The 288,358-nt window shown below is 41.2% G+C and overlaps 1 protein-coding gene, 1 long non-coding RNA gene and 1 other non-coding gene across 7 annotated transcripts; all 3 read left to right on the top strand.

Annotated features, from left to right (window-relative positions):
* Positions 1-8,219: 8,219 nt before the first annotated feature.
* Positions 8,220-226,552, top strand: EEFSEC (eukaryotic elongation factor, selenocysteine-tRNA specific). Of its 5 annotated transcripts, none has more exons than XR_012669203.1 (8): positions 8,348-8,706; positions 53,954-54,161; positions 61,397-61,493; positions 65,502-65,666; positions 104,256-104,897; positions 123,035-123,191; positions 166,120-166,305; positions 171,705-171,790. XR_012669203.1 is itself a non-coding variant. In XM_075130309.1 (8 exons), the coding sequence occupies exons 1-8, from the start codon at positions 8,400-8,402 to the stop codon at positions 171,741-171,743; spliced, it is 1,677 nt and encodes a 558-aa protein (XP_074986410.1). In that variant the 5' UTR covers positions 8,348-8,399; the 3' UTR covers positions 171,744-171,866. The 5 variants fall into 5 exon arrangements, 4 of the variants coding, with proteins under 4 accessions (XP_048713307.2, XP_074986410.1, XP_074986409.1 ...); XM_075130309.1 differs by lacking the exon at positions 166,120-166,305 and adding an exon at positions 154,759-154,820 and having other exon boundaries at positions 171,705-171,866; XM_075130310.1 differs by lacking the exon at positions 166,120-166,305 and adding an exon at positions 124,066-124,133 and having other exon boundaries at positions 8,349-8,706; positions 171,705-171,789.
* A 39,494-nt stretch (positions 226,553-266,046) lies between these two features.
* LOC125640553 (uncharacterized) lies at positions 266,047-280,381 on the top strand. Its single transcript, XR_007357812.2, has 4 exons — positions 266,047-266,157; positions 274,821-274,902; positions 279,345-279,398; positions 280,274-280,381. It is a non-coding gene; the product is annotated as an uncharacterized LOC125640553 (long non-coding RNA).
* Positions 280,382-280,496: 115 nt separating this feature from the next.
* LOC125640423 (uncharacterized) lies at positions 280,497-282,327 on the top strand. Its single transcript, XR_012669471.1, has 2 exons — positions 280,497-280,952; positions 282,080-282,327. It is a non-coding gene; the product is annotated as an uncharacterized LOC125640423 (transcript).
* The last annotated feature ends 6,031 nt before the right edge of the window (positions 282,328-288,358 follow it).

Here is a 288,358-nt window from a genome sequence, read left to right on the forward strand (position 1 = left end):
GTAAGCAGCTGAGTTCTGATATGGCTCTGAACAATATACATACTCTATATACATAAGCATACCCCCTTTATGGGGTTTGACATTACTTATAATCAAAATAAGATTCCCTCCATCCCGCATATGGCTGTTTTAGGAGTGACCCTGGAATTTCCTTTACCTCACTTCTTTGCTTTGCAGAGCTATATTCTATACACGTCTTGTATTCTGGCTGTACCTAACAAGATGCACCTGTCACTCTAACTGTACAAAAACTACCCTGCATCTTTATGTAGGATGACTCAGCAAAAGAACTTTGCATTCCTATGCAGGGTCCTAAAATGTAACTATCCTGTAGCTCACGAAAGCTCATGCTCAAATAAATTGGTTAGTCTCTAAGGTGCCACAAGTACTCCTTTTCTTTTTGCGAATACAGACTAACACGGCTGTTCCTCTGAAACCTATCCTGTTATGGTCTGCTACTATTTATTGTAGCAGTTTTTGAGTATTTTGTGACTATTTAAAATACTAGAAAAATAGGAAAGCTTTATAATCTTAAACTACTTTGGTGTTCTGTATATTTAAAATACCAAACGCTAGAGAAATTTGTAATATTTTAAATAGCATGATGATGTGCAAGGGACATTACCTGGTAAATAAAGTGATATCTCCAGTTCAGCTTTCCCCTCCCCTTTTACAAGTAATGCAGGGGGGTCCAGGTGAAGGTGGTTGGAGCTTAGTTGGGGGGAGGATCTGGATGTGGGGAAGGACAGAGCTCCGCATGGGGGTCTGGGTGTTGGGGGTTCAGCGTGGGGGTCCAGATGCTAGGGGAGTGGGGCTTAGTGAGGTCGGAGATCCAGGTGCAGCTGGTTGGGTCTCGGTGGGCTGGGGATCTGGGTGACTCATCAGGATGATTCAGGTGCAGGGGGAGTGGGGCTTGGCGGGGGGGAGGTCTGAGTGCAGGGGGTGAGCTCGGCAGGAGGGTCTGGATATGAGGGAGTCTGGATGCATGGAGGTTGAGTGGATGGGGGATCAGCTCCCTGTACAGTGATCCCTCCCCTGCAGCTGAGGAGCAATGGGGGCGGGGCGGGGTGTGTGTGTGTGTGTGTGTGTGAGTTTGCAGAGTTTCCTGCAGCCTGGGGAGAAATCTGGGGGTTTGTCTGACCCAGCCCTAGATGCTGTGCAGGGGAAGAGGCAGTCCCATCCTCCCCAGCCCAACCAGACTAGCAGCTGAGTCTGGCGCAGGGTAGGAGCCACCAGCCAGGTCTTCCCCACTCCTGCCCCCGCCCCACAGTGATTTACCTCTCTGCCAACTGCCCCAGGCACCCAAAACATACTGCTGGGGAGGGTCAGATGGCCACTCTTGTGGCTTCCCCTTGCTTCCACCTCAGAAAATCATTTTTCTGCGGGGAAGCAAGGAAATCTGTGGGGGACATAAATTCTGCACATGCACACTGGTGCAGAATTCCCCCAGGAGTAAAATGTTATTAGCTGGTATAGTCCTGTTTCAAGCATCTTGCAGTTCTGGGAAAACAATCATCAAGTTCTCTAAGAGTTTTAAAGACAATGACATAACTAACAGGAAGTCAAGGCTATAGGTAAAATCTTATCAATGGAGAAACCAGAAAGAACCAGTGAGTGAACCATATATCAATTTTTAGCTTGTACTAAAATCTGCCCAATCAACATATAAAACCTGATATCCCTTCTGAAACTGCAGGGGATAGTTTGAGTAATCTATTGTATAACACCTGACAATCACTTACTTATTTCTCTGTGGTAGTGTGCAAACATTTTTTGGGGAAAATCAACATTAATTTTTTAATATGGAGCCAGAGGGTGGATAACAATATTCTACTTCTGTAGGATCCTGAGAAGCTTTTTAAACAATACATAACAATCCCTGTGAGATAGACATTATTATCTCTCTTTTGTATATGGACACACAGAGAGGTTAAATTGTTTGCCTAAGGCAGTGGTTCCCAAACTGGGGTTCGCAAACCCCTGGGGGTTTGTAGAACGTTACAGGGGTTCGCCAGAAAAATTTCACTAATGGCGGCCAGAGGACCCTGGGCATTGGAGGCAGCAGGTGGGACCTGGTTGCGGGGCTGGCAGTCAGAGCACCAGGGAGAGCGGGACCAGGCAGTTGGGGCTGGCAGCCCGAACCCTGCTCCTGTCAGTGGGTGAGCCAGCAGCTTGAACCCCAGCGCTTCGTGTGGGGCTGGCAGCCTGAGCCCCAGGGAGAGTGGGGCCGGGCAGTGGGGGCAGCCTGAGCCCTGGTGGGCAGTGGGACCTGTAGCCCGAGCTCAGTTGACCGGGGCGGTCAACTGAGTCCAGCAGCAGGAGCCCCACGGAGTGCGGAGGAAATTTAAACTTAAATCCCTGGAAATATTTATTTTTAGGAGGGGGTTCATAAGATTGCACAATTTAGTGAAAGGGGTTCACGGACTGTTAAAGTTTGGGAACCACTGGCCTAAGGCAATACAGTGAGTCAATGGCAGATCTGAGAATAGAACACAGGAGTTTTGGTTGCTCTGCTCTGCTCTGTTCAGTGGATAAAACTCCATCCCACGCTGAGGATTGAATTTCAATGACTACCTGTAGAGAGTACATTAATTAAATTAAAGTCATCTTGGTTTTTGCCATATGCAGCAAAATTTAGGTCAAGCGACCACCACAATTTTTTACTTGGTGTAGCTAACTCTTCCACCTCTTGGTCATCTGAATAGACCTATAACTTCAACAGGATGACTCTCATCCACAAGATGAGAAGGGATTGGCCTGTTTTGTTTAATTTTGTGTTGTCTTTGTTTTGAGTATTGCACTGTATTTGTTCTTTTTAAAATGGAGACAATTTATATGGGGGGAAAACTGAGCCAAAGACTCACAGCTGGTCAGACCACACAGGATTAATTGTATGTTCCTCAGAAAGGGCAGAGTAAAAGTGGTACTACAGTTAAGTCTTAAGGCTGAACTTAAACAGCTTAGGGGATCTGTTGTAACTGATGTCTAATGTGAATGAGCATGTGTTGTTATGATACATCAACATGAGAAATATTGAACTTAACACGAATTTCTTGACCTTGGCTGAACAAGGCATTTATTTTAGGAGAAAGTGGAGGAGGTTAAATTCACTCTAGATGTTAAGCATGCGTCATTCATCTCTTTCCTCTATATCAGTGGTGTTTTTTAGCAGAATTTGAGACGGTTTTGAGACCTTGCTGTCCCTCTCACATTATAAACGCTTTGAGCATAATCCAATATTTCACTAATCATTTAACCAGAAAAATAATACCTTCCGTTCACATAGTCTGATTTGTTATTCCCCAGGTTTAACAAACTGATTTCACTTCAGTTTCTCTTCTGCCCTCCACCCCCAGCCCTCCTATAGGTCTCCTCTTTGGTACAGACGTCATGTGATACCTGAGGTGGGAGCTGGAGACTTGAGAGCTGTTTTCTTAGACTAAATGTTTGAGGTTACAGGACATGGCCTAGTTTCACATAAGTTTTCAAATTTCAGTGGGACATGCCAAATCCGGAAACTGTCAAATAGTGTATTATTTTTGGAGAGAAAGAATGTGTGTGTGTATGTGTATGTGTGTGAGAGAAGAGAATGACCTTTACACATTTAGCCCTTCCCAAAAGTCTGACTTCCTACCTTCTCTCCCATGAGTCTTGGAAAACTTTAGCAAACAAAGTGAACACTTCTGAAGCAAGAATTCAGCGTAGAAAAGGAGATATTATATTCAGGGGAGCAAAAATGCGTTTATGCCATCATTTGTTTCTTTATATTATATAGAGAAGGCTGGAAGTTTATTTTCTAACGAAATATCAGGAATATAAAGCCTTGTTTACCATATTGCTAGAGGTCTCTTTTGGAGAGAATTGGATTGGGAGTTTCCTCAACCCTTCATCAAAGGAGGCTATTGAATCTTTAACAAAGGTATCTTTTCTTCTAACTCTTTCTAAGGGATTTGAGATAGTAAAACCAAAAGGGGGAAAAAAGATATTTTTTAAAATAATATGAATAAAAATCATTCCTTTCTCAATTCACCAGGTTTCACATCCTTGGTATCTGTGACATCATAAATATAATAGTTTTCTAGGAAAAATAGGTTTTATTTTAGACCCTCATCCTGCAAAGGGACCTACCTCTTTGAGGCACTTTATGGTCGAAGGCCCCAATTCTGCAAACTGTTTGAGGCAGGGACCTCATGCAATGTATAAGTACTTTGAGGCATCTAGCATAACTCTGAGCATTGTAGCATAATATCCTGACAACTTAAATTTCTTATGTAAAAACAAATGGAAGAAAACACTGCCTCCCCTAACAAACAAACAAACAAACAAACAAAAAAAACCCTTGGAAAGTTTCAAGCTGTAGTTATACATCTCAAGGAAGCAAAAGGGAGAACAAATCCATGTTTTATTCCTTTGCAGGTCACCTTTAAGATAATAAAAGTTGAAGATGAAACAGAAATGCATGTCTCTTGCATAGTAATTCAAATAAAATTGTAAATCCACAGAAGTCTTATCATTAATACTAATATGAAGTATACAGTATATTTATGAAATGAATGGTGTGTAATGTGATCTAGTAATATATCTGTGTGAATTATACAGGCATTTTTCTTGTATCCTTATGGGGATAGATGTACATTTGCAGTTAATTGTGTGTGTGTGTGTGTGTGTATGAATGTATGTATTGATTGGTTGAGGAGTTCAGGGTAGTAAAGTGTATGTGAGCTTTGAAGAATGATGATTTGACATAAAACAATTCAACACTTGGGCACTTGGTTAGAAATGTGACATATTATGCCTAATCCAGCTCCCTTGTCAAAACTCCCATTGATGGCAATGGGAGCAAGGGCTATTTCTTTGAGTATACTGAATAACCAGGCTCACTGCCTTTACTGGCCTGTGTGAGATTGTTTGTTTATTTTCTCTAGGGAGGCGATGGTCTCTCATAAATCGAGCAGGGGACTGGGACTGTCTTCGGTTCCTGACTCTGCCACTGAATCATTGTGTGACCTTGGCAAGTCACTTAAATTCTTTGTACCCATAAAATAGAGCTGATTTTTACCTAATTTTGTAAAGCATCATAAGATCTTTGGATGAAAGGAAATATATAATATTAAAAATATGAGGCAATGTGCTCTGGAAGAATAAGCATACAGTTGTGAGTCAAAATTCTAAATTTAAATCTCAGTCTTGCCATATATGACCTTGGGCAAGTCACTTCACATATTTTCCTCAGTTTTCCCATTTGTAATATGGGCATAATGCTGTTGTAAGACTTAATCAATCAATTAATGTTTTACATCACTTTGAACTTATAAAGCACTATTAACTGCTAAGTATTATTATTAACAATGTGTATTATTGCATAAGGTAGTTTAAATGTAACTGATATTGCTTCTCTTGGAAAAAATGTGCAGAATATTGGAAAAATCCTGTAACACAGAGGTAATAGCAGTATATCACGTAAGGCCAGTTTACTTAGAAACTTGTGAAATGAGATGTCTTTGACATATAGTCCTAAAGTTGACTGATTTATTCAATTTGTTGCCATCTTCCATCATTTCAGAACATTAACATACTTCTCATTTTCAGTCATTACGTGATTCAGATACATTGTCATTTGGAAATACATTTGTGGATCTTTTATTATGTTAAACATACTGGTACCAACATACCTTCTGTAACTTCATTGAAGGCAAAGGACTTTTTGACAGTTCTCAGCATATCCAGTGCTGTGTGTCAGCTTGTTATCCCTTGTCTCCAGTGAGAGGGAGTTTTTTGTGTGGTAGCTGGATGTCAGATCCCTAACACCACCACCTGTTCAGGCATTCAGGCACTCTCCTGTGGGCTGTGCAAGCCCTAACTTGGCCTTGCGTGTTAATAATAGGTGCATCCTAATCCTCAACTCCCTTTCTCCTGTGATATCCATCCCCTGACACTGGCTGTTCACAGAGGTTCCAGATCCTCTGCACCCAACAGTGCAGTGTACCCCAGTTTTTCCTTAAACCATTGCTCCCACAGCATTTGTGAGCACTTCTAATAAAACAAAAAAGAAAATAAAGACGTAACTAGACATGAGAGGAAGTGGTGGAAACAACTGCTTATAAAACACAAATGTGGGTCCACACTTATCAAGTTACCTTTCCTATATACTAAGATGGGCTTTCTCCCCAAATTCAGTTTGTTGAACAGCTGACTGATTTCACAGAAATGAGGATCCACACATTCATGAAAGCTCCTTGCTCCCTAATGGGTTTTCTCAGTGAATGGTACAGAATACCTTTCTCTACACTCTATTATACTGAAACAATCTTTTGTCTTTATTCATAGCCAGGGTGCTCTCCTGCCTTCTATAATGTTCCTTTTCACCTGCAAGCATTGTGAGTGTTTGCAATTCTTTGATGGTTTTCCATTGACCGTTCTGGGTTATGGCAAGGATAGACAATAGAACCGCACATTACCTCACCGCTGACTAGGGAGTGGTGACAACTCCTTGCTCAAATGGGCATCCCCAAGACACATTACGTCCTGGTGACTAATTTCTACTCCAAGTCCATAAAGCACACTTTCAGTATCAATACAATATTCCTTAAATATTACCCATATACACATCTTGCAATGATTGAGTCTTGACAAGTTATGAGCTTTCTGTAGGTTCCTTACACCTACACTTACACTACTCGTTATGAATAAATATTCTCTACGATGTGTTTGGTGTAGTGCGTTTGTCAGGGCTGAGGTGAGAAATACTTGCAAAGAAAAACAGAGGACATCTTGCCATGGGGTATCTCTGTCATGGACTTACACAGGGGATACATTGGTCTCTTTTCTCTGACATACTGTATTTTGGATGCTTATCCAGCCCTTTTCCTTCATGCGGGAAGTTTATTTTCTTTTGTGAAGTGCTGTATGGAGAACTTCTCATCACTGTTTACTCTTGACTGCTTACAGGTATATTTCTAACCAGTTAAGTAAGATACATTCTATATAAATTATTTTCCACTAGGAACCTTTGTAAAAATCCACAAATGAGTAATACAGAATAAAAGGAGTCTGGTGAGATTGATTTGCTCAAAAATTGGCTTGCTTTTTTTCAAAACAAATCTATCCATATTTTATTCTTAAAAAAAAAAGCATTAAATGTCATCAGCCTGAGACTCTTAGATACATCACAGTGAGAGGTTCTTTAAAAATAGTTTAGATAGCAAATCAATGTGTGCAGCTCAGTTCCCATCAACAGTCTTGTAGTAACACATTAGCACGGGTGTATGATGAAAGAAAATTTAAATTATGAAAGAATTTCAGCACCCAAGGGATTATTATAAATAATTCCCTGGAGGCATTGGTATCTGATACTCTTAACGTCCCTTCTCTACCTTAATGATGAGTTTCTCTGGCCGGTCTTGGTGCACTAGCATGACTCGCCTCCCATTCAGTTTTATACATTATAAAACACAATAGAGCTTGCTCCAAACTTTATGAATGTAGCTCAGTCATCGCTGCAGGATAGAGCATGAACAATTGAATGGGAGGTAGTGGTACTATCTAACACAGAGAAGAAACAGCTGCTTGAAGTATTTGGGCAGCCCCTGGAGTAGAGGATGTTAATGCTGTTGTTATTAAAAAGCATTGATACAATGGTAGTGTCCAAAGAGTCCAGCACAGTGTGCTTGGTGCCATAAAAACATGAGACAATTCCTGCCCTGGAGGGCTAATAATCCAAGAGACAAATACGAAAGGTTGATGCTGGGGATTTAACGTACAAACAAATGAATACAGAGAATATGGATGAGTCCTGGGCCTGTTATTTATTTATTTTTATTATCATAGATGTACGTTGTTTACACCACTAACCATGAGTCTGATTTTGTTTTTTGTGGCACCCTCCTAACAGCCTTTCAGATTTGTACTGTGTTGTGTGCATGTGTTCATGCTGCTGTATGCATTGTGTGGATCTGTGTATATACAGGTGTGTATTGTGTGCAATGTATACTGTGTCTCTACATGTAGTGGGTATGTATTTTGCACGTAGGTGTAATACTTATAGTGTATTGGAGGTTCCCCATGAGTTCTTCTGGGAGTTGTTTGGTTTTGATTGCAAACTCTGTGGAGCAGCAGCCAGGTTTTCTGAGTCCGGTACAGAGCTCAGCCCACTGTCAGCTTTAGCAAAGAACAAACCCTGGGCTCCCTCTGCTCTCTGCGGGACATATCCTGAGCCAGCCCCGGACCCTGTCATATAGCTAATGTGGGTGACCCCAACGACCGCCCGGGTGCCAGACGTTCCCTTTCTCCCTAGAGAGGGCGGAACGCGGAGAGAGCCCGGAACGGTTGCCGCGGAATCCGTGTTGCCGCGGGGCGCTATTGGGAACGGACCGGGGGTGTGCGAAGGGAACAGGGTAGTCATGGCCGGTTCCGCGGCTGTCGCTGCCCCGGGGCCCAGCGCCCCCCGGAGGCTGAATGTGAACGTGGGGGTCCTGGGGCACATCGACAGCGGCAAGACAGCGTTGGCCCGGGCGCTCAGCACGACCGGTTCCACCGCCGCCTTCGACCGGGCCCCGCAGAGCCGCGCTCGGGGCATCACCCTGGACCTGGGCTTCTCCTGCCTCCGCACCCCGCTGCCGCCGCACCTGGGCCCCGGCCCTGACGAGCTCCAGCTCACCCTGGTGGACTGTCCGGGACACGCCTCCCTCATCCGGACCATCATTGGCGGTAAGCGCGGGGGGGGGGCGCGACAGGCCCCTGAGCGAGATTGTGACTCTGGAGGGGCGGGGGCTTCTCCCCCGCCCGTGTCAGGGGATCTGCTCTGTAGGGAGAAGTGAATCCTGTGTGTGTGTGTTTGGGGGTCTCGCCTCCACTGTGTACATGTGGGTATCCTTTCCGAGGATGCAGAGAGCGGGTCGGGTGGGGGGAGCTGGAAATGTAAAAAAGTAAAGTTTGTCTTGTGTGCGGTGGGAGGGTTTGAAGAGCTGGGAGTTGCCTCCTGCCAGGGGAGGGAAGGGTTAAAACTACCTAAACAGGTGCCAAATCCTTCTAGTGGAGACATGGTTTATACCAGCAAAATTACGTTTTTGTTGTTATAACTGTCTATACTAGGGCTTTTGCCAGTATAACAATATCGTGAAAAGTTACACCCCTAACCAATGTTACTATGCTAGCAAAAGTTTAGCCCTGCCTTATGTGGAGTCAAAAGAGCTTATTCCTGTAGTGGAAAAGGAATAAGCTATGCTAAAGACAACTTCACACTGATGTAACTTCTCCACACCAGGATTCATATTGGTATAACTTTCTGTAAAAATTCACACCCCTAACCAAAATATTTTTATTGATACAAAAACGGCATGTAAACCAGTCAGTTTTGTTTATATTAATGTGTTTGTTTTTTAAACATTTCTTTATTGATGTGAGAATATTCATGGACATAGTTACAATTTCTCTCTCAAATTTCTTGAACTCTCCCTCATTTAAATTGTCAGAGGTTGGCAGTCCTGCTGCTGAAGTGTTCATATATAACTTGCTAGAAATTCAGATGCAAAACTCCTACCTAGATTGAGATGTTCTTAACATTTGTCAGACTATAGTGTTAGAAATACTATGTACATTTCAGTTCTTTTAAAATGTTTTCCTTGAAAGCAAATTTGAGGTAAAGGAGACTGACTTATTCCAGCAGCACATTTTAAAATAAACTCACATTGTTTTTTGGGGGATTTTGACTTCAGCTCAGTGTGTGAACTCTGAAGTAAAGGAATTTGAGATCACTGCATCTTCTAACCATTGTAGAACTTCAGTGATGCAAAAGCATATTGAAGAAAACCTGATTTGGAAGTTTGTGGTTGAAATTACTCAAAAGATCCAGGTTTCAGAGTAGCAGTCGTGTAAGTCTGTATCCGCGAAAAGAAAAGGAGTACTTGTGGCACCTTAGAGACTAACCGATTTATTTGAGCGTAAGCTTTCGTGAGCTACAGCATCCGATGAAGTGAGCTGTAGCTCACGAAAGCTTATGCTCAAATAAATTTGTTAGTCTCTAAGGTGCCACAAGTACTCCTTTTCTTTTTTCAAAGATCCAGATTATTGTAAACCCAAACATTTATCAGTAAGTGCTGGAGAGAAGTTCTTTTGAGGTTTAGATTAGTGTTAGGTTTATTTTTGCATGTATTGTTTAGCTGTTTCTATATTTTCTTGTATATTGTTGGTCCTTTAATATTTGTAAATATTGGTGTGTTTTTTAATCTCTTGTTTCATGTTACATAGTTATGCAGCTTAAGTTGATGCTCTTTGAGACACAAAGCTTTTAAAAGAAATTGGCACAGGAACAAAATATTCTGTCCTGAGGAATCACACAATTATGTGGCAAGGTGATGCTAGCATATGAAAAAGGAACCCCCTAAAAACAAACATACACACTTTTAAAAAGTGATTTTAGTGCTCATGAAAGGTGCCAGCCCTGAAGACTGCTATTCTATGGATATAAGGTACAACATGAGCAGCCGTAGTGCTAGCTTATCACACAGTGACCCAGTTAATGATCCTTATTGCTAATCTATAGGGACCTTCTTTAGAGGGGAGATCAGTACATTTCTCATGCCTTTTCTGTCCTTAGTCCCTTTTCAAATTGCCAGACAGAGAACCAGTTAGTGGGGCAGTTTTACGACGTGGTCACCCGTTTCCTGGGAGCTGGATTGGGACCTACCAACTAATTTCATGTAGTCCACTGGAAAAACACTTTTTTGACAGATGTGCTACTTGCAAATGATGCCAGTGATGAGCACAACCATAATACCGACTTGTATGTATATCATCCTGGATAGATGAATAGAAATTATTTATTGCTTGAGTTCATCAGCAGTAAAACCCTCTGCAGTTCAGTTCAGCTGTTTTGTTATTCTGCAGTTACAGGGGGAGGGCGACTATTGGCTGCATTTAGCCCACAGTTGTGCTTTGTTTCACAGCAAAGGTGCCTGATAATTTACAGAAATACTGATTATTTACTTTATAGGGAACTAAGTTGTTCTTGTGAACAGGACAGTTCTTGTTGAGGTCTCTGTGTAGAAACTTTCGTTTAGGCTTTGCTCTCTGTGCGGAAACTACTAAGATCTGAGAGAGCCAAACTTTCTCTGGAACTGTTATCTCTGGGAGGAATACTTAGGAGGGCACTAGAAAAAAATAGTTTTCATAATCTGTGCAGAGTTTGAAAATCACACTCCCTTACCTATTAATTGATAGCATGGAGTTGTCATTTGTTTCTTTTCTATTGGATTTTAAAAGAAACTGTGATTGTTTGATCCCGACTGTCAATATTGGCCAAATATAACAATTACAATTTCTGTAATCTGACCTGTGCGTAACCCTAGTGGATCTGGGCCCAAATAACACCTGATTTATTTTGTAATCCATGTTTAAAATGGTTCAGTCCATAGGTACCAGTATTGCCAATTCCATCTGTTCAGAAATCAGGCCACCAAATCCTGAGATTTTAAAAATAATACATTTTTGTTTGTTTTTATCTGCCTTTAGTGTTGTGCCTTTAGAGTTCAATCTTTCCATCTTTTCCCTCCAGCCATGGAGCGTAGTGACTTATTTATTTTTTTTTAAATTAAAGCTGAGATTCTCTTGTAAGTGTGGGACTCCATGCTTTAAGTAAAACATTGACTATTGTGAGACTTGTTATAAAATCATGATAGTTGGAAATACTAAGGTACTTTTGTGCGAGTGCTTTATAAAACATCATATACTTCAAAAAATGACCTCACTGTAGGATTAGGTAGGAGGAGAAAAGACCAGTTTAAATGCAAATATCTTTAAATACATCAGACATAGGACAGGTAAATAGATATAGATATTGTTATACCCATTCTACAGACAATAATCTCACATGGAGGTTGCGAAGCTTACTGTTTGTAAACTATGTAGAGATTCCTAGATGAAAGGTGTTATGTGGGCCCAAAATATTATTTGTTTTATTATTTAGTATATTGTATTTGAAAGTTTTCTCTGGGTGGCAGCTCCTCTTTAAAGGGATGATTGAAACAACCCATCCTTTAAAATCATGTTGTATCTTGTTAATTATTTGAAAGGGAGTTTTCATAGCTGAATCCTGTATTCTTGCCTATTCCTCCTGTTATGCAGGGTAGTGTTGACCTTGCAAATACTTTTCATGACAACATAAAAGAAGTGTCACTGGAGATGAAACCTTGGTTTAAATGAATGCAGAATATTTGAGCAGTAACCAAATAAGAAGAAAAATGGAAGATGGAAGTCATATTTCATTCTGTGTGGTTGCATCTTTCTTCTTATAAAGCTTGCCCTTGAGAGCAAAACATATCAAGTTTTAAATCAAAGAATATTTTACCTACATGCTAGGAATAGAAAACGTTAATTCCAGTCATGTTGCATTCTTAAGGTTTTAGCTGGAAGGTTATAGTCAAGGTTGGAATGAAATGGTGGGTATAACTTTTTCCAGTTAGACTTCTTAATTACTTTTTAGTTCTTAATTTCACTTATGCCCCAACAATATCAGTTTGTTCTCAGACCATAGACACCAGCAGTGAAGTGGTAAGGCATTCTGAGTAACTGCATGCTGAGGAATATACCATGGATTTCACTTAGTTTCATTATTCTCCTGTACAGTGCAGCTGCAAGTGTTATAACTTATCTTCCAGTGCCCACTTGTGTGCTAGGTGCCTCACATTATAAATAAGAAATAATCTCTGCACTGAAAAAAAATTACTATCTAATTTCAGACAGTGGTGGAACTAAAAGGCAACAAATACAATAGTTTGAGGATGCTAGGTGAGTTACAGCAATATGGTCATGTTATTACTCTGTGAAGACATGCACGGGATTCAGTATATATTAAAATGCACAGTTTAAATATATATTTTAAAAATGTCTTTGACATACTTCTTGTGGGTGTCATGGTAAAAGTGGAACTTCACATCTACATTACAACACACAGTTATATATGACAGAGAAGGGAGACAAATGATATGCTTGTCAGGGCTCCCCTATGAGCAGCAAAGTCTTAGGCTGCCTTTGAGTTGTTGAGCACAGAATGGCTGCTACAATTACGTGCTCAGTCATTGTACAATCACTGCTTAGCCTTTACTTTTGAAAACAGTACATGAATATGGTTAAAACTGATTTTTGCTTACAATAAGACTGATTTGTATAGTTCCACTTTTTTTTCTGTAGTGGGAAGGTTGCTTGTCATATAACCAAGACCACCACTGCTGTTTGGCCACTTAGTGGTAAAGATGCTTGATAATGGTCTCTTTTTTATTCGTGTAGCACTGGAAAAGCATATAGGGTAATTTGCAGTAGATGAGGGTTACTAAACAAAGAATCAAAGCCCTGAAAAACTTAGTCTTGAGGTGCATTCTTTAGCTTGTATCACAAACAGCAAAAAGCTCATCACAATTACATGACTAAAATTCCATCTCACATAAGTAATTGAGCAATTCTCTGTCATTTTACACATTGTCTGTTTTTCTCTATAATTGCAGCATCTATTTCCTTGCCAGGTTCACATACAGCAAAAGGGCCCTGTGACTGGAATGAGAGGGTAATTCCAGGAGTAATTCACTCTCTCCTTGACCAGCTCATGCTTGTTTTCAATTCTGAGGCTATGCCATTTGACAGACGTGGTGGTGGGATATGGAGTGATTTTTTTAAAGGTTAATACGCAGGTTTAGGCTGTTGAGGGATTTTACTCCATGTGGGCGAGTCTGTGTGATGCTGCTGCTTGTTTTGAGATTTTGTTTTGGTATTGACAATGAGCTTTATAGATTTTCATGAAGCTGTCATTATCTTCCTCAAAGGAGTGGGACTTGTACGTGTGTGTTGTACTCTAAAAGGCCTATGCATCCGGTAGGGTGCTGAATGGTTTTTCAAATGAGTTCAGCAGTAGGGGAAACCTGCAGAGAGGTTACAGAAGTTAATCTTCCAGAAGACATTCAATCCTCATATTTCATTTTAAGAACACTGTGTAGCGATGTAGTTTAACCAGTAGCAGATTTCTTACTTGCTGTTGGTTAATTTCATGCCCTACAAAGGGTCAGCACACTAACACAGAAGAACATGATTACCTCACCCTAGCTCCCCTTTAACCCTGCATGCATACAGTGAGGGATAGTGAATTGTTTATTTTAGGTAAGTAGTTTTCAGATGCCCTTTATCTACTTGATTTTAAATGAACTGAGATGACTTCTCAAAGAACATTTTAAAAAATAGATTTTGTTGGTTTTTTTTCCTCTGAAGTTTAAAGGACAGAGTAGTCTTAAAGAGTTTTAATCAGAAAGTTACTGCTTGACCCTGGTTGTCTAAACCTGCAGGGGAAATTTTGACAAACTTGTAGTTTCATAATCCTTATGCCTGTCTGAACCTTTGACCTGTTTACTTCATAACCAGAGGTTCATTGTCACCATTTGTCCCTTTCAAAGTTCCTTTCAAAAAAGCCTGCCTTGCAAGTGTCTGTTTCCACTTTGCTGCTGTGTTCTCTTAAGGAAGGGTATTAATTCATACCTGATACACTGAAGGGGCCAGGACTTTTGAACTCTCACAAGAGCTTGGGGACGGGGAAATGAGCATAGCAAAAGCATGTCTTGCAGATGCAAATGACTGCAGTGAAAATAGTCTAGGGAGATCAAGGGAAACATGGGCCTGGTACCAAGGTTCAGATTTGGTCAGCTAGAGATTATTTGTAAGATTAATGTCGCAGTACTTTTGTTGTTGTTGTTACAAAATGTTTATTTTGATTAGTTTGTTGTAAGATATAATTAATATCTATGCACATAAGGTACACCAACCTTGCAAAATTGCAGTGAAAATATGCTGACCTATTAGTACAAAATCTACTTGCCCATCTTTGATGATGATAAAATTGATACCTGTTTTACTGCAGATTAATGGACAAGTAGAATTTTGCAAGACTGCTATCATCAAAGATTTGATCTCTGGTTCTACTGTTCTCACACATGCTCCATAGGGAGCGGAGACCATATGGGCTGCAAAGATAGCAAAAGATGCTCAGTCCCTATGGGGATGAAGACCAGGAAAGGAAGGCGAGCCTTTGCTGCTCTATGGCATCCCCTTTAGCAGACTGCTGTTTGGCAGAGTAAGGTGTGGCACTGATGCACCCTGAAAGAGCTATCCAGTAGTACTTCCTCAAGATGATAGAGGCTGGAACAATTGGCCTTCAGTGGGAGTATTTTAGGAGGGAAAATAGGGTGGATCTGCTACCCCCATCAGGGGAACTAGAGCCTGCTTGGGAGGGAAAGATGTTCCTTTTAAGAATACATACTCAATATTGTTTTTAGCTTTTTTTTTTAATAATAGTACAAATGTCCATGTAATAAGTTTGTTATAGTTACTGAGCAGATTGTCCTAAATCTACTTGCATGTGCTGCAATCCATCTACCATATTTTTTACCCCGGCTTAGTGTGGAACAGTACTTAATTGTAACTCTCCACCGACTGTTATAATGAGATTGGCTGTTTGAATACTGTTACATAAAAGTCCAGTTAGTGAACAGGGAAAGTAGTTCTGTGTAGCTGTCGTAAAAGCTTTCTCTTGTCTAAATGAGTATTTCTGATTACATTTGCACATATGCCAGAGGATGTTACTCTGGTAGCCTAATGGCAGAGTTCTTCCCAAGCCATGTGAGAGACCTAAATTTGAAAGTAGGCCGTTTGCTCCTTGGACTTGTAGAGGTTAGGAATGCTATGGGAGCAGCGTGTTCTTCCTTGTTGAAAAGAGTGCCTTTCATTGCTCAATAGCAACCATTCTGGTCAGTTAAACAAGCAGTGCGGTAAGCTCTGGGAGGACCCTTGGCCACCAGCTTGAGTTGAGGGTAGTGGTTGTAATGAGCCTTGTGGGTGGTGTGAAAGTATAAAATGGAAGACCTAGGACTCTGGGTGAGGGAGGGGTAGTTTATTTTCTGAAGCTGCATAGTGGTTGGAACTTTTGAAATATTCTACTGGTCTGAAAGGGTTCAAACATTTCTTTTAAGTTGCTAGTACTTTAAGTGTTTTCTGAAACGCACACCAAGGTTCTTATATCCAGCATGTGTATAAATGGCTTACATGTGCAATATAGTTGCACTCCAAAAAACTGTCTAATACAGTTTCAACTTTATTTTTTAAACTAAATCCCTTCTCTCTCAAAACTAAAATTTAGATTAAAAAAAATAATTTTACAGTGTTCTTCTAGTGCCTAACATTTGTATGACAACTTGGAGGAGTAACTTTACTGAATTTTTAAATGAAACAAAGTGTATGGTTTGTTTGGTTTTTGAGTACAGATATGAATGTATAAAGAAGAGGTAAAGGAGGTTGCTGGTATAAAACTGTTGCTTGCTTTTAAAAAGAAACAAAATGTAGCCTTCTCTACTGGACATTATAGTGCACAAGAGGGCAGTGTTTGCTTGCAATGCAGGATCTTTATGATAAATGTATAGGGTCAGCCTAAATGTAGTGACCCCAATTTTAAAATGAGACAATGCATAGGGTCCATAGTCACTCAGAACTCAAACATAGCCTAACTCTTCTCCCCCCTCCCTCCAATGATTCATTCTTCTTTAGATGTCTTTGTAGACATTTTGATGTCTACGACCTTGATAGTGTTTGTACTTCTTAAACAGTAAGCAGTTTGGTCTGTTGTCTTGTACATTACATGGCAGAGGCTAAGTAGCATCTATAACTGAGGCAAAACAACTGCTTTTCAATTAAAAGCAATGTGATTGTGAGGATTCTTCCCACCCCACCCTCCCCCCAAAAAAGGGTCAAATGTTGTGTGTGGGTTTTTTATGTTTACGTAAATACTATCTGACTTGACTCGTAAATGAATTAAAGATGTGGAAACCCTGGTACTGGGTATTAACACGTGCACACCTGCATTTTTACCTTAAGGTCATATAACAAATAAGCAAAAGCAAGGAAATTGCATGTTGTTACTCCTAAGTCCATTCCAAACTCCTCCTGTGTTGCCTAGGAATTGCAACATGAGGGTTGGGATAATCACGAGGCCTCTCTGTTACACTGGTATAGTGGGAGATTTTAAAAATAGAGCAGTGGCCTTGACATGGAATTTGCCTGGTGTTTTCAATTGTATCATAATTTCAGTGTTCGAACATAAAATTTTGTTGTGCATTAGTTTCATTTTCATTTTAATGTATGTATATAAAATACCTTGGTTTGACTATCTGACCAGTTTTGTGTGCATGCAGGTCTTATGGTCTGAAGTCTGTTGCTGTCAGTTTATAGACTTGGAGTTTATGGTTTTCCTATGAGGAGCTACAGATCCAACAAAATCCTAAACTCTGTGCTTTAACTTGGAAATAATAGTAGAGAGTAAATCCAGAAGATTTTTCCTTATTTTTTAAGGGTTTATGGATATGACAAAGGATAAGACCAGCAACTCTTGATCTTTGGAGTTATACTGTGTAATCACATGCTTTTCTGGGTATAGATGGAACACTATCAGAAATATGATTATATATATAAAATGAGCATTGCACAATTAATCTCAATATACTGCACATCTTGATTTTGAAGTTGTGGTTTCTGTTATGATTTGATGTACATCTTAAATGTAAATTCTAAACGAGTGGTTTTATTAAATTACTTTCTCTGGTTTACATGTCAGATGTGCTACTACTAATCAAGAGCTGTTTTGTGTGTTTGTACATACTTGCTGATGTACAGCAAAACCACACTTTGCTATTTGCCACAAAAATACAAAACTTCTCAGGAAACATTTAATAACCAAGCACTATAGACTTGCCAACTAAGACTGCTACTTGTTCATTCATTCTGTTGAGTTAAAAAACAAAATTTCTTTGTTCCATCATGCTGTGTACTAGCATTCACAGAATAACTACATAATCTGTCACCCCTGCCCCTTTTAGCTGCTTGTCTGAAATTAGTTTGTAGGCAGTTTGGGGCAGTGATCAAGATTTTTATCTAGTAGGTGCTGTTAAGATAAACAACAATATAGTGATGTCTTATGTTAAGAGCTTGTTCCTTTCTTAAAATCTAGTACATTTTATTTACAATATAAAATATTTTAATAATTAAAATTGCAGTTATCAAAACAAATTAACAAATACATTTTTCAGTGTTGCATTTTTGGTGGTGGTGAATGTGTTCATTTGCTAAACGGCACAATTTAGTAATTCACAATAGTCTCCCAGTCATCATTGTGAATTAGCAAGTTTCTGCTGTATTCATGCACAGACATCCTGTAGCTTGGTTTGGAGACTGCCCTCAATTAGAAGCTGCTAGATATAGTTATAGTCTATATGATACAGTACTTTTATTAGAAAACAAGTTGGGATTTTGTATACAAGTGCGACTAGTTTCACTTGGAGAAGGCATGGGCCTACTTTCCTGAGTGTGTTTCTCCTTTCCTCCTGTGTGGTGGGTTTTTTTTTTTTTTAGCCTTACAAATAATCATGTCTCCTCCACTTTGTTAGAAGTGCTTATTTTTTAAACAAGATCATGGATGGTAAAATAAGAGAGCATAGTTTTAAATAAGATGTGCAACATGTCTTCCAAAAATGTCATCTAATAAAGAAAACAAACTCAAACTCCCAAATTTCCATTGGAGTTAAAGCCCATAAATAGAATAAAAAGTTGTTTTTGTGTGTGGCAGCTAGTTGTTTTCTATCTTGGATCCCTGAGGCAGGCCTGGCAAGCTGAAGAGCAAGGACAGATGTTCTTCAGTGGTAATTTCCAGCTGGATTCTTGAATGCATTATGTACTGTGGGTCACAGCTCATAATGGAGCAAAACTGAGTGAGAATTCCTGCAAAGAAAGATTTGAACAACCCATAGGATAGATATGATGAGAAAGATACTGTGCATTCTGTTAGAAAATGTTTTCAGTGCTTTCTGTAAAATTCAGATTAAATAGCCATTTTGAAGTGCTCCCTTTAAACAGTTAGCTTCCATAAGCATTGCAGGCAGAGTAAATACCAATAATTCTTATTTCCCATCTTCTTATCAGTACTTCTACCAAAATGTTCTTGCACAGCCTATCTAATCTCGTCAAGTGAACATCAAATGATTAGTGTCAGCTCCCAATTTGAATTATGATCTCTGTTTCAAAACCAACCTGACTAGTTCTGCATTAGATAATAATTATCAGCATTACCAGCATCGGGGTGGTTGTGACCAGACAAACTCCTATATATGTGTGAATGTGACAACACAAGAAGAGTAGGTGAATAGTGAAGGAAAAGGAATAGATGAAAGAGGAAAGTTTTAAAAACAGTGGTGTTGAGCATGCTTTTGTATTTGGGGAGAGGGGTTTCTCAGGGGTATAAGCATCAGATTTGAAATACTTGCATTTGAATCCTAGTAGGGTCAACTTCCCATCAATTTTTTTCTGAAAGAGATGAGTTTCCATCAGCTAACTGTTTGTTGAGGTGTGTTTTGTTTTTGTACAAAACTTGAATTTTTTTTGTCTTTTTATCCACTTCTTGGCATTGTGGAAAAAGTGAATCTTGACACTTCTTCACCCACCCCTGAAGTCCCAAGTTATTCCTTCCTATGGACTTCCTGGCATGTTCAGGCTTCTTTTTCTTCGATGGTATGCTTTTCAGCCTTCCTGTTATGTGTTGTGCAGTAACCAGCACATCTTTGGCAATCAAGAAATAAAAGCTGAGATTGTGTCTGCTCTGTGTGGATCTTGTGGCACTTTTTTAATAAGAGCAGGCGTTTACCTTGATTTGTTTGTTTAAAGTTTCTCCTTCTCCCAGTGCTGTGCAATGTGTTGTGTACCAGGTGGCCATATTTCAATAGTGAAGTGATTCCTGCATGTATAAAATTTGAAAAGTGCTTTGAGAACTTCTGAGATAAAAAAAGCTAGGGAAATGTAAGAGAGTGATGTTTTTAATAACACCGTCCAATTTAAATTGAGCTGGGTGGGCAGGGGAGAAATGACTTTTTGTCCCAGATACGTATTCATTCTTAAAGTCTACTTTTGTTATAAAAAGCCACCCCCCCCTTCCCTTCCTGCTACTGCAGTCAGCATTATCGCACTGGAAAGAAAGTTTCCAGAGTATGCAAAAGCTGCTTTGCAAAGAAACAAAATTATTGTATTTTTTTGTGATTAAGAAGAGGGGGCAGGGAAAATAGATTCCTTGTACTTTGCTGTTACGCTGGACAGAAGACAAAGCCCAGTCTCTCTTGCTGACTAATGTCATCATTGGTGGGGTTTTTTCCCCTACAGAGCAATTTTGTCTCCATTGAGACCCCCACAGCCATTGGCAAGTCCATGCCCCGAGATTAAATCTCATGCTTGGGTGAAATTCTAATGACTGTAATTGTTTCCTCTTTTCAAGTCTGTGGTCCCGTCATCAAAGACCGGTACGGAAATTATGCATTTATGTTGTAAAAATGAGGTCACGATTACCTGAACCTGCGGTTGACTTTAGGGGATTCTATGTGGTGTTCTGGCAGTGGTTATCCACCTTCACATTCTAGTATGTTGAAATGATTTAAAGCGTGGCTTAAAAAAATCGTATATATAAAATAATAGAGGCATGCCTCAGTCTGCTTTGGGTTTACATGCTGTTATAAGATATAAATCATGACTGGATTATTGATTCCATTCAGTGGAAGGGTAGTGATAGAGGTGATGACAGTAAACGATCAGAGCACAGTCTGAGCAAAAGTGGAGGAAGAAGCAAGTGGATGTGGAATAGGATAGGTTTGTTGTGAATGGAGTGGGGAAAGAGCAATGTCCCAAGGTGGTATAGTTATGTAATGAGGTATTTAACAGGAATCAGTGTGGTATTACAAGAAAGTTTGCTGGGTGCTGTGCCCATAGTAAAGGCCTGATAACTGCAAAATGCTAAGTGCTTCTTGTGAAATGTGAGTGCTGTCAACTCTTTGTTTTCGGTATTCACTGGAGTTACTCAGTATCTTGCAAGATTACACCAGAGTTACAGTGCCTGGGTTGGAGGCAGCAGTTGTGGAGTAGAGAAAATACTTTACTGTTTTGAGTGCGTATATTAATGGAAACCATAATTGATGCAGAAATCTCTGATGCATTGTTACAGTGAAGAATTTAAACAGTTGTCAAAAATTAAGTTTTGCTTCCTACAACAACTATAATTTGGTCTTCTTAAGCACATGTAGTATAGTATTTTGTAGAGTTAATTAGCCCAACCCTGCAAAGTCAGTGCGAATTGAAGATTCTCATCTCCTTGTGGGATAAGATCCTGACTTATACTACATTTCTGCCTTAATGTATGTATACAGTGTGGTTAAGTAACAGTTACTCTGGGAATTTTATCTTTGAATTTTCTGACATTTTTTTTTGTTTTTAAACTACAAATAAGATTAACTTTTTGCATTGATTTCCTTGTTTTTATGGCAGTATGAGGGAAAAATCTGTGATTACACATTGAACACTGTAACACTTATTTCATTTTGTGAATTGCGATTCAGATAAACACTGCATTTTTTTTAAACTAACTTTATCACATTCAACATATTGATAATGCATAGCTAACTATGGCTCTCTTGATATATGCATACTCTGAACATTTACTGGGAAATCATATAGTATGCATGAATACTATATGATTTTTAAATTATTTCTAGATCATGTCAAAGGATTTTGACTCACAGATTTCACTAGGGATTAAGGGAAAAACATCCAAACTTTGGATACTTCAAACTAAGTACCCAAGTCTGTATTTAGACACTTACTTAAGTGACTTGATATTTTTTCCCCAAAAGGCACTGAGCTTCAGTATCTTCCACTGATTTCAGTGGGAGTGACAAGTGCTTAACATTTCTGAAAATAATACTGCTTATTTAGGTGACTAACTTTGGGCACACAAGTTTGGCCTATGTCTGACAATATTGTAGTTTTTGGATTTATTAGACTGTCCCCTCCTCCACTTCCACCAAGTAGCTGAAGTTTTTTTAGAGCATGAAAAAAAACCTCCCCCCGATAATACAATATACATCCTTGTGTTTTCACTAAGAAAATAAACACTTAAAATGATCGTGATATACATATACATGCCTGAGTATCTGCATAACTGTGATATTGCCAGTGCCAAACATTCAATAATCATGAGTCAGACCCCCAAAAATTAGAAGTTTAAAAAAATGTTTTGGATTTTTTTGTCTGCCTTTTGGTTTTTGAGTCTTTACAGTACACTGGGATCAAATTTTCATGCTTTTCTCTGCAACCATGGGGACTAGAAACTTGTTTTTAAATAAAAGCTGAGATTTGCTTATGTTCACATCTCCAGGAACTAGGGCATTATTACAAGACCTATAGTAAAATCATGAGTTATCAACACTTTAACCGTATATCTGTAATTGTGCTTACTGTTTCCTTTACCTGGTTCACTCGTAACTCTGAGGTTTTACCGTATTTTCAAAAGTGTAAGCTCTTGACTCTTTAAAAAAAAACCCAAGCAAACTGTTGTTCCTGAGTAAAAGTTAGAATATGGAGATTCAGCTTTAATTTTCCTTTGAAATTAGATATCCACTCCCAAATTAGATACCTCCCAACAAAATAAAATACAACCCTTACTTGCTTTTAAAGGAGCACTGTTCTCTTGAACTCTAGTCAACTTAAAAAAATAGTTGTTTTGGCTACTGCACCTGTCCCCTTCTGTTCCTAATTTTGTTATTTTTCAGTCACATTAAGACCCACACAAACCAGGGAAGCTGGCTGACTGTATGGGGGAAACTGTGAGATAATGTAAAAAGTTCTGTGAAATGAATGAAATAAATTGAACAAACAGAACTATTTTTCTCTAATTTTTCAATGTGTAATCTTAGGATTGTTACAGTTAACGTTTAGGTTAAAAAAAATTCAGACACTGATTTTTAAAAAGTGGACAATATCCTTTTAAAGTTTGCAAATATAGCAATAAGTCTTTTTGCAGACCCCTTTTGGATTTATGCAGTGGCATTTTGAAAAATTTAGGAAATGATTGTCATTAGTCTATAATATAGTGTTGCTGATTTTTATTATTTATTTATATTATTGTAGTGCCTAAGGTGTACTGAACTTAAAAAAAATGCAAAACACCTCCCCCTTTATTTGAAAACAGTTTCATAGAATGTGTGCTGCCAATGTATGTATTCACACAGTGGGCTATAACAGTTCCCAGGATTCCTAAGCAGATGGAATTGACAGTCCCTAACTCTTATATGTCTTGGATTTGATTTTTTGAGGGGGTGGGTACTGCGGGAGACTTTGTGTTATTTATTAAAAAAAACCCAACAACAACTGAATAGAATTTATTTCTTATCCAGTCCCTGCTAAACTTTCCATATGCCTAGTTGCCACTTCCAAAGAGGACAAAATGCCTTCAGTGAAAGAGAAATGTGAGATGCTGTGTTGGGGGAGGAGGTAAGAGTAGGGGTGGTGTTTGCAGAACTACTTAAACTAAATTTTAGGGGTCAAATGCAGAGCATTGCATGTGCGCACGTGCACACACACAAAGCAGCCAAGGTAATTCAGCTGAAATAGCACAACCATAAGAATTTGTCATATGATATAGAACATTATATGTAAACCATCCTGGTGAAACCTCAAGAGCTAATATAGTAAAAGATAGGTGGCAAACATTACTTTGCCTCACAGCAGATAAAATAATCAACCGACTAATTTTCCAAAAGTAAATTAAATTCAGAAACTTGTCTGTTTTGCTGCTGTATGGAGATAGTGTATTTATTTTGAAATAGTTTAAATGTCTGAGCTGTAACATCTCTCTCTCCTCTGCAACCCACTAACTCCCAGCAACCAAAAAACTAAATTTAAACCACTGCTTGGTCTTTCATCTTCAAGGTCGTGTGCTCACTTTGTTGCTTCAGCATTTCATTAAAAAGTGATTAGTACTCTTCAATTATACATAAGTTTATCTCAGTGAAGAATTTGCAGTTCGGGAATGTTGTTGGTTTATTGAATTTGGCCCATGCTTAGCAATTTCAGCAGATCTCTTTGTCTGAAATCTATTATTATGCAAGAATATTCAAGTAAATGGGGCATTGCCTTGTTAGTGGTTTTTTAATCAAAATCTCACCTGTTTCTTTGGAGAGAATCTAAAATGTTCCAGACTTATTCTAGAAGGAGCTTTTGAAAAACCTTGAGATCCATATCTTGAATTTTTTATTTTGGTCAGCTAAACATAATGGACATACAATACACCTTCCTCCACCAGTGAAAGAAAACTGTATGGCAGGCAGGTGTTGAAGTTTACAAGTTGTTGGAATTTTGTGGTCAATCCAGTGTATTCCCATGTTCACAAAGCGAGTAGTTTCATGGTCTTGAATAATGATCCTTTTTTTGGAGTGCGGGGGATGGGACATACTCTTGCTTCCTTAAATTTTAAATAGCCAAGTGGTTTACAGGTTTAACCGCACAAAAACTCATATTCTGGGCCTCTGGTTTATTCTATTTCAGTGATGTTAGTAGGTTCTTTGCCTGCCTGATGCTGGCACAGAGGGGATAGATTTCTTTTACTATCTTTTGTGAGAAGTGGACATTCCTATGCAGTCATTTTGCTGGTAAAACTCTTGCTAAAGTCTCCCTTCTCAGACTTTCTGTGGGGTGCTGTGATTCAGTTTCACTTGGCCCAGCAGAATCGCTAATGCCAGTCCTTGTGGAGAAAAATGAATCTTCCTGTTGTACATATAACTTTCTTTGTGGTTATTTTTCTCAGCTTCGAAGTGTATTATTTTTAAAAAACAAATCAGTTACCAACTGAACAGGCTTGTGACAGAGTGGGTTTTTTCTTTTTTGGTTAGCATTTTTCTTTTGCTTAACGAATCTGTCAGATAAAAATAAATATATTTTAAAAAATCCTAACCTTTTGTTGACACCACTCTATTAAATGTGGAAAAAATAGAAATCTAATTTAGATAATACCTGTCTAATTTTTTACATCCACTTAGCTTTGGGCTTCTTAACTAGACTGGCCAGTAATGTCAGTTTCACTTTCAGTTTCTAGACTATTTAATTGTCTTCTTTTTATACAGTACAGTCTAGTGGTGTTCTGTTTAATACTATATAGGAATTTTTGTCTGTTCTCTCTAAACCTAAACAAACCTGCCTCAACTGAAATGTTGGGTCCCCCCGGGTCTCCTGCTGGAAATAGCTCAGCTTAAGTGATCACTCTCCTTACAGTGTGTATGATAACACCCATTTTTTCATGTTCTGTGTGTATATAAATCTCCTCATTGTATTTTCCACTGAATGCATCCGATGACGTGAGCTGTAGCTCACGAAAGCTTATGCTCCAATAAATTTGTTAGTCTCTAAGGTGCCACTAGTACTCCTTTTCTTTTTGCGGATACAGACTAACACGGCTGCTACTCTGAAACCATTCATGAAAACAGTTATATAAAAGTTTTGGAAAGCTTCTATTTTAACAAAAAAATAATTTCAGAGCCTAAAATAAGTTGCCTGTCTGTCTTCAATTTCAGAATTTCCCCAGTGTAGTTCTGTTGCATTATTACTGTAACATGGCTTATTCTTTAACTCATTACCAGTGGACTCCATCACTTGGTGGCCTGACTAGAGCTTTTAGGTATTAAAACAAAAAGAATGTGTTCATTTTAAATTAAATTTATATTCTATGAAAAAATCCTTCCATCTGTTGGTCTAGAATTTTATCTGTTTAGCCTCAAAACTTGTTTAATTTAGAATCTCATTGTTCTCTGTAAATCTGAGTTTTTGTAAAAGGGGAAAATAATGAAATATGAAAAGTGACAGTTAAAGATATGCAAATATATTGCAGAAGTAAAGTACCTGTGAGTGGGTTCTTATAAAGAGTGAAGTATGTTTCCTCTGGGAATTCTTGGTGTAGTTTTGATTCTTATTTATATCTGTCTTGTTTTCTAGGACACTTTTTCTCTTCAAATTCACCTGAGGAATAACGTCTTGGGGGTCACTTTAGCCTGTGAAGTGTGTCTTCTGGATAATTGGTTGGGTTTTGGGTGCTTTACTTCCAGTTGTGATGTTTAAGATTCATAGACTAGGGAGGCTGAATGTGTCCACTGGTGGTGTATTCTCCAAGCCTTGAAACATCCTGGTGTTTCAGTGTTACTCAGTTGTAAACACTGAAATTCTAAATTTGAAGTATAAAATACTTTGCATAATGAGTATTGTTTGTTTACACTCCATATTATTTCCCTGCTTATCTAGGACTCTTCGGTTTGTCTATTTACTGAGTTTTCCCATCAAATAACTTGAGCAATGCCAGCATTCCTTAGAGTCAAACACTTGTACTTGGCAAAACAATGTGTATCTTGAGTAGACTTTGTCTTCTGTGCAGTTTTTCAGTTCTCTGGGGATGTTGCCAACCCCTGTTTTAGTGCCCAAATTTAAATTTGGGGGAGGAGAAGTATCCTTGATTATAAACTAAAAGTAGAACTCGTAGAAGACAGTAGGCAGGGAGAGAGATGAAAGTCCCAAAGTACTTTCACCTTTCAAAGATCTTCCTTAGTCAAAGCCACAATTTTGACCTTGCTGAGGATTTTGATCTTGATTGATATTTTATATAACCAATAGATATTGCTAGTCACAAACAGACTGGCATACATAAATTAGGCCTGGGACCAGAACCATGTAAAACACCTTCCCCTCCCTTCCCCCCCCCCCCCCCCGCAGATCCTTTAGTATTGCTCTTAAGTAACTTCCTCTAATTTTGTTCGAAGTTGTTCATACACATATTATGGAAAAATGTTATAAAATTTAACCAGCATAAAACAGAATTCTATAGAAATTATTCTAAAAACCTTTAGAATTTAGTAGTGAATGAGAGAGTTTCTATGGAGTTTTTGAACTATAGAATTGTGGAGTAGGGATTTAATCAACAATCAAATTTTATAGGTCAAGTCACCACCTCACATTATTTTCTGTTTAATTTTTTTTTGTTAGGGATATGTATGAAAAATGTTCTTTTACAATTCTTATATGTTGACCTTGAGTGGTCTGTGTTTCCCAACATGTATAAATTGAAGCAATAAGTTCATTTGACAGTTCTGGGGTGAAAGCCTTTTCATTATCATAGGAGGTACTCAGCCTGTGGGCGGGGCCCTTGTTTCACATTTGTCTGTGAGGTGCTGTTCACATTTACTACACTGTAGAAATAAAGAATCTAGCACCCAGTGTTGCAACCCTTACATATTCAGTTGCACTTGGATTAGTCATGTGAGTAAAGAGCTGCAGGATTAGGGCCTAAATTGTAAGGATGTTGGAGCAAGAGTTTATTTTTCCCCTTAGTTTTCTGTGAAACCTCATTCAAAGAGCCCTGCAAATCTGTGGAGATCTGCAGACCATGTTTGCGGATCGTGGATGGATGTGGATCCAAATTTTATATGTAGAGCCCTGCAAATCTGCGGATATCTGCTTTATCTGCGGATATCCACCTTCACAGCTGTGGATATCTGTAGACTGTGTTTGCAGATCGCGGATCGGATGTGGATACAAATTTTGTATCCATGCAGGGCTTTATCCATTCACGCTAGTGGCACTATAATAATTAATAATAATAATAATAAAAAGTCCCTGGGTGAATAATTGTCACCCCCTTGCATTTGAGCATGGATCCCATTAGCATTTTTTTTCTGAAAATTACTACTTATGGCAACACAACTGTCTTATTAGACTGCGGATCCCACTGCCAAATTGTCCTTAATAAGGCTTTACTTTTTTAGCTTTTAGATAATTATGCTTTTTTCAGCCCCTCCCGCCACTCGAGAAACCTGCTGCTTCCTCTCTCTTATTAATGTCTTTTAAATATTTATTCAGTGTTACAGCTAACTGTCCCTTATCACCTTTTTTCTATACTATATATCATTAAATTTAAATTCCAACCCTTCTAATGTTGGCAAGTATTGTAATGTAGCTTTATTCAGTAATCAGCTCTGCATCGATTTCCTCCTTTACAATGAACCTCGCCCTTTCTGTTACATTCGGGCTTTTATTAATTATGAGGACACTATATTGTGAAACGCAAATACTGTACAGCTTACGATACCAGGATGTTGGCAATTTAGATAGTGTGTGCAGCATTATATAGTTTCTTTTGTCCTGAAATACTGGAATATGAAATTTACATGACTGTTGACCCCTTGGAACTGTTCTGAAATGAGATGTGTATCTCAGGAGGCAATCCTAGTCAGCAAAAATTTAAATAAAAATAAATACACTGTCAAACCTTTATATTTGTCCTTGCAGAAAGCCTGAAATAGTGCCATATGGTGGTTAATGATTTCTTTGGAGAAGATTCTATGACACAGTGTAACGTCTTAGTGGAGTGATAAAATATGTAGGATGATGATTATTTTATGGTTTACTACTAAATATTGTAAGTAGGACCTTGTGTCTGCCATGACCCTAAGGCTTTAGAAGTGACTATGAAATTCAGGTCTTGCTACAGAATTTTGGTGGTGAATGTAGTCTTTCTTTTCAATTAAATCAAATTTCTAGCCTTCCCAGGTGCAAAGAAAACCTTATAAAAGTGAAGAGTGTAAATCTGTATGTTGACGTCCCTTTAAGTTTGCAAATGGAGAACTTGAAAGAATGGTTTTGAGAGCTGTAAACTGCCTGTGGGGGTGGAGATGTTAATTCTAAAACGTTGCAATTTCAATTTCAATTGCAGCTAGTGTGTGTATCTGTTTTTGGATGCAGTGGTTGATATGGGGTGTGGGGGAGTAGGGATGGCAAGTAAGGTGATGGGGCAAGGCAATAAAAGTTCAAGCCCTCAAAAACTGTCGCCTTGGCCCAGACCCCATCTACACAATCTAGGGAGTGAGAGAAGATGTATCCTCTCCCAAGTGCCAGTAGTCTCAGTGTTCCGAGATCTATATGAGATACCGCCTCTTTTCCCAGGCCATACTGCTGCAGTGGTATGACAGGAAAGGTGCTTGGATTGGACTTTAAAAGAAGAGAGGACTGCTTGCAAAGCATCTTCCCAGAGGGCAACGTAATGTAACTTGTTTCCTCCTTGGTCCAAAACAGCCTGAATCTGTTGATGATGCTTCGAGCATGTTGTAAGGCACTTCTCTTCTCCTTGGCATTTGGGGAGGGGGAAGGTTTGTGAGTCCTGTGTAGCTATAGTGGTGGAAATCTGGGTGGTTAAAACTACTGATGGTTGCTTTCTGTTGTTGGGCTGTTGTATGAGGTGAGAATTGCAGAAGTTTATTTTATAACTGTCTTCTCATATAATTGTCAGGGCATCTGGAGTTAGGGATAGAAGCTCCTTGTACTGGTTATGCATAAATCTAAAGGAAAAAAATCCACGTACTGGGTGTCAAAAATCCAAACCGTCCTCCGTGCTTTTTGAGTGCCGAGAGAGCCAACTGCCTTTTACACAGCTGCCACAACTTCAGGCTTCTCCTGTCCCCTTTTCCTGCTCCTGAAACAACTTCTGCAATGTATTTATATGATATCAGTGCTAAATTCTACAGCATGCTGATAATTTGTGGGCCGCATGAAATTGAAAAAAATCCCGAGTTAAACTGAATTGAACATCAAAATAGAGAACAAGGAATAACATAGGTATTTTAGTTTTCACATTTAATTAATAAACTCTTATGTATTTGAAACTGCTGCAAAAACATCAACGTGCTGCAGGATTCTGCAGCACTCTACCACAGGAATTAGAAGGGCTTTCATCAAAATGTAGGTTGATCATGCTGCAGAGTATTTGAGATTGTGTACAACATGGAACATATTTAACTTGCTATAATTGCTTTTCTTCTGGTCTAGCTGTCTCTTAGCTGAACTTGTTGTTCTTGCTTAGTTGTTCTCCTAGGTTGTCGTTACACATGGCAAAGAGTAGAAGTGAAGTTGTAACCAAGTATACAACAAGTTTAATTCTACCATAGCAGGAATGCTTTATTCACCAATATTTCTTGTAAATATCTCCTTCCTTGTTTGTGATTCTTCAGCTCAGTCAGGTTGTGTCCTCCCTTGGCTGAGAGAGATTTGATCAGTACCATCTTTAGCCAGAACATCCCATGTACACAGATAAAGACTGAGCATATTGTATTTGGATCTGTAGTCTTCATATGCTGCTCCTCCATATTCAAGAAATGGGTGGTTCAATCTGCAGATTAGATTTGGTGTTCAGCTTCCTGGCAAGTTGCCAATGTGGCTCTTGGGCAAAGATGGGGTTGCCCATGTAGGAGAAGCTGTTGATCTTGTGTACTGGAAGTTGACAGACTCCGTCTTGAAGAATAATTCTTGTATCCATTATTTGGAATGCGTATCTAAAGTGTTCTTCTCGGACCTCGAGTCTCATTCCATAATGTTACATTTAATTGACCGTTTCTAAATTTTCATATACAATTTGGTTGTACAAAGTAAATTTTCACATTTTCTCAGAGTAAGAAACAACAGAGTCCAGACTTTGTGCTTCCCTGTCTTTTGCTGTGTTGCCCTTGAGCTCTTTTTAAAGACAGCAGAGTTAGCTACGGTTTCTGTCTTAGGGAGTGACTTTTCTACTAGCTTTTTTACCTCTTGAACACTGTCTGTTTTGATCTTGACATTAATTTGGAGCTTCAGTCCTGACTTGTGAATTCCAGATTTGTTAGAAAGAATTTGTATTTTTGGCTCATGAGATCTCTCCAACTTCTCATAACCATTGGCTCCCTCTGCTGGCTGTGGTTAGATCTTCTACCCCATCCTCCAAACATAATTGAAAGTTTTTTTATGTTTAGTTTGTGCAGGATTGTTAAACTCTGACTAATATATTGGTAAGTATGCTTGGGGTTATGTATGTCCACATGATCCTTGACTAGGAAGGTTTATCCCCAGGTTTACTGATATTCTTGGTTACATTTATAATGATATATACTTTAGCTTAAAAATATAAACATTTAAGTGCTTCCCATCTAGAAATATTAATCACCCCACACAGCCACTGACTTCATTAAATTATGCACACATAAGACCTGCAGTATGGAGACCATAGTAGCTGCAGGATTATTCTCTCTACACAAGAATGTTTTCACATTTGCTTCTGTGATGGCTAATTGATAATTAGGAATATGTTCATTGCTGAATTCCGATAATCTCTAGCTAAGACAAAGTGATTTCTGTCACCATGTAGATTTCACTTTAATGTTAGATTTCAGAGTCAGCAAATACTATTTTTTGGGAAAGGGGGCATAGTATATTTATGTAAATAAGAGCCATTTGTTGTACTGCAAAGAGAATCGATTTTGGAGACCAACTGCAATACAGGGATGAGTCTCTTATTCATACTTGGTTTGAACAAAATAAAACAAAGCCTGTATTTATCCTCTGTACCAGGCTCACAAGCTCATGTTTCGGTTTTTCCTTCCTCCTCTGTTCTGCTATGGACTATTTTTCCTTCATCAAACAGACGGGACCTCTACAGAGTATTTTTAATCTAAGCAAGACGTCCAGTGGCCCATGATGTGCCAGTGTTGCACCAACAGAGGAAGGGGGAAAAGGCTTTCCTCATAGCCAGAGGATTTCCAGACCTGACATTCTTGGCCAAAATACCCTATATTGTGGCCACTGGTTCTTCCCCCGCACAGCATGCTTGCCTAGGAGACTACATTCCATAGCCTCTTGGTGTGTCTTCTCAGTTCCCCCACACTCACCATTGAAGGCATTCTCGTTATGACTGAGCGTCTCATGGTTTTAGATGAGAGCTTGTTGTCTCATTAAATTATCTCCTTCCCTAGCCCTACTGTTTCTTAAGTGACACTGATAATTAAAAAATATATATGTATTTTTAAAAACCTTGTTTTGCTAGCACTTTAATAAAACGGAAGGAATTATAAGAATCTAATTTACTGTTTGTTTACCTGTTGCAAGTATAGTTGCTTAGTTGGACAACGGAATCACCTCCTGGTTCTCAAATGCTATTTAAATCTAGACAAACAAACAAAATAAAAATATTTTCATTGAAAGAAATCACAAAAACATGTGTATTCTTAGATTTTGCAAAACTTTTTTTAAGTACAAAATATGTGTTTTGGTCTTTTATAATAGTTTTAAGTAATATGGACATAGTTCAACAGTTGAATGTTGTGAAAATCAGTTTTTATAAAATCTAAGACATAGAAATGACCAGTTTTCTTTATACTCCATTGAAACCAATTACATTTCAAAACAAATGTGTGCTCCACAGCAGTGCTTAAAATCCAAATATCCCAGTGCTAAAAATTCAAATTGAAAATGACTTTAAACAAAAGTGAAATGGACTTCATTGTCATTGTCCACACTGAGAATATAAATATTAAGTAAATTGGATTTTTAAAATGTTTTCACTTCTAAAAATTTAAGATGTCATTAATAAACTAGGTTTAGACATTTATTTACAACATGTAACTTAAGTTGTTAGTGTCCTCTAGTCGAGTTGTGTGTATAGTAAAATTAATTTTTATTCATTTTTATTGATTAAAATGTGCTTGTACAAATATAAAAAAATCATTCAGGTATGTGTGTTCATATATGCGTATGTACTAGTATTGTATGCAAGTAGATAGATGGGAATGTATATGCAGCATGTGTGATATATAAAATGTTATGCATGTTTGTGTATGAATATATTAATATTACATTCTCCATAACATACAGTCTTGAAAGCCTTCTTCATTTGTGTGTTATGCTGTCAAAATCAGGAATAGCTCTTCTATAACAGGTTTCCTCAACTTAATGAAAGGGGAGGTGGGGTAACTTGTTGATAACTACCTGACTGCACCATTAAACATTACAAGAGGGGAAATTAGGGTATTGGGCTGATGTCTTTTTCTTTTAATAAATCTTATTTTTGATGGAAAGGCAGCTCTGTCGCCAGTCAGTCCTGCATGCGTAGACTCTCCCTCCCGCCATAAAACAATGAGCACATTCAGGCACAACTCGTGTTTTCAGTTATTAAAAAACGGAGCCGTCTGTCTCTGCCTGTGACTTTAATCTTTAAGCCTTTATTCCCTGTATCCCACCCCCTCATTCTTCCCCCAACCTTTTGTTTGTGAAGTGCAGAGCTACAGGATATGTGGGCCTGGAGTTTCTGAAAGTATTGTACATTCCCCCGGCAATTACAGATGTTTATAACCCTGACTGATGTTTTTTCAGTGTTCTGGATGGTGGGGAGAAAACTAGAGAATGCTTTTCTCTTTGCCTCTAGCAATCATTTTGGTTTTTAAAAAAATCTTTATTTTTACATAAACTCTTAATTATTTTGGGTCTTTTAAAATCCATTTCAACTGCCCTCTGATCAAAAAGATCTGTGAGCACTAGTGTGGATCTTCCAGTGGCCTCTCATGACTGTTCCTTGGGGACAACATATTTTTTGTGGTTTTAAAAAGATGCAAAGCAGTGGGGTTTAATACAAAGCAGGGCTTCCCAATCTGGGGACCATAGCCCTGGGGCTGGTCTGTTCCAAAGACAGATACTAGGTGGCCCTTGAATTCTGTGCTGATGCTTAAGAGGTGAATTGAACAAATGTTTGATATTTCCCATGTTTACATAGAAACTGAGACCTCAGTTGAGGAAATGTTGTGAATGATTCCGAATCCCTTGTATAGAAGATGTTTGCCTCTGATGACTAGGTTGTAAAGTTCTCTAGGAGAATTCATTTTTGACAGCCCAGTGAAAATACTCTACATTACCCTGTATGAAATCTGAATTCAGTTCCTTCTCCATGTTTCCTCTTCCCTGAGCTATTAAGGGCTGGAAATGATGTGCAGTCAATGTGCTTGAACCCATGTGGGGCTAGACAGGAGAGGGCTCAACAGTGAATCCTTTGGATTAGCAAGTTATGTTCACGTTTTTCCATAAGAGTCCCATACATTCCTCAACTGGAATTCCTCAAGGTTGGCCTTGAGTGTGGTGGTATAAAGTGTATGCAAGAGGAGAAAAAATAAGGGTCCAATAGAGACATGGAGACGGATTTCAAGTCTTTTAAACAGATTCCTTAAGATACTATTAAAAGTGTATACCTGTTTATCTTTTCATATTGTATGCAAAGTACTATTTATAAGTAGCATTGTGAGATTTGTGCTTTTAAATGCATCGTAATACAGTGTCTTTCATTCATGTAGCTAATACTGTGTCACTAACGTTAAGTCCATATGTTGACTCCCTGAAACTTATTTATGGGGTGAACTTTTTGGGGGGTGGGGGCAGAATGAGCCAAAAGCCACTTTCAGTTTCTACTGCCAGTTTGCTGGCCATCCTTTTGGTGATGCAGAACTTTGCACCATTTAGCATGTGCTGAGAACTTGAGGTGCTAACTGGAAAGTATCCTCATACCTTTTTGTCAACTGTCTAAATGGGCCATCTTGATTATCACTACAAAAGTTTTTTTTCTCCTGCTGATAATAGCTCATCTTAATTAATTAGCCTCTTACAGTTTGTATGGCAACTTCCACCTTCTCTGTATGTATATATATATCTTCTTACTATATGTTCCATTCTATGAATCCGATGAAGTGGGCTGTCACCCACGAAAGCTTATGCTCTAATAAATTTGTTAGTCTCTAAGGTGCAACAAGTACTCCTGTTCTTTTTGTAAAAATAGAGACAAAACATATGAAATACATTGGTAGAGGATGCCATGTCCTGAACCTCTTTACATGGGTAAAGCAGGTGCCTGTCCGTTCCCCTCCCAGAGTCCACATAGTGGAATTATATAGATTCATAATAGTTGGTTTAAATAATTATAGAAGTATGCACATTAAAAAAAAACACCTTAGATTGGGGAAAGCCTCTTTTGCATTTATGCTGTCATGAAAAACACACAATGTTAAGTAGAAACAGCCGAAATTACAAATCACTAGCAGAGACAACTAACTGCTGATTTGAGAGAAGATGTGTGCATGCACACACAAGGTGTCCAGTTCACATACCACTCCCGTCTTTCCCTAAAATGACCGTAGAAACGATATCCATAGTGATGGGCCCATTATTTCACTTACCTTAAAAGCTCCTCTTTTCTCTCTCTTTTTAATGGTTATAGTTCTTTATGAAGTACAAGTTATTCTTTGGGTTGCAGCCCTGAGATCCTAGCTTCTCAGCAAGGTAACTTACCAACAGCAAAACCAAGACCTTGCTGGAGGGGGTTGGGGTTGGGTTATGGTTGTAGCTGTATGCAGGGGCTTTTTATTGTATACATATATAGACTTTTCTGTGGTGCTGCTGATATTATTAGCAGAGCACCTCAGAAACCTTAACTTAATTTATTCTTATAACATTTCTGTGAGGTAGGGGGAAGTATTATCTCCATTTTACAGATGATGAACTGAGTCTCTGAGATCAAGCAGTTAGCCTGAGGTTACATATGAAGTCTGTGGAAGAGCTAGGAAAGGAACCCTGGTCTCATGCATGCCAGTACAGTGCCTTAAATTCAAGACCATTGTTTCTCAAATCTCTTTTGGATGCTAGATCTTTTTTCTATTGTTGGCAACTCTTGTGTCCTCCCTGTTTCTTAGGCGTAGCGCCTTGGTGTCATTGGTTACTCTTTTTCCCCACCTCCCACATTAATGCCATTATGAAATCCCTCTGGATTGTCTTCTAAAATCTATCCATCCATGCTTATCCATTTTCACCATGAAAACACATGCCTAGGTCCTGATTGTCTCTGGCCTGCCTATTTATATAGTCTGTCTACACTGTAATCAATTTAGGTCATGGGCCTTATTTTTGTATCTCTCTGTAAAGCATCTTAGTACTCTTGATGGTATACATATAATAACTTACCTTTTTTGCCCTGTGCAAACTTATGCAGAAAGCTGATATAATTCAAGACCATAAAATTTCTTAAATCTAGTCTTTCCAACCTGTTTCATTTCAGAATTTATTATTAAAACTTTACTGAATTGCAGGGACCATTTATGCTCAGCCGTGTAAGGCCCAAGTTTAAATACTGGATTACATTTAATTCTCCAATGCAAGGCACAAGTGGCCTTGATACCAAAGCAAAATATTTCCCAACAAAAAGATCAACACTTGAACTAATCACACTGCATTTTGAATATTCAATACCAATTCAACAGGTCACAGGACAACTCCTGGGGATGCTGGATATGGAATATCTTCTATGGGAGAAGGCAAAATCGGAGTATATGTTCATTCTTTGCACCTTCAATCCAGCTGCAATGGGAATAAACAGCTCTTGAGTACACTGCAGCTGATCACTATATACTTCATAAAACCACGCTTCTGGGCTTAAAAAACCCTATTGTTCAAGGGAAAGGGGAGGCAAATCTATTGCAAATCCCCACTTCCCCACAGGTGGTTTGTCTCAGGTCAAACTGCACAAAGAATTGTTGACAATTTTTCATGCCCTGAATGTGAATCTAGATGTCGGAGATTGATAAAAGCTTGTTAATTATTTATTATTTGTATTGCACTAGCGCCTAGGAGCCCCTTGGAGTATCTCACTGGAATTGGAATACTAGATCAAAGTAATGATTTATTTAGTTCAGTATCCTGTCTCTGGCAGGGGCCGAAATCACATGCCTCCGAGGAAGGTACAAGAAACCCAATAATGGACAACTGTAGAATAACTAACCATAGTGTCGGTTTCTTCCTAAGCCCCACCAGTTAGTGTTTTAGTTCATGCCCTGAAGTATGAGTGGTTTTATCTTGTCTGAAATGTTTTATCCTGCTTCATTTAACTGTGAATGTTTCTATTATTCATATAAATATCTAACCCATTTCACTAAATTATTGGCCTCGATGTCGAGTGGGAATGAGTTCCACAGTTGAGGATGTACCATTTATTGAATACTTTCAGTATTTTCTGTCTCACCACTCATACATTCTAACATTTTGTTTGATTTTTGGACTGCGGCTGAACATTGTGCCGTGGTTTTCATTGAACTGCCCACAAGTCTCTTTCCCTAGCAATTATGGTTAATTTAGAAACCAGTGTGCACAAATAGTACACGGAAAAAGTAAAGTAAACTTTACCTTGACAATACTGAATTTCATTTGCCATCACGTTGCCCAGTCACTCAGCTCTCCAAGGTCCTTGTGAAGTTCCTCATAATCCTCTCTTGTCTTTACTAATCTAAATATATTATATTCTTTGCAAATTTTGCCATCTGACTATTTACTACCTTTTCTGGATAATTGATGAATATGCAACTATTATACAACAGCAAAAATTTAGGACTTAAAAATATCTAGGTGGAAATGTGTTTGAGTCTAAGTATGCAGTGTTTTTGTAGGCATGTCGGTCCCAGGATATTAGAGAGAGAAGTTGGGCAAAGTAATATCATTTGTTGGACCAGCTTCTGTTAGCGAGAGAGACAAGTTTTCAAGCTACACAGAGCCTAAAAATCTTTTTTTAATAAATCCTCCATTCCAACAATTGGAGTGGAGGAAAAAAGAGTAACTACCTCGGTCTGACACACTTAAAAAAAAAAAAAATTTCCTTTGCTCTAATAAACAGCAAAACATTAACTAAGGAATGTTATTTTCTTAGCTTTGCATATTGCTGTTCCCCTCATTAGTGTTGCTCTTGCACAAGCAGAAGTAAACAAAAAGCAGTTGCACTTAGCTTTTATCCCAGTAGAAAAACAAGATGGAGGAAGAAAATCTTTAAATAGAAAAGACAAAGCCAATAAAGAGAAACGATTTCTTGATCTTCTAAGTGGGTATTGCAAATAATCTAATGCAGACAAATTAGCAATTTGAACAGATAGTTTTAGAAAATCTAGTGGTTCCTGACTTAATTCATGTGCACAAGAACATTTTAAACTAAAAGTTATTCACATTATAATCATCCTGAGTAGTGATACGGGGATAGGGTCTGAGTGTGCAGTGCTTACTGTGGTGAGTTTTTCCTGATAAGGCAGTGAGCATTTCTCCTGATAAGGACTGCGGGATTTGACCCATAGACAGAATACAATTCCACTGGAAATGAGAAATATTATGCCATGTATTATTTTTGACAGTGTTGAGAAAGAAGCAATAGGTTATATATAGTTTCTGATAAATCTACGGAGACACCAGACATAACTTGGAAACACTGAAATTTAATTGCTTTTAGGATGCATGCAAGGTTGGTTTCAAGGGCCACCAAATGTGTCTTTGTAATAATCTCTGAGCATCCTATTTGTAATATTCAGTGTTTGATTTGTTCCTGTAAATTTGGCCCCTCCTTTTCATCATGAGCTCAGTTCATCAGAATTCCAGCTGTGCTTTATAGTTTTATGGTGGCTTGTTTTTTTTCTAAAACGATTTCTGTTGTAACTTTAAATTTTTGTTTTGAAAAACACTTCTTCCCTACTTCAACTTCAAGAAATCAAAACAGATTTCCTATGTGACTCATGATACACAGACTGAGGCAATCTGAACAGAGATTTGTGCATGGAATTGAAGGAGTGGGGTGAGGATGGGAAGGAAAGTCCACTACAGCCAAAAAGTACAAGTGTACTTTGGCTTATCTTTAACCTCCAAACTTACCTCCTTGCTTTTTTCAAAACAGAACTAGAACTGCTACTGTATCACATTTAGTGAAGTTCAGAGTTTCTTGGCATGCTGGTTTTGGGGCAGCTGTTTTCAGTGCCACTACATAGTGGAATTATTTCCTGTTGCTTCTGAACTGAAATGTGACCTGCTCTATATCCTTCAACCTCTTTCTCTCTCTACGCAGAAAAACGTCTGATTGTATCCTGAGGTCATTTTCATGACTTGCCTCAATGGCCTTAGTTGGCAGCTTATTCAATATGCTAATTTTACTCTTTTCATGAAGGAATTCTGCTGAGTTTACTTTTAGTTTTCTTTCATTTTTTAGATGGTGACTTCTTTTTGGGAGCCTTTCATGAGCGTGAATAGCTTTCCTGGTTCTCCTTCCCTTCATAATTTTTAACACATTTGTGATCTATGAGTCTCTTCAGATTATCATAATGCCACCTTCCTGAACCTTGCCAGGTAGCTTTAGAATTTGGACTCGTCTACAATACATTGCATCCTCTCTACTGCAAGACTCCCTTCTCTATAAGAAGGAGATGAAATAACACTAAGCATTATGATAAAAAGTAAGATAAAGCACTAACTTGCAGGATCAAAATAAAATAGATGGCAGCCTCTCTGATTACAAAAACCTTTTTTCTCTTACTAGATGGTGTTTTGCATTTTTGTTGGAGCCCTGACTATGGTCCTGTTCCTTCCTTTATTCTTCCTCACAGGCTATAGAACCTGGACTGTGAAACTCACTCCTATAGGACTTAAAATTGACGGTGGACCTTACTTACAAATGCAAAATTCTGTTCTCCAATTTACCTTCCCTTCATAAGTTCTTCACATGCAAACAGACATAAACAAGAAAATCCTATAAAATAAATAAGCTATTGCCCATACAGGTTGAGAAGGAAGATATGGACTAGATGACCTTCTGGGGTCCCTTCCAACCCTGATATTCTATGATATACATTATATATTTTTTTAATACTTAGAGGGTACTTGGATACTTTGGTGTTAGAGGCCCTGTAGGTACCTAAATAGGCTTGCATGCGCACTTGTTTTTGCTGATCAAAAGATATCAGGATTGGGAATCCTAAAAGCTTTGCTAACCGCCATCACTGGGTTACCTATCTGGGCTCTGAATGCTTTTTTGACTACTGTTCATCACTGAGGCGTCTAAAGCAGGGGTTCTCAAACTTCATTGTACTGCAACCCCCTTCTGATAACAAAAATTATTATGCAACTCCAGAAGGGGGGACCGAAGCCAAAGCCGAATCCCAAGAGTTTCAGCCCCAGGCAGGGGGCCTGAAGCCCTCAGGCTTCGGCCCTAGGCAGTGGGGCTTGGGCTTCAGCTTCATCCTCAGCCCCAGGCATCAGCAAGTCTAATGCCAGCCCTGGCGACCCTGTTGAAACAGGGTCCTGACCCAGAGTTTGAGAACTGCTGTTCTAAAGTAATGTGAATAGAGAGATTAAGTCTAAGGTTTAATTTTAAAGCTTCATATCATGGTTACAGGACTAGCTTCATGTCTCTCCCCCTTCTTGTCTCTGAATGCACTTTCTCAGCTGTCAGGCCTCATGCCTTTAGCGCTATCATGGTGAACTCCACAATTCTCTCCCCATCTTCGGGCAGGTCTACACGACTGCTTATGCTGATATAATTTATGTCGCTTGGGGTGTGAAAAAGCCACCCCCCCCGAGAGACACAAGGTACAGCAACCTAAGTGCTGTCTACACCGGTGCTATGTTGGTGGGAGATGCTCTCCCGCCGACATAGCTTCTGCCTCTCTGATGCAGCTGCGCAGATGTAGCACTTCTAGTGCAGACTAGCTCTTAGAATGGGCCCTCGGCTACAGCACCCTGTGTATCAAGCATTTGTACCCAACAGGTCAATCTGAGTTCAAGCATCTGCAATTCTTCCCTTTGGGATTTGATGACCAGTAGTATACGGGGACAAGACAGCTTTCTTAAAACCAAAGTGGTGTTTATTTTGCAGTAGGAGCAAAGCATTTAAAGAAAGAATTTGAAAACAACTAACTGTCTGCATATGTGTCTATTACCTAAAGGCCTACCATTCCCTGGTGGTATCCTACGCAAGCCTAAGTTCTTTAGTCAACCCCAGCAGGTGCCTTTGTCTATCTGGTTCCATCAAAAAACTACCCCCTCTCTTGAGAGAGAGTCCCTTTTAAAACCAAACTATATAGTTCCTTTGCTTTCTTGTGTTCCTGGGCCTTTTCCTTTCCTGGCATTAAGTGTTCATCATGAGCCATTCTTTCCTTTCCTGCTTGTTTTCCCAAACAGCCCCTCCTGTTAAACTAAACTAATGTATTCATATAGCAAACGAGCTAATAACCAGGTCAGCATACAGTGTTAGTGAATTATTAAAGGATAACTTCAAATCCATCACACCTTGGCGCTTTTGGAGTTCCCATTAGAGTGCTGTTCATGCTGCTTCTGACTGGCCAATTGGTGTCACATTGAGCAGTGTAACATTAATCCTCCTCTGTGGATCTAAACACATGACCTTTTGTAGTTTGTGCTGACCATGCTGGCGTAGAAAGTTCTGTGGTTCATACCTATAATTCTTGATTGGTTGTGGATGGTATAGCTTTTGTGCCCCTGAAATGACCCTTCAGGCCTGAACTCTTTCAAAAATAATTTCTCTCTCTTACAAGGTTAGTTACTATGACAAGACCACTGTAGGTCTGAACAAGTTTCAGAGTAGCAGCTGTGTTAGTCTGTATTTGCAAAAATAATAATAGCTCACCTTAAGTGATCACTCTCATTACAGTGTGTGTGGTAACACCCATTGTTTCATGTTCTGTGTGTATATAAATCTCCCCACTGTATTTTCCACTGTATGCATCCGATGAAGTGAGCTGTAGCTCACGAAAGCTTATGCTCTAATAAATTTGTTAGTCTCTAAGGTGCCACAAGTACTCCTTTTCTTTTTGTAGGCTTGAAGTCAGCCGTCAAAACTGAAAAATGATCTTATAAAAACTTTATACAGTTATTTAAGAATTCCTGCAGGTGCTTTTGCAAAAGCAATAGCAAGCCCTCAGGAGATCTATTCTGTTCCTTACATGCATCTGTACAAAGCCCAGAACTTACCCAGTGCCATTTGCCTTCAGCTGCTGACGTTTACTATGTGCATGTTTAAACAAGGAGGGCTTTGGATAACTTTATAGTAAGAGAAAACGCATTCACAAAGGGTCCCACATTAGTCTCTATTTTTGTCTTTAGAGCAGAGGTGCACATTGTACAGCCCGCAAGCCCGCAAATATGTGCCAGGTCTTGGTCTTGTTTTGTGAAGCCTTCTGCAAAATAATATATGAAGAGCTCTGGCTAGCGCTCTCACCACCTATGAACAGATTCTCCCATCTCTGGCCACCAGCTCTTTTCTTGAAATTCTCTTTGGTTGTAGCAACTACACCCTTTGTTACACCTATTTCTGATGTGCATTGGCTTCTGGAAACTTCTCTACATAGAACAGGAGGATGGGAACTGGTGCCAGAGTAATCCAGGAACATGGATGGGTAACCGAAGGACAGAACTCTATTTGGTGGATCAGATGTGGATTCCCTGGAAGTGCGGGGTCTTAAGGCAACTACTGCCCTCTCTTTATAGTTGTAGGGTTAGGAAAGAGCTTATCCAACCACAAGTTTTTATTGGTGGTAAATTCAGGCAACAAGCAATCTCTGTTGATCAAGGATGATTGTATTATATTTTGTAAGTTTTAATACATCTTTAGAGAAATTTGGGGCATCCTTCGATGTATTAGCAATGTGACCATACGTTTTGCAAAGTTGAGCTGTCCCTGGGTACCTAGAAACATCATATAAATCAATTTCTGAGTGCAAGGCTCTCATGCAGTTCCCTGTTCATGACTTCCAGCTGGTAAACCATCTGGACTGGCATCCCTGGAAAACAGTGGTGGGATCCTTGAACTTTAGTGAGAGTTCCTGTACTTTTCAAAGTGTTGTCTAACCAAAGCTCTGGTATCCGTTTTGGTACATGATTTGAATTGCTTTACAGAGGGTTTCTTCATGAGTAATTCATGCACTCCAGTCCCCCCTCCCTTTAACATTGGCTTCTGAAAGATTCCATATCCTGCAAAACATCTTCCTCACTAACCCCACTACCTCCCCCCAAGGTACCTACCAAAATCCTGTATAACTCATAGCATCTCCCCAGGTGTTACTGTGTATGAAAACAGAGAATCATTGAGTGTTTTTTTGAATAAGGATTCTTAACAAAGAAAAATGAGGGTTGGTTGGTGAGAGGGGGAAGTTTCATACTCGCTGCATGAAATAGACAATATTTCCTGAAACAGGAGATACTAACCTCAAAGAATTTAAAATAAAACATTCATTTTATTATTTTTTGAAAAGGGGAGAAAATATAGCATAATAGTCAGTCTTTTTATTCTAAGTGCAGATGAAATTGATTAAACCTTAAAAACTCGCCTCAGTCCACCCGGTTTATTAATTGAAGAATTTCCTCTTCCACAGAATGGGAAGTGCACATTAAAACAGAGCTTTGCCCCTGAGTAGCAATGATACTTGAGAACGGCACATTTTCTGCAATCCCATTTTCTCTTCTGTGCTAGAGGAAATCCTAACATGGTAAAAAGCATATTTAAAAAAATATGTTTAAGGAAGTCCGCTTTCATTTCCTTGTAAGCATAAAATCAAATTATAGCCCATGGCCTACAATTATTTTATTTTGGCATTTCTGCTTCCTTTCGCTGCCTGTGAACAGGAGTTGTACTGTTTGCGCAAAGTCAGCTAAAAAGATTACCACAAACAGAAAAAAGGACACAGTAACTTAAAGAAGCAAGGAGTCAGAATCCATACTTATGCTCTGTGCTCAAGTGGCATGCAAAATCTCTTCACTGGTTCATACTCGGACCCAGGCCTTTTTCCTTTTTTCTCCCTCCCCAGGAGATTAGTGCAGATTAGTGACATTTTTACTATGTTTGTGGCCAAGTGATCTGCAGCTTTACATTGATAGTGATTGTAGCAAAAATCTGATTTGGCGCCATATTAAGTTGCTGCCTGCCAAAATAAAATAAAATAAACCTCTAATTTTCTTGTTTTTCACCCATTTGAAAAAAAAATAGCTCAGATTCTCCCAATTAGTAGCTGGAAATACTTTTTGGTTCACCCTTTTCACCCATACTAAAATTGCAAGTCAGATTAGTGTGTAGAGTTTATAATCCAGTTGTTCTAAAAATGTGTACTGTGTGTGTAATAAAATGGTAATCAACTCTTGGAATTGAGACGTTAAAAAGAGAGGCCTAAATCAGTGGTTCTCAAACTTTTGTACTGGTGACTCCTTTCACATAGCAGGTCTCCGAGTGTGACCCCCTTATAAATTAAAAACACTTTAAAATATATTTAACACCATTTCAATGGTGGCAGTGAAGCGGGGTTTGGGGTGGAGGCTGACAACTCATGACCCTCCATGTAGTAACCTCGCGACCCCCTGAGGGGTCCCAACCCCCAGTTTGAAAACCCCTGGCCTAAATGATTTTTCTAGACATAACCCTGTCCTTGTTACCCTATTTAGAATGACATACAACTGACGTGCAGTGGAGAGAATTGACTTTCTTAGGTCCTGATCCCACAATTAGTTGTGCATGGGTGAACAGCTGCGTCTTTACAGAACCCCATTGATTTCACTGAGGTCTTTGAGCATTGACCATCAACATGCAACAAACTGTATGAGCAGAGCCTTAATCTGTGAGTTTGTTTATATCCGTGGTTCTCAAACTATTGTACTGGTGACCCCTTTCACATCGGAAGCCTCTGAGTGCGACCCCCCCCCTTTAAAAATTAAAAACACTTGTTTATATATTTAACACCATTATAAATGCTGGAGGCAAAGCAGGGTTTGGGGTGGAGGCTGACTGCTTGTGACCCTCCATGAAATAACCTTGCGACCCCCTGAGGGGTCCCGACCCCGAGTTTGAGTACCCGTGGTTTATATGGAGATCCATAACAGCATATGTGGTCAAGACCTGGATGGATTTGCTTCTTGTGAGAGATGGGCTGTTCCCTCTGTACTGCAATAGAAGTCATAAAGACTGATCCATGTGTTGTGTGCACATAACAGAGTATTTTTACAATAGACTGGATCTTAGCAGCATTCTACAACAAATGTGTATTTAAGAAATTTAGTTTTATTTCTGCTCTAGCACCTTTGCCTAGGAATGCAAGACACCAGCATATAGCAGTTGTAGGGACTAGCCTTCAGCCTTCCACTTTCTTTAAACTACAGTACAAAAAATCAACAACACATTGTTTTGTTATAGTAGGGTTGGAATCAAGTCCAGTGTATTATTTTAAAACTTAATGAGTTTGAAAATGTGTTTTATTGGGGGTGGATTCTCCTGGCTGCTGGGTTAAATTACTATTTAATTCTATTTCTTTTCTGGTCTCTTGTGCTTAGAACCCTAAATGGGATTTCCTTTTTATTCATACTATACACCCAAAGAAATGACAATAAACAAAATAAATTAATAGAGGAACTGGAAGAAAGAAATTCAATTTGGTTTTTAAGATCACTAATTTTTAAAAAAAAATCTAAAAAAACACAATGAGGTTTTTTTGGAGACAATGTCATTTTTAAAGTAGGTCATATATTTGGCTTACTAACCTTGACATTGTGCCGTTAAGAGACATACGTGACACAGAGTTGCTTCTGTCTTATATGGGCTAAGCACATCTCCTACCAGCTCAGCTAGTGGAAATTTTATTGTGGTTTACCAAGTAATGCTGCTGCCTATAGGTCATCATGAGGATGTCTTTCTGGTGAGGCATTGAAATACTATCATGATGGGCAAGATATAAGAACTAGACAGATAAGAGTCTTAGCTTGGGTAATGTGTGGGATGCACAAATAAATCAAGTTATTAGATAAAGGTCTCTGCTGACTTGTGGAGTCCACTCTAATATCTGGTCGCTAGTTGACTGGACACACACTGCTGGCTTCAGGGTCTCCCTGGCTGATATCTTTGGCTAAGTGCTCATTCTACAAGCTCCAAGTAATGGCAATAATAAATTATTACTTTTTTTTGCCAGCTATTCAGGTTTCCCCAAAGTTCTAAAGTAACTTTACTTTGCTAGGGATGTCTTGGATTTGGGTTTTTAAAGTAGGAATCAGATAATGTGTATCCCTAACTAAAGTCCTCATTTTAAGAGCATCTTTAAATAGCTGATCTCCTGTCAATCTGCTGATTATGGATGAATGCTGCTGCCTCCAAATTTAGCTTACACCGTTTTACTATTTTTTCTTCTCTGATACTTTGTTGCTAGCCTAGTTGCTTTTTCTTATCTCTGGCTGTCATCACAGAGACTTTTTTCACTAGTTATCTTCATTGTCAGTTATTTTTTCTGACTTAGTAAATGTCTGTTGCTTTATTTTATTGTTCTCGTTTGTTGTTTCTTATCTTGCAACATAATTCCCATCTTTCGTCAACCCTCCTCCCGCCCCGTATGTCTTTAGGTGACAACTAGCTTCTATTTAATTTCTCTTATTAGAGGGCCGTGTCTTTGAGCAGTGTGTCATCACCAGAAGGATACACTCTAATAGTTGATTTACCATTTTCAGGCTAAGTGGGAAATTACTTCAGGAAGCCTTTTTGATATTCTTTCTGAATGTGCTTCAACATTTCTTTCAGAAAGTAATGGATGAAACAGTAAATGGAAGGCTGCGTACTTGTTCTGGAGGGGATCTCTTGATTTCCTCGGCTTAATTTTATAATTGATTCCCTCAGTATGGATGTAATAGTCACTGCTGCTTCCATATATGTGTCTTGGTCTTCTGCATGTATCAGCTTCATTCAGATTAATTTCAAGTACCATTGGCCTTCGTATGTGGTTCTGAAGAACTCTCCTCTCTTTTTTAGATCACTTCTCTGTGTACGACAATATCCTCTGAAAAACGAAAACAGTTCAGCTACTCTTTATTCCTTTTCCCCACAGAGCCTGTGGAAGATGTTCTCTCAAAAAATGATGCAGGTTTTGGGCAGGTTGGATTTGGTTTAAATCAAATTGAATTAAGGAAGACTCATTTAATCAAGGATTTCTACATAAAAGTGCATTCTTGTTTGTTGTTATAACCTTAATACATATTCTTCACAACTCAGAGAAAGATGTAGGTTTCATTTTTAGAAGGTACACACTATTCATTTTTAAAGTGATTTATTCTGAAAACTTTTCAGATTAGTTTTACAGCTATATCAGAAAATGAATGATTGTTTTGGTTATTTCATTGACCAAAGGTAATTGAAGCAGATATTTATGAAGTCACTGGTTGGTGAACTATCTCCAGTTCAACGTATTAATCATAAATATTTGGAGGATATTCTTGCCATGCTGTATTAGGAGGAGAACATCACCAGACAGACATTTAAATTGTTTTATTTAACTAAAACAACAACGTTATGTATTCTGGATTTTTTTTTCTTCAACAACAAACATACAATATTTTAACAAAACAAGCATATGAATTTTTGAATTTAAACATTCAAGATTTTTAAAATCAGGTTTTTGTTAAAATTGTTTTTAATTAAAATAGTTAAATGAAATATATTTTTTAAAAAAACAAAAATTAAATTGACTGTGTCACCAGGTCAACATGAGAAATTTAAAATACTGGCTTCTGCAGCTAACTCAGTGATCTTCACCTTCATATTCCTGTTTGTTCATAATCTGAAAAAGAAAAAGAAGCTTTCCTGTTTTTTCAGGTCCCAAATGATTTCTCAATTTGGAATGAATTAGTCCAAAGGAAGAAAATATTCTTTCTACGCCGACAGAAGAAGTTACTGCTGTTAAAAGTGAGATTATCACTTCAACAGTCTCTGAATCCAATTGCTTAATTGATTTCCAGCAGTTCACTGGTATGACTTTCTTTAAAACATCATCAGCAAACATATATTTCTTGAATGGTTCTTATTCCCAAACTGGGTCTCTTTTACAGCCTGCTGCCATTATAGGTTTTCCCTTCTGGTGAGAGAATGGTATGGTAGATCTCAAATCAATGAAGGCTACTCTCAGAAAGACCTCAAGACTTCTGGAATATGCTACTCAAACAGTTTCACTTTTGTTTCTGCTGCCTGTCCCTCCCTTCTCACGTTTATCTCCAGACTTTTTCTCCTTGTCCAGATCTATTCCACCCCCAACAATCTTCTATTCATTGAACTTTTTGAAACTTTTCACTTTTAGAGAGAGGTAAGGGATTGACTGTGTGTACACAAATTTGCAGAGGGACTGTAGGGTTGAGGTCTGTTATTTCTTACCTCTAGATATTTATTTATTTAAAAACATTTTTGCTGTTAACAAGCATGTTGTCTCTGAAGACCCAAATCCACAGTTTGAGAACTGCAAAACTAAGCATCTCTGATGGTATTTTCTAGACTGAGCACTGAGTCCCATTGGGTAGATAGAAAGATTAACCTAAATAATCTATACAGAAGCCCATGGAACTCCATAAGATTGGGTCCCTAATCCATGAACTACTGGAACTCATTTACAAAACTTTTCTTAAACAGTACATTGTTGTCATATATTGTCTCATACTATAGAATTAGAATTTATAATCCCTATTCCATGATGAGATATCTTTGATCTATAATGTATCTTAATTAAAACTATCTTTAGATAGGTTTTTCCTCAAAAAGCTACTGGATTTTATTAAAAAAATCCGATTTAAATAAAAAAAAATCCGATTTTTAATTTTTTTTATTTAAAAAAAATAGATTTTTGTCCACCCTGGTTTTGGGTGAGAGATCATCACCTTGTTTATTCCTGTAATTGTTTTTGATGTCCATACTGCTGTATCATAGAATATCAGGGGTGGAAGGGACCTCATCTAGTCCAACCCCCTGCTCAAAGCAAGACCAATCCCCAATTTTTGCCCCAGATCCCTAAATGGCCCCCTCAAGGATTGAACTCACAACCCTGGGTTTAGCAGGCCAATGCTCAAACGTCTGAGCTATTGCAGTGATAATGTTCTCAATACCTGAATTAAAAGCTTTCTTCAAGTGAGATTCTATACATAGTAGTACATTTATATAGGTTCATCCTTACTTGTGCTTTCCCTATTCCTGAAGTCCTGAGATACAGAGGAAAATAACACAGACATGTTTCAGTTCTTTTTGTTGACTGAAATACAACATTGTAGTGAGTTGGTTGCTTGGTGTTTTGAAGACCATTTAACCTGTAAATATGACGCTGTTAGTTTCTAACATCTCCTTTCTTACCTGTAAGATATTTTTAAAGCAATACTGAAATTCAGTGAGATTGCCTCTTTCCAGTATATGCAGCTTTGCCATTTTTGCTCCAAGTGAGCTTCTGATTTTCATGAGAAGTCTGGCTGTTATATTCACCTCCTGTGCATCTTAGCTGACTTTTCCAGATTACTCTACTCCAGTAGCTCTACATTTATGATCCACGGATTGCAAGTGGTATAAGTAGCCCTTCCACAGAATGAAACCAATTTGAGAATTAAGCAGAGGAGCACTAGGGAATAGAGAAGAGAGGTGGGTCAGTGAGAAGATCTGTCCCTTTTGAAGTCATCCAAAGGGTGGGGAAAATTGGAAAACTACTGTTGTTGTTTGTTTATTATTTCTTTAGTTATAATATGATAGTGCCCAATCGGCCCATTAGCCTTAGGAACCATGTTGTGTTAAGGACTGCACAAAGACATGTGAAGATATGGTCAATGCCTTGAGGAGTCTGCAGTCTAAATAAGTATGTTGGAGCCCTGTTCATCTTCACCTTTGTTCCATGATTGCAATGAAGATGTTGATGCTTGCCATTCTATCTAGGTACTCTCCCAAAATGTGTGAACTGTCCTTTGTTCACGGGATACCTTCTCTTATACATTATTACTATTATTATATAACATTATTTATTTTATTAATTGAGCCCAGTCAGCATGCTAAGCACTGTATAGAACATAGAGGAGGCAAGGTCCCTGCTCCAGAGAGCTTACAGTATAATGAGACTAACACATTTTTACCGTGTGTGTATAATTATATTTTTGTCAGGAAGTCTTGGATCAATATGTCATTTCTTGGATGCCCTATATGAGCTGTCTCCTTGGGTTATTCACTTGTCCCTCCTCTCTCTCTGTCTGTCTGTCTGTCTGTCTGTCTGTCTTCCTTCTCTTTGCCTTTAAGTTGTTCCTGGTAGACATTCTGCACCTGCTTCCCTAATCTGGACTGCTCTTGTTAATCATTTCATTATTATTAATGTTTTGTTATTTGTATTGTTGTAGTGTCTAGGCATCCCAATCAGGGCTGCATTGTGCTAGGTGCCGCTCATGTATGCGATGAAAAGACAGTTCCTGTCCCAAAGAGCTTTGTTGTGGCCACCTCCAGGATAAAGCCAGATATCAAGAGGTTAAAGTGCTGTTTATACGTACAGCATTCTCTAAACAAACAGAAAAAAATTGTGTGCATTTATCTCTGATTAAAATCTTATATAAAAATATTGTATACAGGTTTGGCCTTTGGACCTGGTTAGTGGCCTTTGGACCTTCTGTGATGCAAAGATTATGCAACAGGGACCTAATGAATTTAACATTTTGGTGTTTCGCAATAGTCAGCCGAAACAATTATTCTTGTACCTTGGTGTTTACACCCTTCAGCTGTCATCTGGCCAACCTTTACATATTTAATGTTCTTACTCGTTCCCATGAAAGTTGTTGGTTTATATTTGATGCAATTATTTTTATTTCATAATTTCATATTTTGACTGTGGTGCTGCTTTTGGTTTCTTAAATAAACCGCAACAGAAACCCTAGTGAGTCTTACATTTTAAGGGTTTCATATGTTAAAAAAAATTGTCTGGAGGTGCTAATCGATTAATTTTATTAATATTAATAATTAGCTAATAGATAAATATCACAATTAGTGGCATATGTAATGTTTACTTAAAGTTATTGAAATAAACTGCAATAAAATGTCATTAGGGTTACAACATAAATTAACATTTGTATATACACTGCACATGAAGGCTGCAGTGCAATCTTTATCTTTTGTCAGTGGGCTTAGATATTGTAGAACATATGGTGTCAAATTAGCCGCTGTTCTCAAAGGCAAGATTCTGATCTCAGTTACCCTGGTTTAAATCTGGACCAACTGAGATCAAAATTTGGCCTAGAGTGGCTCTAGAGACCCATATTTACCTTGTCATAGTAATTAGTTGGAAGAGGGTGAGCTAAAGCATACTGTGCAACCATCATTACGTTAATGGTTATATGTCTTAAATATAATTATAGCTAATAATGTTAAAATCAGCCAAGAAGTTAAGGTTAATGGTTCATTCACATTCATTCGAACAGGTATCAGCAATGTAGGAAGAGTATGTGTGCAATAAAGCTTCGTACAAAACATCCTTTCATTACAGTTGTAAAAACAAACCAACCTCCCCCTGCTGTGTGTGCTTAGAACTAGTGTTTTTAATTGTCAAATATTAACTAATTTAAAATATTTTTACCTTGCTTAAAGTATTGACACTTGTTCACATTCAGAACTATCTGCACACTTTTTCTTATTGTTAGATTTAAGCCATTTTGGCATGGAGTTTAGTGCCTCCAAGCCCCCTCCTGTTCCCTCAAAAATGCAGTTTAATGCTATTTTATACTGTAATTAAAAACTGCTTAAAGGAGTAAAACAATTTCTGCAATAACAAAACCAGAAAATGCATTTGGAGGGATAACATACGCTAAGCTTGCCTCATGCCATTTTTTAAATGATTAAGATACTGCATGAGAAAATGCTGTGCTAACTACACTGCTATGATAATGATCCTGCTGTAGCTTAAAAGGGGTCTTCATGCAGTATTACAAGATGAAAAGCTTTGATAGGTTGAAAGTAGTCATTTATAACTGTTAATTTTTGCTGCTGCAATTCCCACCCACTCACTCACCCATGAAATCCACTCTCAGAATGATTTCCTATCCTGAGTTCATGGGAATTACAAACAAGGCTGTCTGTTTCCATGTGATGGCTTATGATGAAAATTAAGCAAAAAAGTGTGGGTGAGAGGAGGAGAGAGAAAAGGAACAATTTTGTCAATTTCTTATTCGTAACAAAAGTTTCAGGAAAATATTAGAAACACTAGAAACTGGAGTCCTGGGTACTGTAAATAATGATGCTAGATTTGTAACGTTAGTTTCTTTTAGCATTTTGTTATTCTTGAAAGACGTTTTGTAGATCACTGCAACTCTCTACTAGTTCAGCTTTAGACCTTTACCTTTTTAGATTGAGCTTTGCTATATTAAGGTCTGTTGCACATGGCTTTCTAGTGCTTCATTTACAACATGCTCCTCTGAAACAGCTTCTGAGTATGTGAGTGGCATTGATGCACATCTTTGTCTGCTTGACGATCAGTTATGTGTATCGATATCCTAGCAGGAAAGAGATAGAAGGGTCCTGAATGTGTGCGTAGTATGGTCCAGAGCAGTCCAGCCGTCAGAACCTTATCTGAAAACCAGTTTAGTCAATAATGGGAATCTTCACTTAATGATATTTAGAACTTGTGATACTACTACTAATAAAAATTGGAGGAAAAATGAGGCCACGAGAACTCTAGATAAATTTAGACTCAAAGTGAATTATATTCCTCTCAGTGAAGGAGTAGGGATGTGGGAAATCTGCCTGTATTTGTTCAGCTGTTGCAGAGATCTGAAGTGCACATACTGTACATGCTTTAATTCAAGGCAGAATGACAATATACTGTGGTGTTTAGTCAATTCCCTCAACATCAGAAAAGTATATAAATCAAGTGACTTGAAAAACTTGTTTTAATATATTTAGAATTGATTAAAATGACCATTTGGCGGTTTGAACGTTGGTATTCTTGGAAAAGCACTTCCTTCTATGCCAAGTTTTGGATGCCGGCAGAAGAGGACAAAGCTCAGCTCGCTAATTGAAGGGCAGAATGTTTCCTAAATCTCCCTCTTGTTCTGAAGTATCCTGTTAATGCAGATATTCCTGCACACCAGTCAAAAACTATTAGCCAGTGTTACCATAGAGCACCGAAAACTATGTAACCATAATCTTTGTCAAATCGTGTAACTCTTTCATCTTCCCCTCCTCTCCTTTTTTGCTACTTAACATCCAAACACAAAACTGTTAACGTCAGCACGTGGAAGAGGGAACGAACAAGATTACTGTTCCAGCAGGGGTTATTTCTTCACTTTAGTAGTAAGGTAGATGCAATTCTTCATCATCTTTTCATTCTCTTCTGTTCTTACAGTGAATCCTGCACATTCCTCTTTTGGCTGATGCTTCCCAGAATGTTGCTCCATAAAGTTCCAAAGGAGATCTTGAAAAGGGAAAATTAACCTATTTGAAGGATCCCAGTTTATCCTTGTTACAGTTGTAATAGTTTTTGGCCATCACTGATAGAATATTTTCACTGGTTTATTTGCTGGTGTTCTCCCTTCACACTTGCATTGAACCTTTTGCTCATTTTATAGATTTTGACCAAAATTTCAAACCTTGGTGCTTAAAGTTAGGCTTCTAAATCCATACTTAAATAAAAGTGGTTTGATTTTCAAAGGTTCTGAGCACACATGCAGGTCCCTTGATATCACTGCTTAAATGTCCCAAGCCAGTATTTTTATTTCAAACCTTTAAAGATGTCATGAGGGGAAGGTGGCAGATATATTTTTCTGCACTTTTAAATGAATACTGTCAAGTATTTCTGAACTTTCCATTTGTTTGAGCACACTTAGGAGCATGAAACATTTCTTTCCTCAGTGGTTTTGTTCTGTGACGTTTAAACTTCATTTTACTACTTTGGTCTAGGCTCCATAAGAATCACAGTAAAAACATTGTGACTTCATTTTCTTCTTTATGTAACAGCATCCTTAAAAATGTTAATATAGCTCTGCAAAGAGAGTTTCAGCTCTTTGGTTTTGTCTTCAAACAAATAATGAAACATAGATTACAATCAAAAGAGGATACTGAGAAATAATCATGTTAGTAATTATGGAAAGATCTAATAAAGACTCAGTATTATACTCCTGCAGTAAAACCTGTTTACCTTTGCATCAGCATGAAATGTCTAACCCTGTTGCCCTCACTGTGGTGTGTGACCCAGTGTAAACAGTGTATATATGATCTCATTGTAGCATATTAATGTCTGTTTACAGTGTGTTACTGAATTAGTTGAGATGTGTGTCTTATGTCTGTGCTACAGTAAAGATCAGTTCTATAACAAATATATTGCCCAAGTCCTTAATGTGAGACTGTCACTATAGTACAAAAGGTAACTTTTTATTCTAACAACTTTGGATTTCTTTGTGTAATTCTACTGTATCTTGCAATTCCTTGAGTTTTCAAATGGCATTGACCATAAACATGCTTTGGCTTTTCACCTTGGCTTCATGTTTTATTTGTGTGAGTGTATACACATTATGGACAGTGTTTACAGAAACACACTTTAGAAAGAGGGTCTCTAACTCTTTCATACAGGTATGATACCGACATTGCCTTTTCTTCCAGGTGCCCAGATTATTGATTTGATGATGCTCGTAATAGACGTGACAAAAGGGATGCAGACTCAGTCAGCAGAGTGCTTGGTGATTGGGCAAATTGCCTGCCAGAAGATGGTGGTGGTTCTGAACAAAATAGACCTTCTTCCAGAGGGAAAGAGACAAGCTGCCATTGAGAAGATGACGAAGAAAATGCAGAAGACTCTGGAAAATACAAAGTAAGTTACCAAAGATGTTCTTCTAATGTAACAAAGCTTTTTGTACACCTACCTACCTCTCAGAGATGCTTTCACATACACCTTGGTTAGACCAGACACTGGCATAAAGAGATCTATGTACGGATGCATAGAAAGGGGTAAAGGTGTGTTCCCCTCCTTCCTCCCCCTACCCCCCCGACCCCCAAGAAATTCAAACTCTGTCTTAAATTTTGTATCTGATCCCTGAGCAAGATTTTTAAAAGTGACTTTCGGTTGCTGTGATTTTTGGTGCCCAGTTTGAGACAACTCCAGAGGGTAGTTGCTCAAGTGGCTAGCACTGATCATAGCTAGTTGACATATTTTTAAATACAACTGTTTCTATCTACACTAGGTGCTAAGTGGTGTTTTAAAATGTGCCATTTGACGTATGTTAGTTGACACACCTCAGTTTCTCGGTGTAGACAAGAACTTTGTGAGTTCTGTGCTATTCTTTTGTGTTAATTTGCTGCACTCCCCTGCTGTGTGCTCCAGCTGCTCACTGTAGTCATTAAAGGTCTCATGGTGGCTGCTTTGTTCCTAAGGCCATGTCAACAATAAGGGGACTATAGAAGCATAGCTAAGGTGCTGTAGTTATGCTGGCCTAACCCCATAGTGTAGATTTAGGCTGAGTCTACACTGCCATTTTCAGTGCTAAAACTTTAGTTGTTCAAGAGTGTGAAAAAACATCTCCCTGAGCGGCAAAAGTTTTAGCGCTGAAAAGTGCCTGTATAGACAGCGCTTTATCTCTGGGAGCTGTGCCCATTTGGGGTGGTTATTTTTTTTATCACCGGGAGAGCTCTCCCCCGACAATAAAGCATGACTACACTGCCCATGTCACAGTGCTGTTGCATCCGCGCTGTAACATGGGCAATGTAGACATACCCTCAGACTACTAGGACAAAAAGGATTTTTCTGTTGCTGTAGGAACACAACCTTTGAGCAGACATGCCAAACCCGGAAAAAAAGCTCAGAAATTGGGCTTGTTTTTGGCTTAATTGGCTTGCGTGTTGCTTGTTGGCTAGTTTTTGCCTTGTAGCTTGTTGTTGGTTGTAGGTTGTTGCATCTTTTTTTTTATCGGCTCCCAGCAAGTCAGAGGTAAGGTGGAGAGAGAGCCAGGTGTGCACAGCGGGCCCACCCACAGTCCCAGACTGCACGCTGGGGGGATCTAGTCACATAGAGTGTTGGGGTTCTTAGGGATTGGCTTGTTTTGGCCTTATTTTGAAATGGGATTAGCTTGATTTTTGGCTTGTTGTTAAAGTCAGGGTGCTTATTTACCGCGTGAAAGTTGGCAATGGTGCCTTTGAGTGATGGTAGATACTTTGATGGACGCATTCATCTGTTGACCTAGCTGCATCTACAATGGGGTCAGGTCGGCATAACTACATTGTTCAGGTGTATGGATTTTTCACACCCCTGGGCACTATAAGCCCTTGCTCTAAATTTTAATTGTAGAGTCAGCTTCAGTGTAGTGCTGTGAGAAGCAAACCAGAATTAAGATACTTAATCAATTTAAAGGCTCCCTTCGAATTCAGCTCAGATGAAACAACAGAAGTGAAATCTCCTGGTTTTAAAAAAAAAAAAAATCTGCCCTTTGGTTTATGGGGTTGTAACACTTCCTGCAATCCGGGAATCTTGTCAGCTGCAGAGAGAGGGAGGAGAAATTAGGGTTTTTCCTGAATTGAAGGTGAGAAGTGTGATTGGTCTTAATGGGAAAAGAACAGTGTGATGGATGGCTTAATTGAGAATATGGAAGATGCATTTGAGATTGGGATTGTCAGTTTGGTACAATAAAAATAATACTTTTGAATTAAGTAACGTGTGTTGAGTGTTTTGAGCTCCTCGAATACAAGTGCAGCCTCTCAACTCCCCTAGGGGTAAGGCTGCAAGATACTATCTCCTTTTTATAGATTAGGAAATTGAAGTACAGATGGGTGAAGTGTTTTGTCCAGGGTCATGCTGTGGAAAGAATTCTGACTTATACTTACCTAGCTGCTAAATCACATTTGTTCCCAACGGCAGGCGTAAGAGCAGAAGTAGAGTGGGCATTTGAAGGTAAGGATTTTACCAGTGCTAGAGGAGCCAGTGGAGCTTCGTTGTGTAAGTCACCTCATATTTAAGTTATTTTTAATGGCAGATTAGTGGCCCCGTGCAGCTGAACAATCTGAAAATCTTACTTTTTATCAACTTCTCTGTTCTTTAGTCTGTTTCCTTTTGATCAGTACAGCATAGAGTTCACTAGAGTGAAGTTTCCTCTTGTGTACATAGTACAGAGACAAAATTCTGCAACTTGTGACTCTCCTTCATAGTTGTTGATGGAGAGCCAACGAATATAAAGCAACTTGTTTTCCCCTGTCATGTAGATTGAGAAACTCTCCATTTTTATTACTTTTTATGAGTGCAGATACCTGTAACTTGGTCTGAGATTGCTTAAACTTTTTAAATCCCCATCTCTATCACACCAAATATATATATGAGGTTTTTTTTAGCTGTGCCTTTTAGTTAATAAAATTCATTCATCAGATAAAATGATCACACTTACATGGCTGTTCCATAAGAATTCAGATTTGTTATTCACAGCTGAAGTGGCCATCAGACTGCAAAAATGAACAACTTAAACATAAAGGTTTAATTTTATCTCATAGTTTTTCTACAATTTTATTTACTTGCTGGAAAGGTTGACCCACTGCACATCTCTTATCTTGAAACAGAAATGAAAATAATATTTCAATTTTTACATATTTCTTATCGGAGAAACAGTTCTATTTGGTACAAATAAGTTAAATTTTGAGAAAGTAATGATTTATAATCGTTCATCTTTGCAAAAAGAAAAGGAGTACTTGTGGCACCTTAGAGACTAACCAATTTATTTGAGCATAAGCTTTTGTGAGCTACAGCTCACTTCATCGGATGCATACTGTGGAATGTGTAGAAGATCTTTTTATATACACACAAAGCATGAAAAAATACCTCCTCCCATCCCACTCTCCTGCTGGTAATAGCTTATCTAAAGATAGCAGGAGAGTGGGGTGGGAGAAGGTATTTTTTCATGCTTTGTGTGTATATAAAAAGATCTTCTACACTTTCCACAGTATGCATCCAATGAAGTGAGCTGTAGCTCACGAAAGCTTATGCTCAAATAAATTGGTTAGTCTCTAAGGTGCCACAAGTACTCCTTTTCTTTTTGAGAATACAGATTAACCCGGCTGTTACTCTGAAACCCATCTTTGCAAACTAGTCAAAGGCTAGCAAAATGGCAAAATAGAGGTTCATTTTATTTTGCCTGAATGGAGATCATTACTCCTGCATGGCACTCTGGTCATAGGTTAAAGTTTGAGAACATACTACAAATAAAGAGGAAAAAATACTTTTATAGTGACCTATTGTATGAGGATCAACACCTAATTGTCTGTGGAGTTTGGTTGTGGTCATACCTATATTCAGAAAGCTAAAATTATAAATATATTGGAAGGAAACTAGAGTGTCTTCTCATGGGTTCTTCTCTGCACTGAACGCACATATACCCTCTGAACACAATCCTTTCTTAAGAGCTGGGGAACACAAATAGGCCTTGCAGAGCATACCCTGAAAGTTGGCTGATATTATCAAACTAAGGGGGAACTGAGTTCTAGAGTGAAACCTCTTACCTACAGATGCTCTGTCTCCACCCCCTTGCTGTTTAAGAAAAGGTCCTCTCAGCTGATCTGAACTGCTCTGGTTCTCCATGGAGATAGATGGTCTTTCATAATGTTTTAGTTGAAGTCATTTGAACTTCAGATCCCAGGGATGCTCGTATATCAGATGTCTGTTGTCTTTCCCACCCATAAAAGATTCAGCATTCGGACATCAGATCTGTTGTTTGTGAATTTTTAAAAGCATTGCTGACCTGGGCTTGTCCTAAAGTGCCAGCCCCACTGTGCAGCAGACATACTTTATTTCCTGACAGCCTCTTTCCCATAATCAACTCTGTGCTATCAAACACAGACAATTTAAGCTGGTTTTGCATTTCCAAATGACTCTTACTTATGGGACACCACTGAGACCATTTGGCAGCCTGCCTTCTACCTCACATACTCATCTATAGTTACTGGGGGAAACCTCAGTTACTAAAATAGTGGTTCTGTCCATGCTATGGGTAAAGCCCTGTATCAACAACCAAATATAAAGTGTGGTTGCTTGTAAGGTTGCAACTATAGAGGGGACAGTGCTATAGACCCTGACAACAACAGATTACAGCTGCTGCCATATGACTTCAGTGCAATGGAGAAAGAGAAGAGGGATGGTAAGAATAGCTCTGTCATCCTTCTGCAGGTTTGGTGCTTTCAGAATTTGGCCTCATTTACAGTTGACCGTTCTGCAGATTGGCACCTAAAATCAATCAAAGCAAAAATATTTCACACCAGAAATCAAAATTAGTGTTGTGTTTTTGTCTAGGTTCCTTGTCCGCACTAGCTTTTCTCTTTGTTTGGTGGAGACTAAGACACCACTTGCAATACGTTATTTGTGGTGGAGTAAAGTAGTTCTGATAGGGTCTCCTTATATTTGAATGTATTTCTAAAAGCAGCATGTGACGCCTCTAGCTTATGTTACATGGTGTTCTTGTGGAAAGAATGAGACACCTGGTTCAGCATTAATTTGTTTATTGCCCAAAAGTGTTTGGATAAAAATAACTGAATTTCCAAAAGCTTTATGGTTAATGGCTGGAATTCTCGGTGCATAATTTGATCATCCTTTGTCCCTGGGAGCCTCAGGCGTATGGCACATAAACAGAGAAAGTACCTTGTATACTGGATTAGTGTTTGATGACTTCTGCAGAGGGAGCACATTTAGTGATCGTTCTCTCTGTATCAGTGAGCTGTCTTTTCCCCCCTAGTTCTTGCCTTTTGAGATGAAAATCTAAAAGTTTAAGTTGGGAGAGGAGGAGAGCAAAAGGGATCCCATTCACTCTGATTTTGTGACCTGTCTCAATTGTACAGTAATTGAGTATTTATAAGAACTGAACACTTCCAGTATGTGAAGGTTTTTTCCTGCTCTTCTGCTTTTATCATATTTTACTGGCCATTGTGACTGTGTGGGGGTTGTTTTGGCTTTTTAAAAAGACTCTGGCCTATTTAAGGCCCTAGTCCTTAGGCAGGCAGGTTTTAATTTTGGTTCCTTTCAGAAGTTTTAAAAAAAATTAATTGTCAAAATGAGTTATTAGATGAGATAAACCAATAGTTTGCATCTCACAAAAGGTATAATATTACAGATTCTTTTAGCTGTTAAGAAGAGCTCTATACATTACAGGGTCAAAGAATAAAATTGGTTACAAAAGGAAGTCTTAAACTCCAGGATTGAACTGGATGACTTAGTGGTCTTCTTTTAAGCTTTTCTCACTTGAGATGGCAAAACAAGGTGCCTGTTAAACAACCACTTACCTCTTCTTTCTAAAAAGAAAAGGAGTACTTGTGGCACCTTAAATACTAACAAATTTATTTGAGCATAAGCTTTCGTGAGCTACAGCTCACTTCATCGGATGCATTCAGTGGAAAATACAGTGGGGAGATTTATATACATAGAGAACATGAAACAATGGGTATTACCATACACACTGTAATGAGAGTTTTAGAGTAGCAGCTGTGTTAGTCTGTATTTGCAAAAGAAAAGGAGTACTTGTGGCACCTTAGAGACTAACAAATTTATTTGAGCACAAGCTTTCGTGAGCTACAGCTCACTTCATCGGATGCATAGATATGTGGACACAGTTGGCAATGGGCTTTGTTGCAAGGATAGGTTCCTGGGTTAGTGGTTCTGTTGTGTGGTTGCTGGTGAGTATTTGCAAATACATATCTATTCAGGGAACACCATCATAGGGCCTAATCACATAAGCCACACTATCAGAGGCTCGTTCACCTGCACATCTACCAATGTGATATATATCATCATGTGCCAGCAATGCCCCTCTGCCATGTACATTGGTCAAACTGGACAGTCTCTGCGAAAAAGAATAAATGGACACAAATCAGACGTCAAGAATTATAACATTCAAAAACCAGTCGGAGAACACTTCAATCTTTTTGGTCACTCGATTACAGACCTAAAAGTTGCAATTCTTCAACAAAAAAACTTCAAAAACAGACTCCAACGAGAGACTGCCGAATTGGAATTAATTTGCAAACTGGATACAATTAACTTGGGCTTGAATAAAGACTGGGAAGGGATGGGTCATTACACAAAGTAAAACTATTTCCCCTTGTTTATTCCCCACCCCCATCCCCGTTTCTAAGACGTTCTTGTCAACTGCTGGAAATGGTCCACCTTGATTATCACTACAAAAAGTTTTTCTCTCTCCTCCCCCGTCCCCCGGCTCTCCTGCTGGTAATAGCTCACCTTAAGTGATCACTCTTGTTACAGTGTGTATGGTAACACCCATTGTTTCATGTTCTCTCTCTATATATATAAATTTCCCCACTGTATTTTCCACTGAATGCATCCGATGAAGTGAGCTGTAGCTCATGAAAGCTTATGCTCAAATAAATTTGTTAGTCTCTAAGGTGCCACAAGTACTCCTTTTCTTTTTGCGAATACAGACTAACACGGCTGCTACTCTGAAACTCTTCTTTCTAGTATGCTTTGATTACCAGTTAAATAGTTAATACTGTTGACATTTCCATTATAATCATTAGGCTTCAGAGTTCACATCCCCATATATGAGTAGAGACAAATCTCAACACTATGGTTTCGTGGTTTCTGTAGACTCAGTCAGACATCACTGCACTGTGTTACATTTGATTCACATTTTGAAGGTTGTCCTTGCAGTTATGACAGTTAGAGGGTTTTTTTTTTTTTTTTTTTTAACGAAAGTTTAGAATCTGGAGCACAAGATGGGAACCCTCCAGGAAGAAAGGTCCAGCTTACTGAGCCCTCCACAAGCTGGCCCAGTTTGACTCCTGCTTAAACTATAGCCTTCTGAGGCAAGCTGTAATCTTATTATTAGGGAAGTCAGACCAGAAACTACAATGAAGTAAAATTAATTGTTAAAGATTCAGTAGTAAATTCAGAGGCACAAATAATAGTACATTCTCAGAAGCTGTCAATAATTCATTATTGCAGGACTAGATAAATCAATGTCAAAGGCCATTTCCTCATATGGATTGTCAGATGAGCTTTTATTACCATGTTCTACTTGCAAGTGCAGGGGACTTGTGGTCTTATGGTGGGAAGCTCTTTTTCTCTTTTAGGTTCCAAGGGTGTCCTATTGCTGCTGTTGCAGCTAAGCCTGGTGGACCAGAAGCCCCAGAGACTGTGAATCCACTAGGTGTTTCTGAACTAATTGAGGTAAATGTAATGAAAAAGCAAAACACTGTAAAATATGGCCCAGTTTCTTAAGTTCTTTGGTGTTTCTGTAATAATGTTTAATTCTAATGAATTTATGTGATATTAATGTGGGGCGTTCTAAGCACTTCTTTAGGAATCCATTCTAATTGAACAAACAAGTCAAGGCTGCTTGTCCCAAAAGGTGAATTGTTGTATCAGATTTTTTTCAGCAGCCCAGTGCCCATGAGTGAAGAACTGCCGTAAAGAACTAACATGCTCAGCCCCAGTGGCAGTAACCAGCCACTAAGAAACTAGTACATGTTCAGTGGTGGAAGATTTTTGTTATGGTTAAGCAAAGAAGTTTCTTGTAAAATTGTGAGGGATTGTTAGGAGTAGTCAGTAAAATTAGTTTTAAAATTCTGCCATATCCCTGGAGAGTATCTTTTTATAATTACAGAAACAACTAAGTTTAACACCCTCTCCCTCCCACCCCCAAACATTAAGGTTGTAAACGCAATCACTCAGAAGTTAGGAAATTTAGACAATCTTAGTTTGGCTCCCTTTGGTGTATCCATTATGATACAGTCATTAATTACATGATCAATTTTTTTTTCCACATGAGCACTGCCTCGTTCAGTGTGCAGGATGGATGGTACTCAGTTAACGAGCAGCATTTGAATATTTTATTTTCTCATCATTGTTCCATGTTCCTTATTTACTGGGCATTATTCAAACTTTGTTCTGACTACAGAATTATTCATTTCCTCATAGATTTTTCAAGGCACTTATCACTCTAGCATTTGAGTGCTTCACAGACATTAATGAATTTATTTTCACAACACCTTTGTGAGATGAGGGGGTAGTATTATTCCCATTTTATATATGGGGAGCTGAGGTTTAGAGAGATTAACTGTCTGCTGATTTTGGGTGCCCAATTTGAGATGTCTATAACCTGATTTTTCAGAGTACTTAGCATTATATAGCATTTCATATGTTCATATCATTCGATCTCTCTCTCTCTCGTGCACACACACACACGCGCGCACCCCCCCCCAGCTGTGGAAAGCTTGGTTAAAGAGACTTGCCTAGTATTACATAGGAACTCTATGACAGAGGCAGGGATAGAATCCAGTTGTCCAGGGCAACATAAAACTGCCTTAACCATGAGACCATCCTTTCTCTTCCTGCACTCCCCTGCCTCCTTTACTACACACTTTCCAACTTCTTCAACAAATGAGGTTGGGGTCATACAGACAACAGCCTCCTTCGCTACACCATGCTAATTCATTCCCACAGCACGGTCCTTTGTATGGCACTGAATGAGGTAGGGATTCTATTATAAAAATATTTGATCATGCAGTTAAAGACTGTATATAATGGATATGCAGAAGGGGGCTGAATTTAAGGCTGCACAGGAAACCTTAGTTTTGTCATTTTTCTAACTTTTGAGTGCTTGACTTTGCAACCTTAATAATGTTTTTTGACATTACTTTTTGTGAAGTTTCCCAGGTTTTTAAAAAAGCAGACTAAAAAACCCAAATTCCATTATATATTGTAATCTACATGGGTCATCAGCAGTGTTTGGAACCCTTTGATCCATCTCACAGATTTCTGCCACTTGAGCTAATGGAGTAACTGGTAGCAATAATAGGTTGTCATTTTATGTGGACCAGCCCTGTGGAAATAAGGCACCCATTTTGCCAGTGGGTTTCCCAGCTATTTGCTGACGGCAGAGGAATGGTGAGCCTTGGGAATTTTGAGTTCCTCCATCCCCTTTAACCTGTTGCCTGTTTCCATCCTAGTCCCGTCTCTTCCTTTCCCCTTGCTCCTCATTCCAGTCCTGTTCTCTTTGTGTTCCCAGTCTTAAGTCCTCAGGCTTCTCATCCTAGTTCTGGTCTCCTTGAGCAGCTAGTCTTAGTTTCCCTCTCCAGGCTCTTTACAGCCAAGTCCCAATCTCACCCTTCCCCCAGTTTCTCTCTGTCTGTTTCCCATCCCTCGTCCCAGTCTTCTTCTCACCCAAGCCCTCTTGCTTCTTGTCATATCTGGGTCCTCATCCTTTCTCTTCTGCCCCTTTCCCTCATTCACTGGTTCACAATCCCAGTCTCTTTACCCAATATGTCCTAGTGCCCCCTAACCCTGCCAGTTCTAGTCTCACTAGGTTCCGTGTCCCAATCTGTTTTTCCCTCTCCCCACCCCAGTTTTTGTCCCCTCTGTATTTGGGTCAGGTGGTTTTCTCCTCCATGCTGGCTGGATGCCAGGGGGGCATTATTAATAGTACAGAAGAGTCAGGCTTCTTTCTGGCAGTTCTGGTGCCTGCCTATACCCTAGCAGGGAGTTGCAATTACAGGAGAGTCCAGCTTTGCCCCTGTAGGCCTAGGCTTGAGCATGCTCATTTACTCTGCGGGCATGACACGTGCGCAGTCCAGGCATATGTAGGAGCTGTGAGGGGAATTTTAGCTGCTAAACTCTAAAGTCTTCTCAGCATATTTTTGAAGCTTATAATGTGACCAAATATGAATGGATTTTCACATGGACAACAAAAGGCACATCCCTGGCATATAGGCTACCCCCTGCCAAATTTCACATCCCTGCTCCCAAGTGGGAGATGTTAAAACTTTTCAAAGAAAATGTTGCCAGGATTTTTTTAAATGGCAAAACAATATAGTTTTTCCTAACCTAATTCTTGGAAATGGCTGAACTGTTTTAGCTGAAACTTCCCAAAGAAATTCAGCCTGAGGCAGACACCCAGCATGTAAAATTTCAGCCCAAACAGTTAATTTGGCAAAGTTGGAAGCAACTGAACACATCATATTGTAATGGGAAGTGTCGGACAATCTTTATAGGTGGTTCTACCACCCATCTACAATAAACTGGACTGTTATTTTAGTGTGTTACTAGATTCTTATCATGTCAGAGTGTGGGGTGTGCAGTACATTGGGTTGCTCACTGTGGATATCTGGTTCAAATACTGGGTAACAAGAAACAGTGGGTTTGATGTTAAATCCTTGTTGCTAGGACACATATCTACACGTCAAAACAATTCTATAATTTAGCACAACTTTCAGTTTCTGCTCAAGGGAATCCCAGTACTGTAAGAGTACACAAGTTCTGTGCAAACACTGCCATTGTTCCTCAGTATTTCATCCCTACAATTTTAGTTCTGGACCTATCTCCCACTCTTCTACCATAGCATCTCAGTCTTGACCCGCTGTTCCTGTCCTATGCCTTTTTATGAGCAGACACTGACAGTTGTACCAAATTGAAAGGGTATTTTTGTAATTCTCTCAATTGGGGACTAGGATTGAGATGTGAACCAGGTCCCTGACCCACTGCTGGCCACACTATTGCAGCCCATGATAATTAAGGTTTTTTCATCTTGCTGTCGTATTTTAACAAACAAAATGCAATGAAATCCTAGCCTGGTTAAGCTTGTCCTAAGCTTAATAAAGATGGTGCTTTTGAGAGAGGGAGAGCGATGAAAATAGTGTATTCCTTCAAGAAATGTCAACATAAATCCTAAGTCAGTCTCATTTAAATTCTCTTGTCTTATTCCAATACAATATTTCTTATGAGATAGAGGCAGGGATGAGTTTTCTGAGGCATTTTAAGATTACATATATAGCGAACTCTCCTCCTTCAAATCTGAGACGCTATAGTGGTAAAATGCGCTTTAAAATGGCCCTGGCATTTATTTTTAATCTAAGGAGTGCAGGGTTTTTCATTCTCTTTTGCCACAGTGTTTCTGTTTAGTTTCACAGGAGTTTTATCTCTAGCACAGGTTTGCTAGCCAAGCTGAATGCGCAGTACCAAATCTTTCTATGGCAGAAAATCAACCCCCTCTTGCTGCTGCTAAGTGTGCATCTCCTCTGTAACGTTTACAGTTTATTTGACATTGGTCTATTTCAGGGTTGTTGTGGGACTCTTGAAGTCAGTAAAACTACAAGTTTATTGAATCCGTCATCTCTTTTTGCATCACACCTGTCATGGCGTTTTCACCAAGACACGGTACTTCTTTTGTCTATCTTTCAGGTCCTGAAATCTCAGGCTTACCTGCCAACAAGAGACCCCACGGGACCCTTCCTTATGGCCATCGACCACTGTTTCTCCATCAAGGGTCAAGGCACGGTGATGACAGGGACTGTTCTTTCTGGCTCCGTGAGCCTAGGTGATAATGTGGAGATTCCTGCCCTGAAGGTGAGTTTTCTCTGTCACCCAGCCCCACGAGACTGAGAGAGGCTCAACAAGGAACAGCATATTCTTCTCTGTTTCTTAGTTTGTTGATTTATTTGTTAACTTCTTTATTTTCCTGTTGTGCTGCTTTAGCCCAAGCTGAGCAGGCAAGGATGATAGAAACTCAGTCATTTGGGATAGAGCGTAACTTGTAACATGGCATTGTCCAGTGGCTTATAGAATGTCATTAGCAAGGGAAATGGAAGCCTGAAGGTGAGACTTAAAGAGAGGAGGCCCTGGAAAGAGAAGTTTTAAATAGACTGGGCAGCCAAAAAGAGTGGAAACCTCTTCCCCCCCCAACCTCTTCCAAGTTCCAATTCACAGATGTTGGTTAGAATGCTCTGCCTCTGGTCTTATAGTTAACTAAGAGAAGTGAGCCAGGACTTAAGCATTCTGCAGCTGCTGATTTAAATGGACCTATCTAGTTGCACATTAACAACAGCCTTCCTTTGGCTGAAGAAACCTGGAATGGGACTCCTTTTGGAGGTCATCAACACAACTCCTAGGTTAGAGGATATCACTGCAGAAGTGCTATGAGGAGCTCACACCCGCACAGACGGAGCATGCTGCTTTCTCAGTTCTCCCCAGGCATTCTGGTCCAGTGAGGGACTGGGCAAGGAGTTCTGATCTTTAGTGGTAGACCAGAACACTATTTTAAATAGTATCTTTCCTATAAACTGTCTCTGCTAACCTAGTTATGCAATAGAGTTATAGGGATATAATAAATAACACAGAGAGAGTGAGCTATTAAGAGGGGGAGCTGAGTGAATAGTAGGAGGAAATAATTCCACAAATTATTTCTTCATGTTCAGAAATGAAACGTAATTTGTTAGTGACCCTTTCATATTTACTTGGCATATTTTACTGCACAATCTTTTTCTAGTCCAAATGCTTGCTAAGAATTTATACATAGTTTGGCTATTTGTCAAAAATGAATGTTGAATTGTATATTTTTCCTTAAATTTACAGTTTGTGCTGTGCTGATTGAAGAACAGTTCAAATTACAAATTTTACACTTGAATATACACATTGATATATTTGATTGTAAGACTTGCAATTTGGATGAACTACAGGCCAAGAATTATTGGCTCAAGAATCTTGAGAATAATTTTGGATGAATGCATTTGAGAATTATGTGCTCTGTTTGTGACAATATGTAAACAAAAAAGGCAAAGTGTATTGAATAATTTAAGTATTGCAGATTATTTTCCTCATATTTATTAGGTGAAATAGGAAAGAGATAATTTAAAATGAGATTTGGAAAGAGATGAAGTCTGTTCTGCAGGGATGTAAGGGGAAGGAATCTTTTCCACACATGAGGAGCTGCAGAGGAGGTGGCTTTTGCACCAACTATGGTGAGATTGTGGGGAGAAAATGAAGTTAGGGAAGGAGAAGACAAAACAGTTTACATATACGGCATATAGCAAAGTACATATTAGGCTTAGCACTTTACAAACACTGATGAATTAATCCTCTTACTAGCTTGCTTAGGTAAAGCTTCATGAAGGCAGAACCTCTCTCTTCTTATTCTGTAAAGTAATGGGCAGTGTTGGAACTCATATTGTACCATCGACAGGTCATGAGGTAAGTCAGTGATGTTATTTGCGTTTTACAGAGAGGGGAACTGAGGCACAGAAAAGAGAGGCAACTCATCCTGTGCCTTGCTTGTCCCACACAGAGTTGGGCTAGTATCCCTACTAAAGGTGAAAACTTTCGCAGGCCTACAAGGTAATGGAGGAAGCACATTTCACAGCACACTGTGGTTTACTGACCTTTCTTTGCCCCGACCCTATGATAACTGAGATTGACAGTTGGTGCCCACTGGGCATTTGGGGACATTGCAAACCAGCTGCTTTTTTAAATTTGAGGAACCCTCTCACCAAAAAAAGTGGCATCACTTTCTAATTCTACTAATGGACTTCGACATCTCTGACCGCTTGAACCTGCACAAAGGAGGGACACAGCAATTAAAAATAAACAGTGACATTCTCCAACGCCCATGCTTTCTCTGATTGAGGCTGAGAATGCCAACAGCGTATGGATTCCTTTACCTACTAAAGTGCCTATGTAAATTGCCATCTGGGGTTGATTATACCGCAAAGAGAAAAATTATATGTATGTGTTTGGCAAAAAGCTTTGACACAGCAAACTATTCTCTATCCAGGCAATTTAGTACCATTTGTTTTATAGCATTTGATTCACTTTGAAGAGCATGAACCTAGGATTTCTGCTGTGAAAACATAATATTGGCAGAATGCTGATTCTGAATCCTTTGGGATTACTCCAGTGGTCTCTAAAATCCACCTCCTCCCAGTTTACAAATTGCATTTGTTTATATAATGTGACATTTCTGCTACTACCTTTATAAAAACAGGTTCTGGGGCTGGGTAGTGAGGTTCTTATTTGTAATTATCCATTCACTTTAGGACTGATGTCAGTGAGTAAAACATATGTTTTGACATATTGTTGTAAGTATACTTTACTATGAGAATTTAGGTTAAAGCGAAGGGATGGTTACAAATTCAAGATTTCAATACTACTAATACTTAGGCTTGTGTACAGCAGTGGTTTTCAAACTGCAGGTCACAACCCAGTACCGTGTCACGGAATGTAAGGCACTGGGTCACGGCGGCTCTGGTCAGCACTGCTGACTGGGCTGTTAAAAGTCCTGTCGGCAGTGCTTCCCGGCTAAAGCAGGTTAGTCCCTCCCTGTTCCGACACTGCACTGTGCCCTGGAAGCAGCCAGCAGCAGGTTTGGCTCCTAGGTGGGGGCGCCATGAGGCTCTGTGCGCTGCCTTCGCCCCGAGCACTGGCTCTGCACTCCCGGCCATTGGGAGGTGGGCGAGAGGGGCGCGGTGCCTGCGGACGAGTCTCATGGAACCATTTGTGTGCCTCTGCCTAGGAGCCGGACCTGCTGCTGACTGCGTCCAGGGCACAGCCCATCCCAGAACCCTGACCCCCTCCCACACCCCAACCCCCTTCCCCAGCCCAAAGCTCCCTCCCACATCCTGAACCACTCATTCCCGGCCCCACCCTGCAGCCCTCACCCTTGCACCTCAACTCTCTGCCTCAGCCCTGAGCCCTTCCCACACCCCAAAACCCTCACCCCCAGCTCAGTTGGGTCATGGGCATCAACAATTTTCTTCAACTGGGTCTTCAGAAAAAAAAGTTTGAAAACGACTGGTGTACAGAACCATTTCATTTAGTTCGCAGCAAGCTGGTGTGTGACTCTACCCTTCACTAGCCTGCCATGTGCAACCTAAATGTTGATATAGAAAAGTCCTTAGTCTTTGTTTAGCATATTCTAGTTAATAAATTGTGAAGTGCTTTTATAAAGGTGGGTGAGTATCCTTAGCCTCACTGTACTGATGGGAAAACTGAGGCATGCTGTGGTTTTTATGTGCCCAGGGTCAAACGTGAGGAAGAGCAGACCCAGGAAAAGAACTCACATCTCTTGTTTTCCATCTCTGGGCCTTGGACCTCAGCTGTCTTCAGCAGTCTTTTGAAAGAACACTGTCAAATAGTTTAGGCCCAACTTTTAGCTTTGTATTTCATAATTATTTAAATTTAATGGAAATATTTTTCTTTTTTTGCAACTTCCCCATGTAGCAGTGGGTTAGTTCAGGAGAATTAGAAAGTGAAAATTACTATGAGCTGTCTAAACTGTAAGCACTGATGAGTCTAATTTCAATGTTTAAGCTAAACTAAAGGCAAAAAGAAAACAGAAATTTTGCAAATTATATTGGTTTTTAATTTTTTTCAGTGTTGTTAATCTTAAGGCTTTGGTTAGATTCAACAGTTACAGGCTCAATGGAAATCCTGCTGAGAAAGTAACATAGATAAGGTAATTTGTCAAGATAAGGAAGATACTGTTTTAATATCCCTTTTAAAGTGAACTTGGTTGGAGGCAGGGAGGTGTTCCAGTAAAGGCATTATGAACCACTTTCTCTCCCTTTGCCCCTAAGTTGTGAAGAGCCCCCACAAAGGGCCAGAGAGGAGGACAAGTCAGGAGTGCAGTGGGTAGACAAGGGAGTGTACAGGAAGTGGATACAAGGTCAAAGAGGTAAGACGAGGTGAATTCATGGAGAGTGTTAGTCCCAAGCAAAGTGGGTTTGGTCTCAAACAATCAGTAACATTTATGCTCCTTGTGAAACCACAGCATGCATCATCTTAGTCCTGCTAAATGTCTGCTTTGCTAAACCACTGCCATTTTATGGGGTTATTGGTGACTATCAATGCAAACTGAATACCTGAGACCTTAGTACCTCCATTAGAGTGTATGTATTAAATTTATAATACTTTGCCATTCTGTGGTGTTTTTCATCTCTGGATCTTGAAATGCTTTGAAATGTTAATTAACTGATCAATTTAATTATTTACCAATGCTTGTACACCAGTATGAGAACGTTTTATTTTCTGTTTGTGAAAACTCAGCAACGTGCCTGGTATGAAGTACTAGAAAGTCTGGAGTCTAAAAAAAAAAAAAAAAGGGGTATCCAAAAGATAGGGCACACTGAGTAAACCAGAGGCCGTGGGGGTAACCATGTAAAAAGTATGTTATGGGTTTAAATAGTGAGAGCTGCTTTTACGAGAAATGCAAGTGAGGGAGAAATGTCCCAGACTTCTCTCTTAATAGAGCTGCGCACTCAGCAAGACATTACGTATTCTGCTGACAGTAGACTGGTGCTTTTCTTTTCTTCTTTTTTCTTTATTACTTTTCTTATTCCTTGTCTAACTCTTCTTATAAGCGTTGAGTAGACCCTTGCTACCGGCGTAGTTCCATTTGATGAGAAGGCTCTTGGACCAACAGCAGTGAGGTAATGCAGAGGGACACAGACGAGGCCAGAACTAGGACCTTGATTCAGAAAAGCATTTAAGCATGTACTTAATTTTAAGCATGTTCTTGAGTCTCCTTGACAGCTTTTGGGAGAGATTGGGACAAGGAGTCTGGACAAGAAGTCTGGATGGGTGGGGTGTGGGACCTGGGCAAGTTGGCAGAGATTGGAACTGGCTGTGCAAAATCACTGGGATTGGGATGGGAGATGAGAAGCTGCGGGGAATGGTGTGTAAGAGACAGCACTGGGACAGGGGCAGAAGGATCTGTGATCACTAGAACACATTCCCTTTCAGAACCTAGGATGGAAACCAAAGTTCTTGAGTCTCGCCATTCCTCTGCTGTTAGCAAATAACCGTGAAATCCACTAGCAAAGTGTGTGTCTCATCTCCCTCTCATGGCTTGTCCACATGAAGGTTGACTATTGCTGTTATTTACTACTTTAGTTCAAGTGGCAGAGATCTTTGTTATGGATCTAAAGGCCGTAAGTCTTACTTTACTGGGCACTATTCAGACCCTTCTCTGAAATGATGAATTTCCTCAGGGGCTTTTCTGTGGCGCTCATCAGTATAGTATCTGAGTGCTTCACAAACATTAATCACAGAATCATAGAAATGTAGGTCTGGAAGGGACCTTGATAGGTCATCTAGTCCACTCCACTGCACTGAGGCAGGAGTAAGTATTATCTCGACCGTCCCTGACTGGTATCTGTCTAACTTGTTCTTTAAAACCTCCAATAATGGAGAGTCCACAACCTCCATAGGCAGTTTGTTCCAGTGCTTAACTATCCTTACAGTTAGGAAGTTTTTCCTAATGTCTTACCTAAATCTTCCTTGCTGCAATTTAAGCCCCTTACTTCTTGTCCTGTCCTCAGTGGTTAAGAAGAACAAATTATCACCCTCCTCTCTTATAACAATCTTTTATGTACTGGCCTTTCCACATCGGTCTTGTTTTCTAGACCTTTTAATTGTTTTTGTTGCTCTCCTCCAGACTTTCCCTAGTTTGTCCACATCTTTCCCAGAACTGGACACACTACTCCAGTTGAGGCCTTAGAAGTGCTGATTAAAGTACTCCTTGTGTCTTGCTAACAACACTATTGCTAATACATACCAGAATGATTTTCATTTTTTTGAAACAGTATTACATTGATGATTCGTATTTAGTTTGTAATTCACTATAACCCCCAAATCCTTGCTGCAATATTCCTTCCTAGGCAGTCATTTCCCATTTTGTATTTGTGCAGTTGATTGTTCTTTCCTAAGTGGAGTACTTTGCATTTGTCCTTATTGAATTTCATCCTATTTAGTTACAGACCATTTTTCTAGTTTGTCAAGATCATTTTGAATTTTAATCCTTTCTCCCAAAGCGCAACCTTAATTCTGGCATTGCCGATCTTTTGAGTGCTTGACTTTGCAACCTTGATGTTCTCTTAGCCTAGCTTTTATAATTGTATGTTTATATTATTATAGTTGCTAGAGAGCCTGATCAGAATAATCAATGTGATAGGTGCGGTGGAAGATCAAAACTAGATGTGTTCCCTGCCCCAGAGAGCTTACAGTCATAAGAAAAGCTATTTACCTGCTTTAAAAATGAAACTATTAATAAAAAAATAAAAGCATAATTAGTCTGAGATGTCCTATTTAGAGGGCAAATGATGTTTTCTTGATGTGCCTTGTTTGTAGAGCCTGCTGGGTTTCTTTTTTCTTTGAAGTTTTGCTAGAACGCCTCATTACAACATTTTAATGTAAATTTCAGGCAACCTTTTTTTAATTGAAATGCTATAAACAGAAATAGGATAATTCAGAAAATCTAAAAAAAAACCCACAACATTTTAGTGAGGTGAATTTAGTAGATGACTATAATTGTGTCTTGGTGACTATCCTACGGGTAGCTTATATAATTTTTTTTTTTTATCTTTAAATCCCAAGTCAGTAGCTCAAACATATGCTTTAAAATTACAAATACACTTAAGCTTAAATATTTGTATTGGTCACTTACTGACGCAGGGTTTCTAAGAGTTTTTTCCGTCACTCCCTTTCTGAAAAGAATTGCTCACATCAGGTCATATCCTGCTTGCTTTACGTGTGCTGGGGGGATTACTTGTATAAGTAAAATGTGTATGGTTTGGCCTGTGATGGTAAATATTCTACTTCAGTGGCTTAGGATACCATCAGTTGTTGAATGTGAAAAGGGCTTATGAGCTCTATTTTTGTGTGGTTAAGTAGTGGAGTAAGGGCTTGACCTTAAGACTTTCCGTCATAAATATAAAGGGAAGGGTAACCACATTTCTGTATACAGTGCTATAAAATCCGTCCTGGCCAGAGGCAAAATCCTTTCACCTGTAAAGGGTTAAGAAGCTATGGTAACCTCGCTGGCACCTGACCCAAAATGACCAATGAGGGGACAAGATACTTTCAAATCTGGAGAGGGGGAAAAAGGCTTTGGTCAGTCTGAGATACCTTTGCTGGGAACAGGTCAAGGATGCAAGCTCTCCAACTCCTGTAAAGTTAGTAAGTAATCTAGCTAGAAAATGCATTAGGTTTTCTTTGTTTTGGTTTGTAAATTCGCTGTGCTGGAGGAAATGTGTATTCTTGTTTTTGTGTCATTTTGTAACTTAAGGTTTTGCCTGGAGGGATTTGCTATGTTTTGAATCTGACTGCCTGTGAGATGATCTTCCATTCTAATCTTATAGAGTGTTTCTTTTATCTTTTGTTTTGTTCTTCTAATAAAGTTCTCAAAAAAAGAAAAGGAGTACTTGTGGCACCTTAGGGACTAACCAATTTATTTGAGCATGAGCTTTCGTGAGCTACAGCTCACTTCATCAGATGCATTCAGCGGAGCTTATGCTCAAATACATTTGTTAGTCTCTAAGGTGCCACAAGTACTCCTTTTCTTTTTGTGAATACAGACTAACACGGCTGCTACTCTGAAACCTGTCATAAGTTCTGTTTTTTAAGAATCTGACTGGGTTTTTTGGTTCTTAAAAATCCAACGCTAGTTTGTGCTCACCTTGTTTATTCTCAACCTCCCCAGGAAAGAGGGTGTAGGGCTTGGGGGAATATTTTGGGGGAAGACATCTCCAAGTGGTCTCTTCCCGGATTCGTTGTTAAATCACTTGGTGGTGGCAGCGTACCAGGTTTTTAACCTAAGCTGGTTCCCAAGGCAAGAAAGAAATCTGTGCCTTGGGGAAGTTTTAACCGAAGCTGGTAAGAATAAGCTTAGGGGGGTCTTTCATGTGGGTCCACGCATCTGTACCCTAGAGTTCAGAGTGGGGAAGGACCCTTGACACCTTCAGATGGCTCTTCAGATATATTTGGCCTGATCTTTTAAAAGGGCTGAGCACCCACAAATCACGTTCATATTAGTAGGAACAGCAGGTGCTCAGCTTCTTTAGAAATCAGTTCCACTATTTTTTTACATGTATTTAATGTTACTGATTCTGAATCTTAATATCTCAGATGTTTCAGTTCATTTTTTTCAAGCTTAACGTAGTTGCCATTCCTATAGTCTCTCTTTAATTTTTGAAAAAACAATTTTAAATTAATGCCTTCGACTTTGAATTGGCACTGGAAAACCTCTATATTTTTTCCTGTTCTCTGCAACATCTGTACCTAATAACTAATATACAGCATTTCTGTTCCTATTGGCAGTTGTTTGTATGAAGTGTTCTTACAGAACAGGTGCGATTTGGGTGAGTTAGGGCTCAGAATTTTAGGGTTCATTTTATTCAGGACCAGGGAAAAGACACAGAAGAGAGGGAGCTAGATGTATATAAGTATGTTCATTCCCCCACCCCCACTCCCACCCCACCCCTTGGTAGAGGGGAAGGGAAGAAAGCCAGAGGGAGAACAGCCAACCTGAGCATCGCTAATACAAACCATACATTACATATCTGGAGCTTATATGTGTTTAATGTGATCCTTTATGAGGGGAAAGTGGCTTGCCTAGTGCCATTTAATTAACTCTTCAAATGCTAAATTTGAAAACTCATTTGCAATTTTTTGAGGTGATACATATTCTGGGTACCCAGTTCCAGCCAAGGAAGACTGGACATAAACTCCTTCAAAGCCCCTTGGCCAGAAAGGGTTATTCAGAAGATGTGAATTCCTTCCTTACCCCCAGTTTAGGGATAAGTGCCTCATTTCTGCAATGCTTCTATCCACTTGGAGTATAATAAAAGAATTATGCAGGAGCTCTGCTGCATGGATAGGTGCTTTCTGGCTGGAGAGAGGACAGTTCTCCGGGATTGGTTTTAACATCAACAGTACTTCCATGCCCATCTGCTTTCTTCCAGTTTATCTGATGGGTTAACACTCTGAGATTAATTCATTTGACATCTTGAAGTACTTCTGTGGTGCAGTTGACCCAAAGTAATGTGGTCTTTGGAGCTAGGTGGTGCAAAGCATTACCATAGCTTTGGACTTTTGGAGATCTGGGATCAAATTTCAATTGGGTTTCAGTTGAAAGTGAAACATGGGATCATCTAAACTTAATCTCTAGTGAACATTTTTCCATGTTGGTGAGACCAATTTGCAACTTGAAACAATTTGGTAGTATGTTGGTCTCTGCTTGGGAGAGGCATGAGAGACCTGGTATATTAGGAGATATCAAAGTGACCATGGAATAAAAACTCTAGGTAGGCAATGTTTCAGATCAGAATGGAGTTACTTTAGTTGAGTTGTTTGTATATGTGTGTGAGGGACGAAGGGCCAAAGATGGTGGTACAGCATCTTGCCTGAAATACGCCTGGCTGTGCTAGCATTGTGAAACTTGTTCTGACGTAGTCTGCAGCTGGAGTTGTTGGTAAGTGATTGGTATATAGGATTTTCTGGTCAGGTAGTTAATAGACCTTCTGTCTCCAGTTATCTAGAATCTGTTTTCAGAGGATTCAAAAAGTCCTTTCTGTGGGACTGTTCTCCATTTCCATGTATGTATAACTGTGTGTTGAACCATCTAGCATGCCCTCTGTCCCTTGGCAAATGTATAGATTGGGCCCACTCTGCTGCTGCTCCTAGGCCATCAAGGAAGGAACCTAACTGATTTTGTTTAATGAATTTTTTCCCCACTCAAGGGGGAGATTGAACCTGTTGTCTGGGGAAATGACTAAGTGTCATTTTCTTGGGACTGGGGAAACCACAATCCAACGTTAGATTGAAACCATGTTAGTTATCAACTGCTGGGCACTGTTACAAGAGCTACAAGCTTCTATCAAAGTGCCTTCATTTTAAACTTCATGGTAACTAGAAAGCAAAAGATGGCTGTTTTCTGTTTGCAGAACTTGTTTGCTTAAGTATTACTGCTGCCAGTTCATTAGCTTTTAAAAAAAAATTTTGCTTTCCAAATGTTATTTTTGATCTGCTTTTTATTTATCAGGTAGAATTGTTCTCAGTATAATTCAATTGAGAGCAGACCCACATGCACGTACACATAACATTTGAGCAGAAATCCTATTTAAATGGTTGAATGGTAATTGGAAAGGTAACCTATGTGGTAACTGTATCTTTCACAGTACATTCTTGCTGTGGCTGTAACATTAATACAAATGGGTTGGTTGGGCAATGAGCTACTATCACATTTTTAATATGTAAAGCTCAACTGCTGAAGGCATTGGCAAGATTTCAGTAACCAGGATAAGGGAAGGGAATGTCACTTTTTGTTCTTCCTTGGTCATCCATGTAGAAACCTTCATTTGATCACGCTTTTAAAAATCAAAGCAATACAAACTGCATTTTGCTTGGTTGACCCTTGACCCTACATAGTGTAAAGCTCCTCTCACATCTGTGAATTGGTGAAAAGTCCATGATCCAAATGCTGAGGCTCCTACTCAGTCCTTGATCAGACAGAGCTATTAAGATGAATTTTAGTATTTGACAATAATAGGCGGTCAAATATATTTTATTTGTATATTTTATTCTTTCTTGTTATTGCTAGGTAAATTTGCATGAAAACTAGCTCATCACATGAATCTGTCATCTTCTGTCTGTGACAGTAACATGTATTGTCAGAATAATATGCAAGATTCATTTCTTCACCTTAGCATTCCTGTAATAATACTGTATTAATAATGATTAGTACCTCCTTATGATGTAAGGAAAGAAAAAGCAGTACTAGAGTGCCTGTTTTTAGAATACCCATTGGCATAATATGCAAGCTCGCCCAGATAGCACAGTGATAACCATTATATAAAATGCCTAGATAGAGATTTTCCATTACAACTGACTAAATTGAAACTACAAACTCCCAAGCTCTTCATAGTCACAAAAATTAGCATAGAAACATATACCACAAAAGAAAGTTGGATTTTTCTTTCTTACCCTAATGAAGGGATGTCACAGGAATATATGTCTAACACTTTATTTGTCCTTTATCCAGGACAAATATGTAAGTTACTTTATTTTGTAATATAAATTTTTAGTGAATTTTGCAGACTTGTTAGTAGCCCTGCCTTTGATCTTATATTTACTGATGGAACAAAGTGGGCCCATTTTTAGAACCTGAGTCCACCTGGTTTTTAATATCTTCTGAATACAGGATATGCAATAGACAATGCAAAAGAACGGTGTAAGAGATGACCTTTCTGCTTGCTGTGCTCACATGGTAAAAATCAACAACAGGAGAAAATTTTCTCTTTGAAAACGAAGATCCTGTTTACAAGCAGATGACAGGAGTAATTATTTTTCAATGGGGAAGACAGATACAGAAAAATGAGATAGAAATGGGATGGTCTCTAAACAAATTTTTCATGAGGCATTGGGACCTCTAATTTTTTTACTCTGGTGCCTGATATTTGTTTAACTATGTCTAGGCCCCACCAAATTCAGGGTCCATTTTGGTCAATTTCACGGTCATAGGATTTTAAAAGTTGTTAATTTCATGATTTCAGCTATTTAAACATGAAATTTTATGGTGTTGTAATTGTAGGGGTCATGACTCCAAAAGGAGTTGTGGGCGGGTCGCAAGGCTATTGTAGGAGGGGTTGCGGTACTGCTGTCCTTACATCTGCACTACTGCTGGTGACAGCACTCCCTGGAGAGTGGCAACTGCTGGCTGGGAGCCCAGCTCTGAAGGCATAGCCACTGTCTGCAGCAGCACAGAAGTAAAGATGGCATGGTATGGTACTGCCACCCTTACTTCTGCGTTGCTGTCTGCAGAGCTGGGCCCTCAGTTAGCAGCCACAACTCTCTGGCCACTCAGCTCTGAAGGCAGCAAAGCAGAAGTAAGGGGTGACCTGGTATGATATTGCCACTCTTACTTCTGTGCTGCTGCTGGCGGGGCACCGCCTTCAGAGATGGGTGCCTGGCCAACAGCCGCCATTCTCCGGCCATCCAGCTTCTGAGGGCAGTGCAGAAGTAAGGGTGGCAATGCTGTGAACCCTCTAAAATAACCTTGTGACTGCCCTGCAACTCCCTTTTGGGTCAGGACCCCCAATTTGACAAATGCTGGTCTCCCCTGTGAAATTTGTACAGTAAGGATAAAAGCACACAAAAGTGATCAATGGCTCCATATCTAGTTGGCAGCCGATATCAAGTGGAGTACCCCAAGGGTCGGTCCTGGGGCCGGTTTTGTTCAATATCTTCATAAATGATCTGGAGGATGGTGTGGATTGCACTCTCAGCAAATTTGCGGATGATACTAAACTGGGAGGAGTGGTAGATACGCTGGAGGGGAGGGATAGGATACAGAAAGACCTAGACAAATTGGAGGATTGGGCCAAAAGAAATCTGATGAGGTTCAATAAGGATAAGTGCAGGGTCCTGCACTTAGGACGGAAGAACCCAATGCACAGCTACAGACTAGGGACCGAATGGCTAGGCAGCAGTTCTGCGGAAAAGGACCTAGGGGTGACAGTGGACGAGAAGCTGGATATGAGTCAGCAGTGTGCCCTTGTTGCCAAGAAGGCCAATGGCATTTTGGGATGTATAAGTAGGGGCATAGCGAGCAGATCGAGGGACGTGATCGTTCCCCTCTATTCGACATTGGTGAGGCCTCATCTGGAGTACTGTGTCCAGTTTTGGCCCCACACTTCAAGAAGGATGTGGAAAAATTGGAGAGAGTCCAGCGAAGGGCAACAAAAATGATTAGGGGACTGGAACACATGAGTTATGAGGAGAGGCTGAGGGAGCTGGGATTGTTTAGCCTGCAGAAGAGAAGAATGAGGGGGGATTTGATAGCTGCTTTCAACTACCTGAAAGGGGGTTCCAAAGAGGATGGCTCTAGACTGTTCTCAATTGTAGCAGATGACAGAACGAGGAGCAATGGTCTCAAGTTGCAGTGGGGGAGGTTTAGATTGGATATTAGGAAAACTTTTTCACTAAGAGGGTGGTGAAACACTGGAATGCGTTACCTAGGGAGGTGGTAGAATCTCCTTCCTTAGAGGTTTTTAAGGTCAGGCTTGACAAAGCCGTGGCTGGGATGATTTAACTGGGAATTGGTCCTGCTTTGAGCAGGGGGTTGGACTAGATGACCTTCTGGGGTCCCTTCCAACCCTGATATTCTATGATTCTATGACCAGATTTCACGGTCCATGATGTGCTTTTCATGGCTGTGAATTTGGTAGGGCCCTAACTATGTCCCTGCTGGCTCTTCACTGTAGTAGTTGTGTTTTTTTTGATGTTCTTTTTAGAGCCCAATGAGTTCTCTGTGTGACATATCTGGTGTAATGAGCAACACTGGAGGTGGGTTTTTGTCCTGATGTACAATATGTAGTTAGTACATGAGACAACAGCAGATTACTTAAATAGTGAATAGGAAAAGAAAATATACTCTTACAAATCATTCCAATTTTATTCTATGAAGCTCTCAGGAGACAGTAAGGGGAGTGTTTTTTCCAGTTGAGATTGGTCCTTCTTGTAGAGAGTAGCAGTCAATAAATTAAAGTCTTTAGAACACAGGGAATCTGCAAATATACCACAGCCACTCAAAATGAAACCATTGGAATGAGGAGTAGGGAAAATAGAAGATTGTATTTTACCAGGGCCAGAAGAAATGACCAATTGTGCCTGTGAAACAACACTCCTGTCACAAGGCAACACTGGAGACTTTGATGTAAATGGATTGGAGTCCATAAGTTTTTTGTAAAATAAAAATTTCCCGTGAATATCCTGGGGTATAGCATAGAACAGTATGCCAGGGAGAAGGAACCTTAAAGGGAACCATGTGCCTTCAGATATGTTGGAATGTGTATCTCATGTCTTTTCTCTCTTTAGTGCTATGTTCTTCTCTGAGGAGGTGCCAGGGATTTTGTACGTATACAAAAATTTAGGTTGGCTTGGGGTCTCAGACTAACATGCCACTAGAGTTGTCAAAGACTGTTCAGTATCAGAAACTCTGTTGACGGGATTCCAGCTATCCCATTATACCCTATTCTATTTTAGGTATTAAGTTACTTTTAGAAGGAAATGAATTTGCTGAGGAGATGTGGACTGCTGATCGTGTTGAAGTAGCAGCAGATAAACACAGACAAATCAATTGGATATAAAATACTTTCCTGATGCCAGACCACTGACTTGTTAGTAATATACTGTGCTAAATACCAGGGTGTTAGATGCCAGTAGAAACACTAAGAGAAGGACAAAGTACATGTTGGTTTTTAATTCATTTTTTTTTAAAAGAAGAGGAGACAAGCCCATTCAGAAGTGAGTAGAAAGGAAAGAAAAAAGGAAAAGTGAGGTTTTTTTGGAGGGGATTCAGGTTGTGTTGCTACTAACAAGAGGAAGTCTTGGGCCACTTAGTACGCACGCTCTCTCTGTCTTGGTCTCTCTCTTCCAGCCCATACCATAAAACATCCAGGATGTGCATTATGTCTGACATAACATTGCTTTTAGAACCACAGTTTAAAATTCTGTGACATTTTGTGTATTTAACTGCTCTGTCTTAAGATTGGGTTATTGCTATTTGTATTTTCAAAATCTTTCTCCCTTACAGCCTAGATTCTTTCTGCTCCAATCTGCAGTGAAGTTTTACCCCCCTATTTGATGTCATTCCAGTGGCTGGGATGTCACGAACATCTGTTTTTTAGCTTCACTGCAGGGCGTTTGTGCCCTAGAAATAATAATTGTCATAAGTGTGCATGATCCATTAAAGCATGCATGTTTGTTTTTGTGAAGTTTTTTGTATTTATGAAAATTACATGAAAGATTATTAAATTTGTATGTGATTATATTTTGAGGTTTTCCCTGATGTAAAAGTTTGTTTAAATCCAAAACCAGATTACAGTGGAAATTTTCTCCAAGTGAAACTTTGCACAAATGTATTTCTGTACCCACTTGATCTGAGAATATTTTCACTCGTAGATATTTTAGGGATATATCTCATTTAAGAGAAATAACGCAGATCAGTTATTTCTTTGGATTTTATGCACAACTAGCAACATCTTGTGAACCTCTTTGCAGAATTTATATTATTTCATATTTTATTTCAATTGTTTCAGCTGTTTATAAAAAACACAAGCAATTCCCTATCATGACGAGTGGATCATAAAATTTTGATGGATTTTAGTAAGAAATTTGTAGAAAATTACAGTCCAGTGCCTTTGTATATGTGCCAGAAAGTAAAATATACATTTCATGTAATGTTACTTATAAGAGGTTTTATGTATTTTACTTTCAAAAGAGCTTTACTCTCAAATCTGTAATGAGTTTTATGCTTATTTTGTGATAAGAAAGGGTGAACTTTCAAGTCTGGATCAGATGCTGTTTAATCTTGGTTCCCGCCCAACCCCAACAAAAAACAACTCCTCTTGGTCCCTGGGGGGGACCTGTGCCAAGGAAACCACTCTTTTAAGACTTTTGCAGCCCGATGTAGAAGTCATTCATGATGTTTGTTGAATAAGGATCCCTCATATCTTAACAATTCCTGCATAGGTGATTCAGTATAAGTGTGTTCTTGTGTGCACCTGTGTCCTCAAAGATGATCATGGGAATGTGTTTTCAGAGTGCACAGATATAAAATGCAGAAAGGGTTAAAATGTATGGTCAACATTTAGCAACTTGGGTGCATAAAATTAGGCTCCTAAAAGAAAGTGGCCTGATTTTAAGAGCTGCTGATTGCCCCAGTTCCCATTCAAGTCACTGGCAGTCATGAGCGCTCAGCACCTTGACAATCAGGCCACTTCTGTTTAATAATAGTTTCAGTTGCCTAACTTCAGGCATCAAAGTTAGAAAATGTTCGTCTGTATTATACTGAAGTTCTGTTTCTCACTTGTACTGTAAAAATAGTTCACAACCTTCCCTTTCAGGTTTGTGAAAGCACCTAAAGTAAAGTTTGGTCAGAGGCTTCTCCCTTATTATATTTATGGGCTCATGAAATGTATTTCTCATGTGTACGTTTTCTTTGGAAATACTATCTAGTTTGAGTTCCTAGCACTCTGATAATGATCAGAAATCTGTGGGAATGAAAAATATATTGCACTGCTGGAGAAGACAAATATTAGGGTTTCTGAGCCCCCAAAGCAATTTGTACGACTTTGTCTTTAATAAATATACTTCAGTTGTAGTTTTTATGAAGCAGAGAGCTTGAGAAAAATGGCAAAAGCTGAACCCAGCGTTGTCAGGTGTTGAGTAAAGTACCCTCCATCAAGCCCTGCCAATGCACTACAGTATGGATTTGTGGCTCCTATTATTGTTCCAGTCGTGTTGCCATTTATACTCAATTGTGGGGTGACTCTGTGAATTAAATTGAGCCAGTAAGATAAACCAGATTTCAACCAGCTTTCCAAGTGTGGTCCATGTAGCCACTATTCTTCCCTAAACTTCCTCAAATACCTCCCTTTTAGAACTGTTTGTTTCACTGTTGCTTCAACCCTTTTTTGGCAGTTATTAGACAACACACTTGGTGTGTTAAGTTGTTTTACTTTGTGAAATTCACTTATAAAAATGTGGAAGATTTAAAAAAAAAAAAAAGTTGACATGTTCGAAAAACTATTAATGTTTTGAGCCCTTGTCAATTATTTCTAATGCTAAAAGTCAGCAGATGGAGCCAAAGACTTGTAGAAACATGGCTTGTGCTGAATGTGTACTATAGCACAAAAATCATTAGGTTAGCTAAGAGTTTGTACTGAAATTCTTAAGAGTCAGGCAATTCAAATATAATGCTAAGCTCCTTTATGGCATTCTTAATCCAAAGGTGTGCACATGCAGAATGACTGTTTCACCCCGGATGTTTTGAAGAGCCCCAGCAAAAGTGGGAGTAACAGAGCTTGAGCTTAAACTCTGAATTTTCTTACCTTATGGGTTCAAGTTAGAACATCAGATATGTGGCTGGATTTATCTGTCTGTTTCATTTTTTTTTTGTAGTGCTGATCACCATGATATCAGAAAAGAATGTTATTTTATGACCAGTAACGTCTGTAGTTATGCTAAGGTAAGAGCAATCGGAATCCATTCTTCAGGGATGCGATTTGACTATCACAGCTACCACCCCATTTACATTGTTGTACAATTGGTCAAGTATATTAGTGGTGTGTTACATCTTTCTCTGAAGCAACAGGTATTGGCCTTTGCCATAGGCAGCATACCAGACGTAATGATTTAATTGAGTTTGGCAAATCCTAAGTTTTGGCTACATGTGTTAACATCTTTTGGGTTATCTGACAGTAATAAATGTTTTTTAAAAGGAGAAAATAAAAAGGGTTTATTTCCGAACAGTATATTGTTTATGCCAGTTTAATAAAATAAAATAAAAAACCCTGAAGGCAATAAGTGGTATCTACGTTTTTCAGGAAGAAAAACAGGTGTCACTTTTGTTTGCATCCCCTTTGGATGTAATATTTGATGATGGTATAGACAGAACAGGGAACACTCCAGTTGCGCACAACTCTCTTTTGCCTTTGAGTAAGGCTGGAGAATAACTTGAAAGGTGACTAACAGCAGCTGTTTTAGTTAATTAAACTCTGACAAAGTTGTATTCATTCTCCCTCCCCAGTTCAACTCATGAAGTCCTGTGAGGAAAACAGTATGCACACTAGTTCCTTTCCTTCCATATTTTTATCTGTCTTTTAATCCTGATGAGGCTTGAAGTTAGATCTCCTTATTTTTATGAGCAGCTGACTACCTGGGCAGGCTGTGGAGACATGGCTTTCTGGCCAAATGAAAAGCCATTCTTAATTGTCTGTTTATCTAATGCCTAGTCTGCACTTACAATTTTTGCCAGTGTAGCTGTGCCAGCAAAACCCTTCTAGTTTAGATGCAACCGTACTGCAAAAAAAGTGCTTTCAACAGTATAGTTTATACTGGTTTGGTGAGTAAAATAAGCTATACTGGCAAAAGCATTTCTGTGCTTGTATGACTTTGTCTACACTATGGCTTTTGCTGGTATAGAAATTTCACCAGAAATCACTTCTCTAATCAACTGTGCTATGCGAGCAAAAGTTCCTAGCGTAGACCTGGCCTACGTCTTGATTTAAAAAATAAATAATTTTTTTTTTTGAATGAACCACATTCACTCTTGACTTCCTTGTGAGTGTCTCCAATAATGTAATACATTTTCCCAAATGACATTGCCCTATATTAATGACATTGTCCCCTATATTAAAACTGTTCCTCATTTCAAGCCATGCAAGTGCACTCAGACACCACTGTGATGGGTACTTATATAAATGCCTGTAATAGTAATACTTCTCAGAATCTAGCTGGGATATGCCGTGGTCTTGCTACTGCATGTAAAGAATACTTTGGATGGTGAGTCTGTCTTCAGCATTGGTTTGCACTGAGATAAGCCCCACTATCAAAGACTAGATCAAATGCTATTTTGGTTGTTGAGAAGAGGACTGTTTTCAACTAATGAGGAAAAGTTCAGAGATATGATGGCTGCTGCAGTGGTGTCTGTTATATGTAGCTACCATAAGAGAGAGGCACTAATAATTCATTAGTTCTGTAGTGTTGCAATCTTTCAATTGCTTGCTGTTGCCTTTTGTCATTGCTGTCTTTATTTTTTTTAAAGGCACTTTCTGATATTATGTTTCCTTTGGTGTAATTGTCAGAGTGAGCAAAGCTAGTTGAGTATCTTTAGTTTTGTACCTCATCTCACATAGATACGCCTGCCTTTGTAGAATGTTTGTTGTGCCAGACATTTTTTTGAATAATTTTCTTATAAAAATGGTACATAAAATTGTAACACATGTAATGTACCAAAAGACAAATGTTGATGCGTTTTGCATCATTTTTCAAGTACGTAAACCAGATCCATGTATAAGCAAAGGGAGAGGAGCTGTTTAGGATTATAATAGCTATTGACAATGGGATAAAACTGAAAAACTTTTTGGCAATTAGTTCTTTTTGATCATGGAATGGTACCTTAAAAGGTATGGTGGAAGCTCCATCACTTTTGTCCAGGGTAGTTTTAAACATCCAAAGGATTAGAAAATGTGCTGAGTAAGGAACAGTTCTGCATTGGTTTGGTAATGGATTAGATCAGAAATGTCCCGAGGACTGGATTCAGCCTACCTGATATATTTTAGTGGCCTACATGGCATATTTGGATTCTGCATAATCTTGGCTTTCATTGAAAAAAGAGAAGTCACTGGCCCTCTAGATTGTGAAGATATAACTGATGCAATGTTGTAGGTCTGAATCTGCAAAGGGTCTGAATCTGCAAAGAGCCTGAAGCAATGTTGCTGGGAGATGTCAGCTCTCCCACCCACAATCTCTTTGGAATGTTAACAAAGAAGCCTAATTATGATTCTTGAAATGTCAGTGTTAGCAATTTCAATGCTGATCATTGGCTGCTGGAATAGGGAATGGTTGTGAAGTCTACTGGATGGGGAGAGTTGGGAATTGCTGCAAGGAAGGAAAGAGGGAAAAAGGAAAAAGGGAAGAATAGAGGAGATACAGGTAAGGAAGGGAGAGAAACAAATGGCAGAAAAATTATTCGTGTTATAACAAGGAACGGAATGTTCGAATCTACATAAACTAACTTTAAAGCTCTACCTAATACTGCCACTCCTACCTATTGTTCCTTGTCATGCTTTGTGTTGCTCTCCCCAGCCTTCCCCTTATCTCCACACTGTCAGTGCTCTCAACTTCATCCATGCATTGTCATACTTTCACACACTGACCTTCATGACTTCTTCAAGGTAGCCCCCGAACAATGGTATGAGCTCCCTGAGTCTATTTGCACACCCCTAGCCTGCCTGCCTTTAAGTCCCTCTTAAAGACCCACTTCTGTTATGCTACTTATAATGAATCAAGTTGATTTATATGCACATTTTATCTAAATTGCCAACTGTTTTCCCCCCCTTTTCCTAGGTCTCTTTCTACTTCTTCGTCCTCAGAACTTATTGTAGTAGGGACCAACCTTAAGCATTTGGAAAGTGCTTAGCACATAGTGGGTGCTATTGTGTATAACCCCTCCCCAATATTTTGGCCATATTCCACTCTTGATCTTTTTGCAAATCTCTCTCTGCCATCAGTGAGAGTTCTGCTGTAGAGTATGGAGTCCTAAATGAATACCTTGGTTCACCAACCATAATTCAAAATGGAATTTGACTCCCTCTTCAGAATGAGGCAGTGTAATAGGTGTTTTCCATCTCTGATTTGTTTTGCTTCTATGATACATTGTATTCTCTGATCAGTTTAATCCTAAATACCCTCTGTCCATCATCGTAACATGAAAAACCGGGAAGAAGGATTTTATTTCAATTTAAAACATTTAGTTTATATTGGAAAACAGGACAGATTTTGTTTTAAATAAGAAAGCAACTTGCTGTCTTGCACAGAACATGGAGTATACTGAAGCAGGTTGGCCACAGCTCTGATTTGTTTGAATCTTGGTCAGATTGAGACTTAAAAAATTAAATCAACAGGATTACAAAAAAGGAGGGGATGGAAGAATTTGTTCTTCTGATGACTGTTTAGAGATTTAAGCAAGTAGAGGATGTGTTAAGATACTAGTGTAGAGCTGCACATCTAGCATTTGTATGTTGCTCCTATAATGGGCAGAATGTACATGCTGTGCAACATAGCATGAACTATTTATTTTATACTCTAGTTTTTAAGGACCCCTCCCTCCCCATCATATGATATAACTTTGGATGCAATGAAGTCACAACTCACTGTCTTGGGGGTCGGGGGCGACAGGGAGAGGGATGACTGTTTTCGTGAATTAATCAAAAAAGCTTATGCAAACAACTGAGAGGATTTTTTCTTCATAGCAAGTCAATACAGTTACACAGCCTGACACTGTTAGGTGAACCTTTATGATCTCCTAGGTTTCTGTAGGTTTTTGTGTGTTAGACCTTTCTCAGTAAAAGTGTGGGCACTGTCTATACAAATTCATAGCAGCTGTCACAGTTTAGCTGTGGTGCAGTTTGGTCAAGACCCCCTGAACTTTTTATTTTGGGCTAATCCAGTCTAATATGATCAGTGTATGCATCTCCAGCTTTTAGGTCTGTTAATTACGTGGCAAGTGTTGGGTCGGTTGGTGTCAGGCTGTAAAACACAAACACAGAAGAGACAAAACTGGGGAAGTGAAGTGTGTATTGTTTGGTATATGAAAGCCATCATTTTAAACAGTTCCCTTCCTGTCTTTAGAAGTCCATGGGAGAACTCTAGTGGCTTTCTTTTTGTCTGTCATGTAAACCTGGCAGAATAAAAACGTTTCACAAAAATAATTCAGTTTAAAAATGTCTGGTTCAGCGTTGCTATATTTTGTAAAAGGACCAACTGTATTAATGAACTTAGTGCATGCATATCTCCTTGTCCATCTGTTTGTAGAGTAATTAAAATAAAAATACTTATTGATGGGGACAATAATTACGACCCATGGGTTGTTTAAGAGGACAGAAAACCTGTCTAGTTTTTTTCTAATCCTTTAGTGTAAAAAGAAATAGTTTTCTCCCAGGACTTTTCCATAGCTTCATTCATTCTGACTCGTGTTTGTAATGACATTTTGAGAGATTGTCAGTTTGGGGGATGTGGAACCAAAGCAAACGGTCTTTGAGTCAGGGGAAGAAATCTTGGGAGTTTATGAATTTTCCCCTCTTCAGTTCTCTATCATCAATGGGAAAGGTAAAAATGTAGAATTATGTTCCAGCTTTCTTACATTTTGGTGCCTCTATTTTAGTCTTCCAGTGACAGAAAGTGCTGGGGAGTTGTGAGTAGTTTGTTTCATCTCCTTTGAAGAAAAAGTTAAATTTATAATCCCAGATCAGACCTTTCCTATAACTCATGCAACTCATCCTGTTAACTGTTTTAATATATGGCACCACTATTTCATTAAACAACATCCAGGAATAATTAGTTCAGCAACGATGCCTCGGAACAAAAGCCTATGATTTTGTTTAACTTTATAAGTTGGTCTCTTTTGATCTGCAAGAGCACATCTGGGGCCTTTAAGAAAGCAGAAAGAAAAATATTAAATGTTTACTAAGGCTGCTGTTGCGGGTTTTCAAAGCACAGTAACCCTTTGGTACCAGGATGTAACTTACAGGCAAAAAAGTGTGAATTTGTTGTATTTCGTAAGACATCACATCCTGCCTCCCCATGGTAAATGCTGTTTTTTGTTAGCAGATGAATATTACATTTTGGCTTTCAGCTATTTCCAGCTTCTTTATAGGTTGTAGCTTATTATTTCTTCTTTACCCCGAATATGTTGCTTTCTTTTTCCCCCCATGTGTGTGCAATCATGAAAAATTACTACTGTAAGCCTGACTATTTTTTCCACCAGGTATGTGTGCATTTGTAAATTGTTTTTGTTGCTATGTCAAACTTTGTTCCGGTGCTTCTGTGCACTTCCTACAGTTTAGTATTTGCAGTGGTGGTAGGGGATAAATTCATTTGTTCTTTACTCCAGGCTCTGCTGCCTATATTTTAAAAATGGCTAATTTACGCCGTCTGCATTATATGATCTACTAATCGTGAAAATTTTACTTTCAATCTCATTCTTCAGAGTTTGCCACTTAAAAAAAAAATCACTCAGAAGCAAAGAGCTATGAAGGAAGATTTTGTATACCAATTGTTTTTACTTCCATAAACTAGCAGTGATTATTGCAGAAAGTATACATTTCCATAAATGGTGCTTGATTCCTTTTTCCAGTACTTTAAGTTAGCAAAGACCTAGCATTTGGTTTAGCTGGAATTAGCAGAAAGAACATAACAGATGTAACACCGTATAATTTGATATGTATTGATGTCCACCTGTGTGCATAGTAATGTATATTGTATTTGATGCTGCATCGTACTATAATGCTGTGTAGTACAGTATTTATATGTTCAATATTTTGTTAAATTGCATACAAATTGCCACTGATAAATGTTAACATTTGTTACAGCTGATGAAGTCAACGTGATTGCTCTGTAATTATTCAGAATTTTTATCTTTTTATGTATATAAAGCTTTTAATAGCAAGTTTATTTTAAAGACGGAATAGAGGAATTTGGCCCATGAAGAAAAAATGAGTACAAGAACCCTGACCTGTCAAAATAGAAGTGAAAAGACCTGAAAATATTATTTTTCATTAGAGGTTTTATTTTTAAATGCAGCTTTATGTTCACTCTGTGTTTGTTTTTCCTTGGTGAGCCTTTAACTCCAAGGTTATGACCTAATAATGACCTCCTCTCTCCACTCTCAATTGGTTCTGACCTACTCCATTAAGTAAAAAGAAATAACCTAACAGAAGGGTAACCAGATCACTGCTACCACACCAAGGAAACAGGCAGGCTTTGGGATGCTCTTCTTTAATCTCTCTATCCACACAGCCCTCATTTTAATTTGCAAAATTGAACCCAGATCGAGAGCAGTAAAGCCTGAATATGGTAAATATTCATGCCTCAGTGATCTAGAGTGGCTCCATTACATTTCAGAGATTGGGAGAATTACCTTTTGGATTATGTATATTCATGGGCTGATTTTTATTTGAGATATAATATTACTCACGTTGGGCTACATGTCACATATTCTACCTAAACCATCCTTCTTACAAAGCTCCAAATGTTGCTTACACATAAAAGTTTTACTTCTTTAGCTTGTAGTTTCTCCCTTTTGATTCTTTTCAAAAACTGGTAGTAAACAAAAATCTCCTTTAAAGAGGAAGGAGGAAAAAAATCCATGTTGAAGAGTTCTTCTTTATAAACCTTTCAACCCTGTGTTTGCTGTGATATATTCTTTTGTATATCACTTTGAAGTCTTCAGATGAAAGTCTTGTTGTTGTTCCAAAACTAAGTCCAGTTGAAAAAGAGGAATTCTGTTTATTTCATTGGAAGAACAAATTTCCACAGTCATTGTTTTCTACCCATCATCCTGCATTGGCTTTGTGTTGTTTTGGGGGGACTTTCTGAAATATGTGCTTGAAAACCAATTTTGATAAATTGAGGTTTAATTGGTATTAAATGTTAAGCTTATTTATAATACAGCTCTAATAAATACAGAGTACAAGGAACTCTCCATGCTGATTACTGATTAAATACAATGGCTTTATATACATTACTTTAAAAAATACTAATCTCAGCTGCTTTTACTGACATTGTAGATTATCAAAACAGAGCATTCTATTACAAAGAAATTATAGGTGGTGAAAGTAGCACTGCTTATAGTTAAGGTTGCCTGACATTTTCTATTAGAAGACTCTGGACTGAAATTTTCCATGCTGGGTGTGTGCCTCAGAGTGAGTTTTTTTCACCTGAAATGGTTTAGCTGTTCGAGAACAAGTTAAAGGAAAAAGTTTAATACATTTAAAAAAGCATTCTTATAATCATTTAGTTGAGAAAGTCTAGTGCTTTTATGCTTTAGAACAGAGATGAGGAATTTGACAGATGGGGAGGATCTTACTGTTAGGAATGTGCCTTTTGCTGTCCCCATGAAAATCTGCCCGAATTTGGCCAAGCCACAAGGCTCTGAAAAATCTCACTTTGCACGTGATCAGTAGAGAGTTAAAGTTTGAGAGATAAATTCTCCAAAGATCGTCTGCACTGAGTATGCACCATCCCCTCCCAACTTCTATGTACTGATCAGACTGTGCATGCCCTGTCCCCACAGAACAATGGAACAGGCTTCAGCATGGGTCTGCTAGGCATTGGTTTGTCACCAGGCGCCAGTACTGAGATCAGGGACTCTTACTCTTCTACATTCTCAGTGCTTCCCCTGCAGATGCCCAGGCAGTATGGAGAAGGAAGACGAGGAAATATAGGATGTGAGGAAAAGAGAAGGCAGGGGATGAGGAGGAACTGGGGAGGGAAGAGGGTACAGGAGAAGGATTTAGAAGATGGGGACATGGATAGGAGCAAGAGAGGGGTGAGAGGCAGGAGCGGTGGAAGAGGGCAGAAGCCAGGTTGGGGAGCAGAGGGGCAGGGGCAGGAGCTGGGGAGGGGAAGATAGGAGCAGAACGGGGCAAGGGAAGAAGAGTCTGTAACCATTAGAACACGCTTACCTACAGAACTTGGAATGGAATCCATTATTCCTGAGTGTCAGCATTCAGTTGCTGACTACCAAATAGTTGTGACACCCACTGGCAAAGTATTTGTTTCCATCACGCTTTAGTGGCAGGTCCACTAACAGTTACTCTTAGCTCAAGTGGTAGAGTAGTGTGCTGTTGGATCTAAAGATCCAAACCCTGCTGATGACCTATGTGGGTGGTCAATATAATTCCATAGGTTGGCTTTTTTTTCCAATTGATTAAAAAAAAAAACCATAGGAAATTACATTAAAAACACGCCACCATACGTTAAAGAATGCTAAAGATGCAAAGTGAAGCACTCAGAATTATGAAATGGCAGAATTAATGGCAACTTTAATTCGCTTCTTGTGTGCATGCGTTTTCATACAGTCCTTAATGATATTGTCATATAAGACTTTTTTCCACAGGACAAGTGCTTCCGTGAGTGCACGGGGTGAGCTAAGCTCTGGGAATAAATTAGGATTGTATAGTGAAGGAGGCTGTTGTGTTTTGGATCCCAGCCTCATTTGTTGCAGGAGTTGGAATGTATATAGTGAATGAGGGGATTGGTGGAAGAGAAAGGATGACCTCAGGGCTGAGGCAGTTTAATGCTTGTCTGGAGAACTGGAGTCTCCAGTTAGGCAGGTCAGTTAAACCAACTTGTATGTTCCTCATTTTCTGGATGTACATCCTGAGACATCTAGGATCTCATTTGCAGAAGTGCTGAGCATTCTCAACTGCAGCTGAGGTCAGTCGGAGCTCTGCTGTGAACATGTAAAATGGTATGTACTCTGAAAATCAGGCTTTAGGCTTCTCAGATGGGGAACCCAGTATTAATTGATACTTTTTGACAATTTTGCCTGTAACCTCTGTGCCTCAGTTCCCCACGTATAAAATGGGGATATCACCACCTCACTTCACAAGGGTGTTGGGAACGCTAATTCATTAGCATTTGTAAAGAACTAAGATACTATGATAGGAGCATTCTAGAAAAGCCCATGAGGAAATTAATAATTCAGTATAGGGTTTTGAATGATGTGCGGTAAATAATGAATGGGTCCATACTTTGAATACTGAGGATAAAAAGAAATACTGAGTAGCTGCCCATTCAGTGAGCACCATCCATACTGTGTACTGAACAAGGCAGGGGTTCTGCTGGAAAGAAACAGTATGTGATTGTGAATTAAAGGCTATATCATAATATCATATGTTTCTGCACACAGTGGGTGAATTAAAGTTGCCTGGGCAACTGTAATTCCGGCATTTCCTAATTCTTGAGTGTTTGACTTTGCAACCTGAATGTTTTTTATGAAATATGTATTTATACTTGTGTAGCACTGTATGTACAATGATGCGGCGTGTATGAATACAGAATATAGAGACATTAAACAGAAACTACACCTTTAAAGCGGAGCAGCATTAAAGTGAGATCAGGAACATGCCATTAGCTTATTGGACAGCCAGCGCTTTTTTTGATTCTGTGCTTGTGATAAGGGAATTTTAACAAACTCCTTTAATGGTGTGTGGTCTATCAGGTGTTTTATCCCACTGTTGCAATGTGGGCTGTCAGGATCTGAAACATCTGATCAAAAGAGGTGAATTTCCTAAAAGATTTTATGGTATAGGATTACACTGACAGCACTGCAGTCATAATGTGACTTTACTGAACACTAGAAACTCTTCCCTCCTTATTTCTGCTCATTTACCTGTAATTCAGGAGGGGCAGACTACATTTTATCCACAATTATATTCTCCACCCCATACATGGTAGTTGGAGACAAAGTAAGCGTTATTGAGGCACAGCAGCACAATCATAACCTCTCCAATCTGTAGTAGGTCCCACCTGCCATTTTGCCCTTGATTATCTGAGAAGAGATGGCCTTCTCTGATCTAGGTTTTGGGGCAAGAGGTTATATCACATGGTGGTTGTATTATAAATAGTGTTACCAACTCTTGTGATTTTATTGCAAGTTGTGTGCTTTTCTTAAGTTGCTAATCAGGTGATTATATCACATGGTGGTTGTAAGAATCTCAGCTTTTGGGAGGGGGTGTTTGTTTTGCTTTTTTGAAAACGTGAACCTGAAAAGCTCAAAAATAGAAGGTAAATAAGAACCCAATTTTAATTTTTTTAAAAATAGCTCATGTTTTTAAGCTAACCTAATGATTTTTTGGATGGCCTGACTGACTCACCCATGAATTCATGCTCCAGTTGTCCCTTGATGCCTTCAACCAGGAACTGTTTGTTTTTGTTGCTAAATGGCATCATCATTTGTGGATCTGTAGAAATCTTCTCTGATATCCATACATTTTCACCTCTAGTCCCAAAGGAGAGAAACTCACATATTTTAGGTTTAGAGAAGGATTTAGGAAATGATCTGGTTAAAGGTAGGTACAGTTCTGGATTTGGTTAAGTGATCAGAGTTTAAATTAGATGTTTGAGATTAAACAAGAGTTCATAGGAAAATAGAAATTACCAGATCACACAAGTGGTTCCTCTAGACTGGCAACCTGTGTTCACCAATGACCCATTCCACATGCTTCAGAGGAAGGCTGTAGAGACTGCACAATGGAAAGTTATGAAATAACCTGCCCATAGGGGAAATTTTATCCTAATTCCTGTCAGTTAGTGGCTGGCTTATGCCAGTGGTTCTCAAACTATTGTACTGGTGACCCCTTTCACATAGCAAGCATCTTAGTGCGACACCACCACCCCCCCCGCCTTATAAATTAAAAGGACTTGTTTATATATTTAAACCATTGTAAATGCTGGAGGCAAAGCGGGGTTTGGGGTGGAGGCTGACCGCTTGCGACCCTCCATGTAATAACTTCGCAATCCCCTGAGGGGTCCCGACCCTCAGTTTGAGAACCCCTTGCTTATTCCCTAATGCAGGAGCATTTATATTAGTTATAAAATGTTAAATCCATAATGGTGGATGTTTTCTTTATCTTTTAATTGTCAAATCATTTTTTAACCTTCTAAACTCTTGTCAGTGAGTTCAACAGGTTAAGTATGCATTGTGTGGGGTTTTTTTAATTTCCCTTTTCACATTACTTTTGAGAAAGTTATCTACATTTAGTCTAGTTTTTGCTATTTATGTTGAATATACAGCATGTACAGTGGGGTCATGAATGCTGCTCCTGCTACAGAGCTTTTAATGAGGTCTGACATCAGGTTGATGGCAGAAGCTTTTCATGGCCTCCTTCCTACTTGGAATGGTGGTGGCAGAGGGCTGCTCCTCTTTCAAAGAGGCAATGGTAGTGGGATCCTCCGGGACTTACCCCAACAACTGGAGTGGATGTGCTTGGATGCAAGGGCTGGGTCTTCATGCATTCCTCTCCTCCATCCACACACGCAGTCCTCTGCTGGGATGATGTTGTCAGTGTCCCCCACAGCAGGGATTCTTGGATTAAATACCCCATTGAGATGCGTAGCACAGTTTTCACTTCTCAAAGTTATTGTTTCAGGTTGTCCGCAGATTCAAGCAGACATCATTTCTTGTCACATTTTCAAGCTTTTCTTCACTGCCATGAGGCCTATGAATTTAGGGCCAGATTTTTAAAGGTATCTAGAAACCTAACTCCTATGGAGTTAGGTGCCTAAATATCTTCAAAAATCTCCCCTTCCCCTCATTTAAAAAAAAGAAAAAAGAAAACTCAAATTTGCATGTAAAACTATAGCTCCAGAAGCTGCTGCTGCCGCTGTAGGCATGGGTCTTTAGTGCCTGTTCCTTACTTCACCCTTGGCTGGAGCCCAGGGCATTAAATTGGTATCTTCTTTTTGTAGTTTTTAACCCTTTTATGCATAGGAACTTTAGGTATGTTTATAACCCATTAATTTTTATCTGATGAATTAGTATTTATTATTTACTGTGTCTTCTGTGGTTCCACCTGTGTTACAGGAGGGCTGGGTTGCTATATCTGTAGTATCAGTAAGATGCAGTCACAGCACTGGGGGAGGTAGCAGGATGCTGTGGTTCTTATCTAGAGAAGCTAAGAGCTATGACATATGGAACACTGATAACTTAATGAAAGTTGGATAAATAAAGGAAAAGAAGCTCTGACATATCAGGGGAAAAAGTCATTAGTGGATTTTTTTTTATCCTGTTTCCTATTAGTCTCTAGTTAAACTGCTTTGAAAATCTTAGTGGATTTTTCCTTTGGTCTTCAAATAACAGGTTCTTTTCTTATATTGTACACATTTTTTATCTTAAGGGCTGAACAGTTTGGGTGCTTTTAATGTCTCTCTGCCTTGCATTTTTTATTTATATGTGAATGCATGGGTTTCCTCCAATTCCCTTTTAACCCCTTTTATAAACTTCTACATAACGCTTTAGGAATGTTAATGGGATAATCTAAATTAAAAAAATAATAAAAACCCTTTCTTTGTAAGGGATGTAAGATTTCAATACATGCCTGTTAATTTACAAAGTGAGAGATACAATCAGTCCCTCTGTGCCACCATTTAGAAACATTATGAGCTAAGTTTGTAGTAACAATTATAATGGTATCCAAGTTAGCCATGTTTACAGATATTGTTTGCATACAGCAAAGGCTAACTTTAAAGTTACACCCAATACTGTTCCCTTTTTTTTCCCCATGTTTCTACAGATCGAGAATTCCAGGGGAGAGGATTAAAATAACTTTCCACTTATTGGACCTATTGAACTGTCCTTCCCCCCCCTCACTTCTCTTCTCTCTGCTACTGTCATGAAGATCATGAGGCTGACATTGCTTAAAAACATATCATGCTTTTTGTAAAGGTTCAAAGTTGGGAATAGGAAAACAAATAAAATCCCAAACAAATTCCATTGATTTTGCCAAAAATTGGCTGCAATTTATGATTCAAAGTTCTATTGCTCAGGGCTTTCAAACCATTGGGGGCTGGACAAAATGCTCCAAAATGTACGATGCAATCTCCTTTGTAGAAAGATGGACAGGATGGTCTAATAGATCTTTTCCTTTTGTAATTTCTGTGGTAATAAAGCCCAGCACAATATGTAAAAGTCTAGAGCTATATTATAATTTCTGGAGATCCCTTATGTAGGGAAACTGAATATGTGTTAGGAAAACAAAATCCCAGTCTTAAGTGCCTATCAGGTCCTTTTCAGATTTTCCAGGTTTGTATTTTAAGGACCAGACAAAACAGAGAGATGAGATTTAGCCATTCACTGCAGTCCCTGAACAAAACAATGTTGGGGTATTTCTAAGCTACAGAAGAATGTTTCTATCAATTCAGGTCAGAGTGAGATGCTGCCTCTTGGCAGCAATGACTGGGGACCACTGCTTTAAGGTACACCTTAATGGCCAGATCAGTAGACCAAGAACTCTTAACTCGGGCATCCCTCAGGGCTCTGTCCTGGCCCTAGTACTTTTTAATCTACACGCTGTGGATATACCAGTGACGGAATCAAGGAAATTCATGTATGTGAATGATATTGTCCTAGCTGTTCAGCATACGAGCCTCCATACCATCAGCTGCACCCTAACCCGAGATCTAGCACAATGGCTGATTATTTCCAATGTTGGAAACTTAGGCCTAATCCAAAAAAACCCCATGCTAACAGCTTTCCATCTGAACAATAAAATGGCTAATGCCAAACTTGATGTGCAGTTCTGTGGTGAGAGTGTTAGCCATGAAGCTAATTCAGAGTATCTTGGCCTTAACCCTGGACCACAGTTTGACCTTTCGACAACACCTCAAGAACACCCGCGATAAGGTCAGGTCTTGTGGCGCGTTTATTAGAAGATTGGTCGGAACATCATGGGGCTCCAGTCCACGGACCTTACGAATCACATCTTGCTTTCTTAATCATGTCAATGCAAATACGAGGATCCCACCAAACACAAGATTAAAATCCCGCAACCCTCTATGGAACCATATTAAGATCCTTACACCCAACTTTGATGCTGAGGCTCAATGAAGAGTCACATGGAGCACTTCGAGCACTCAAAACAAACAGCTGGTTGTTGATCCTATTGAGGAACCACCGGGTTTTGGTTTATGTCGGAAAGACAGGTGCAGATTGAATCTCATTAGGACATCTCATGGGAGATGTGGACAAACCCTCTTTAAATCGAAAATGAGGCAAACACCTGTATGTGGCTGTGATCACCAGGCACAAACAATAGAGCACACCATATTTGAATGTCCCCTTCGTTCTTTTGCTGGGGGCTTGAAGGACATTCACCAGCTCACTGCTGCAGCAATGTGCTGGATATCAAACTTAGATATAAATTTGTAGCTGTTGCTACCTACCCAAGCTATATGGAAGAAGAAGAAGAGTGCGATGGAACAAAATACTTTATTGATATTTCTGCTCTGCCCAGGCAACAGAAAAAGAATGATTTAAAGCTTCTGACCTTTAGAATGAGATGTAACTCTAGTTCTCCTCATCACCAAACAGAACCCCCCCCTTTTTTTTTTTGGCAAGAAACCAATCCCCATGTGCTCTATCCTTGCAGTGTTGGAGCCCAGCTGACAGGCAGAGATGCTATGCTCAATTAAGTTCCTCCCCTTCGTGATCCATTTACCATGTACCCCCATACCAAGAAGAAGAGAACTTTAGGAGGTAAAGTTATGGACACAGTTTTAGGTGTGCGATATCATGGACTTAACTGTTGCCCTCAGGTACACAAATAAGAACCTAGTATTTGGAAGTAGATACCCAGTATAAATGGAGAAAATATATGGGTAAGTACCAGGTACATGGAGGGGTGGGGTGGCTTAAACCACCTACCAGACTACTCGATATACCTGGTCTATCAATGTGAGATGCTAACTTTCCAATAAAATATTATTTCCATTATAGCACAGAAACCGGAGAAGAGGACAAGCAGCAAATGGATTAATGGGAGCCATACTGTTAAAACTTCCTGGAACAGTTTGAAAATTACTCCATTGTATATAGTCTAATGCAGGGATTCTCAAACATAGTTGTAGCAATTACAGCAATTGCTTAAGTTGAAAAGTACCAGTAAGTATTTAATGTATTTTTAGCTTTTTAATCTAATGTAACATTTGGAAATAGAGAGGAGAAGCCAGCGCTATATGACTAGCCAGTTCACTGCAGACCAGAATTTGGGAACTGCTGATCTAATGGAAAATAATTTGAAAATATTAAATACATTGCATAAAACAAAAATTACAGAAACCTCTTTCTTCTACTTCTTGTAATGAAATACTTAGTTTTCTGAGTGTCAGACATTTTAAGCCTAACCATTTAAGTTTATTTGGGGTGTATGTATAATATATAGAGCATGTGTGTCAGTGTGTGTGTGTGTGTGTGTATATATATATATATATAGTGTGTGTGTGTGAGTGTGTATATATATATATATAATATATGATGATGATGATCTAAAGTTAATTAATTAATCTCAAGTTAATATAGTTTATGTACACAAAGGCAAATAGTAATCTTTTCCCATTCCTGCAATTTTTATTCTGCATTATTTGGAATCCCCTGCAAGATGCTTCTGATGATGAACTTGTAAGAGAGTTTTACAAAGACTGAAAAAAAAAATTAAAAAAGTCCTTGTCAATGTCCTTTTAAATGCTTAGTTTTTTTTTTAAAGTGGGATATTTAAAATCTGAATGTTCAACAATGAAGAATATTCTAATATATCGTGGCTTATTCAGTGCATAAATTTGTGTAGTTATATGATTCTCTTTACAAGCTTCAGTTGCTATTTTTGTGTCGAGGAACATAGGAAATGATAGGGATAAAAGAATACCAGGTTAGCTCTTTTAAGTCCATTCGCTCTGACCACTGCTGTAGAAGTCAGTAAGTCTTCTGGCTGCGCTGCCACATGAAAGATTGAAGGACTTTTCCTTTCCAAGGTAGTATAAATTGGTAACATGAGGTGCCATTTTCAAATTCTGTTCTGTGGACTCATTGCTCTGAACTTACATCTTCAAAAACTGTTCTGTTTTTTATCTGACACTAACTGTATACATTTCTGCTCATCTTTCCCACAATTACTTGTCCTCAGCATTTGTGCTGTAAATATGATTGTGATGGGAACAAGAGGGAGATGGTGGGTAAGGGGAAAAGGAGGGTACAGATAGCAGCCAGGAATGATGTGGGATAGGTGAAAATGTATCAAATGCTTGATTAAGTGAAGGATGTAGAAGATAATTGCTAGGTCTTGTCCTGTCAGCCCAGCTAGATAGATAACATTGTCTGGGATGCTTGGCTGAAAGGATACTATGCACATGTCTTGTGCACAAAAATGTTTGAAAGCAAAATAGTAGGTAGAGTTTAGCATGGGCTTTGATATCACTACTTACAGTGTTTCCAGCAGACAGCAGTTAAGGTCATTAGCCTTTTTAATGAAGGGGTTTCTCACTTATATTTATACTCTCTGGTCTCTCTTCCCTGTCACATCCTATGTAGTACAGTGAAACACACAGGCATAGATGTGACATTTGATTTGAAAAGGGCTGCAACAATAACTTTTCCTAGTCTGAAAAGGGCTGTTTCTTTTGTTTTTGATTAGAAGCCAGGCATCCAGTGCACCCAGACAATATTAATCTTTGTACAGCTTGCAAATGGCCTTTCTGTGTATGAATATGACTCCAACCAAGGGTGAGAGGATACATAATTTATGTGATTCCCAATAGCTTGTGTGTCGGCTATATTTTTTTCTGTTTTTGCTTTGTTTAAAAAGGAATAAAATCCTAATATTTCCTTTTTTCACTCATGACTGACCTATTTTAAGAGGGTTCTTATTTCCCAGCAGCTGAAAATTTTGGCCAAACAAAATTAGGGCTGTAGGACTTACATCTTTTCCATTATTTTGGTCTGAGTTTCCCCATTTCCGCTTTTACTCTACGTGAGTCATTCTTCCTTCTCCTCTGCAATGCCCCCAGCCCTCTTTACTTTACTCAGCACTTTCCAGTAGAAGTAAACAATTAATAAGGACTCCAGACAAGATTAGCAGCCAGTCTAAGGTTGAGATTGAAACCCTACCTATGGAATGGGACTTAGACGGATTGAGTTGCTCCGTTCACTTTAGTAACTGATGAGGCCTTGGGGTTGATGGGGAATTCATAGAATATCAGGGTTGGAAGGGACCTCAGGAGATAATCTAGTCCAAACCTCTGCTCAAAGCAGGACAAATCCCCAATTTTTTCCTCCAGATCCCTAAATGGCCCCCTCAAGGATTGAACTCTCAACCCTGGGTTTAGCAGGCCAGTGCTCAAACCACTGAGCTATCCCTCCCCCCTGAATTGTTTCTATTTTCCTTTTGGTTTTGAAAAATCTCCTCACTGTTAGCATTGCCTGTTTACTCAACTGGAAAAAAAAAAAAAAAGACTTCTTTTTGTATGGAGCCGTATAGATGACCCGTCAGAATGATTGATTCTGATTGTGGCTAGACAGGTGCTTTGTATAGATTTCAAATGTAGGAATGGATTCTCAGTGTCACCGCACAGTCTGGAACGCTGTCTGGAAGATTTTTGCTCTTTGAGTGGTTGTCTGGAAGTAGCTTTCACCTGTTGCACTCTTGCAATACAGACTGTTAGCCAAATCTGCAGACGTGACCTCTCTTTTAGGCACTCGGCGACTGATTTATGTGTACACAATCTGCACTTGTGCACCCAGAGCAGGCACCATAACTGTGCCTATCTACTTGGTCTACTTTTGTGGTGTTAAGATTATTTTGGAATATCCAGAAACTTAAGTGTGTGATATTAGGTAGCTGAAATAAAGAGGACACATTGAGGCAACTGAAGAATTCTCCCTCTCCATTTGAAAAAAACATCTACAGATCCTAGTCAGGTGGGTTTCTTACTTTTGTACCATAGAAATAATACAGACCACTATACTGCTTAGGTGGGTATACTACTGGTATTTTGCAGGGGTGGAATTATTATTTAGTATATAACCAAGGTTGATACCCCATTGTGCTAGGTGCTGTACATACTCATAGACAGTCCCTGTCCCAAAGAACTTGAAATCTAAGTAGACAGGACAAAGAATGAAAAATGGAAATGGTATCCCTGTTGTAGAGATGGGAGCTGAGGCAGAGATTCAAGTTCAATTTTCAAAGGCATTTATGGAATTTAGACACCTCTTCCATTAAAGTTAATGAAGATGAGTTCACGAGGCTACTTTGAACATCTGAGCCGAAGTGACTTGCCCAAACAAGGTCACGCAGTAAGTATGTGACAGAGCTGGAAATAGAACCCAGATCTGCTGAGTCCCATCAGAGAAAAGACAGTGGGATGGGCAGGTGGAAGATGATGCAGCTTATTGATGTGCTTGCCAGAGTTGAGCAGTGAACAGGAACATAAATATGACAGAGTATGATAGATGAGTGCTAATAGTATGTATGCTGTGAATAGCAAAGTAGCATTTGGTACAAAGCAAGAAAATGCTGACATCTCTGTTGCAGCTCTACAGAGAGGAGGAGAACGGGGAGAAAAGCAGTAATAGATCATGAGAATGGAGGCCTGTTGTACTGATTTTTGTTGCCACATTAATTATACAATCCATTATATACCGAGGAAAGATAATCTACTTTTCAGAGCACAGACTTTGGAAGCGTCAAAATTTAGAGCTGTGTTCTGATGTTCTGGGTAGGTAACCCCCCTACAAAGGGTAAAATGACTAATAACTTATAAGTACTTTGAGTTCTAAGGACAAAGAGTAGTATCTAAGAGAGAAATATTGTTTATTTTATTATACTGTATATGTGTTCCAGCATCTAAATCTGTGTCAAAACCAGAGAGTTACTTGCAAAGAATTAATTGATATTCCAGATCTGTTGTTGTCTGTTTGTGTAAGTGTGTGAAGCAGATACATACTGGGTTAATGCATAAACTGGAAAAATATATTCTTAAACAATCATTTAGAAAACACACAGAGTAGGCCAAAATGAAACATTATTAAATTAAACTGGTTTGGCCTGATCAGGCTGAATCAAGACTGATCTTAAAAAGCTTATTTCATTCTTTTTTTCTGTTTGAGAACTTGCTGAATTGAAATTACTAATACAACCATAAGCTTATGAATGTCAAACTTCTGATAGTGATTTTTTTTTTATTTACATTTTTTAAACGGCTAATGAGATGGTAAATAAACTGTATCTATAAATGATGGGAACCATCATGAGCTCCCCAAGATCAATAATATCAAGGAAATGAAATGTAACAGGCACCATGCCTAATTTGTAAATTATTGGGCCAATATCCCCAAGCTCACTTTAAATAAACACAAGTCTGTGCTGGATTGTTTTGTGCAGGGTTGTTTTCTTTTTCTTTCTTTCTTTGTCTTTCTGTCTTTCTTTCTACATTTGAAGTTTCCTAAATTGTGGATTATTTGATATTTCAGACAACTTGATCCCATAAACTTGAGTCACAAATGATACTCTTGTTTACATGATCCATTAGTAATTTGGAGTTTGGGCTAAGTACTAGACATTAAATGGAATCTGCTGAACGTCATCTGGGTGTCCACTGCTGCTAGTCGGTCATAGAACCAGAAAAAAAATGCTACCTCTGAGACATAGGTGGCAGTGGTTTAATGGCTCGTTAGCAGTGAAGGACATCAATAAAGACTAACTAAAACATAAAGGGATATAGTATCCTCTATCAATTTCAGGGAAAACCCTCAGTGAGTGGGATAGCCCCTTTGTGTGTGAATGTCAGTGAGTAAGATGGTGTTATCAGCTGAGTAGAGGGGAACACCCCGAACTTGAAATATGTTTTTAATAAAACTAACTCCACCATTTATTTCTCAGAAATGTTTCCAGGGGTGTCTTCTTTAATATGAGGGCTAAAGCTGTAGACTCAAGAAAGTCTTAGCTGCAGAGTCTAATCTGGAACTTCCAGCATCTTCTTGCATTAAACTCTTGAAATGAGCATCTTCATATATTTGTTGAAGAAGCATTTCTTTCCAAATATAGTCAAATCACTACCTTCTTTTGTAGCTGTTCATTGTGGATTTGGGGAAAATTTGAACAATGTTTAAAATACTAAATATTATATTAATATGCATATACATGTGTATGTTAATATGAAAGTAAAATATACCAGAATCAAGTATGAAATTTGAGGACATTAGAGAGAGAGTATTGTGTAGTGCTTGGTGCATGGGATGGCGTCAGAACAAGTGAATAGTTTTCTAAACTCTAATAAGGTCCATAGTAGCTTGTGTTCCATTTTGGATTCTGCCACTGGCATGTCATGACCTTCTGCAAATCATGTAACCTCTCTGTGCTTCAGTTTCCCCAGCTATCAAATGGATGTAATAATACTTCACGCAGGCTGTGAAGAATGATGAATCTTTACTAAAGTAGGCACATGCATGAGCACACATGCACAAAAACTTGGATAGAAGAGAATATGATTGCTGCTATTACAATTTATTTATCACATGACTAAACATGGTTAGAGAGTTTGGATGTGGATATACTATAATTGAGAGTGATTCCAGTTAAACTTCAGAGGTTATTTAAAGGGGCCTGTCTTCAAGTGCTACTCATTTCTATTAATATAAGATTCTCATGCAAATTTCCTTACCTGCACAGGGTTCTAGAGCAGTCCATGTTCATGTCAGAATAAATGTTAATATTTAAAAATAGAGCTATGGCTTATTTGAATCGTTCGGCAGTTAGTCCAGTTGAATGTATATTTTTATTTCAAACTGATGTGGGGTTTTGTACACTGTTATGCATGAATGTGGGGATTAATATTTATTATTAGATAAGTGCAGACAATATGCCTGGCACTGTGCTTTTATTGTTTGTATTGTGGTGGCACCTTCCAAGACCTCACTGTGTTCGACTTGGTGTAAATACATAGTAAGAGAGGGCCCCTACCCCTGGATAGCTTACAATCTGATTTAATACGATACAATAAATGAGTGTGAGAAACAAGAGGTGGGTAAGGGAAAAAAAGGGTAATGAAAATAAAATTATGTAGTTACATAGGTGTCTGTTACACATCTTGATGATATCTTAGGGTACTACTTTTTTATAATAAATAGAAAGATGAAAAATCAGCTATTCCATGACACATGCATAACCAAATTTTCATTGGTTTGCTGATTTCTGGTAGGCACATCCGCAGAGTTGACACACACATCAAGATAGTCCGAGCATTGATGATTTTACATTCTAGAAGACGAAAATAAAACTCTTTGGGAGAATCATATCAGGGTTCATTTTAGGTAATTTTGTGAATATATTATTAATCTGATTGCTTTCCATTTTTAAAATTTCAGTCTCTTCTGGATGATGTGAATCTTCAGCAGAGAGCCAGGGCTTGATACACGGTGATTTGACGCTCATTCCATGCAGGTAAATATAAATACGGTTAATTTTCTTATTTTTGTTTCCTCCTAAACAGGTGACAAAGAAAGTCAAGTCTATGCAGATGTTCCATACTCCTGTAACATATGCCATGCAGGGTGACAGAGTTGGCGTCTGTGTGACCCAGTTTGATCCCAAGCTGCTAGAACGAGGTCTAATCTGTACTCCAGAATCTCTCCAGACCATACATGCTGCTGTCATCTCCTTGAAGAAAATCCAGTATTTCCGTGGTGCTCTTCAGACCAAGGCCAAGTTTCACATCACAGTTGGTCATGAAACAGTCATGGGAAGAGTGATGTTCTTCAGCACAGCTCCTGCTGACTTCAGCGAAGAACCCCTGGAGAATGCTTTTGATTTTGCAAAGGAATATCTTTATCAAGAGGAATACTTATCTAAGGGATCAAAATCTTCAGAGGAAAACAAGGAAAATGACCAAACAGGAGAAGGGCAGCTTCCGAGGCAACAATGGGCTTTACTGGAGTTTGAAAAACCTGTGACTTGTCCTAAATTATGCCTTGTGATTGGCTCCAAGCTGGATACTGATATTCATGCAAATACCTGCAGGTTGGCGTTCCATGGGGTACTGCTTCAAGGGATGGAAGACAAGAACTATGTTGAGACTTTTCTTCCAAAGCTGAAAGTGTACAAATTGAAGCATAAGGAAGGACAAGTGGAGAGGGTAAGCTATATTTCTTAGTACTTTATGCAGGCAAAAAAAAAAAAAAAAAAATTAGTCCATGTTTTGATCTGGATCCCAAGTATACCAAGATGCTATGGAGTTTTTCACCAAATTATGCTCCAGAATTCCTGCTTCCTTTTTTAAAAAATTTAGTTTTGTACTCCTTTTGTTTGCAAAGAAAATCTGTGAAAGATGTGTACGTAGCTGATGCAGTATTTCCTGACTCAGCTTGAAGTCATTCAGAAACTATCGCTTTTGAGAAGGGTGTGAACAGCACCATCCCTTTTGGGGAAGAGGGGATGTAAGTTAGAAATTTAATGGTCTCAATTTCATTGTCAGCATTAACTATTTCACAATTTATCAATTTAACAGTTTAGCTGGTGTGTTTGTCCGCAAACTCAAACAGCCTCCCATCCTTTCCCAGGAGCCCCAACTCTCCTCTACCCAGCTGCCAAAACCTCTGCTTCCTCTGGCATCTATAGTACAGTTATTCTGTAGTTTCAGACCAAAATTGTACAGTACGTTGAATATTAAAAATGTAGAGGCAGCATAAAATAAGTAGAAATTAATATCAGGTTAAAGAACACTATTGATTGTGTTATTAATTTTCATATTAAATTAAATAAGAACCTCAGTGATTAAAATTTATCTCAACATACCACAGAATCTCCTGTTGCCTGCACTGGAGTGCTACAGCATACAGAAATATTGCCACAGGACTTAGATCAAGCCTGTCACTGAGTACATGGGGTCTTGAATATTATATATTATGCACATGTCACACACACCATATGGTAAGCCATGTCACAGTGCATACACAACCTGTCATTAAAGATACATGGGACTTTTTGCAAGAGTAAAGAAATTTGTTCTGACTGAGATTTAATTTGGGTAATTACATTGTGACTATTTTACAGGCCCTTCATTTTCCTATGTGTTGTTTTTCTTTACTTTCTGTATTAAACTATTGCTGTATTGCTTTGGGGTCCACCTAAGTTGTGGCTGCATTTCAGTAATGGGTGGATAACCATTTGTATATAGTGCCTGTAATACACTTTGGAATTCTTTGTAGTGAAAGGAGCTCTAGAAATGTAATTATATACATTTTTAAGCAGTTACCCTTTTATTAACAATGTTAATGTAAATGTTAACCAGTAGTGTTTACATGGTGCTTTGAAAATGTAAAAATGTGATGTAATTGCTAAGCATTATTATATTGTTAACTTATACTATAGAAGAGAATTGTTAATTTTATTCTCGTAATACAAAAACCTAATCATTCTAACAAAACAATCTGCAGCAGTCTCAGCCCCATTTCTTAGCACACTGCTATAGTGAGGTGTTGTACAATACATTTTCCATATTTTTATATGAAGAGCTAAACACTAATGAAAATAGATGTCACTGTACATTTTGTGGTACCGAATTTTTGATTTTTTTGTTGTTGTTTACTTTGTAATCTGCAACAGATGCATATTAATGAGGTTCTTTCTCTAAAGCACTGACTATTAATTACATCCAGACAAGCAATTACTGCTACTCATCTGTAATTCTCTCCTCCCCTTTTCTCTCTGAGGTCTAGTCTACAGTTCCGTGCTACATCAGCACAGCTGCACCGATGCAGCTGTGTCACTGTAGTGCGTCTGGTGAAGACGTGTTATGCTGGCAGGAGATTGCTCTCCTGTAGGCACAATTACTCCAACTCAGCCAAGAGGCAGAAGCTATGCTCTCCCACCGATTTTAGCACTGGTGTGGACAGCGCTTAGGTCGATGTAACTTGCATCGCTTTTCAAACCCCTGAGTGATGTAAATTACATCAGCTTAGGCAGTAGTGTAGACAAGCCCTGAGACATCAAATATCACTGTAAAAGTAAGTATTTTGTAGTATTTTCCTTGTTGTAGCTTCTGCTTTCCAGGGACACTTTGCTTCTCCCCCATGCTTTCGCTACTAAATCTGGAGGTCAAGATTTTCAATAATGGCTAGTGATTTTTGGATGCCTCAGTTTTTGAGTGCCCAACTTGATATTCCTTGAAGAAGTGTAGTTTTCAAAGAATGTAGTTTTCAGCACTTTCTGAAAATCAGGTCCTTTTTGAGCCATCTTAAGTTGGGAACCCAGAATCACTAGTCAGTATTCAAAATCTTGACCTGGAGGTTTATATGCATTTCGTTCTTCTCAAATAGCTAGTCTTCCTTTCCAGTAGATAGTGGCAGTCCCAAACTAGAGCACCCTACCTTCTGACATTTGGATTTGATAGATCATGTTTCTGTTTCATCTGTATATTTTAATACCAGTTTTTCTGTTCTGTCTTGTTCCATTTATGCTCTATTGGCACCTATGTTCTGGCACCTTTTCTCAACTTTAAAAATTACTTCCTTCACCTCTACTAGAACTTTTAATTTATGCAAAGCTCCTACTGCCGGTAGCATTGGTAACTGCCAGAGAAACCTGGCTTGTCTGTGACTTTTCTGCTTGAATGTGGATATTAGCAAGACTAATGAGAACAAGAGTTGGAGCAAACTAGAGGGGCCCACACTGTGTTGTTTTTTTCAAACTGAAATGATCTGGATTCAGATTAACTTTCTTTGCTCAGTATTTATTATTATTTCCCCTTACATTACAAAGGGAATTATGAATACTTTTGTAAATAGTTTGAACAATTATATAATATTCACAGAAGCTACAGTGAATATCTGTGGTACGCGTTGATTAACTGATATCTTGCAATTTTTAGCCCTGGTCATTCAATTTTTATGAATAACTTTTTTGAATTTTGTCCATCAGTTGTAAAATTATTACCATATATTGCACTATCCAGACAGCTCTGTAAATAAATTGAATAATATTAATCAAATTATTCATTTTTTTTCTCTTTCCTGGCAAATAACAGACAAGTGACTACTTTTTTAAAATCAGTTGACCAGTGTAGTAATCTCTGAAACGGATATCCTTCGTGAATTGTAGCCGATATCCCTGTAACTTTTAAAACAGCACTACTGTGGGCTAGGATGGGTGGCAGATGTCGTACCTTTTTCCAGTCATGGAACTGTCACAAAAGCTTTAGAAAGTGGGGGCATTAATCATTCTCTTTACTAACACCAATTGGTTCTACAAGTGAGGATCTACTGTCAAGTCATCAGCTTGTCATCTGTGTTAGGCCTGTATGTACTAAATGGCATATATTTAAAAAATTCATTCTGATACCTGGTTATCAGGGAACTGTGGTTCATTCAGAGTTAGTATTTTCCCCCAGTGTATGCCAAAAAGGTACGGCAGCGCATGTAACTCTAGTATAGGCTGAGTGTAAAGATAGAGGAGTACATCAGGCCTTAGGAGGGTTGATGAGAAGAGGACGGTGCCAATTATCATGGGTCTGCTGGGGAAGTACTTACAACTTCACATTGAGGGAGTAGAATGAAATGGATGATTTTGGTGAGTGGAGAGCAGCAGGAACCAATTGGTGGTGCAGTGCCTTTTTGTTTTGTTTCTTTTTAGTGTACAAAGTCTCTAGTTAATAGAAATTCTGAATCAGTTGGTCCCACCCTGCTGCTGATGGATAGCTAGAGATTAGGATAATTGAATTTAGGGTGTCTATTCTTGGCATTGATGCAGGAAAATCTCATTCTCTCTGCTTTTAAAGCAAGGAAGTTGGTGCCCCCCCCTCACCTTTTCTGGGGAGGCACAAAAATAATAATTTTACCTTTATGGGAAGTTAACTTTCCCTCCTGAGAATACTGTTAGGGAAAATTGGCTTCATAACTTCCTGAAGGGCTGGGAATGAGAGAGGAAGGCTGGGGTATATAGTGTTTGGCTTTCCTTCTTCAGTAGTGGGGGGAACCTATTACCGTAACCAGACTGTTACAGGAATTCAGTGGTATCCATTTGTAAAATGTTGTACTCATTTAATCTAATGTGGATGCTCCCTACCCCCCTGCTTGCTGTTGGAATTAAAATAAATCCCCCAACAGTTTAATGACCATTTAAACCAGGAGAAATCAGGTATTTATTCTTTTGCTCTTTGTTTCCACTCTGATTAATTTCAGAGCACTTATGAAATAGTAAGAACCGTAAATGAATTAAGTCTTCAGCATCCTCAGACTCATTTTTTAATGGATTTAGCTTGGTGTTTCTTTGAATGATATAGTGATACTTCCTCATAGCTTGTAAGCTATCTGACAGCAGAGGAGAGACATTCTGGCTGCTTCAAAAAGGGTGAAATCATCAAATGAGAGAACACTGTGTTAAAACAAAAAACGTCACACGACCCCTCCCCGCTTCCCCCAAAGTGCCCTTTGAATTAGCTTGTGTACTGTTTCTTTAAATCCCTGCATAATGTTACTGGCTCTGCTTAAGTGCTTCAGAGTTGTGAATATTGCATACGCATCTAGGTATTGAATGCTGCTGTTGTGCTGCTCAGTGTGCTGGTTACATTATCTATCCTTTGGTATCGTGTCAATTTAATGCCACAAGCAGGAGGAACATAGCAAGTACAGTAGAGCTCTTGAAGTGAAAGGGTTAAAGATTTTCTACTGTGATCAGTGAGTGAACTGTAAATGTTACATGTCTGAAATGTGTCCTCAGCTATACCCCCCCCCCAACCACTCTTGGTAATTTATTTACTTATAGGGTCTGTACTGCACTCACCACAGTAGTATCTTATAGCTAGTTCAGAGGAACATTTTGGTAACTTCTTTTCTAAAAGGCCACCTCCTGTCTGAGTCAGTCAGTGGTGTTTTGATGTTCAGATGCATGGGCGATGGGTGTCCGAGAGACTTCTGGCCATAGTGGAGAATTTTCAGTTCATCAGCATTGAGATAGTAGCTTCTCCCAGACCTTTTCTACATGAGAAAATCACACCATGTTAACTTTATGGTGTGGTTTTAATCTGATTTGCTTAAATTGGTGCAAAAGGGCATGTGGACACTCTCGGTTTAAACCAGTTTTTTTTTTGGCTTACTTTAAATTGGTTAGGAATTTGTTTAGGATAAACCAAACTAAACCACTCCTAAACTGAAATAAGTGTGTCCAGACTTCGGGTTGGTTGTACCTGTTGAACTTAATCAGTTTAAAAATTATTTAAATTTATCGGTGCAACTTTCTTATGTAGATAAGGCCTAAGAGACAGGAGAAATGCTGTGAAAAGATGTCTTCAGTTTCTAGGATCAATGTCTTTTTCTGCATACATATATATATATACACACATATAAGGAGGGACAATGACCCTTCTTCTGGAGGATCTACTGTTTCTATACATGTTAAGCTGTCTGACTGTTCTTTTAGACAAAGGCACCTTTAGCAGGCAAAAGAGCTGGGCTGGCAACAGCAAAGTGAATTATACAAACAAAAAGGTAGGAGCAGGAGCTGAAAATCTTGCCACGGTTACTGCCAGGGTCATTTGGTATGAAGAAAGATGCAGGAACCTGTAATGAAACAACTGGGAATGAAACTATGGCTTTAGTGCTAGGTCGGGGAGAGATTGGTCCCTCTCTATTGGATTCCTTATTTTCATAAGTCTGTGATGACCAATGCCTAATGAAATATTTTGGATGAACATGAATTTACTATGCTGGATCAGACAATTTGTCCATCAAGTCTGATATATTTGAGGCATCAAGATTGGCAGTGACTGTCCTCAATTATCTGGTACTTTAGGTGACATCCCCTCTCCTAATGCCAGCTGTGCAGGTCATGGTGTGAGGAAACTGGCATTCATTTTTGCAACCTTCCTGTGAGGTAGGAAAGTAGTAATCCCATTTTACAAATGTGGAAACTGAAGGATAGAGAGGTAATTTGCTCACTGTCCCACAGTGACAGTGATAGAGCCAGGCCCAGAGTCCAACAGATTTCCAATTCAGTCATATAACTACGAGTCATACTTGCTATAATTTTGTCAGTTTTGTCCATGGCATCTGCTTGCTTTAATAGCGCTCACTTGGAGAAACTGGCAAACTGTACAGAGTCCCTATACCGGAATGCCTTTTTATTGGGATTTCCCCTGTAAACGTCATTCTAGCCAATTCCAATTTGATGCATGAAACAGTTAGCCCTGGAGATAAAACTCTCACATTCTTTGCTTTGTGGGTTTCCATGGACATAGGCACTCATTGCAATGAGTTTTGAGTGAAAGGTGAACTGTAGAAGCAAGTTATGATTTCCTGCATGACTCAGATATGCTGTCTGTTCTGAAAATGTTTGCACAAACAGGATTTATCCTGTGGTGGTGGTTGCCGGGTCCATTGTGGAGAATGCTCGTAAATCAGAACTCAGTGAAAGAAACAAAAGGGGAAAACCCTCCACCTTGTTTGCAAAGCACAAGCTGCACCTCTTGCTGTTTCAGACTTGTTTAGTGAAAATAAACACATATCTCAACTGGGATAGTTTCCTGATGTAGCCATAATATAAAGTCCTTTGTATGAGAAGGTACTCACCCTGCCTACACAGCCCCAAAGGTGCTAGGTAGTCATTACTTATCTGTAGTCCTCTAAAATCAAAAGGAGAATTCATTCTCTAGTGTGCATTTTCTGTTCTTATCCTTATATTTCATCTTGATGATTTGTGTTGGTTTTAGACTTGGTGGTAAGCATTGAGTGGTATTTGCTTCCTGCAGCTTTTTATGTAACTTTATAGTCATGGAAGATTCCAATTTTATTCACTGTGTGTGCTGCTCCTGAGTTAGGCTGGGTGCTGGCCGGCTAATGCTTTGTACTTGCATATTGCTGGGGGCTTAAGGGGATATCATGTAGGTAACGTGCTCAGTCCCTGGAAGAAGGAGAAAGCAGCACTTTTTTTTTTTTTTTGGAGGTTTGAGCATTGTTGACATGATTTGAAACAGTCCACAGCCAGAAAAAATATGATCTTTGAGGATGGATGAAGGCATTCTTAGGACTTCTTCAGAAATGCAGTGCACTTCGTTGGGGTTTGGATGGAGCAGGAAGCGACGATTTTTAATTACTTCTCTCCCCTCAATGGTACAGCAGCAACTCAAACTGCTGCTGTGCCAGCACCCAAACAATGGAGTCTCACTCACTGAATAGACATGTCCTCAAAATGACATTTGGGTCCCTGGAAGGCTTCTGTGTGCATCCCTTATTTAACAGCTCCTGAGGACCTTTCCAAAGAGGTGGTGCTCATATAATATGGTGATTGATAGGATCCAGTGCAAAGTCTTAAGAAGCAAAGATAGAAATGGGGAAATAGTATAATTTATTGTTAATTTGATGAATACCAGTAGTGTATAATATAGGAAGGGATAGTTCCTCTTGTAAGAAGTCTGTTCTTGACCAGGTATTTTGAAATGCAAAAATCATGCATATGGCAGTTTGTGCTTTCTGATTGAAACTTGATTCGTGTGTATTAATTTTCAAACAAAGTATCCCATGTAAGTGTTTATATTTTTAAATTGATAAAAATAGCAACATTTAATTGACAGTGAATGTTTCAAATTTTACAGTATTTAAGCCATATGCTTCAGCAGGTAGCCTGTTGGAAATATGAAGAACTGGACCTGAGCAAAGGGAAATGAATTTACCCATGAATGACAGGGTAACATCCAGTGTTGCCTAACCAGCTCTGATGCCCAGCGTGCTGAAGTACTTGACTTAATTTGAAGGCACCGTTGGTCAGTATGGAAAGAAGATAGCTGAGCTGTCTGGGTTGAATGGACAATCATGAGAGAACAGCTTGATATAGCACCGTTTTCTGCATTGGGAGTACAGAGTGTTTCCTACAGGGGTGGTGGTTCCAAATTGTCTTTTGCAGGAAGTGATTCAAGGAGGTGGTGCCCCCAAGAATCGTGGGAAATATGCTTTGGAGGTGCCCTCTGATATTCCCACATCTTGCTTATTCCTAATTAAGGATTTTTTATGGTCTTATTAAGGCTAATGCCCAGGATGCTATATTCCTTTTGGAGTTCATCTAGACTACAGTTGAGCAATAGATTATTAGTCAGTCGGCAAATGGGGGCATCAGTCTGGTAGTGATGCTCTTTGGAGAATAAATCCAGATGACTAATATGGCATGAAGGCTGGGTATACACAGAGTAAGTAATGAGAACAAACTGTATGGTGATGCATAATTGGTGTGTGATGTCTACAAGCACAGCAGTGACCTGAGCTGTCTGTAGAACCTTCTGTGACTCTTGCTGGGAGAACTGGTAGACGTCACTCCATCTACTGTAAACATGCAGACGCCACAATTAATGTTTCACCTGCTTTGAAGTCTGAACATGGGGTTGTTTGGTTCTGCTTGGCTGCTGATGGTATGCTAAATACAGTAATAACACAGAGATGAAGGCAATCAGGTGAATAAAAAATGCATAGTGCATTCAGTGGTAAAAATGCACCGTAAAATATAAATATAAAAGATGTTTATTTGTTGGCTCTTTTTCTGTGTTTGAGCAAGAGGAGTTTTGTGAAGGTTGGGCTAGTGGGGGTAATAAACCTCTAAATTGAAAAGCCATCTTTGTTAAATAATGCCAGAGAGGAAGTGGTGACGATCACTGATAAAGGGGAAGAATGATGTTTTACACTATATGGATTAACCCAGCCTTAGTAAATTTTTGAGACAAATTTACCATCAGAGGCACAAAATCAAGTCACTGGCTCTTATGAAAAAACTGATAATTTACTCATGCAACAAAAATTACTTGCTCCATATGACTGGGCAATAGAATCTTACAAGGTTTGTGTAGCACCTATGGTTATTTTTTATAATAAATTTAAAATACAGACATGTTTTGGGGTCTTACAAGAGTATAGACAGCTGCACTTGATTTTTGAGGTTGTGTCAGAGTTACGTGTGGGGAGGAATTAATTTGAGAGTAAAGCATTCGATAAGGCATTTTATTCATTGAATACAAAAGCATAGTACACAAACATTATTTAGGTTGCAAATTAAAGCCCTTGAAAGTTAGGAAATGCCAAAATTACAGTGGCCCATGAAATCTTAAATGTCCGTGCAACCTTGGGCTTCCATCTTCTGTGCTTAATAAGACAGGCAACCTGTGGAGAAAATAGTATGTGATCATGTAATTAAAGAATGTATTGTAGGGTGTATCCAGCAGGGGGTTAAAATTAAGGTTGCATGGATACCTGACATTTCTTAACTTTTGAGTGTCAGATTTGCAACCTAAATAACATACTTTTAACATATTTTTAAATGTAATTTCCTAGGTCTTTTTTAAAGTAAAACAGACACATTCTGTTGTTGAGGTGTAACTGCTACAGCCACCTGTATCCTATAGCATCAGCATCAGCAGGATTTGAACCTTAAATCCTCAGCATTGTAGCGCAGACGGCTACCACTTGAGGTACAGGACAAATTACGTTAGCTAACAACAGGAGAAATTTGTTATCCCAGAGAGGTGATAGAACATTGGGTTTGGAGTGGTCATCATGAGGGGGACCAGTCAAGCCTAGCTCTCTTCCCCTCTCCACTCCCCACCACCCCATAGTTGGAGGAGCTCCAGTCCCATCAGATGGTGCAGGTACAGGCAGTTGGTCCCAGGTGCTGGGGCCAAGAAGGCTTAAGGGAAGGGATAAATCTGGCTTTGTTCCTGACCCACATGGTGCTCCCAGAGGGGAGCATGGGCCAATGGTGCCAAGTGTTAGATTAAGGGAGCCCAGCGCTCTTTTTGTCCCCAGTCCCAATGATAGCTGCTTTGGCAGCTTCTTAGTGTTCAGTTCACTACCAGCTCTCCCTATAATGATAAGAATGAAAAGTGTGGTAGGGATTCTCTTTTAACTACATGGGGTTAAGACAAGCTGCTGATCAGATTTGAAGGCAGAACCAGGAAGAGTTGATATGGCACTCTTGAGTTGAGTACATCACAGCACCAGAGATAATAGTACATGGCAAAGACCTATCATAGTAAATTGAATGTACAAGATGTTCTGTGTGTATAAATTGAGCATAGAATCCATAGCTGTATGAAACATTTTAAATCTTTGTGTTAGAGAATCCTATTGTCTAAGATTACTGATGTGGTCAGTGGTACCTGTATGTATGGTAGTTAATATGCAGTGGCTCTAAATGATGCAGAGAGGCCAGAGAAGTTTTAGGAATAACTATAAAATGCTTTAAAAGCATCCTGTATTTAGAAATATCTTTCTAGAGCAGCATGTGATGTGCTGTACAAACAAACCCATCCCTCAATGCGGCAGTGCTAGGGGCTGATGGAAATTGACTTGGATAGTGCCCTCTTCTTGCCTTGGAAACAGAGATTGTCACCTCATGTTCCCTTTCACAACTGACCCAGAAAGCAAGTGAAAAGTTGCCAATGTCAATGCAGAAATCAGGTTTCTTTTATGATGACCATAAGCTGCCAGCCAATCCACTGAGACAGTTAGCAGGGGTTGCTTTGGGGGTGGCCTTGCCTGTGATAGGGAGCCCTTCCGAGCCAGCTTGGTCTCAACACTGGGGCCAGGAACTGCACATACCATTATCTCAGTCTGATCCCATCCCCTCACCACCACTGGGGACTGCTGTTGGTGAGGCCCCATTTATGATGGGGCAGTGTCTTCCCAGCCAGCTCAGCCTTAGGGCCGGAAACATACCTTTAGAACTTTTGTGGGGTGGGGCGGGGTTGGTAATCTTGTCCATCTGCTGCTTATCCGTGGCTCTTACACATCTCTCTTCTGCATCAAAGCATCTCTTCTGTTCCTCCTCCCTTCTCTCCACTGGCTCCATTTATCTTTCCTGGTTATCCTCATCCCTGTGCATTTCCCTCCACCTCTGCATACTCCTCTTCTCCTCTTCTTCCCAATCTCCCCCACCCTCCAGCACAAATCTAGGTCCCTCGTGCACATCCCCCTTAATTCTGGTGATATTTGACCCACCCTGTCCTTCTTTCTATTTCCTGCCTTCTCCTCCTCTTACACCTGTCCCTGCCACTACCCCTGTGTACCACCACCCATTCCTTTCCCTCCCAGTGGCTATACTGGGATCCGTGTGCAGTCTACAGGCCCCACATTTCTCGGACATCAAGTACCTCCCATAGGGGATCTACTAGACATTCCCTTATTGCTTTGGTGTCCAGGGCCCCAGAACCAGAGGAAGAAACTTTCAAGGAGCAGGAGGTCAGACTAGAGGTGCAAACTACCCCATGGCAAACTTCTCCTCCTCCTCAACAGACGAAGTGGTGGTGTCCCCTCCTCCATCACTGGCTGATGGCTTCAAGCTATTCCAAGACCTTAGTAAGAGCATGTTGGATGTGCTACCAGTTCTCCCTAAGGAGGTGAAAGACTCGCATCATTACACACTTCCTCATCTTCTAGACTCTCCTTCCCAATCTGCGAGGCTTTTCTGGACACAGCTAAGGTCATATGGCAGACACCAGCCTCTGTTGCACCAACACAGAAATGGGCCAATCAAAAGTATTACGGGCCTCCTAAGGAGACGGACTTCCTCTTTACCCAGCCTCAGCCTATTTCTATAGTGGTGGATGCGGTTAACGCATGGGGAAGGCAACATCATTCCAGATCCACCCCTTATGATGGAGACTGCAAGAGGCTAGACTTCTTTGGGCAGAAGCAATCCTCGTCTGTGACACTACAGGGTCTCAAACTTCTAGGTCCTAATGGCCAAATACGTTTATATGAATTATGGCAAATTCATTGCTTTTATTGACCACTTGCTGGGAGCACAAAGGCCTGGTCTGTACTAGGAATTTACATCAGCATAGCTTCATCTCTCAGGAAAAATCCACATCTCTTGGGGAGGTGGATTGCCTGTGCCAATGGGAGAATCCCTCATCGACATAGGTAGTGTCTACGCTGAGGCACTATAGTGGTGCTGTGGCTCTGCTGTAGTGGTTTAAGTGTAGACATGCCCCAAGGTCTCATGGCTGCAACATCCTGTTCTCTGGCTTTGACAAATGTAATCTTTGCCATTTTATGTGCATTCAAAATGCTACTGCAAAGAACACTCTTAACCCATCACTTTAACTGTCATCCCCATCTTTGCATTCCTACACTGGCTCCCCCTTCGTTCTCATGTCAAACATCATCTACTAGTCTTCACTTTCAAGACCCTTCATGGCCTGTTCCCACCCTACTTATCACTATCGAATTGTCAATTCCTGCGTCTGATAGGCCCAGGATGCCAGCTTCCTTCGCCCATTTGTTAAATTTTCAAATAAGCATCTTCATGCTTTCTCTCCTGCTGCTCCTCATACTTGAGAGGAGCTCCGGTGAGCATCCAGAAAGCTACCTCGTTATTTTTCTCCAAATCCCTCCTAACAACTCTCCTTTGCTGTGATGGCTACAAAAAAACTTAACAGTTAGGCTGCTGATGCACTGATACCACTGACTATCATGCTGATCAATATTGTCTCAGGTTCTTTGTACTCCCCCCATCCCATTGTATCCATCTGTTGTCTCTTCTTTTATACTTAGATTGTAAGCTTTTTGTAGTAGGGACCATCTTTTTTTCTGTGTTCATTGGGCACATAGGACAATGGAATCTTGGTCCATGGTAATACAGATAATAATAGTCCATATCCCCTTCTGATCTCCTACCATATCTTTTTATGTAATTTTTTCTTTTAGCAGAAGAGGAACAGCAAAAGATTAATAAAGTTGTGCCCTCGGCCACTTTCTTTGCAAAGAGTGAAAAATATCTTTCTTAACCAGGATATGTCAGGAACTTAATACCTGTAGCTTTCTGTGACTTTTCAAGACTTGAGTTTAAGTAGAGGTGAACAAATCCTGCGTTACAAATGAGTATAAATGGTCCAATGTGCTGTAGGGCTCTTTATGTGCCATGGAGATCCCAATTTGTTGGTTGGTTTTTAAAATTCAAAGCAATTTAAATAATTATCTTGTTATTTCTCTTATTTGATTCTCCGTCTTTATTGTTTCTCACTGGTTCAGGGCTCTGAGTTACTACAGAGAATTCTTTCTCAGATGTGTGTCTGGTGAGTTTTGTTCACATGCCCAGGGTCTTAACTGATTGTCATATTTGGGGTCAGGAAGGAATTTTCCCCCATGTCAAATTGCCAGAGACGTTGGGGGCAGGGTGGGGCATGAGTCACTTGTTGGTTTGAATTAGAATAAACTGTGAATTTCCTGTAACTTGAAGTCTTTAAATCAAAATTTGAGGAGTTCCATAACTCAGCCAGAGGTTCTGGGCCTATTCCAGGAGTGGGTGGGTTCTGTGGCCTGTGATGTGCAGTAGGTCAGATTAGATGATGATGGTGGTGGTCTCTTCTGGCCTTAAAGTTTATGAGCTCAGACTACTGTCATGGCAAGGTGCTTGTCTTAGGAGGAAGTGCCCAGTAGCACTCAACCCTCAGGCTGGTTTAGGTAACAAATGGAATCCTGTCCAACTTTACTGGGAGAGAGTCAGGAGGATGGGTGTCATGATGCTAGTCCTCTGTAGGGTGTGGAATGCAAAGAATGGGATGTGAAAAATATGCATCAGGGTGAAGATCTTCTCAGAGTTACAGGGGAGACACCTGAAAACACAATTTCAGACTTTTATATGTTCATCTCTTTACTAAAACAACTCTGGCAGGGTACAAGGGGACTGGCAAGGTTAAATTGTCTGTCTGCTTGGGAGACAGAGTGGGGAGAATACTTTTGCAAAGGTTGGTCTTCAAACAGATTGCTCAGAGAGCAGGTGAGAATCCTTAAGCTGTGAGTTTTGTTTCCTTTTCTGCCCATGTTAACTTATTTTTGGTTCCTTGATATAGACATTAACTCATGAGGAAAAGATCTTGCTGACTGAAATTACTTTTTTTCTGCCGAGTAATTCCTCTGGTTCACAATAATAAAACCAAAACCATACATTGGGAATAAAAAAAATTAGACTCTATATCTGGAAATCCATGTCAATTCCCATCTCCTCCATCCTCTCAAGGGCCAGTATAGGATTATTTCCTCCAATACATATGTGTCAACTTTTAAAAAAAGAAAACGATGAGGATCTGTAGCATCCGTAGAGGGTCACTTGCTGTGGGGAGCATCTTCCCTGTTCTCTTTCTGCTCCAGAGCTGGGAACATGTTCTGAAACTTTTTGCAAGAAACAGCCAAACTGCCACTGACTTCAAAATTACAATGTTGTCTAAAGTGAACTTTCTGTAAAATAACAAATGTACTCTAATCATAAATCTTTCCATTTTTAGTACCTCATTTAGTTTTTTCCCCTTTTCATTTCTCATTCTCCATTTTTCCTAACTTGTCAATGTATCCCTTCTTCAGTCTTTTCCAGGATCTGTGAAACCCTCAGACTAATTTTCTATCACATTTTCAATCATGTTTGGCTAAATCAGAAAAAAAAAATGTCTGTTTCCTTCTAGCTATCTGAACCTTCAATGTTTTCACTCTCTCACTCTTTCTCTTGGTCCCAACTTTTCTCTCATTATTTCCCTCCCCTCATTCCAACAGCCCCCTTTGTTTTTTCTTCCATCCATTTCTGTCCTGCTCCCCTTGGTTCTTTAGGGATGGGGGATAAGAACATGGGCTGTGTTTGACCTCCAAATGTTCATGATGAGTTGTTTCAGAGGATGCTCAGCTGACAGTGAATTTGTTTGTGTCACCCTATAAATGAGGATGATTTGGCAGATTTGACAGTGTAGTTACAAGATTCCCCTCTTGAGAGGAACTAGCAGTTATTTTTCCTGGAGTTAAATTATGTGTTTGCACTGAATGCCTGCACACACAACCCTAACTACAGAGTTGAAGACATAATACTGTAGCGTTTATATCAAAGAGTGTGTGTGGTGTGTATTTGGTATTAGAGAGAGAGAGTGTGTGTGTGACACACACACTTCACCTATGATGATAAAGTACTATTTACTTTTTTCTGCAAACACAAAAGCCAAGAGGAAGGAGGGGATATTTCATAAAATCAATGCTATTGTGTCCTCTGGACTAAGCCATAAAAACAAGAGTAACAGAGACGTTCCCTTTGAACTTGAAATCCCTTTCTAAGCTGCTCATCTAACCGAAGTAAGAGAGGGAGAATATAGCAACCAGAAACACTTCTGCTCTCTCTCGCTCTCCCCCCCCCCTTTTTTTTAAAAAGTCCTTAAGTGAGTTTGATGCTGTACCTCTGCCCATAAGTTTAAAAAAAATATTATCGTAATGTAGGTCAGTGAACTGAAACGCCACTGTACACTATGGGGGATTAAAGTCAGAGAGGCAGCCCTCTCCCACTCCCACTAGGTCATATGACAATATAAACAAGAAATGCAAGGAGCCTTCAGCTTTTTCTTGCCCTAATCCTTTGTTTATGCAGCACTTAAACTGACTTTTGGGGTCGTCTCTGTCTGGCATTAAAGCCCTAAAGCTTTTTGAAGTTTCCCTGAAGTTAATAAAATTAGTCTGCCCTCATTGCTAGGCCCCTTGCTGCTGCTTCAGAACAGACTACATATCCCTTACTGTCTTTGCAGCGTTCAGCTTTTTAAGTTAATAATATTTCATAAAAAAAAGAGAGCGAGATCTCTCAAAAGGCTATTCAGCTAATCGGCAAAGTGATTGCCATAGTAGATGTTCTGAGAAGTCAAAGGGGATTACTGTGAAATCCAGTGATTGGAGCTAAATTGCTGTTAAAGTAATTGGAAGTGTTGAGTTTCAGTGGGAGAGAACATGCATTTCTGTAGCTTCTTAAAGAAAAAAAAGTCTGTAAAATAGTCTTACTTTTTTTTTAATACAATAATTGATCCAGGGCTTGAAAAATGATTGTTCGTTTTTAAGAAAATCTCTTTCAAAAGCTGATGTTATTTTACACATCTATTTTATTTTATTGTGTGATCAGCATTCTTTTCACCTTGTTACTTGAGGCTGGGCATCCTCTCAGAAGTTTGTCTGTCTTCAAGGATAAATTCGTGAGAAGTTAATTTCTTCTAATCTCAGTCGAATGGTCAATGTGGAGGACTGAGAGTCAGGAGCTTAGGGGGCACTATTCCAAATTTTGCCACTGATGTGATTCTAAGCTAAGTGCTGACCCACTCTGTGCCCCATTTCTTCTATTTGTAAAATGAGGGTATTGCTTTCCCATCTCAAAGAGATGTTGTGGTATTTAGTTTTTTGTAAAGTGCTTTAGGGACGTCTCATAAAAGGTGTTTGCTATCTGCAGAATATTTGTAATAACTAGAAGAAGAGGAGGAGTATTAAATATCGTTGCTCAGCACGGTAAATGTCTGGAAGACTGAGTCCTTGCCCCAGTGCTTACAATTTCAAGTTGCTATCTTGCAAACTTATCACTCAAGTGAGTGTGAGAGTAGGACTTGTTTTTAAAGGGTAAATGTACTTCAGGACAATTGTAATAAGTGAATGCTACACTTTCAGAATTGTTAGTGTTTTTTCCAATAAACCTATAATTAATATATGAAATCACTCCATTCCCTTTAACAGAATTATAGTGCTCTAACTGTGTTCACAAAGAGAAATTACTCTGAGCTGTTCCGACAGCCCTGCCAGACTGAATGAGTCAAAACGAAACCACGCTAGCAGGATGTTCACCCTATAATTCAATTATGTAAATAATTAAATGAAATATAACTTTGGAACATTCTTAAAATGCATTAAAATAATCATTTTACATTTTTTAAAAAGCTGATCTCCCTTCCCCTTTACGGGCAATTACAATGAAACAGTTGGTATATGGAAGCCTCTACACTGGGGCATGAGAGACCCTCTGTATTCAAAATAAAAGGGTGAGAAGGGCCCAGGTAGCATAGTGGTGGTCACCTTTTGAAATGCCTACTTCAGAAATTTCATTCACTCCACTGAAGTGGTTCTAAAGTACTTCACATAGCATCTAAAAGCTAGGACTACAGGATTGAAGAACTCTAGATTTTTTTTCCACTGGGATGTTCTATTGATCTTTCTCATTTTTGTGTTTAAACAATTAAAAATTTAGAAATGGGGTGTTAGATTGCTTAAGTAGACACCTGAGAAATGTCAGGAATTAGAATAGAGTGGTATATTTTTTTTTAAGCATCTTAATTTAAAAACATGAAAAAGAACACTGGTGGCTTGTAATTCCTCACGCTCTGCAAATGTTTGCCTATGGAAGAGAAGTTTCTAAGAAATCAGAGTAGCTTGTAACTGATGGGTCATAATGCTGTGGAGTATCAAACTGTGGACTGAGGGAATATTCAGACTAATTTGTGGCTCTCAAATCGTTTTTCTTAATAGCTTGGCTAAAATGACCACTCAGGTGCAATGAAGAAACCTTTGCTGAAGCCAGCTGCAACTTCCACTGTAATAAAGGAACAAATTCCTTTCCACAAATAACGACACTTGTTACTGCAGTGAGGGAGGTACAGTAACTCCAGGAGTTAGTAGCATCCAAAGATATTCACACCTTGGGGATTAGGCTCAGTTGGCTGCACCTTATGCTTCATAATGCGGTAGGGAGGGTTGTTTATCTCACCCTACCCACCAAGCTTGCTGGTTCTTGTGCCTGATCACTTAATTAAGAATCCAAACTTGGAATGGTTCCTCCCACTTGGTTACAAACCTTGAATTTAAAATTCAGTACAACTGTTATTCGAGTTTTGATTTAACAAATCAACATGATTAAAAATTCACTTCTACATACAGTATTTAAAGGGTTGTATTGAGGAATTCTAAGTAATCACCTGCTTGGCTGAAACCAAGGTGGCATGAGCACAGAACTGATGTTGAAGGAAGTGGAGTATCTATGGAAATGATGTTGGGGTAAGTGATGGAATAAACTGCTTTGTGGTGAGGGTCATTAATAACAATTGCACTTCTCCATTGCCTTTCATGGAAAGATTTCAGAGCACTTAATAGATGCTAACTAATTAATCTTCACATCACTTATATGAGGTAGGTGAGTATTATTCCCCCTGTGTTTACAGTAGGTGAGTCTGAGGCACAGAAATTGACTTACAGAAGTTCCCTTGCAGTTCTGGAAAAGAGTTGGGATTAGAACTCAGTAGTTCCTGGCTATCAGTCCTGTGCTCACTTAGAATAAGTATTTATGTACATACTATGCCATCTGAGAGTTGTGGCCATCCCAAATTCATGCTGATGAAAGCTTTAAAGCACACCAAATTATAATGTGTTCCATATATGTATAATTGTTCTTGTTATTCTATGATTTAGGCTCACATATGTGTGTGTGTGTGTGTATATATATATATATTTTTTTTCTTTTCTTTTGCAGGTGCTGGATGATTATAGTGTGATCGGTCGTTCATTGTTTAAGAAGGAGACCAACATCCAGATTTTTGTGGGGTTAAAAGTCAAACTATCTACAGGAGAGGATGGAGTAATAGAGGGCGGCTTTGGGCAGAGTGGCAAATTTAAAATCCGAATTCCAAGTAAGTGCTTATCCCTTCGGCTAACAGAAATCTCAAGTGTAGAAGACATCAAAACTTTGTCCAAATGAGGGCTGATCCTAATTTTCACAAAAGGGAGCCAGTTGCAGCATCAGTTCAGATCCAGATGTATCAACAGTTAGTGGGTCCTTTATTCTCAGTGGGCTGCTCCTCCTATTATTAAGTGGCAGAGGCCATGATGTTATGTTATCAAACTCTGTGGGATGCAGCCACCCCTGCTGTCTGTCAACAAACTTAGGGCTTGAAGTCCCTTCCCCTTTAGTGCTCAGCAACCTGGAATGTACTTTTGGGGTGTGTGGATTTCATTGTAAAGTTTCCGGCAGCATCACAGTGAGCAAAAGATTAGTGATGTGGAATTAAAACAAGTTAGCAAGAAAGAGTGTCTCCTCATTCATTTTTACTTGTAGTTATTTATCAAATACAACAAATTCAGGATATAGTTTCCTTAACCATACTCCATATTATGCATATTATTATCTAACCTGCCTTGAAATACAAACTGCAATCTCTTTGATAAGTGGATTGTAGAGTTTTTGAGTGTATCTGTACCTTCTGTAACTGCTTTTGCATCTTCTACTTTTATAACATTTTATGCTACAGTAGTTTTAATCCTTGGTGAATCACAACAAAGGGGTTTTTTCACCTTTAATGTCACAGAACTTTGGATGGTGGGCATTGTGGCTTATTTTGATTTATTTGTGTTGTCACTGTGATTTTTGCTTCCCTCATTTGGAAGCATACTACTATGACAACAGTTGTTCTGGGTCATGACACCAATAAGTGCTGCATTTAAAATTCAAATAATAAAATAAGAATAAAAATAAAATAATAATAGTAATACTTTTCATTTCTCTAGTGTCTTCAGTCCAAAGATCTGAGTATTTTGCAAATGTTAACTAGTTAATTCTTACTACCCCCAATGAGGTAAGTATTGCTTACTTCTGTTATACAAATGGGGAAGCTACCATGAAGTTAAGTGACATTGCACAAGGACACAGCAACTCATTGACAGATCTGGGAAAAGACTTGAAGTCTCCTGATTTCCAGTCCCTCTTTCAAGATTGACCACTCTCTCCCTCAACTTACAGCTAACGCCAGTTTAGTGCAGCTTTTACCTATCTGGTTAGACTGTGGGAGGCTCTGTCCTTTTGGCTTACCTGGTGAATGTGATGACTAGAAAAAAAAGCTCCCCATTTGTGTCTTGAGTGAGGTAATGTGTTGGACACTCACAATTCCAGTTTAGCCACCAGTTGGGAAACTCTGCTGATGGGTCTGAGACCCTAGTTGGCAGACACAATGGAGACCTTAAAAATGATTTGCCACGGAGGTAGATGAATTTTCTTTGCCCTTTTTTGAATTTGAAACCCTGCTAAAGAACAACATTGGGTTGTTGGCAAAAATAGTGCTGCAAGCATAGGTTTGCTTAAGGTAGGAGGTGAAAAAATGTGTGAATAGGTCTTTCCAAAGAGAAAACAGAGGCAAAGTATTTGTAAATAACACTGCCCTGGTGCCTTCTTTCAGTAGCCTTTTTTTTTTTTTTTTTTGGATCAAAGGGTAGCCTGAGTGGTGGATAGATCAGCTGCTCACGTGGGAATGAGTCCAATACTCTACCTCTTAGATAAAAATGCTGATGCAGATGGAAACTTAGAGATGAATTCAGGCATTAAAACTTAGTGAGCATTGTTAAGTGTTGTCAGTGGTGATTACGTTTATCAGATAACAGAAAAATTGTGTCTATAATATGATCAAACTCTTGATGGAAAAAACGAGTCCCATATGGGACAGGATGGAGCCTGCTAGGTTCCCTTTGCCAAATGAGCCTTTGCCATCCTTTAGGAAGTAAGAGTGTGAGAAATGAGTACCTCCCTGGGTTCTCCATTTCTGCAAACATTATAATTATTCATTCTGTATTAACAGAGTGCTGAGTTCTGAACAAAAATAGGAAGAAATAGTCTCTGCTCCAAGGTGCTTACAATCTACTCATGCTTACAATCTACTCATGCTGATATTTTCTGAAGTTGAACAGTAGATCAGAGCATAGAACAGAGAATCCTCTCAATTCCTGTTCTTCTTCTTCTGAGTCTTTGTGTTCTGGTCATGTTAGAATTTAATATTTTTACAAGACAAGGGCGAATATTATAGCTATTTTTTTCTTTATCTTGAAGCAAGTTTGGGGGCTTTGCTAACCAGAAAGAAGGGGCAGTGGCCAAAGCAAGACAGTATCATAGGTGAAAAGTGTGTGTAGTGAAAAGTAAATGGAAGGTTTGAAAAATTTTAAATAACTTGGTTCCTTTAAGAGTTTCCAAGATTTGTGTGTGTAGGGAGGGGTAATGGATATGATGCTGTTTAAGTCAACTACAGTTCACATTCCTTTGTTAGGTCAGTGTTGCTTTTTTAATGTGTCTGCATCCTGTTTATGGGTTTTCCAAGTTTTTTTTTTTTTAAATTAAATTTAACTGGTCAGATTCTTCTCCCCCTCAGCCTTTAGCCTGGCTTTCCCTTACAGACTTCCCCTATAGATTCCTTCCATAAAGAATTATTTTCAACCTTTCTGAAGTTCTTTAGTTAGTTTACTGAGGATTCCTTAAAAAAGAGATCTGAACCAAAAACAAACAAACAAACCTTACAAGATGAAAACTGCTTCAACCTAACATGCACAACAGTTAGTTTTGTATCACTTAAAACCAGTCTTGACTGGTGGAATGTAATTTGTGGAAATGGGCAGATTGGTTGGATAGTTAACCTATGATAGTTTTGGGTTGGTTTTGTTGTGCAGGGATTTGTTGTTATACCTCAGATATAGCTAGCAGAGGTTGGTAGCTCAACTAGCTGGGAGAAGAGTGAGGGAGATAAGGGCAGATGTTCTCTGTTGGATTGACTAAGTCATTGGGAATCAGGACACCTGTTCTTCTGATTCTGCCACTGACTTTATGTGCAACACTGGGCAAGATGCTTCCTTTCTCTGTACCTCAGTTTCCCCCTTTGTAAAATGGAGATAGTAATTATCTACTGAGGTAAATGGTTTTGGGGTCTGTGGATTAATGTCACTATATAAGTATAAAGAGGATTTATTTCCTTCCTCTAGATAAGACCACACCTAGAATACTGCATGCAGTTGTGAGTGTCTCAGTCCTGGAAAGATGTCATCAAATTGGATGGAATTCACAAAAGAGCAACAAAAACGATTAAGGGGCTGGAGGGATTGATTTACGAGGGAAGGAAGATGAAAAGAAATACGTATAACTTGGCTAAATGATGACTAAGTGGGAGAGATGATTAGCTACAAATATTTGAAGAGCATAAACACTGAAGATGGAGAGGAATCTTTTCGGGTGGTCCAAGTAGGTAGGACTAAAAATAATAGTGTGAAGTGAAGCAAAGGAAAATGAAGCTTGACTATCAATAAAAGTTTCTTAACATAGATTTATGGGACCATAAAATCATCCCTGCAGATGAAGTGGCGGATGTTCGATCACTCGAGTTAATTCAAATATAGATTAGACCAAATGTTTGTGTATGCTCTTTTAGGAAAAACCAGGGTGGTGGGAGGTATAAGAACAAGACACTCGTAAAAAATCTTTTGCATCGCTGATTTCTGTGATGATATCAGGCCAAAATTTATTCCGAATGGCAAGATATGGCATTCCTGCTTGGTGGTAATGGCGTTTCAAGCAAAAATATATATGCATTTGCTGACAGATTTTTTTTTTATTCTGTGCGGATGGATTTTGCCGCAAGTAAATGTAATGGTTTAACTGTGGAAGAAATTATAGGAGATGCTAATCTATGGGGTGGCACTTATATTTTTCACAACTATCGTGCTGTGTCCTTCAAATGCTTGTACTGTACATAGTACACATTTTTTTTCTATAAGATACATTTAGTGGGCTTCTGAAAAATAAGCAACGTTATAAATGCAAAGTTATCCCAGAGTGCTTTGCAAACTGTACACTGTGTGTGGTGAGAATTGTCACTGAACTGCATCTCATTAAGGGAGTGACACATGGCAACTGTTCTAATAGTGCACAGTAACACTACACTTCAGTTAGGGTAAAGGAAGTGAAGAATTCTGTATTTGTTGAAACTTCTGAACAAATTTAGGAGAAAGCATTTAATCAATTGCCCTACTCTCACTAAGTGCCACTGAATCTTTAATGACCTTGTGTTCATCTCCTCTGGAAGACTGTAATTCCAACAGTACAGATCTCGGTGGGTTATGGAATCAATAAGCAACTCAAAGGAATGTGAATCACCTGCCTTTTGGGGTTTGTTTTTTGTTTTGTTTTGGTTTTTTTTTAGAGGTTTCTCATTCACATACAGTTTGTGATATCATGATGTGGGTCACCAGTCAGTAGATTAGCTATAGGTATGCCCATTCCATTCTTTCTGGCTTGGTATAAAGTTATTGTCACATGTATTGGCCTTAAAACTTGGTGGCTTTTTTAATCTAATTTGAGCACACTTGATATCACAGGCATAGTTCATTCTCATTTCTGACTCAGCCTTAATTAGCTAATTGTTAGGAAAGGATTTATCCTTTCTCTTGCTCTGTGGCACATTTGACTGCAGTTCTTCTTTTCCCTCTTCTCATTACAATAGAAATTACTATTCATATTTGTTGTTAAAAAGCTACATTGTTTCTTAATGCAAAAGAAGCAGTGCGTATCCAATAAATTCACAAGAGTTTATGTGAGTCAAGTGGATTTAAATATATAAATGCATACTTTTCATAGGAAGACACAAACAAGCAAGAGTTTTTTCTTTGATATTACTTGTACCAATTCAGGGTGATTGTGCTCCTCTTTTCTGACAGCTGATGAAGACAAAACCAAATTTATTTGTGGGCATGCCTTACGTTTTTTTTCTTTTATCTTCCAGTTCCGAGTATTGGCACATATGAAAGAGCTAATATATTCCACATCTGCAGCCATACCTTTAGTAGAAGGGTTAAACCACCTATAAGTTAGCATAAAAAGTTAAAGATTTAACTTATACCCACCCTATTGACTGATGCTGTGTACTTGCTCTTTGGCGAAGAGGACAGAATGTGTGTTTTCCTAGAATGCTGTCTGTCATACTGTTGTTTTGGTAGAGGATGATGTGAGTGATAAGAACTAGCAGATGTTCTTTGTCCTAGAGATCTTACATTCTGGTGTGCAAAGCTAGATATTGTAGGATTCCTGGTCTAATTCTGCCCTGGTGTCTTGCATACCAAAAATATGTTACCTTCCCATTGTGACACTTCTGTAGCCACCTGTGACAGCAGAGGGTGCCACACATTTATTGAATAGACCTCCCACGCTAATTCATAAAATTGCCTACCATGTCGAGAGAAGTCGTTGATGTGACTAAGAACTAAGGATGGGCACAACCATGTTTTGTCTAATTTCAGTCCCATATGAACATTGTGTGTCTGAAAGTTGGGCACCTGTCGTTGTTTGGTTGACATTCTTCTTAGGAGACGGGAATCAGAGTGGGCAGAGTTTAAATAATAATAATAACAGAGACTAGAATAATGTAAAGTGAGAAAAATTTTAATGGAAAAATAGTCTATATACCACACAGATTCACCCAGGATCCTTATTGAAGATCTAGACTACTCTATGCTATGCCTACTTAAAATATCAGGAGGTTTCTTTACAGATCTCCCAGACACCCGTACACTATTAATAGTTGGTACTTTTGGACTACTTGCGTTTCGTTACTTTGGCAATTGTAGCCTGATTGTTGATTGCAATTATAAAATTATTTGTTGGCGTGCACCATGCACGAGTTACAAGTGACAGGTTCTTTATTCAGGTGGATACTTAGAGTTAATTAAGATGATATTGGTGAAACACACACAAACTTTATGAGCTTTAATTAAATAGAGACAAATATAATTGAAATAATAGAAAAATCAATATACATTAGTATAAGAAAAAGATAAATACAGTAAAGTGGTTTCCTGCATTGTTTATACTTAATCTTACATTGTGCATATTTACAACCTTACGAAGACCATTAGAAACAAAGATGGGAAAAAAAGTAAGTGGAGAGCACCCCAAGGTGCTGGGCCAGGCTGCCTTCCATGTTGTTCAATGTTATCATCCCGGTATCCCAACAACAGGTTGTATCCACATCTTGTATACACCATTTCATGTTCCACCCCAGATGGAATGATACTAAAATGCTCTTGCAGATGATACTAAACTGCTCAAGATAGTTAAGACCAAAGCAGAATGTGAAGAACTTCAAAAAGATCTCACAAAACTAAGTGATTGGGCAACGATATGGCAAATTAAATTTAATGTGGATAAATGTAAAGTAATGCATATTGGAAAAAAATAACCCCAACTGTACATACAATATGATGGGGGCTAATTTAGTTACAACTAATCAGGAGAAAGGTCTTGGAGTCATTGTGGCTTGTTCTCTGAAGATGTCCACGCAGTGTGCAGCGGCAGTCAAAAAAGCAAACGGGATGTTAGGAATCATTAAAACAGGGATAGAGAATAAGACGGAGAATATCTTATTGCCCTTATATAAATCCATGGTACGCCCATATCTTGGATACTGTGTACAGATGTGGTTCCCTCATCTGAAAAAAGATATACTGATATTAGAAAAGGTTCAGGAAAGGGCAACTAAAATGATTAGGTGTTTGGAACGGGTCCCATATGAGGAGAGATTAAAGAGGCTAGGACTCTTCAGCTTGGAAAGAGGAGACAAAGGGGGGGATATGATAGAGGTATATAAAATCATGAGTTGTGTGGAGAAAGTGAATAAGGAAAAGTTATTTACTTGTTCCCATAATATAAGAATTAGGGGCCACCAAATGAAATTAATGGGTAGCAGGTTTAAAACAAATAAAAGGAAGTTCTTCTTCATTCAGCGTTCAGTCAACTTGTGGAACTCCTTGACTGAGGAGGTTGTGAAGGCTAGGACTATAACAGGATTTAAAAGAGAACTGGATAAATTCATGGAGGTTAAGTCCATTAATGGCTATTAGCCAGGATGGGTAAGGAGTGGTGTCCCTAGCCTCTGTTTGTCAGAGGGCGGAGATGGATGGCAGGAGAGAGAGCACCTGATCATTACCTGTAAGGTTGACTCCCACTGGGGCACCTGGTCACTGTCGGTAGACAGGGTACTGGGCTGGATGGACCTTTGGTCTGACCCAGTATGGCCATTCTGATGTTCTATTCGATGCTCTATTCGACATTGGTGAGGCCTCATCTGGAGTACTGTGTCCAGTTTTGGGCCCCACACTTCAAGAAGGATGTGGATAAATTGGAGAGAGTCCAGCGAAGGGCAACAAAAATGATTAGGGGACTGGAACACATGAGTTATGAGGACAGGCTGAGGGAGCTGGGATTGTTTAGCCTGCAGAAGAGAAGAATGAGGGGGGATTTGATAGCTGCTTTCAACTACCTAAAAGGGGGTTCCAAAGAGGATGGCTCTAGACTGTTCTCAATTGTAGCAGATGACAGAACGAGGAGTAATGGTCTCAAGTTGCAGTGGGGGAGGTTTAGATTGGATATTAGGAAAAACTTTTTCACTAAGAGGGTGGTGAAACACTGGAATGCGTTACCTAGGGAGGTGGTAGAATCTCCTTCCTTAGAGGTTTTTAAGGTCAGGCTTGACAAAGCCCTGGCTGGGATGATTTAACTGGGAATTGGTCCTGCTTTGAGCAGGGGGTTGGACTAGATGACCTTCTGGGGTCCCTTCCAACCCTGATATTCTATGATTCTATGTTCTTATATTTACCCCCACAAATCTAACACCATGAGAACATGGAAGTATAGCTTTACAGAGCCTTTAACTAGCCAGCATGCTTACTTTTTGTGAGGGCTCCCACCCTTTGGAATCCTTTTCTTGTGGTGTTATATGAAAATAGGATAATCTTTCTCTCTAAGCCAAATGGAATTGAAGCACTTTTTGTGTCCATGCCTGCCGAATCTGGGTCCCTTTTTATTAAAATAAAATAAAAAATTGCAAGTCTCTAAGCCTCGTGGGTTGCCTTTACTGTCAGCATCAGGTGCGGCTGAGTAGCTTTTCAGTTGAGAGGAGAACACAAAACCCAAGGGCAAGAAATCTGTGTAAGTTGCATTTTATTTAAAAGCTGAAGATTAGTTCTGCTTGTTCTTTCAAAGTCCTCCTTCCCCTACCCTCTAAAACAAACAAAACCTAAAATCCTTAAGGGATACTTCAAGCATAAATCTCCTTTCCTCTTTGTGAAAGTTGGCTTGTGTAGTATGGACAGAGGCTGAGAGAGGATTGTTGCCAGGGAAGCATCACTTCCCTTTATGATCCTCTCTTGAGCGGATTAAACTGTGGCAATGTAAAAGTCCTGTTGACCACAAAGGAGCTAGAAGTCTGGATTGCATTTACATGGAGAAGCTGGCCAGAAAGAGTCTAGTCTACCTTGTAAGCACACATTGACCTTTGAAGAGCTGAATATCCAGATTTATTGACCTTGGAGAGTATTGTTGGCTGAGACAAAGCAAGGATTTATACACTTTCCCCTTGATTGAAAACAGAAGTCAAATATGTATAATTTTTTATCTGGTGCTCCTCCTCTTCTGTGCTAGTATCTGGAAGATCTTACCTCTTGACAGTAATGAGTGAAGTGCAGTAGGTTCTCTCTAAACTTGGAGCACTGAAGAGTGATGCATTGATTTTACAGATTGGCTTGACAGGCAGCTGGTCATTGTGGCTAGAGTTAATATTGTTTGTGCGGATTCTAGGACCATTATTCAAGTATTGGATTGTAATTAGAACATTTGTTTAGCAGTCTGCTGTTCTAGGACTGAGCGAACACTGAGGGTGGAAATATAAAGCACCAGGAGACATATAGTATGCATTGAGTGCATACCCGTGCTTCTGAAAAATGTGCCCAACAACCGAACTCCTAGGTAGGCCCACAAGCTGTGTACTGTGTAGACTACTGTAGTGTGTGCGACGGAATGCCTGCTGCTTTTTCTGCAGGTGAACAGACATTTCTTTGAACAGTTGCACAGAATTAGATAAAGCCACCTTCCCTTCTCCCCTTATACTCCTTTTTGTGGGAAAGGAACCCCAGACATCATAGTGTTATCCACCTCCAGCAAAAACGTATAAATCATCCCCATAAAGATAATCCCCTTCCTACAAGGAAGAGTTAGCCAGTCTAACTGGAGGCTCTATAGATTTCCTCTCGCTACTGTTCCTGGGTCATCTTGTACAATTCTAACGCTTCTCCCCCATATATCCGTGGTAATCGGTGCACTCCGCTTGGACTTATGAATCTGGGTGGTTTCTGGGGAAAAAATACTGCTCCGTCAGCAGCTGTTAGGTGGTGCTAAAGAGCAAAACACGCTGAACCCTTTTTCTCCCGAGAGAGTGAAAGCATCCTATTGGTGCAAGCTAAAATATGCATGTACTCATTCTCGAACCAAATTTTAAGATTCATAGCACAGAATTCTCCTATTTGAACTAACAGAATAACTTCCAAGGAGGCTTCTTGTCTAAGTCTTCTTCCCCCCCTTTGGCTCCCTGGCTCTGTCCAATGAGTCCCAATTTGTCTTCCTGACTCAGGCCAGCTTCCAGTCCCCTTCTGCTCCCTAGTTCCCCAGGGCTCCTTGTCCCAATGTACTCCCTCTGTGGCTGCCATCTCTCCTCTTTCTCTCAGGCCTGGCACCAGCAGGGGGAGTACAGAGGGCACAGATAGATAATATCCTTGCTCTTAGTTCCGATGCCCAGCACCACAGCAGCCTGCAACAGTTTGGAGCAACAATTACAGGAAAAGTCCACTCGGCCCAAGACTAGAGCATACCCAGAGCAGATGTAATCTTCAGGGAATCTAGCTTCCAAAATCTTAACAAGTCTCTACTGAAAGTATGTGAACTGATATTATTCAAAGGCTTGTAACTTGGCCAAAATTTGTGGATTTTCACTGGGACAGCAAAGGACATATCCCTGACACAAAGGCCACCCCCCTTGCTGTATTTGAAGTGCTTTCTCCAAAGCAGTAGAGCTTCCCCACAAAATGGTTGTAAGATCTTTTTAATACGGGCAAAACAATATATTTTCCCCTAATCTCATTTTCAGAAACAGCTGAACCATTTTTGCTGTGCATCAGGTTGTGAGGAAGCCCAGAGCTGCGGTCTGATGCACTGAGGTGTGCAACCCTTTTTAGGTTCTTCCCCTCACTTACACAGAGCAACCACGCTGATTTTGCTCCAAGAGGTTCCTCTGTGCTTGTGGAGGCTATGCGGGACTGGGTTGTCCCCAAGAAGCTATTTCTCAATGCCATTCCAAACTTCATTTTCTCTAACAGCAAAGCCTTCCTGAAAAAATACCAGATGATGGAATAAACTCATTAACAGAGTAAAAATGGTATATGACAATTTTATTCATTTAACAAGTTTCTGCAGGTAACAGTTTAGTGAACTGCTTTCACAATGCAGGATGGTTGCATTAAACTGGGCAAGGCTAGAAGAGAGAGTGAAACGCTTAAGACAGTAAAGATCAGCTGAATTTAGAAATAGGAAGTGGGGCAGCAGCCTTTTTTAGACATGTTGCAGTTTGAGTCTAGCTTTGGCTTTCCAGCTACACTTATTTGATGTGGTGATGAACTATAAAGGTTAGAGCAGGACACTAAGTAAAGATTCCTGGGGTTTTTAATCTACCTATTTAGGCACTTATAACCCCCATCATCATAGTACCATAGCACCTCTGAAAAGCAAAAATGGCACCAATTAATTCTTTCCTCCCTCTTGGTTGGCAAAGGGCAGGGTTGGGGCGGGCGGTATTTAGATATGAAAATGGGAGTGTGATTGTGAGAGTAAGGCACAATCAAAGAAAAGCTTGGGAGAAGAAGTGATTTTCCATTTAGCTCAAAAAGGTAAGGTAAGTGGGCATTCTTATTTCACCTATATATCCTGTGCACTAAAGGACAAATTCTACACATTATTATTGGCTTCAGTGGTTTTATTTTGGATTTATACTGCTGTATTTGCAAACGGGGTTTGGACTAGAACGTGACAGGGATCTACAGAACCTCTCTTTAATTCACTACATTATTATTATTATTATTTTATTCATAGAAATAATGTTATGTAATTAAAACCATATGATAACACATATGCAGAAGAGCAGACGAAGGTTGCACATGCAACCTTGCTTTTGGCATTTCCTGACTTTCAGGTGTTCCACTTGGAAAATTTAACACTTTTCTGTAGTTTCTTGTGTGGAATTTACTATTTTAGAGAAAAAAAGTAAACAGCGGTGTCTTCATTATTTGCCTAGGCAGTTTGGCTAAATTGTATGAAAACACCAAAATGGTTTCTGTGCCTCTTACAATATCCAATTGAAAGAAAAGGGATTTTCATACTTTTGATACTGTCTCAGAGAAATGTCTCATAAACAAACTAGGGAAATACAACCTCGATGGAGCTACTATAAGGTGGGTGTGTAATTGGTTGGAAAACCGTTCCCAGAGAGTAGTTATCAGTGGTTCTCAGTCAAGCTGGAAGGGCATATCGAGTGGGGTCCTGTAGGGATCAGTTCTGGGTCCAGTTCTGTTCAATGTCTTCATCAATGATTTAGATAATGGCATGGAGAGTAGACTTATAAAGTTTGTGAACAATACCAAGCTGGGAGAGGCTGCAAGTGCTTTGGAGGACAGGATTGAAATTCAAAACAATCTGGATAAACTGGAGACATAGTCTGAAGTAAATCAGATGAAATTCAATAAGGACAAATGCAAAGTACTTCACTTAGGAAGGAACAATCAGTTACACATATACAAAATGGGAAATGAGTGCCTAGGAAGGAGTACTGCAGAAGGGGATCTGGGTGTCATAGTGGATCACAAGGTAAATATGAGTCAACAGTGTAACGCTATTACAAAAAAAGAAAAAAGAAAAAAAAGCAAACATTCTGCGATGTATTACCAGGAGTGTTGTAAGCAAGACACAAGAAGTAATTCTTCCGCTCTACTCAGCGCTGATAACAGTTTTCAAGTACATAAAAGGTTGTTTCAAGGAGGAGGGAGAAAACTTGTTCTCCTTAACCTCTGAGGATAGGACAAGAAGCAGTAGGCTTAAATTGCAGCAAGGACAGTTTAGGTTGGACATTAGGAAAAACTTCCTAACTGTCAGGGTGGTTAAGCATGTGAAAAATTGCCTAGGGAGGTTGTGGAATCTCCATCATTTGAGATTTTTAAGAGCAAGTTAGACAAATGACTGTCAGGGGTGGTGTAGATAATACTTAGTCCTGCCATGAGTGCAGGGGACTGGCTGGATGACCTCTCAAGGTCCCTTCCAGTTCTACAATTCTATGGTATTCTGTGATATTCAGTATAATTCAGCATGAGATCCTATATAATTTATACTATATGTAACTCATTCAGTGCTCCTTAAAAGATTATGATAGGGCAAAGAAGGATTCTACAGAAATATAACAATATGTATTTTTCTCATAAAACTAGTCTTAAGTTACAATTTTTATAATAATCTTAAACAGCCTTGAAAATCTTCAGCGTCTCTCATTTGTATAAATGCTGCATAGTTGGGAAGGAAGGACCCTTGTGGCTGCACAGGGCCTCATTGGCTTCAGTGGGGCTGCACGTGTGTGCAAGGGTCTACTTATGTGGATCAAATTGCTGGACTGGGTCCTAGGTCAGATGATGGCCAAGAGAGAACTTTCTTTAGTAATGTTCAATAATTTTTTTTAAAAATTACTTGTGACTTACACATATGCACAGGTAGAAGTGGTGATTGTAAAATATTTAAATAGAAGCTTAGCAATACAGATATTGCATTCAGAATTTAAATGCCATAAGGATAGGCCTGGTGAGCAATGGAAATTAAATATTTCTATTTCCCGTAAAGAAGTCTTTTATGCTCCCTTGATTTTGATTGTTCCCCCATTTCACCTTCCCTTTCCACTAACATTTATTCTGATGTCTTTTTAAAGTCTGGGCACATTTTAGAGGTGTAGGTCATTAGGACTTCCTTGGGGCACATTTCTTTGTGGTTTTAATTGTAAGCTGTTTGGAACATTGACGGTAACAGTAATCGCTGCTTCATGGGGATTAACCCCTGTCATGTGACAGGGATACTCACCTTTGGAACCTTGACCCAGGCTATGTGTATAGGACATCGAAATAGTTTGTTTCCTAACAGTACTCTTGTGTGTCAGGCCTATATTACGTAGATTGCATCTTATACAGAACTCATCATAGTTTCAATGCTTAGCAAAGAATAGATCATAAACAGAGCTTCTATAGACCTGTAATGATGGCTCTCTGTTACAGTATATCTTCTGTTGCAATATTGTACGTAACTAAAGCATTTCCTGTATATAAATACAGTATAACAGCTGTGATTAATAGCCAAACTTCATAAAAATGGCTGCAGGAAGCATAGCCCGTATTTCTGTGAAATAACAGTTATTGTCAAAAAGGAGAAAACAAACAAACCATCCTGATAATTAAATTATTTTCTTAATATAATGGTTGAGTTTATAATCTTGGCCATAGGATCTCTAGTCCCAGGCGAGTACTTTTTGCACATAGTCATATGCTGTGGATTTTAACATAATGTGGTTTTTTTTGCCTCTTTTGAGTTTATAATCCCCCTTTTTAATTTGTTCTGGAATTGGTTGTCAAGAAGCGCTGCTGGACAGTAACATTTTAAACAATTTCAGGAATCTGCTTTCACTCTTTGCCACCTTTCAGTTCCTCAACTTCATTCCCCCTGTGCATTACACTTCCCTCCCTTTTCACCTCTCACCTTCACACTTCCCTCTCCCTTTAGTCATTCACCTTTCTTACTCCCATAGTCCCTTTCTCTGCCAATTACTCTTGCTTGCTTCAAATCTTGTCCTCTTCCCCAAACAACTGCTTTTAATAAAGTAAATAAAACTGATATTAAATACTGAACAAACGAGCTGGATGCCTACCATCCCCTTCATCACTTTGCCTGTTGCTGCATCTTTCATCTACTTTGGTCTTTTTAGAATGTAAATGAGGAGGAATGGTCTTGTGGTTGAGGTCAATATTGTGAAGGCCAAGATGATAACAGGGTTCAAGAAAGAACTAGATAAATTCACGGGAGGATAGGTCCATCAATAGCTATTAGCCAGGATGGGCATGGTGTCCCCAGCCTCTGTTTGCCAGAAGCTAGGAATGGGCGACAGGATAGATCGCCTGATGATTACCTGTTCTGTTCACTCCCTCTAGGGCACCTGGCATTGGCCACTGTTAGAAGACAGGATACTGGGCTAAATGGACCTTTGGTCTGAGCCAGTATGGCCATTCTTATGTTCTTATGCTGGGCATTCAGGGATTTTCATTTAATTCTTGGCTCCACCACAGATTTCTTATACATTTTGAGTAAATCAATTAATCTCTCGTTGCCTCAGTTCTCCATCTATAAATTATAGAAAAGAATACTCCCTTTGTCTTGTCTATTTAGAGCGTAAACTCTTTGCGGTATGGATTCTCTTCCTGTTTATCAGTACAGCACCCAGCACGTTATGTTGCTACCATAATAAAAATATTACCAGAAAATATACAGATTTGGTCTTTGTTGTTGTAAAGCCTTGATCCTGTTCCTCCAGTCATAATCACTATGATTAGGAATAATTAATTCTCTCTTAACCTAGCATAATGGTGATACAGCCTATGCAAAGAGAGATATAAATGAGGAGAAGTTAGAATGGATGCAGGGTACCCCTATTAGTGCAGGGGAGAGGACATTTTTAAAGAACTGGAAATGTGCCAAAGCACAAAAGTTTCTGCTGACAGAAGAGAGCTGGGTATCATGAAGTATGGATTTTCTTTTTCATATCTCATTGCTATTAACAAGCAATTGTTCTAACAAGTTTCTCCTCTGAAGATGTACATAGATTATAGTTCCTCTGGAGTTCAAATGGGAACTGGCTCTTTTTTTTTTAGGTCAGTAATTCCTTAATTTGGGACTTTTCCCCGACAAGAAAAACTTGTTTGCTTGATACATGGTTTTCTCCCATGGCTTTAAACAAATCACTTGCAGAAACATTTCTGCAAAGGCAGAATTAAATTCTGTTGAAATGCTTTGTTTCTTTAGCTACTATACTACGGGATTATACCAACATAGCTATGCTGTTATAGTCTCCATACTGTAGATGTAGCCTCCATCTCTCTGTATTTAAAATGTATGCTCACAGGTTATGTAGGCAAGTTTCTGTTTTTTGAATACAGCTCTACTATATTTATACTGCTGATGGAGGGAAGTTTTGGGTTCCATGCTAGTTTCATTTTACCAGGTAGTTAGAGCTGACTTGGAATGGAAAAGGGAAAAAACCCACTAAGTGAACTTATATAGGGCACTTCAATCCACCCCCCACCTGTGGCTTCTAACTGGAGCTGTCTCAGCCTGTCTTAATACAAATTTAGCTATCGCAAGCCAGAAGGATTTTATTTATGGGACAGGGACCGTCAGAACTTCCTTCAACCCCTGAGAAGCTGTGAATATGAGAGAGCTGCTCGAGCAGGCATGCCAAACTAGTGTATGCATTTCTTTAATAAGGCAGGGATTAATGTCTTTTGCAGTTCAGGGGTTAGGTAAACAGCAGTCCCTCAGTTCAAGGCTCTCCATGTTCAGTTGTTTGTTTATATGGATCTCACAAGGTTAGGTTAGCCTTCTTGACATCTCAAGGGAGCTTTTCTGACCATAGTGTAACCTCATCTCCTCCAAAGTTGTGCAGGACACGTAGCATCCCTTTTCAGAAAAGGTACCACAAGAATGGGGATGCCCGGAACTCTCTGACCAGTCTTCAGTCTCTAAAGAATGTGGATGTAGCTAGAGTGGACACTTCCAATTACTTTAAGGGACTAACTTTAATAATGCATAGCAAATATTTGGGTAGAGGATATTGGTCTGTTTATGTGTGGTGGTTTTGGTTTTGTTTTGTAATGGAGTGGATGCTAACAATGCTCTAATTGATTACCTCCATATTCATAAACCAATGTACTTGATGTCAGCACACCTCTGGGAATAAATCTGATTAATTTGCACTCCCTCTGCAGACTTGGTGTAGCACAGCAATAAACATAATACAATAGGTCCTACAAAAATAGGTGGCAGTGTTAATCACTTTCTCAAAAAGTGGTGATTGTCATGTATTTAAACAGACAATATCAAAAATCCAAAGACAATGTACCACAGCAGATAATACTTAAAGGTTTGTCACATTTTTCACATACTATTCAACAGAGTTTTCAAAGAAAGAACTGAGTAAAAAGAATGGGACCACAGTGAAGGATGTAATATAAAATACCACAGTGAAGGGTTTAATATAAAAACCAGAATAGAATAAGTTGTGTGTGAAGTTTAAGTATTACTTGTTTCCTTCCTCAACCACCTGCCTGGCTGCTAGTTTTCACAGGCAGTTGTAACAGAAGAGACACATTATTCTATTAATTTGTTCATTTATCTTTGAATAGTGAATTTCCTCCACAACTGTCCTCTCCCACTCTGTTCCCCTCCGAACAGGTGTAGGATGGTACACTTGACATATTAACTCATTGATGATTTCTTGAAAATTTCTCCTGATTTTTCCTTGCAGCAGGGCATGTGTCATTGTTTTTTGGAATTTGAAGGTGGATTTTTTTCCTTTCAGTGTTATGATAAAATCTTATTCTTCTCATAAGATATGACTGGAGCCCTTCCCCTCTCCTTAAAAAATGTGGCCCATTTTAAAAAATAGCTTGAATCCTAAAACTTGTAGAATGAGTTTTGCTTATTTGATGATTATATTTCAGTTGTCTTTAGAGCTCCAATCTGAAGATACAATGTGAAGCACCTTACAGTCATTAATGAATTGGCCTCACGACCCCACTTCGACATAGCTATTGTCTTTGTTTGCAGATAGGGAAACTGAGTGAAAAAGTGTGATTTGCCCAAGTGCCCACAGGAAGTTCCTGTCAGAGCCAGGGATTGACCTTAAACTTCCCTGCTACTTGGATTGTAATGATATGACAACAGGACCACTCTTCTAATGTAGGGCTGTTTCAACCCCACAGCTATTTCAGGAAACCTCTGATGTCCTGTGATCCCATATAGGACAGCTCCAATAAATCAGGACTGTCCTGTGAAAATCAATAAGTGTGGCAACCAAACATGAAGGAGAGGCTTTCCAGTGGGGACCACATTCCATGTAGATTAGCATGTGCAAGTACAAATTCATGGGTTTTTTGCCCCTTTTAAATAATGCGTGGGGTCTGTCTTAAGTGTTGGGTTTCATATTTAATCAGTATTAATATGATAATAGGAGTGAGACAACTGAAGCGAACACAAAGAGATTATCTCTTCTTAGCCAAGTGCATCCATTAGCTAGGAAATATAGGTTTCTATTAAATGAAATAGACAGATGGGCCTTTGGAGGTGGCTGGGAATGGGAGGGGGGAGAGAGAGGGGGGTGAGGGGTGAAAGTTGAGGTTTAGAAAATCTCTATAAAAATAAAAACAAACCATCCATCTTGATGGTTGGCGTTTTAGCCTCCCAGTGCACTTTAGGGATGCTGCTCTGATTCCTATCGAGAACATTATGCTGAAACTTAATCCAGCAAAGCACTTACTCCTGCCAAACTCTGCTCAGAGGTTGCTGTGCTCCCCCAGAAGTAAGTGGCTGGCGGAGCTTCAGGCCCAGGACGGAGCTGTGCCATCCTCCGGAAGATTGATTCTTTGAGATCCCCAATGAAAAAACAAACTTGATCTGCTCAATATTACCTTAAAATTTTCCTTTTGGGAGGGGTGCGTGTGAGAGCAAGAAACCCATCGAAATATTTCAAATAATTATTTTATTCTTGTGCCCACGCGCACACACACAGAGACAAATAAATAAACCCCCCAGTTAGGAACTGTTGCAACAATGTTTATAACTAGTGTTTGAAACCAAGACAATAATACTATAAATAATTGTAGATGATGAAGATAGTGGAGAGAAAATAACATAATTAAAAGAATTTTACAAGACGGGCAATTCACTAAGATGGATGGAGTAACACAATATGTTAAAAATATCTGTTATTTAACACAAACATGACATGGCTGATGGGAAACATCTGTCTTTCCAGCAGTTCACTGGAATGGCTCGGCAATACTTCTTCACCGGGGCGAGGGAGGAGTCATGTGTAAGCTGTGTTACATCATTGAATGTCAGTTACTCAGCCACAAGAGTGGGTGGTGCTTTTCCACTATGATGATCTTTTAAAAGAAATCCAGCATCCATTTTGCTTGTTGCAGCACGAGAAGAATCATTTAGGGTGGCCATACCTAGGAGTAATAGGATGATCTTAAATTAAAATTTGGATTAATTTTCTGGAAATGTTTCCTAGTGGTCAGACCTGATAGACCATGGAAAAGAATCCAAAGGGAATTGATGGAAGCCTGATTGGTTAGGTCATTTAAAAATGATGGATGAAGTACTTCAGACATCACTATAGCAAACAGTCTCACACTGGCTGGGGGCTGATAAAGTGCTGGGTCTTTTCCATCCCTAACTAGTTTGATTTCACCATATTGTGATTATTCCCCATTCAGAAGGGGTTCCCCTTCCTTTGCTCTGTTGTTTTGGGGTGAGATTTGAGAGTCGGGGAGGAGATTGATGGGGAAGACACAGTGGCATGGATGGAGAATGAAGTAGTGGCCATCTTACCTTTTTGAATTTCCAGATTTCTCTCCGTGTGTAATGAAAGGAATAAATATCCTTTAATGTAACTGAAATGTACAGTGTTTGTCTGTATTGCTTTGAATTTTTTAAAGCAGAAGGTCCTAAAATGTTACTAGAGATGAGAATCATGAAAATTGAAGATGAAATAGTGTAACTCCTTAGGTCACGTTGTCCACCGCTAAACTCTGCAGGATTGTTTTGGGTGGGTTTGTCCTTAGAAGGTGAAAATTAATGAATGAGCTATTAAATCGGTAAAATGAGGATAATGTCCTTATCGTCGTCGTCATCTTCTTAGGCATCTCCATTACTGGAGGTTTGCAACCCAGGTAGCCCATTCTGTATGATCCTTTGCTAATCTCATAGTGGATAAATAGTCCTTATGATCCACCCAGGACACCATGTCGTCCATCCAAAAGCTTCTTTTTCTGCTTTGTGTTCTCCTGCCATCAACTTTCCCTTCCAGTGCCCACAAGCATCAGTGCTGAACATCTTAAAATGTAGCCTGCAAATCAAATATTTCTTTTTATAAGAACTGACTGTCTTTTGCTGAGTTCCAGTCATCTCTAGTACTTGTGCATATAAATCTTCCCCCAAACAGGTAGGAGAGCTTAGTGGGCAGGAGAAGGAACCCTGGCAAAAAAAAAAAAATAAATAGTGGAGGCAGGTGATAGCTTACAGAGATTCCCATTTCCTTTTTTGAGGCTGAAAGCTGCGGCCATTGCCCTCACTCCCTGCCTATACATAACACGCAGTGGGAGTGGGAGCAAAGGAATGCACATTCTGCTAGCTTTTACAAGAGGGAGAGAAGTAGTTCCATTTTTCAAACAGCCTTGTCATTCCCACTTTGGAACCTGACACAATGGGGAAGGTTTTTTGCATGTGTTGTTTTTTAGAAGGGGCGGGAGGTGACTGAGCGGCCAGCCTCTTGACAGGGCAGTTGTAAAACATTCATAAAACTTTTATTGGACTACCACCCTTCCAGATAAATATTTTCTGACTTTATGGGCTTGTTTTAGGGTTTGGATCTTAATAGCAGCTTTGTAGCTTTTTTACGGTCTTTTGGCATATCCACTTCTGGAGGCTGCCATGCTTTCTAGGTCCTTGGAGTTTCTTCATTACTAAACTATTGCCCTTTAACCCTCCTTCACTCTTGAAACAATAATGGAACCAACTGTTAAATAATCCTCTCTCCACCCCAGCTCTTGTTCAGGGTTGTAAGTTGACCCAGTGTTGCATGTCTGGTCATCATGATGGGGAAAAAAAGATTAAGATGAGTATAATTTTATTCCAGTTTCCATTATCATATGAGAGAATAGCATCTTAATTGTGTGTGTTTACATATTTTTACTGTTAACATATTTAGTTAAAAATCCTACTATAGTTTGGTGCCACTTTGGGCTTGTTGTGGGGCAATTTCCATGCTTTGTCTCAGTGTATTCGTACAAACATAAAATCATGACAGTGTGTCTCTGCAATCAGTGGTGAGACCAGTGGCTTGCAGCCAGGGTGATACAAAGGAATGCTGTATGTAAAACTCAGAGAGGAATGGGAACAATGGTTCGAATGTCCACACTTTTTCATCTCATCATTTTGCAACTGAAGTGGTTTCATGAACTTCATCAGCTTTCTCTCCCCTGGCTATCCCCTGGGCCAAGAGGGTGAGTGCACCCTGTCTGTCCTGAGGGAGCAACTTGGGGTATTTAGTGGGTCCAAGAGTTGGATGTAGAGTTTTTTCCCCCACCAGTCAATGGTTTGTGCCACTTACTCCCCATATCCTAGTTTCCACACATTCTCCTGCTTCTTGTCAGGGTGATTTTAGGGGCTAGAAGGAATGTATAGTGTTACTCTCTCACTCTCACTCTCACTCTCACTCTCACACACACACACACACGATTATTTTTGATCACACATTTCCCCAGCAGTAATCTATTGTCACATTGGAGTGTCTGTGGAAACCATTGACATTCCTAAATCTTTATGGGAAGGGAAGGCTTTTTCTGCAGAATGAACAGAGCAGTTGTTTCCAACCAGGAAGTGAAACTGGTGACTTGGTACTCTGCAGTTCTGAGCTTCTGCCTAGTGCAGAGTCACTGAGCTACTCGTGGGGCGTAGCTGGAGTGAGCCAACTCCTGGACTCCTGTGTTGCCTCAGACTTTTCCAGTTGAATGGAACCTGTGGCAGATAGAGGATTATTTTGTGTCAACTAGGGGTCACTCTTGCCAGCACATATTAGAAGATGCACAGGTTCAACCTTGTCCCACAAGACACTTTTGTCCACTTCATCTGTGCAGCTAATAGTGGGACAATGTGCATCATTCAGCCCCTTTTCAATACAGCATGGCATATTCAACTCTGCTGACCTTGTCTATGCTAGTGGACCATGTTTGATGTGGCTGAAAATTCTAGTGTAGATACCGCTTTGGAGGGACAACATATCGTTTCCTAGGTGAGTCAATCCTTGTCCTCTTTCCTAATTACCAGCAAATAGGCCAAATTTAGTGTTAATTCCAGTCACTTTTGTGGGTACCCTGGTGATATGGCATCTCTCTACCTGGAGCTGAATTATAATGCTTGACTCACTTCATATAGGCTACCGAACAGCTCTATCGGAAAGACTTGGTCATTACTGATTTGGTTAAATCTGAACCAATGACGTAGTTCTTAGGTTCTGGATCTGTGGAGATGGAGCCTGAAGTTCTGTCTTATGCACAGAACAGAAATAACAAAAGTAGCAGTAGATATTATGAAACCCATTGCCAAAGGTGGAGTTTTGTCACAATCATCGTTAGTCCTGGATTTCTTTTATGACTTTCACATTTTTAAAGAATAGCCAGGATTTTTGACCTAGTGGTATTTCTGTGAGCATGTGGATGTGTGATGGGAAACTATTCAACAAACTTCATAGAGAGCTCCAAAGTGAAAACAAACCTAGACTGCATGGGTGGCTAATGCAGAACAGGAGCTTTAGGACAACACAAAGAACCTGAACAGACAGTAGAAGCTTTAATTCCCCAAAAGGTCATGGGTGTCCACCTCTGTTTTTAAAAAACAAAACAAACAAGCAACCCATCTTTTTAAAAAACATTTGGGTGAGATTGGCAAGTCAGCTGCAGTCTGGGACCTCTTCTTCTAAACCACTCACTGTTCAATAGCACATGCGCTGTTCTTCTTGTTTGTGCTGAACAGAGAAAAATTGTGGTTACTTTGGGTACAAAATATTGCCAGAGACTTGTTTTCTGTACTTCCAAGACTTCTACCTTGTATGCCAGCACCTTAGGGACTTGACCTAAAAATGGATGACACATAATTGTAGCCGTACCCATTCCCAATCCTTAGTCATCTAGTTCCACAGGTATAATTGTGTTATTCTATTACAGTTTAGATGAGGAAGTTATTTTCTTTTGGAAAAGCTGTTTTTCTGTAAATGTGTTAATGGTGATAAAATTATATTGCACATGATACATTGGCATGAATTAGAAGTAGATTTAAGTGTAGTTTTAAAAATTGTAAATAATTTAGGCTAGTCTTTGACCATCCCACTATAGAGGTCTGAGTAGTTGAGAGGCTGGGCTTATCATGCTCAGTGCCTCTGTAGTTCTGTATATTATGTAATGGATATTTGGTGTTATATACATTTTTTCTTAGTAATTTGTTTAAATTAAGATTAAAATAAACAAAAACAAAGCTAGTAGCAAGATTTCAGCCTCTTCTTTAAAATCCCTGGGGGGAAATACAAAATTTTACAGCAATGCACATAGCAGAGTTTCTTTCAGCATGTTTCCCAAAATAGCAAACCTGAAACAGGCTGGTAAATTTCTCTCAGAATGTGGCACAGGGAGGTTGAATAACTTGCCCAAGGCTGCAGAAAGAGTCAGTGTCTAAGCCAGGATTAGAACTCAGGAGAAAAAGTTGATAAAGAATTTTCATTTTGCTTGATAATGTCAAGAATATAGAAAATTAAGTAAGCTGGTGAAACTATTCTGAATTACTTTTAGGGAACTTTGGAAGACAGAGGTCAGGTAAATTGAGAAAGTTGTACAAACCCCAAACACTAATGAATACAGTAGACCTTTGAACTCTGTATGTCTAAACTTGCTTTAATACATAGACTGAATTTGGCCTTGACCATAGGCTAAAGCATCTGAAGCATCATAAGCCTTTCAATGTGAGGAAAAAAAAAGTGGTGGTGATGGGGATGCTGACCAAGCACCGTTTTCCGTTGGGAAGATGGGAACTGCAGACATGAACTCATATTGTGGAAGCATAAATGGAAGTGAAACAATGAACAAACATTGCTCTAGGGGAGAGAATGTACTTCTCACATTTTGTTCTAAAATAATTGGCCTTCTGTGGTAGACGTGGAGGTCGTGGAAAGAGGACAGGAGCTCCTTAGTTGCCTGTGATTTGACTTAAAAGTTTGTTGTGACCTTAAGCAATGTTCCTGTTCAACAGCACTTAACAAAAGCATATTTGATGAAACATTAAACTCCCAAATCCCATTCTCCTCCAAGAAAAAGCTAAGTATTTTTTAAATTAGCAAAAACAGAAATTAATCCAGATCACTCTACCTACGTTTGCTGTTGATGTATTTAAATATAAAAATAAAAAATGCACTGCAGAGACGCATGTTCCTGCCCTAGCCATGACACTTTACACATTTTAAAAATGGATTTGTAATAGTAATATAGTGTACTCCTATTTATCTGAAACCCTATTATCTGAGCTACAGAAATCCCTTCCTGATCGGAATCCCTTCCTTCTCCCCCGTGTCTCTCGTGCTGGGGGACAAGGAAGAGATTTGTGTAATGTGAAGGTTCAGATAATAGAGCAGAGACCCCCAGCCAGGACTGGGAGGAGGAGGAACTCCCTGTTGCAGGGAGGCTGCTCTGCTGGTGAATGGTTCGTGGCAGTACAGGAAGCCCTCTGTAGCCTTGCTGTTATGGGAGTGAGTGAGCAGGGCAGAGCAGATTTCCCCAGCCAGGACTGGAAGGAGGATTGGGAGAATGAGCCCCTGATTGCGGGGTAGGCCACCTTGTTGCTGAATGGCTCCTGCCGTCTCGATTATTGAAGCTCCCAGTTATCCGAATAAAATCTGTGTACCCCATGCTATTCAGATAATTGGGAGTATACTGTAATACCTAACTTAGGGCTTGTCTATATGGTGGAGTGATGCATCCTTGGAGGCTGATTTCTAAAACACACTAATGTGTTGGGTATTAATTGGTCCATGTGGACCCTGCTGGTGTACACTTTAAAGATGACAGTAGGGAACCTGTAATGCACACCAGAAGCATCTGCACAGGCCAGTTAATGCACACCACATTAGTGCATTTCAGAAATCACACTCCTGTAGAGTGCACGACGCCACTGTGTGGATAAGCCCTTATATAATACTTTTTATCCATCAATCTCAAAGCATTTTACAAAGGAGGTCAGTATCATCCCCATTTTGCAGATGGGGAAACCAAGGCACCAGGGGGCTGTGAATTCCTCAAGGTCACCCAGCAAACCAGTGGCAGAGTCAGGAATTGAACCCAGGTCTTCTGAGTCCCAGTCCATTCCTTTAGTGAGAGCAAATTGGACTACAGAGGGAGAGATGCTAAACGATAGCACCCATTCCCTCTCGTAATGATAAAAAGGTAGTTATGTCCCTGCAGTTAATGGGTCAGATTCATTGAAAATCTGAAGTTACTTCATTGAAGGTAATAGAGTTACTCCAGTTTTACATTAGTTTAATGAGTACAGAATCTGTCTCACTGTTGAGTGTAAATGCAGTGTTCCCACTTCCTGCTAACCCTCGACAGAAACTGATGGAATCACCTGCACACTGCTTTCAGCCCAGTGGCCTCCCTGAAGTGTGAGGACTCAGTGTTATCTTCTTGTCTGGGTACCACCCAAAAAGCATCATGACCATCTCTTTTCCTCACCATTAGGCCAGCATCATCTTTGTTCTTCAGAGAAGGCTTAAAAGTGCTGTTCCCCATACTACCACTGGGTAGCATTGAAACTGCTTGTTGGCTGATATTATGCTAGAAATGCTTCCTCCAGCTATTGTATTGGGCGTTGCAATTATTACATTACCACCAAGCCACATAATTCTGTTTTTGTGGATTACTCTGATGCCCCCATTCCAAAGCTCTACCATTTGTTTTCAGCTTTCAGAAAAGGCATAAACACTATCCTGTGTTTTTTGTTTTTTTTAAAGTGTTGCAACTCTTGAGAGTTCAGATTGGAAGTTAATGCAAAAGTAAAACATTTCCTCTGGGAAACTCTTGCACTTAGCTAGGACTTTTGGGTTTAAAATATACAATGGCTATGACTGATAACTTCACTTTGTATCCCTGAGACTTTCGAAGGAGTGGGACTCTCATATTTTGGCATCAGTCAAATAGTCTGGTCTTCATAGATTTGCCTTCTGTAATGTCTTTGTGCAGAATGTTCCCCCAGGGCATTGAGTTGTGTTTCAACTCCCATTTTCAGTAGCTAATGTATGGGCTGTTCTGTTAACTTTTCTACACCATTATATCTGTGCAACATCTACATATGTTGTTTGATTTGCCTTGTGTTCTTAGTGTTTCCCCCCTTTCTTGTTATATTTGAAACCCCTAAATAATCATGCATTTCTGTGTAACTGAAGTGGCACAAATTTACCAATGACAGAATGTGCTTGTTTCATTTACACATTTTTCTTTTTCCAGTCACAATGAGATTTGAGTCCTAGTTCCCTTTCTCCATTATTCATCACCCTCTGTTTATACATTATATGTGCTGTGTGTTTTTACTACAACACTATTTATACTTACTGCATGTTACAAATTATTAAAAGTTCAATGTTAGTTAGAACCTTCAGTGTTACAAATGGAAAGCTTTTGTAATCAAACTGCTTCAGATTCCAAAATAACACAATTGTTATACAAGTCAAAGAAAGAAAGAAAGAACAAACTAATTGGAAATTGGTTCGTCCTTTGCTTACTTTCCAAGACCTGAATTCATGATACTAGGCTTCCTGTCCAAGAGCTTAAGATATCACTAATGCCTTAAAGCAGTACAAGAAAATGGTTTGCTGGGAGTGTTGATGGTAACATCAACACTTCTATAAAGGAGTTGCAAGATCTGACTCTTTTGTCAGGTCTGTGACTGCTAACTTTCTCACTCATGCTGTAAGTAAAACTACTGTTCTCTGAGCCTCTGAGATTCTGTGATCCCTACCTAGTGCTCCCTGAACCATGCCCTACTTAATACCTTACATCACCCAGCCTCACTGCATCTACAGTGCTACATTAATTAGCTGTTATATATAGAGTACTTGCATTTGCATCTCTCTGCATCTGTCAAAGGTGCTCAGATACTGTGCATGTTGTAAATAACTTGATAGATTGATAGATCTGTTGCTAATTCATACATCATTATGGTATATTAAAGTAGACATGGATATGATGCTAGTCTAGTCAGTTACAGAAGTTGTGCTGGCATGCTTTCCAGGAAATATGCTATTTCCAAATATGTGGTATTGTAATTAGCAGCATATGCTGACTATTATGGGTTTTCTTTTGAAAAAAGTAACTGCAAATAAATGCAGACTCTAGTGACTTACTGAACTCTAAAACGCAACCTTTTCTTGGCTGGCTGTATGTTGAATGCCTACACAATGCGTGGTATGTGCCTGATGTATATTGGATAATATATATACACACAGCATTAGTAAATATACAAAGTGTCCTGCATGTACATATGCACACACAGTGTATCTTGTGGCTGCCCATCCTCAGCTTGTGTGGTATGATGTATACACTCGTGTGCACTCCCACACACTAAACCCTTGCAGGTCAAAAAGTGAGGATAAACTTTTGAACCCAGCTGTTTCCAAATTAAGTGCATGTGCAGGGACCACCAGTGCTGGGGTTACCATACTCCAGAAAAGTGCAGACATTGACACCCACATATTGTACTGCAGAAGACTTCTTGTTCTTCCTTTAGTTCTTGAGGGATGGTGCTTTGAAAATATTCTGTCCTCTTTGTCCTTTCTTTGCCATCAGAAAGGACAAGCGGCAGTTCAGTGACCTCCCTTCGTTATGGAAATGGGACTGATACAGTAATCAGGATGCTACATATGGAGCTTTTTAAATTACTGCTCTTCAGTCTTTTGTTAGCCTTCATTATTCTTGAAGTTTTTTTCTCAACTCGTAAAAATGGCATTTTTAATATGCAGAATTAAAAAAGGCAATATGAAGAATACCGGTTTTTGTCAATAAGCTTTTACCTTTTAAACCAGTTATCTGAGTTTCTGCTCTAGGTATTTTAATTGAAGATTAACTACTGTTAAAGAGTATACAAATTTAGGTAGTATATATTTGGAATATTAAAATAGGACTCATTAAAAGGTGGGAATTTTGCTGTCTGACCATTATAATTTTAGATTTCAGAGCACAAACTAACCTTCATTAAAAGTCAGCAAAGCTGACCTATAGGTTCTTCTAATGTTAAGGGGGTTTTTTGTACTGATGAAATTAACAGAAAGAATACTTTGTGATTCACAAGTTCAGCATGAATCTTACAAGTATTTCTCATATGAGATCTGTTGCCTGTTTTGTAAAACATATACAGTGGTTCAAAGAATAGTTGCTCTAAACATAAAACTCACATTTGCTACATGCCTCTTGCTTGAGTTACTCATTACAGAAACGATTTTAGATATTTATTATGTGCCAAATACAGTAATTAAAAGACCCATTCATTGCTGTCTATGAACTGATTTGTATTTTTACACCCATTGAAGAAGTCAAATTATCGTATTTATTGTGTTGGGAGATGGGGACCAATTTTTTTTTTTTTTTGAGGCAAGGAATTGAAGGCAGTCTTTTTTCATTTCCCCCTTTCCCTTTGGTAGTTAAACTAACCTCTCGCTTGCCTTCTTCATTTCCCACAGCTCAGCCCCACCCTTACACACATTCTTTCCTCAAGAAAATGTTCTCAGACAATATTGTTTAGGCCTGTTTCTCCAGATCTTTTCAGCTTATAGGCAAGGGAGTGTATTTTGTGGTTTCCATATCTTGTAATGATCCAAGCACTCATTGCTATTCTTAGCGTCATGTTTTTCTAGAAATACAATTTTAACAATGTAGATTTTAATAAAATAATTGAAAGTAGTCTGTCTGGGACCAATAGCTTTGCAGAATTCCACTCACCCAAAGTGACAAATATATATTTTTTAATGAACAAAAATTTATGTATATTTTCTCATCTTCATTGTGGTATGGAGCATTGTGTGCGTCTTGTTCCTTTATGATAATCTTGGACGGCTAAAATAGGGTTCTTTTCATGATTTAGATAAACTAAGGCTGAGACCTTCCGTGATGATGGGTTGTGAGTATAAGTTACCCCTGGAATTTTTTGTTAAAGTCTCAGAGTCCACCGTTTTCTCTGGCTTTATGGCTACTCAAGTCACCTGCCACTTTTCTGCTTAGGAGAGATGATTGCCGCTCTACTTTAGAGTCATTTCCTCTTCACAAGCTGCAGGAGTCACTGATGAGTGCCATGAAGCAGTACCTTCTCCCAGGGTCTAAGTGCACTCCTGCAATCTCTTGCCGTTTAGGGAAGAAGAAGCTGGGGGGCAACAGTTGAATTCAGGTGCCTTTCCATGGCAGTGACTGTTGATGTTCTGCCATATTGCTCCACCAATGCAACTAAACTTTGGCTCTCTCACCTCTTGTTGCCAAATGTCAGCTAAGGAAGATTTTTTGGGCTGGGATTGGATGTATTCCACTGGATTAAAGGTTGTTTCAAAAAGAATATCAAGAATATACAGGAGTATCATAATTAATTACTATAGCAATTTTGGAAGGGATAGTAAAACCTCATGCTTCAGGGCTTAAGCGAATCTCCAGTCATCAAGATCAGACCTAATGTGAGAGGTAGATTATTTCACATCTGTCTAACACAGGGTTCTTACACCTTCCTTTCAAAACATTTGGTACTGGCCACTGCGAGCGCCAGTATACAAGAGTAGATGAACCCCAGGTCTGATCAAGTATAGCAGTTCCTTTGTTGTTACATCTGCCGGGGGAAAGCTCTTATCACTTGGGGCTGTGTCAGTAGCCACTCTCCTCAGTTTCATTTTCCCCTACAGAAGAGTGGATGGAGGGAGAGTGGACCTCAAATGCACAAAACTCCCAGGGTTCTGCTATAAAATCAGCAACAGCTGTTGGAATTATAAGTCACTCCTTGGTTGAGTTGGGAGGCAGAGGAGCCTGCATTGAGTATCCTTGATCAGCCCTGCTCTCAACAATAAGTGGAGACATCAGGACAACTAAGCCAAACTGGGGGTGAGGGAATTAAAACCCTATGGCAGGGATCTAAATAGTGAACACAGCCACAAGCTGATATTTGAAGGGACGTTGTGTTTTTTATTGGAAGTGTTTTAGGTGATTTTATGGAGTATAAAGGTGACTGAAGCGCTATCATTCAGTGAATGAGAGAAGCCAAAAAAGAATGCGAACATTGCTTAAGCCAGGAAACTTTGCTTTTCCCCTTCATTTCCTTCCCTTTCTCAGAGGTCTCATATCCTGGCAAAACTTAACCAAGAATATGTGGGAACAGGTGTGCACCATTCCTTTCTTGGGCCAGTTGAAGGGAAATGCTTATAAGTGATGTAACTCCTCTCTCAACCTCTGCCACTGTGAACACATTCCCTCTGCAGCATTCCCAATGAAAGATAAATGACCAAGTAGGAAGATATTTGTTACTTTGCTGAGGTGTCTAATTCTGTTGCAACGGAAACTGTTTTCATCCTGTTGATGATTCTCCTCTCCCGAAAGTGCAAGACCCCAGTTTTTTTCACTGAATTAAGAATAGGTTTCTAGATTTTGTTTGGAACTTTCTTTCCTTTCCAAAAGGTAGAAACTCAGCCGCTTCCAAATAGTTTCCCTACACTTAATGGCACTTAATGGCAGGGGCTAATTGTCAGATGAGGTGTGTGTGGTGTCAGGTATGACTGACGGATAGGTTGGGCTTTTCTGGGTGAAATATTGGACTGTATTCATCTGTTGACTTTTTCAATAGGCTAAGGTGCCACAAACATTGAAGTGCTAGCACAAGATAAATGTTAGAGAATTATCCAGCAAGAAAATAAATCTTAAGACATTGGAACCCTTGCTCTTGAAGTGGATCATACTAGGACCCAAACTTAAATAAACAAAGATTTAGATGGTTTGAGTGAGAGCCATACGAGATGCTGCCCTTGTGGTTTTGGTAATGAGACTAATTTATTTTTAACATGTTTGTATATTTTGGCTGGTCATGTTACATCTCCCATAATCTAATTTTCTCTTTCCTTCAGTGCTACCTTCAGCTGAGCTCACTCAAAATACCAGTCTAATTTGTGTCTTTTGCAATGCCATTCTGACTGGGCTTGTTGTTTGGAACTGCCCAGAGACACTCTCAATACAAGTGAGGTTCAGAAGGTCACTGGTTCATTCATTAGAACTTGACGGTACCAGCATGCCAGTGCATTAGCCTTTACATTGTTCCTCTAATTAACAAATGGAGGTCTAAATCCACAGGCCTCCGATTCAGGGAACTTTCTTTGACATCAATTATGGAAATCTTGCAGGAGTGGGTTCTTTATTGTGCATAGACCTCTCATACCAGGCACCATAATGCTAGAATAATTTTGAATAGTTTTGAATAGTTTACAGTCAGTTAGTGCTCCCAAATTATGCACACCACAGACCTTGTGTTTCTTAAAGTATTTTGGAACTTGGAAACTTCAGGAAGTGAAAGATGCTTTGGGACCAATGCTTAGTGGAAGTTATCCTTGGAGAACATGACCAATCTTCTGCAAATGCAGTTTCAGATAAAGGAGATAGTACTGTATTCTCTGATGTTGTACTCGACTAATTGTAGAACCATCAGTGCCTCCAGGAGCCAGGAACAATGTGGTAAGGGAAGGAAGCACAACCTTTAGTGTTGCTGTCTCTTGAGATTTTATCAAGAGTTTCACAATATAAGGTGATTTTTCCTTAAAGCCCCAACTATTGGAGTCATGTTACTCTGTGAGAATCTCACCTTTGATTAAAAGAGAGAGAGAGAGAGAAAAGGAAACGTCTACCCTGATGTGAAGAAAAGATTGAAAAAGTGAACTCTGGGGCTCCAAAATGCAGAAGACAAAAAGAACCCAACGTTTTTTATTTCTTTTAAGTCTCGTGATTTTTGGACATTTGAAATTGGCAATACTGAACCAGCATTGTGGGAAAGGTTTTCAAATAATCAAGGGGCCAATTTTGCAGATTCCCATTGTCTTTTGTAGATTTTCTTATTATAATATTGATTTGAACTTATATTTGCTGGGTACACAAAGAGAATTAAGCAAGAATGAAGAAAGGATTCTTGGATAGTTGGTGAGTGCTGGAAGGGTGAAGCAGAGTGGCTGACTTTTCGAAAATACAATGCAGGAAAATTAGCTATTGAAAAATACCATACAGCCATGGTAAAATCTGTGGACCATCATGATACCTGTGGATTTCTGGGTTTTAAATTATCTGAGATGCAAATAGAGCAAATTCCTTGATCTTTCAATGACTTATTGAATCAGTTTCCTTGAATGGGTTTTTTAAACAAAATGCCTTTAATAAAAATTCATGCAGCACTGATACTTATAGGCCCAAACTTTTGTAATTGCATGCGACCAGTTAAGATTTTTAACTAGTTGATTACATGCACACTTACTATGATTGTGCATGCAAATTATGTGCTTACTCAATAATGAAAATTTGGACAGATATGTACTGTAGGCTTCATTGGTTCAAAACTGATTGTTGTGCTTGAACATCTTTTTGCTTTAATAGTGCACTCTCTTTCTCTCTCCTCTCTAGTGTCTCCTGAAAAAACAGAGATTAGAATTGCCAGACAAATATGGAGCAGACAGGATACCAGGGTAGGGAGCTGGCCTGTGGCACCTTCTCTGACTGAAAAGCTATTTTGTGTCTTCTCATAAACACTCACTCTGACTTCAGTAGTACCATTCAGGGAAGGCTGTAAGTTTTGGTGCAATGGACCACATGTAGCCTTGGGCCATGAGTTTGATGCTACTGTACTTGCATGTGTCTGATTCAGTTTAGGAAGGGGTGATGTGTCATTTCACTCCAGACAGTACACAGATTGCATGGCACAATCCCACTTTATTGGATTAAGGTCAGTATTGTTTAACTTTAAAATTGCAAAAACATACAGTGTACAGATTTTTAAATCTACCCAGTCTTGTTTTCATTACTGTGACCAGTTGACTGCTGTAGCAGCTCAGTGAGCTTTTTCACAAGCACTCAATAAGTGGGGGAAGCTTTGTCATAAGGTTTTAATTTTAGCTTTCCTGGAAGCTAAAATAAAAGTGTAACTCACGCAAGGGAGGTGAGCTATCAGTGAATGTTCACAGAAAATAACAAATCCATGCTCCTTTTCAAACATACTTCTTTCAGAGGGATTTCTAGGGTGATTTGATGTACTTCAGGGGTAGGGAGTATTTGGAAGTTTTTCTCTCCTACTGTATTTCTAATGCACCAAATCAGTGTAGTGCAATATCTGGGTATTGTTTTGACTTATAATAGGACAATACCATGAAATGTTTGCTTGCTTGCTTGTTTTGGGGGGTTTCTTTGTGGAGTGGGAGCAATGAATAGGCTGGTGTGTGTATGTGTGTGTATTTTTATTTTATATATATATATATATATATATATATATATATATACACACACACATACAAATATATATATTTGTAGTTCTCAATAAATACTGAAAAAACTAAGTGCAAACCAGTAGACAGATTGTGGAAAAAGAGCTAAATTGAGATTATGCCAACCTAATGGTTTCTTGCTAGGAACATATGGACTATGATGGATTGCTGCTGTAAAGATTTTTTTAAAAAATTATTGCGGCCCTGTGGGGTAAGACTAACAACATGGGGCAAATAATCGGTGTTGTAGGCTAAGAAATTTTAGAATGTTTCTTTAACTATGATTGGAAAATATACAGTACATGCAAGAACAAACCCATTGAGTCTTGTCCTTTGGGTGGCCTGTTTTAGTACCATGTTTATTACATTATCTTTGCTTTTCTCATAAACCCGGTCTGCCATCTGACTGAGATCCACCTGTGAATGACAACTCAGTCTGGGAAACTTTACCCAGGCAGCCGCAAAACTGTTGCATGTGTTGGCATTTTGAGGCATTATTAAGAAGTCCACCAATTAAATGTGCATTGTTAGTTTTGGCCCTCTGTAAAAGATAGAAATAGATGGAAATATATTGTGGAAGCTTAAACTTTAAAAGCCATTTTAGGAAATAAGACTACGAATAATAGTAATGTGGGGGTGGGGGGGACCGAGGGCGAGGGAGGTATGGCAAACATTCAGATTTACTCTGTGTAAAACAAAAATGCAGATTTCCACAGTCCTTTTTTTGTAGAAAGTGATAGAGAAGGACTTTATAGGATATTAAAAGACTGAAAACTTTATAGTAACAAAACATTCTGTAATAGTTTTCTCCATTAGAACCCCTTCCCCCCCCACAACCATTTTCTTTTCCTTGTAATAATTAGTTTGAACTTTCATCTAGTTCTATGGATCAAGTCATTTTCATACAACTTTCAGGATTTTTGTGTGTATGCTTTAAATCTTTCTTCTAAATATTTTTTTGGAACAAAAAAAGCCATGAATACATTATAATTTCAATTTTCATGGTGTGTGAAAGATTTCTATACTAGGTCTTTATTGTTTTTGAAGAATTCATCACCCTAGTTAAGAAGCTTAATATAAATTAAAGAAGGTATTAAGGAACATTAAGACATCAAAATGTGGAGCGTTCTTTTCCTTTCGATTGCTCCAAATGCAAACAAGTTGAATAAAATGCAATCAAAGGGCCTGTTTAGAGAACATTGAGTGGCTTTCAGCTGTGCTGTGGAGAACCTCTGGTAAGAGCATAATTCAAATAAAAAGGCCTTTCTTTCCTCTTCCTAATTCTCTTTGTTGTGGTGACAACAGAATACAAACCTGATAAAAATTTAATCACCTTATCTTTTTAAAGCAAATTGCATTTTTGTTTACACACAATATACATAACATAAAAAAGAAAAAGCTGCTACCCTATCCTCCTCCCCTTACTAATAGCATTAAAGGCCTTTGCCTACAAGTTTTTTTAAAAATAACTGTTTTAGTCTTTTTTCTGAAGTCCCATTGTTCAGGATTGCTTTAAAAAGGCAGCCCATGGGAAGATGAATATCGCCCAACTTAGACTCTGGGCCAGCACTAAGTAACAGATGCCCGGTATAAGTCAGTTGAGTTAGGTCAGCTTAACTGGCTTCTGTGGTGCCTACTCCACATCGAGAGTTGCAAGCAAGATGGGAGGATTATGGGTCCACGGATCTAGCACTTTGATTTGAAGCGGCTTTGTAATGAATTGCCTTTGGTTCTATGTCAGATCTGCTAACCAGAACTTTTTCTGCCTCTTATGCATTTCTGAAAGGCTGGTGTAAGATTGTGTATTTGTACTTTTTTGCTTTTCATTAGGCTTCCCTGATGAAATTTTAGCCCCTTGTGTTGAATTCAAACCAGATTTCCTGTTGTACTGCTGCTCATCCTAGTGCAGAGCAGAGATACTGATTTCTTTATGGTATTGGGGTTGACCTTATGTCAACTGAGGCATCTGTTGGCCCATACCAGTGTGTGCTTTAGCTTCAAAACACCGGCATAGGAGATAAAGATGGTCCCAACTCAGTGCAACCAGGGATTTAGAATTATGAACTCTCACAGATAAAGTCCCCATTCACTGGGTTGGAATTATACTGTGTCCCTTAATCAGCACGGAAATTTGAGTTATGCTATTCAGAACATGGGAGGCAACTGCTTCCCTACAGATATGAGAGTTTAAACATCACCTACCCTACTATAGTGAAACCTGGGCAAGAATCCATCCTTATTAAGTAAACCTCCTGTTTTAAGAGACTGTCCCAAATATCCCTGTCCGTACTGAATTCAGTTTGCCTGCACACTCATAAGAAAGTAGATTTTAGTTTATGCAAGACAGGCTCTTAGATATGGTTTGAGGTCCAGTGACAAAGATGTGCCTATCCCAGGGCTAGGAATAGTAGTGGGACTTAAGGGACAAGAAAGAGGACGTTGACAGAGCTGCGTGCACAGAATAGAACTGGGAGAGTGTTGCCAGTCAGGATTGAAGTGTATTGGGAAAGTTGGAATTGTGTGATAAGCTGGCCCTCCTGCCTAAACTGTGCTTGGTGTTCTGGCCAGAAGTTGCTCTTCCTTGTATTCATAAGAACAGTTCAACCAGAAAGAACGTTTTCTGGCTCTTGTTCACTTTTCATTTTCTTGAACGAAGATAAGTAATGGGATTGTGACAATATGGGAGGCAGAACTTGTGCAGGGGTTGGGGATGGGGTTGGGGTGAAGGGGAGACTTTTAGCTCCATGACTGACGCATGGTCCTTAAGTAGCATGGATTTTTCAAGTTTCAAAACCAGTTCCAGTACCAGAGCCATCACAAGAGTGCACAAAATCTGTTAAATTGCAGAAAGACTATGCTGAATAGTTAAGCAAACAGCAAAGTTCAAGTTGTGGCTCATTGTCATTGTTTTACTATCAATATTTATCTTGCTAATTAAATCCTTTTGGCTAGAGCTATATGAGACCGCAGTGATCTTTGATTAAAGGAAACCAACACAAGGTCAGCCTTACTTTAGCAGGAGTGCTCTGATCACCAGGCAGGTCTATGGAGAGCGGGAACAAATGCACATTAGCGGTTGAAATAATAGTGACCAATTGCTTCTGAAAAATAATTCTTTTAAAATACTGTGTTCCCAGGCTGGCTGTTTTGAATAACTTGGGATATTTCCCAGTATGATGGTGAAGCTAGAGCTGGTCAGCCAATAATTTCTCTGTTGCCAAACTCTATCAAGAGTCCCTGTAGACATCAAACTGCAGCTTCACCCTTCAAATTAATAGTATTGTCCTTGTTGGGTTTTTTTATTTTATTTTATTTTATTCCAGTAATGCTCAACATATGCAAACATTCAAGATAGATGGCTCTTGCTCTGAGGAGCTTACAGTACAAGAATAGACAAGTAAATAGTGCACGGTCAATGGGCCAGGCATAAACCACCATAAACTCTCTTCTTTGCCTCTCCATGTTCCCAAAAGTTAACCTGGCCTAATTCTGGAACAAGAGGATCCAAGCTCTGTCCCACTATCAACAAATAGGCACAGTGTGCGGCACATGGACAGTTGTGAAGTAAGAGATGGCCATGGATTTTTTAGTGTATAAAAAACATGACCATGTTTTGTACTCTAAAAGTGTGTGCTAACCTGTATGACTGTCTGAGAAATACAGAAGAGCTCTGACTTGTTGCTTCAGACCAGGGGTCTGGGCTGGAGAAGAGGCTGGGTGGGCGCTGAGGATAAGGCTGTCCTTTGGAATATCATTTTGGCAGCCACAGATGGCCTTGTAGAGAGCGTTTAGATTGTCTCACTGGCTGTGGATAACATGTGGCTTGTTCAAGTGGTTTATGTAGGGTTTAAGGAGCAAAATTACAATGCACAATGGAGTGGATAAATAGAAAAATCTGTCCCATCTCAGTGCTTTGGGCAGCAGAGACTCCACGTGCTTACACGGGTCACCAGAATGTAAACATCCTTCCAGACAAATCACATTTTGATGCTGGATCTTGGCATTTATATTATATTTTGATGATCGGCATCATGATGATGCTACACTGATTTTGGAAGTTTGAGTTGCACACTTCGACCATTCTGCATGTTCAGCTTGCTGGCTATGGGGTGGACCAGTAAACCTGTGGATGAGTGGCACACTGAATGCACACTTGATACACTCTGCTTGATCTAGGTGATAAATTAAGGACTCTGTTGGGGGGAAAGGGGGAAGAGAAGCCAGAAATCATAGAGGTATTAGTAAATATTATAAATGTTTCTGGTCTGGGGCTTGCAGTACTAGGGCCTGAGCTCCATTTATCAGTATGAATCAAAATGCTGACTTTATGCAGAGGGGATGCTGAGCTAATTAAAGAAATAGTCCTACTTTGTACAATTGATCCCATAAAACTCTTCCTGACCTTGAGAAGACCCCCCAGCAAGCTGTGGGAACCTTCAAATTGTCCCCTCTGAACTTTTTTGTGTTGTCATTTAAATATAGTAACTGCTTTTTAATTAAAAAAGAAAAATTAGATGGCATTTCAAATTGTGTCCATGGTGCCTTAGGGACCTATTACAGTACAAATTACTCTATACTATTTAGTGAGGCCTTGTTACCATTGTGTGAACCACGAGTTACCTCTGTAGGGGTGTAGGACAAGAAGGGCCCTTCTTTGAAAGTCTGGTTCTGAACATAAAAGTGACGCCAGCAATTGGAAGCAATTTGTGGAATTGTTTGATTATATTAATTATGGCACCAGCAAACAGTGCTTGGGAAACAGTTTTGTTTTCTTGAATTCTTTCTTGATTGCTAGCAGTGAAAGCCAAGATACAGAATGTGCCTTTAAGGACCGCCGGAGAGTGCAGTTCAAGCCATTGTGTAGAATTGGCACCGTGCATGAAAGGGTTGTGTCCAGCTTTATGTGAGAGTTTTCCAAATACAGCTTTGGCCTGAACTTCACCTATGTCATTCTCCAGAATTAAAACAGCTTCTTTCTTCCTCACCAAGAAAGAGCAGCTCTTTCCTAATAATCAGAAGACCATAATGAAATCCACTTGATAATTCCAGTTCCAGTATAACAACTCTTATAATAATGCCTTTCATTCCAGAAGCCTGCACACAAGCGCTCAGTTCACTCACCACTGAAATGCAGCATGCTCAGGGGTGGAACACAACAGCTGTTCAGCAGTGCCTAGCAAAACTATATAGTAGTTGGGGACATGTCGTGATACTGTGTCTAGTTGGAACTTCAGGACTAATTTAGCTGCTGTAGGCAGAATATAATTACCCAAGTCATGATTTGGTGAGGACACTGGGGCAACCTATTCTTGTGAAAAGTGCTGTGAGATTTTTCATCACCACAGGCAGTTAGGACCTTGGTTTTATGTTTCTAAAAGACAGGTCCTGCCAAGCAGCATATAGACCCTACTACTATGTTGTGGCATTCATTCAATATTGATTCCAAGGGAAGATTGCCACTCACTAAATTACCAGGATGCCTTTCTGCAGCTCCTGTGCTTTCCTTGGAGGTCTCCCATCCATGGACTTTTCTTGCCCTATCTTGTTTAGTTTGTGAGATCTATGGGGCCACAGCACAAGGTGATATTGGCAGATCTGCTCAACAGAAAAAGCTGTCTCTCATCCTCCTGAATCTCTTCACAAGTGATGCTGTGAATTCCAGAAGGGAGTCACATAATGCGTTTGCAGATGCCAGCAACAAATCAAGGATAGGCTCTAGCACCGATAAATGCACCTGCACCAGAATAAGTACTACCCATCTTCCAGTAACAGCCAGTCATGATGCAGATGCACTAGTATTAAGCCACTAGTGTAGACAGGGCTCTGGCTTAGAGCAGGCTTCTATGACATGGTGTTAAAAATGCCTGAGGCATATCTACAGTATCGCTTGTGCAGTTGCAGCATTGGTCGTAGTTCCGATAATATGGTAACTGATTTTTCTAAAGTAGACAATTCTAACGTGTGCAGGTATTTGATTAGATTTAAAATTCCCACGAAACATAAATGTAAAAGTTTGCCCATGTCTCTTTGGTTCAAATTTCACACTATTCAACCCCACCCAGTAATAGAGCCTGCTGGCTGTCCACCTTGTTGCACGTTAGTCCGGAGGCAGCTATGTTCCAGTTCCAGCAGAGATTAGTGATACTGAAATATTTATGGGTCCCCAGTAACTGTACTAGGTAGTATGCAGTATATAAAGCATGTTGGGATCTTTAAGTATGAAAAGAGCTATTGAAATTTGTGATATCAGGTCTAGGTGTCATTGTAATTGTCATTGCAGTAAAGAATGGAACAGTTACTTGATGCAGGGAGCACCCAGGCCTCTTTCAGGGAGGTGGGTTTGAAGTTCAGCCGTATACATTTTCCTCTCTTTTGGCTGGGTTAGAAGGCATGCCCCATATGTATATCATTCCTCCTGTTCACAATATTGTGATTAGTCAGTGCCTTGGCTGTTACTCCCTTCTCTGGCTAGGCACAAAGGAGTTATTCCATTGTTTTACTTCTTTCCGCAAAGTATGTAGCATTAAGCCTTTTACAGTTTTCCAGGCACTCAGCATTTTATTAGTCTTCGAAAGGAGACGAGCCATTCCTGGAGGTAAAGGAGACCTCTGAGATTGGAGTAGGAATGAGGAGGCAGAGGAAACCTGGAAAAGAAGGAGGGAAAGCTGGAGCAGGGAATGAGGTAGAGAGAATGGCCAGGTGGAAAGAGAAAAGGAAGCAGAGGAGAGCTGGAGGGGGAAGAGCTTCTCAACCTTTTTTCATTTGTGGACCCCTAAAAATTTCAGTTGGACGTGCAGACCCCTTTGGAAGTCTTAGACCACAGGTTGAGAACCACCGGGTTAGACTTCAGGGGAAATAGCCAAGTCCATCTTAGGAGACCTTTTCAGGGTCAGAGAAAATGGTGAGTAGCGGAAGACAGCAAAACAAAAGGACAGAAAACACAGGAGAACAATAGACTATGTAGATAGGAGGAATGGAGTAATGAATGGGATAAAGGATTATTTGAAGGTGTGGACTGGGATCCACAAGAACAAGAAGAAGCAAGGCTTCTTCGAGTGCCTGCTCATGTCCATTCCATATTGGGAGTATGTGCTCCCCACATTCACCAGTGCTGGAAGTTTTTCCCTTAGTGGTATCTGTAGGGGACCGGCTCTGGTGCCGTCTAGAGTGATGTGCGCATGTCACGGTATAAGGGGCGCTGCTGGCTCCCCCCACCCTCAGTTCATTGTTGCCACCAGTGACGGTGCTGGAGCATCTGCTGCTTCGGCTAGCCTTTTTTTGCTTTGTTCAGTATTTTGAACTTTTCTTGTAAAACAGTTGTTCATAGTTAAGTTTCCCTTAGTATGTTAGAGTGTTTTTACTTGGTTGGTCCCAAGCGGGACTTAGCCTAGGGATGGGGCATGACCCGGTCCCAAGGCTTTAAGCCATATGATCGCTGCAAGAAACCAATGCCCATTAGCGATCCGCATAATAGTTGTTTAAGGTGTCTTGGTGAGTCGCATATAAGCGACAAGTGCCATATTTGCAAGTCTGTCAAACCTCGGACTAAGAAAGAGAGGGACTTCCGTCTCAAGGTGGTCCTAAGGAGTTGGTGCTAACTTCGGCACCGGACCAGTCAAGGTCTGAATCTGTCCCGAGCACTGCAGCATCGGTGTGCAGCACCCCACTGGCGCCAATCCCCCTCCCTGGCACCTGCCAAGGGTCTAAAGAAGATGGGGAGAGGAAGATCTCCTACATCCTGCAAGGGGAAGGAGAGGGCAGGAGGGAAGCCAAGGCCCCAGGAGGACATCTTAATACCTCCTTCTAGGAGTCAGGCACCAGCTCTGGTCGAGTGGTCCAGCCCACCCCAACCCATACTTGCCACGCCGGACAGTGATAGGAGCCTTTGCCAGCTAGAGGTCCCGTCAACACCCCAGGCCTTGCAAGCAGTTCAGGATATCCTGGTGCTTCCAGTGCCGCCCACATCTGCTGTGGCAGTACCCCGGTCTAGGGGCAAACCCTCCTTGAGTCCTTTCTGTAGGTCCCCATCTCAGCAGCACTGCTCCCCATCATGGGGGACGTCCCGCCAGCACTTACCCACATGGAGATACCAGTCCTCGAAGGCAGAGAGGTAGACTTGGCGAAGCCCTCGCTGGTCTCTGGACTTGGGGCACCACCCGCAGGGCTCGAGGCATGCCACGCCGGTGACCTAGTACAGGCCTGCAGAGTTCCACCCTTCCTAGCATTAACAGCACCAGACCCAGCCCAGTGCTTCACCCATGGCTCGTCACCAATCATAGGCCCGGGACAGTCTGTCTCAGGAGTGGAATCATTGGTCCACAGCTCCTCGGTATGTGTCACTGATCTCCTAGATCGGAGAGAAAGTCTTCCTGGAAACTGACCCACTCCAGCTCCCGCTCCACATCCCGGTACCAGTCGAGCAGCATGAGGTGTGGATCATTGGAACACCGTCGCTGAATGCCGCCAGTTTCTGAGGATCCGCAGAAGGGACTCATTCTTAGTGGAGAGCTCCCCATCCAGGCACAGCAATTGGCACTGCAGTGACCGGGATCGCCGATCTACTCACTCATGGTCACCTGAGAGCAACCACTTGGCCTTGAGCTCTGGCACTGGACAGGAGTCGTAGCTGGCTGGCCAAAACCTGGTACCGGCAGTACCCTCAGTGTCGGCAGTACCGCCATCTAACCCATGGCCCCAGGGCCACTGGCCAGCTGCCTTATACCCATGGAGCTTTACTCAGCCTTCTCAAGGGCTCAGGTCAGTGGTGGGGGCCTCAGACAAGCCATTGGCCTCAGTATCCTCCCCAGCCCCCAGAGCAACCTACCTGGCCAAGTGGATGAGGTTCTCCCACTGGGTGTCTGAGTATAGCATCTCTCCGTCACACTCCTCCTTACAATCTATCTTAGATTACCTGCTTCATTTTAAGAACCAAGGGCTGGCCCTCTCTTCCATCAGGGTGCACCTTGCAGCCATCTCCACTTTCCACCCACCGATCCAAGGTCAGACAGTGTTTTCACATGACATGTTGAGCAGATTCCTGAGAGGCCTTGGGAGGCTTTTCCCACTGGTCCGGGCTTCTGTCCCATAGTGGGACCTTAACTTGGTTCTTTCTTGGCTTATGGGCCTGCCCTTTGAGCCTGTGGGCTCCTGCTCCCTTTCCCACCTGTATGGAAGGTTGCTTTCTTTGTGGCGATAACATTGGCGAGATGAGTGTTGGAGATTAAAGCCTTGACATCGGAGTCACCGTATACCGTGTTCTGCAAGGACAAAGTTCAACTGCGACCCTATCTGGCCTTTCTGCCGGAAGTGATGTCTTCCTTCCATGTCAACCAGGACATCTTCCTCCCAGTGTTTTGTCCCAAGCTGCACACCACTAGCAAGGAAAGGAGGCTGCATGCCTTGGATGTCAGACGTGCCCTGGCGTTTTACCTGGAGTGTACCAAGCCCTTCTGCAGCTCGACCCAGCTCTTCATCATGACAGCAGACAAGATGAAGGGCCTTCCGGTGTCCTCAAAGAGGATTTCCAACTGGATCACCTCCTGCGTCCAGACCTGTTACGAGCTGGCACAGGTCCCACTGCTGCCGAACGTAAAGGCCCATTTGACCAGAGCCCAGGCATCCTCGGCAGCCTTCTTGGTGCACATTCCTATCCAGGACATTTGCAGATCCGTGACGTGGTCTTCGGTTCACACGTTCATGGCACATTATGCCATCACTCAGGAGGCCAAAGATGACGCTGGGTTCGGCAGAGCTGTGTTGCAATCTACACATCCATGAGCTCCTACCCACCTTCGTTGTTTCTGCTTGGGAGTCACCTAATATGGAATGGACATGAGCAAGCACTCAAAGAAAAGACAGTTACCTGTCCGTAACTGGTGTTCTTCAAGATGTGTTGCCCATGTCCATTCCATGACCCACCCTCCTTCCCCACTGTCGGAGTTTCTGGAAGAAGGAACTGAGGGTGCGGGGAGCCGGTGGTGCCCCTTATACTGCGGCATGGGCATGCCACTCAAGAGGGCGCAAGAACCGGTCCCCTATGGATACCACTGAGGGAAAAATTTCCGGCATTGGTGCATGTGGCATGCACACACACCTAATATGGAATAGACATGAGCAACACCTCTCGAACAAAACCAGTTATGGAACAGGTAATTGTCTTTTACAGGTAGTAGGTTAAAAATATACAACAGTGGGGATAGGAGATGGAGGAGTGAATACAATCAAGTGGAAGTGAAGCAATTGATTTGAGTTAGGCAGTGGGTCAAGCTGGAAAGAGGATCTGATGAGGCAGAGGGAGGATCACTTGCATGGAGGAATTGGCATTCATTCCTCACGTATCTTCTCAGCACGTGAGTTCTGGAGGGAGTCTGCCACCTGTTTGACCTGTATTAGCCAGCACCTAAATCATAAATGAACATATGAAGAATCATTCATAAACTTTTGTATGCAGCGGAGGATTACTTTTGTTTTGTTTTTACTTAATGGTATTTCTATTTGAATTTTCCAGCACCTCTTAATTGGTCCACTTGCAGAGCAGTATTGTGGGAAAATGCTCATTTGCTATCCTGGCTACTGGCTAGGAGCAGTGAAGTCGTCTCTTCCCTATAGGCCTGATCTAAAGACCATTGAAGATAATGGGAAAAGGTTCATCAATGTGACTGGGCTTTGGATCAGACCCTATTAGAGGGATCAGGTAGGTATTGTGATCGACCCAGGCCAGTTGGGTACAGCAGAGTCGTAGAAGGCAGATATACTGGCCACTGGATAAGCAGTTTTCTGTTCCCTGACTGACCAGAGCAGGGGCTTTTCCAGGCTAAGGTGGACACATGACTCCAATTAGCCTGCAAAGAGTCAGTTGAAGCTGTTAGGCTAATGAGAACACCTGACTCCAATTAACCTGCAAAGAGTCAGGTGAGGCTGTTAAGCTAATGTGAACACCTGACTCTAATTAAGGCCCCCTCTGATACTATAAAAGGGCTCAGTCCAGTCAGGCTGAGGAGAGCTAGGGAGCTAGAGGAGAGGAAGTGCAGCTGAAGGGCTGGGTAATGAAGACACCCTCAAGCCACTGGAAAGGGAGCCCTAAGGTAAGGGTTAAGAGAAGAAGGCGTTGAGAGAGAGAAGCGGGAGAGCTGTGGGGAAGTGGCCCAGGGAAATGTAGCAACTCTGGCAGTGAAAGATCGGCTGCCAACAGCTGCTGCCATTAGGGTCCTTGGGCTGGAACCCAGAGTAGAGGGCGGGCCTGGGTTTCCCCCAACTCGCCACTACAGAAACACCTCCTGGGAGGGGCAGACAGGCCCCTATCAGGACAGGAGGCTAAACTGTTCTGGAATAAGCCCGTAGGGACAACAGAGACTGTGGGAGTTTTCTCACCAACCTCCTTGCTGGCTTATGATGAAAATGGCTCAGTAGGCTGTGACCCTTGCCTCGAGAGGGAGAAGGGCTATGTAGAGGGTCACAGTGAGCCTCTGAGGCTCGCGTAATCTGCCAGGAAGCACAGGACCCACTGAGACAAGGTCAGAGCTCTGCCACAGTATGAAGAAGAAAATGATCGTGCCATGATGAAGCATCAGGGGAACCTTAAACTCCATCTGGCACAGCCTTTGAATTATGGCCAGATCTGACTGGGTAGATACTAAGTATCAGGAATTTGATAGGAGAAGAGGAAGAAGAAATACAAGCCCAGAATTTCGTTGCATGTTATCTGTGTACCAAATTGTTGTGATTAGCACGTTTGTTGAAAACTAGACAAGAATTTTGCCTGTGCAATTGTAAAAATCTGGGTTATAATAATGTTTTATATACTAAAACTAATGTAATGCAAATTAGGGCAAAACCAAATTTTATTTTGAAATATTAAATTGTTCCAAAAAATCTTTATCTTTCTGCTGTATAAAGCCATTCTGAGGCTTTGAAATTAATTTTCCTGGTGGGATTTTTTTCCCCATTTGTTTGCTTGCAAAGTTTCCATTTTCTGGAATTGTGAAATATACAATCTGGGATGAATCCTTTAGTCCTCACTAAAATAGAAGAATCTTTTAGTTAGTATGTGAGTCCTGACATAGTATTTACAACAGAATAATAGGAGTTATTGTATATTTACATTTCCTTCTCTAACCTAGGTTAGTCTACAGTATAAATACATTTTAAATAAGGTCTGGCTGGGAGAGTTATGTTATAGACTTAGTGATGAAGGCAGGTTGATGGGTGGGAATGAATTCGCTAAGCTTTCAGCTATCTATTATGCCTCTGAGGACTGCCCATTAATAATATTAATATGTAGGTGTTTCCCAGCAATGTGGGCAAGGTGCTTGTTAGAACTTTGAAGCTAAAGTCTTTTTTAACACACAGACCTTTTCAATTTAATCCATTAGCAACTTGGCAAAATAAAGTAATGGTCCAACATAGGAAGGAAAAAAATCTATTAACATTTGCTACAAATCCTAGTACAGGCAGCACTTAATTAATGGAACAGATTTCTCACTATGTATTCAAGCTAACATAGTCATTGTTCAGGAGAGATTAGACCCCTAATGTAAGTAAGTTAAACTAGAGTTTCATCTAAAAATATCCGTCATTTCAGCTATTAAAGGGCTGATGTCTTCTTCGGTGACAGATATATTTCCCTTCATTTCCTGGGTTTTGTAAAATGTAAAGTATGCATTGTGTGTAACGCGAGAAATCCACGGAGGTAGATGAAACCTAGATTGTGCCTCTCTGCCTGTCTCCCTCTGCTTGCTCCTTTGTGCTGCTCTGTATCATAGAGCCTCTTCAGCCATAGACCTCCTGGCACCAGAGTGAAAAAAACAGCAACTGCCATTTGTCAGGGTATGATGCCAGCCACCTAATCTGTTTGCAAAATGAGGGCCATGGGATCTGATTAAGTAATTTAGATACCTTGCAAGTTTAATAATACCTGAGCTGCATTTGGCTGGCAGCCCATGATTTCACTTGTAGGAACTGCCACATTCTTCCATCTCTCCTGCTAACTCTTCTTGCACATAATGCCTTGTTTGAATCTGAATGGGTGTGGAGACTACAGAGAAGGTAAAGTTTTGCCTCTCTCTTTCTTTTTTAGTTTTTCTGGATGGATAGGAGAGGAGGTTGCTTAAAAAAAAAAAGGCTCCCCCCCCCCGTAGTTCTTTACACTTTGTGCGGTTCCATTTTCCTTTTTTCATCATTTTTACTTGAAATCAAAATTTTCAAATGTAGGTGCTTAAATTTAGGCAGTGGCCTGTATGAATGGCCTGACTTTCAAAGGTGCTGAGCACCTCAGGCTCTCAGTGGCTTCTATGGGAGTTATGGATGCTCTGCTCATTTGGAACTGTGATTGTACTGCACCTTTGAAACTCAAGCCAGTTACCTATTCCTATTGTTTAATGTTAAATATTGTGATTGCACCCAGAGGCCATGATCAGGATTGGGGGCATTATTGTGCTAAACTCTGTTTCAACCAAGAGGAAGAGTTCCTGAGTATGGAATTAGGTAGCTAGCTTCTGACACCCAAGATAGAAAATGTTGGCCACTGTTGTCAAGTTTTAACCTCCCAAATTAAATATTTTTTTAAAGTAAAATGCTTCTTGCACAACCTAGTAATATGACTTGAAATATTTCATGATCTTTTTTAACTAATGAAAATGGGTCTTTCTGAGAAGATTGGGATTTAAACATCTTCCTAATACGGTTAGCAGCAATGTTCCAGCTGCAGCAACATAATACTCATGATGAGACCAAGAAAGGGAAACTGACTAGTAACCGAAGTGAAACTAAACAGCATAGCTTCCTTGTCTAAACTGAGTGAAGTCTGAAAAGTAAATAGGCTCCCTGGGAGAAGTACAGGAAGCCTTGTAAGTTAGGGACATTTGCAATGAGATTGGTCAAAAGAATGGAAATGTACAATAGGGAACAAATCCTGCAAAGGCAGGGAGCTACGCTGGATCAGCTAATAGTTTTTTTCCATCTCTGTTGTTATTGCTGCTGTTCCCAGCATTCAAAATGTGCTAGGTACTTTCCAAATGTAAAAAGATATTTTCTATGAAATGATGAAATTTTCATTTTTAATGTTGAAAGGTGGTCATAATGCAAGTAAAAACTTTTTAAAATAGGTTTTACGTGGACAGCACTTGGGTTTGGGTTTTATAAAAATCAGCAACAACAAAAACAATTATACAGTGTAGTACGAGTTTGAGGTCGGGTTTTACTGTATTATCTAACTTTATTAATTGTATCTCACACATGCAAGGATAATTATCATCAAACTTCTCAGCCACTGGGGAGAAACTAACCTAGTCACTTTCACATGAAATAAGTGTTGCTTTTTTTATTCCAATATCTGAAGATAGAAGAAGAAAACTTTTTACTGGTCATTCATGTATATTTTAGGAGGTCTTGTAGAATGTATGAAAAGTTAATGCTCCCTGACATTTGACTTCCCCTATGCTAGGCCATGTATTTTTTAAATTATGTACCTATATAATGTGCTCCTTTTCTCCCATACTCCCACATCCCTTTGTGTTTGGAGAGAGCACCTGACTCTCCTCACTTCCCCACAACTTGGAGCATTTGAGTGGTCTGCATGTTAGAGCACCATGTATCAAGGATTTGGCAGTGTTTTCAGAACCCCAGTTACAGGAATTGAAGGGAGATAGTTGACAGTGTCATGGTTTTGCTGCAGCACCTGCTTATTTCCTATTCTCTTACTGCTGTGATTTCCCCTCACTCTTCCCCGCTTTTGCAGCACATTGTGAATGCCTCTTGGAGCAATTTACTTTCAAGAAGAGAAGGTGGCTCTGGTGCTGAGTCCCCACAATTAGCTGTAAATGCCCACTAGATGTGTCTGTAACGGAGCAAATCACATGTGCTTGTAGACCTCCTGTCTCCAGTAAATCATAAGCATCTCAATCTTTTTGTCAGGCCATGATATGAGACTCCGTCTCTGAATTTCAGAATGAGGTGGGAGAAGCTGATTAATTGTTTGAGATAAGGTTACGTGACACCACAGGTTAAAAACACCTGAACTGAAACTGGCCAAATGCCAGAGAGCTACGTTTTGGAGCATGCAGATAGGTGGCATTGAGTATGCTTCTCAGAGGTTCTCTGTCATCTGCTTTAAGAAAGAAAAGGCTTCAAGACTCCAAGGAGCAGTATCTCCTCTGTCTTGCAGCATTTATTTGGACTTGACTTCTTTGTATCTCTTATCTGAAATGTCACCAATGTGACACATTAAAATAGTAAATAAAACCCCTGCTGTTTAGGTAGAAAAGGGCAGATATTCCTGTTAGAACACAGACGGTTTAAATCGTTTTCAAGCATAGTATTTAAACTTCCAGACATGCTCTTCTGCTCCCCCAAATTCTGATCTTCTTAAGGATTGACCATGTTAAAAAAAAAAAAAAAATTGTAACCCGGTTAACATATATGGTGCTTTGGCCAGAAACAACACTGCTTTACTTGTGGTGTATTGAGCAGTGTACTTTTGGCCAGTCTAGGTAATGGACCAAAGGTATTCAAGACCTCTGGTGCCTATGGAGCTACACTTTTTCAGGATTTTAATTTTTTTGATTTGTCACTTATGTTCTTGGGAGCTGTCTGTATGAATTTTTTTTTGACAAGTTGGTTTTGCATCTCAGAAATAGAGCAAGGTTAAATGTGACTCTTCGATTTTTAAAAAATGCTAGGCCACAAATCCACTCACAAGAAAGAAGAGGCTGCTGGAAAGCATCCATGCAGGATAAAGAGAGAAGTCTGCAGAGTTTTAAAGGCCTAGATCAGGCAATTTGATCTGATTTGTTAAAAATCCACCACGGTTTATCCCCTCAGAACTTCGGAAGGAGATGGTTTGGGGGTAACTGTATTAGGGCTTGCAAAGAACATGGATCTGGGAATGAGGATGCAGGAGACTGTTTTGGATTGTGGGGAATAACTATTCTGAACTGGACTTTTGAATGATTGTCATAATTTTAGTTTTAGCCAATAAATCCTTGAAATGAGGTATGTTGCAATGATGAACTCATATATTCATTGTTTTCAGATGTTCACTTGTAATATTGAAATGCTGCCAGAGTTTTTTGTCATGTATGTTCTTGATTTTTTCAGATGGACTCAAGCCAGATACAAAGGTGCTTCTCACTGTGACCTCCAAGAAGAAATCCAAGGCAGGGAAGGGAGATACAGCCAAAGAGGATGAAAGCAGCAAGGTTGACTCAGCCCAACCTGTTACTATCAACCTTCTCTTTAAAAGATATGTCTTTGATACACAGAAGAAAATGGTTCAATCTTGAGAAGGCGGAAGAGGCCTTCTAGCTGATGTCTGAAGTGTCCTTAAAAGGCTTACACACCAGAATGAATTCAGGTGGAACGTATTTCTTGTCTGAAAACCTTGGACTTTGAAAGATTTTTTTATCTCAGTAACATCCGTTAAGGGTGCCTTCTCCCTGGATTGAAGCTGGAAAGTCCTCCTATCCCCATGACTGCGCTTAGCCTCTAAAATCTTTGTTCATTCTGATTTTGCTATTTGAATTTCCCTGCTGTCCCTCTTGGCACGTATCACCTGTCAATTTGTACTTTTGTGTTTTACGGTTGATAGAAATGTTTTCGTGAATGTTTTAAATTTCTTTTAATTTAAGCATTCTGCAGCAAGGTGGAAAATCCAAACCCAGTCGCATTTGGGAAATTTTATGGTAACTAGTAAATGAAATTAACCAGTCTACTGGTTAAATGGTAAAATTAAAATAGATGTTTTAGATTTTCAGATCTAATAATGTGTGATGCTGTCTAAGAGACAGGTATGGAAGTTTTGGAAAAATGATTTATATCTTGACAATCTGCACTGTTAGAACATCCTCGTACGCACATAATTTCATGGCCTGTATCGTTATGTTTGCTAGTCTGTCAGTTCAGAACTGCTTTTCTACAATATTTCACACAGCTTTTGTGAGTCTGCTAGCTATTTACTTGATTCTTTAGGAAATTGGGAGGCTAAAATATTCTGGGTCCTTGCTAAGAAAATATGCCCTGGAACTGCTTTAATTTTTGTAACCAAAGTGCTTGTTTTGTGAGAATGAAATGGAAAGTTGCCTGTGGAAATAGTGACTGGCTTCATTTCATTAAAATTAAAATAGCAGATTACAGTTATAAGGCCTTTTAAACTAGAGATCTCTAAGGTGCTTTAGAAACTATTAGCTGTTTAGAAGGGCTCTCATAGGTGGTACTTCTGATTTCTTGCCCCAACCTCATAAAAGCTGGGGATAACAGTTCTCCAGTGTCCCTTATTTGTTTCTTGTAGAGCATAAGCCACCCTAACTCTGATACTAACAATGGCTGTACACATTCAGATGCTACACTCTTGAGCAGGGCTTGAACTAAGGTTTTACAATGCCAAAACATTCACCCCTGCCATTTGATCAAAAGGAGTAACTGTATTTGCTGTCAGTAAGTAGTGTGGTTGCTGGGACCAGCCATGAGAATGAGATGGAGCCACATGCACCAAGCAAGTGTATTTCTTTGATGATAAATAAATAACCATAACAGATCATTTGCTCTCTTGTTTTCCAAAGCATTATTAATCAGCCATCCAGTAATGGGAATAGGGGTTGTTGGTTAGCTTGTGCCCTTTCTGCTGGCTTGGTGGCTTTTTTTCAGCAGAGCAAAATATTGTAGGATTTATTTATTTGGTGACAGGGATGAACTGGAGGAAGCAAAAAACTTGATATCCAGAGGACATTTCCCGCTAAACATTCTTGCGGCAGGGCAAATTTGGTGCCTAAACTAGCTTGACACAGTGTCCCTTTAAATCAGATCAGAGGAGGTGCTTTGTGGAATAATCCCAAACAGTTTCTGCTGAGTGAGTGAGTCCCAGCCAAAGCTTTAGCACATCCTTTAAGATGATGGGGTACACTTTCAGTGTGATCCATGAGGAATTAGGCAGGCAACTCCAGTTACGGCTTAATATGACTTGTGCTGCCAGCCCTGCTGGAAAATGTATCCTCCTATAAGGAAAATGTGTCCTCTCTACCACCCTCCTCTCTCATATACACCCCCCAAGACAATCTTCCATAAGAATATTTATTGCATTCTCTTTCTGTTAAGTCATTATCAAATCCTATATTGCATCCTTTACTCAATATTGCACTCCTGTTTAGCACTTAGATACTATGGTGATGCATATTTTAGAAAACTGTAAAATAGATGACACAGAGGGAATGCCTATGTATTATATCAGCTTAATCTAAGAATTAATGGTATAATTTCAGGGAAACTCAAAAGTGAAGTTTTGATCACTTGCAATTACTAAAGAATTTTTAGTACGTTTAAGAATGTTTTTGTTTGGGTTTTTTTGTTTTGTTTAGAAGTGCAGAGGTTTTGGCTCTGGTGTCCTCAACAAATACCGAACTGGGTTATTAACTGCCAATCCTAAAATACCCTTATGAGTTTCAATAAGACATGGTAGTCTGTGTGTGTTATCCTAAACTCTGCTGTGTACTAATGTTGCTGGCCGCTGGGTTCCACACCAGAGGTAGTAGCATTTTGGTGATGGGTAAGTGATTCTTGACTGTACGCTTTGTAAAGGACTTTTTGATACTTCTGGATGGAAGTCAGCCAGTCAGTGCAAGGTATGTATTGTTACATAGCATTTTCTGTTTAGCTTTTTGAATTCCTTCTTGGTTTCCACCCAGTTCTTCTTGCATTCTTCAGGGCAGTCTGAATGGGCCAGTCAGTTGTTCTGGAACTTGATCCATCTGAAAACATACAGATTTGGAATACTTACTGAGTCAATATAACCCTCTCTTCAGCTGAACAGTATTCTAGTGCTTTATAATTCTGTATTTTAAACCCCTTTTGAAGAGAGTGTTGTCCTTGCACTTTGCTCATCTGGCAGAGCACTGTATTTTATAGGACCAAGAGTTGGTAATATATGCTGAGAACTTGTTTTTTTCCCCCTTGTAACTCTAAGAGAAAAACTTAAGTGCCCAGGAACTTTGATTATAACGTGCTGTTACTGCAGATCTCTGGCTGCTGTCCTGAGGCTGTTGGATACACATTCAGAAAAGGGTGAAATGGTGGAACAAAATGATTATGGGAAAATCAAAGCATTTAAAGGCATTTGTAGGATGAACAGATGTTCAAACGTTCTCTTATTTGGTCTCCAGACATACGCCGAGACTTTGCTTTCATCTTGGTAATCGGTGCATTATGCTGTAATTTGTAAAAATGGCATTAAAATTTTTTTAACAGGGTCATAGTGTGATCTTCTGACTGTGTCATTAAGCTGTGAAGCTAACGAATGACAACTGGGAAAAGGGGTTAAATGTTGCAGAATGTACCATACTAGTACATATTATAGGAGACAATGTGCTATAATTAACCCAAAAATCAAATACAAATAAAGGGAGGTTTTAAGAAATTGCTGAGATTGTGATAGAGGCTGAGAAAATCCAGAAAATATTACATTCATGCTGGTGTTCAACGTTTAATGCAGCCTACTTGGATTGTGGGAGTGAAGGAGGTGCATAAAGTTGTGTTCAAGAGCGAACAGCCTTATATTTTAAATGTATTCTGTCTATTTTTAGATTTTATTTTAGTGTCAAACTGTACCCGTCCCAGTCTGGGCTGTGATCCTATCAGTTCCCTTACTGTAATGGGGTCAAACACTGCAAGATGTGATATTAATGATTCAGTAGGTGGCATCCTTCACTCGGAGTTAAGATTAAACTCGTGTCCCAGCCCAGTGATGGGATGTGCTCTGGTATTGAATGTCCTGACTTTTAGATGAGACTTAACCCCAGGTCCTGACTAATTGTGTGACCATCGAAGATCCTGCTGTACTTTTCACTCGAGTAGAGATACTAACCCTGGTATTGTGGCCAAATTCCAACATAGATAATTATGTTCTGCCTACCTAAGTTCTCTGTAGAGTCTCTTTTGGGTATAGTTTCTTTCTTCACCCCTTGTCTGTGGTGTTAATTTAGTGGAGCTAGGTGACTGCAGGAAAAAAAGAAACATCCACATTGCTGCAGTATGGAGATGTTTGAGCAATGTGTGTGTTCATCTGTTAGCACTAAGCACATTACATGTACATTAGTGTAGTAACATTGAGTAATCACAGGGTGGCAGACTAAAAATGAAAACATAACACTACAGGAATTTGTAAGGATGCTGCATTACCCTACAGTAGCCATGTTCCACTCCAGAGATGGCTGCATTTCAGTGCTGAGAGGTCAGTCCCTATATTTACATTATGTAAAGAAATGTGGGATCTTGTGAAATGAAGGATGAAAGACAGCAGAGAAACTGATTTTTATTAATAGTATTCTAAGCTATTTTTATCTTCGTTTTTAAATAAAAAGCCTTTCAGTTCCCTGTTAATATTAAATGAGTTTAAGATCTGAAATCATTAAGACTATATAAGTAGACTCAAAATTTTCAAATACATACGAACACAATATTCTAAGCTACTGAGCCTGGGAGAGGGAAAGAAGGAAATCTATGTAAATATTAGTCTGTGTGGAGCCAAGACCCAGAATAAATTTTAAAGCAAAATATTGGAAAATCAGTTCTTCTTTGACTAGTGGCCACATGTATTCCACTTCTGGTGTGCATATACCCCATGTGCATGAGATTGGATTCTTTTGAATAGCAGTGTCCATTTGGGCTGCACCTCGAACCCTGATGCCCCATGGAGTTTCAGGGCAGGGGGTTTAGTCTAATTATATCCTAATTCCAAAGAAGAAAAGGCGGTTGACACCCCATCCTGGACCTTTGACATCTCAACAAATTCTTCCATTGTTACAAGTTCACGATGGTGACCCTAGCTTTCATAATCCTCATATTAGATACTCAAGACTGATTTTTGGCTTTCAGTTTTCAGGATGCCTGTTTCCATATAGCAGTTCACCCAACCCAAAGAAAATAGTTCAAATTCCTAGTGGGAAAGTGACTGCTTCCCTTAGGTCTCTCCACAGCTCCAAGAGTGTTCACCAAGTGTCTAGTAATTTTGTCAGCTCACTTAAGGAGACAAAGGATACATATCAGCCTGTACCCTGATGACTGGCTAACTCAGGGACAATTACCTCAACAAATGAACAATTCCATCCAAGTAACTGGGACTCTTTCCTTCACTTAGTCTCAAAGTCAACAGAGAGAAATCCAATCTCACTCCTATTCAAAGTTTGTAGGAACAGTGTTGGATTCCACAGCATCAAGAATTTACCTCCCCCAGGATAGGCCCCACACTATATTGACCCTTATCAGTCAACTCAAGTTTTACCCAAAACCACATCAGTCAGAGCCTCACTTAGGCTTCTGGGGCACAATCAATTCTACTCTTCCAGGAATCAATCCATCTCTTGGACTGGTGCATTCATCGTCACATCATACTAGTCATGTGCCTTTGCATCGTCCATTGTAGATCGACTAAATAGACAGTTCTCAGACAATCACAAGTGGTCTGTCAAGGACTCAGTTCTGCAGACCATCTTCTGCAAGGGGAAATATTCAAGAACAGAGCTGTTTGCTGTAGACCAGAACTTGCTGGTTGTTTTACTCCGGGGGGGATCAAGTCCAGGCTGTCTGTCGGACACCTTCCTCATCCCTTGAATACCAGTATTTATGTATGTTTACCCATCTATTGCGCTGATTCCAATGGGCCTAAGGAAACTTTGGCAGAAGGCAGCCTCAGCATGACCCAGGCAGTTCTTGTATTCAGTTCTGATGAATCTGTTCCCATTGACCTTCTGTCATGTTTCAAGGTCAGCACAATGTGATCACTCAGACTGGGCGAGAGATCCTGCTCCTGGGCCTGTTTTTATTGTACTTGACAGCCTAGAAACTGGCTGGCTAACCTGCACAGACAGATCCTGCTCTGCTAAAGTCTGTAACCGTTAGGCTTGTAGCAGGTAAGACTCCACTAGAGTGACTTGTGGAGTAAAATGGAAATAGTTCTTTATTTGGGCTCTCTAAAAATACATACCTCTTTTAGAAACCTCTATAGCAGCTATGCTGGAATCCCTGTTAGCCCTAAAACACTCTGAGCTTTCCATTAGCTTGATAAGAGTTCAATTATCTGCTCCTCACCCTCCTGTCACAGGGCAGAGTCTTCTCATACCCAACAGTTGCTAGATTTCTCAAGCACTCATTCATGACTTTCCTCCAGTCAGAAACACCTCACCGTTCTGCAACTTCAGTGCTGTGTTATCACGCTTATTGGATCCCCCTTGGAACATCTAGCAACCTTTACTCTATACTGTGTTGTGACACTTTCTCTGATGATCTTGTTGCCTTAGCAAAAGAGAGATTTGTTGGTATTAAACTGAGTGATAGCTCCCTGTCATCACAGTTTGTTAGCCACCCAAATTCCCTAGGAATCTGCCAGCCTTCTTTGCCTTGCAGGTAATGCTTAATACTTCCTAGTCCCCGAACCTCCTTTAAGACCATTCTTCTGTAGTATTGAGTCCCTGTCACTGGACGTTCACAGAAATTACCAAGTCTGCTGTCTCCAAAGAGGAAGTATACACACCAGCCTGTTAGCTCAGCAGTGAATTCACACTTTACATATCTCACTGGGATGAACTTAATAGTAAAACCAAGAATAAGTTTATTAATAAAGGACAGAGATGTAAGTGATACTAAGCAAAGATAATAGAAACAAATGATTATAAACACAACAAAAGTATAACATGCTTTCTGGTAACTAAAACTTAATTTAGGCTCAATCCTTATCTAAGGCAGTTTCTCACCTAAAGCTTCCACTCAATGTCACAAGCCCTTTCCCCCGGGCCAGGATCCAGCTTTCATTCATGCAAAAACCTCTGTTCTTTGGTCCAGTGTCTTTTCCCCCTGTTATAGTCCAGTTAACCTTTGAACTGTATTCTTTTGATGTGTACCCCAAGACAAAGTCCTTCACCCCTGCTGGTGTGCAAACACTGTGCTGCTGATGCTGTTTTCTCATCCTTCTGCTAATTTGTGGATTTACTATGCAAATGAAGCTTGCTTTGACTTGCACAATTCTCAGTTTATGATAGAGGCCTAGGCAGACAAGTAAATCAAGATTCCTTCATCTAGGAAAACCTTGTTTATCACCCCTGCCTGGATTGCTTGGTTTAAACGTCTTTTCGGCATAAACATACAACTTTTTAATTGTTATCCGAACATACATTACACAATGATTATGCTGACAATTATGACACAAGTTTTCCTTTGGTACCTTACACAGCATTCTTTACAGATAAATACCACAACAGCAATGTGTTAGGTGTAGTGAGTTTGTGGCCTGATAGAAGTTGCTGTTACATGACAGTGAACCCTTTGCCAGTAGGCATTGAGGGGATCTTAGGGTCACACACACGTCTTTGAAGATTGCCTTTTTATGGCTATAAATTCAGCTTGACAAGTAGGAGAGATCTAAGCCCTCATAGCGGGACCGCCTTATACAGTAGTCCATAAGGACGTGCCACTAAGACCTCAGCCAAAATTTTTGAACCAAGTGGTCCGTCTTATGGTTTTCTTTGCTGTGCCTCCATTATAATAAAGGAGAGGTTAAACTTCACGCTTTTGAGGTCATTAGAGCCCTCTCCTGCTATCTGAGCAGGACAAGATCTTTCGGAAATTCTTCCAGTCTGTTTCTAGTGTTTGCTGACAGGGTGAAAGGTCAACTTGTATCCACCCAAAGACTGTCCAAATGGCTCTCTCGGATCTGTTCTGCAGATTAGAGCCCATTTCACTGGGGTCCAGACAACCTCGGCAATGTCTCTAAAAGGAATTCCAGTTTCTTAGATATGTAGTGCAGTTATCTGGAGTTCAATCCCCACTTTCACCTAGCACTACTGTTCAGTGGAGCCTCCAAACCTGATCCCTGCTTTGGTAGAGCTGTCATAAGAACGGCCATACTGGGTCAGACCAAAGGTCCACCTAGCCCAGTATCCTGTCTTCCGACAGTGGCCAATGCCAGGTGCCCCAGAGGGAATGAACAGAACAGGCAGTCATCAAGTGATCCATCACCTGTCGCCCATTCCCATCTTCTGGCAAACAGAGGCTAGGGACACCATCCCTGCCCATCCTGGCTAATAGCCATTGGTGGACCTATCCTCCATGAATTTATCTAGTTCTTTTTTGAACCCTGTTATAGTCTTGGTCTTCACAACATCCTCTGGCATGGAGTTCCACAGGTTGACTGTGCGTTGTGTGGAAAAAAATATTTCCTTTTGTTTGTTTTAAACCTGTTGCCTATTAATTTCATTTGGTGGCCCCTAGTTCTTGTGTTATGAGAAGGAGTAAATGACACTTTCTTATTTACTTTCTTCACACCAGTCATGATTTTATAGACCTCTATCATATCCCCCGATAATCATCTCTTTTCCAAGCTGAAAAGTCCCAGTCTTATTAATCTCTCCTCATACGGCAGCTGTTCCATATCCCTAATAATTTTTGTTGCCCTTTTCTGAACTTTCTCCAGTTCCAATATCTTTTTTGAGATGGGGGTGACCACATCTGCACGCAGAATTCAAGATGTGGGTGTACCATGGATTTATATAGAGGCAATATGATATTTTCTGTCTTATTATCTATCACTTTCTTAATGATTCCCAATGTTCTACTCGCTTTTTTGACTGCCGCTGCACATTGAGTGGATGTTTTTGGAGGACTATCCACAATGACTCCAAGATCTCTTTCTTGAGTGGTAACAGCTAATTTAGACCCCTCATTTTATATGTATAGTTGGGATTATGTTTTCCAATGTGCATTACTTTGCATTTATCAACATTGAATTTCATCTGCCATTTTGTTGCCCAGTCACCCAGTTTTAAGAGATCCTTTTGTAGCTCTTCGCAGCCTGCCTGGGACTTAACTATCTTGAGTAGTTTTGTATCATCTGCAAATTTTGCCACCTCACTGTTCACCCCTTTTTCCAGATCATTTATGAATAGGTTAAATAGGACTGGTCCCAGTACAGACCCCTGGGGGACACCACTATTTATCTCTCTCCATTCTAAAAACTGACCATTTATTCCTACCCTTTGTTTCCTATCTTTTAACCAGTTACCAATCCATGAGAGCACCTTCCCTCTTATCCCATGGCAGCTTACTTTGTGTAAGAGCCTTTGACGAGGGACCTTGTCAAAGGCTTTCTGAAAATCTAAATACACTATGTCCACTGAATCCCCCTTGTCCACATGCTTGTTGACCCACTCAAAGAATTCTAGTAGATTGGTGAGGCATGATTTCCCTTTACAAAAACCATGTTGACTATTCCCCAACAAATTATGTTCATCTATGTGTCTGACAATTTTGTTCTTTACTATAGTTTCAACCAGTTTGCCTGGTACTGAAGTCAGGCTTACAGGCCTGTAATTGCCAGGGTCACATCTCGAGCCCTTTTTAAAAATTGGCATCACATTACCTATCCTCTTGTCATTTGGTACAGAAGATGATTTAAATTATAGATTATAGACTACAGTAAGTAGTCCTGCAATTTCACATTTGAGTTCCTTCAGAACTGTTGGGTGAATACTACCTGGTCCTGATGACTTATTACTGTTTAGTTTATCAATTTGTTCTAAACCCTCCTCTAATAACACCTCAATCTGGGACAGTTCCTCAGATTTGTCACTTAAAAAGAATGGCTCAGATTTGGGAATCTCCCTCACATCCTCAACCGTGAAGACCGATGCAAAGAATTCATTTAGTTTCTCTGTAATGGCCTTATCATCCTTGAGTGTTTCTTTATCATCTCGATCGACCAGTGGCCCCACTGGTTGTTTAGCAGGCTTCCTGCTTCTGATGTACTTTAAAATGTTTTTGCTATTACTTTTTGAGTCTTTGGTTAGCTGTTCTTCAAATTATTTTTTGGCCTTCCTAATTGTATTTTTACACATCATTTGCCAGAGTTTATGCTCCTTTCTATTTTCCTCATTAGAATTTAACTTCCACTTTTTAAAGGATGCCTTTTTGCCTCTCACTGCTTCTTTTACCTGGTTGTTTAGCCACAGTGGTTCTTTTTTGGTTCTCTTACTATGTTTTTTAATTTGAGGTATACATTTAAGTTGAGCCTCTATTATGGTGTCTTTAAAAAGTTTTCATGCAGCTTTCAGGGATTTTACTTTTGGTACTGTACCTTTTAATTTCTGTAAAAGCGGCAGAGAGTCCTGTGGCACCTGATAGACTAACAGACGTATTGGAGCATAAGTGTTCGTGGGTGAATACCCACTTCGTCAGATGCATGTAGTGGAAATTTCTAGAGGCAGGTATAAATATGCAAGCAAGATGCCTCTGGAAATTTCCATTACATGCATCTGACGAAGTGGGTATTCACCCACAAAAGCTTATGCTCCAATACGTCTGTTAGTCTATCAGGTGCCACAGGACTCTTTGCCGCTTTTACAGATCCAGACTAACACAGCTACCCCTCTGATACTTTAAATTTCTGTTTTACTAACCTCCCCATTTTTGTGTAGTTCCCCTTTCTGAAATCAAATGTGACAGTTTTGGGCTGCTGTGGCGTTTTCCCCGCCACAAGGATGTTAAATTTAATCATATTATGGTCATTATTACAAAGTGATCCAGCTATATTCACCTCTTGGACCTGATCCTGTGCTCCACTTAAGACTAAATCTAGAATCGCCTCTCATCTTGTGGGTTCCAGGACTAGCTGCTCTGAGAAGCAATCATTTAAGGAGTCAAGAAACTCTCTCTGCATCCCTTCCTGAGGTGATATGCACCCAGTCATATGGGGATAGTTGAAATCCCCCATTATTATTGAGTTTTTTATTTTACTAGCCTCTCTAATCTCCCTGAGCATTTCACAGTAATTATCCCCATCCTGGTCAGGTAGTCTGTAATATATCCCTATTGCTATATTCTTATTATCAGCATGGAATTACTATCCATAGAGATTCTATAGTATGGTTTGGTTCATTGAAGATTTTTACTTTATTTCAAGGGTTCTCAAACTGTGGGTTGGGACCTCTCAGGGAGTCAAGAGGTTATTACATGGGGGGGGGGGGTCGCAAGCTGTCTGCCTCCACCCCAAACCCTGCTTTGCATCCAGCATTTATAATGGTGTTAAATATATTTAAGTGTTTTTAATTTATGGGGGGGGGGCGGGTCGCACTCAAAGGCTTGCTATGTGAAAGGGGTCACCAGTCCAAAAGTTTGAGAACCACTGCTTTATTTGATTCTACGCTTTCTTTCACATTCTTTCTGTCCTGCGATCATTGTTTAAATAGACTCTGAGCACATACTTCCTGACTATGGGATCACTGCTTGTGAATCACCAGAAGTGGAATACATGTGGACAATCACTCAGAGAAGAAAGAGCAGTGACTTACTCTACAGTAACTTCGAGATATGTTATCCATGTGTACTCTATGATCCCTACTACTGAGTCCCATAACACCTGGCTTCTGAGGAACTAAGGGATAGTTGGGCCTGCTCTGCCCTTTATTTCTTTCATATGGGGAGGCAGGGATCATCCAGGGCACAGGCACTGCCCCAACAGACACTGCCCCAACAGACACTGCTGGCCAAAACAATCCCATTTTGCACTTGTGGGGTGAGTACACGCCAGAAGTGGAATACATGTCAATATGAGTCAACAGTGTAACACTGTCGCAAAAAAAAGCAAACATCATTCTGGGGTGTATTAGCAGAAGTGTTGTAAGTAAGACATGAGAAGTAATTCTTCTGCTCTACTCCGCATTGATTAGGCCTCAGTTGGAGTATTGTGTCGAGTTCTGGGCGCCACTGTGAGAGGGTCAGGCCAGATAGCTACAAGAGGGTGATCGAAGGTAGATACATTAGTTCCAGGTTAAGCAGGTCCCTTTTCCCTGGGTAAGATAACAGGGCCTATTCCAGAACACTCAGGAACTTTCTAGAACTAATTAAGGTAGGCAGGCTAATTAGGACACCTGTAGCCAACTGGGAAGCTGCTAGAATTAAGTAAGGCTAATCAGGACACCTGGTTTAAAAAGGCTGTCACTCCAGTTAGTGAGGTGTGCGCATAAGGAGCGGGGAGTGAAAGGATGTGCTGCTGGAGGACTGAGGAGTACAAGCGTTAACAGGTGTCAGGAGGAAGGTTCTGTGGTGAGGACAAAGAAGGTGTTGAGAGGAGGCCAAGGGGAAGTAGCCCAGGGAATCGTAGCTGTCGTGCAGCTATTCCAGAAGTCACTCTAGACAGCTGCAGTCCACAGGGCCCTGGGCTGGAACCCGGGGTAGAGGTCAGGCCCGGGTTCCCCCCAAACCTCCCAACTCCTGACCCAACACAGGAGCTTCCACCAGAAGTGAAGGTCTCTGAGCTGGTCCCCAACCCACATGGTGGATCAGCAGAAACTGCGGGGATTGTTCTTACTCTTTTTTCCCCATGCTGGCCAGTGATGAGGTTATCTGAGTGAACGGCAGATTTGAGCCATGAAAGTGGCCAAACTGAGGGCTGCCGTGAATCTCTGAGGTGAGCAAAATCCACCAATAAGCGCAGGACCCACCAAGGTAGAGGAGGAACTTTGTCACACCACATTTCAGAAAAACGTGGACAAATTGGAGAAAATTCAGAGAAGAGAAACAAAAATGATTAAAGGTCTAGAAAACGTGACCTGTGAGGGAGGATTGAAAAAACTGGGTTTGTTTAGTCTGGAGAAGAGAAGACTGAGAGGGGACATAACAGTTTTCAAGTACATAAAAGGTTGTTACAAAGAGGGAGAAAAATTGTTCTTAACTTCTGAGGATAGAACAAGAAGCAATGGGATTAAATTGCAGCAAGGGAGGTTTAGGCTGGACATTAGGAAAAACTTCCTAACTGTCAGGCTGGTTAAGCCCTGGAATAAATTGTCTAGGCAGGTCATGAAATCTCCATCATTGGAGGTTTTTAAGGGCAGGTTAGACAAACACCTGTCAGGAATGGTCTAGATAATACTTAGTCCTGCCATGAGTGCAGGGGACTGGACTAGATGACCTCTCAAGGTCCCTTCCAGTCCTATGATTCTATGTGGATGACATATCTCAAGGAATCAGTTACTGTAGAGTAAGTAACCGTTCCTTCTTCATTTGCTCATCTGAGACCTGAGTTTGAGGTTTAGTTTCCTTGATCTGATATGAAGATATCACATGTATTGAAAGCAAAAGTGAGTATAAGAAACCTCAGCTCTGCTTTAACTATTTGAGAAGCCATTGTCTTTTGGAAAGGAAATAGATTTTAATCTTCAGATTTAAGTATAATGCCCCTGCAAAAAGGCAAACAGCTTATATCAGGACCCTGTTTAAGATGTGTATATTGTCTATCACCCAAAGCATAAAAATTCTCTTATAAAAGATGACGTAGTAATGGTTCAGTGGTGTGTAACCTTCTTTGAACCAGATGCTTGCTGTGCCTAGTAGGCCACTTCCTCTTGAGGCTGAGTTAGGTGTGTGAGAGACCTGAAAAAGTGTTCATCTGTGTGCAGTCTGCCTGTAAATTTCCCAGCAGTATCACATCTAAAAATATTGCATGTCCTGAATGTATGTGTGTGTTCTTGGGGTTTTTTGGTTTTTTTTTTTGGGGGGGGGGGGGCGGAATTGTTATATGCTGTCAGTTTTTGTGAAATTTCATCTTTAGCTCACCAACATTCAGGAACTTTGGTGTCAGTCAGTTTCACATGGCATTGAGTCTGTAAGTGAATACTGAGTAATTTTGATTTTATCTTTTCTCCAGAGTGAGATGGTCCAACAGAGGTTATCAAGTTCAGATTTAACCAATAGGATGTTGTTGTGGTTATGTCTAATATTTTGGGATGGGGCTTTCCACAGTGAAATGAGAGTGGAAGGGCAGGGGGATCAAGTTGTATGCTGATGTCTCTTACTGCTGTGGCACTTTTGAACTAAACATTTCCAAAGCCCAAATGCCGGGATGATCAGTACCACAGTGATAGGGGAGTGGTATCCCAATGAACGTGGTTCTAGCATATAACTGTTTTTGGTCTCACAGAGACCCCCTGTCCAAATTTTACATTCCAGCCCTTATTGCCTATTATTAACAAACAGGAATGGATCATTGAGTTGTAATTTATCCTTATGTTTCCATGTTATAGCTGTACTGTGCTGTTAAAATCTTCTCCGACATCCCCATTGGGATGATGGAGAAGTTCCGATCAGGTGACATGTCCATTCCCTGAGCTTGTGTACATCTGTGGGTTCTGTATATTGAGCTGAGCTAATGTTTGTCTAATTAGATCAGAAGCCACGTCCTGGGGATTATTCTGTATAATGCACCTATCCATCTCCGAGGCAAATGGAGCCCACGTTGCCATCTCGTCATTTCTCTATTCAGTTTCTTCTTTATCTCTCTAACACGATTAGAAAACAGTGAAGAGTTTATTTAAAAAGAATGGGAAAATAATTAAACTCCCTAGACAATAATAACTCATTGCAATGGGACCTGCACTGCTTACATCCCATACCTGGATGCTCTCTGAAGAAGCTACTTATGCAGTTTTGTGGTGTCCTCATGAGAGGCTTGTGAATACTGGACTGAAGGGGAGATCTGAATGGAAAGCTTTTCCCACCATCCTTTGCTTTGTATCTAAATGTAGGTGATGGGGGTGGGGGCGTGTCTGTTAATTACAATGATTATTGTACCCTGCTGCAACTTCCTGTAAGGGTAATGTATCAAAGTTAAAGCAATGACTCATCAGATTTCTAATATTGGAGTGATGTGATGTTGAATTAACAATGCTGTTTGTTGTTCATAATTTATATAGCGCCGGAAGTGTGTATGATACCTCATAACATATTAAGACTACCAGTCTCACAGAAATCAATTGGAGCTGAAGGTACTCAGCAATTCATAAAAATGAGGCCTAAATTAGCCAAAGGAAAGTGAAGGGTGAGAAACACAAGGGCTGGCTGTATGGGAAGGATGGAAGTGACAGTGATGGATCACAAGACACACATTTTGTCATACAAGCATCTCGACTCCTTTTTAAATATAATTTTTGTGTGAATTAAGATTAGTTTAAGCTGTTGATAAATGTGCAAGGGAGAAACTAGACAGCAGAGAGTCCATGTTGTGTTAGAGGACAGGAAAGGTGGAGGTTGGCTTTGGGAAGTGGAGCAAAAGAGTTAAGTATTCAGGATGGATTTGAAGGGATGTTTATTTGGGAGAGCTCCAATGTGTTTCATGTGTTTGTTATTATGCAAAAGAGAATTATTCTGTTAAAAATGTTCTCTCTCTTCAAAGGTATTTTAAGTGGTTTTGAGCTGCTATTAAGATGATTTCTGCCTTCCCTAAAATGTTGCAGTCCAGAAGCTCTGTCAAGGGAAAGCAACCTTTGTGGGAGGAGGGAACCCCAGGGTGCTACATATCTCAGTTGTTGCAGTAGCCTTTTAAACTCCAGAGGTCTGATCTCTATTATAGCCTATCTGAACAAGTGAATTATTTGGACGCAGTCTAGTTCCATCCCCCAGAACTACCACACCGATTGCCAAAGCACAGCATGACTGGCAGTCTGAGGCAGAAGTGTAGAACTAGAATAATGACTGGCTAAGTGGTCTTACAGGTCAGGGATGAGGTGCACTAGCAGAGCTGATAAATGAGGATGGTGCAGGCCTAGCCTGAGATGCATTTGTAGACCTGCTGCGGCCCAAGATTGAAATAACAGAGGTATCTGCAGTGTAGGATTGAAATACATTGGCTGAGCTGTGTAGAAGAATCTTTAAGAGCATCTGACTTTGCTCTGCCTGGTTCTAGCCAGGGCTATGAATCCTTTGCTTTTATGAGCATCAAAAATTTTGAAAGTTGAAGAAAATTACCCAGCCTTCACACATGCGCGCACACACACAAGCTCATATATATATCTAATAAAGTAATGCTATTTTAATAACAAACACATATTAGACACAAACATTTAAGCAGCAGAATAGTCTTTTAATGTGAAAAATGCCTTTAAACACAATGTGTTATGTGATTAGACTTGAACGACCTTCCAGCAGGCGTGCACTTTCTATCCAAGAAACTCAAAAGTATTTTACAAAACATATAGGAATTTAACTTCACAAAATCCATGTTCTACAGGTGAGTCTATTCTCATTGTAGAAATGGGGAAATGAAGGCAAAGACCAGTGTTAGCTGAGTGAGTTGCCCAAAGTTACTCAATGGGTCAGGTGGGAATTTGGGAATGAGTCTTCTGACCTCAAGTCTCATCCTCCCTCCTTTGTGCAGGGGTCCCTTCATTTACCTGTCACACTCAAGCCCAGGTTCGTGTTCACTGTTACCGAATTTAAGGGTTGTACCTACAGATTCCGTCAAAGTCTCTTAGTTTCTTTCCTGGGATGAAAGTAGAAGCAAGTCTGAAGTGGCATCCCCTTTTGCTGGGACAATACATAAAGAATCTGTCCAGTTATGCTCGGTTCTTGTTTGATTTCATAGGCAGATGATGAGATGAGTTCTTTATTGGAGGCCATGCTCCCTAACAAAGGAGACTTGTTGGGAGAACATTACTTGTATCACATTACTAAAATGGGTACAAGGGATGTCACAATAGCTTTGTCCAGAATCATTTATTTCAAATGCTAACATAACATGCTCTTTTAAGGAGCAACAAAAACCTTCTTCAATTTGTACATAAAGCTTGCTAATTTACAACATTCGTTTTGCTAGTTAGTTTTCTTCTTAATTGGAAATTTTAATTACTACATGCTGTGTATTAAGATGTTGAAGCTGTGACTGGCAGTTCAGAATTGCAGACGGATCAACTGTCTCTACAGGGCAGCCACACAGCAGGGATTAGCTCGCACCCTTCTGCCTGCAGCTATCTTTTGCTTGTTGTGCCAGGTCATCAGAAACATTCTGCTAAATAACATGCATCTTTCTGGTTGGTCCTTGTCACTTCCAGGGTGCGTGGGTTTCTCTTTCCATTTTAAATGAAACCTATGAAAATCTACAGATTGGAAAGACCAGGGTTCAGAATTAAATGGCAGATGGGGGGAAGTGTTGATTTCACTCTGGCTCTGGATCAGCCTTCCCTTTGGCTGATTAACGCTGTTATGTTTTACTTCCAGGCAGGACAGGAATCCCTTCCTATCTTTGGAGTCAGTTGCTATATTTGCAGTTTACATCAGTTCCAGTTTTCAATCCTGCCTAGCAATATAGAAGAGAGTTGCGTGGGGAGTTCTTGTTCTCTTTTATCTGCTGATGTCAGCCATCTATTACACACTGTGCAAAGCACATGACGTGCATGTTTGGTGTGAACATCCCTTGAGGGTAGATGTGCTTTACATATTCCTCAGGCTCCCTTCTTTCTTCATTTGCCTTCCTTCCTGCTGCTTCAATGCAGATTCACAGGAAGATAAGAATTGCCAGAGAAGATCAGATCAGTGGTCCATCTAGTCCAGTATCTGGTCTCTGTCAGGGGACAGTGTCAGGTGCTTCCATGAAAGGTACAAAAAAACCCATAGTGGAAAATTATGGAATAAACCTTCTCATTGGGGAAGTTTCTGCCAAACTCCAGTCAATTGTTGGTTGACTTATGTCCTGAAGCTTGAGGATTCATATCGCTTCTAATGTAACTGTGGATGTTCTCATTACCCACACAAATATCCAATCCTTTAAAAAATCCTGCTAAACACAGGTTTCAGAGGAACAGCCGTGTTAGTCTGTATTCGCAAAAAGAAAAGGAGTACTTGTGGCACCTTAGAGACTAACCAATTTATTTGAGCATGAGCTTTCGTGAGCTACAGCTCACTTCATCAGATGTTTACCATGGAAACTGCAGCAGACTTTATCTGCTAAACACAGAGACTCAAAGATATTTGGTAACATGGAATATTACAGGTTAATTATGCAACTATGTAAAATGCATCAGTTTTTTACATTTTCTGCCTTTCAGTTTCATAATTCTTGCATTATGAGAGGGTAAACAGGAACATCTGATTTGCCTTCTTTATACCATTCATTATTTTGTTTACCTTTACCACATCCCCTTTCTCATCTCCTTTCTGAACATTGCAAATCTTTTAACTTGTTCTTCATAGGCAAGTTTTTCTGTGCTTCTAATAATTTTCAATCAAAATATCTCTTTAAAAATAGGATGGCCAAACCAGATCACAATACTTCGAGTAAAGGGATGTACCACTAATTATATAATAGCTCTATAATACTTGGCTATTATCTATCCATTCCCTATGCATCATAATATTTTGTTTACCTTTTCTGACTCCTGCTGTGGATTGATCACATTTTGTTGAGCTGCCCACAGTGCTGCCCAGATCTTTTATCCTGAGTCATTACAGTTAATTTAGAACTCAACAATTTGTTTGACCATTTAAATTATTCTTTCTATGTGATTTATCTTGCTTTTGTCAACGGTGAATTTTGTTTTCCTTACCCTAGCCCACTCACCTTGCTTTGTTGGGTCTCTCTGAAGTTCCTCCTCATCTTCTGAGCCTCAATGAACTTAATTTTGTGTCCTCTGCAAATTTTACCACATCACTGTTCCTCACTTCAGATCCTTAATACAGTAAGCAATACCAGTGCTAGTATGGACTCATGGAGCAACCCCAGTGTTAACCTTTCATCATGTTGAAACTGGACCATTTATTCCTACCCTTTGTTTTCTGATTCTTAGCCAATTTTTAATCCATGACATGACTATACAATTCACCCTGTGACTACTTATTTTGTTCCTTAGTCTCTTGTGAGGCACTTGAAAGCCCAAATTGTCAGCTGGTCCTCAGTTATCCATTATTTTGCAGCTTTGTTGGAAGAATTCCAGTAGACCGAGACACAATTTTCCTTTGCAGAAACTTTGCCGGTTTGGCACTCCTCAGATCATGTTTATCTAGGTTTTCTATTTTTCTGGTTTTAATTATTGCTTCAACCAGTTTACCTGGCACTGAAATAAAGCTTGCTGGTCTGTAATTCCAAGGATCACTCATAGCCCTGTTTTTAAAGATAGGCACAACATTTGCTACCCTACTATCTGCCAGTATAGTAGCTGATTTTAATGAGAGTGCATATTTTTGTTAGCAGCTCATTCCTTTAGTCTTTTGGATATAGACCATTTGTGGTGACTTACTGCTCTTCTAATTCTTTAGTTTGGTTTGACACCTCAGTCGCTGACAGTATATTATCTTCTTACCTGAAACAATAGGGCTTGGGTAGGTATCTCGCCAACATCCTCTGTGGTAAGACTGCCTCAGCAAAATCTTTAAACTTCTCCATAATTTCCTTATTCTCTTTAATTGCTGCCTTTATTCCCTGGAGAACTGAAGATAGCAGTGTTCATTTGTTTGCAACAAATAGAAAATGAAGTGTGATGTAGAAAATAAACCACAATTGAAAAGTGGACTGATACTTAAATGTTCTTGTTGGGAATGCTCTAATGTAAATACCTGGTGGCTCCTGCCTGTAAATTCTGACAGTGCTCTGTCATATGTAGGTATTTAGTGGTTTGGAGTGCCTCATCATCCTGAACTCATAAAAATAAAATCCAGGTAAAGCCATGTGGCGATGTGGAGCAACGGAATCCCCTCACTGATCACCGAAATGCAGCTTCCCCCCCTGCCCCTGCCCCCGGAGTAGAAAATGCCCATCATGCTATGATGCCCAGCAACACTGCACCACAGCTTTGCACGGAGATACCACATCCAGCTGAAATTGCATGGGGAAATTCAAGTACGTAGACGGCAATGTAGCTGAATTGAACTGCAATTGTATCTGTCTATCTAGATACTCTGGTGACACAGGCCACATGAGTATCTGAGTGCCTCAAAATCATTAATGGATATTATCCTTACAACACCCCCATGAAGGAGGGAAGTATTATCCCTATTTTACGAGCGGGAAATGAGTCACAGGTTGGAAGAAGTGATTTGCCCAAGGTCATGCAGGGAGTCTCTGGCTGCCATGGAACATGAACCTAGGTTTTCAAGTCCTATCCAGTGCCCTGTGCTCTGGACCATCCTCCTCCTTGAGGGATGGAATTTTGTCTGACACAAGTGATAACTCCCACACTGTCTTGAAGGTATCCTGAGATTTTTAATGTTCCCAAGCAAAGCTCAGTTTAATGCTATATCTGGAAGATGACACTTGGTATCTTAGACCAAACATCATGCCTCATGATTACTGAATCAGATGGAAGAATGCCACCTATTGCACCCCCATTACCACTCCTGGCCACACTCTGGGTTTTCGATGGCCTACCATCCAAGAAGCACCCTTTGCCATTCCAGTGGGTTGTCCCTCTCACTAACTACAACCCTAAACCCAAACATCCCCATATTCTGGGGTGACTGGAATCTGAACCCCATTCTGGACCCAAATTTCATCTCTGCTGTCTCTATTATCAAGCCTAAATCAAAACAACCCTGAACATTTTTTTAAGTGGGGGAGAGGGGTTTACAGCTTGGATTTGGATCCACATTTTACATCTAAACTGCATGAAGTTTTGTTGATTTGGGCGATTGCCTCCTAGGGATTTATATGATTTTGAGGCATTCAGATATTCTGGTGACGCGGGCCACATGAGTATTTAGATGGACAGATACAATTGCAGTTCAATTCAGCTACCTTGCCATCTACATACTTAAATTTCCCCCTGCAATTTCAACTAGATGTGGTATCTCCGTGCAAAGCTGTGGTGGCGTGTTGCTGGGCATCATTTTCACATGAATTCTAAGCTGGGATTTGAAGTGATGGTGAGTCTGACCCTTTTCCCTGATGTGATGCCTACAGCCCCAATTTAAATGGCTTCATTAATATTTTGTATGCAAATAATGCCCTTACCAGTACCACTTATGCCTTCCTTTTTTACTGGCACGTTATTAAGCATATAAGAAATCCAACAACTGATGCCACAAGAAGCTATTGGATTTAAGCCCATCTGAACATGTAGCTATTAAGACAGCTCCTGCCCCTTTGTGTAACAAATGGTTCTTGGTTATTACAGAGAGCTGCACAACTTCACCTTCGCATGGAGTGTTCTTCAGAGAATCCCCAGCGGAAGGTGTTTGCTGCTGCTTGAGCCCTGGGAAATGCTCTTACTCCATTAGCCCTCCTGCACTTGTTCATTTTTTTTTTTTTTTTTTAGTGAACCCAAAGAGCAGGAAAATGTATCTTTCCAGCCACGCAAGCAGGAATTAGCTTGACTGTACTTTACACATAAACTAACAAATGAGGGGAGAATCTGAGCAGCCCCCGGGGACCTGAATTTGTTTGCCACTGGGCCGCTCTATCTGCAGCTGGCATCGATGGAAACCTGAGTGCTCCATTAAAGCTTAGCAGCTTCTATTCGCTGGGGCGCAGGGCAAACAGAGCCAGCCTGTTCTGCAGACAGACTGACGGCCTTTATCTCTCCCTACCCGGCTTGCGATGGGAAATGATGAGACTGAAACAAAAAGCTTGAATCAAGGACTCCTGGCTCGTACCCTGCACCTGTTGTACTGGTGAGGAGTGGAGACACAAGGTTGCTTTTCAGGGGCCTAGCGGTGGGAAACTCGTTTGAGAGCACTGCATTAAGCCTGGGTCAGGGCTAACCTTTGGGTACTGATGGGGATGAGCATGCATAGCTCTTTCCCCAGCCCTGGCTGATGATCAGAAATTAGGGAGCCATGAGTGTCTACATTGTAGAACCCTGGGAATTGCTGCTCTAGTTACAAACATGGAGGACATGGGGACAGCAACCTATGCTGCCCCCACCCCTTCAGCTATGTCCATGGATTAATTCCTTTTAAAGTCTTAAAAGAAAAGGAATTAATCCTCTTCCTCTCCCCCCTCCCCACCAACCCCCATGCACCCTCTTGCAGTGAAGATTGTCATTAAAATGAACAGACCTGTTCTGTCAGAAAGACAGGTGACTGTTCATTACCTTATCTGATTCTTTAACCCTGTAGCTGCCAAACAGAAAGGAACTATATATGTTTCTAGTGGGGAGCTGTTAATTATTTGAATTGTTGAGAAGCCTGAATAATCCACATCAATGACTAAATTTTAGAAGTGAAAGGCTTTGAGTTTATCCTTGTATATAAGTAATATTCTAGCAATTGGACAACTGTCATGTTTGTGTGTCTGTGTGTTCTCTACATTAAGTTCATTAAGACCTTGTGACATCAGAGTGCTAAAGCCAAACCCAATACACTTATTATATTGTTGTTGTTATTATTATTATTATTATTATTATTGCAAATCCAGGGTAAGTGGCCTTTCAAATGTCCTTCAACCCCGAAGAGTCTAGGTCCAGGAGGAGTTTGCTGGCAAATATTCAGACTATCCAAATTATAGCTATGTTAGTTCTGATGAACCAAGGCGCATCTCTTGGTAAAATAAAATGAAGGGGCTTGTGAGTTTAAAATTCAAATATCAATCTTGTGTGTGTGTGTGTCTGTTAATGTGAGGGAGGTGGCTGGCTGGGGAGACCCTGACCTAGCAAGAAGTCAGCTGCAGTTACACCTCTGTTCTGCTCACTGCTACGCTATCCCTTTGTTCCACGTACTGGGTGTATAATCAATAATTTAGCACGTGGGGCAGCCAGTGAGTTGCCATGTCTTGGATACCTTGAGGCCATGCTTTGTACACTGACCCAGTGATATAATTTAATCGTAATTTGCCACTTTCTTTGAGAGTCTGGGACATCTCTTCTCTTTGATTGCCATACAGTACCGCAACTGTCTGGGTCACATGTGGGCTGTTTTAAAGCAACCCTAGGTTTTGGGGATATCCTTGGGACTTGTGCATAATCTTTTTTTCTTCCTCAATCACAGCTGATTTCCCAAGGTACTCTGTGTGTAAATAGTGACTCCTTCCTAACCAACCTCCTCCTGCTTCTTGGTTCCTTTAATGGAGTTTCTAGTCATGGTGAGTGATCTCCCAATAGCAATCAGGACAGTGGTTTGTTATGTCACAAAGGCTTGAGAGTAGAACTGAGCAGCACAAAGTCACTGTAACTTTTTTCTTTTGCACCCTACGTTAGGTACCAATCAAATGTCAGGCCTGTTTCTGGTCCTCCTAAGCCCTGAATGGTTCAGGACCAAGCTGTTTCAACAGCTGTTCTCTATCCACTCCTGTCCTGGTTAGCTACATGCAACAGAGGCACTTAAACTGTTGGAGCCCAAGTTTGAACTTGTGACAGTTGGGGGCTGGACAGTCTCAGTGTAGCCCCCAGGATTATGGAGCTCTCTCCCACAACAGATCACGCTGACTAAATCTCTTGACCTACAGTGAGTGGCACAAGAGACATGCTTTAAGACCGTTGACACCCATGGAATTCCCCACAAGCCCCCAGTCAACTTAATGGAAGCAGGGCAGGAATGTCCTACCTTTTTGGCAGTAACTTATATCTTTAGGATGGGTTTTCACAAGTGCTCAGTATAGCCCTAACTTTGCTTCCACTGAGGTCAATGGGAGTTTTAACACTGACTTCGATTAAACAGAATTTAGGGCAATGCTGAGCACTTTTGGGAATCCCAGCTCAAATCCATAGGGCATCTAGCGACTAACATTGCTAAATAACAGTGGTGTCCCTGTGGGAGTGAACAGAAAGGGGAGCAGGCTGAGTGAGGATGATAAATGTTGCTCAATCCTTTCACACAGCCACACCCTTTGCATGGGGCTGTTTCTATTGCCCGTTAATTACAATTGCATGAGAAACAGAAAGGAGGAGGAATCCACAAGAAATGCTAATGGATTGTAGCCTAAGCCCCAGTGTTCATGGCACCTTTGTCATGGTGTTATGTTGTGTCCCAGATCTCTGGATAATCCGCAGCGAGAGGCTTTCAAATTGAGCAGTAGTGTGCATCTCTTCAATGGGAGGACCTGTGGCATTATGAATCAGTTGTATGGCAAAATATAACCAAAAGCAGAAGACTTGGCTACTCCCAAATCCTGTCCTCAGCTGCAATGGGTGCTGTGCAGGCTGGGAGAGGACTTGGCACCTAAAAAGGATTCTTTGGGGACTGGTCTTTCCTTTGGTGGTTCTAGAGCAGGGGTGGGCAAACTTTTTGGCCCGAGGGCCACATCTGGGTATGGAAATTGTATAGCGGGCCATGAATGCTCACAAAATTGGTGGTTGGGGTGTGGGAGGGGGTGCGGGCTCCGGCTGGGGATGTGGGCTCTGGGGTTTGGCCAAAAATGAATTTGGGGTGCAGGAGGGGGCTCCGGGCTGGGGAAGGGGGTTGGGGAGGGGAGGGCTCCAGGCTGGGATACGGGCTCTGGGATGGGGCTGAGGATGAGGGATTGGGGATGCAGGAGAGTGCTCTGAGCTGGGACCGAGGGTGGAAGAGTGCTCCAGGCTGGGGCAGGGGGTTGGGGTGCAGGAGGGGGCCAGGGGTGCAGGCTCTGGGAAGCGCTTACCTCAAGCAGCTGCCAGAAGCAGCCAATGGGAGCTGTGGGGGTGGCGCTTAGGGCTGCCCCAGTGTGTGGAGCCCCCTGGCTGCCCCAGTGTGTGGAGCCCCCTGGCTGCCCCAGTGTGTGGAGCCCCCTGGCTGCCCCACATGCCGCTGCTTCTGGGAGCCATTGTACACACAGAGTGGGACAAGCTCCGGACCCTGCTCCCCAGCCAGAGCTCGAGGGCTGGATTAAAACGTAGGGCCATAGTTTGCCCACCCCTGTTCTAGAGTCCTGGCCAAGAATCTAAAGGAGGGGCAAGAGGAGGAGATATTACAGGTGCTTTTTGCTTGATTGACTTCAGAATGTTTGTTATTGCTTGAATCCACCTTTCTACTTGTAAACCCCTCTCCCTGCATTGTGTGCTTGGCCCATGGCTACCACCTGGCACTGTGGCTTCAGAGTTTTCCAAGGTGTCTGAGTGGTGAAGAAGTCCAGTGATGTGAACATTAGGAAGGATTTGGCAGACCGGCAATCCCTTTAAGATTCTCTGGAACGCATGCTGCATGATAGGTGAGTGGCTCATCTCTTCCCTTTTGGCTTGAGCAGCTTCAGTTACTTTGTATGCTTGTCATTTTCAGACTACAAGAAATTGCCTTAATTCTTCCACAGTCTCAAGAGTGCCCATCTCCAAGCATCTTGGGGCTGCTTCTGAATCACTCTGTTCTGCACCTTCTGTTGTGGGTTTGAATCTGTCTGTCTGTCTCTCTCCCCTGATGGTGAGGTCAATGGATTTTGTTTCTTAAGGCATCAATAACAGAATGAGGAGGAAGCGATGTCAAACTCGGATACCTCCCCATCTCCCTTCAATCTATTTATCTTCCACTAGGGTCTGATGGTGAATGACATTAATATAAGCAGAGAGTAAAGACCTGATGTGCACAGTTCAAACATCCTGTCGTTATCTGGACATGTGCACTTGATTGAAAAATAAACACCCAAGGTGCACAAACATCTATAGTGTTTTACTGGTTAATTTCACATCCCTACGGTATATTTTTTCAAGTGCTACAGTTTATTTCTACATTCTCCCCCCAGCCATAAAACTCAGCCTATTTTGAATTCTGCTTCCGGCTGGTGGCTTGGTCTTGTTGTCAACTGAAAATGAATTTACCTTAAACTGAGGTGGTCTGATGTTAACAAAGTGTGATCATCCAGGGTAACGATTTTTTCCTTCTCTAGCAGCTCCTGCTTTTGAAGCATATTACAGACTTTAAGCTTGGCAGCAGCACCTGAGAGAGCTGAGTGTTTACCCCCATTTTACAGATGGTTTGAGCTATAAAGCCCTACATGCTTTGCATCTGCCTACCTCAGAGACACTCCCCCCCACCCTACCCCTCTTTCTCCTTGCAGTGCTGCCACAGCTGAGATCAGAGATGCTTAAGCTGAAGCCCCCAGTGGCACACATGAGAAGGGGTTGTTTCCAGGGTATCCTCTGGAGGCCCCTCAGCTTTGGAATTCACTCCCCATGGTGGTCCAAACCAGCCAGAGTCTGAGGTCCTTCAGGGTATGCCAGAGTGGATTTGATTTAAATCACTAGTCAGGAAGACTCAATTTAACCATGGATTTCTACATAAAAGTGTGTTCTTGTTGGTTGTTATAACCTTAATACATATTCTTCACAACTCAGAGATAGATGTAGGTTTCATATTTAGAAGGTACACACTATTCATTTTTAAAGTGATTTATTTTGAAAACTTTTCAGATTAGTTTTACAGCTATATCAGCAAATGAATGATTGTTTGGTTATTTCATTGACCAAAGGTAATTGAAGCAGATATTTATGAAGTCACTGGGAGGTGAACTATCTCCAATTCAACACGTTAATCATTAATATTTGGAGGATTTTCTTGACATGCTGTATTAGGAGGAGAACATCATCAGACAGACATTGAAATTGTTTTATTTAACTAAAACAACAACGTTATGTATTCTGGATTTATTATTCAACAGCAAACATAATATTTTAACAAAACAAGCATATGAATTTTTGAATTTAAACAACAAAGATTTTTAAAATTCAAGATTTTTAAAATCAGGTTTGTTTTTGTTAAAATTGTTTTTAATTAAAATAGTTAAATGAAATATATTTTTTTAAAAAAAACAAAAATTAAATTGACTATGTCACCAGGTCAACATGAGAAATTTAAAATACTGGCTTCTGCAGCTAACTCAGTCGTCTTCACCTCCATATTCCTGTTTGTTCATAATCTGGAAAAGAAAAAGAAGCTTTCCTGCTTTTTCAGGTCCCAAATGATTTCTCAATTTGTAATAAATTAGTCCAAAGGAAGAAAATATTCTTTCTACGCTGGCAGAAGAAATTACTGCTGTTAAAAGTCAGATTATCACTTCAACAGTCTCTGAATCCAAGTGCTTAATTGATTTCCAGCAGTTCACTGGTATGACTTTCTTTAAAACATCATCAGCAAACATATATTTCTTGAATGGTTCTTATTCCCAAACTGGGTCTCTTTTACAGCCTGCTGCCATTATAGGTTTTCCCTTCTGGTGAGAGAATGGTATGGTAGATCTCAAATCAATGAAGGCTACTCTCAGAAAGACCTCAAGACTTCTGGAATATGCTGCTCAAACTGTTTTACTTTTGTTTCTACTGCCTGTCTATCCCTTCTTACATTTATCTCCAGACTTCTTCTCCTTGTCCAGATCTATTCCACCCCCAACAATCTTCTATTCATTGAACTTTTTGAAACTTTTCACTTTTAGAGAGAGGTAAGGGATTGACTCTGTGTACACAAATTTGCAGCGGGACAGTAGGGTTGAGGTCTGTTATTTCTCACCTCTATATATTATTTATTTATTTAAAAACATTTTTGCTGTTAACAAGCATGTTGTCTCTGAAGACCCAAATCCACAGTTTGAGAACTGCAAAAACTAAGCATCTCTGATGGTATTTTCTAGACTGAGCACTGAGTCCCATTGGGTAGATAGAAAGATTAACCTAAATAATCTATACAGAAGCCCCTGGAACCCCATAAGATTGGGTCCCTAATCCATGAACTATTGGAACTCATTTACAAAACTTTTCTTAAACAGTACATGACTATATTGTCTCATACTATAGAATTAGAATTTATAATCCCTATTCCATGATGAGATATCTTTGAGCTATAATGTATCTTAATTAAAACTATCTTTAGATAGGCTTTTTCCTCAAAAAGCATTTTATCCAAAAAGATCCATTTTTTTTTATTTATTTTTTTTAAATCATTGATTTTTATCCACCCTGGTGTATGCTGCACAGCTCATCTCTTTTCACAGGCATCTGCAAATGTGGAATTGTGGGAGGGGGGAATGGGGTTTGAACTTTGAGTTGTCTTGTTTGCTGGTAGTGGGTTATGCTTATTTGTGCTGCTGCAGTTTAGTCCTGTTTTGGGGATTAATGGTTGTTGATTTTTTTAAGGCATGTGTGGATAGATGCCCTTTTTATCATCTGTAAAAATTCAATTGGACATAGGCTGTGATTGCTCTGCCGTCCACTTACTCAGTAATGGGTTCCAACCAATGTACTCTCAGACTGTGGAAGAGAGAGAGGTGGAAGCACTGGTCATTTGGGAGGTTATGATCAGACTGCACTAACTATTTAAATGTACACAATGGGGAACAAGCTTGCATTGGCCAGACGTGCGAAAAGACAAGATTGCCTAGTGTATTATATCTGTTCTATTTCTAGCATCTCTGTGACAGGCTCTCCTGCATTAAGATTATGACTTGAAGACCAGAGCATCTCAGGAAATCCCGGAAGAACAAGCAATAAGAGATGCTGAGTGAGGTGTAGCAGTGTCTCCAAAAGATGTCGTAGGTTGGAAGGTTTCATTTTAGTTTTGGGCTTGATCCAAAACTCCTGAACCATCCCTGATGTTCGCAATGGCATGCTGGGCAAAGAGGCAAGCGTGAAGCCCTGTGTGGCCTCTTTGCTACCTCCTTAAAAATAAAGCAGATATATAGTGTTGGGAGGTCTGGTTGGCCACATGATAACCACCGTTGTGAAGATTGCCTTGTTTCATCTCGGTGCAATGTTGTGACGTTGCATTGTAATGCCACCATGTCCAGGCACAACACAGTCTTGTTATAGGATGACGTGTGCTGGCCCAAATTAAATAGGCACTTCAAAGCTTCTGCAATCCTGGAGCTATCCAGATAGGTGGCAAACAACCTAACTCAGGAGACGCTGAGATTAGAGAAAGTACAGAAAAGGTCAGCTTCTGGGCCTTGTGTTCCCTGATGGTGACCATTTCACAATACATTAGTAGAGGTATCCAGTAATGTGTCCAGCAGAAACTTCTGTGTGCAGAGTCCAGCCCTGTCCACGAGACGCTGTTTGTTTTGTTTTGTTTTGTTATGGGCTGCATCATGCCTTTTGTTCATCCGTAGCCTTGACTCCTTGCTCTCCAGGTGCACTCGACTCTTTTCAGAAGACCTAGGTTTATCACTCTTGGATCAGCTGTTTGCTCTGTTTTTTTATATAAAAGCTTTTCAAAGGGCCTTTGGAACTGTCTGTGTTATTTTTGGCTTGGGTTCCCAGTGACACTCCTTGCAGAATTAAAACTTCTAATTAAACAGCAAAAGCCACATCGTTGCAAAGTTAAGGTGGATAATTTAATTGTGAACAAAGCAGAGAATTCAGATTTAAGGATTCCCACCACAATCTTAGCTCTGCCCATTAAGACTCCTGCATTACAGCTAGGACTTTCCTTACAATATCTAGATTTTTTTTAAAACTCAACCAAACATCCCTGCCAAACACTTGGATGGTGCACAACTTTAGACAATCATTCTACTAAAAAAAATCCTCTTACCATTTAAACAGAAGACATGGAAGGGGTTGGGTACAGGGGAAAAGAAGAAATATGGGCAGTGAGGAAAAGGTAGTAATAGAAGATAGATGCAATGAAAGCAGACTAGGGTTATATTTCCCACTCTCAGCCCCTGATCAACTGCGTGAACTTGGAGGAGCTACTTACTCTCCCTGTGGCTGCCTCCTCATCCTTCCCTTTTGAAACGTGCTTTGAGATCATCTGTTAAAAGACCATACCCTATAGAAGTAGGGTGTGTGTATATGTGAATTCCTGTGAGGTGCTAGCTGCCCTTTTGGTGCTTGTAAGGGAATGTGTGCCCAGTCCTGCCTGTATCCCTCTGGGGTTCCAGCCAGGTGCTCTCTGTCTCTTTGGGCATGCCTGCCTGGCACTGCCTAAATCTCTGTAAGCTCTCTTAGCTTCTCTGTGCCTTTGGGGGAGTTATGGGGGTGTGTGCCAGGCCCTGCCTGAATCCCCATGAGGTTGCCGCCATGTATTTTGTGCCTTTAGGGTTTCTTGGCGTGTGTGTGTGTGTCTGGCGCTGCCTGAATTCCTGTGAGGTTCCAGCCAAGCTGTCTGCAAAGCGGCTTCTGAGAAGAAGAAGAAGAAGAGAAGAAGAAGAAGAAAAGAGAAAAGCAGATGATTGGCAGTAGCCCTTTAGATTTCTGTTGTTAATGCACCAGTAATAAGATAAGGCTTATCTTTAAATGTTCATGGAATCGAGACTTTGATGGAAACAGGCTTTTGGGTTAATATATTTTTGATAGATAAAGCAGAATAAAAATGAGAGGCCAGGGGAACCTACAGTATCTGGGGAGAGAGACATTTTTTCTTTTTAAATCTCTCTCCCTGCATGTGGCGTGCGGGTGGTTTATATATGTACTGTATGTACATTGTGTGTTTGTAAACAGGCACACAATGTGCGTAGCCTGTGTAAGAGACAGCCAGTTGAAATGAAATCTGCTGTTGTCTGCCAGTTGGGATGAAAAAATCTAACCCTTTCTCCCTCCAGTTCTGCTCAAGTCCAGTCAGTGTCGAGGTGGGTAAATGCGAACCAAGGTTGCAATGCAGCATAGATTCCCACCCCCCTGCCCTGACTGGAGACGAGTTGTGTGCCAGCTGCTGGAAGAGTTTGGGCAGCAAAGTCTTGCTGTTCGTTTAGCCTAGAGGGGGAGTTTTGGACGTCGCTTTACCGACTGTGTTTCAGCTTGAGCCCGTTGCGTGATCTGTTTTGCATATTTGCACATTTGGATGAAATTATCTCACTACGGTGCGTAGTACAGTATCTGTGCAGCCCAAGAAAACTCCTGAGCTACGGCACCATTTTCCTGGGTCGCTGATGGTTTTCTGGTTGTTTTTAAGCAGTACCTCTAAATTACAATTGTCACATCTTACTCCTCCTTGAGTCTCCTCTCATCCCCCCTCAAGCCCCAGGCATATTCCCCTGCGTTATCCTCCCTCCCTGTGAGCTTCTGCGCCACGGCTTCTGCCATCTAAGCTACGCAGCATGTCATGGCAGGGAGGTGGGGAAGCCTTGTAATTCTGCATTGCTGGTCGAGGGGATAGCACAGAAGGGGGTAGTCGTCTAATACTGCAGCACAGACCCAAGATTGGGTATGGAGCCCCTCCAGGCTGTAAGGTAGGGGAGGCAAATATAACAGTGTAGGGCAGGTCTGTGCTGTGGAGAAAAGCATAGGGAGGGAAGGGAAAAGCTGTGAGGCTTCTGTAATGTTGCAAGGCAGGCATGGGGTGAAGGAGGAAGAAATACCTTAGCACAGCAGGGGAGCTTGTGCAGTGCTGCAGTATCTGTAGTATCTGGCTAGTGAATCTTGCCCGTATGCTCAGGGTTTAGCTGATCGCCATATTTGGGGTCGGGAAGGAATTTTCCTCCAGGGAAGATTGGAAGAGTCCCTGGAGGTTTTCGCCTTCCTCTGTAGCATGGGGCACGGGTCACTTGCTGGAGGATTCTCTGCTCCTTGAAGTCTTTAAACCATGATTTGAGGACTTCAATAGCTCAGATATAGGTGAGAGGTTTTTCGCAGGAGTGGTGGGTGAAATTCTGTGGCCTGCGTTGTGCAGGAGGTCAGACTAGATGAACATAATGGTCCCTTCTGACCTAAATATCTATGAATCTATGAAAGTATGAGCCTGACCTAGGGAGCACAGTGCAGGGGAGCTCGTGTAGGTGCAGCAAATCTTGCCAACGGCCGGAGATGAGACACTACACGGGGAGGGCTCTGAGTTACTACAGTGAGTTCTTTCCCAGGTCCCTGGGTCGCGCTAACATGCTCAGGGTCTAACTGATCACCATATTTGGGGTTGGGAAGGAATTTTCCCCAAGTCAGATTGGCTGAGGCTGGGGGGGTTCACCTTCCTCTGTTGCATGGGGAAGGGTCACTTGCTGGTCTGAACTAGAGTAAATGGTGCAGTCTCTGTAACTTGAAGTCTTTAAATCATGATTTGAGGACTTCAGTAACTCAGCCAGAGGCCCTGGGTCTAGTCCAGGAGTTGGTGGGTTCTGTGGCTTGCGATGTGCAGGAGGTCAGACTAGAGGATGGTGATGATCCCTTCTGGCCTGAACGCCTCTGAGCAGGACAGGGCTAAGGTGATAAGGAGTAAGTGCTGCAGAACAGGTCTCATCCAACCCTCTAACTCTCATCTTCTTTCATTTTGCTTTCTCCCTTCCCCCCAAATATTACTTCCTTTAACCTTCTTTTTCAACCTTGGCATGATGTTTTCTTTTTTCTGGTGAAACTGCACAACTTTTTTGTTTCAGGAGGGAAGGGCTGAGACTCAGATCTCCCAAAAAACTCATAAACTCATTTAGAACTGCCATGTCTATCACGAAGAAGGATGAAGCCTAGAAAAGCAGGTTGTCATCCATCTAAGCATGAATCAAGACCCAAACTGAACAGTTTTGCAAACTAGACTGGATCAGGGCTATTGAGACCAGAAACACCGTCTCTTGCAGACATCCAGCTACTTCCCCTTCAGTTGCAACCCTGTGACTCCTATAGTCAGATACATCTGCAGTTTCCTTATCTGACATTATATAAAACACCTGTATAAATTGGTGCTAGGGTGCCAATTTATTAATGTCATGTTGGTTACAGTTGCCTGGAAAGGGCTACAAGTGGTGTCAACTTTGAAGTCAAGTTCCTGGTTCTTTGAGGATATACGTGTTTTGTGACAGGATACACAAAAGGGTTTGAAGGTCTGAGAAACTCTGATTCAAACCAACCCTCTGTCGTGTGAGAAAACACCTCTAGAAAGGGAAAGTTGAGAGGTCAGCAAGTCCAACCCCCTGCGCTGTGACAGGGCCAACTAAACCTACGCCATCCCTGACAGGTGTTTGCCCAACTTGTTTTTTAAAGTTTCCAATTAAACTTTTGTTGCTCTCTCCAGTATGTCCAAATCTTTCCTGAAGTGTGGTGCCCAGAATTGGCTGGGGCCTCACCAGTGCCAAGTAGAGCGGGACAATTACCTCCCGTGTCTTACATACAACATTCCTGTTCATACAGCCCAGAATCATATTTGGCTTTTTTTGCAGTTGCAGCACTTTGACAGCTCATATTCTGTTTGTGATTTGCTGTAACTCACCAATCCTTTTCAGCAGTACTGCCAACTTGACAGTTATTCCCCATTTTGTAGTTACACATTGGATTTGTCCTTCCTAAGTGAAGTACTTTGCACTTGTCTTTATTGAATTTCATCTGGTTGAATTCAGACCAATTCTCCAATTTGTCAAGGTCATTTTGAATTTTAAACCTGTCCTCCAAAGTGCTTGCAACCCCTCCCAACTTGTATGTATCTGTTGTTTTTATTTATATGATGAATCTCTTGTTGAAGCTCAGGCTCCCTGAGTTGACTTCTTGAGTTTTGAATATTCTTAGTTGGGATTAGTCAGAAAAGTCACAGCAGATCCTTTCTGTTCCTACACTGGATGAGTGTGGAAGCACTTGAGTGTGTAAATTACAAATCCAGTTCCTGCAATTACTTGCTACTCTGAAACATGCTTTGAGTGGGTTTGTGTGTGGGGGGGGGGGCGGGGGGTGAGAAAACCTGGATTTGTGCTGGAAATGGCCCAACTTGATTATCATACACATTGTAAGGAGAGTGATCACTTTAGATAAGCTATTACCAGCAGGAGAGTGGGGTGGGGGGGAGGTATTTTTTCATGCTTTGTGTGTATAAAAAGATCTTCTACACTTTCCACAGTATGCATCCGATGAAGTGAGCTGTAGCTTACGAAAGCTTATGCTCAAATAAATTGGTTAGTCTCTAAGGTGCCACAAGTACTCCTTTTCTTTTTGCTAATACAGACTAACATGGCTGTTACTCTGACACTTTCACCAGTGAGTCTCAGTCACTGGAATGTTTGCAGAAAGTGAACTCGAAGCTGAAACAAAATAAATTTAAAAATCTGAATGTGTTTGGTGAGAAGTTGTGTAATTCAGACTTCTGTATTTAATTAATATAATATAGCTTTTGAGATTTCTTCAGACAGTTATCTAGCTGCAATTATTTATTAATTAATTACCAATGAATGATTAAGGGCTCATTTACTAAAGTTTAGCAGCTATTATGGACACAATTCTAATGCTCAGGGGATTTATTGTGCAGTAACTGGATTGTTCAATTACATTCTTATGTGAGACCTTTAATCTGTGACCTAAGAATGCTGCTGTGCGACCAGAATACCCTGTAAGAGGATTCCCATGGTTGCCTGAAACACCTCACCTTGGTAACAGGTGTTTAGCCTGGTGGGAAAGGGTTAAATTGGTTCTGTTGACTCTCTGAGGTTGGAGGCTTATTATCTCACCCAAGTACAAGGGCTCTTTACTGAGAGAGGATCTAAGATGTGGGCTGAGCAGTCCTGAAGGATGAACCCTTGTTACCTTACTGTTGTTTTCTTTCTTAAATTAAACCAAACCCCAGGAAGAGGGCAACATTGGACTTTGCATGCTGTTATGGGTTTTGTTTGTAGAGCAGCTTGGTTTGTACCCCACTCCCCAAACGAGTTCTGTCCAATCTGTAATAATATTAGCTTCTACATAGCTTGGGCAATTCTTTCCAGTCTGTCTCTTTCTCCTGACTAATGCTGTTCAAATTACTTGCTACAAATAATATCTGTCATGAACTGAGCCCTTTTTTCTATTGGTGATTATTTTGCAAATTGACATTGACTTCTGCATGTGGATTTGTTCTTCCTTAGGACTTGCTTGGTGGTTTTGTTGAATCACTGAGAGTCTATGGGGCTGTCTGTGGATTGTTCAGTCCTTCTGTTCATTGTCTCCTTGGTCACCAAAGTCATTTGGTACATTTTTTGCTCCCCACTTGGTGAATGAGGACAGGATTTTCAGGAGTAATTATGATTTTGGGTGCCCAACATAAAGGAATCTAAGAAAGGGGTGGGTGCCCTCTTTCTGAAAATCAGGCCCCTTTAAGGTGTTTTCAGATGGGCATCCAAACTCACTCATTGTTTTTGACACTCTTGGCCTGAGCCTTTTAAACAGGGAAATGATAAACACTCATGTCCACGCACAGAAGCTCTTGTATGTATGTAAATCTGGATTTTCCTGGAAAGAGCAGCCATTCCCTAAACATTTGCTTCAACAGAAGCCCGTTCATGCAAATGATAGTGAATAACAAGGGGCATAAACCTTGTCGACTGGAGCAGCAGTTTGGAGTTCGAAGGGAAGTTCTCTCAAGCACTGTCTAGCAGCGTTTGCTGAGATCTGCTCCTGACAAAGGGTTTGGGCCTCTGCTTTCCAGGGGTGAACACTTCCCCTGCTCTCTCCCCTACAGGCGACACTGTGCAATGTTTTCCCTGCATGCAGACAGCATATGGGGGTAGGGTCGAGGAGTCAGTTGAAGTCCTCACCTCTTGCACTGCCGTTACTGCTGAGACACATAGTGGGGAGAGATCTGATTGTGTTCAATGGGCGCTTTCACTCTCTCTCCCCCTCTCTCACTGTCTTTCATTCTCTCTCTGTAGTTTTCTTATTTATAAGCCTGGAGCTTCAATTCCTTTTCCACCAGCCCCTCACGCTAAGCAGAGCTGGATTAAAAAAAGAAAAGAGAGAGAGAGAGAGTGAGTGAGCAACTGTGGCAGAAAAGTGATTAAAAAGAATAATTAGCATTTGCCCCCGATAAATGAGCAAAGCCATTAATTAGACTGATTTACTCCTGGCTTTTTTCTCTCTCCCTTTCCTCTCTGTTCTCCCCCACCCCCACCCCTTTATCAAATGGCAGCTCCGTGACTGCCCCTTTGGTACGTTTTCATCAGCTTTTCACCGGCTGTCAGAGCTAACACTCTCCTTTCCCGAAACCCAAGCAGCCTCCTGTAGCTAATGGATATGGAATGCAGCCAGAGCTGATAGCTGCTAGATCTCCACTGGCTTACAGGTGTTTCCATCCTTAGTTGCACATTATCTGCCAGTGGGTCCCCTTCCTTGTCGTCCTCCTCTTTCTCTCTTTTCTCTCTGTTTTTTCCCTTCTTTGCAGTGTTTCAGAAATAATTACATTTTTTTAATTGCTGGCAGGTTTTTTTTTTTTAAATTTATTTTCTATGCAACACGATGTCCTGGCGATCAAATCAAATTTTTTTTTTTTTTTGGCGCAGTGACAAGCGGCGATGCTGCTGTCGCCTGTTTGAATGTAATTACTGGGATGAAAGGGAGAATTTTAATTAAGACAATTTCCCCCACACACCTTCTTCCCTCCCCCTTTTTCAAATCAAGAGCTGAGGGCTGTTTTTTATTGAGAAATGTTAGCAGCATCACACAGTTGTATCTAAGGTGTCTCATATCACAAGCATGTCCTGACCCCCTCCCCAACCCAGAGTTGGCTGGAAGCAAAGATCTATGGAGACAGAGAAAATATTTAGATAGTCCCAAATGAGGGCTAGGTAGTTTACAGGTGAATATGAGGATGACGGTCGTGCTCCAATCTAAGCGGTGCTAATGTAAACGTTGGCATATACCGAGAGCCTTTCATTATTAATGATCATATATATTACTGTAATGCTCAGAGGTCATATTCCTCTTGCAATTGGGGCATTTAAAGCAGAGACACGCCCAGTCCCGAATCCACTGAAATGTTGGGATGTCTGAATCGGAACTTCACAGTTCAGGCCCGTCTCTAGTTTTAAACGGGGTGGGCAGTGTGAATTAAGTGTGTATATGTGAGGTGGGGAGTGTCTGGCCCAAGGGGAAAGGGAGGGAGGCCCAGACTAAGGGAAGCATGAAGCTGAAAGCAGGGGAAGGGTAGGGAGCAGGCCAGGGAGGAATAAGAAATAGAAACTGAAGCCAGGAAGCTCAGAGGTAGCTGTGACGATGGGGGAATTTTGTTGTATTTAAACTGGGTAATTTTTGACCCTCAAATAAAAAAGTAATGGGTGAAGGTGCAGGTGAAGCTTTGGGGGGGAGGAGGGTTAGTCAGAGTTTTGGGGTGAAGGCTGGGGGCTTGATTTGGGGGTGAAGTCTCAGGGATTCGGTTCAGAGTTCTGGGGGGCAGTTAACTGAACTGTTTTGATCATTAGATCCAGGTCAGTTGTGATTTTATCCCAAGGGGTTTGTACGCTAAGGAATAATTTAACTAGCACTCATCCTGTTTAGGCTTGTAAGGCTATAATTTGTGTGATCCTCCTTGGCTGCCATCTCACTGAGCAGATACCAAGGTCCTAATACCTTCAGCAGTAACCACTGCTCTGGTGTGTCACTCGCTGCCTCTATAGACCTGCTGATGCCAAAACAGTGAGTAGGGAAAAAGCAGTGAATAAACATTCTCCCATACCTGGGGTGGAGGAGACCTCCACAGTCCAGCTGAGTATTTCCCATTCCCTTCTCCCACTTACCTCGCATCACACAGCTGCTATGTTTGCAGCTGAGGGTGGGGTCTCCTCTGGAGTCTGGCTGTGCAGGTCAGCTAACAGTGCGAAGGGGACCAGTGCAGAGCTATCTGAGCTGCCCCTTATTTCCAGAGGTTGGACATGCTGCAAGCCTCCCTGGTTCCCTTTTCTCCTGCTGACTCAGAAGCAAGTGACAGTTACTTCTGAGGATCAAAATTGGGTCTCCACTAAGGCAGTTCTGGTGGCGACCACCTAGGGAGAAAATTGATTCTCGGCTGTTGTTAGCACGTGGCTCTTGGTTCACGTGACTGGTTAGACCCATCCAGCTGTCATGCTTCTCCCAACAAACACATTGTCATGCAAATAAGCAATTAGCACAGGGAAGCCTTGGAAGGGCCTTTTAGCCCTTTTCAGCCTGGGTGCACAGTTTCCTGCTATGGCTGATTTGCTGGCAGTGGCACCAGGCAAGAATAGCTCCCAGGCTCTCTGCCCTTTCCCCTGCCTTGCCCTGGAACACATCAGATGGGACTTCAAGAATGTAGGGCAAACAGAATTGAAGAACTAGCAGAGCAAAGTAGGCAACAATTGCCTGAAATGATTTACTGTAGCCCCAGTAGAGGCAGAAAGAGGCAGGACTGCAGGCAGCTTGCCTGAATTTTGCAATGATGTTTTGCTGTGTTGTTCAGAGTTTGGCAGATGTGGACCCCTTTTAAATCTCTTCAGTCCCTCTCTCTCTGGTGCATGCTGAGCACCCTGGAGCAATAGGGAAGGTGCACTTGAGTCAGGGTCAGCTGAGGCTGCCAAATCAAGGGACACAGAGTTCAAAGGGAGCCCCATCAAGCTGTGACTCTAAAAAGTTCATGGATGGACTGGTTGGGGAGGGCTCCAGCTGAATGGATTTTGTAGGGAGGAACCCTTGGATTAGCTTGTAAAGTTTGCCTGGCACCAATTCAGGTCACAGGCCAGAGCTGCAGAAGGGGATGATAAGATGGCCACCTGGTTATTCAGTAAGGTGTGCGCACATCTTGGTGATTCTATTAGCTTTAATTACCCACCCACCTTTCCTCCCCTTCTGGGCAGCCAAATGGCAGAAGTGAGTTTTTTAGGAGGGATTTGAATGTGAGAAGGGAGAGAGCTTGGAGGACAGATTCAGGGCAGAGTGCACCAAATACAAGGGGCACAGAGACCCCCTCTTCTGTGAGAGGAAGAGATGTAGGGGATCAAAGCTGGTATCACTGCCAGAGAAGGAAGGGTGGGCAGGGGGTAATGCAAAGAAACCAAATCTGAGGTGCAGGCAGGAGCTGTATGATGAAGGGCCTGGGAAACACAAAGAAGGTGTTTGATTTGAACTTGATGTGCAGGACAATGTGAACCCAGTGGATTGACTCCAAAGTTAGGAGCAAGGGCTGGGAGAGGGAGGGTGACTTGAGTACGTGGTGACATACAAGGAGGAGAAAGTTGCAGTAGTCTAGGTGAGATATGAGGCCACGAACAAGCTGTTTCACTGCTGGGACAAAAAAGAAGTGGGAGGCCTACAGAAATGTTGTGAAGGCCACAGCACTGCACTTTAAAGTCCCTGGATTCTGCTAGGCCATCAAGGGAAGCAAATTCCAGAAGTGACTGGCCTTTTGTGAGATTTCTATCAGTTAAATCAATGGATTATTCCCTAGAGTGTCCTAGCAGACATCATCCACCATGATGGACCATGAGTGGAGAAAGGCAATCTCTTGGGACCCAAGCCATGTAGGGCTGGTTGAGTTGAGATGGAGCTGGCTGGCTGGCATATTTGCCCCAACCATAAAGAGAGAGGCAGCCATGTGAATGACTCGTGTGCAACCCAAACCTCTTGGCTACTCAATCCTGGAGTGGGGAAGTTCACCCAAGGTTACCGCTCTGCAAAGAATTTATGGGAAATGTTTCACATAAAAAAACAACTGATTTTTGTAATGCTCGCTGTCCATCTCTTCACATCCTGTTAAGCTAAATATTTGCACAGTAGTACTAGTGCAAAGGGAGCTGAGCTAGTGTATTTCATTTGGGTGTCTGTATATTGTGATCAGCTGCTCCTTCTCCTTCTGTCTGTTTTTCTTAGCAAGGTCAGGACGAGTTTTGCAGTCAGAATGGTTCACTGCAATTCTCTACAGGATATCCTCGTTTTACTTTAATGGGGAGGAAATTAATGAAACATACAGGCCCTGGGGCTTCGAATACTATACATTAATATTATCCCAACTCATTGTGGTATGCGCGCTTTCTCAGACTAAACTTTACACTGGACGGAGGAAGCCATGATCAGATTCAGGTGCCTGTGAAATTTAAGTGGGGGGAGGGGGTAAAAAAATAAAGGAAAAGAACTGCTTTAAGCAGTTTCCTTCCTTTTCAGCCTCTCATCAGTGTGAGAACCACTGATGGCCAAATGGGATCAGGTCAATACATACCAAACTGAAACAGGCCCTTTAAATATCTGCATGTACTCTGTGACTTTCCTCCTGGCGAAAGACACTGGAGTGACAGCCCTGGAAACGGAATGTTTCTAGATGGCCACAGAACAGGTACAGCATGGGCAATGGCAGCGCAAACTTTGACCATCCCCCAACAACCAGGAAGGGGGTCGTCTTTGCGGGATAAGAGAGTGTTTCAGTCTCCGTGGCCCACTTGAGCCCCACCTCACTCCTCTCACAAGCCACCAAACAGCCACTGATGGTAGCAACAACTCTCATTTGTTTTTCTTTAATTCTTCTCCCCAGGCTCTTGACCCACAGTAATGAAATCCGAGAGCCCTTTTCAGAAAATGACTTTCTCAGCATTTTTGTTCCTTTTAAAGTTAAGTGTATCGCATAATGACCATGAAATGTTATCCTTTATTAGGAACACACTTTTCACTGAGAGTCTTCAAATAGACTTTATTACCAAGAGCTCTGTGCTAAGCTGCCGTCCACTGCCTTCCAGTCAGACAGGCCTGGCTTTGAACTCCACGCGCTGGTGCCTTGGAGGGCACAAGTTCTTCTCTGGTGGCTCTGTGTGGACTCTCTCTCTGTGAAGGAGGTGGGTCACCATTTCACTGGTCTGGCTCGATCTTGAGAGGCTAAGCAGAAAATGAGGACTTGAGCAACAGTGGCCAAAAGTAGCCTGACAAACATTCACAATCCACCCTCAGCTCCAGCCCACTCATGTCACAAGCCTTTTCTTTTGAGCACATACTGTAGAAGAGAGGTGAGGGTTTACTTGTGATTTAGGCAGCAACCTTCCTTGGTCTGGGGACTGTCGCAGACAATGCACTCACACTGTGTTGCCCCTGTGAGTGAGCTGATCCCCCGCCCTCCCCAGTAGTGAGGTTGAGGATTCCCAGTGTGTGCTGTTTTTTGGCCATGGAAGTACAGGCCTCAGTTCTAGCCCCCATAATCCTCTATGATAAATTTCAGTGGGGGCTGCCACAGGCCAGAGAGCTGCCCTGGGCCTAGGCCAGAGCAGTGAAGGAGAAGCTTGGGCTGAGCAGGGTTTCATCCCCCTGTTTTACAAACCGTTGCTGGAGAAGGGCACCCCAGTGAGATTTCCGTATTGTTCTAAAGACTGGATTTACGTGGTGCCTTTCAGCAGAAAGGATCCCAAAATGCTGTACAATGGCCTGGGATATACAGAGATCACTCGTGCAGCCAGCTCTGGGGTGGCATATGGGAGTGTTAGCAACAGCGGCCCGACACAGTGAGGTGGTCTGAGGGGAAGTGAGGCCCATGAGGTAATTGTAGAGAGGTGGACTCTTGCTTACACAAGGCTGAATTTGACTAGGTTCTTGGGATTAGCACCCCTGCTCTTGAGAGAGACGTAATGACAACAGATGACCAAGACCTTGGATTTACATCCTGTCTGAAATCTGGTTCCCCCGCGACAAAAAGCCCAGCATTCTCTAACACAATGTTTGGGGCACTGGTGCAGTGCTGGCTCTGAGGAAAGAGTACTGCCTGTGGCATAGCCAAGACTAGGTTTTCTTTGGGAGTTTCCCATCCAAATACTGATCACGCTTGATCCTGATTAGTCTATGAAAGCTGAGGTGATTGCAGGCCATGGTGGCACACACTACTGGGTATGGTATAACATGGCCACATAGAAATTATACATGTAGTGAGCATTAATGAACGGCTCAACTGAAGCACCAAGCTGAATCCACTGCTCCCATGTTCCCAGATCTGAGCTTCCCAGTTCAGGCCTGCCTCTGTGTGAGAGGCAGAGAGATCATCATTCACCTCCCGTTTCTTCTTAGTTTGATGTCTTATCCAAATCAACTAAACCCATAATGGAGTCTCCCTGACTCCCTGCCACCAAATCCACCCCCTCACCTAATTTGATATTGCTTATCTCATAGAAATGATTTTTGTTTAAAAAAATAAAATAAAATAAAGGACAGGTTCACAAAAGGGCTAGCCCATTGTTGTGAGGTGGAATGTCACCTTATCCTTGTCCAGTTTTTGCTCTAATTTGGTTAGGCCGCGGCCCAGGCATGTGAACAATTTGCTTTGTTTTTGTTGTTGACGATTGACCACAAGAACATTGGCTGCATGTGCTTTTTGTTTGGTTGCAGTTTAACAGCTGTTCCCATCAAAATAACCCTGTTTCTGCTAGCTTGATTTCTGTTTTAGTTACTCTGACCCAACTTTCCAGACCAGAAACCTTCCCCCCCCCACCCTTCCCCATTTTTCTGGCCCCCTTCCTTGTCCACCCCACCACCACCTTCGTAACCCTTTTGGTTATTTCAACCTCCTTGATTAAACCGGCCCCCAATTATTATCAAGAAGATTCAGGAAGGAGGATGAAAAAAGGAAACATAATCTTATCTGAGAATAGAAACTATGATAAGGGCCCCCTATCTAGGCGCTGCAGTGTCCCTCGCGGTGGGGCCGCAGCAGTTCCTTTGAAAATAATCACCAACTCCATCTCTGCTAAATCACCTTTCACACAGCTCTGGCCTTTGATACAAAGGCCTCTGGCAAAATTAGAGCAGGATTGTGTAGACCCTAGAGAGAGAGCATTAAATGCTCGAGATCAGAATTAGGGGGCGCCCAGCTATAATTGCATAGGAGGAACCTCTCTGTTATTTTTGCAGAGGGGAGGACGTGCGCGTGTGTGTAGTTGGCCTTGCTTGCTACCAGACAGGCAATGGGTTACGAAGAGAGACATGAGGGGCTAATTAACCAGCCTTTGTGACTTTTAACAATGCACACTGGAGGGGTAAATGATGGACAAAATGTGGTGATGTGCCTGGTGCACAAATACTATTATAGACTGATTTGGGTGAAGCACTGTGCAGGACAATCCTGTAATGGACAGGGGTGAACAAGACCAAATAGGTGTCCTTTAGTTCTAGTTTCTTTTCTTCTGATGACCTCTGTTTTCATGGTCAGGAGGCATGGCCCGGGGGTCAAAATCTTTATTTTTGTTTAATCTCTGCTGAAGTGAGTTTCACGGTCTCATATGCTAATAGTCCCTGCTGGGCACATCACAAAACCAGGGCACCAGTCAAGACAACTGGTGGCCTTTTTTTCATGACTCTTCGTGGCCTGGAATAGTGTTGGTACAGCGAGGGAGAATCTGGGGGCTGGAAGAATAGAATGTGCTGTGGAGTCAGGACTGAGGTGCACTGGCTGAGCTGTGCAGGGGTACCCCGAGCTGAAATAGCAGGGCTATGGAAATAGGAGTTATGATCAAATGTGTTCTGTAAGTGCTCTCTCTCTAGGCTGTGATTTTTGTGGGCCCTACTTGAGACATCGTAAAGAGGACTGATTTGCAAAAAAAAAAAAAAAAAAATTGCTATATTATACCTGCCCTCTGAAAATGAGAGTTGGGGACCCAAAAACTGAAGTAGAAAAATGTTGGCCTCAGTCTTCAGCTTCCTACTCTCATACTGACCAGGGCTTTATCTCTTTTGGAATTTATCCAAATTGGAGAAATCTCAGCAGAACAGTCTATTGTGCAAGTGGTTTAGCTATTTCCACTCAGCCAGATTATCCTTCTGCATGATATTTCCTCTTCAACTCCCAGACAGAACCAAGAGACATGTTTTAAAAAAACAACCAAACAAACCCTGTTCTTTCTGAATATAAAGTTTGGGGAATTGCTTGGGGCAGGCATGGCGGTGAAGCTGTTACATTTTTATGAGTTAACTTAAGTGGAGAAACCAGGTTAAACTCCTTGCAGTCAGTGTAACAGGGCTTTTCTGAATGAAACCTTGTGATAATTAATTAGGTCACCCCCAACTAGCTTCCCTCATGTGCTCTCATCTTGACATTGTGATACAGAGATGGGGACATGACAGTCTTATGACATTGTTTCTGGTACCCAGTGACTGAGTGTGACGTTGAGATCAGACCTTTAAGGTAAAAAGTTTCCAAAGTGACAACCATATGGCTTGGAAGCAACTTGCAGTAATGGGAGACTGGCATAAGAAGCAGCAGATAAACATAAAAACCTTTGTCTTCCTGCTGATCTGGTTTCCAGGACTCTGGCATAAAGAGAGAGCTAGGAGCTAGTGTAAAGTCCATTAAGAGTGAGCATAGTGAGGTGTTGGTCTGTAACATTGCCAGAGTCCATGTGGGATAAGGTGACCAGAGACTATGGCAAAAATTTTAGCATTACCCTTTCTGCCCCAATTTTTCCAAATACTTAGAATGTGCCCTTTGGGTCTTTTCCTCCCATTCTCGCTCCATGACAGCGTGAATTATGGAGGGAGGTGCCAGCCTCAACTTTAAATTTCCTGTCTCTTGTTGATTTGTGGGATATTCATACCAGAGAAAAATGCATTGATTCGTGGGGCATTCATACCAGGCTAAATGGTGAAAGTTAAACATAAATCCATTTTACCTTTAATTAGTTTTGATATCATTTTCTTTATTTCTGTAGCTGGCTATAAGATGGAGCCAAGCCGCAACCCCAAAATTAAACCTCTCTGTATTTTGGAGAAGCTCAGATCTGGATCCCAAACTCTATAATGGGCTGAACCAAAACTCCGGATGGCTCAGAAGACCGTGCCTTTACTTTTGCTTTGCATTTATAGTTAGACACATTTGCACCTCCAGAGATCTTACACGCGGACTTATACAGACAAAAGCAACCCCTTTCAGTTCTAATGGTCTGAGATATTGTTAGTCACCAGGGGAAGGGAATTTTTCATGTGATATTTAACCCGATAGGGTCCCTTTAGTATTGCACATGCACGACTGGCACATGTGCTCTGTTTTCAGATGCTGTCTCCAGTGCACCTTTTAAGGAGGGGTTCAAGGGGCGATTGCTCAATCTGTAACCTTCCTGCACTTCCTGCAGAGCTCTCTCTTAAATTATTTTTTATCAAAAAGGCCCAGAAATTTTGATAGCGCCCATCTCCTCATCTCCCCTATCAGGGAGGATAATAAAGAAGAACTGTCATTTCCCTGGCGGTCGCTTTGTTGGCCCTGCTGCTTTCCAAGATAAAGACATGGCGGCTATTTTGGGTTCTATATCAAAAGGCTGATTTGGCTGCTTGATTATATATAAAATATAGATTTAAAGCTTAACTTACGTTTCCGAAAGCGAGTCAATAGCAGGGTAGAGCCTGACACATTTGTTACGATCACTAAAGAGCTTTGCTGGGCTTGTTGAAGCTCACAGGGGCTGGAGGGGCTTTAAAAATGCTGTTTGGATCCAGTATATTAAAATCTGACCTGCTCCGAATATATTATTTATGAATGATCATGTAATGATTGATAACTGCTTTGGGAGGAAATATTTTCTCTCTTGATTATTCTTCTACCCCTAGGTTTCTGGAGTCACCTCCTGGGAAGGAATTACACCCCCTTTATCCCCAGAGGAACAGGCAAGGAACAATTGCAAACTCCCAAACAGCTGTTGCCCACAAATGCCACAATCCAGCAAAGCACATGAGTAGCACCACTGACATCAAGCACATGGTTAAGTGCTTTGCTGGGTCAAACCTTCGTATTTGTGCCTAGGGGTTGGTGTGCGCAGAGTCACTGTTGACCACCTTGGAAACGGGCAGTTAGGAAGCTCAGGGGCATCAGTCTTAAGCAAGTCTCTTTTAGGATCCAAACTTGTGGCACTTGAAGCAAGAAGGCCCACAGTGCTTTTCGGTGTGTTGAACCAGCAGACAAGTGTCTGAAATCCGTAGTCCTTTAATGAGGAGAGGCTGAAACCAAACCCCAGATTCAAAACTCCCCAAACACGGGGGATGGTCAAAGCCTGCACCATCATCTAGGTCTGAGTTGTGCAAGTGGGCCAAACCAAAAGCCCTCCTGTAACGTCCTCACACCTCCGTGCATTCAGAAATGGTGATGATGAGCTTGAATGTCAGTGCTGGTCCTCTATGCATGCATTGCAACATCAGTTCCAGTGTCTGGCTTAAGAGATGTGGCAGGGGTAAAGGGAAATGGGTTTAATCCTTCCTCTGGGGCCATTCCCAGAAGGTTGCGATGAGGGACTTTTCTTCTGCTCTCACCTTTGGCGTTCTAGAGGGTTCAGTTTTCTCTCCTGTGTTGTTCAATATCTGCATGCAACTGGTAGGGGAAAATGCGCAACCCATGGGCTCAAAGGCCAAAAATATGTAGACAGCACTCAGTTTATTCTTCATATCCAGCATAAACACCACTGTCACCCAGCTATGACAGTGTCTGGCTGAAACCAGCTCAGGAATGAAAGAGTTTTGGCTGAAGTAAGATCCAAGCAAGATGGAGGTTTTGTGTTTTAGGTAGAGGGGAAAGAGTTTGAAGGACTTGCCATGCTGCTGAAATCTCCATCAATCCAGGACGTATGTGCCCATAGTTGTCAGGTTAGCCTGCAGTCAGTCTAGGAATCCTTCTGGACTCTCTTTGGAAAAGGATGCTCACCCAGCCATCAGCTACAAAGCAATCAGTCTGCCACTGACAGCAAGTATGGCAACTGTGGCCCATCATATCCAGTGACAGTATGACCTCAGTCACACACACTTTCATTACCTCCAGCCTCGGTTTGTGTGAGGGAGAGGCTTTGGCTTGACAGCACACACCTCGGAAAGAATGCAGCAGTGCCCCGTCAGTAACACAAGTTACTAAGAGCACATCACTGCTGTTCTCTGCTCACTCCTGTCTCCTTGTTGAATACTGAGTCAGATTTAAGGTTTCTATACTTATTTTTAAGGCCCCAGTGGTTTGGGTTCAGCATGTCTATAGGGCTGTCTTGCACTCCACAACCTCAACTGCCTGTGTTAGCTCTGTTACCTGGGAGCAATGAGACGGCCTGCTTCCAAGATGGAGCTTTGTGGGCAGGACATGGGGCTCTCTTGAGGCTTTGTCATTTACTTGTATTGGAGCTCAGAACAATCACAGAGCTCTCCGCCCTCAGGTTTAAACGTCACTCCCACCCCATTGACCTCGCTTTCCTACACAGCAGCTAATAGTCTGTTGTCACCTCAGGAACAAACACAGTCTCACGTACCGCATTTCCCCCGTGGGGTGGAGTGGAGAGGAAATTTGACTGACGTAAGTCACCTTGAATGGCGTTTAACTATTGGGAGTTGCTCAGAGATTTCAGTGGTGGACACACGACAAAAACTTGAGCAGAGTAGAATGGAAATAAGAGCTAATGGTAGGTCTAGATTTGAGTTTTGTGAGTGGTCTCCATTTTTATGGAGCCAAAACCCAGATCCAAACACTCACTAATGCTGGGGTCTTAGAAATCAAGGTCTGATCCAGAGTTTGCAGTCTGAGCCCCTCTGTAGTAAAGGCCACTCACTGGCTCCTTCTTCCCTATCTACCCTATGCACATGGGTTTCTGAGGGTGCCTTCATCTCCATTTGTTACACTTTGAACGTCAGACCATACCGAACCATGGGTACATTTCAGTGCCTCTCTCTCATGGTGCCTGGCAGCACAGTGTGGTGATAAAGTTCCAGGTAGAGGAAGACAACACTTTGCAGGACCCACGGGGGGTCTCACCATAGCCACCTGCCATAAAAAAACTGACGAGAGCATAGCGATGAGGTCAGTGCAGCAATTTGAACTTGCCAGGAAGCGGGGGCTAGAGCCATCCGTGCCTTGGCTGATAGGTCTCTGGGGCTTGTCTTTCCACACACACACACACCCAAAACCCTGCAATCGCTCTTTGCAAGAGCTTCGCTGCTTCCAGGGGGAAGGAGTGCAAAGTAACTTTGTCTTTATTGTCTTTATAACATGAACCAATTTGTCAGCAAACTATTGTGCAGCCTGATGCGTGGTTGCACAGAGGGCCGGGCTAGCAGAAAGGAGGGGTATTTTGCCACTAGTTTAAGCATCGTTCTTTTTAAAAGAATATAAACATACTGTATAGAGCTGGCTCATTAGACACTTGCCCAGTGGCATTATTGTTTTAATTAAATAACTTCCCAGGAGGAGCTGAGTTTTCAGTAATAATAGTACTTTGCCCTCCTTATACCACCTTCCCTCTGAGGATCTCCATGTGCTTTACAAACATGAGCGAGCTAATCTCATCCCCCATATGAAATAGATCACTTATACGTTCTCCACATTTTACAGACAGGGAAACTGAGGCATAAAAAGCTTCAGTGACTAGCCCCAAGATACCTTGGCTACTGGTTCCTAGTCAGGTTAGGAGGGCTCCTAGTCATCTGTCTTAACCATAAGGCCATAAAGTCAGTGTGATAGAACTGATAGCTCTCACCTCTGAACCCAGCAGGTCCTGTGTAGATCTCCACGAAGCATGACGAGAGATCACGTCCACCTGCCTTCATATTCTGTTATTAAGCTCAGATTTCTAGTTGTCGTGAATCCTGGCCCACTTTTGGGGAAACCATGGTTGAGTTGTGGGCATAGGTGCTGGAACTAGAGGTGCTGGGGATACGGCAGCACCCCTGGCTAGAAGTGGTTTCCATCATATACAGAGTTTACAGTTTGGTGCAATAGCTGTCTGCACCCCCACTGTACAAATTGTTCCAGCACTCCTGGTTGTGGGTATTGGGGAGGGATTTACAGTTTGTCAGAATTCAGTTGTTGCGGGTCTACTTAAACCTGCAGAGGGGTTGGGGGGAGTTAGATTCTTGGGTGAGACCCCTCAAATAATCCCACCCCCTGGTCCACCATGACCTAACCTGCATGATGGTAGACAACTGTAGTTGTGGGGTCAAATTCCATACCAGGACTCAGGATCTTACATGGTATTGTTCATGAGACAGCTGGAGTACTGCATGGAAGGCATCAAGTCAAGACCCCTCTGTGACTGCCACAAATGCACCAGTAAGACAGATCTGTCATGATGTACCATTTTGGGGTATGTGCACACAGCACTGCCCTCTACTGAATGGACTCAGACCTGCTTAACTCTCTAGTGTTCTTTCCCTCCAATAGTTGCAGTGTACAAAAGAGATAATATGATGTCTTACTCATGATAACTAAGGGACGAGTCAGTGATTTTAGAGCAGAAAGTTGAGAGTTCTGTTCCTCATGCTTTATGAGCTAAAGCAGATGTTTGCGTTCAAAGTATATGCATGGTTGTGTATCCAAGGGCTATGTGTTTGTGAGCAGAGCTTGCCATGTGCCTTGCTGGGTGCAGATACATTCTGACAGTTGTGTGTATCCACATCTTTACTTGTTTCATTAGCTCATCTTTGCAAGCTATGAATAAGGACAGGAGATTACTATGGTATGTAAAGTAAGTCTCTTGGCTACACTTCTTCAGTAGGGAGTCTGGCTGCTGAGATGGGATTCACTTGCTGAGAACCCAACTGCAGTCTGACAGCTATGGGATGGCTATGTTTTTCCTCCTCCCTGTATTGACTTGTTTGGCATTTTGTTTTTTACTCCATTCCATGTTTAATGTGCTGCCTAGCATTGCTCAGGCTCTGCTTGTTGAAATACTCCATTAAATCCAGGTACCCTCGTAGCCTGAAACATGAAATATATAGAGTTTTTCCTCTAAAGTATAGTTTATGCAACTAATTCCCTCTCTGCATTCCTATGCTAGTCAGGCTCTGCATATCTGATTGGGCTCTTAATGACTTTTGGGAATCATTTAAATAGCTAGCTGACTGGCCCAGTTAATAATCAAAGCTGCAGCTCCTGGTAGTAGAAGTGATGGATGGCACAACCAAACTACCTCTCTGCACCAGTCCCTGGTTATTCCCAAACCCACGTTTGTCCATAGACCAGTTTTGCACTTTGCAGAAAATTGGCATGATGTTGTCAGATGTTCCCCAGTAGTAACGAGACACACACATTAATATACTGTGCAGACTGCTAGCCTGTTATCTCTGCATCTTGTCCTATCTCAGGCTGTGAGATTATTGGATCTTGTAAGTTAAGCAGTGCTGGGACCAGGTGCTGCATGAGGGAGTGTTCAGTAGGTCACACACTTTACACTGTCTGATAGCCCACTTATGGCGTTTTGGTGCTATGTTAGTGGAAGTGCCATTTTTAGATGAGTCATAAGACAGAGGCCCTACCCACTCGTGCTTACTAGTTGATCTCATGGCATCCTTTCACAAGTGTATGAGAACTGGGCGTAATTGGTGCACTGTCTGCCTGAGTCTACAGAGAACCCGAAACAATTGCTCTGAGATATGTGAACTCCTCTAGGAACCTCCATAGGGTGTTAACTATGAACTCCTCCAGGGGCCAACTGCTCTGTGGGGTCCCAGGGACACCAATACTACCAGGGTCTTTGTGTGACCAGAGTTGAAGAGTGAAGTGAGCATCCCCCACCATCAACACTGGCTGCTGGGGTAAGTAAAGAGAAGCCATGCGCTGCCATCCCTGCCTCTCTTGGGATTACAGGGGACCTCTGCTGCCCCTGAGGGTTAGGAGGCCTTGTTGCCACTCCTGTGGGTTGGAGAAGACCCCATGTCACTCCCCCTTCCTTTCTAAGAGGGGAGTGCTACAGTGATGAGTCTGTATGAGAACCTATATAGATGAGTCTATAATACACCATATACGGAGTTCAGTTACCCATTGCTGAAATGTAGCCACTTGAGGGCCAGAGTGGGGCAGCCGTTTTGCACAAGCATTATTGCTCATTCATTGGATTGAAACAGGGGACAGCATCTCCAACTAAAACAACAGGGGGAACTTAGGATGTTAGCTGATAACTACTCAAGTCAGAATTCGGCCACACAGAGAAACCTGGGCTGATGCTCTGGCTCATGCAAAAATTACCATGCTGCCTTTCGTCAGCTGCAGGTGGATGGGGTTCTGTATCTCATCTAAAAGCCAGTGCTTCTTATCACAGTGGCTCCAATAGAGCCTAAATCCACGGATGTGAGTATTCTCTCCCCTTCCATCAAACCTATGAACCCTCTAGGTCCAGCCAAAGCCCCTTCCTTTCACCTGTGTGACACTTCCTTGCTGCCAACATGAAGTTCAGTCAGTGCTGATGTCATTTCCTTTCACTTAGTTGGACGATTTGGGCAGAGTTGCCTAAAACCACGGAACACTGCTTTGAAGTTTCTTCTCTCTCCTATTCTTTTCCTGCATGTGAAATGCAGATTTTTGTGCATGTGAACGGATGGCTGCCCCAAGCCAAAGGCTTTTAATGGGAGGTATGTGAGGAAGCAGCCCTGTCTGCCTTCCTCCAAAACTGCTCTTTACTCAACTTTAACAGTAATATTGTATGTGATGGTTTCACCAAGCCTTTGTTGTCCGTGTTTCTGAAACACCCTGATTAATTCACACTCATTGCATTTGAATAGAAAACTTCCTTATCATTCTAGGGCAAGTGAAGAGAAGCAATACCATGTTTGTTAAACAGGATTCATTTAAAGCTGTCGAAAGAGCCAACCTCGTCCTCCTTCCAAATTGGTTCTCTCCTTTTAAAGTGAAGGTTTATGCTGCTGAGAGCTGACTGGGAGGCCCTCGCTGACAGGGAGAGGGTGGTCTCTGGCAAATGTGGTGCTGCTTGTCAACAGCTCTGCTTTTAAGACCCAGGATGGGGCTTATCTCCCCTCTTCTCATATCATCTGAAGGGTCAACGCTCCTCACTGTGGTCAAGACTTGAAGAGCTGCTGTAGTCACCGTGTGCTGCAAGCAACAAAAGTATCCTGAATTTCCCACCTGTCATCTTTGGATGTGGCCTTCACATCCAGCTCCTCTGGGAGTTTGAGGGAGAAGAGTCACTCCACACATGGAGCTCACCTGTGGTGGGGAAACTGTTACTTGGAGCTTGGGACAGGACTTGCTCCCAGACTACTGCTAGTTAAGCTGTAGCTCAAGGCAGGCTGGGAAATTCAGTCCTTGTAAAGATGGTCATTATACCAGGGGCCTCTTTCCCTGGCTGGGGCATGCTGAGAAATGGGAGCAGTCTGAGTTCCTCTATAAACAAGATCTCCCATGCCCATGAGAGCAGAGTGATATTAAGTGGGAGACAATGGAAAATTGCTTTCATCTGACATCCACAGAAACCTATAGTGGTAAAGCTGGGGGGAGGGTTTCAGAGTGGCCTCCATCTTGCCTGTCTGGATGGTTATTGCAGCATTTGCTTCACTGGTTTTATTTTAATGATGTATTTTGCACCATTTACTGTTTTACGCAGGTTTGGGTACTGCCGTCATTTGTAGTTACTCCATGTCTGGATTAGTGTTTGACCGTACAAGCCCAAATGTGATTCATAGATTCATAGATTCATAGATATTTAGGCCAGAAGGGACCATTATGATCATCTAGTCTGACCTCCTGCACAATGCAGGCCACAGAATTTCACCCACCACTCCTAAAAAAGACCTCACACCTATATCTGTGCTATTGAAGTCCTCAAATTGTAGTTTGAAGACCTCAAGGAGCAGAGAATCCTCCAGCAAGTGACCCGTGCCCCATGCTACAGAGGAAGGCGAAAAACCTCCAGGGCCTTCCAATCTGCCCTGGAGGAAAATTCCTTCCCGACCCCAAATATGGCGATCAGCTAAACCCTGAGCATATGGGCAAGATTCATCAGCCAGATACTACAGAAAATTCTTTCCCGGGTAACTTGGATCTTACCCCATCTAAAAACCCATCACAGGCCATTGGGCCTATTTACCATGAATATTTAATTACCAAAACCATGTTATCCCATCATACCATCTCCTCCATAAACTTATCGAGTTTAATCTTAAAGCAAGATAGATCTTTTGCCCCCACTACTTCCCTCGGAAGGCTATTCCAAAACTTCACTCCTCTGATGGTTAGAAACCTTCGTCTAATTTCTAATCTAAATTTCCTAGTGGCCAGTTTATATCCATTTGTTCTTGTGTCCACATTGGTACTGAGTTTAAATAATTCCTCTCCCTCTCTGGTATTTATCCCTCTGATATATTTATAGAGAGCAATCATATCTCCCCTCAACCTTCTTTTAGTTAGGCTAAACAAGCCAAGCTCCCTGAGTCTCCTTTCATAAGACAAGTTTTCCATTCCTCGGATCATCCCAGTAGCCCTTCTCTGTACCTGTTCCAGTTTGAATTCATCCTTCTTAAACATGGGAGACCAGAACTGCACACAGTATTCCAGGTGAGGTCTCACCAGTGCCTTATATAATGGTACTAAAACCTCCTTATCCCTACTGGAAATACCTCTCCTGATGCATCCCAAGATGACATTAGCTTTTTTCACAGCTATATCACATTGGCAGCTCATAGTCATCCTATGATCAACCAATACTCCAAGGTCCTTTTCCTCCTCCGTTACTTCTAGTTGATGCGTCCCTAGCTTATAACTAAAATTCTTGTTATTAATCCCTAAATGCATGACCTTACACTTCTCACTATTAAATTTCATCCCAGTGTTCTTTCAGCCACCACAGCCCCAGGGCCTGAAGTCCTATGCCCATCCCAAGAACAGGTACAGCATGGGCAGCAGCAGGGTGAGCTCTGTCACCTCCCATTGTGACTCAGCATTGACCTAGGTTGCTCACCTGATGGAAGGAGGGGTAAGGTTGTGCCCATTCATTCCTTGTCCTCTCTACTGAGTCTGCTAACAAGGCTGTTGGTTAGCACTTGTACCTTGGAAAGAGGGCACCTGTTCACTAGGAAATGGACTTGCGAGCCATCAACTCTCATTTCACGTAGACAATCAAACAACCTCCTAATGGCTTATCTAATTCTCTTTCAGTACCACGGGACTGGATATCTCTACAAAGGAGAAGTTGCACATCTGAGATGAAAGCCCAGTGGAGGGGACAGGACCAAGTGATCTCTCTCCTCCCTGGTCACCACAGCAGCAGGTGACGTACTTGTGAAAGTGCAGGTGCAAGTTCAAATAAATGTCACGTCTGCTGGCCGGTCCAGTAGATCAATTTGGCAGGTCTGTCTCTTTGCATATTTGTGTGGTAGCATATTTCTCTGTCTCTCTCTGATGCTATCATGACCCAAGCTGTTTTGTAATTTGGTTGACAGATGCAGTCACTATTTATAATTACTTATTTAAGCAAGAGTAAAATCAAGTGACTTACTAACTGTATCCAAACTGCTGACCTTAATGTATTTTAAAAGTTCATCGGATACTGAACCTCAAATGACCCATGGATGGATCTGGAATAATAATTTTCCTAATCCTCAAGTCATTATCTTAAAAGGAATGCATTGTTCTCCTAATTAAGTCCGTCCACATGCTGTGCATCCTCCATGCAAATGCACTGTGCATAAACTAATTAAAGGAAATATACAACCACAAGGACTCAAACTGTCTTTTATGCAGTTTTTTTGAATTATAGGGAATCTCCTCCCTCCCCCACGTTCACAGTCTGCAGTGAAGAATAACATCCCAACCTGCAACGAAAACCAGTGAGCAGTTGTGGATCAGTGTTTGGAATTGCCAGAACTTTATTATTAATTATTTGGGGAATGTTGTGCTTAGCAGCCCCAGCTGAGATCTGGATCCCTGTGTACACACACGTAGGCAGTGTACATACATGTAGTCCCTGCCCTGAAGAGCTTACAAATGGAATAGATAAGATGGACAAAAGAAGTTGTACTGTCCCTGTTCTACTGGGACTCGGTATCTCGAGTCCCAGTCCAGTGCCATAACCCTCCTTCCTCTCAATTTAAATAACAGGCCCACAAAGCCTCACAAGTCTAGACATAGCAGCAGCTGTGCAGAAATTCCATTATAACACTCAGTGGCACCAAACATTGACTAGTTGGTGGGAGAGTGGATGGGCGGGGTGGGTTCTTGGTGTCTACTATATTTCGTATTCTGTTTGTGTCATGCATAGAGAGAAATGGGATTCCCATAAACTGACAATGCCACTGTGACACCCTGGCACCCCTTTATTCACCACTATTCTGTAATTAGGTTATGTTTTGCACAAAGTATGCCTTGTCAGGTCTCATTCTAAAAGTCTTGATCTGTTAGACATTAATAGCTCATTGGATTGTATGTGCTATCGTCGTATGTGAAGTTACGAAGTTTGGCTATGTATGTATTACTGAAACATGTGAAGTTGATAACACCCACAGGCAGCCTTTCAGGTACAACAGCAAAAAGGCCAAACAATGTTAGTGGCTTATTGAGGAAATGCCCAAAAGCACAAGGATTAGCCCAGGAACTGTGTACAATAGAAACCTCTCAGAGATAGCACTACATAGTGGGAACTGTTTGACCCAGGTCACAGGAAAAGAGCTTTCCAGCAAGTGAGGAAAAGATATAAAAGGGAGCAATGATACCATGATGGTACATCACTCCCCGTACAACACCACACCTGGAAAACCCTGAGGAACAAAGACTGAACTGGGGGGATATGATGGTCCCAGGCTAAAGGGATTTCTAGCCTGTGTATGAAAACCTGGGAAACCCAAGCTGCGAAGCAAAGGCAGCTTGTGCCTTAAGAATCTACCAGCCTGTTTATCACCAGGGTGAGAATTTGCTAATTTATCTCCTACCTATCTAGTATGTTAAGCTCAGTTTGCGGTTTTGTTTATTTACTAGGTAATCTGGTTTGATCTGTTTGCTATCTCTTATAATCACTTAGAATCTACCCTTTTGTAGTTAATAAACTTATTTTATGTTTTAATCCAAACCAGTGTGTGTTTGACTAAGGTGTCTGGGGAAAATCGCAGCTTGGTTACTACAAGTGTGCATGGTCCTCTTCACATTGAGGGAGAGGCTGACCGGGTATTAAACCTATATACTGGCCAGATTTGACCAGGGCAGGACAGTACTGCTCTGGGGTCCTAGGCTGGGAGGCTGGTGGTTAGAGAGCCTGCATGTAACTACAGCTAGGTGTGTCCCTACCTGTGGGAATGCTGGTGAAAGAGCAGGCTTGAAGGGCTTTTCAGCTTGTCACAGCAGCACAGTGTAAGAGGGAGCCCAGGCTGGTGGGTCAGAGGGCTCAGTGGTACCCCAGTTCCAAGTGGCACTCTGGGGGGAACCTGTCACAACTATGTTTTAAGGATAATCAAGCCCCCCTCTTATTCCCCATTAGGGTGAATTCTGCAAACACCCTCAGGGCAAATTTTCAGCCCTGGCCTCTTCCCCCGCCCCCCTCCTCCAGCATGGCATATAGGCATAGATTTTTGAGGCCAGAAGTTACCATTAGATCATCTGTTCTAACCTCTTCTATATCACAGGCCATTACATTTCATCCAGTTACCCCTTTATTGATCCCAGTAACTTGTGCTTGACCAAAGCAGTAAAGGCTTGTGACTGTGCATATGAAAGTAGGCACCCAATTTGAATGCACAGAGGGTTTTATGTGCACAGAATGTGTGATGTCAGGTGCACGTGCAAAATCGGGTGTACAGAAATGAGTAGAACATAGCCCAGTCCAGGTCTCTTGGAGACTGGTTCATCATCCACATGGTCCACAGAGATGATACTGATACTGTGCACGAAACGTATTGAAGACTGACAAAGGAAAACATCCGACAAAGGAAAGAGATGTTAAATGTGCATGACCATCATCATAAAATACTCACCCATAACATCTCTTCATACACCTGCCACACCAGCACCGGCACCCACATTTCCCCACCATAGAACTCAGAACCCCCTCGCACATGCTATCCGCATGTATCACGCACACTGGGTCAAACGTTCAGTCAGCCGCAAGCTGGCCTTCGTTCGTGTTTGGCTGTGGCTACTATGAATGATGCAATGTGAGGCACATTGGCGTGGGAAGTTCGAGGGCAGCCTTTCCCCTTTAGCATGTAACTTCATTTTGTGCTATTGTTGCTATTAAGCTTGTGCTCTTTTCAGCAGCTGAGGCCATGGATATGTTTCTCCCCCCTATTTTTGCTCCTTTTGGAGCACAGAATCATTCTCTATCTGAAGAATGGCATTCAGTAATCATTCTATATGCTATCACCAGAGTGCTGTAGCATCAGCTGTTTCTTGGCCTTCTGGATGGAACCAAGCATAATATCAGTTCAGTATCTGACATGTCCTCTGTCATAGTGTGGAATGGCCTATATTCTGTGACGGAGAGAGAGAGGAGACTGTGACAGGGTGTCAGGTGCTAGGATTTTGCACAGAGAGGCAGAGAGATTCTGCTGACTCACCCTGGCAACCAGATCAAGTGGGTCCTATTAGCTTTAAATCAGGAGTATTATGAGTTCGAGCCTTTTTTGCGGCTGAGCACACTATGAGGAGAGGCAAGGGCAGAGAAGTCCTTCAGGGAGACACCCTGGCAACATCTGTTAGGAGCGGGGTGGGAACGCTGCCTGCTTACACAAACCTGTTAGATTGACAGGTTTCAGAGTAGCAGCCGTGTTAGTCTGTATCCGCAAAAAGAAAAGGAGGACTTGTGGCACCTTAGAGACTAACAAATTTATTTGAGCATAAGCTTTCGTGAGCTACAGCCCACTTCATCAGATGCATCCTCTTCTTTCTGTTAGTTTGAGTTTAGCTACCCTGATCCAGTTGATATTTCAGCCAGATAATGGGAAAATTTGGACAGCATCAAGACGTAGGCTTATGCAGGTCTTCTCCCACTGCCGTCTAATTGCGTATGCCATAGTCATCTATGCTACATTGTGGGCTAAATTTTGGGTCCATTAGTCGGGCTCGCCATCTCATAGACTGAGTCAGCAGCAGCAGTCTCTGAGCACTGGCATTGGTTAGAACAATCCATGTGGGGTTCAGTGCAGGGGAGAAATGGGTGTGATTAATGGTGCAACCCCATGCAAATCCCAGTGGAAGAACATGATTAAGGCTCTGCAGAGAAACTGAGAATAGCAAAACTGAGTGAATTGGACACTCTGCAAAGGACTCTGGATGGTTCATGAGTAGATAGGGACTGGTGAAGTACAAAGAACAGACCAACAGTAGCTAATGTTCACATTCAGGTGAGAACATACCACAGCTGCCTTCACCTTTGAGACAGCGAGTGAGAGAGAAAACATGGCTATGCTCTCAACTTTTTCAAGCCCATGTGAGAAGACTTCAAGGCTACCTAGTAATTGGTTGAAATGTCTTGTAGTTGCCTGTCACCCCAGATCAGCACTTCAGAGTTCAGCAAATATCCCATTAGCTGGTTTCAAGTGACTGATTTATTGAGGCAAATAGATAAACCCATTTCAGGAAAGGACTAGTCACAGTATATGACTATCATCTGCCATGATACTAGCTAGGATGGCAACCCCAATAGGGCTCCGAGGGCTTAAGCAGACCACTAGCCGGGGCAGGAAAATATTCTCCCCCCATCATATGCTACTGGTCTCTAGGGATTTGTACCTTCCTCTGAAGTACCCGTCATTGGCCATTGTCAGTTACAGGGTGCTGGACTACACGGACTGTTGATCTGTTCTGTATATAGGAATTCCCACATCCTTATGAAAATCTGGAGGGTTTCCTTCCCTACTCCCTAGGGGGCACTGGAGGCACACTGTGAAATATGAAACTCTTCACAGTGGTCTGATTTTTTTGTGTTAGGACTAGTCCCTAGTCCTCTGAAGCAGCAGGTTTCCCTCCTACCACAACACTCACTTGCTCAGCTCTGCCAAAGCCAGCTAGGAAGGGAGGGTGAAGAAGAGGAGCCCGGGGGGCCCCTGCAGCAGAGTATTGAAACCAGAGTGAGTGAGTATGCTGTTCTCTGGCCTCTTATCTGATGTAGTCTAGAGAGCAGACAGATAGGACGCTAGCAGCCAGTGTGATGGGAATGTGGGAGTGGACTGTACCAAGACAAAAAGAAACCCTCCCCTCCAGGATGAACCTTCATCTCTGAGATGCTGCCCCCACCCCAACCTTCATTCTGGTCAGTGGGAGGATCCTCTTTCCCCCACTCCACAGATGAGATGAAAGGGTGCCCCATGTCTGACACTTCAGGAGTTGGCTGAACCCTACAACATGATCTTCATAAAATCCTGATTCCAAAGCATCAAAGCCTTTTCCTGACTGGTGAAAACCCTAACAATTCCTGGAAGAACTGCCAAAGGCCAATGGAGCTGACTCCGTGAACTGCCTTTGGTTGGAACTGGGTTCAGTTATTTATGGAGGGCGGGGGAGGCGAGAACTTTCCAGATGGGCGGCTGAACCAAATATAGCAATGATAAAAATCAGTGCAGTCATGTGAAGGGAAAAGGAATGTCTGCACTGAAGGACTGCATCAGGCAAACAGTCCTTTGCCGCTAAAACGCCACTCATCGGGGCTATTAATAATGAGATCATACAGCGCCTTTCAGCCCAATGTACTTCACAGCTTTGCTTACAGAAATCCCTTCATCTACTGCTGAAATGCAGCCACCACTGGGGAGGAACACAGCTGGTGCTAAACCATGCACAGCAACACCATACAACACTTTACCTCAGGAAGTGGGGAATAATACAATCTCCAGTTAAAACTGCCGGAGGAGATTTGTCACCAGGATATAACTAGCTCCCCAAGTAAAACTAGAATAACAGGAGCTAACATCTCAACTGGTGAAAAGCACCATGGGATCTTTTATGGTCACACGTGATTTGGAACTCCTTGCCTTGTCTGAAAGGTAGTAGAATAGTGGCCTCCCAAACCATGCAGGGACTTGGAAGAGAGAGTCCACTTAATGAAATACAAATGTAATTTCCTGCAGGAGGTGGGTCTCCCTTCAAATAGTGAGTGATCCAGATGTATTTAGTATGTGAGCTCAGACAAGGTCATTGCTTGAGGGGGTGCGGGGGGTCTGCACCTGGTGAGGTGACAAATGGGTCACATGGAATCTCTTGGATGAAATGCAAGGAGCCTGAAGAAATTCACTCCCAGAAAGCAAGGGAACTGCATTCGCAATGAATGGATTGCTATATGAGTGGAGGTGAAATATTTGGATGGTTAGCTCAACCTTGAACTGGTGGGATCAATAATGTATGTAGCACCGTTGATGAGCATGGTACTTCACACTGATGGGTCGGAGTCAAAAGAATGAGGTCCCTTCTCCAAAGCGAAGATAGTCTAAAAACACAAGGGAAAAGAGAGAGTATGAAAAAAAAAAAAAAGGGCAGCAGAGAGACAGAGTGGGATGTGGCTATGAGAGCTTTGCATGCATTCCAGAATAGAGAAAGGTTCAAGGAGGGGAGATGTTTGAAGTTTGGCATTTATCTTTGGAGGAGATCTGCTGGGCATATGGGCTGGGCTTGAAAATGGCATGGTGCCAGGATTAGGTGGAAGAGACAAATGGAGTGGTGTGAAGAGACACTTGTGTGGGGAGGGCAGGAAGAGATAGCTGTAGAAAGGTTTTGGTTGAATGTGCAAGGTTTGATTCCTGTCTAATTATCATTGTTTGTATGGCTCCACCTGTTGTTAATGGCCAAACAATTACTCGGTCCAACTAAACTGATTCCAACCTCCACTGTTGGTCTTTACCTTTACCTTAGGGATGAAATGTCAGTATTGCCATGGAAAGGACAAGTAAAAGCCAAATTCTAGCTCAGGCAATTACATTTTGTCAACAAAATTAATCCCAGCTATATGGTATTCTTCACTTCCTGTCCTGAATTGTTGCTGTTGAAGAGATGCTGAGTTTGAGCCCACTGCGGTGGCTGCATTTCATTGCTGGGTGAAAGGCACTTGTTAATAAGTCTACACAAAGGTTTGGGATATGGAAATTGGTGGAATGACTCAGCAGACAGACAAACAGACTGGAGTCCCATTCAATACGGTCTGTCTATTCAGATGCTTGTCCTACACTCATCACTGTGGTATTACAGTGCCTTCCAGCAGTGTAAGTTAGGGCATCTTCTGGCTGTTCAGCACAGTCCCCAGGGCATTGAACGTGGAGCCTGACCTTCCTTAAGCTGTTCGCTTCTCTCCCCCCATCCTGCCTCACAAGTGGACACTGTTCGCAGCTCTTTCCACGAACACATGTTCAAGGGGCAGGGGAAATCTGAGCTAAGGTGAACCTCGTGTTTTAGCAGCGTGAAGGATGCGCCTTTGTGCCTTGTTGCAGGATCCACTGAGAGGAGATGCAGTATATCCATTTTAAGTTCTTAAGTAGCTCTCTGCCTGTGGTGACATTACTCCTGCCTGCCTCCGAAGTCTATTGCGGTAAGAGGAGCATTTTCTCCAGTCCCCGGAAAGTACCCTCAACCCCTGAGAATTTTTCAGACACATCATTTCCCTTTGTGAATCAAGCCCTCCATCTTCAGTAAATAACTTGTTCCAGAGGGACCGTGTTGTACGTGATCCTAACTACACTTGCTTTTTAATAATCATAAACACTCTTGTTTTCTAAAAACCAGCAAAACTAATTTCCAAATCATTTAATTTGAATGGTGTGTGTTTTGTGTTTGTCTAGACCCCTCCCTCCCAAAAGAAAAACAAACTCTCTCTCTCAAAATAAGAGTGGGGAAATCTTGGAGAACTTTAAAAGTCTCTACACCTAAAAAGCGGGGAGAGGATGGGATCAGCTAATTTTTGTCCCTCTTTTGTGTGGTTTATTAAGCCTTTTGTTCTGGAACACATGGGTTCAGTGGGAAAGCGTTTTTGATATATAACGTATTTACTTTTGCTAATTAATTAAAGGAGTATTCATATGAAAATGCCGACTGATAATGGCTTTCACAGCAACAACTGTGTTTTTTAGAGTAGCAACTTTTAATTACAAATTGACTGGCAGAAATATATAAACCCAAATATTGTTCCACTGATTTCCTTTTAACTGTGTTACTCTTGCTTGATTTATCGGATTAGGGCTTTTCACACATGGTGCGTACAAGATATTGTTTTTAATGAGAAATTAAAAGATTACCAACAATACCCATAAACCATTAAAAAAAAACAAACCCTAGATGAATGGTAATTAGACAGAATGATTTGAGACTGATAAATTGAAAGCAATTAATGTATTTGTTTGGGATTCAGAAGACAGCTCTGTGTGCTCCAGAATGCATCTGAAAGATTCAGACTTGGACACAGATGGCATGTTCAGATGCCCCAGCTGCTTCAAGTGTCCTTAGATACCTGGAGGTATAACTGGAGGTAAGATGGATTCTAAAAATGACAGAGACAATGGGCTATATGAAGGAGTTTGGGTGTTAGGACCTCAGTGGATTACCCGAATAGGAGACTCTGGGGTTGAATCTGCTTTTTGTTTCATGGTTACCTATGACATAGCATGAAGGCATAGGAACCCCTGACAAAAACTTAATGAAATAAAAGGAGAGTGCAGAGAAGAAAAGACATCTTAGCTGTGTTGTGGCTTATCTATAATGCATTCCTCCTCATCCCATTCTGAGTCAAGTAATCTGCATGAGGCATGTTTTGTAGGGAGATCAGCAGGAGGCCTGTATACGCCTGTATTTGATTGGGTCAGCCTGTAAGGCCACTGTGAGTCTGTGGTTCTGCTCTATCTGTCATAATTGATGGTATACACGTTCAAAACTCCTACCCCCTTGCCATCCCCTGTACTTGAAACGAGTTGGATGGGGAATGGTTTTCCTGTTCCATGAGAATTTTTGGGTTTTTGAACATTTTTCCTGTTCTGAACTGGGATGAAGACTCAAAATCTTGAAAATTTTCATGAACTGATAATGTGGCGGGGGAAAACATCTGGTCAGGTCAGTTGAAACATTTCATTTTGATTTCAACGTTTTAATTTTTTTAGTCTTTTTCTAGGATAAAATTAACTAAGATTTCAAAATAAAAAGTCCATTTCAGACTGAAAAATGAAAGTGTTTTGTCAACTTTTTCCCTCTCAAATCAGGACATTCATCGAAAATGATCCTTTCCTACAAACAGTTTTGGTTTTGACCAGTTGACGTTTTCTGGGGAAGGAATATTCCCAACCAGATCCATTTCGAGCTCCCTCCTTTTCCACCTAACAACCATCCTCTCTTTCTAGTCCAATAGTGCAATCCCTTCTTCAGATGTACTTCTCTCATAAAGCATTTCAGTGCTGACCCATCGTAGAAAGAAATTCATTATTTGACCGAGAGAGAGAGAGAGAATTCTGCATGCCCTTCAAATTTTAACTTTCACCTGTTGGTATTTAGTGCATGGACACCAGATTTTCCAAAATCATGTTTGGGCCTCGATTTTCAAAAGAGCTCAGCACCTTGGGTGCTGAACTCTTGTTAAAAGCTGATCATAAGTATCCCATGGGAACTGCTGCATGCTGAATGCTTTTGACAATCCAGCTCCAATGCTAGGGAGTGGGCACTTAAAAATCTGGCCTTATGTGTCTAAACTGTATTGTTTGTCTTATTTAGGGCACAGTTCTCTGAGTTACTGAGTACATCCTGCAAGGGGCTCAACATCCTAATCTCCCTTCTACGATCCTTGGAGACGGAGCCATATTTTTCTCTGCTTTTGTGCGACGCTGGGCACACTTAGACACCCACTAACTAATTGAACTGTGACAAATTACAATGGGGGATGTTCAATCCACCATCTTATTCATTAGCAATTGTATCAGGCCCACTGCAGGGTGGATGTTTTCTCAGCTCTGCTCCTTTCCATGTATCCGGCTCAGCTCACAATGGTAAAAAATTCTTTGTTATGGCTTCTGCCATAGGATTTGGTGAGAATCAAGGTCACTGTTAGTTGCAGAGGGAAGTAGTTCTGTTAGCTAAGAATATCTCTCCTCTTCATCATCCAGGATGAACTGGTCAGGTACTGCTTCAGCCAGAGGTCTCACTCAGGAGTCTTTCTCTGGCTTGTTGTCACATAGTGAAGTAATGTCTTGGGCTTCTGATCAAAGATTTACTTCATTCCCGGTACACCATTTCAGCAATCAAATACATCACATTCCTTGGTAGCCACCTGGAGCCTAATGAAAAGCTGGGACACCAGCAAAATCCAGTTAGAGGCTGCAAAAGGGAAAAGACTAATAAGGCAAGAATAACAAAACAGCTCCATTAAAAAGGGAAATGGATACAATGTTACTGGCCAAGTTGGAGAACCTGTTATATTCAATAGAGCAATAAAATCCAGAGTAATTGCAAATGAAACTTAATGCCTTGTAAAAGAGTTCAGCTCTTTTCCCTTCCAAGACTAGAGCATTTTGAAATGAAGGCCTAATCCAGTAGGAGGTGTAAGTGTGCTGCACAGATTGAATATTTAACACTTTCAAGTGTTCAGCTGCCAATCAGCTGTGGGGGACACTGATGTTGGTTTTAACGTTCACCCTATTTCCCCCCTAGCCCCCACCCGCCCCCAAGCTTCTGAAGTGGAATATCCTGCAGTGTAGAGCAAGGCTGATTTGACTGAGGCATGGCATTGTGTGCTTGGCATCCTGCCCACTCCTGTCCTCCCTGTGATTTTAAGCATCTACTCAGACTTTGCAGCGGTGGTGAAGAGTTCACAGAGGTAATAAAATTTCTCCTTCTCTGTAAGTTATCAAACAACGTGCACACCTCCAGCACACTGACTATCAAAGTGTTTTGTTTAACAGCCATGGAAGGGGAATTGTAAATGGAAAAGTTCTTTTAATCTGCCCACACTGCATATGCTCCATGGACTAAATCTTGAGGGCCTTACACCTGTGTAACTCAGACCGTCCTCAGACAAACTTTAGTGGGAGTTGGACCTGAGGGAAGGGCTGAATAAAAATGAAGTAAGAGCCTCAGGATTTGGCCTGATAAGCTTTGGCCTACAATTTGTAGTAACTGAAAATATTATTGAGGTGTAGTGTGTGTGGATAAATTGTTACTGTGAGAACTTTAACTTTTGTTTTGTTTCCTTACTCTTGTTTAGTTACATTCCTAACCCGGATGTTGCAGAAATGAAGTTTTTTGCATTAAATATGATAATACTAGATTCTCTTATAGCACTTTCCTCCAAAGCACATTACATGGTGTTTAGGTATGATTAGATTAATCTTAATCTACAGGTGGGGAAACTGAGGCACAGAATGGTTGCGTGAATTGCTTAAGGCCACCTGGTGAGTCAGTATTGGAGCTGGTAATAGAAACCATGTCTCCTGACTCCCAGTCCAGTACCTGTCTGATGAAACATGCTGCTTCCATACAATGCCAACTATAATTAGGCATGTTTGTAAAAGATCACTCCTTGTTATGTCAAAAATCATAATGTGCTAATCTGAGATCAGAATTAGGGACTGTACCTCTCTCTATTTTGAGGACATTCGGACAGCTCTGGGAATTATAATGGCCTTTAGTTAAAAATAATTGACATTGCAGAGTAATTATGAGAGCAGTTACAATGCTGAGGGAGGGGTCTGTAGTCGGAGAGAGGATTGGGGAGGAAGGAAGGGAGGGTGGAGCTTTGAGGGGGTGGTGAGATTATGCCAGGTTTGTGGGTGAGGAAATTGAATAAATGGAAATTAATGAAAGTGGCTGAGTGGGTGGGATTTGACCTGGTCAGAGTAGTGAGATAGCATGTGCTTCTTGCAGAGTCAGCTCACAGGGAACCTGGTGTTCAATGTATCTGCAAACTATCCAAGCGCAGACAAAAAGACACTTAAATGGCAAGGGTGTTTTTCCTGTGAGCTTCTTGTCCATTCAGGGGCATCTCCTATTTTGGAGACCATCTGCTTGGAAGTCTAAAATGAAATGAGGGCATAAGATTGGTTTTCTCTTTAAAAGATAGGCTGATATGCACTGACCTCACAGCACACGTGATGTTACATAGTCATTGTTCTGTTCTGGTTCTTACTATGGTGGTTGTGAGGATGTGGTATTTGAGCACCTTCCAGTAGAGCATTAAATGGCTTAACTAACACTTGTTACATGGGACTCGTTTTTTCCCCCATCTTTTCCCCAGGGGAAAAATTAGTATAATGCTTTATTTTGGTGAGCTTGTTTTAAAATTATATGTACACTGTGCAGTTCATTTACCTACGTGAAGGCAAGATTGAAGAAATGTGCCTTGTATTTGGAACAAAAGGTGGTGAAGTTTGCAGTGTCTCCTTAGTTCCTGTGGGAGTACGTCTCCCAGCCGTATATCTGATGTATCCCTGTGTCTCTGTAGAGGGTCGAATGGGCTGGTGCTTAGAGGGTTCCATATTTGAAAAGTTTGACAGGTCTAAAATCAGTGTCCTCCAAGCCAGCCAACAATCTGATGCTAAAGTGACATTAAGAACGAAAGGAAGATATTGCAGATAAACACATTAGGCCAAATCCTGAGGTTGATTTTCACTCTGTTCTTACCCCAGTCAAACTCCCACTAAATGAATATAAACTCATTAGGACTTGAAGATTTGCAGTACTGCCAACTGTCATGATTTTATCGGCAGTCTAGTGATATTTGGAGTTTTTCTTAAGGCCCCACCTCCGAGAGGTAAGTGATTGCATGAGAATCTGAGTTGCATTAAAAATAAAAAGTAAGTTTCTAGCCCTCATGGTTGTGGAGTGAAGTGTGGAAATGTGTCCTGAGCACATCTGGAAGGTTCTGAAATCAGAAGGCAAAGAAAAAGAACCCAACATGTATTATTATTTAAAATCTCATGATTTTTAAGCCAATCTCTTGATTTTTGGGAGGCCCAACACAGGAGATTGGAATGCTTGGATTTGCAATACTGGGTTTGGGCTGGGATTTCCAGAGGAGCCTCAGGCAGCTAGCAATCCAGCTCCCTCTGGTTTTCCAACCTAACTCCCTTCGGCTCATTCTCAAAAAGGCTAAGGCCCATTAACTTCAGTGGGTGTCTGCCTATATAAGGACCAACAAGAGTGACATTATAGTCCCAAAGGAGAATATTCTTTTTTATTTACACTGCAGCCTTTACACGCAAGTCCTTCCTAGTCTAGGCCAGTAAAATTTCCCTTTGCTAGATGGGGACGTTTTGGTCTTGCAAAGGGTAATATTTTTTCCTCCACCCCCACTAATCAAGTTTGTATTTAATTTGTAATGCTTCCCACATAAATGCTTAATTTGTAATGCTACCCACATAAATTAACTCTAGAACATTAAAATGGCCATACTGGGTCAGACTAATGGTCCATCTACCCCAGTATCCTGTCTTCTGATAGTGACCAATGCCAGGTGCCCCAGAGGGAAAGAACAGGACAGATAATGATCATGTGATCCATCCCCTGTCGCCCATTCCCAGCATCTGGCAAACAGAGGCTAGGAACACTTCAGAGCACAGTTTTACATCCCTGTCCATCCCTGCTAATAGCCATTGATGGACCTATCTTCCATGAACTTATTTGTTCTTTTTTTAATCCAGTTATAGTCTTGGCCTTCACAACATCCTCTGGTGAGGAGTTCCACAGGTTGACTGTGCATTGTGTGGAGAACTCTAGATGATAGATACAATTGTGAATCGTCCCTTTGAAGTCCACTTGACAGTCCTAGCCACAATTTCTTCAATTAAAAATGAACAGGGCCCTTGTGTCATGGTATGTCATAGGAAGAGTCATGGGGTGCTCATGGAAATATAGGAAATATATTTTTTAAAAGCCAAGTGTCATGGGCATTGTTTCATCCCTGAATAACATTTATTTCCTTGTTTTATTGTAAGTAACCGGGCTTGTGGTGTGCTAAATAGGTAGTCTGGAACATAAGTAGTTGACATTCAAGGGTTGAAGTTTGGAAATTCAACCTAGCGCTCCAAAGAAACTTTCTCTTCCCTAGAGGGAATTAAAGCCCACAGTACAAATTCCTTAGCCTTCTCTTCCCTGCAATGTTATGGCTGCGCTCCTGCTCTCTATTAGCCTCCCATGCAACCCTGGGTTTGACTTGGCTGCTCTCAGAATTCTCAGTGAAATTGGTCCATCTCTTTACCATCATATCCACCCACACGCAAAAATTCCTCAGTGTCATAAGTCAGGAATATTGTTTAAAAACCATGTAAATCATAGAATCCGTGACTCACCCCCTTCCCCCCATGAAAATATGCAGACTTGTAAATGCAGGCAAAAAGCAAATGTTTACAAAAAGCTTCAGTTCTGAAGCTTCCCAACAGGATGAAAGCTGCAAAGAAATAGACGGCTCAAGGCTACTAGGTCCTTTCATAATTAAAAACAAGATCTTCCGCTAGCGCCTGATCCAAGGCTCATCAAAGTCAATGGAGAGACTTGCATTGACTTCAAAGGGCTTTGGGTCAGTCTTCTAGGGAAGAGCAGAGCATGTGGTTCCACCTAGGTGACATAATTGAATTTCTGCTAATGATTCTTATACTGGCAGCTAGATGCCATGGTGGTAGACATGCATGATGGGCCAGACTTTCAAAGGAGCTCATCTTATTTAGGCACCTAAATAAGGACTCCGTTTTTCACAAGTGCTCAGCCTGGTGGTTGCTGAGTTCTTTTTAAAGCTAGCCAGGAGGGTCATGGTGGGAGCTGCTGGGAGCTGAGTACTTCAGAAAATCTGCCCCATATGTAGGTGCCTAAATGGGAGCTCAGCTCCTTTGAAAGTCTTTCCCCAATTCTGGGTGCTGAATGCTCAATTTGGCAACTCCTTTTGATGGCAGCAGGAATAAGACCAGCACCTTACATAATTGAGCCTTATAAACTGACAGGTCAAAGTCAGCATTAAGGACAGTGCTAGCAGGTTAATGCAAAGACAGCTCTTCCCCTGATGGAGCAGCTCTCGCATTTCACTGAAGTGGTGAACGGAGGTGCTCACTGAAGAACATCGTCTGAATTTACAGTGCTCATTGGCCACCCCAGAAAGCCATCCACTGAAGATCTTATGAATGAAATGCACCAAAACTGGCCATCGCCCCATCTGAAGAATGTGCATCCTGCTTCAGAGCTTGAAGGCCCCTTCCCCCACCCCTACAAAGAAGAGCTGTGATGTTTAGATGCAGGGGGTGAACATTTGGCCCATTTTGGTGATTACAGGCCAGACAAGAAATTTAGATCTAGATTTGGATCCTGAACCCCACCAGAGTTTGGGGATGTTTGGTCTCAGGATTTGGTTTATCTAAACATTAAAAATGGTTCAAAGTGAAATAAACAGCCAAAATTAATGTAAAGGTATTGAGCATATATATTGGTCAGGATGCAAATGATCTTGTCATTCAGGAACCCTGGTATTCCCCAATACACAACAATTATCTTTCTGAAATATTACCTGTCCCACAGTCGACAGGATTTGGTTTCCCTGCCTATGGATTAGACACAAGGAATCTAAAACAAAAATACATAGACAAAAACCCCTGCATTTCCTTTGCAAAATCTGGCTGCACACGTAGCTAATTCTTTTCATGTTAATCTACACTTACAACCCGATAACAAGTCTGAGCTTTCTTCTAACCAGGGTTGATTAAATTTGGAAGATTTCTTCCCAACAGGAGAACCTATTCAGCTCTCATGCAGTAAACATGATTTTGTGCTTTTCTTAAATTATTTTTTATTTCAGGAATGCTTTATTTTTTATTATGAATAAGTTAGTTTTAAATCAATTTCAACAGCTGGAATTAATTTTCCTGTTACTGACTCTTCACTTGGGCCTGTCACAGAGCGGGAGGCTTTCTATTAGCATAAACATAACTGAAAGCTCTGGAATTTGCATTAATGTACTTTTAACAAGTTGACAGTCTTTTGGCACATGCTTCTGAGATCTGAGAAGCCCGGAGAAAAAAAAGACTGTATTATACCTTACACTGGCTGGATTGTAAAAAGCTGTCAGGTAAAACCTCTGGTTTCTTTTCCTACTACAGAAATATGGGACAAAATATCCACTCGTAAGCAGGTGCATATATCGAACAGTTTTGTAAAGTCTTTGCTGCTGGCCTTCTAGCCCAAACAGAACATGCTTACAACTCAAGAGTAAGTTGTTTATTATGTATTTATTTATTTTATTTAACAGACATGGATCATAAACCGTGCTGGAAGCAGTAAAATGTGAAATATTCTTAAAGTTTTTGATGAGTTTTTGTAAAATTATATTTCAGTCTCTGTGGCATAGGGCCTTTTAACAGTGACCCAAAAAGTGTTAAATAAATTGGAAGATATATGCTTAATAAGGGCCTGATCCTGCAACACACAGGCTGGGATTTTAAGAAGAGCTCAGTGTTGCAGTTTTGGCAACCCCAAGCATTGTAGTCATGGGTTAGGCCACACAGATCATGAGACTGGCTTGAAAATTGTCTTTTATTATTTATTTTTTTAAAATTTTGGGTTCTTCTGGTTTGCCTTTCAGTTTCTGAGCCCGTAGAAGGCACTCAGAGCACATTTTCAAGCTTTTCTCCACAGCCAGAAGGGCTAGAAATTTACTTTTCTATTAAATAGAAACAGTGATTCTCACCAAATCACATGGCTGTCGTAGCAATGCCTTGAAGGAAGAAAGATCAGGAACTTGGCATCGGTGGTATTGGCCTAACTCTGCTGCCTCTGAAATCAGTGTGGCAACAGGCCAGTGCTGATGTGTTTTTTGCAAATCCCCCCCTTACTGTACCCATGTGAGTAATTTTACTCACACTAGTAGTCCCATTGTAATCAATGGAATCATTCATGTAAGTAAGGTTACGCACTTGCACAAAGGTTTGCTTGACTGGACTCTAAGGCTCCTGAGCCAATAAGCAAATTCTATGCAGACAAAGCCCTGTGACTTTCAGGAGCTCTGCGCAAGTGCAAGGGCCCATGCACATACAGCGAGTAGCTGGATCAGGACCGAAGATCTCAAATCTCTGAGACAATAGTGACCCTATGCGGCTCGGTCCAGAGAGTGGATCTGTATTCCCAGACCCTTTATCCCCCATGGAGTCCTGCCTGCAGAGCACTCTGTAGGATTGGGTCCTATGTGTAGACCTGAATTAATAAATACATTTTGCAACGATTTATTTTGAACAGTTTAAAAAATGTGCTTATATAGGATTTGCAGTTTCACTTTCAATTTTATATATATTAATTGAAAAATGGTTCAATGTGAAATAAGCAGCCAAAATGAATGTAAAGGCATTGAACACATATATTGGTCAGGATGCAAAAGATCTTGTCATTCAGGAACCTTGGTATTTATATATGCAACAATTATGCAATAATATATATAATCTTTTTGTTAAAAATAGGTATGCAGAGGAATATAGCTAGCCCCTAAATCTGTCCCGTTTTACAATTGTCAACTGTTAGGGGGGAAATTCTGTGAATCCTCAATATCTAAGGCCTGGTCTACCCTTAAAATTTAGGTTGACACAGCTACGTTGCTTGAAAAAATCCACATCCCTGCACGACGTAGCTGGGCTGACCTAACCCCCAGTGTGGATGCAGTTTGGCTGACGGAAGAATTCTTCTGTTGACCTAGCTACTGTCACTTGGGGAAATGGCCTTCCTGCACTGATAGAAAAACTCTTTCCGTTGGTATAGACTGCATATACGCTGTAGGGTTATGTCAGCATAGCTAGGGCTCCATATGGCGGCTGCCATTGTACCCATAGTGCAGACAATGCCTAAGTTATTCTACTAAGCCCTTATTTTAATAGATACTGTTTATCTAGGCCCTACGTAAAGTCAATAATTTGTGCTCTTGTGCTCATTCTGCTGGCTGCACAGCAACGAATACAAATTGTTTCCATAGAATACAAAAGTAGTAAACAGAACGAACTGGAAGAAAAGAACTTCTCCGCTTAATGGAGTTAAGATTGCCATGCAAAGAGAGACTGCTTAGAGAAGCTTCATACAGTTCCTGTAGCCAGGCAAGACAGACCAGGCTTAGGAGTACCTGGTAAAGCGGCTGCCAGTGTACTACAAAGGCCACAGGATTTCACTGCTTCAGGCATGGCTGCTGAGGTAGTTTTCTTAGAGAGTGGGGAATCCAAATTGGTGCCCAGAAGACTGGCTGGTCCTGTAGGACCATTTGGTGGCCTCTGTCGGGACCGGAGCAACAGACTTCACATGATCGTGCTGTCTGATAGACTCACAGACTTTAAGGTCCGAAGGGACCATCATGATCATCTAGTCCAGGGGTTCTCATAACCAATTTTTTGATGGCCGTAGAGCGCAGCCACCAACTCTTGCTGGTGGCTGCTCTGACAATTTTTCCAACCCGAGTTCTACCACCCTGGTGCTGAAGCCTGAAGCTCACCGTCGGAACCCTCCAGCTGAAGCTGGGGAGCGGGGGGGCTGAAGCCCAGAGCCCCGCGGCTGAAGCCGGCGGGCGGGGAGCTGAAGTCCGGATCCTGTCCCTGGAGCCCCTCCACCCCAGGAAGGTGAGTCACTGGCTACTGGCGGAGTCAAAGGCTCCTCCCACATCTAGCACACACACCAGCCCCACGTATCTGCAGAATTGCTGCCTGGAGTCCCCGGGAGACTGTGTGGTGCAAGGCGCAAATCCCTGACTGGCAGTGCCAGCAAACACCAAGGGAGTACATCCAGGAGCCACAGGAGCTGCAGGCAGGGGCTGCTGCTTCTCCACCCGCCATCTCTGCCCAGGAGGCGGTTGTGGCTGCAGAAAAATGCCCTGGTGGCTGCATTGGAGAAACACTGATCCAGTTTGACCTTCTGCACATAGCAGGCCACCAAGCCTCACCCACCAACTCCTGTAACAGATCCCTAACCTCTGGCTGAGTTACTGAAGACCTCAAATTACGGTTTAAAGACTGCAATTTACAGAGAATCCATCATTTACATTAGTTTAAACCTGCATGTGACCCATTCCCCACACTGCAGAGGAAGGTGAAAACCAGCCAGTGTCTCTGCCAAACTGACCCGGGAGGAAATTCTTTCTTGACCCCAAATACGGTGAACAGCTATACCCTGAGCGTGTAGGCAAGACCCACCAGCCAGGCACCTGGGAAAGAATTCTCTGCAGAACTCGAAGCCCTCCCCCTCTAGCCCAAAGCCTGAATTGGCTGTGTCCCTTTCCTGGCCTACAGAATGCTGGTGAAGGAAAAAGGAAGACTGCCTGGGACTGGTTGGATTGGATCTCTCCTGTAGTCTGTTGCTTCAGTAATGGATAGCACTTGGGTTGCTACTGGGATTCTGGAGGAGAAGGAAACTCCGTATAGTAACGAACAGAAAATTCCCTGGTTCGGGAGACAGGTGGTTCGGGGGGTAATGATAACTCTGTGTACATACGCACATTAAGCCATGGCATTGTAATGATAATGGACACCTCTTTACAGTGGGAAATGGATTCTGCAGCACCTTTGGGGAAAACTTTCCCATTTACTCCCAGTATGGAAAGGGTTAAGATGCTGGAGCCCTTCAGAAGCCCCACATTTAGCCCATCCTCCTCCCTCTCCTCTTTCCTTTGCTTGATGCTGTTGATGTGTTCCTTCACCTTCATTCTGTCTTCCTTCTTTTCTGGAGCACTGCAGGGCTGGCTGAAATGCCATGAGCCTGGCATGAGGGGAAGTAGAAAAGACGATTGTCTCCTGGAAGTCTCCTTGACTTCATTCCCTACAGCCTTGTTTTCTCATTTCTTAAAGTTGGAGTGAATGTAAACATCTAGAAACCTGACTATCAAGGGAAGACATTGTGGGGTGTAGCATCCCTCTGTGTGCTATTCCAGCGCTCACACTGCTACCTGCAGCACTGCCCGTATATCTCGGTTGTGACCTGCAGTACCCTTGCTACGCTAATCCTGAGTCACACGGCAAGTTTTAAAATAATGTTGGGGTTTGTGTGAGGGAATAGGGGCCATCATTTACCGAAGGTAGGGGGATGTGACATTAAAGTTGACTGCAGTAGGAATGACTGGGGTTCCCCGGGTTCTTGATATAGGTTAGCATGTTTCACTTCAGACAGCAATCCCTCCCTGGACTGGCCACTTGTTTCTTGTCAAGGATTGGAGGGATGATGTGGAAAACTCGGCTAGTCCTGTTTCTCAGGACTTTACTCATTACAGTATTTACTGAGCACCAACACACTTAGCATTATGCACATAGACATGAAGATTCTCTCACTGCCAGAAGGACCTTGCAATCTAGAAAAAATGCCGACCAAACTGTTCAGACAACATACACTGGGTGCTGCTCAGCATCTGAAGTGCAATTTTAAAGACTTTGTGGAAGTATGTTTTTAAGGAGGAGCTTCTAACAGGAGAGGGTGGCACAAACATGAGGGGTGACATGGAGATGATGCTATGTGCCTAAATACTGGTGTCCAAACTTGGTGGAGAGTGGAAGGAGATGAAGGCAGCAGGGAAGGGGGATGCTTGAGATGGTTAGGAAGAAATGAGAGCAGAAATGAAGATGGGGTAGATTTATGCGAGGCCTTGAAAGTAGAGATGTGAATCTTGACATCTTGAGAAAGGCAAGGAAAAGCTAAGGGAGGGATACAATGAGGGGAACACAGTGGGGCTGAAACTACTTTAATAATGGGAATCTGGGTAGACTGGAGGCGAGTGAGGTGAGATATGTTGGAGACCCCAGAGATGGGGGTTGCAGAATAACCAAAGGCAAGGATATAGCAACAGCAGGGATGGGGAGGAATTGATTAATTATTTTAGAGAGGTTGATGTAGGTGAAGAACTGATAAGGTTTGGTGATGTTAGAGGCTGAATCCTAGGGATGAACTTGAAGCTGAAAAAGAGTTTGTGTGTGTGGGGCGGTGAGGGTGAAGGTGATGGAGTTACGGACGTGAGAGGCCAGATCTCGATCAACTTGTGGCCTCCATTACCTCATGTGGTTCCCAGCCTGCTGGACCCCAGTGGTTTCAAAGCACAGTGCTTCTGAGAGAGCCAGCTATTGATAAACAGTGTTTGAAGGTGGATGCAGCCGTTGCGGTTCTGATCCCAGAGTGGACTGAGCTGGGAAGGGAGAGTACTGATAAAAAGGCAGGACAATCGCTCTGTGCACAGGAAGCTTAGATGCAGCAGGGGACTCACAGACTGACATTAGAATCCCTGCAAAGAAGGTTCTAGAATGAGTCTGGCAGTTGGAGAACAAGTGAGCCGGTCAGGGAGTCGGCTCGCCAGTCTAGGCTGTGAAGGGGCAAAGTCTCAAATCCCTGGCAGGTCAGAGATTTTTAATGTTTTCTTTCCTGTCCTCTAGGCCAGTCCCTCTGAATCATGCTAGCCCAGCAATCCCCCTGACCACGGGAACGAGACAGGTGAGAGGATAGCTGCAGACAGCAGGATAGCAGATCGCAGGAGCCAGAGCAACAGCAGCTGCACAGGGAAACTTGTGGACAGCGAGACGAAGCAAGGGCTTTCTCACCATATTTCCCGAGGGCCTCACCCTGCAGACCCAAGCGGTTCCATAACCAGCGTCACAGGGATCCTTGGGGTGTGTGAGCGTTTGCGGCGTCAGGCCCTAACTCCAGTTGCGGGGAGAGAGGGGGCCTTGGTAGGGACGGAAAGGGGAGGATAAGAGGGGAAAAGGGAAGGGTGTTCTGGTTTAGAGATACCCTCTGCAGCGCCGATTCACTGGGCTAATCGGATCTCAGTGTTGTTTTTCCCCTGGTATCTGCTCTGGGCGTCTGTCACTGTTTTTGAGAATTTATCTTTCTCATCAGAGCTTGGGTTTTTTCTTTCTTCACTCAGTGCCTGAAAGAGGAAAACATTAAAAAACGGTGTCCTTTTCTCAAAGCTGCGTTTGCTAGGCCTGAGCCAGGATAAACTGCCGCCTTATTCACTTGGTGTGTGAGGCCCTGAGTCATATGGGGGCTTTGTGAGGCCAGGCTGATCAGAGTTATCTATACAGTGTCTTTGATTAATGGGTTTTTGTCAGAGTTTTCAGTTACAGGTCTCCTATCCCAAAAGCAGTACGTTGGGTCCTGGCAGTTGCTCCCCAGTCTCTTTCCTGTGTCACACTTCCTGTCGTAAATGATACTACTATGCAGCCAGGTGTCAGCTACTCTGAAATGGTTGTCTTGGGTCACTGAGGACTGGGAACTAGGATATGGAGCCTTTCTTTTCTAGGTCAACCTATTCCAATCAGGCCTAGGGTACAGTATGTTTGACTGAAACTGGTGGTTCCTCTGAGAAATGATTTTGGCAGGCTCTTTGTCTAGTTCCCAGTGGGTAGGTGTCCACACCCCCAAATAACCCTGTCCCAAGTGGTGCTAATTGTGGCTCCCTTGTGACATTATCGGGGGGCTAGGACTAAATGGGCCATGGAGCCCAAACTCCCCTCTCACCCTTGTAATTCCACCATCTTGAATTGAGGCACATTCACTGTGAACCGGAGGTAGTTTGTGACTCAGCGACATCTTTGGTGTGCCAAACCTCCATGCTCTGCAGCAGTGGAAAAGGGGATTAGGTTTTAGTGGTTATTGGACACCAGTCCGTGTGCTGTGAGTAATTTTCAGCAAGATACGCAAAGGAGGCTGTTCGATGGGTGTGAAACTTCTCATAAAGGGTGCAGAGCTGTGCAAAGCTCCATTAGCTAAATCTCTCTGTAAACATCATCTGTTGTTAATTCCATCCTGGATTTTTACAAACAGAATTTCCTCTCTTTATATTTTGATTTTATGCTGGGAAGATTTTTAACTACATGAATGAATAAGAAATATTTGCACGATAAGTTAAATAACCATAATAAATCCCTGTTAATATTTGTATTACAGTAGGGCCTAAAGGCCCCCAATTATATTGGGGCTCCATTGTGCTAGGCACTATAGAGACACCTAGTGACAGACAGACCCAGCTCCAAATAGCTTTGTAGACAAGCCAAACAAATTTCAGGAGGGGAGAAAAAGGCACAGAGGGGTGAAGTGACTTCCCCCAAGGTCACATAGCAAACTGGTGGTAGAGCCAGAAGTAGAATCCAGGTTATGTGGCTCCCAATCAAGCCATTAGACCAAACTGACTCCCAAAGATGATGAGGTTTAATGATAAATAAAAGAACTTGCATAACCCTCAAGAGGCATGTAATAATATTGCTGTGGTCTTGTCTTTGCTCCCTCTCCCCTGCAATATTTTAACTTTCCTTCTTCATGACATGTCAGAACTTAGACTTCAAGCTCTTCATGGGGAGGATGTCATTTTTCTTGTCAGTAAAGCACTATTGTACATTTGTGGTATTATTTAATAAGTATCAGAAGCTGATACCTATTTCCAAAGGCCTTTGTGTTCCGGGCACCCTATAAATAAAAATGTTTATTAGAATTTATTAGTCATCTTAGAATTCAAAGAATGTTCTTAAGGATAAGTTTGTTGGTTTATAGCTATGTATCATTCAGTATATTTGGGTGAGTGAGTTAATCGTACCGGTATGTTGTCAATGAAAAGAGCACTGTTTAAGTGTTCCCATGTACTTAAGTACTTCAAAGTACTTTACTGATGCTTTAAATACCTTTGATATTTAACTTTTTTTATCTGCAGGCACATTTTCAAAATAATTTTTTGAAACTATCACATCTCTCAAATGGTCCTGGATTCTGGTTGGCCCCAGGGCCCACTCCCCCCACTTGGGAACTTCAGGCCCTCAGTTCCAGTGGCGAGGGATTTCTTTTTGTTGGCTCTGTTTTTCCACCAGCCATAGAGGGTGCTGGTCGCCCCTCCCCGGCCTCGCTCCTTCACTTCTGACTGGTCCCTGCAACTAGTTGCAGGAAGACTGTCAGCCTGGCCCAGCAGACGGGTGAATCACTCTGTGTGTGTGTGTGTGAGAGAGAGAGAGAACAAGACCAGTAGCTGTGTCCCCTGAAGGGTGGAATAGGAAAATGGCTACCAGCTGCTGGTCTTGCTCCAGTGCTGAACAGACTTCTGGGAAATTGGGGCCTAAGCAATTGCTTAATCTGCTTCTGCCTAGTACCACTGCTGGTGATTGTCATTGATGGTACTTCCCATTTCATTTCCTGTTGAGTTGTAAATCATTTCTGGGTGTTCTTTAATTCTGGAATATTTCTTCAGGCAATAATGGAGTCTGAAAATAAAGACAATCTCCATTTGCAGACTGTAGTGAGAGCTCCAAAGCACAGTTCTTGCTTGGCCGATAATTCTTCTTGAAGTCTTTAAACTATGATTTGAGGACTTCAGTAACTCAGCCAGAGGTTAGGAACCTATTCAAGGAGTGGGTGGGTAGGTTCTGTGGCCTGCAGTGTGCAGGAGGTCAGACTAGATAACAATAATGCAGAGGTGAAAGTAAGCCGGTACAGCGTACCGGCAAGAGCCAGTGCGCTGTACCAGGGTGGATCGGCTTCCTCAGGCGCAATTTAAAGGGCCTACGGCTCCCAGCAGCGGCTGGAGCCTCTGGCCCTTTAAATTGCTGCCGGAGCCCTGGGGTAGCGGCGGCAGGGCTGGGGCGGTGATTTAAAGGGCCTGGGCCCTTTAAATTGTCCCCGGAGCCCCGCCGCCACTTCCTCAAGGCTCCGGCAGGCTCTGGGGATGATATAAAGGGCTCGGGGTGGTAGCGGCTGCCAGAGCCCTGTCCTCAGAGCCCTGCTGCCTGAGCCCTGGGGAAGTGGTGGTGGGGCTCTGGGGATGATTTAAAGGGCCCAGGGCTCTGGCCACCGCTACCGTCCAGGGCCCTTTAAACCGCTGCCAGCTGTAACCCCAGGGAGGGGGAAGGAGGCACTTGTTCGTACAGGATGGGCCAGGGCTGACTCTGACCTCCCCCAGCCCCTCCCCTTCTGCCAGAGGCCCCGCCCCTTCCGGGGGCCAGAGCTGGCCCCAGCCCAGCCCCATACCGGTAAGTCCCTAGACTTACTTTCACCCCTGCCATAATGGTCCCTTCTGGCCTTAAAGTCTATGAGATATCAGTGAAGATTATGGGGAAACAATTCGTGGACAATATAAGGCACCATCAAATTTCACCAAACATTGCAGGTAAATAATTATATATTATTAATTAAATATGATTCATTTAATTTTTTGCTAGCTGCATTTTCCCCTTAGTTGGACATATTTATTATTTCTTGAAGTGCGGTTTTGATGTGTTTTCTGGCCAAAAAAGGCCTCAAATACCATATTTATTCTAATTCAGTTAGTAAAACATACGCACAAGCAGTATTTATAGTATGTTTTATATGTGACGTTAGCATTTGTTTTCCTTCTGTACGTGATCAGAATAATAATTAAAAATTAATACATGCATAGTACCGCTCAATAAAATAGTTATTTGTTTTGTAGAGAAACCATGGAGAAAATATTTGAAGATGATGCATAAAAGGAAGGATTTTGGAGGCAAACAAGCTGGTGATGACTTGTTTACAGTGTCTGAGGATATCCCAAAGTACAAGGCCCTCTGTTTGGGTACTTTTCTGCACTAGTGTCCAAATTAAAAACAGATAAGCTAATTCTCAATTTTGTTGTTAGTGATATGCTGCCGTATTGATTGTTGAAGCTTTCTCATTTTACTTAATGGAATTATTCCCAAGACCATTGTTATGTGTACAGAAACATTTAAAAATAAATTAGTGGGACAGTACAGCATGGTTCTTGAAAGAGTTAAAAACAAACTGGCATCTGTGCGTTATGTTTGCACAACTACCGATGTGTGGTCATATCAAGCGAGAAGCTATGTGGGTGTTACCCAGGTGGATTGACTCAGCTAACCTGAGAGTCAGTAGTCTTAGGTTTCTAACACTTTGTTGGAACTCATCCGTACAACAAGATCATTTCTCTAGCAACTGAGAAGCCACACATAGTCTGATCTGGCCTCAACAAAAATAACATGTAGTCACAGACAATGGTAGCAATTTCGTTAAAGCCCTGTTTTCAGGACCTGGAGGGATGGAGGATGATGCTAGCAAACAAGTGGACAGGCCCAGATTCTGATATATATAGCCATGTGAGCACTGAAGTTCTGTCATGCGATACTGCTGACTGAGTATTTTACTTACCACCATTGTGACCTGCTTTTTGCACACACTGGAGTGCTAGCAACTATCAATGCTTGTAGGACTCTTGCCAAGAATTCTCAATATAAGCATCTTTTCAGATGTGTGGTGGGTAAGTGCCCTGACTTAAGCAACGCTGCACACCAAAGTCCAAAGAGTGCTGAGATTGTAAATGACACACTTGGAAAAACAATCCCCAAACCTGCCTTCACACAATAGAATTCAGAATTCAATTGCTTTCACCACATTTATGACATGCGTGGTAGCATTGATATTGTGATGGAGTGACTTCAGCTGCCAAAATTCACCAACGCAGAGCTGGAATTTTGATGTGAGTGGCTGAAGGTGATGTCCCAGTTTCAACTGCACTTTACAGACTTCCAGTGGAAGAGAACGTAGTCTTTCTATGGTACAGTTCTGTCTACTGTGCTTGTGCTGAAATCCAGACTTGACTCATTTCCCCCAAAATACAGTTCTTGCTTGGTAGATAGTTTGAAGAAGTGACTTAGAAAATGATTTGGGCGTATTTTGATCTTTGATACAGCTGTGAGTAACAGAAGTACAAAGTAATTCATCATTATTTCTGTGTCAGACCCATTTTTTAAGTTGCACTGGCTGCAGAATCAGGATTATAGAAAAACTGCAGAGGAAGTTTTTTTTATACAAGATCTGATTTGTTATGACACTTGACCAAAGCCGATAGAACAAGTTACAACACCCAAAGCTGCCACTAATCTCTGTGGTCTGGGTGATCACGGGGCACCTACATCTGCCTCCGTTTTACAGACTGTTGGGATGCAATACCTTAGTGATCCATCGCATGAATTGAATCAACTGAAAAGATATCCATCAATTGCTAAGCTTTTTATCAAATTTAATACCATACTGCCAAGTTCTGCTCCTCTGGAAAGACTATTCAGTAGCGCTGGGCAAATCCTTTTGCCAAGAAGGAACCGTCTTCAGGATATGTTTGAGATTATGCTGCAATTGAAGAAAAATGTCCATTTCAAGGAGTGATGCTGCTGTCTGTACAAAATATTGTAATAAATATATATATAAAATGGAAGGGAAATGTATTAATTTATTTACATTTATAAGAGATATTTTTGTTATGCCATGCTTATTTGTGTATATGAATACAATTTCAATGTTGTTCTTTTTCTTTCTCTTCTACTATGCAGTTATATTATTTACGTAGTTGTCCATATATTGACCAGACAGTTGATTTGGGAGTTAAAACTACTTGAACTAGTACTTATGCTTTCACTTGAAAATACATGCATACTATTTCCACAGCATACTTATAAGTACTTCTGTAATGGTGTTCTTCGTATTTGTACTTAAGTACTTATCAGTATTTATGGCAACACAAGATAAAGATATGGACCAAGGAGGCAATGTACTGACCTGGATTAGGCGATGGTTCAGGGTTTAGTTTGGAGAGAGAATCTGGATCCACTTTCAGTGGTACTGAAATGTTGAGAGTCAGATTTCTGCCATCTTGAATATTGGAAATCTCATGAGATCATCTTGAGAATTCTGGTATATTGGGATGAAATCTCATTATTTCTGTTTGGGATGTGGTTGCACTGGAAAATAATCCCTTACTGGTTTTGGATCCAAGAACCAAATTTTTAGAGGTGGGTTCAAATCTGGGATTCAAATCCCTTAATTTCTAAAATTCAAAGTGGTTGAATTCAACTCTGATATCATAGGGTCAGATTCTTATACCTATACTTACTCATGTTGATCCAGTTGCCCTCAATAGTACTATCCCTGGATTAAGGCACTACTCAGCATGAGTAAGGGGGTTAGAATCTGACCTGTGGTGTTTTTGTTGTTATTAAATGGACTCCTTCCCGGAGTCTAGGTCACTTGCGGCATTGGGCCAATCTGTTATATTCTAGGAGTAAAGATTTCCGTAATTGTAGTGTTAGTCTTTCTGGGTGAGATTTTCAGAAGCACTCAGCATTTGCCTAATTCTGTTGCTGCTGAAATCAATAGTGGTTTACTCTTGAGTTAAATCCTCCCTTTTGTGAGCAGTCAAAAAGATAGTGAGCAAAATGAGAGTGACTGACAGATGTGAGTGAGGCTGCATGAGGGATGTATAGTTGGTGATCAAGACAGCTTGGATATTCCTCAGCAGAAACTTTTGTTCATAGTACCACTGGGAAATTAAACAATATATCACTCTGGTACCAGGAAGCCTATCTGGATAAACTGAGGAGAAAATGGAGTCTGTGTTAGCGGCTATTTCTCCTAATGGCATAGCTCACAGAACATGTCCCTCTTGAGAACAGCCTCATATTGTTATGTGCTCACTAGGGCAGTTTATCACCAGTCTGGATGCAAGAGGTTTTTTGGTATCTTGGGGATCCTGTTGAGAAACTTTTCCAGAGAGTGTGGGAGCATTTTGATGGGTTTAGAGGGTGTAGGAGATGTGTCAGCTGGAGGGTGGGGAAGTGGAGGTCAGGCCAGGGGTGTTTTTCTGGGAGATGCCTACTCATTGTCTCCTATCTAGCTCACAATGCACATATACCATTCCTCTGATGACCCATTTCTTTTTAGCCTCCAGATCTGCATGATTCTTGTCCTTGCCCCTTGCAACATCCCTCCTTCTCCTGAAAATAATCCTTGACCCATTTTCCCAACTCTTAAAGGTGAACTGGGTGCCCAAGGCCTGCAAACACAAATGTGAAGTGCAGTATTGAGGGTACCAAGTCCTGGTCTCATGGGTCTGGTATACTCCAAGGCATGGAGCTTCCCACCATAGCCATGTGCACAGCTCACCCAGGGAACCCTATACAGAGGCAGCTGTATCCAGAGTTCATCTGCAAGTTAATAAGGGAGGATCTGCCCAGAGTACTGAATGGGGAGCACTGGTCAATCTATTTATTATAGTGAAACTGATTATTAAAAGGTTCCAGTGATGAGGATCCTCCATGTAAACCATCCTGTTTTCCAGAGGTGCAAATTGATACCATCAGCAAACAATGCTGCACTCAACAGCTCAGGAAGTGGCAAGCATGCACTGTGTTTAAAAAAAAAGACAGCAAAACTCCAATGAAACAGTGAGTAGAAGCTAATCAGTAAGACAGACCTGGTGTGCTGAACATCTTGTGGAAGATAAGTCTGTGCTGCTTGATTCTTTTCAGTCTTTTTGGTGACTATGATAAGGAGGAGGCAGTTGCTATGTCAGGGTTACTCGTGTTTTTGGAACAGTAAGTTCAGAAAAGACAAACATCTCAACTCCATTTCTGGAGAAACATACCAGGCTTTGTGCACAGATACTGGTTTGTTACTGGACACTGAGCATGTGTTGAAAGGCCATGAGAAGGATTCACTGTAATAGCTTTCAGTTCTTTATCTCCTTTTGTCCCAGTCAGTCTCAAAGCTCAGATCCAGATTTTCAAAAGAGCTCAGCATATTGAATTCTTCTGAAAATCTGTCCACTAGTGTCAGACTGAATGATACTGAACACTTTTGAAAATCTAGCCTTCCTGGGAACCTGAGCTCTTTTGAAAATCTGACCCCAATTGTGGGCACTGAGTACTTGAAAATCTGGCTTCACACACTCTTTAGGCCTGATCAAGGCAGGTGCAGAGCACCTGCAACTCGAGATTGAAATCCATGGTAGTTGGGCGTGCTCTGCACTGTCAGAATAAGGCCTTTTATATGGAGGAAATGCTTCATCCACGACTGAAATAGATCCACATTTTTGGGGGGAGGAGGTTTAAAAAGGTTGGCTGACTAAGGGTACGTCTTCACTACTCACTGGCTCGGCGGGTAGTGATCGATCCCCGAATTGACACCTGTACTCCACCTTGGCAGGAGGCGTAAGCGGAGTCGATGGGGGAGCTTCCGCGGTCGACTCGCCACCATGAGGGCGGCCTGCTAACTCGAACTAAGATACTTCAACTGCAGCTACGCGAATAGTGTAGCGGAAGTTGCGTATCTTAGTTTGAACCCCGCCCCCCCAGTGTAGCCCAGGCCTAACAGTGTATGTGACACAACTGTTGAAGACAGACAGTGAAGTAAAATTCCATATCCAACTTCAAAATACATAGTGACTTTAGCATGGCAGAATGTAATAATTATACAAGTTGGAAACCATCCAAAGCAATAGGTAAATACTCCTGCCCTTGCAAAAAGTGCTATGAGAACTTTAATGGCTAAAAACAGGGCCTCTTTTTTTAAACCTCATCCTAAACACAGTGTCTCTTAACATCATGCTGGTGGTTTGATTCAGCAGTGACTCAGAGGGAAGACCATTCCATACTGAATCACCAGCACCGCTTTCTGCAGTTCCTGGATTTTCCGTGGAGGTCTCCCAATTTAATGACTGATCATGCTTTAGCTTGTGAGATCTGAATAAGATCCTAGCCTGAGGTGGGATAAGCCTATGGCAGTAAACAGGCACTGAATGGTTAGAACAGTCCCCAGTTGCCAGCTGCTACATTTGTGATAAGTGGATGTGAGACAGAGTAATACAGTTGGAATGTCAGGGATTTGGGGAAGCTTATCTGCAGGAATTAGCTTAATTTTCTTTGAGTTTTGTGACAAACCTAGAAAGGCTGAGGTATGGTTTGAATAAGCATCCAAAGACCACAGGCCCACTGTGACATCTATGAACTTCTTCAGCTGGAAGAGACTTCCCCGTGTGATTTCCGGCTTCTCCTATGTCTAGTGAGGATGGAAATACCACAGGAACTGTCTTTTGCCTGCACCCTGGAGACAGGCAGGGAAAAAATATGGAACAAAATTTCAAACCTCAGAAAAAGTTTGGTTCCCGCACAAGGAGCTGGTCATCTATGTAGAACTTGATATCTGCATGTTAACAAGGTGGTATGGCCTGCTCTCTCAGCATGCTGATCTGCTGTACTGTCTGATTTCGTTCTATGCTACCCAATATCATAGCATGCTAACTGCTATCTCCATTTTTCTTTCATTTTCCCATTTCATGTAGATCCAATTTAAGAGCCACAATATTGGTCTGTAGTCATCTACTCCGCCAACTTTGAGGTCTAATCAAGTTGACCATTTGGAAGATGTTAGAAAAATGTCATTCATGTTAATTTTGGGAAGAGGGGGTCCCAGTAAGAAAAAGAGTGTGCCTGTCTGTGTGTGCACATATATGTGCAGTCTCGATTTTCCAATCCAGGAAGCAGTGAGAATGGAGAGGGAAACAACTTTAAACCTAATGTCCAGTGAGAACCGCACAATATTGTGATCTCCAATTCCCCAGGCTCAGGACTGGCTCCTAACAGACTTCCCACAACTGTAGGTAAAGCATGAGAAGGGTCAAATGCTTGCCTGATGAGCAAAGGGGATTAATTCCCTAGAGCCACACTTCCTCCCAGAGAAGACTCTGCTTCATGAAATTGCAGTCTCATTCAGGGTCAGTTTATGCACCATGACTCCAGTAACCGAGCAGGAACAGATATAGCCAGCAGTGGCTTGCACTGAACTGTGTGTTTAATTCTGCTAGTGTTCTGCACTGAACTCAGGTGTAGCCCAGACATCCAAGAGAGATAGCTACTCTAGAACATATTGAAAATCAGCTTATTGGGTAGCTACAATAATCTATCTTCCGGGATGATCACTTTTAAACGGTCCCTTTTTCGTCATCTAGCAGAGCTTTACACTAAAAACATAGAGGAGACAAAAAGGAGCTGAGGTCCCTCTGCAGTTCTAAGGAGTTGACTCATGGAATAAGCCCTCTTCTGACAAAACACTCTCCTCACCCCGATGTGTCTGATAGTGGAATAATTCCTGAGGGATAATTCCTCCCTGACCCTAAATAGTCATCAGTTTAATCCTCAAGTGAACAGCAAATGCTTCAGTTAAGCATCTAATCCCATTTATACCCTCAGATACCAATTATTGTAAATAAAACACAAAAACTAGAGATGGAAAGGCCTAGTATTAGGTCCTCTAGTGCACGATGCTGCAAGCATGGGGGTTATTTGATTAGTTGTGATCCAGGTCACTAGCGTGGCTATTTTTTTTGTTAATTTCTTAGTAATGGAGCAATGATATAAGCCATTTTAGAATTTTGATGAGATTTCCTCCAATAGCAGCTTTTAAAGGGTCAGGTATTGCGCCCAAGGCATTTAACAATGTGATCCTGAAGCAGCAGGAAGAGAGCCTAACATAGGAAAACCTGTTCCTGAAAGCAATGGATACACATGAATTAGTACTCCCTTCTCTTGCTGCATTAAACCCTACTTTGGGTGCTACTGGGTTTGGAAGTGTGGGGATTTCCCAGATTTTACTGTGCCAGTTTAGCTACCTTTAAGAGTTGTTTTTGGAAAACAATAATGTAGCCTTTGTAGCAAGGCCTTTGTGGGATCCATCATCTCTCCAATATTTTTATTGTGTTCAAATGATGTGCTATGGAAATATAAATAATAGGCTTTGTCTGCAAACTTAACCTCTTAGATCTTACTTACTATAACCAGCATACCCCAGGGGGAATGCATCTACTACAGGGGTAGTCAATTATTTTTTGTCAAAGTCCAAATTTCTTGGTCAAGGTATAGTCAAGGTCCAGACTCCACAGAAACATATTTCACACCATAATAACAATAATAAGTAAATAAAAAAAATTTGTGGTCCTTGTGGCACCTTAGAGACTAACAAATTTATTTAGGTATAAGCTTTTGTGGGCTATAACCCACTTCATAAGATGCATGGAATGAAAAATACAGTAAGCAGGTATAAATATACAGCATAAAGATGTAAGTTCCCTTACTAAGTGGGGAGTCAGTGCTAATGAGGCCAATTCAATCATGGTGGATGTGGCCTATTCCCAACAGTTGACAAGAAGGGGTCAATATCAACAGAGGGAAAAATTACTTTTTGTAGTGACCCAGCCACTCCCAGTCTTTATTCAGATCTAATTTGATGGTGTCAAGTTTGCAAATTAATTCCAGTTCTGCAGTTTCTCATTGAAGTCTCTTTTTGAAGTTTTTTGTTGAGGAATGTCCACTTTTAAGTCTGTTATTGAGTGTCCAGGGAGATTGAAGTGCTTTCCTATTGGTTTTTGAATGTTCCAATTCTTGATGTCTGATTTGTGTCCATTTATTCTTTTGTGTAGAGACTGTCTGGTTGGCCAATGTACATGGTAGAGGGGCATTGCTGGCACATGATAGCATATATCACATTGGTAGATCTGCAGGTGAACGAGCCCCTGATGGTATGGCTGATGTGGTTAGGTCCTATGATGGTGTCCCTTGAATAGATATGCGGACAGAGTTGACAACGGGGTTTGTTGCAGGGATTGGTTCCTAGCTTAGTGTTTCTGTGGTGTGGTGTGTAGTTGCTGGTGAGTATTTGCTTCAGATTAGGGGGCTGTCTGTAACCTGAAGCAAATACTCACCAGCAATTACAAATTAGGCCTGAATAAAGACTCGGAGTGGCTGGGTCACGACAAAAAATAACTTTCCCTCTGTTGATACTCATACCTTCTTGTCAACTGTTGGGAATGGGCCACATCCACCCTGATTGAATTGGCCTCATTAGCACTGACCCCCCACTTGGTAAGGCAACTCCCATCTTTTCATGTGCTGTATATTTATACCTGCTTACTGTATTTTTCACTCCATGCATCTGATGAAGTGGGTTATAGCCCACGAAAGCTTATGCCCAAATACGTTTGTTAGTCTCTAAGGTGCCACAAGGACTCCTCATTGTTTTTTGCTGATGCAGACCAACAGGGCTTCCCCTCTGAAAGCTGTACAGTTTGACTCTACTTAGCATATCCCAGATGAAATGCACCTGCTGTGCAGCTGAATGCACTCTTCCAGCCTCTGTTCTGCTTCGTGCCTCCTCCTCAAACCCTCATCTCATCACAACAACCCCTCCTTTCCCCCTCACCCATTCCAGCACTTACTGCCTATCCCTTTCTAAAGACTGTATCTTCCTGTCTTGTACAAGGCAGCTCACACCAGCAGGGGAAGTCCTGAAGCTCACCCGAGTGCCGAGCAGTGAAACTTTTTGTTGTCTCAAAGTCACGTTGACCTAACTGCTGCAGCGCAGGCACACACATCGCATCTGCTGCTGTTGTCTCACATGAGGGAGCTGCAGTCCAATATTAAAAAAGCAACAAGAGCATTAAATTATTCAGCAATGGAACATTGTCATCCCCCCATAAAATTATTTTGACCTGTAGTTTTCTGTGGAGTCCATTGCTCTTAAATGTGCAGTGAGAAAGGAAATTAAAAATTAATCTTTATTTCCATCTCAGAAGAAAACCTTAATTCTCTGCATTGAAATTATACTCGTAATCCGGGATAATAAATTATAGTTTTTAATTGCAGCTAGTCACAGCCAATCAAATGTGGATGTCTCTCTCTCACTCTCGCTCCCTTTAACTTTGCTATGCAGAAGAACTCGTGGAGTGCTGGAAAAAATTCACATACAAAGATCAGAGCTCCTAGCACCATCCAAGACAAGTCCAGGCCACCTCACAACAATAATACTTTTCTCTGAAGTCTTTTACTTGAGACACTTTGCAAACATTAATTTTCAAATGCCTACGTAGTATGTGTTAGGCACTTATTATTTTCCTCATTTTAAAGAGGGGGAAACTGAGGCATAACGCTGCTGAGTATCTAGCTCAAGGTCACACAGTGAGTCAGGTGGCAGAATGTGGAATAAAACCCAGGGGTCCTGATTCCAATTCAGTTGCTCTTAACTACCTGACAACACTCCTTCCCAGAGGTGGGAATCATGACTCCCAGTTCCTTGCTCTGACCCCTAGATGGACTTTCTGGTCAACCAAGGCAATCTTCCAAATAGCTATCTGTGATGTCACTTCAGGAAGAACTGCTTTTTGAAGAACAGGAGGGTTGTGTAAAGTTAAAATGACTGTTGTCGTGTGTGTTCTATCCTGGAGAGGTGAGACCTCCAGGGTTTATACACATGTGTGGAGAGGGGAGTCCAGTCACCCTGCAGGGTTGACTGCATGCAGGGGTTTGCGGGACAGGAGATGGAGAGCTCCCCCATTCTGCCTCTAGGAATTCAAAGAAATTCATCTGCACCACATCCTTTATCATTTTTCTTACTCTTAACATCCTCTTGTGCTTGTCAATATCTTTCCAGTAATGTGGTGGCCGAAACAATTGCTAGGCCAACTCTTATGGCACTTGAAACCAAAAGATACACTGATGGGGGATTTTAACTGCCTGGAAGTCTGTTGAATAACAAATACAGAGTCTCAAGCATCACCAAAGAGGTTTTGAAGCTGTGTGGAAGATAATTTATGGTCCAGAAAGTAGCGATTTCAAGTAGAGAAGAAGCCATCCTGGATCTAATTCTTTCCAACAGAAAGCAACTAATGGAATTACAAGAATACTAGGGGAAACACACATACACAGACCTCTCCAAGGGATTAATGGAAATAGCCAACAAACTTGCTGAACTACTGACAATTCCTTTTGATGCCATGGGCATCAGGAAGAGATACCAGAAGGTTGGAGAAAAGCAACTGTTGTACTAATTTTCAAAAAAGAAAGAAGAGTGATCCTGGCAATTACTATCCTACAAGTCTAACTCTATACTTATATATTTTACCTAGCAAATAATGGAACAAGGATTAAGAGCAAAAGAAAAATTGTTAAACATCTAAATGATCCAGCCGTAAGTAACAAGCAACAGTGGGTTATGAAGAATATATTTTGCAGGAAAAGCTTGATTTTTTAATTTTATATAATTAAAAAAATAGTGACTAAAAGTAAAGAGGTAGGTATATTTGAATTTTAGTAAAGCATGTGAATGAATTTCATGAAGTCTTACCTGAAAAGATTAATTCAATTTGGCCTGGGTAGGAACACATGGAAAAGAAGGGCAAATTAGAGACAGGGATCATGAGAATTGAGGAGAATATGTTGATGCAGAAAGAGAGGAGAGCTATGTACTTATGTTTGGTTGACATTTGATTGAGAGAGAAGATAGTCCAGAGATTAGCAGAGTGGATTGATTAAATCAGAGCAATTTAAATCACCAATTATAATCAGGCTTTAAATCAACAAGCAGAAAAATGTGATTTAAATTATTGATTTTAATTGTGTTTTACATGTGTACTTTTTAGTTATTTTTCTAAAGAAAGGTTGTTTCTCATTGGTTGGTAACCATTAAAACTTGTTTATTTGCAACTAAATATATTTAAGCAACATAGCATAACTTTTTATCTGATGATTGAATTTTTACTTGCAGTTTGTGTCAAGTTGTATTTGGATGGAAATTCAAACTCAATTAAAATGCACTAGAGCACCATTTACATTTTTTTATTAAATAAAACTACCTTAAATGTGCTTGATACATAAGGGGGGAAAAGTTTATCTGAACATGTTTTGCACTGAAAGCTAACTAACTTTCTAAATAATACTTCTTTTATTTGTAATTATTGAATTGAACCGATTGTTTCTGATCACAATGTTCTTCAAGGCTTTAGAACTAGTAGATCCCATCCTCGTTGTTATTCCTACGTTGGAAGAGGAAAATAAGCTTTCTTGCTTTTTTTGGCCCCCAATTGGTTCCTTAACTTTGAATGAACTAGTCATTGAATTGAACTAGTTGAATAAACTGAAATGAAGAAGATATTCTTTCTGCACCTGCAGAAGAGGCTACTGCTGTCAAAAGCTGTTTTAGCACTTCAGTGAACTCTGGTTCCAGGTGCTTAGCCAGTGATTTCCATCAGTTCAGTGGTCTGACTTTCTTTAAAACTTGTCAGCAAACATGCACTGCTTAATGTTATTTTTTGTATTTAATTTAAATTATTTTAATAGATTATAATAATTTTAGGCCTTAATGTAGGTTGTCATGATTTCAAATTTAATTTTAAATAGGTTTATTTAAAAAACCCTATATTTAATTTAAATAAAAACATTGATTTAAATTAAAAACATCTGTGGTTTTTTTAATTGACTTTTATCCACCCTAGTAATTAGGTTGGTAGTCTGGGATTTCAAAGACCTGGGTTCAATTCCCTTCTCTGCGATGGGCAAATGGAAATGGTAGCTCTGTCCTGCCTCCCAGGGTTATTGTAAGGATGAATGCATGAAAGACTGTGAGGTGCTCAGATACTATGGTAGTGGGGACCATATAAGTACTTAAAGTAGATTTTTCTCAGGCACTCTTGATGTGTTACTCATAACTGCTCTGTAGGTCGGACATGCATCACACACAGAGGATCTGATTCTCTGCTTCAGATCACAATAGCAGAATTTTAAGCTCACTTTGTGCTGGCATAATTGATGGTACAAGATGCAGGGCCAAAATGAATCAGCCGTGGAGGTCCATAAGGGAATTGGCAAACTTGTACGTTACATTTTACTATTCTGCGTCTGTGATAGGCCATGACGCCTGTTCCTTGAACTTGGCCCAGAATCATGTGAGACACGGAGGGATAGCTAAATAGAGCTCCAGATATGTAAGTGAAAGGGAGTCATTTTAGTACATCTGAAACTTCACTGGGAACATTCAGGCTGCTTTTCTTCTCAGTAGTGGGAAGTAATGGGGGAAAGTGTCCTCTCTGTGCCACCTTCACATGCGTGCACACGCACACACGTACATACACTTATGTACATAGGCTATACACAGATATTCTCTCTTGTGCGCACACACACATTGTACAGCTCTCTCATATACACATTTTCTCCTGTATCAAACTAGTCCCACCTTGAAAGCTTCCTTGGTTAACTGCTCATTTCAAAATCATTATTAGCGTATTTGCTTGGGGATTTTGGAATTTAATTAGCCTCTTTTGAACTGCTCTTAGCATGTTTGACTAGAGAAACAGAAAATCTCTCCCTGACTTGTTTGCTTTCCTCCTTCATTGGTTTTTAACTGGAAGAGAAAACCCATATTGATGGGTTTTGCAGCCCTCCTGATGCAACTGGTGCTGATTCTCAGGATAAACTCCCTGAAGAAAGCTGCTTATCCTTTGAGGCATCAAGGTCTCTATTGTAAGTGTGCAGGATGTGTTGAGATCAATGTAGAAAGGTCCAGTATCCTCATTTACCACAGCAGAACTAGACTAGCTGCTGATAGGTATCATGTAGTTAGGTTCTGTGCAGTGTCCACACACAGAGCTATATCATCCACCTCAAGTCTGACCTGCAACAGCACCTCGTATTCCAGTCCCAGGATCCTGACAGCTCTGCCAATATACCTCAATTCTCAGCTCCAGCAACACCTGCTTTTCAGTCCTGGACGCCCAAGCAGCTCTGCTGGTGCACCTCTATCCTGACCTGTTCTCTGATTTTTCAGCTAGTCCCAAGCCTCTCCTGAAAAAAAGATTAGGAATTGTGCGGTGACTTTGCAAAGTTGGTAAATGTTCACAAGGAACCAGGCTGAGGCTTCCAAAATCCTTTCACTTGCTGAGCTAAGATACAACTGAACATACACTTTGCCTCTGGAGGTAAAAAGGCTAGTGGATGCAGAACATTTTTCATCCTTCATTTTGGTAACACTTTATTCGTATCAGAAATGCCTTGGATCTGAATCTCAAACACCTACTCTCATAGTACAGACCCACAGACATAGATTTTCTATTAAAGGTACATCTTCAGAAGTCTAGTTTTGTCCAATATTGATTTGAAAAACTAGACTCAGAAAAGTACAATCATGTGTCTGACAGTTGCTGCTTACACTTACTTACACACACGCGCGCGCAAACAAACCACAGTGGTTGTGACCACTGCCTCTGGAACTGGTTGTATTGGTCCTGAATTGAGGAAGGATGACTAACTTAATTACTTGATAGTTTTGATTTCTAAAATTAAACAGCCCCTGTGGCCTGCCATATGTGCAACTCTGTTACTATATTTACACCAGCAGTTAGCAAACCGCATCGGCTGAGTGAGAGACTACAGCTGCAGCTAGTGTCTGTGCTGGAACTGTGTTCACAGATGGTGGTTTCCCCGTTTTCTTGACTGCCCCTGATTGCAGTACCATAGGCAGCTGCCATTCATTTTTCTTATATGAACAAATATCCATGTGTTTGTGCAGCTTTTCCAGTTAATTCTCAGTGATTGGTCTATAAATGTGTCCTGAGACTCCCTCACTGTATATCAGCTTGAGAGAGTGTGGAGGTTAAAATGACTAGCTCTAGACCAGTGATTCTCAAACTTTTGTACTGGTGACCCCTTTCACGTAGCAAGTCTCTGAGTGCAACCCCTCTTATAAATTAAAAGCACTTTTTAATATATTTAACACCAATATAAATGCTGGAGGCAAAGTGGGGTTTGGGGTGGAGGCTGACAGCTCGCAACCCCCCACATAATAACCTCATGACCCCCTGAGGGGTCCCAACCTCCAGTTTGAGAACCCCTCATCTAGACCACATTATAGAACAGCAAAGCAGAGTTCAGAAGTTCCTCCCCAGAATGCAAAAGGAGATGCTTTCTGATATACAATTAAACTGCAAAATAGCCTCCCAAGGGAAATGGTGGAATCCCTCAATACAGAGTCATTGTATTGAATGTATTGTAGTTTATGGCCCTGCATTGGTTGAGGGTGGTGGTGAGGAAATGAATGAAGTGACAGTTTTCCTTTCTACTTTATATGATGGCAATTAGTGGGACTACAAGCACTGTACAGATTTATTTAAAATCAGATGAAATAGCAGACACAACTAATGGATAAAAACCAAAATGCAATGTATTGCAATGGGGGGATCATTGTCTAGTTCTCTGAGAGAGGGGCTGGGAGTCAGGACTGCTGAGTTCTTCTCCTGGTCAGGCAGTGTATCAATATGGCCTTAGGTAAGTCACTTAACCTCTCTTGTTCCCCAGTTTCCTCATCAGTAAAACAGACCTATCCCACAGAGGGATTAGGAGACATAATTAATAATTAAGTACTTTAAGATATTTGGATTTAGGTGCAATTGAATTGCAAAGTATTGTTAAGTATTAAATGGGATTTTGTTGATTGGTTGTAAGTTTTGTTGTGTGCTGGGATGCACAGTAGCTAGCTTGCCATTGTAGAGTTGCTTCAGACTGTAGATCAGCACACATCATTTTGTTGTTGCATGTACTTTGAGTAGCTGATACTGGGGGGGTTAACTTTCAAAATACATATATTATTTTATTTTTAAGTGGCAAAACATAGCTATTTGAATCTTGCAAATTGATTTAAAGGAGAAAAAAGAGACAGTAGGTCAAGTTTGGAGTCTCCCAACCTTGACAGTCTCCCTTTGAGACTGGTAAATTAACAAACAAACAAAGCCCACAACAAAAGCTAACTTATATAAAAGTGTCAAGCAACATGTATCAATGCAGTCACCTGACTTACACCCACACACGCATTTGAGAATGTTTCCCTCTGTGTTAGAAGCACAAAAGGAATTGAGCCAACAGAGCCCTTGTGGCCAGTGCACCTGCAACTTGTCAACTCACTCCAGCTGATCTTATAAGAGGGCTCCTGGGCACTAGAGAGGGGAGAGAGCTCGTGAGTCAGAGATGCCTGAGAGCACGGACTGAGAGAGATAGAGAAGGGCAGGTGAGAGCTGCCTGAGGAGCAAAGGAGAGACCCACGGAGGAGAAGGAGAAGCAGCACAGGAGAACTGGTACAGGGAATCACTGAGAAGGGTAAAAGTTCAATGGTAAGGACTGGCCAGAGCTGGGGAACCCTTGCTGAGCTAAAGGAGAGCTTGTGCAGAGGCCCCTATGAGGAAAGGGAAGAACCACCCTGGTTAGGAGAAGCTGAGTCCAACACAAGAGGGTTGATGCTGGAGAGTGGATCTCAGGCGCAGGGGTAGGACTTACAGGTAGGGAATTCTGTTGCAGGAGAAGACTCACAGGAGAGATTCAAAGTCTTGGCACTCTCTGTTACGAGGCCTGGAGAGTGGGGCCTTGGAACAGAGGCAAAAGGAACTGTGACAGAGTGGTTAATGATTCTTGGGTGGGTTACATGGGAACGGTGATTTAGGAATGGGATTGAAGAGCTGCTGTATTATAGCCTGGTTTTACTTTGCAGATTTGAGAAGAATGATTTGTTACACATCATGTTGTGTGCTGCCCTTATTTTGTCCTGTGACTGTTAATTGCCCACTCCATTTTCAGCGGTCTCCTGTCCAAATGTGTTATACTTAACAATCTGTTCCACTTTGTAATTAGCTTGAACACTCTGGTTACCTTCCCCAGACCTGAGAAAGTGCTCTGTGAAGCTCAAAAGTTTGTCACTTCCACCAACAGAAGCTGGTGCAATAAAAGATATTACCTCATCCACCTTGTCTCATATTTAACCTGAACTTTTGGGTCTCACTCTATTCACAAAACGGAATCGCTGTGTGAAAGTGCTTAGCTGCCAGCATCTGGAGGGCAATACCTATATGAAAATGACAAGGCGAATAAATTAAAGTAGCCACCACCATCTCTCATGCTGTATAAATGGCTTGTACTGATGGTTGCTTTTAAATAATTAATATTGTAATCCATAGCATAAGAGATGAAATAACTCTACTACCTTCTTACAGGTACCTTCTTTTCTGCGTCCTCCTGCTCTTCCTGGTGAAGACTGATTTAACAGATGTACCTGAAGAAGACAAGAAGAAAGGCAGTAAAATAACAAGGCAGGACAGCTTCTGATAGGGGTGAGGAAGATCAATTTTTTGAAAGATTCCAGGAGAGGAACTAGGATGTCTGGAAGGTCAGAGGGTTGCACAGAATAGGACAGGGGCTCTGGAAAGGCAGAATATTGTGTAGCCTGGAACTGGGGGTGTCTAGAAAGCCAGGGCAATGTACAAGCCGGGGACTGGAGCTCTGGAAGGTGAGAGGATTACTCTGTCTGGACATGTGGAACTTGTGAGAGATGAATGGTGGCTGAGAGTTGTTGTTCAGTATCTGAATGATAAATTATAAAATGTTATACACCCGATGGGATTATAGACAGGGTTAAAATGAAAACATTCATGTTGTAGGAGAGGGGAGGTGGGCAAAGACCCGAGATGGGGATGGGCTGTGGTTTGGATAAGGATCTCTGTTCTTGGACTGGGCCCTTTGGATGGGGACACTGACACGCTCCAAGATTTAATTGGCTATTCCTGAGGGGTGTTATAACTTCAGAACGATAGGTTCACTGTATAGGGGGCACTGTGCTGGGGAAGAGGGAGAGAGATTTGCTAGAGCTAGACTTTTGGAAGGAGTGAGTCCCAACTTGTCCCTCCCACTGATGCATGGAATCTCCCTGCTGCTCCCCAAGATTCCCTCCCTCAATCTAGGAAGCAGCAGAGGTGGGCCTCGGTTGATGCTGCAGCCCAAGCAAAAGGTGGTGTGAATTTTTGCATGCTCAGTTCGGCAATACTGAGAGAGTCTCTAGGGTCAAAGACGGTGGGTGGGGGCAGAAGACTTGTAGTGGCCAAGAGAAGTGGGAGTGGTCTTATTTTCAATTGGGTTGGATCGGGAGGGGGTTAGCACCTCCCTTTCTGTTCCAAAGAGGGAAGAAGGATGAGGATTTGGGCTCTCTCTCTACTTACAGTTCTTAGGCTCAGGCTGAGGCAACAGCTCCTTAACAATAACACTGCCTTGCTCTAGCACCTTAATCAAAGGCTCTCAAAGTGCTTTACAGACATTAATGCATTAAACCTAATCCTCAGTCCCCCCTCCTTCCTGTGATGCAGGCATGTCTCTCCCCCCTTTTATAGAAACAAAGACTCAGAGATGCTTGAGCCCAGACTTTTAAAGGTATTTAAGTGTTGCTCTGCTCAGAATTACAACAGCTAAGTGACTTGGGAACCTCATTTCAAAATGACTTAGGCATTTAGGAGCCTAGTTCTCATTGGATTTCAATGAGACTTAGGCTTCTATGTGCCTAAGTTACTTTGGAAAATGACTTAGGCTCCTAAATCACATAGGGCTTGCATTGCTGAGTGGAGCAACTCCTAAATATCTGTAAAATCTGGACCTGAATGAATGCCCCATGATCACACAGTAAGTCAGAGCCTGTGAGTATCCTCCTCCCCCGACACTGAAAGTCAACAGCTAAGAGTCCAGGAGTCCAGACTCTCAGGCTTATGCTTTAACATACCTGGGTGCAATTCCATATCTATCGGCACCCTTTGCCTGCTCTTCTGGAAGTCTTTGACGTGGGCAATTTTACACAGAATTCACAGTTGTGACACACTAGTGGTCTAGCGGATGGATGGATGGGGTTTTCGTCCCAATTGGATTGGTCTCTGGCAACATCTAACTGTGTGACTTGTAGATGAGCCCTGGCTAAAAGAAAAGAGTTCCTGCCAGTTGCAATTCCCAGGAACTCCAACCTCTTTTGAAATTCCCCTTTCTTGTAAGCATCTTATTGTTGCAACATAGCAGCTAATATTTGTGTAATCTCATCGTTTTCACCCCACATTTCATTCTCAGTGATGAAGTAAGACATTAAAAAAACCTGTACTCAGCCCAGGAGTCAACTCAACTAACAGCTGCTTTCATTAGTTGAGACCGTTGCCCTTGAGTCACTCTGGCTCCACTGGCCCTCCAGATGTGTTTGTGGGAGCCAGACTACTGTACATCCATTGTGCCTGATGATTCTGCTCCCTACTGCTGCTGTGGCGAGTCTCCTAGAACGCCAGAAACAGGAGCTCATGACTGTCAATCCTGTCTCTCTTGCTACAAATCTCAGTTCAGGAGCAGTGTGTGTGTCTGTGTGGCCAGAGAGAACAAAGGGGGAAATTCGGAGTAGGGTGATGGGAGACCCTGAGGTGTCTGAGGCAGGTCTTGGAGGACCCCAATGTGGAAAGAAAAAAGATGGTGTGATATAGTATAGCCACAAAATTACAGGTGGAAAAGTCCTATGGGGTCCCATCCTATCTAGCCCACTAAAGCCAAATTTTACACTTTTACTTCAGTGTAAATCCAGAGTAAAGCTATCATTTTTCTTGGAGTTATTCCAGATTTGCATGGTGAAACAGAACAGAATTTGGCCCCCACACTCTATTTGATAGTTTAGTATTAGGTGTCCAAAGTGAGAGGGCTTCCACCTCTTCATTTGGAAGACTACACTACAATCTAAGTGAAATCTATGAAACTGCAACGCTTTTCTTCTTTCTACACTGCACCTTTACATTTCTAAGAATGCTGCCACTGGGCAGAGTCCGCAGCCAGTTTGTTCTTAGAGGCAGCCTGTTCCAGAGGAGACCTATACACTCTGAGCTTTTCTGAAGACTTGGCATTAGTTCTTTGTTTTCTTAATCTAAAATCATTCAGATTGAGAACATGTGTATGGAAAATCATACTATTAATAATAATGCATTATTATTTATAATAAATCTCTATAAGGCCTCCAATCCAAAGATCTCAAATAATAGCAGATCTCACTGCTAGGAAGTGTTCGCTGGTTTTGGTGATGGTACTGTATGGTTTAGGAAATGATGAGATGTCTACCTTAAGAAAACAGCATAAAGAATTATGCCCTGCTGAGCCCTCCTTCCCTCCCCCAGTCCACAAGTGTGCCAAAACCTTGAGTTTTGTGTAAAGTTGTTAAATAAGCTTCCAGGCAAAATAAAGGATCAAAGGGGGCCTAATTAGCTGCAGTCTGCATATGAATTGTGGCTGTTCACCTAGTTTTATAAATTGACACTTTTAACATTAAAACTCAAAGCAAAAAACGATGTAATTATTCCCGTTTTTTTGAAGCTTAGGTTTAATATCTTTATTGAAAATTGGGTACTTCTATTGCATCTCAAGATGCTTTATTCTATCAAATCTGGAGCAAGTCATTTTTTCATTTTGGATTGTAATGTGGTATAAATGATAACAGCCTGATTCCGAACGCTTTCTCCCTCTCCTTCCCCATTGGCAGGCTGACGAGAAAGCTCATAGTCGAATCACAATAACCCTGAAGATAATCTACGGTTTGATTCTTTGTGAGACTGCTCGCTTTATACAAGGGGGGGAAGAGTGGGATTTTAGCTCAGCTTTAGAATGCCCAAACCCATTTTGTCTCCACAGGGATTATTATTATTTTCTTTTTTTTTTTTTGTCAAACTAGGATTAGCATAAAACAGATCCCTCTGATGGGACCCTTTCTGGGCTGCCTTCCTCAATAGCAATGTTTATTTAGGCTGTCTCTAATTTAGAGATGCAGTGTATGGTTGGATGGACCAACATGCTGTAGTTAAGAGGTGGAAAAGGAGTGATATACAGATGATTTTTTTTCCATAGACTTTTTTCATTTTTGTTCTAATTTGACTTAGTTAGGTGTTTCTCTTGCTCCTCTCTGATCACTTGGATGCACCGTGTCTAATGAATTTTCATGTATTAAAACTTGCCTGTTTGCTGAATTTGACACCAATATTATAGTGGACTGGACTGGTGTGGACTGATGGGGGAAGAAGGTCCAATTGTTTAGTCCTGGCCCATGGCATCAGATTAAGATTTATATCACAGCAGCGCCCAAAAGGCTCAGCCTCAAGGTCTGATAGTGCTGGCATTGCACAAATGCATAAATTCATGGTCCTTGCCCCCAAGACTGTACAACCTAAATAGACAAGCAGCATATGAAGGGGCTGTGTGAGAGGTGCAGCAGAAAAGGCCAATTTCTTACTGAATCTTAAGCATTTCAGATGTTTATCCAGAGGCTTATGGAAACTAATCTGGAGTTCTTTGGTCTGGGAATCTCCTGAGAACTGTCTTTCTTATGAGAGTTTTACTGTTCTTTGGCTTGTGTTGGAAATACCATGAGTGGGTTTTCCTTTGGGATTTTAGTATATCCCAAGTTTTGCCCTGGGCTGGAAGTGAAGTGCAACAATATCTATGCAGTGCAACAGAGCAAGAATAGAAAAATTACCATTTTGTTTTGTATCTTCTGAAAAATACTAATGTGAAAATCATAGATTCTGGCAAAGTTTCAAGGCTGTTAATGTTTCTTCTGAATTTATTGGCTTATCTCAAAGGGTAGAGAAAACTTTCATTATAGAGACAAAGGCTTTTCCTTAAATAATCCACTTTCTCATTGGATTATAGGTCTTGGATTAGTGCTTCCTTATGAACCCAGAAATGCTTTGCTTTGCTTGCTTCCTCCTCCCCCGATAAATCTCTGATCATTTGCAGTGATTAAAGAAGACCCCACAAAAATTTCTGCAAGAATGTATTACATTGCAGCTGTGTCAATTACATTTTGGCTGCCCTGAGTTAGCTCTATATTTTTCAATTATAAGAGCTGATTGAATAAAATACATAGCAATTTTGGCACATTATTTTCATTGATTCACAAATGAAAATTTCCACAATATGAGCAGGGTTGGGTTTTGCCATGTTGTTCATTACTACTTCTCCTAAACTGTTGTGTAGTGTTTGTGGTAAACAAGCATAACATTCCCCTCCAGAGGTGGCTGCATTTTGGGAATGGATAAAACAGTCTTTTTCTTCTTGTGCACTGTGTGTATGGACTTTGGTGCCATATGAAATACAGTCCAACCCTGCTTGCATTGAAGTTGGTGGCAAAACTCCCACTGACTTCAAAACACTGTCTCTGACCTGAGGAGCTTACAATCTAAATAGACAAAGATCAGACACAAAAGCTGCTGCAGAGACTACTGCAGCTCTGAGGCTGCAGAGTACTGCTACTCCTGCTGAGTGATTTGCTGGCGGGGCGATTTCTTTCCTTCACCCCAACATGAACCTGTAGAATCCCAGTGCAGTGTTGGGCTGTGCATTGTGTCAGGGATTTGACTTTTAGTAAATAGAATTTTCAATACTAGTTGGTGTTTTGGAGCTACTTCATGGTGTCTGCCATATCGCTCAGCAAGTTACATCACTTGGGACAGCGTCACTGAGAGGCTGATTTCCAACAGAACAAAGCAGCTTCTGTCCTGGCTCTACTATTAGTATAACAATCATTTTAAAAATTAAAGTTTTGCAGCTTAACATTTGTGTTTAAATATTAAACAAAGTTTTTCCTGTAAGGTGATTTTGTTTAATCATCGGCTTCTATGGCTGACAAGGCTATAAGCACTATAAAAGTTTGCAGAATTCCTAAAATGCTCCAGAGAATGAAAGTTCTTATGAATTAATAAACTATATGAGTGAAATACAGGTTGCAAACCCATCAAACCAGTTATCTGAGGGACAGAAACATGTATGCATAAGAGGACAGAGCATGACAGTCCCATCAGATACACCGTTGGACAGATTCCTTTCCATAGGTACCAAAATTATATTTAGTGTGTAGATGAGTGGCCCTCAAAAAGAATGTCAGCATTTCTGGGAGTGCCAGTTGCAGCCAATTCTAACCTGACTGACCAGCCATGGCTCTAAAATGCTTGACAAGGTAGGCTTTGTCCTAACAGGATGGAGATTTTGAACTCATGCATGTATCTGATTTAGGCCTTGTCTACACTGGCAAGTTTCTGCGCAGTAAAGCAGCTTTCTGCATTGTAACTCCCGAGGTGTACGTACTGCCAAGCCACTTAGTGTGCAGAAAACCACCCCAATGGGAGACATGGTGCCAGTGTAGACACTCTGGTCGCTTACAGCACTGTGAGGTGTGCCACAATGCCTGTTCTCACCTCTCTGGTCATCGGTTTGAACTCTACTGCACTGTACGCCAAAGGAGAAGGTTGGATATTATACCTGGACATACGCAAATCTTTAACAGTCCCGGGACCCCACCTCCTCCTGTGACCCTCCTTTCCCCCATTCCCCTCCATGCTGATGTGTTTTTTGTTTGTCTCTCTCCCCCGGTTGTTGTTTTTTTAATAATTGTTTTGGTTTGAAAGCAATCTTTATTCCATTAACTGAAAGCAAACATAGCCCTGCAAAGCAACAGGCAAATTTCTTACACCTTCAGAGTGCATTGTCTGCACCAATCACAAACACCTCCTAGCATTACAATCACTGCAGTCCCGAGCATAGCAACAAATATTAGTGGCTTTCCACTTCAAATTGCTGCCTCAACGCATCCCTGATCCTTATGGCCCAGCACAGTGCCCCTCTAATAGTCCTGGTCTCTGGCTGTTAAAATTCAGCCTCCAAGTGCTGAGCCTCAGTGGTCCAGCTCTGAGTGAAGCTTTCACCCTTCCCTTCACAAATATTATGGAGTGTACAGCACGCGGCTATAAGCACAGGAATATTGTCATTGGCCAGGTCCAGCCTCCCATAGAAGCAGCACCAGTGGGCCGTTAAAGGGCCAAAAGCACACTCAACAGCCATTCTGCACTTGCTCAGCCTGTTGTTGAACCACTCCTTGCTGCTGTCAAGGTGCCCCATATATGGCTTCATAAGCTACGGCATTAAGGGATAGGTGGGGTCTCCCAGGATCATAATGGGCATTTTGACTTCCCCTACGGTGATCTTCTGGTCCAGGAAGAAAGTCCCGGCTTGCAGCTTCCTGAACAGGCTAGTGTTCCGAAAGATGCATGCGTCACGCACCTTTCCAAACCAGCCTGTGTTAATGTCCATGAAATGGCCACATGATCCACAAGCGCCTGGAGAACCATTGAGAAATAGCCCTTCTGATTAATGTACTCAGTGGCTAGGTGGTCTGGTGCCAGAATTGGAATATGCGTGCAATCTGTTGCCCCTCCGCAGTTAGGAAAGCCACCCACAATGTCATGCACATTGCCAAGAGTTATGATCTTTTGGAGCAGGATGTGATTAATGGCCCTGCACACTTCCATCAACACGCATCCAATGGTTGACTTTCCCACTCCGAACTGGTTAGCGACTGATCGGTAGCAGTTTGGAATAGCCAGCTTCCACAGTGCAATCGCCACGCGCTTCTCCAATGCAGCTCTCATTCTTGTGTCCTTGCGCCACAGGGCTGGGGCGAGCTCATCACACAGTCCCATGAAAGTGGCTTTCCTCATCTGAAAGTTCTGCAGCCACTGCTCATCATCCCAGACGTGCATGACAATGTGATCCCACCACTCAGTGCTTGTTTCCCCGAGCCCAAAAGTGGCATTCCACTGTGGTCAGCATCTCCGTGCATGCTGCAAGCAAGCTCAGGTTGTAATTACTACGCATGGCAAGATCAATTTCGCACTGCTCTTGCCTTTGTAGTTTAAGGAATAACTCCACTGCCACTCGTGACTTATTGGTGAGAGTGAGCAGCATATTGGTAACAGTGCGGGATCCATTCCTGCAGACCGAAGAGGCAGAGCGCACAGTACACAAACCATTGAAAGATGGCACCAAATGTGGACGGAAGCACAGGGATTGCTGGGATGCGACACAGGGCATTGGGACAGGACCCAGGATGCCCCGCGATCCCCTCCGTCTTCCCACAACTCTTAGCAGCAGAAAAGGAAGAGATGCTCTGTGGGATAGCTGCCCAGAGTGCACCGCTCCGAATACCACTGCAAGTGCCGCAAGTATGAACACCCTATTGCGCAGGCAGCTGACAGTGTGAACACACAACAGTGGTTTCCCTTCAGTGCTCTCTGAGTGGTGCTGTAACTCTGCCAGTGTAAACATACTCTTAGATAGTTCCCTGTTTTATGGGCCCGGATGGTAGAGATCATTTACATAAACAATCATAATGGGAGCTCTTTAAATGATCCTTAACAGGAGTCAGCTTTTCTGCCCTTTCAATTTGTTCTAAATTTCCCTGTCTTTAGTTTCATTGATTGTGACCCCTTTTTCTTATCGTGTGTCTGTTACACAAAAGATCTGATCTGTTTTCAGTAAGACCACTGTCAAAGCCCCTCTAACTCTCCATTTTTCTAAGTGAAATTGTTCCGCTTTTGCAATTTCTTGTCATATGTACGCCCTGTCTTGATTTCCCTTCATCATAATTATACTACTCTTTACCATTTTGGTCTCAGCCGCATAAGGAGTCAGAATACTTTGTTTTCATCCCGTTTTACTGGAGATTAGCAAATAAAAAATACCCCATCAGATAATTTATAGGCGTTGTTTTGGGAGAGGGCTGGACTGTGACAGAGTTTTATAAGAAAGGTCCCTTCTGCGCCTTCTGAAGGATATGTGCCCTTTATGGGGTCCCCATTTAGGTGTGCTGAATTCCACTGGTTATCTGGTTTTAGTAGTAGAGAGAAGGAGGAGCATTTTGAATTCAGAACCTTCTCCTATTACTCCTGGTCATCCTTTGTGTGTTTCTGGACTTGCTATGCGTCTGCATGTCCAGACTTATGGACATATCCTGCTTCATAGGAACAGGAAAGGAGGACTCCTGATGAAGTGTGTGTGTGTGGGGGGGCACACTAAGAAGGAAGCTCTCTGTTACACATGGGGTACATCCTCAAAGCAGACAGCCACACATGCTTCAGCCTGACCTTTTCTTTCTTTTTCCTCTCTGCAGGCTCCCATGGGAAGATCAACAAGTGACATACATTTCCATCCTTCTGTTGTCAGACTTGTGGATAGAAATCTTCATCTTGGAGGTAAAAATCTGTCTGTCACTTGGGTAGTTGTCATGTGTGGGAGGTCACATGTTACAGAGGACCCTCTTGTTAATTAGAAGTTTTCGAAGTTCTGTTTTTGTCAATGATTGCCTTGGCTTTTCAGAAGTTCTACCATAAGCATTGTGGTAACTTTTTTAAGGTTCTTTGGGAGCTATTAAAGTGTGATATCAATCAGATATTTCTGACCACAGAGATCAAAAATGTAATTTAGTGATATGATGATAGGCAGCTAGAGTTCTCCACAGCATTCTTGTCGGTATTGTTTAATGACCCAGACTCTATGACTGAGTTGAGTAATAACAGCTTGGACGTGAATATAGAAGAGAATGTCTGGTGGGTCAAAATTTCTACAGTCTCAAAGCAGCAACAGTACTAACTTGCCACCTCTGCTGTATTTCTCCTACCTTGCTCTGCTTTCTGCACTGTTAAAGTCCTAATGTTGTGGCTGTCAGCTGGGCCTAGATGCTAGGGCGGGGATGATACCAATCCTAGTAGAGCTCTGCCTGGGGCATATGGACGACCCTTCTTATCTGGCATTTCATAGGAATTTGGGGCAGGAGAGAAGTTTGCTTGCTGAATCTTGAGCCTTTCACTAATATTCATTGCTTGAACCAGCCATGTTCTGCAACTGCATGAATCTCCTCCTTGTTTCTGATGACTAACAGCCTACTTTTGAAATGAATTAACCCCATCAGCAGAGTTTGCCATGCAGTGGCTAAATGTGTGCATGTCGTAATATATCATTTCTCTAAGGCTTTTGTTTGTCTCCAAACTCTGGAAGGAAACCTGAGACAGGTTTAGATGTCACTAAAGATCACTGGCTATCGTTTTTATAAATTACATTTAAAAACCGATATTAAAAGAACATTAAGGTTGCAAAGTCAAGCACTCAGAAGAGAATTTAGCTCCAAGCTCTCTCAAATCTCCAATGAGCATGTTTGAACTATGATTTTTCAGAGGCTTACAACTCGGCCAAATTTGGGTGAATTTTACAGAGATGGCAAAAGGCACAACCCTGAACAAGTGTGACCTCCCTGCCAAATTACAAGCCCTTGCTCTGAAGCATTGAGGCCCTAGAGCTTCTCAATGAAACAGTTGTAAGATTTTTAACATGGGCAAAACAATATGATATAATTAGACACCCACTGCTGTCCCGTGCCAGCTGACTCAGGCTCACAGGGCTCGGGCTAAGGGTCTGTTTAATTGCCATGTAGACACTTAGGCTCTAGTCCAAGCTGTGGGACCCTCCCACCTCACAGGATCCTAGAGCCTGGGCTCCAACCCAAACCCAAACATCTGTACTAGAGCCCTGTATGGTACTATTTTTAAAATTCTACTCCAGTGCCACCCCACAATATTCACTCCCACATTGTTTCTTACATTTTTATCCTGCTCCCATATGCAAAAACCTTAAATCCTGCAAATCCCGCAAGAGAGACCAATTCCTCCCGCAAAACAAAGAAACGCAAATGGCATGGTCAGTTAATATATTTTATACATATAAATGGACTTCAGACACAAATTTTATCACTAAAAGAATAAAATAAATCTTGCTTACACCATGTAAAAAAAAATTACTTTAACTCCTGTTATAATAGACATCAAATCTCTTTCTATCCCCCTTTTAAATTCAAGTATTAAATCCTTTATTTAAAAAAAAAGAAAAAACTTGCTTTACATTGCTGAAATTCTATTTATGAAAAACTGATGGGAGATGATGTTTTCCCGCAAATTACCAAAGTCTGGGGGATTTTTGGCCACCCAATCCCACCCGCAACAAAGTACATTTTACCTGCTCCTGCGGGACCCATGGGATCTCAGTCCTGCAGTCTGTGCTGCAATTAAATAGTCTCTTAACCCAAGCCCCATAAGCCCAAGACGGCTGGCACAGGCCAGCCATGAGTTTTTAATTGCAGTGTAGACATACCCATTATTAGTTATGTTACAGGTGGGAAACAGGTATAGATTAAATGATTTGCCCATGGTTCCACAGGAAACCTGTATCCTGAATCTCAGTCCAGGCCCTTAACCCCAAAGCCAAGCTTCCTCTCCTCGTGTTTGTAGAGTCCGGCTATCTCTCTCTTCCTTTCAGCATGTTCAGTCACAGCTAGACCAGCTGGGAATAGTCACAGTTGGCATTCACCCTATTTCTCTGTGTGCAGTGGGAGAAGTGGGCCGTTTCCCGTTCCTTCTGCAGTGTTGCAGGGGACTGTCTGTCAAATGAGTTCATATTCACCCCCCTGAGAGAGGGGTGGGAGGGTGTGTCTTGGCAGTGGGAAAGTGTAATGGTGGCTGGGGGTGGTGGTGGTAGGTAGACATCAGCCTTCCTTTACCTGCTGCATGTGAACAGATAGGGTCAAAGGTAAAGCTTGCAGCATGAAAGGCTACTTGTTGCGGTGTTTCTTGGCCAGTGAGCATGACAGCCTTCGGGGTAATTACCAAAGGGGAGAGAAGCAGGTTCTTGTCAGCAGACCTACAGGGCTACAATTTAATGAAGCAGTTGCAGATATTCAGGTAGATTGTTAAAAGTGGCAGTTACATCGTAAGTGAGTGACTTACACGCATCCAGCAGGATTCATTCAGGCAGCTGTTGCCCTTTGGGTCTCCTACCGGCTCTTGAGTGTAGCCCAGAGCGTGTGTATGCTGCACTCCAAGCTATGCCTGTGGTTTGTGTAGACAGCCCTGCCTAGCTTTACCCACGCTCGGATTTCTAAAAGCAGCAATGAAGATGTGGCAGCATGTGTTGTATGAGTCCACCCGGAACCCGGGTGCCTACTGGCATTGCTGGAGCCTGTGCCGGCACATCTACATGGCTATTTTTGTTAGCACTAGTGTGGGGAAAGCTAGTACAAGGATGTCTGCCCAAGCTGTAATCATATCTTGGATTGCAGCATACACATAGCCTAAGCATGACTGTCTCTGTCTCCTGTGGTGATTTTCTCTTTCTCTTTTCCTGCTTTTTCTCTCCCTTTCTTGTATGTTATCCTAAATCTTTCTCCACCTCTCTGTCTCCTCCTGTTCCTTTATTTTTCTTTCTTTCTTTCCTGTACTTTTCACCTTCTCTATTTTCTTCTCCGGTACCTGGGTCTTAGCCCCCGACCCTTTCTTTCATGGTTTCTTTAGCCTTGTTTTTGTTTTCTTCTCTAGTTCACTCTGCTAAATGGCACTGAGTGATCATGTCATCGCCATTTCATAATGCAAAATGCTGCAAGACTCCCTGGGTAATGATATTTGAAGTGTGCCTGAGCTGTGACTAGCCGGCACTGTCCTTCCTGCAGTATCCTGAGTGTGCTAGCATTGGAAATCCCACAGTCTGTCAGAATGTCTGTTGAGTCTTACTTGGCTACTGTTTGGGAGTGATCGTTGTGTCCGTCTCCGCCATCGCCCTGTCAAATGAGACATAAAATTACCGTCCTGACCAGTTTCCACAAGTGTTGGGTTGTTAGCTTCAGGGTACTGGTGAAAAGTCTCTGCTCGTGTTGGAGTCCAAGTTCTGTGATGCTGGTCGTACCACTGTGGGGGCGGTCTGCTACAGACGTTTCACAAATGGAAAACCAGATTTTTTCTACCCCTGTTGTTTGCTGGATTTTTCCCTTAAGATGATCCCTGTAAGACAATCATTTTTTGACAAAGCAATTTACCTAAAATTTTGCAACCAAACACTTGCCATTTGCTTTTTAGAATAAATATAGATACACACTATAGTCTGTGGTAGAAAAATGCACATAGAGAAAATAATAATGCTTTGCCTTTCTGGACCACTTTTCATGCCAGTATTTCAAAGGGTTTGTGAATATTAATGAATTTACCCTGTATCATTATTTCCATTTTACAGATGGGGAAACTGAGGCCGGAAGAGGGGAAGTGATTTGTCCAAGGTCACATAGGGAGTCTGTGGCAGGGCCAGGAATAGGACCCAGGAGTCCTATATATGAACTGCTGTGATAGATCACATGCTCTTGGAAAGAGCTCTTTTAAAAATAAAAAACTAGGTGTCTGTTTGTTGTTGCTGGTCTAGTGGCTGCAGTGTCCTCCATGGTGGAGAGTAGATAGGGCTTGTTTGTAATGAATATAATAGTGATTCTTTATTTAGGCTGCTGGGCACTGACCGGTCCCGTGGCTCCCTCTGACTCTTTAACTTGCATATTAACTAAACACACCTTGTGCCATTTAGCATCACCACACAGGTCCTCCCTATGTCCTGGACTGGATTTAGCATTCCTGAAAAGGACTGTTAACTGTATTGCAGAAACCAGCTCCTGTAACTGGTAGTTAGATTGCAGCACCCCCAGAGAAATTATATTTTCAATGTATGTTGTTATTAGGACAACATGTTCGTACTATAATGAAAAATAAGTATGTTTTATGTGGATTGGACGCCTTTAGTCACAAGCTGACATGATACCTGACCTTTCCAACAGGTCAGATGCAATAGTTTGGATATAGCCGAGGAAAAGAAACCTGAAGAAGAGAAGGTAAGCTTGAAACAGGAACTGCCTACTCATGTCTGCCAATGTCAGTTTTGTGTGTATTACACTGTTACAGATTTTTACCAATAATGTCGTTTGATTGTCAAAACCCCTTACATATGGGCTGATGATTTTCCAGTGCCACCAGAAGGAATATCCTAGTCCAAGGCATAGTCCAATAGCAGCATATCTTAAAAGTATCCTGCAGGACTGCGTTGGCAGAACTGTGCGGGGAGCCCAGTATTGGAACAGCAAGGGGTGTTGTGGGCCAGGAGTGAAGTGCCTCGGCAGAAATTTGGGGCAAAGACTATACAATGACTGCTTGACTTGTGGTTGACTTTTCCTGCCTATGGGGGAAATCTTTTGGAATCTCTTCACACACCGAAGGGTCTGACAGTTTGGGAAAAACACACGTTTCAGTTTCTGTGTTCCCATGTCTCATACTGGATTGCTGGTCAGGGAGATTTTTTTGCTGTGATACTGAGCAAACAGATTTTGGAAACGAGCTAGTCTTCCCTTCATTTCTGTCTCTCTCTCTCTCTCTCTCTGCTTCCCAAGCCGCCTCACATGAAAATACTGAAAAAAATCTGGTAAATGGTTGTGCTACTGGACTGAGATCAAGTCCCAAATCCTAAGTGACTCTGATCTGAGTAGCAATAATGCTGGAATTTGAGAACTGAAGCTGTGTTGTCAGGTAGACGCTCTGAACCTCTGAGTCTGGCTATCCCTCCAGCTAACATGGTTCCATGTCCCCCTTCCCCGCACTCAGCTGTTTGCTATGATGACAGGCAATGGCCTTGAACGTAGTACCATGATTATTATATTTTTTTGTGGTTGCATATTTTGCCAAAAGGTTCAGAGCCATCCTTTGGATTCTGCAGGCCTGTACTGTCCTCCGGGAGCTGCATTTTGCTGAATAGTCACTTGGTTACACTGGAAACAGCAGCACCACCACCAGCTCCAGCAGGCATGGAAGCAGCAGCGGTGGAAGCCCCAGGGGGAGCAGCAGCTGCAGCAGCAGCGGTGGAAGCACCAGAGGGAGCAGCAGCAGCAGCGGTGGAAGCCCCAGAGGGAGCAGCAGCTGCAGCAGCAGCGGTGGGAGCCCCAGAGGGAGCAGCAGCTGCAGCAGCAGCGGTGGGAGCCCCAGAGGGAGCAGCAGCTGCAGCAGCAGCGGTGGGAGCCCCAGAGGGAGCAGCAGCTGCAGCAGCAGCGGTGGAAGCACCAGAGGGAGCAGCAGCAGCGGTGGAAGCACCAGAGGGAGCAGCAGCAGCGGTGGGAGCCCCAGAGAGAGCAGCAGCTGCAGCAGCAGCGGTGGGAGCCCCAGAGGGAGCAGCAGCTGCAGCAGCAGCGGTGGAAGCCCCAGAGGGAGCAGCAGCTGCAGCAGCAGCGGTGGGAGCCCCAGAGGGAGCAGCAGCTGCAGCAGCAGTGGTGGGAGCCCCAGAGGGAGCAGCAGCTGCAGCAGCAGTGAAAACACAAGTAGATCTGAAGTCAGTAGCCAAAGCAGCAGAGAGGGTAGCAAAAGCAGAAGTAGCCAAGGTGCTGCAGTCAGCAGCAGCAGAGGTAGCAATCATAGCAACATGGGTCTCTAGCTTGGATGAATATCAAGTGGATGTATATGGTGCCCCCCCCCCTTTTTTTTTTATAATCATAGGCTCACAGACTCTTTGCCTGGCTGGTGTCCAGCAATATGGGTGGGAGGGCATGGCTCCATTATTAAGAATAAATCTAGTCTTCTAAACTTGCCTTCCAAATGCACCTTAAATACTCAGCTGGTATGAACATGTTCATGCTTAGCCTCAAGCCAGGGGAGAATCATTTCCTTTGGAAAGTTTGAAGTTCACTAAAATTGCTGCTTAGGATTTCCCTTCCTTTCCCATCTTGTTCCCTCTCTTTCTCCTATGAGTTTTTCACTCATTATGGCAGTCATTTAATCCCATCCATTCGAGTTAAGGATGCAGAGTACTCTCCACGACAGCCACCTCTGTCCACACGTTCATCACGTTTTTAGACATTCACGTTTTGGGGTCAGAAAATGCCCAGGCGTGATGTTTGCCCCAAGGTGAATTTTTCTTTTAAGTTTCAGCAAAACCCTTTGTCGTCTGTGAGCTCGCTGAGGGTGCAAAAACTACTTTTTGAGCCTGACTTGTAAAGTTGATGCTGTGGAGACAGATTTTCCAAGGGACTTGGAGGCCAGATTTGCCAGGGCTCAGCACTCAGCAGGCTAGATTTTCAAAAGTGCTCAGCAGCTCCTTCTGGATAAGTCATGGTCAGACTTATCAAAGCCCTCCCACCCAACCTGTTGAGTTCATCTGAAAATCTTGCCACTTATTTTATTACCTAAATGGGAGCTGAACTCTTTGGAGAATCCATCCTCGGTTGCAGAAGCTGACCACTTTTGAAAATCTGGCTTTTGGTGCTTCCTTGTCTGTCATTCCACAAGCCATTCAGAGTACATGTCCACTCTATTGGCTATCCCCTATTATCTGAGGCCCCAATACAGGCAAATATCTCTATTCAGGATGGGCATTTTGGCACATGCTTGACTTTAAGCATGTGCTTAAGTATCCTGGAAGTCAGTGGGATTTAAGGACATGTTAGCGAGGTGCTGTCCTGGATTAGGACCTGAATGGGGAAAAGTTTGAATTCTCAAGGGCACGATTTAACTGAATTTTCTGATGAATTTTCAGCTAAAACACAGAAGGAACCTGAGCTGAGGAACCCCACGCAGAGAGAAGAGGAGAAAGAGCTGAATGAAGGCGACGTGAAATGAAGTAAACTGCAGTTCGTGTAATACCATCGGAAAGAGAACACTGTCTACAAGCAATATCCAATCCAATTGCTGTTTGAATGTGGTAGGACACGAATCACATCCTTACAGAAAGAGCATGGGTCCTCGTTGAAAAAGTTAAAATAATAAAAATGCACTGTTTTTCCAGTGTAGTAATTTTATTAAGTGTTTGGAAGGCTTGTCTGTCCTGCAGGGCGAAAAACCTGGACCCCCAAACACTGTTTCTGGAAATGGGAGAGAAGAGGGCGTTGTTGGTGCTGGACAACACATTGATGACAGTTGCACCCCAAGTTAGTGGGGTGAATTAATGCGCAGTGACTTGATGTTAAAGTGAATATATGCAATATAGACTTGATCCTGCTTGTCTGACTTCAGTGGGACTCCTTGTAGGGCCCAGGCAAGCAAGATTTAGCCACATGTTCACACTGCACTGGCATCTACCCAGCACTAATTACAATTCCCAATACTTCATCATAGGTGGTGGGTATAATAGGCCAGGGAGGCTAAACCTCCCCTGGTGCAGGCGCTGCAGGCAAACACCCAGTTGCAGGTTTTGGTAGTTGGCACGGGGAAAGTTTTAGCTTACTATTATACTCCATGCAGGTTCCGGAGCGGCTCAGGAGGTTGTATGTGCTACTCAGCTTCCTGGGTTCATCACAATCTCCCTGAACTCCAGGGCGATTACTGACGAACCCAGGAAGCTGAGTAGCACATACCACCTCCTCAACCGCTCAGGAACCTGTATGGCACATATAAAAAGCTCAGGTTCTTTGGGAAGAGACAAGGGCTTTTCCTGTAGGGCACTTTGGGGGTCTCAGGAGGGGAGGCGCGGCAGGGTTGGGGCAGCTCCAGCCTCCCCGAGGCTCCTCTGGCTGTGGGGGTTGGGAGTACTCAGAGCTCTGGCCAGCCTGGGCTGCCTCTGGCTGTGGCAGGGAGGAAAGTTTTTGCTTGGGAGGAGTGAAATGTGAGGCCCTGTTTGTTTGTTTCTTTCTTTCTTTCTTTCATAATTCTGCCCAGTAATCTGAAGGGGCGGGCTCTTTCCCTTGGACATGATGATGATGGGGAGAGGAGGGGGGGGAAATGCATGAGTCAAGGAAGGAGAGCAGCTCAGGAAGAAATTGGGTTGGGGAGGAGCACCTTCTCCACAGTGCTGGGTAGCCTTCAGATTGCAGGATCTATATGTGTTCTTTAATGCTGTTTAATCCAGCACTGCTGCCACATTGCTCATTACGCCAGATTCATATTCTGAGTGAGCGAAGGGAGACTTCCACATATTGGAAGATCTGTTTTTTGGTCAATGAAGACATGGGGAAGCCCTTGTCTTTGTGGATCTGTGAGGCTTAGGTCATGTGGCATAGCCTTCATAATAAATGACTGAGGGTTAAGTGAGATGGAGAGAGCTCTATTGAGAGCAAAACTCATCCTGGTATTTCTGTCTGAGACCACTAAAGAACTCTCAGCACTTTTGCAAAAGTAGAGATTGCTACCCTCGTATTCTGCCCAAATTTCAATCTGGGTAATTATAATGTGCCTCTCCAAATTCCCCTGTACGGTAGTTGCAGTTGGATGTGGTATTCTCCATATTGCTTCACTTCCATTCTAGCACTGTTGTTTAGGTTCCTGTGAGAAATTAAACAGTGGTTCCATTCCACTCCAGAAGCAGCTGCATTTCAGTGGCAGGTGACTGATTCTCCTTTATCTGCTCTAGAAAGTGATTTTGGATCCTTCAGAACAAAAAGCATAATATAAACAGAGGGTAGTATTGTTCTGTCTTTCTTTGGCTGAGTTAGCCAATGATGAAGAACCATATACTGTATTTATTTCTTTTTTTGGAATGCCTGCCCTATTCTGCAGTGAACCCAAGGGGGTGCAATTCCAGACTCTTGTCTTTGCACCTTTATAGAATACTGCTGCAACCTAAGTCATTCCTTTGCTGGTACTTTTGCACCACACCCTGACACACCTAAACTGGGTTCTCTCTACTTTAAGCAACAGGCTCAGCTGGGGGAGGGGTATAGAACAGCAGCATTTGATTAAAGCTCAGCCCCCCTGGCCCTAGATCTAAGGAGGCAGAGCTAGCCCTCCCCTCCCTTACAATAATTTTATTTTATTACAGAAAGGGCTCATATTAAAAAAACTCATGATTATGTTTTCTGTTCACCAAGACTTTTCCTGTATTCGACCTTTGGATAACCTCCAAGGCTTGCAAACATTTGAAAGGAGTAAAGGAGCTCATTTTATTACAGGGCCTCAGCATACATTCTTTCCAGCCTATCTTTAACATCAGTTAACAAGAATTATATAATTGCAGTCTGTGATCCCTTTAAGGCTAAAACGTATTCGTTTTCCCTCAAAGAACACTTCAGGTTTCAGAGCTAAATGTATACTTTTTTTTTTCTTTAAGATTGCATGTTAAGTAGAAGAAATAGCCCTCAAATCTCAATCTGTGTTTCCATTGCACATGAAAATTAATGGGTTTTGGAGAACACACATGAAGGAAAAAAAATCCTTTGGTGAAATCAAATACAATTTCAAGCTACCAAGTTCAAATCAGTCAAATTAGTATCCAGTACTATAATGATGGATGTTGTAGAGATGGTCAGCTAGATGGATTGAATTAGATCTTATGTTTCGAAGGTATAAACTGGTAATCTGCAGGGGTCAGGAAGAAATTTCTCTTCTCCCACTGCAACTGCCTCTACCACCATGTTGTCAGAAACATTGGATACCAGACACTCAGGAGAAAGAGCTGGGGGAATAATGAAAGAGAGAGAGAAAAAAGGCACTGGAATTTTAAAAGAGAACTAGTTGAGACCATCTTCACATTCTTCTTGCATACATGCCCCATGAATGTTCTTGCCATTCAGTTTTATTCGCATGAAGTAAATCAAATCCCAGAATACAAATATCAAAATCATATGGAGATTTAATGTGAAATTTGCATGTGAGAGTGTTTGGGCCCTGACATGCTTGTGTGCTCCTCCAGTCAGGGAGCAGAAATGACACCATGCAATGGATCTGACCAGTCACAGCTCAAATAGCGAATTTGAAGTACTCACAGAGAACTGATCAACTGAAGCAGCTTTAAAAAATTACCAAAAAATCCAAACAAAAACAAACCTAAAAAGCCCATTGAATAATTTTTTAATAAAAATAATACGAAGGAAATAATGATCTGCTCCTGGATGTTCTGCATGCAGAAAATGAGGCTAAATTCATCTAATAAATGATCTGTTACAAACTATTCACTGAACTCTATTTAGAGACAGGAGACTGGGCGCCATGGACTGATTGTCTGATCTGCTATGATAAATGATACATTTTAGTATCAAATGTGGATTGAGCAAGAGGCTGGAATCTGGAGACTTGAGTTCTGTTCTTGACTGACTGACTTTATGACTTTGGGTAAGTCACATGACCTCTCTGTGTAAAAAGAGGATGATTGTGGTGAGCCACCTTCCTAAAGTGCTCAGATAAAAGAGTCTAGTAGTATTATAATTGGCACTTATAGTGTAGAGTAAAAATGATTCACATCTTGAAATACTGGGTTACTATGACACTAGGTGTACTAATGGGGCAGACTGAGTGGGGTTTAATGTATGGTACCTAGGTGTAAGTATAGAAACCTTAGAGAGAGAGAATGCTGTAACAGAGTGATGATCCCTTTTATAAAACACAAGTCTGTAGCTTATAAAACTTGATACACATTAAATATATAGCACAAAAATGTTTTATAGTTATGGCCAAAGGATCTTTGAATGCACTAGTTTTCCTCATCTGTGCAGTTATTTCTGTAGTGTAGACAGGACCTTAGCATAATACCTGCTGCTGTACTGAAATGAAAATACCAGGTCTGTTAAGCTCTTCCTTGCTTTTGGTTGCCCCTCTGGATCAACCAGTGACATTCTTGTTTCTGTTTCATGCAGGAGGCTAGTTTACAAGGCAAGTTCCCCCTTAGATATCACAAGAGGCTTTCTTCCCCCTTTCTTTCTCTAAGAGGAAGAATTAGGTCACTGGTAATACCATTTGCTCGCTCTCTCTTCCCCCTTTTCCCTTCCTTCCCCCTTCCCCCAGTTAATCTGCTCTCCAGTATGTCCATGTTACAAGAGAAATAAAAAGCTTTAAGTGAGCACAGAATTTTTACCTCACCTTAGCACTCCAAAAGAGATGGGTGATTTACAGAAACCAGCATGTGGAAAAGTCTTAAAGTAGAATTTCAGATGCTTCTGAGACAAAGCAAAAAGATAGCAGAGTGTTCAGGTGTCATCTCTCTATCCAAAACGGTCACATTCTGTCTGCTTTTAAGAAGTTTGGTTTATGGTGATTACAAGTATATCTGCACTATGCAAGGCTATATTATGCATACAGATCTGTGCATTTGTTCACCTAGTGACACAGCCCCCCATTGGTGGCTCATTACTCTGTGTCAGCAACTCTTCTCAGGCCTGACATAGTCCGTATATCCCAGCTCACTGACATCAAGATATACGTCCAAGAGATGGCATGTAATGTATCTCTGGAAAACTAATAACTCACTAATCATTAATATAGATGGTAAACCCACGAGACTTTATAGATATGTGCTGCACATATGTTTTTAAAATATATTTAGCAAGCAGTGCCTAAGCCATGCCTGTTCCAGACAAGGGAATATAAATTAGGCAAGGTGTGATCAAAGACAAAGAAAAGCACATCTGTGTGCAAGGTAAGCAAAACCATCAGGAGAACCAGTGGAGGAGGATGAATACTTAATAGTCTATGGGGGATGGTGACTGCACTCCCAGGGAGACTTCCTGCTTCTTGTAACAGGGAGATATAAGCAGAACAGAATGCCATTTTAGTATCCATCACTTGCGGGATTAAAGGGGCCAGAGCTCTTGAATCACAGAACATTGGATCCTTTAACCAAGGGGGCTGAAGTCTCTGGAAAGTGAGTTGAGGTGAGAAACCTGCTTAGGCAAAGGTTGTAACTTGCTGAAATTAAGTTTTAGTCTTAGAAACATATTTTACTTTTGTTTGCTTGTAACCCTTTCTGTCTTCGTTCCTTATACTTGGTACCACTTAATCCTATGTCCTTTTGTTAAATAAACTTGTTTTACTTTTACTATAAACCAATTCAGTGATGTGATTGATATGAGTGTTTGTCAAACCCCAGTTAAATTAATGAACTGCAGTGTATTGCCTCTTTAAAGGAGCAGCAAACTTGATAAGTTCTGTGAGTGTTCCAGGCAATGTTCCCTAAAATTTTTGACAGGCCATGTGCGCAAAAAATGTCTTCTGTGCAAATTGTTGTGCTTCTGTGCAAATTTTTGTGCGCGCAGTGTTTCGGATCTGTGTACATGCGCACACACACACCGCTTAGAGGGAACAGTGGTTCCAGGGAAGGGCTGAACACTGCAGAGCCAATGTCTTGGGAATGGGGTTTAGTGTTTGTTACCTGCAATGCAAGGTTTGGATTGGCAGAGGCCTGAGGAGTTTGCTGATAAATCAGACAAGCTAGTGTTTCAGGGAATTGTCACACAGCTAAACAGTAGCAAAACTCTCACTTGTTCAGGCTGAGAGAGGTAACGCAGTAACTCACAATTCTGGGAACCTCAGCAGATTGTCCCAGTAGCAGACAATTTTGGGGAAATTCAGAAGTGGGAGGGTGTTGGGATCACTGCAAAAAGTAACTGGGTGGTGTAAGCCAGGGTGTGACCTCAATGTTTGTAGGCTGGCTGCTGGTGTCAGGACTGTGAGCCACAGCAGCATAGCATTGAAGTCACCCAGAGTTGCAGGACAGATGGTGATGCAACCCTTTACTGATCTGGGTTGAACACCAAAGGCGTCACTCACCTGTGGTCAATAGGTTTAGAATAACTATACAGCATTAATTTTCTACGGTATTTGTACATTTGTTCCAATGAGATCACAATGACCAAGGTCCTGTCTCCTCTGTGGGACTTATACTTAATCTTGCCTCAGCACAGGGGATAGACTCAGTGTTTCTCAAATGTTGCCACCAACGGATTTTTTTGTGGCCATGGCAGCCACAAAAGCATGGGCAGAGATGGGGGGCAAACCAGTGGCCCCCTCCCTGCTGTACCAAGCTGTTGCTCCTGACTAGTTGTTACCAAGGGCAGTGAGATGCATCCCCTTGGTGTTTGTGCTGGTGCCGCCAGCAGGGATCAGTGACCTG

This window comes from Caretta caretta, chromosome 7, assembly GCF_965140235.1.
Source record: "Caretta caretta isolate rCarCar2 chromosome 7, rCarCar1.hap1, whole genome shotgun sequence".
Taxonomy (NCBI): domain Eukaryota; kingdom Metazoa; phylum Chordata; order Testudines; family Cheloniidae; genus Caretta; species Caretta caretta.

Bases quoted from the DNA above. Each gene is read 5' to 3' on its own strand.
- EEFSEC (XM_048857350.2), top strand. From the start codon at position 8,241: ATGTGGGTGACCCCAACGACCGCCCGGGTGCCAGACGTTCCCTTTCTC. The intron at 65,667-104,255 runs GTGAGTTTTCTC...CCTCCTAAACAG, and splicing joins TGGAGATTCCTGCCCTGAAG to GTGACAAAGAAAGTCAAGTC. The intron at 123,192-171,704 runs GTAAGTGCTTAT...TGATTTTTTCAG, and splicing joins ATTTAAAATCCGAATTCCAA to ATGGACTCAAGCCAGATACA.